Source organism: Macaca nemestrina, chromosome 20 (genome assembly GCF_043159975.1).
Source record: "Macaca nemestrina isolate mMacNem1 chromosome 20, mMacNem.hap1, whole genome shotgun sequence".
Classification (NCBI taxonomy): domain Eukaryota; kingdom Metazoa; phylum Chordata; class Mammalia; order Primates; family Cercopithecidae; genus Macaca; species Macaca nemestrina.
The window spans coordinates 41,653,728-41,888,155 of NC_092144.1; the positions used below are offsets into that span (position 1 = coordinate 41,653,728).

At 42.2% G+C, this 234,428-nt stretch overlaps 2 protein-coding genes across 7 annotated transcripts; both read left to right on the forward strand.

Moving 5' to 3' along the window:
* The first annotated feature begins 89,617 nt into the window (after positions 1-89,617).
* LOC105495601 (zinc finger protein 507) lies at positions 89,618-127,547 on the forward strand. 2 transcript variants are annotated; one of them, XM_011765346.2, is made up of 7 exons: positions 89,642-89,779; positions 91,235-91,328; positions 96,809-98,937; positions 100,601-100,718; positions 104,506-104,620; positions 125,264-125,398; positions 125,514-127,547. In XM_011765346.2, exons 3-7 carry the CDS (start codon positions 96,811-96,813, stop codon positions 125,878-125,880), a joined length of 2,862 nt encoding a protein of 953 aa, XP_011763648.2. In that variant the 5' UTR covers positions 89,642-89,779; positions 91,235-91,328; positions 96,809-96,810; the 3' UTR covers positions 125,881-127,547. The 2 variants fall into 2 exon arrangements, with proteins under 2 accessions (XP_011763649.2, XP_011763648.2); XM_011765347.2 differs by lacking the exon at positions 91,235-91,328 and having other exon boundaries at positions 89,618-89,779.
* Positions 127,548-146,907: 19,360 nt separating this feature from the next.
* Positions 146,908-229,708, forward strand: LOC105495600 (dpy-19 like C-mannosyltransferase 3). Of its 5 annotated transcripts, none has more exons than XM_011765339.2 (19): positions 146,908-147,057; positions 149,375-149,514; positions 152,366-152,499; positions 174,509-174,599; positions 178,134-178,255; positions 178,861-179,006; positions 181,056-181,179; positions 181,722-181,856; positions 196,273-196,404; positions 198,088-198,189; positions 201,235-201,308; positions 201,486-201,644; positions 206,578-206,700; positions 207,081-207,192; positions 207,942-207,998; positions 212,260-212,342; positions 221,346-221,478; positions 224,144-224,302; positions 225,902-229,708. In XM_011765339.2, the coding sequence occupies exons 2-19, from the start codon at positions 149,412-149,414 to the stop codon at positions 226,061-226,063; spliced, it is 2,151 nt and encodes a 716-aa protein (XP_011763641.2). In that variant the 5' UTR covers positions 146,908-147,057; positions 149,375-149,411; the 3' UTR covers positions 226,064-229,708. The 5 variants fall into 5 exon arrangements, with proteins under 5 accessions (XP_011763641.2, XP_011763644.2, XP_011763640.2 ...); XM_011765338.3 differs by lacking the exon at positions 146,908-147,057 and adding an exon at positions 147,244-147,424; XM_011765340.3 differs by lacking the exon at positions 146,908-147,057 and adding an exon at positions 147,244-147,401.
* Positions 229,709-234,428: the final 4,720 nt, after the last annotated feature.

Below are 234,428 nucleotides of genomic sequence, written 5' to 3' on the forward strand. Positions count from 1 at the left end.
CACCTAAAAAACAGAATCCTGTGCGCTCAATCCTCCAGCCCCACACCACTACGTCTCATTCCTCCCAACTTTCCATCCTTCCCAGCGATGAGGTAAAAGCAAAGGGGAAATTGAGGGTGAGTTTTGTGACCATTGGGAGGACCCATACCTGGCTGAAAGTCTTAAGCAGGCAGCGTATTGGAAGGTTGCGTCCACCATAGCCTGTATAACTGAGCTCGCTCTTCCGGAGCGGCGACTTTGTGTCCACCTGTGAATGCTCCACCTAAACCAAACTATTTGTTAAAAACCGGAGCACTTGACTCTAAACCTCACCTATTAGAGGTTTTCCTGATTAGTAAATCTGGACGCGCATCGAATCCCCCAAGGGGCTATGAGACACGTAATTCTACTATCTCCTTTGCAGATAACAGGGGTCCTAAATCGTCCTACCCCACTACCTTCCCTGGCACATCTGGGGGACTCGGCAGGCCAAGGGTGTTGTGAAGGTCACAGCACAGCCAGATATGACACCCCACACATACCCCAAACACACACCCCAGGATGACTGCACCGCCCCCCACCCCCACCCTAGGCAGCTGGGCTGGCTCCTCTCAGCTGCCTTAGCAGTTGGCACTGTGCTGGGCAAGAGGAGATGGCTCAGAACGGGTTGGCTGCAGGAGTGGATGTTGAGCCCAAGATGGCAGCAAAGAGGGAAAGAAAAGATCCACATTCCTAACACCATTTTCCAGCTCAATGTTCGCCAGGTGCCCACTCGTAGCAGGTGCTATCTTATGCCTGGGGGATCCAGAGATAAATAAGATACTACCTCTGCTCTCAGGATGCTCACAGGCTGGCGCGGGGGCTCACGCCTGGAATCCCAGTACCTAGGAAGGCACAGGTGGGAGGATTCCTTGAGGCCAGGAGTTCAAGACCAGCCTGGGCAATATGGTGAGACCCCCCCCCATCTCTACAAAAAATAAAATTGTTTAAATTAGTCAGGCATGATGGGCTATGCTTACAGTCCCAGCTACTGGGGATGCTGGGGTGGTGGAACTACTGCTTAAGCCCAGGAGGCTGAGGCTGCAGTGAGCTGTGATTGCACCACGGCACTCTAGCCTGAACAACAGAGCCAGACCCTGTCTCTGAGAAAATAAAATTAAATAAGAAGATGCTCTCAGTCCACCTAGGGGAGGAGGAAGGAGAGGCCTGGAAATAAATAACCAATGGTCATGTCTTGCTTCCTGTCTCCCCAGGAACCAAGCCTAGGTAAGGCTGAATAGGCACCTGCAAATGCCCATGGAAGGACCACTGAGATGGCAGAATGGCAGGGACCCGCCCAAGGAGAAGTACCAGGTGTCCAAAGGAGCCTGGAGTGGTGGGAAATTCGTTCTGAACAAGGAGGCGTCGTCCCACGGCCTTTGGCCCATCCCCTCCCACCTAGCCAACCAAAGGCAATTCGCAAACTCGACCGAGAAGCAAAGCCTCCTTTGCCATTAGGTATTTCAGACACGTTCCACACATCGCGACGGGCAAGGGGCCACCGCCACCCAGAGCTGCTGTTTTGCATTTCATCTGAAGCTGTGTCTACTTTTAAAAACATATATAACAGTGAAGTGGAATCTCTAAGCGCTTTCCAGGCTGCTCCGCTCGGAGCTGCGTGCCAAACATCCTAACCATTTGGAGAGGCCGAGTCCTAGAGATGGGGAGGAAACAGAACAGCCCCTCCTCCGGGAAGGTGAGCAGAGAGGACATTAGCATTCTTCTCCTTCCTGCCTCTCAGATCGGATCATCTATGCTGTTAAAATAAAGGTGGATTTGCAGCATCCCAGAGTCAACAATTTGCCAAATTTCACGTCACAGACCAGCGAGGGAGATGAGTCTAATACACCCACAGATCCTGGTTACTCTCAGATGGGGGCAGGCAGTTGGTGAAGAGTTATCTGTTTAATCACCAAAAATCCAATGGGTCTCCCGGGCATTGCTGAGAGAGACCCTCTCCTAGAGCTCCCAGGCCCCTCAGAGCCTCCTACACATTTGTCACTCTGCTCTGTGTCGGAAATTCTTCTCTTTGTTCCCTTAGCTCACTTTAACTCAAGTGTGGCGTTTTTAATTCTGTCTGTGGCATGATTTTCAAATTAAGCAGTTGGTGTGCTGACAGCTGGTGTTACAACTGGCCTATTCCCTACCTCCCCCCACCCCACCCACAAAGAGCCAATGTGGTGGGTGCACAGCCTCGAAGGAACTCACGCACGTTCCAAACACCCTTCTCCTGTACGGGGGTGGTGGAGAGTTGTGGGGAGTGCTTCCGAAACGGGTGAGGGTGCTGAGAAGCTAAGACGGGAACAGCCTCTCACAGCCCTGGGGACATCCTGGGGTGGGACAGGACGCATCCGAAAACTACTACACTCCACTTTCCAACACACCTCTCTGGGACACAGTTCAGGTCTAAAACACCCTCTGCACCGTCAGGACACCTCCACACCCGTCATGGGTCAGGTCACAGGCCGTGGCTAAGCGCCAGCACCCCTGCAGTTCGTGTGTGTCCCGTGGGCATTACACATGAGAATTCCAAGCACAGTCTGATTTGAAAGTCCCATTTTTCTTATTCTTTTCTCTAGTTCTCTGTCTCATCACAGCCCTGAGACTGCTATTCACCTGACAATCCTAGATGGGTGAAGGCATTCAATTTCCTGAGGAGTAGGCGTTTCCAGAATTTTGCACAGTCCGGAGTACTCAGACATGGTCCCTAAACATGGAAACAAATTTGTGAAGGCAACCCCAAAAAGACCTGGCTTTATGACATATGGAAGTAATTATGCACACTTCCAAGCCACATCCATGCCAATCAGCCAGCCACAGCCTGTCACCTCTCCCACGCCCCCACCTCCCAGCCCATGCCCATTATTGCATACCCTTGTATGCAAAGCTTGCTAGCTTTAGAGAGTAACAAACAGAAGTGGTCTGATCCCTGATGCGCATGCCAGCTACACCTCGGGCCTCTGGCAGTTCTTGACATTGTCTAACTTACCATAGCAGATCGTGCCTTCGTGGCTTTTTTCTTTTCCTGGAGGCATTTTTATCACCTTCATAATTTAACCCATTTCTGAAACTAAGCAAATGTTGCATATCCTAGCTGTAAAGTGGAAGTTTTGAAAATAATTTTTTTTAAGTGAGGAGTATCCTAGATCTCAGAATCTGTAAATAAGTCAACAACTGTCCAGGCACAGTGCTTCATGCCTGTAATCCCAGCACTTTGGAAGGCCGAGGTGGGAGAAACGCTTAAGCCCAGGAGTTGGAGGCTGCAGTGAGCTACAATTGTTCCACAGCACTTCAGCCTGGGCAACGTAACAAGACCCCATCTCTACAAAAAATTTAAAAATTAGCCAGGTGTGGTGGCACACACCTGTAATCCTGGCTACTTGGGAAGCTGAGGCAGGAGGATCACCTGAGCCCAGGAGTTCAAGGCTGCAGAGCTATGATAGCACCACTGCACTCCAGTCTGGGCTACAGAGTGAGACCTTGCCTCTCAAAAAAAAATTAATAAGTCAACAATTAATCTAAGTGTCTAATGTCTTATTCATATCAATACAGAGCTGAGATTTCTACGTAACAAAGAATTTTACATTCTCCTTTGCAAAGTTGAATAAAGTGTTCATAAGACCCTTCATCCAATGAAACTTTTCTTTGGCGCCTAAGGTTCCCAGAAAAATGCCCAAAGTCCCACCAAAGCCTACAGAACCTGCCTGCTTGCTGTGTGCCTCCCCACAGCCATGATAGCCCAGGCCTCCCCTTCCCTGGCCTTTCCACTCCTTAAGCATGCCCGCCCCTCCCTTCTCCACTGGTAGCCTTGTGCCCACCACTCTTTCTCTATTTGACCAACTCTGCCTCATTCTTTTCATTCTACATAAACAATGATCCTTCAGGAAAGCAGACCTTTTCAGACTCTACTACAGCCTCTAAAAAACCCCACTTTTTTCCTTGAGAGCATGTTCCATTCCTGCAAATATGTAATTACTTGGGAAATTATAATTTTACTATTGTCTAACTTCATACGGGCAAGAACTATGCATTTTTCTCACCATAGTATCACTCACCCCAAACAAATCTGTAGTCCTTAGCAGGTCCTCAGAAAATGTATTTTTTAATGGAGCATGAGTCTTCATTATTGAGTCATGCTCACAGTTAGGCTTTTAGAAGGAAAGGGGATGAAATTGACAGGTTAGACCGCATCAAAATTAAAAACTTTTGTTCTGCAAAAACTCTATGAAGAGGACTAAAAGATAAGCTCCAGATTAGGAGAAAATTGTTGCAAACCATTTATCTGACAAAGGACTAGTATCTAGAATACATAAAGAACCCTCAAAACTCAACAGTGAAAAGGAAAGAAGCTAATTTAAAAATAAGCCAAAAAACATGAACAGATACTTCACTGACAAGGCTATACAGATGGCAGATAATCACACTGCTACAGGAAAGGGGTCTGAATCCAGACCCCAAGAGATGGTTCTTGGATCTCATGCAAGAAAGAATTCAGGGTGAGTCTATAGAGTAAAGTGAAAGTAAATTTATTAAGAAAATAAAGGAAGAAGAGAATGGCTACTCCATAGACAGAGCAGCCCTGAGGGTTGCTGGTTGCCCATTTTAATGGTTATTTCTTGAAGATATGCTATACAAGGGGTGGATTATTCATGCCTCCATTTTTAGACTATATAGGGTAACTTCCTGATGTTGCCATGGCATTTGTTAACTGTCATGGTGCTAATGGGAGTGTAGAAGTGAGGACAACCAGAGGTCACTCTCATCACATCTTGGTTTTGGTCTTTTTGGCCGTCTTCTTTATTGCAACCTGTTTTATCAGCAAGGTCTTTATGACCCGCATCTTGTGCCAACCTCCTATCTCACCCTGCGACTCAGAATGCATTAACCATCTGGGAATGCAACCCAGTAGTTTTCAGTCTTGTTTTTCCCAGCTCCTATTCAAGATGGAGTTGCTCTGGTTCAAACACCTCTGACAACACGAAAAGCAAAGTACATTTGGCAGCAGGTTTTGAAAAGTCTATTATCTTTATATTCAGACATTCTACTTCTGAAGATTTCTCCAAAGGAAATAGAAATGTGCAAAATGATTTCAAGATCCAGAATGTCAAGAGTATGGTAGACCGGATAAAGAAAATGTGGCACATACACACTGTGGAATACTATGCAGTCATAAAAAAGAATGAGATCATGTCCTTTGCAGGAACATGGATGGAGCTGGAGGCCATTATAGTGAGCAAACTAAGGCAGGAACAAAAAAACAAATACCACATGTCCTCGCTTACAAGCGGGAATTAAATGATGAGAACACATGTACACATAGAAGAAAACAACAGACACTGGGGCCTATCAGAAGGTGGAGGGTGTGAGGAGGGAGAGATTTAGAAAAAATAACTAGTGAGTACTAAGCTTAACACCTGGGTGACAAAATAATCTGTACAACAAGCCTCCATGACACAAGTTTACCTATATAACAAGCTGCACATGTTCCCCTGAATTTAAAATAAAAGTTAAATTTAAAAAAAAAAAAAGAATGTCAATTGTAGCATTATTTACTTACAATATTTAACCCTCTAAATCTCCAACTATAAGGCATTAGTTGTGCAACTTGTGTTTCATCCAAAAGAACCTAAAGGGTAGGTGCAGTGGCTCACACCTGTAATCCCAGCACTTTGGGAGACTGAGGCAGGTGGCGGCTCACCTGAGGTCAGGAATTCAAGACCAGCCTGGCCAACATGGTGAAACCCCAACTCTACAAAAAATACAAAAATTAGCCGAGTGTGGTGGTGCATGCCTGTAAACCCAGCTACCTAGGAGGCTGAGGCAGGAGAATCACTTGAACCCACCCGGGAGGTGGAGGTTGCAGTGAGCCAAGATCGCGCCACTGCCCTCCAGCCTGGGCGACAGAATCATCTCCAAAAAACAAATGAACAAACAAAAAGTACCCTGAATTTAAACTCCTCTAAGGCAGGGATTTTTGTGTGGGCATCAGCATATCCAAAATGCCTTCATGAAATGAGCTTCATTAAATATTATCAGACTGGCCAGGCAGTGGTTCACGCCTGTAATCCTGGCACTTTGGGAGGCCAAGATAGGCAGATCACTTGAGCCCAGGAGTTTGAGACCAGGGGCAACATAGCAAGACCCGTCTCTACTGAAAACACACACACACACACACACACACACACACACACACACAAGAAAATTAGCCAGGTGTGGGGATGTGCACCTATAGTCCCAGCTACCCAGGAGGCTGAGGTGGGAGGATCGCTTGAGCCCAGGAGGTTGAAACTGCAATGAGCCATGATTGCACCACTGCACTGCAGCCTGGGCAACAGAGTGAGACCCCATCTAAAAAAAAAAAAAAAATCAATGTATCAGATCAATTCAACCTGAATGATGAAACACCCAGCACCACGGAAAATCATGACATGAGAAAATGTTCACAACACAGTAAGTGAAAGAAAAAAGAAACAGATTGTAAGACTCTACGTACATCATAACCACAGTTTTGTTTAAAGGAAAAGAAATATATGTATCTTTGCATATTAAAAGATTAAAGCAAAGTAAACCAAAACATTAACAAAGGCTATTTCTGGTGCATGAGATCCTAGGAATTTTTCTTTTCTTTCTTTCCCTTCTTTCATTTCGTGTGTGCGCGTGTGTGTTTGTGTGTGTGTGTGTTCTATATAGAGTATTTCAAATTTTCTAAAAATAATATTTATTCCTTTTTCAAACAGAAAATAAGACAGTAAAGTGAGGTCAGGCACACTGGTTCATGCCTGTAATCCCAGCACTTTCGGAGGCTGAGTTGGGCAGATCACTTGAGGTGAGAAGTCTGAGGACAACCTGGTCAATGTGGTGAAACTTCGTTTCTAATAAAAATACAAAATTAGCTGGGCGTGGTGGCACGCTCCTGTAATCCCACCTGCTCAGGAGGCTGTGTCAGGAGATTTGCTTAAACCTGGGAGGTGGAGGTTGCAGTGAGCCAAGATCATGCCACTGCACTCCAGCCTGGGTGACGGAATGAGACTCCACCTCAAAAAAAAAAAAAAGATAAAAAAGAAGACAGTACTTTGGAATCCATGTGGAGTTATGGTGATTTCTGAAGCAATAATGGAATTGGCAAGGATCTGCAGGGAACACCCTGCCCATTGGTCAACAGCACACCTCCCAGCAATTCAGCGGTTTCTCAGACTACGGTCAAAATGGCACCTTCCGGATCTTATGCATAAACCGGCACCACCTGTCCTCTTGTTTACTGAGTATTTTTCCTCAAATTGAGGATTTTTATTTAAAGACATTTCTTTAAAGGGAATCTTGATCATGACCATAAAGGGAAATCAGTATCACTTGTCATAAATAAAATGAAACTGTACAATAGATTTCATTTCTTTAAGTGGCCTTATTTAGCTCTAGCTGAATACTGTTGCCTGCAGAAGGTTCTGAGTCGGAGGCCTGCTGGCTCTTTTGTAACAAAGGAAGGTTAGCAAATGTAAGAGAGGTAGGCGTTAAAGACATACTTGCAGCAAATAAGCCTTTCTTCTGATGTTGTCCGAAGGCTTGAAAGTGGATTGAAGGGGGAATGACGCGCTGAAGCGGCATCGTTGTCTGGGGTAATATCGGAGGTTCATTGTCCCATGGCCACAGAAAACTAGGACTCAGATACACCCGAGTGGGGTTAAGAGAGGAAGTTTAATAGGCAAAAGAGAGCGAAGAGCTCTCTGCACAGAGAGAGGTCCGGGAGAAAGTGGGTTGCTGCTTCAGCGGTGAAATGTAAGAGGTTTTATAGGTGAGCTAGAGGAGGCGGTGTCTGATTTACATAGGGCATGAAGGATTGGTCGGACCAGGCGTGTTATTTGCATAAGGTATGAAGAAGTTGATCACCCCACCCTAATCTTTTATTATGCAGATAGATTCTCTACCTGGCTGGTGCCATGTTGCCTGCTTCTTTTTTTTTTTTTTTTTTTTTTTTTTTTTTTTTGATGAAGTCTTGCTCTGTGCCCCCAGGCTGGAGTAGAGTGGTGAGATCTCAGTTCACCACAACCTCCATCTCCCAGGTTCAAGCAATTCTCCTGCATCAGCCTCCCAGGTAGCTGGGATTACAGGTGTACGCCATCATGCCCAGCTAATTTTTATATATTTTTAGTAGAGACAGGGTTTCACCATGTTGACCAGGCTGGTCTCAAACTTCTGACCTCAAGTGATCTGCCTGCCTGGACCTCCCAAAATGCTGGGATTACAGGCGTGAGCCACCGCGCCCAGCCAACTCTGGTTCTTTACTGTACATGTGGTGACACAGAAAAGGGAAGATGGAGCCTCCATGTTGAACATACTCGGCTTCCAGGTAGCCCTTTTCTATTGGCGCAGTTACCAGCGTTTACCCCTGAAAGCTCCTAGCTTGCTTACTTATGTTTGCAGCTTGATTTTTCAGGGTGCTCTTTGTTGATTTGGGGGCTACTTTTTGTTGAAACGGAACCCTTGCCGAGGACTCCTTTACCCTCGCTATCTGCGTAACCAATTTCTTTCCAGTTCCTGTATCAATTTGATCCATGTCACTTATTGCAATGTCCCTGTAGTACGCGCAAGCACTTCTCAGGCTACCAGTGGTAGGCATCCCACATTCCAGGGCTCACTGGGCCTCACCACTGAGCCTAAATGAAGCCCTGGGGTGCACCAGCCTCTGCCACACTGGGGCTTCACTGTACCCTCTGCACTGTCCCATACCTATAGCCCTACTGTCAGAGGCTTGTGAACCACAGCAACTCCATCTTGAATAGGGGCTGGGTAAAATGAGGCTAAGACCTACTGGGCTGCATTCCCAGATGGTTAAGGCATTTTTTTTTTTCTTTTTTGAGACAGTGTCTCGCTCTGTCGCACAGGCTGGAGTGCAGTGGCGCGATCACTGCAAGTTCCCCCTGGTTAAGGCATTTTAAGTCACAGGATGAGATAGGAGGTCGGCACAAGATATAGGTCATAAAGACTTTGCTGATAAAACAGCTTGCAGTAAAGAAGCCAGCCAAAACCCACCAAAATCAAGATGGCAATAAGAGTGACCTCTGGTCATCCTCACTGCTACACTCCCACCAGCCCCATGACAGTTTACAAACGCCATGGCAACATCAGGAAGTTACCTGATATGGTCTAAAAAGAGGAGACATGAATAATCCTCCCCTTGTTTAGCAGATCATTGAGAAATAACCATAAAAATGAGCAACCAGCAACCCTCAGGGCTGCTCTGCCTATGGAGTAGCCATTCTTTTATTCCTTTACTTTCCTAATAAACTTGCTTTCACTTTGTAGACTCACCCTGAATTCTTTCTTGTGCGAAATCCAAGAACCCTTTCTTGGATTCTGGATCAGGACCCTTTTCCTGTAACATTACCACCCTCAGGCTCCAGGTGTGGGACAGTGCAGAGGGGGACAGTGAGAAGCCCAGAGACTGAAGGGGGGCGCTGCCTCCGCAGGTCACTCTTAGACCTGAAAGAGTATCTTCTCCCACCCTAGGGAAGGAACACAGGTGAGGGAAGCAGCCAGCTCTGCTCTCTCTAGCCTGGCAAAGGTGTGAGACGTGAGTTTCTGGGATGCTGGGCAGGAGGAACTGGGGTGAATGATTTGCAGTCATGTTTGCCAGTTGCAGAACCAGGAAAAATGATCCTTTCCTTCCTCGAGCACTATCAACTGAACTGCAGCAGCTCCATTAGCGCTGGAAGCATCCATATGAAATTATGGGGCTTATGATGGCTTTGTCTGGGAAACTGTTCATTTCTGATCGGAAGTTCTATTACACATGAATTTAATTCTAAACAGTGTTACCAACAGCCCCAAATGATTTACATTTTAAGCAATCTTCTTTCATTATCTCATACCTTGTCGGGGAGCAAAAGATGGATTTTTATGGGCTTCTATGATGAGAAATGATTAATGCCCCTAAATGGGTGCCTGTCTCTACTCCAGCCGTTCTGACAAGGGGTCCCATTCCTCAGTTCTGCTTCAGTGGGCATATTTGAGAGCTGAGATCAAAGAAAGGGCATGGAGAAAGAACATTACAAACTTTTCTTAAGTTGGATCTAAATAGGGTAAACATTTCCAGTTAGGGCATTGAACACCATTTGGTACCTAACATCGTCTTTCATCCAGTAGGAGAAAGTAAAGAGAGAGAGAGAGAAGGAGAAAGTTTGTCCACTAATAAAGCCAAAGCCTGTAGCAAAAGCTTGAAAATGTATGAGAAGGCTCAGGCGCAGTGGCTCACACCTATAATCCCAGCACTTTGCAAGGCCTAGGCAGGCGGATCACCTGAGGTCAGGAGTTTGAGACCAGCCTGGCCAACACGGTGAAACCCCATCTGTACTAAAAATACAAAAAAGTAGCCAGGTATGGTGGCGGGTGCCTGTAGTCCCAGCTACTTGGGAGGCTGAGGCAGGAAAGTCACTTGAACTTGGGAGACGGAGGTTGCAGTGAGCCAAGATCGTACCACTGCACTCCAGCCTGGGTGACAGAGCAAGACTCCATCTCAAAAAAAAAAAAAAAAAAAATGTATGAGACACAATTTGAGTGTAATCTTTCAGGGTCAGGGAGAGAGAGGGCACTGCCCTCCAGAAAGACGCAAATCTGGAATGTTGCCTCCCATACTGATGCCGTAACAAGGCACCTCAAAGGTAGGAGCAGATGAGGCACTCCAGCTTTCCCACCTGCTTTACCTCTGCCTTTGGGATCATTCTTTCCAGGGGGCATCAGGACAACCAGCTCAGAAACACCATGAGGGTAAGGTTGTTGGATGAACTGCTACAAGGACACTTTTCTGGAAATCTCCGTTCACGCACCAGAATCAGATGGGACATGCCTCGAGAGACAGATTCTCTTCTTCAGTTCCCTGCAGTGAATTCCTTCCCCTACTCCCATCAAAGGAAGGGGGGTCTGTTTGAGGATGATGGCCTGAGTGAGCCTTTGCCATTGAATGGTTGACTGAGAGGCTGAGTCACTGGGAAGAAAACGTGGAGTGAGTTGTGTCTGAGACCTCCCCACAGAGAGGGGTCACTTTAGACTCCATCCAAATCATAGCCCAAGTTCCCAGCCCAAAAGCTAAGAAAGTAAACAAGACGCAAGAAATTCAGGTGCTCTGATTTTCAAATTGTAGAAAATATGCAAACACAGCCTCAGGAAAAAAATCACCTTTGCAACATCAGAAACCCTGCCTTCCTCTAGGACTCTGTGGTTTGGGCGGCCTCAGAGGCACTGCCCAAAAAGAACCAACCGCAAGTCGAGGAACCAGAAAATAAATTGAGCTGCAGAATGTGAACGGCCTCCATTCGGCGAAGGGGGGGTCATGTCCTTGAAGCAGGGCCCACGGTTACCCTGAGCCCCCTAGAACACTCCTCCCTCCCTCTACAGTTCATGGTATCTTTAGAATCAAGGCTACAAACTGCATGAATAGCGAGTAATTCAATTAACTCTATAGTCTGTGATGAAAAAAAGGGCCATTTTGCTAGCTCTAGTGGAGCACTAGTTTAACCCTGGTGCTCAGGAAATTCCCAGGCCAGACAGCATATTAAACCAGCTCTTCAACTTAAGAACAATTACTGTCATTTATCAGCCTGAATAGCAATAATGCACAAATCGACACCTTTCAGGAGGCAAAAAGCTAGCGAGGTGTAATGATATGCAAAGCCACAGCACTCTACATTTTGAACTGTCTCCATCCCATCAATACATCTCCTACTACCTACAATTTATCAATACAAATGTGGTGCCCAATGAAGGCAAGACCAAGAAGATAAATATGAAGAGGGTGAGGGGAAAAAAGGCTCAGGAATGTTTGAATTTTAAAATGATGAAGTACAGATCACATTCTTAAAGCATTTTACATGCAATGACCCGATCACATCAAGTTCTTTCCTGAAAGAAGAAACAGAATAAAGGGATTTTTCTACCCCAAGGTTGCAGGCAGATGCAGCTCTTCTCTTCCATTGCCCAGATCATGTCTTTAGGTGGAAGTTTGTGATTCTTTAGGTCTCTGATAAAAGTAAATAAAGATATTGTTAATCATAGTGATGAATTTTCATAGAGCCTTTTTCCTAATTACTTTCACATCTATCCTTTTTTATTTTAATTTAATTTAAATTTTTTTGTATTTGATACGGAGTCACTCTGTCGCCCAGACTAGAGTGCAGTGATGCAATCTTGGCTCACTGCAACCTCTGCCTCCCGGGTTTAAGCTATTCTCCTACCTCAGCCTCCTGGGTAGCTGGGACTACAGGCACGTACCACCACACATGGCTAATTTTTCTACTTTTTAGTAGGGACAAGGTTTCGCCATGTTGGCCAGGCTGGTCTCGAACTCCTGACTACAAGTGATCCGCCTGCTTCAGCCTCCCAAAGTGCTAGGATTATAGGCAGGTTGTTTTAATTTTATAATATCTTCAAGAGGTAAGATAAATGTTATGATACCCATTTTGAAAGCAGGGGGAACTGAGGCATGCTGTGATTGAGATACTCTCTACATGAGTCAGACACTGGCAGAGCAAGGGCTAGAAACTGAGTCCGGACTAAGACACAGCACATCCAAGACAAAGCAAAGACTTCCCAAAAGTGCTCAAGAGGATGCAGGAACTTCAGTACAGGTGGCGCAGGTGGGAGTAGGAGCCGCAAGGTGGGGCAGAGCAGAGATAAACAATTCCACATTTCAGGCTGGGTGTGGTGGGTCACGCATGTCATCCCAAGTCTTCGGGAGGCCAAGGAGGGCAGATCACTTGAGGTCAGGAGTTCAAGACCAGCCTGGCCAACATGGCAAAACACCGTCTGTAGTAAAAATACAAAAATTAGCCGGGTGTAGTGGTATAGCACCTATAGTCCCAGCTACTCAGGAGGCTAAGGCAGGAGAGTTGCTTGAACCTGGGAGGTAGAGGTTGCAGTGAGCTGAGATCATGCCACTGAACTCCAGCCTGGGCCACAGAACGAGACTCCATCTCAAAAAAAAATTTTTTTAATAAAAAAAAAATTCACATTTCAAAAACAGATGAATAGAATTTCAAGTCTACAGCGCACACAGACTGAGCCCCTACTGTGCGCCAGGCGCTGAAGGAGGCAAAGACAACACCAGCCCAGACCCAGGCCCTGCTTGTGGTCCTCCCCTCCCACATACTCAGCCCTCCCCAACACACACTGACATTTTGCTTAGCAGCATCATTTAGCTGGATAGAATACATTTACTTTCTGTGGAAGGAAGCCAAGGAGGGTGGTAACCAAGACAGGAAACATTCCTACAAAGGCAACAGGGACAGGGGGTCCCACGGGAGCTCTTCACGCAAGTCAGGCAAACAAGGACCTCCCAGCTGGTGCCTCAAGGAACCCCGGCAATTGTTTACCACGGCAGACATTTTTATCCTTCACCTTCCAACCATTTCACAGACCCATCCAGGTCCTCCCAGCCATTTCATCACAGACATTCATCATCTCAGTCCAGGAATGTTGTTTCTGTTTTTGTTTTCTTTTGTTTGAGATGGAGTCTTGCTCCGTCACACAGGCTGGAGTGCAGTGGTGCGATCTCAGCTCACTGCAGCCTCCGCCTTCTGGGTTCAAGCGATTCTCCTGCCTCAGGATTCTCTTGCCTCAGCCTCCTGAGTAGCCAAGATTACAAGCATGCTCCACCACACCTGGCTAATTTTGTATTTTTAGTAGAGACCGGGTTTCACCACGTTGGCCAGGCTGGTCTTGCACTCCTGGGCTCAGGTGATCCACCCACCTCGGCCTCCCAAAGTTCTGGGATTACAGGGGTGAGCCACTGCGCCCCGCCCTCAGCCTAGGAATTTTGAAACGGCCGCCAACTCTAGCATGCAAACTCATGCCCTCTCTCTAAGCAATATTTTCAACCTATTTGAAAAGGAAAATAGTAATTGGTGATAAAATGCAAAGGATTTGTTTGCTTCTACATTTCTTTGGAAGATTAGCTGTTTTTTTCTTTTCAAAAAAATTCCACTTATCTTTATTTCTTAAGGTAATGCCTACCTAATTTTTCTTTTTCTCTCTCTTTTTTTTTTTTTTTTTTAGAGACAAGCTTTAGCACAGTGGCATGATCATAGCTCACTGTAGCCTCAAACTCCAGGGCTCAAGCAAACCTCTTGCCTCAGCCTTCTCAGTAGCTGGAACTATGTGTACATGCCACCATGCCTAGCTAATCTTTTTTACAGACATAAGGCCTCACTATGTTGCCCAGGCTGGCCTCAAACTCCTAGGCTCAAGCAATCCTCCCGCCTTGACCTCCCAAATTGTTGGGAATACAGGCATGAGCCACTGCACCTGGCCCCTACCTAATTTTAAATCATATACGACACATACACACACACACACACACACACACACACACAAAAATGAAATGATCATATCTTCTAACAGCACTGAGATAATCATTTGATGAATGACATCTCATGTCTTAATTTTTCCATGGATAAAGGAAAGCCCTAAACAAATTCTTATTTTCTGACATCAAATAAGAATGTGGGTGCATTTCCCTCCCTTTATAAGAAATTACACCTTGCTCTTACTATTAAATTAGAATACCCTCTCTTCTTTTCTAAAATTTGGCTGCTGTACAATAAATACACAAATCAAAAAGACATAGGATCCAGACGCCAATTGGCAGACGGCACTATGAAATAAGCACCGGGACACAGGCATGCGGAAGTGTTACAACCTGTTCCAATCTGCTCCCTGTTCCCCCTTAAAACAAAAGAAGAGAGTCCAAACCCTCCTACATACACACATACACATACACATGCACACACACACACACACACACAGAGCAAACTTTAGGAGGTTTAAATATGGCCTAAGCTGCTAAGAAGAGTCACCCAACTGCTTTGGACCTGGGTTTCTCACTCTTGCTGCTGAGTTGCAATATTTGTCCCATCTTGCCAAGTGAAGATGGTGTGAACCTGTCATGAAACTGCTGAGAAGTTTGGAAAAGCCTGGGGTTTTGCCAGTATTATTATCATCCTCATCATCATTGCCATGAGGCCAGAGAAATTTTCCAAGTCCTTGAGCTTGGGGTCTTTCTCAACAGCCATGGGAGGGTAGCCATTAGAATTACCTCCATCATTCATGTGATGAAATCCATTCAGAGATACAGGGGAGGCAGAGAATAGGTGGGTGTAGCAATTAGGATGCTTTTGGTTGCAAGCAACAGAAAGTCCAACCTGAAAAGGGTTGAGGCAAAAGAGAAGATATGGGCTCATGTACGTGAAAGGGCCAAAGAGTAAACTGGCTTTGGGCAGGAATCAGTTTGAAACCTACCATTACCAACCTCTCCTACTCTGCTTCCCGGGGTAACCCTCTTCCCCAACATAACACTTGGGCCAGCAGAAAATGAGTTCAAACCAAAGCTCAGAACTGACCCTGATTGGCCCAGACTGCATTGACTTGGGTCGTGTGTTCATGCCTAAGCCAATCACTGCAGCCAGAGGGATGAAATGCATTGATTGGCTTAAACTAGATCATATACCCCTCTCTGCAGCCTAAGGGCAAGATCTTCACCAAAGCACGTGGGCAAAGAGAAGTGATGTGTGAGCCTCAGGTGGCAAAACCGGGAGGACTGGGTGTTAGGAGGTCAAATGCAACAAATGCCCACTTCAAGACGCCATCTTTGATCGGACCAAAAATCTCCAATTCTGTTGACCAAGATATCGTACTCAGAGTTCACTCACAGTTTGAGTAGAGAATATAGCCGCTTACTTGTGTTGAATGTCCTATACCTTCTACATCTAGGCTGAATATGGCCTCTGCATCACTGAAATCTGATGGATTCACAAAAAGGACTCCTGAAGATGAGTTTTGCACTCACCAGTGTCCAGGATTTTAATAGCTGCCGTTCTTAACCTCTAAAGCTCAGGACAGAAGATTAAACAGTCCCTGGTCAAGAACTAAAGAAATGAGGTGAACTGCAGGACTAGTCACTTGCTTTTTGTATATTTTTTTAAGTTTAATTAAGATTACAGGTCAGATTAAGTAATTGCTTTCTATAGGAGATAAACACAGAGACAGTTGCACCAAGATTGTTTAAAGAAACCACTTAGTTTCAACTTCAAGATGTTCTTTTTCTCATCCATTAAACTGTATTTGTTGAAATATACCTGTGGGCAAGTGCGTAAGTTGTAAGTATACACCTCAATTCTTATCCCAACATAAACACATTCAAGTAACTGCTATTGAGGTCAAGAAATGGAACATTACTGGTGCCCCAGAAACTCCTTTGGGACCCCCTTCCTAAACAGCATTCTCCCCTTTCCACCCAAAGATAACTACTGTCCTGACTTCTCACAACGTAGATGAATTTTGCCTATTTTTGGAACTTTATATAAATGGAGTTACACAGCGTGTACTCTTATGCCTGGATTCCTTCTTTCAAAAGAGAGTCACCCAAGTTGCTACATACAGTACAGCTCATTCATTTTTCTTACTGTTTAATAATTCATTACGTGGATATTCTGAAATCTGCGTATGCAATCTATTTCGGATTATCATTTGGGCTATTGTTGTGAACGTTCTTACGCGTATGCAGACATTTCTGTTTCTCTTTCTATGCAGGAGGGGAACTGACGCAGGTTCACCTTTGGTAAATAAAGGCAAATAGTCTTCTAACGTGTATACACCAATTTATGCCCCTAGCAGCAGTAAGACCTTCCTGAACACCGTTGCCCACTAGTTACTACTGCCTTGATCAGTTCATCTCTGTTCCTAAATATGACCCCACTAAAAGTGGCTATGTGTGGAGCTCGGGAAGCAGCCAGAGCTCAGTTTAAATCCTGGCTTCGCCACTTACTAGCTGTAAGTGTTTCTTTGGAGAATTTCACTTAGCCTCAGATTCCTGTTCTGTGAAGGGCCTGTAATCATCATGTTCTTGCAAGAATCAAACTGGATTTTATAAACCAAAGTGCTTTGCAAACTGTTAAACTGCATACCCATGTTAGGAATTAGAAGGAAACTGTGGGTCCCTGAGGCCAATATTACAGTCACCAAGTGTTAAGATAGAATTCTCCCCACAGCATTAGAAAGGTAGACCATAGCAAGTTAGAAGACCTGGGTTACTATATGACCTTTGAGGAGTCACTCAATCTCTTTGATCCTCAGTTTTTTTATCTGTGAAATTAGGGCAACAAGGCTTCCCTGAGAGGATTGTGAAGATAAAAAGAGATAATATATCAGAAAAGAATGAGAAGGAGAGCAAAGTTGAGAGGAAAAGAGAATCTAAGTGTTGATTCGAGTACCTACAAGTGCTCAAATAATGATGGTCATTATTAGTAAAAGTCTAGAAAATATGGGAGAAAACCTGGTTCCCTGAATCCTTTTCATCGATACTGTCATTTTCAATGATGAAGGTGGGTTACGTGAAAAATTAGCAATTGATAAAATTTGGCTTTTCTGTCTCAAGATCCCTTTGTTTTGTTTTGTTTTGTTTTGTTTTGTTTTGTTTTCTGCCTGTTTCACCCATTTAAAGACTCAGCATACCCAGGCTGTCTTAAGATCCATCTCCTTTAGAAAAGCTTGCTATCAGGCCTGGTGTGGTGGCACATGCCTGTAGTCTCAGCACTTTGGGAAGCCAAAACATGCAGCTTGCTTGAGCTCAGGAATTCGAGACCAGCCTGGGCAACATGGTGAAACCCTCACTCTACAAATACTACAAAAAAAAAAAAAAAAACAGCCAGGCATAGTAGTGCATGTCTGTAGTCCCAGCTACTCAGGAGGCAGAGGTGAGAGGATCATTTCAGCCCAGGAAATCAAGGCTTCAGTGAGCCGTGATCGGCCCTCAAGCCTGGGCAACAGAGTAAGATCCTGTCTCAAAAAAAAAGAGAGGGAAAAAAGCTTGTTATCAGGAAAATGTAAAATGTCAGCATTCAGTAAGACAATCCCAGAATATCAGAGCTAGAAGGTACCTGAGGGCATACAACCCATCCAGTTCATTGTACAGATAGTGAAGCTGGAGCCAGAAGTCTAAAGTAGCACCACTGGTTAGCAGCAGAGCCAGAGCTAGGGCCCAGCTCTTCTGACAACCAGCCCAGGGCTCATTCTTTAGTAGCTTAATACCAATGTTAATCTGTATCTCCAGTGTAAATAAAAGACTTGGTTCTTTCTTAAAGACCTTTCAAGCATTAGAGAAAGAGTTCAATCACATGTAATCAACCCCTAAATTAAACAGGCCCTGCTAAAATTTAACACACAGACATAGACAAAAACCATCCGTGTTTATATTTTAAATAACATCTTTCTTTTAAAAAATTGGAGAACTCCTTCTAGCCATGACAGAATAACTGATATGAGACTTGCCTTCCTGCCAAAAATAACTATAAAACTAGACAAATATATGAGGCAACTGTTTTCAGACATTGAACAACAGACAGTGCAGGACTGTAATTTTGAGAGAAGGCATACACATGAGGTGAGTCCCATTGTTGATCTAGTTTTCTGGCTGGAGGCACCTTTCTGTCAAGGCACAAAGATGGGAAGTCCAAATGGAGCAATAGTTGCACTGAGCTGAGGAGGTGGAGATTGGAGTCCTACCTTGTTGAAGTGGCTGGATTTTATGAAGCAGAATAACAGAGAATAGTGATCTTCACAAAGAACATGGGGCCTTGGCTGCAGGCACAGAAGTGCATGCAGAGTGAGAGTCCAGTTAGCCTAGCAGATGTCTCCTACTATGGCGCTGTGAATGGTATGGTGATACCAGAGGTCATGCACTGCTAAAAAAGCACTGAAATTTTGGCTAAGCCAAGGTACAGAAAGTTCACTGAATGCTCCAAGCCTCCAGCTGAGACCTCGAAAAGGCCATGCCTTTGGGTTAAGGACCATGGCCCTAAGTGAAGGCAATACCATAAGACTCAGCTCAAAATTAAAATAGATCTGAACAACAAATTAAACCAACTCTAACATAACAGAAGGGATCTACCAATAATGTTACTGACAGAACAAACATTAAAACTCTTTAAAGAAAAATATGACATAATTTGGGATCTCCACAGTGCATTTTTTACAATGTCCACTATGCAGTCAGAAATTACTAGACATGAAAAGGAGCATCAAAATATGATCCATAATTTTTTTTTTTTTTTTTTTGAGACAGAGTCTCCCTCTGTCACCCAGGATGGAGTGCAGTGACGCGATCTCCACTCACTGCAAGCTCCGCCTCCTGGGTTCATGCCATTCTCCTGCCTCAGCCTCCCGAGTAGCTGGGACTACAGGCGCCTGCCACCATGCCCAGCTAATTTTTTTTTTGTATTTTTTTAGTAGAGATGGGGTTTCACCATGTTAGCCAGGATGGTCTTGATCCCCTGACTCTTGATCCACCCGCTTCGGCCTCCCAAAGTGCTGGGATTACAGGCGTGAGTCACCATGCCTGGCCTATGATCCATAATTTTTTAAAAGCATTCAATAGAAAATGATACCCTCATGTTGAAATTAGTAGGAAAAGTCTTTCAAACAGCTACATAAATATGCGTTCAGGTACTTAAAAGATAACCATAATGAGTGAAGAACAGAGATATAAAAAATTTTTTTAAAGAACCAAATGGAAATTCTGAAGCTGAACAGCACAATGCCTAAAATGAAAGCTCTGCATAAACTTAATATAAAATTAAAGACTACAAATGAAAGTTAATGAACTTAAAGACAAATCAAACCAAAGAACACAGAGAAAAATATGGGGGTTGGGGAATAAACAGAGGCTCAGAGACTTGTGGGGAAAATACAAGCAGTCAAATAGATATTTAATTGAAGTCCCAGAAGGAAAAGAAAGAAAGAAGATAGAAAAATGTGTGAAGGACTAACAACTACCTTTACATAAATTTTGTGGAAAGTATAAGTTTATAGAGCCAAGAAGGTCAATAAACCCCAAATGACACAAACACCAAGAGGACTACACCTAGATCACATCAGTGTCAAACTGCTGAAAATCAAAGATAAAGGAATGTCTGGGCATGTGATTACACCTGTAATCCCAGCACTTTGGGAAGCTGAGGCAGGTGGATCGCTTGAACCCAGAAGTTTGAGACCAACCTGAGCAACATGTGAAATCTCATCTCTACAAATGTATATATAAATTAACTAGGTGTGGTGACACGTGCCTGTAGTCCCAGCTACTTTGGAGGCTGAGGTGGGAGGATCACTTGAGCCTAGGAGGTTGAGGCTGCAGTGAGCCATGATTGTGGTACTGCACTCCAGCCTGGGCATTGGAGTGAGACCCTATCTCAAAAATAAAAAGAAAGAAACAATCTTAAAAGCAGTCAATTAATAAAGGCTCATAGCTTACAGAAGAACAGTGATATTAATGAGAGCTGACTTACCAGACTGGAATTTAGATCTATAAGAAGGAATGAACAACTGTAGAATGGTAAATATGTAGGTAAATAGAAAAGAATACTTTCCCTCTCTTAATTTTTTAGTAAAACAACTGTCTAATCAAAACTAGTAACACAGTGTCATAGGGTTTATTAAATATTACTAAAAATACGACATCTTTAGTCATAAATGCACAAAGAATGATTCAGTAAATGAACCAAAGCACAAAGGATGGTTCAGTAAATGAATTTTTCTGTTGTAAGGGTCTTGTACTTTACGTGAGGTGGTACAATATTCACTCAAAATAGACCATGATGAGTTAAGAATACACATCGTAATTCCTAGAGCAACCACCTAAAAAAAAAGTTACAAAGAGGTAGAGCTCTTTGCAATAAAATACATAAAAAGATGGATTAAAATGAAACGAGAGTACAATAATGCAAAAGTATTCAGAAAAGGAAGAACAGATAAATGCAAATCAGATGGAATAACTAGAAAATAAATTGCGATATGGTAGACTCGTAGATTATCAATCACTAAATTAAATACAATGGACTAAACTCTCCAGTCAAAAAGCACAGATTGCCAGATGGGATTCGGAAAGCTATATCCAACTATATGCTGTCTACAAGAGACATTTTAAATGAAAATAAATAGGTTAAATGTAAAAGGATGAAAAAAAGACAATAAGCAAACAAAAAAGCTAGTTTGACTATATTAACATCAGACAGACTTCAGAACACAGAATATAAACACAGATAAAGAAGGACATTGTATAGCAATAGTGATTTCATAGTGAAAAATAGATAATTTATCGGGAAAACATAACAACTCAAAATATGTTACAAACTTATGTAACAATAACATGTAGTTATATATTATTATATATAGATATATAACAATATATATTGTTATATATGTTGATATATATCAACATATATATCAATGTGATATATATAACACATATATATATCATCATATATAACAATAAATAACAAAGCTTCAAAATACATGAAACAAAACCAAAGAAAACTAAGGGGAAAATAATCCACAATTATTACTGGAGATTTTAACACCTGTCTCTTGGTAATCACTAGAACAATTAGATAATAATAATAAATACATAAAATGTTTGAAGAACATTATCAATGAATGTGACCTAATTGACATTTTTAGAACACCGTACCCAACAAATTGCAAAGTGCATGTTGTTTTTAAGTGCACCTCGAAGGTTTACCAAGAAAAATCATATTTTGGGTCAAATTGAAGTCTCAGTAAACTTCAAAATGTTGAAATTTTAAAGAGTAAAATTTCACCACAATCAAAAAGCTGCAAATATGTATAAATTCACAACATGCTTCAAAATAATGCATGGGTTAAAGAAGTTACAAAAGAAAACTTGCAAAATATTTAAACTAAATGATAATGTGTCCTTACACAGCATATGAAAGTTTGCGGGATGCTGCTAGAGCAGTAATTAGAGAGAATTTATAGCTTTTAATGGGTTATGTTAGAAAAGAAGAAAGTTTTAAAATCAACAATTAATGTTTCCATCTTAAGAAGCTGGAAAAAAGCAAATTAAGTTTAACCCAATGTAAGTATAAGGAAGACAATAGTAATGAATATCAATGAAGTTAAAAGATAGACAAATAATTGAGAAAATTAGCAAAACCACAAGTGTCTTTGAAAAAAAGTAACAAGGTGAATCCCAAGAAAAACTAAGAAAAAAAGACAGTAAACACATATTTTCAGTATCAGAAATGAAAAGGAGGACGTCACTACAGATTCTACACATACTAAAAGGATAACAAGGCAAGATTATGAACAACTTAATTCCAGTATATTTGACAGTGTATATGAAATGAACAGATTTATTGAAGATTTTGATTCATCAAAAGGGATATTAGAAGAAATAGAACATCTGGAAAAGTCTTAATTCCATTAAAGAAGTTGAATTTGTAATCAAAAACAAACTTGAGGACTAATGGTTCCACTGGTGAATTCTATCGGATATTTAAGAAGAGAATAATCCCAACCTTACATAAACTCTCTCAGAAAATAGAAGATGAGAGAACATTCCTTCACAAGTTTTATAAGGATAGGAGAATACTGATTCCAAACCTTGCAAAGAAATTACAAGAAAGGAAAATTACCAGCCAATATTCCTTATGAACACAGCCACAAAAATTGTCACGAAATATTAGCAAATAAAATTCTGTAATATAAAAAGAGCATAATACATCACGACCAATTAGAGCTTTTCACGGAATTTCAGGTTTTTTTCAACAGTCATATATAAATCAGTGTAATGCACAGTATTAACAGAAAAAGGGAAAGAAAAAATAATCTGACTAAATACAAAAAAAACTATCGAGATTCAACATCCATTTGTAGAAGAAAAACATTTTAACTAGAAAAGCAAAGGAACTTCATCAATCTGATAAAGGACTTCTGATAAATCTACAACCAACATTATGCTTAAGGGTAAAATACTAAATATGTTCCCCTAAAGATTGGAAACAAGGCAAGGAAGTTCTCTCCTACCATGTCTATTCACATTGTCCTGGAGACACTAGCCAGTGCATTAAGAAAGAAAAAAAGCCAAGACCAAGAAAGAAGAAGTAAAATTGTATTCATTTACAGATAGTATAGTGGTTTATACAGAAGACCCTAAGAAATCTACAGAAAAATTGCTAGAACATCAGTAAATTTAGCAAGGTTGCAAGGTAACTCAGTATACAAAAGTAAATAGTATTTCTATGTATTGGTGGCAGCAAACAATTGGAGATGAAGTTTAATTAATTTAAGTTATATTTTACATTTTTGCATTAAAAATATAAAATATTTAAAAATACATTAACAAAGTAAGTGCGAGATCTTTGAAAACATTAACGAGAGAAATTAAAGAAGTAAAAGTAAATGGAAAGGTGTACCATGTTTATGAATTGGAAGACTCAATATTGATTGACTTCTAATACTGGAGGACTCAATACAAAAAGCTCAATAATAATATATATAGCTTCAATGCAATCCCAATCAAAATCCACAGATTAAATTCGTTACTGAAATGAAAAGAATCTGTAATAGCCAATGTTGAAATAAATGAAAAAGAAGGACAATGTTGGGAGACTCATACTATCTAATTACTAAGCTACAGTAATGAAGACAATAAAGTATTAGCATTAAAATAGATGAATAAATCAATGGAACAGAATAGATCCATAGGTACTGATTTTCATCAATGACACCAAGGTCATTCAATAAGGAAAATAAAACTTTTCAACAAATAGTGCTGAAGAACTGAATACATATATGGGGTAAAGTGAACCTCAACCCCTACTTCACACTATACACAAAAAAAAATCAACTTGAAACAGATTATAAGTGTAAACATAAAAGCTAATACTGCCAGGTGCTGTGGCTCACACCTGTAATTCCAGCACTTTGGGAGGCTGGAGCAGAAGAATCACTTGAGCCCAAAAGTTCAAGACCAGCCACAGCAAGACCCTATCTCTACAAAAAAAAATTAAAATATTAGCTGAGCATAGTGGTGTATACCTGTAGTCTCAGCACATTGGGAGGCTGAGGTGGGTGGATCACTTAAGCCCAAGAGTTCAAGACTGCAGTGAGCTATGATTGCACCACTGCGCTCCAGCCCGAGCAACAGTGTAAGAGATCCTGTCTCAAAAAGTATAGTTCTGTAAATACTAGATTTATAAATATTAAAAATAAATATGATAGTAATACTATAATATAGTAATGCTAAATATTATAATAATTATAGTATTATATTTGTAATTATAGTATTATATTTATACTTATTATATTTATATAGTATTATAACAATATTATAATACTAAATATTATAGTAATACTATAATATTTATAATATTACTAGATTTATAATATTATAATATAGTATTATATTATAATACTAAATATTATAGTAATACTATAATATTTATAATATTACTAGATTTATTATATATATTTATATATAATAATATATATTTATAATATATATTTATAATATAGTAATATTACTATAATATTTATAATATATTACTATAATAAATATTATAGTAATATATTATATATAATATATAATTATATATATAATATAATATATATAAATATTATATATAAATATATATAATATTATTATATAGTAATATATATATTATATAGTAATATATAATTATATAGTAATATATATAATATATATTATATATATTATTACTATATAATATTATATTATATAATATATAATAATATATTATTACTATATAATATTAGTACTATATAATATATATTATATAGTAATATATATTATATAGTAATATATAATATAAATATATTATATATATATAATATATTATATATAATATATAATATATTTATATTATATATATATAATATATATATTATATATATTATATAATATATATAATATATATATTATATATAATATTATATATAATGTTATATATATAATATATATAATAATATATAAATATTATAAATATTATAATATTTATAATATTATAGTAATACTATATTAATACTATAATAATATAACCGGAGAATAATTTCATGACCTCTGATAGACAAACATCTCTTAGAGAAAATACAAAAGGCACTCACTTTAAAAGAAAAAAATGATTAACAAATTGAACCTCATGAAAGTTAAGAATTTTTACTCATCAAAAATTGCTGTTAAGAAAATGGAAAGACTCCGGGCGCAGTGGTTCACGCCTGTAATCCCAGCATTTTGGGAGGCCAAGGTGGGCAGATACCAAGGTCAAGAGATGGAGACCTTCCTGGCCAACTTGGTGAAACCCTATCTCTACTAAAAATACCAAAATTAGCCAGGCGTGGTGGCAGACGTCTATAATCCCAGCTACTCAGGAGCCTAAGGCAGGAGAATCGCTGGAACCTGGAGGTGGAGGTTGCAGTGAGCTGAGATCGCACCACTGCACTCCAACCTGGAGACAGAGCAAGACCCCATCTCAAAAAAAAAACGAAAATGGAAAGACAAGCCACAGACTGGGAAAAATATTCACAATTTGTGTATCTGACAAAGTACTTATATCCAAAATACATAAAGAACTTAAATAAATCAAAAATAAAAGACTTGAGCAGACTTTTCCAGAAAAGATATTTAAATGGCCAAAAAGCACATGAAAGGTGCTCAACATCATTAATCCTCTAAGAAACACAAATTAAAATTACAATGAGATACTACTTCACAGCCACTAGGATGGCTAAAATTAAAAAGACTAAGAATACCAAATGTTGGCCAGCATGTGAAACAACTGGAACTCTCATACATTGCTAATGGGGATTAAAATGGAACAACCAATTAGGAAAACTAGCAGTTTCTTGGAAATTTAAACATACACTTACTATATGACCCAGCAATTCCACTTTCAGATATTCTCCCAAGAGAAGTGAAAATGTATGTTCACACAAAACTTGCCCACAAATGTTCATAGCAGCTTTTGTCGTAATAACCATACAGCTGGATACAACCCCAAATGTTCATCAACAGAAGAATGGATAAACAAACTGTGGTGTATTCATACAATGGAATACTACTCAGTCGATATGTATAATAACATGGATGAATCTCAGAAACCATACGCTGAATGAAACTTATTTGAAGTTCAAGACAGATAAAAGTAATCTATCATGATAGAAATCAGATCCACTATGGGTGGTGGGAATTCGCTGGAATGGGGCACAGGGGAACTTTCTGGAGTGAGGGAAACGTTCCATATATTTTTTCATATATTCAAGGGATACATATGCAGGTCTATTACCAGGGTGTATTGTGTAATGCTGGGCCTCTATGGAACCCATCACAAAAATTAACTCAAGTTGGATTAAAAACTTAAATGTAAGACCTCAAACTATAAAAATCCTAGAAGAAAATCTAGAAAAAAGCTTTTCTGGACATTGGCCTAAGTAAAGAATTTATGACTAAGACCTGAAAAGCAAATGCAACAGAATCAAAAATTGACAGTTGGTTCTTCATTAAAGAGCTTCTGCATAGCAAAAGAAATAATCAACAGATTAAACAGACAACCTACAGAATGGGAGAAAATATTTGGAATCTATGCATCCAACAAGGGGCAAATATCTAGATCTATAAGGAAGTTAAACAACTCAGCAAGAAAAAACAAATAACCCCATATCTTGATTGTGGTGTTGGTTCCAGTTGTATGGTTTTGTCACCACTTGTAGAATTGTACAATTAAGGTATGTGTATTTCACTGTATACAGATTTTAACTTCAATTTAAAAATGTAAAAACACATTCCACTTGCACTGAATATTGCTAATGCAGGACTCCAGCCCCTTACTAAGTCTCAACGGTGTTTTCTGAAGTTCCCAGAGTGGACTTTGTGTGCTCATGAATAAGTCCGTCAGGCTTCCGTGCAGCCCCTGCTGTCATTGTGGCTTCTGCAGGCTCCTGGGGCTTCCCAAGCATCCCTGACTTTCCTGGCCTGGCTGCTGCCTCCCTTCCACTGCAGTCTCCCCTGTCTGTTCGATCTGGCTCCTCACACCAAAAAAAGCTATGGTTATTTATCTGTGCTGACGAGCCCCTAGCAGGTCACTCATAACTCTTCAGTAGAAGACTCCCAAGCAGTGTCACTGTGAGAGTTCTGCCACCATTGTCATCATGTTTCTTTGTTGTTGGCCCCAGTGTTTGATAGGTTTTGTTGTTATTAATGTTGTTTTTGTGGAAAACTGCTCTTTCAGCTTTTTCTTAGACCCATCTTTCCTCCCAAGACTTGTGGCAGCTGGACCAGGATCAGAGATGAGCAGGAGACAACCTACTGTCCTTAGGATCACATCTCACTCCAGGGCTCACAGCTTTTCAAGGTCTTCCTTTGCAATGATATCCCTGCCCCGCCCCACCTCCTGAGAAGACAGACCATCCTGGACCCTGTCCTTCTCCCATATTTCGATGTGGATACCCAGGGACAGCTGATGTGCTCTTTTTCTTAATTTTTTTTTATTTCAGTAGCTTTAAGGGTGCAAGTGTTTTTTTGTTACGTGGGTGAATTTGATAGTGATGAAGTCGGGGATAGTGGTGAAGTCTGCACCCATCGTCTGAATTGTGTATTTTGTACCCAATAGGTAGTTTTTCATCCTCAAACCCCCTCCCACCCTCTCCCCTTTTGAGTCTCCAGTGTTCACCATAGCACTCTGTCTGCCCTTGTGTACCCATAGCTTAGCTCCCACTGACAAATGAGAATGTGCGGTATTTGGTGGTCCACTCCTGAGTTACTTCCCTTAGGATAATGGCCTCCAGTTCCATTCAAGTTGCTGCAGAAGGCTTTGTTTCATTCTTTTTTATGACTGAGTAGTATAACATGGTGTATATATACCACATTTTCTTTATCCTGTCATTGGTTGATGGACGCTTTGGTTGATTCCATATCTTTGCAATTGTCAATTGTGCTGCAATAAACATGCACGTGAAGGTATCTTTTTGATATAATGACTTCTTTTCCTTTGAGTAGATACCAGTGACACTAATTTACATTCCCACCAGGAGTGTCTAAGTCCTCCCTTTTCACCACATCTGCCTGTTGCTGTTGCCTGTCCCACTAGACCTCTATGAGCTCCTCTGATCTCGCCTAAGAAAATCTTATACTCCTTCCTATTATTCCCCAGTTTTTAGTAAAGTTTGTTAAACACAAGTTTATGCTAGCAGGGCTTTGGAGAAATGAGAGGAAGCCTGTCCACTTTGCCCCATGTGTAAACTCCAGGCTTCTCCCCATTTCTCAAAGCCCTCCAAGCATGAACTGAGTGTTTCACAAACTTTACTAAAGACTGGGGATAATAGGAAGGAACACACAGCAGAAGAGGAAAAATTTAATATTGGACACCTGATCTCTTGATTCCATCAGCCACGATCTTTTCCCCAGGGATCCCTGATTCCCTGGCAGATTACACGCTGCAGGGGTCCTCTGTAATCCTCTTTCTCCCCTCTTCCCAAGTTTTGTCAGGGGGATTCAAAAGCAATCAAAACAAACAAACAGAAGATCTCAGTTAATATTGCAGCTATCTCAGTGACAGGCCCAGTCTGAAGTCTGTGCATCTTGGTTACCCACCATGCTTCGACCCCCAGTGCTTCAGGCCCACTCACTGCTCTCTACCTCAAAGTTGCAGACACAAGCTGCTGGGAGTTCTGAATGGGCACATAGAGTCTCTTCCTACTTCTCCAACCCCTCAGCTTCAGGCATCACTGGGTTGAACAAACCTTGGTCCTCTCGACTCCTTCCCACTACCTCTCTGCGCCGGGTTGCACTAGGCTCCCAAGTCAGGCAGCCAGGGCTGCAGCCCCTATCCCTTTCAATGAGTCTTCTCCAGGGAGGGTTCTCATTTTGGGGTATCAAGAGTGTCCACAGCATGGAAGCGGTGAACAGGTAACACTTCTACACTGCTGGTGGGAATGTAAACTAGTACAACCACTACTGAAAACAGTGTGGAGATTCCTTAAAGAACTAAAAGTAGAACTACCACTTGATCCAGCAATCTCACTATTGGGTATCTACCCAGGGAAAAAGAAGTCATTATATGAAAAAGATACTTGCACATGCATGTTTATGGTGGCACAATTCACAGTTGCAAAAATGTGGAACCAACCCAAATGCCCATCAGTGAACAAGTGGACAAAGAAACTGTGAGATACAGATATAGATATAGATAGATATAATGGAATACTACATAGCCATAAAAATGAATGAATTATGGCATTCACAGCAACCTGGAGGAGATTGGAGACTATTACTCTAAGTGAAGTAACTCAGGAATGGAAAGCCAAACATCATATGTTCTCACTCATAAGTGGGAGGGAGTTAAGCTATGAGGACACAAAGGTGTAAGAATGACGCAGTGGACTTTGGGGACTCAGGGGGAAAGGATGGGAAGGGGGTGATGGATAAAAGGCTACAAACTGAGACCAGTGTATACTGCTCAACCGATGGGTGCATCAAAATCTCACAAATCTCCACTAAAGAACTTATTCATGTAACCAAACACCACCTGTTCCCCTATAAACAATAGAAATTGTTTTTAAAAAAATTTTTCAAGAGTACCCACAGGACATACACATCTTATGCTTAGCCTTGAACATCCAATGTCCCTATTTCAATAACTACCCTGTTGATGTTTGCATTGCCATGGCTGTGTCCATTTTACCTCACAATCAATTTTAGATGATTGCAGAACCAAAGCAAATGATTTGCAGTAGGGTTGGGGTTTAAAGGTCTGGTTTGGGTACTGGAGCTATGCTCTATTGTTGGGTTTTCACTGACTAGGTGGGTGACCTCGGGCAAGCTACAGCAGATTACCTTGAAGTGACTTGGGCAAGTTACCCCACTATGCCTCATTTTCCCCATCTGTAAAATGAGGGTAATAACAGGATCATGGGGTGGAGGTGAGGATTGAATGAGTTATTATGTGGGAAGGGTGTATAATAGAACAGCATCTGCAAGAGAGTAAGTGCTACTTAAACATTTGTTAAATAAATTATGAACATTATATAAATTGTCTTCATGGACTTCAAAAGGAGGACATGACACACCGTGGGAAAATGAGTTGAAGAAACCAAACTTGTATACATTCCTTTAAATACGCCACTTGTGTTAATATTTTTAATTCAGCTAAGGGGTAAATTATATAGATGTGCACACAAGGTTGCTTTTAGCTTAGTCAACAAGAGCAGAAGCTTCAAGATGGCAACATAAAACAACATCCAAGACAACGTTGAAAGAAAGGTGAATGATAAAATTGGGGTCAAGCCATCGTCAATTGAGGGCACTCTCTTGGCTCCACTTCCCCTCACTGTAAGAAATACAGTTGGAGGGATAAATACAAGGACATAGGCCCTGAAGATGCCTGAGTGGAGAGGAACCTTCCTCGGTGTCCTCTTATGAGGCAGAGGGGACCAGACTGTCCATCACAGCATCATAATGCTTAAGCGGCATGAAGTCGTAAAGCCCAAAGTGAAGCAGGGATGCTCCACAGCCAGCGGAATCTCTCTCTCCCTCTCTCTCTCTCCCTCTCTCTCTCTGTCTCTCTCTCTTCCCTCTCTCTCTCTCTCTCTCTTCCCTTCCCCCTGTCCCTCCTCAACCCAACGGGGGAAGCAGGAGACCCTGAGCAGCCAGCCCTCCAGCTCAGTCACTGGCCAGAGGGACCTCCTGAGGATGGGCACTCTGCCCTGCCCAGCAAGGCTAGAAAGTCCGGGAGAAAGTAACATCATTCATTCATTCAGCCACTCATTCAGTAATTATGTACTGAGTGCCTATCACGTGTCAGACCCTGCCCCAGGCATTGCAAACATCAGAGACTCAAACCAAAATGCAGTACGGGCCAGCTGCGGTGGCTCACGCCTATAATCTCAACACTTTGGGAGACTAAGGTGGGAGGATCGCTTGAACTCAGGAGTTCGAGACCAGCCTGGGCAATATAGTGAGGGCTCATCTCTACAAAATACCGAAAAATTAGCCAGGTGTGGTGGTGCACACCTGTGGTCCAAGCAACTCAGGAGTCTGAGGCAGGAGGATCCCTTAAGCCCAGGAGGTCAAGGCTACAGTAAGCTAGGTTCACACCACTGCCCTCCAGCCTGGGTGACAGAGTGAGACCCTGTCTCAAAAAAACAAAATTGTAGTATAACTGCACAGTGGAATATTATCCAGCCTGAAAAGGAAGGAAATTCTGAAACATGCTATGATGTGAATAAACTTCAAGGACATTATACTAAGTGAAATAAGCCAGGCACAAAAAGACAAATATTCCGTGATTCCACTTATATGAGGTCCCTACAGTAGTCAGATATATAGACAGAAATTGGAACAGTGGTTACCAGGAGCTGAAGGCAGGGTGAACGAAAAGTTATTGTTTAATGCGGTCCCCACCCCAACCTTTGTGGCACCAGGGACCAGTTTCATGAAATTTTTCCACTGATGGGGTAGAGTGTGTGTGGGCGGGACGTTTCAGGATGAAATTCTTCCCCCTCAAATCATCAGGCATTAAATTCTCATAAGGAGCACACAACCTAGATCCCTCGCATGCGCAGTTCACAACAGGGTTCACACTCCTCTGAGAATCTAATGCCGCTGCTGATTTGACAGAAGGGACAGCGCAGGTGATAATGCTCGCTCACCTGTCTCTCACCTCCTGCTATGTGGCCCGGTTCCTAATAGGCCACGGACTGGTACCAATCTGCCACCCAGGGGTCGGGGACCCCTGGTTTAATGGTACAGAGTTTCAGTTTTGCAAGATGAGAAGAGTTTTGGAGATGATGGTGGTAACAGTTGCACATTGCATAACAATGTGAATATACCTAAGACCACTGCACTATACACTTAAATATTGTCAGGATGATAAATTTAGCGTTATGTGTATTTGACAACCATTTAAAGCAACAACAACAATAATAATGATGAAAGAAGGTGGAGCTTGAGTAAGCACTTGAAGGAGGTGGTGAGATTACACCACCAAGTAGATCCCTGGGGTAAGAGCAGACCAGGCAGAGGGAAACAAAAGAGAAGAAGCCACTGGAGCGGGACCATGTGTTTGATGTGGTGAAGCCACCGCATCCCCCCAGACTTCATGCCACGCTGGTGACATTTTATGCCGCCACTGTCTTTGACCTTAGTTTCTCTTGGGCAGGTTTCAATTTATTTTCTACTTGTTGAAGCACCTGCTAGTCAGGTTTTTGGGATAAGCATCTTGTAAAGTGCATCTAAGTAGCACGTGTTTCTGCACCTGACATGATAGACCAGGAGCCCCACGAGGCCAGTCCCTCATCCTCGTTTTCCCTCTGAGCCCTGAGAGTGCCGTGCTGGCCCCAGATTGAGACACCTACAGCTGCTCGCCAATGAGCAACGTGCTTGAGAGAAGAGCACAGGGAGATAGGAGAAGAGCACTTCGTGTTCCACAGAGGAAGACGGTCCTTGAGATATAAGCCCCAGAGGCTCAATGGATTATGTTGATTTCACCAGCTTTGGTGATAAATAAGCTTCGTCATTCCCCAGTCTGCTAATAATTAGGTCTCAGACAAATCAGTGATCAAACTTTAAAAGATAGTCTGTGAACCACTACATCTCACAGAAGAACAATTGCACAAAAGTTTACTGTAGCCATATGAAGGGAATTTTTATGAACCTTTTAAATCTGCTGATATACTTGGGAAGCAAGCGCATCGGTGGTGCATTTAAAAGTGTATTGGAAGTAAACATTTTACGGCATGTTTGGGAGGAAGGGAAAAGTTAGCCAAGATTCATATTTTTCTAGGGCAAATGAGGTCATGCACTGGTTTGTGGCTGATGTTCCCTCCCATGGGATCCTGTAAAGATTCGTGAAGGCCCCAAACACTGCTGTTTTGCTACTCCTGGAGATTTGTGGGGTTTGGGTTAAATGCAATAGTAAGCATTCTCCCTCAAGACCGCCCAGGAGGCAACAGCCAGAAGATGGCGCTGTAGCTACGGAAACGAAGACAACAGTGTCCATGCATGCCCTCCCACAGCCTGAGGACTTGGGACCCAGGAACTGAAGCAGATGCGTCCAGAACAAGGCTGGACCTTAATGCCCCACTGGGGTCTAAGCAGCGGTCCCCAACCTTGGTTGGGCATAGTGGCTCTCACATGCAATCCCAGCACTTTGGAAGGCTGAGGTGGGAGGATCGCTTGAGCCCAGGAGTTCAAGACCAGCCTGGGAAAGACCAGGGTCTAAGCAGAAGGCAAAAAGAGACTCCTTCTTCCTTCTCCTGATCCACAGCCCTGCCTGGAGCTTTCAGCAGAAGCGTAATAGGATACCAGATTTGCTCTGTGTTTCTGTGTGGTCTCAGCAGGAAGGCAGTCTTTGTTCAAGTGGACATTTGCCATTTAGGCTGCTAAAATTGCTTCTTCCTCTCAAATCCTCATTTTCTTTAAGAGACTTGTGTCCCCTGGCCCGGGCTTGACCCGTCAGGATCCTTAACCCAGGCCCTGGAGGGAGCCCTCTCATTGCAGTCCTGGTGTCTGGACTTGCGTCTACCACACCACATGATGTCTCAAGCCACCCTGCTTCCTCTGTTTTTCCCAAGCTTTGTTCTCTTGCCTCTCTTGAGTTGTCTGGGAACCTTCTAGTAAATTCCTAATGTGCTGATACTTGCTGGAATTTGTTGCAGTTGCCTGTCAGCAGAGAATCATGATGGGTAAAGATGGGTATAGCCCCAGGGTCTGCTACTAAGACAAACATCAGAAGTACTTGCACCACACATCTCCAGGCAAACACTCACTTTGCCTCCAGAGGTCTGTGATGGTTAATACTGTCAACGTGATTGGATTGAAGGATGCAAAGTATTGTTCATGCAAAGTAAATACCACCTGTCTGTGAGGGTGTTGCCAAAGGAAATTAACATTTGAGTCAGTGGACTGGGAGAGGCAGACCAGCCTCAATCTGGGTGAGCACCATCTAATCAGCTGCCAGTGCGGCTAGAATAAAACAGGCAGAGAAACGTAGAAGGACTAGACTGGCTGAGTCTTGCAGCCTCCATCTTTCTCCTGTGCTGGATGCTTCCTTCCCTTAAACATCGGACTCCAAGTTCTTTAGCTTTTGGACTCTTGGACTCACGCCAGTGGTTTGCCAGGGGCTCTCGGGTGAAGGCTGCACTGTCGGCTTCCCTACTTTGAGGTTTGGGACTCACACTGGCTTCCTTGCTCCTCAGCTTGCAGACGGCCTATTGTGGGACTTCGCCTTGTGATCAAGTGAGTCAATTCTCCTAATAAACTCCCCTTTATATATTCATCTATCCTGTTAGTCCCGTCCCTTGAGAGAACCCTGACTAATACAAGGTCCTACCGAAAAATGGCCAGTGTGCTTCTCTGGGGGTGCAAATAAAGCCACGAGGAACTATGATTTCATTATTTCAAAAGCCAGAAATAAATCCTTGGGATTCCAAGGCTTCACAGAGACAGAGGATGGACCCTATGCTCTCTCCAGGACCCTTTCTCAAGCAGGATTCTCAGGTTAGAAGTGTCAGGAGCCATCAAAACCAAGAGGCTACCATGCAGAATCCTGGATTTAATTTTATTTTAATTGGGGTAAAACATACATGACATACAACTTACCATTTTAACCATTCTTAAGTCTACAATTCTGTGGCATGAAATATTCATGTTGTGTGCAACCATGACCACCATGCATCTCCAGGGTTCCTTTCATCTTCCCCAGTTGAAACTCTGCACCCACTAAATGCTAGTTCCTCATTCCTCTTCCCCATCTCCAGCCCTGGGCAACCACTATTCTACTTTCTGTCTCTATGTATTTGACTACTCCAGATACCTCATATAAGTATTAGTATTAGTCTTTTTGTGACTGGATTATTTCACTTAGCAGAATATCCTCAGGGTTCACTGATGTTGTAGCATGGGTCAAAATTTCCTTCTTTGACTGGGCATGGTGGCTCATGCATGCAATCCCAGCACTTTGGGAGGCCGAGGAGGGAGGATTGCTTGAGCCCAGAAGTTTGAGACCAGCCTGGGCAAGATAGGGAGACCCCATCTCTACAAAAAGTCAAAAAAGTAGGTGGGTGTGGTGGCACATGCCTGTGGTCTCAGCTACTCAAGAGGCTGAGGCAGAAGGATCACTTGAGCCTGGGCGGTCAAGGCTGCAGTGAGCTGTGATTGTGCCGCTGCACTCCAGCCTGAGTCACAGAATGAGACCCTGTCCCCCCCCCAAAAAAAAATCCTTTCTATTCCAAGCTGAATAATAATCCATTGTGCAGATATAGCACATTTTGCTTCCTCATTCATCTGTCAATGGACCCTTGAGTCGCTTCCACCTTTTGGCTATTATGAAGAATGCTGCTGTGAACACGGGTGTACAAATATCTGCTTCAGGCCCTGTTTTCAGTTATTTTGGCTGAATTTACTCTCAAAGGCAGCTGAATGTGAGTTGCACAGCCTTGCCATTTTACAGGCAATCTACTTGAATAATGTCTATCTGAGCACTTCTCATGTGCAGGGCACTATGACAGGCTCAAGGGACAACAAGATGAATCTACAAGGGCATGGGTCCTTCCCCAGGTCCCACCAGGAAGAGAAGAGTTTCCGGCACAGAAATGTCAGGAATGATGCTTACCCAACTCCCACAGGGTCCCAGACAGGACTGCCAGTAGCTCCTCCAGGAGCTCTGAGAACAGAGGGACTGGCATGAGCTGGCAGGGCACTGGGGATGGGCCATGAAGGGTGCCAGGACATGGAGCAGCAGGGACCACCCTTCTTGTGGTAAGAGCCTTGTTGTCCCATTACAGAAGCTCCAAGATAGGGCTTTCAAAGCCTCCTTACCTGGAATGCCCAAGGAGGCTCCTGCCCTGCACCCTCATGGGCAAGGACTTTACATGAGGTCTCGAAAGTTGGCAGCAAACCTCCCACTGGATGTGATCTTGGGTAAGTTACCTATCTCAGGTTAAGTTGACTGAGCCTCTATCACTTCATCTGAAAGCTCATAGCGTGGTTGTGAGAACTAAATGAAATCATGTATGTTGATATTTAGCTCAGTGGCTGGCCTTAGGAATTCCCTGACACAGCATTGACTGTTTCTCTCTAACCTACTAGCTCCATGTGAGCAAGAATTCTGTTTTGCTCATCACTGTATCCCTGGGAACTAACATGGTACCCAACACTTAGGAGGTACATAGTAACTGTTACCAAATTTCCTAATCTTCACATTTTAAGCCACCAAAAAAAGGCCGGCCTAGGTGAATTTATAAAACAAACTGTGTTATCTCTCAGCAAAAAAAATCACCCTGCTATGCATGCCTCTCTAGCACTGGGGCTAGATGCCTGCAAACTGCATTTTCCATATTCTTTTGCTAGCTGGCTGACTTTGGGCTAGGTTTCACTAATACAAAGCCCTGGGGATAAAAATGAAAGGCATGAGAAAAGGTAAAACTATTTTCCAGAGGCTTCTGTGGCAGAAGTAGCAGTAGCAGCAGTGGAGGAGGGTCAGCAGGGAAGGGGACAGTGGCCAAGGCAGGAACAGTTGTGATGGCAGCAGCGGGTCAGAAAATGCAGGCTCGGGTTCCTGCTCAGGCAGCTCGTCCTTAACATCTGTGGTCTCAGGGGCATCCAGCTATGTAGTTGTAGCTTCCATAGCTGTTACTCATTGGGTAAATTCACTGCACCCTTTTTTCCTCCTTTCACTTTTCTGACACCTTTGTAACCAATTCCTTAGATTAAATGCCCTGTTTTGAAAGACTTGGGGGTGTTTGACTGATGGGACTTGAACTGATACAGTTAACTCATTCTTGGAGCAAGTGTCTAGGGGAGTCAGGGCAACCCTTCTCACACGGCCATTCTAGAGAGGGTCCCACCTTTTCAACTCTGCACAGCGGAGGCTATTATGAAGAAGCCTCATAACAGGGTCTTCCAGGGCCCACCTGAGACACAGGCCACTTCACACGGTTGTGCTGGTTGTTCATTGCACAGAAGTGCCCTGCTAAGGGTACATGTGCAGCTGAGACCTGCTCTCCAAGCCTGTGCCCAGACTGTGGCAGTCACCTTGTGGGTGGGGGAGGCCTTTCTCTAAGATATACATAGGCAGATGATAACCCCGCTGAGACGGGTGGGGCCAGCTAGCTCAAAGCCCCTAGCACCCTCCCAAACACCCGCAGGGTTGTTTTCTGGGCACACTTGGACATTTCAGAGAAAAAGCACTTTGGTCAGGATTGATGAACAATTCCACTTAGGCAGAGGCCAGGCCAGACCTAAGTGAATTCCAGACCCAGCAGAGCTTCTGGTGCGGCCTGAAACCTGGCTCTCCGTTGCTCAAAACATCTCCAGGCCTCCCTCCTATCGTGTACGAGCTTCCACCAGGAAACTGACCTATTTCTGCCCTCACAGAGCTCCTCGGCAGTTGGACCAGCAGCGGTCAGAAATCTTTCTCTATGTCTCTTCTTACTAAATGAAGAACCCAGGAGACGGTACCAAGCCCTCCCCAGATCACTAGAGCTCCCCAGGCTGGGCCTCGGTGGCACCCACTGTTTTCCAGGCATCTGTGTCCACACCACATTTTTGAAGGGTTTCAGGTGCCTCTGACAAAATGCAATCAAATGAAACAAGCCACCCATCTCTGGGCTCCCTAACCCTTGCAGAACTCAACATTTCTTTTCCTGTTGATGGGGAGAAGCAACACCACCCACTGAGTTCACTGAAACCGAGGCTTCCATATTCCCGCAGGAGAGTGCTCGAATGCTTAAAACCCTCGCCATATGTGTCGATTTAAATGGAAACCAAACGGGGAAGGATTCTGACGACAGTCTGTCACTGACTGGAGCGCTACTTCCTCTAGTTAATTTATGTCTTCCGTAATCACATTGAGGCTTTTTAAAAGGCTCTACCTGTGACGGCATTTTTTTTTTTTTTTTTTTCCCATACGTTCACATTCAAAGGTCCCCGGCCCATGCGCTAATAGTCATTTGAAGACACCTCATGCTCCTATCACTTTATCTTCCCAGCTCTTTACCTGTATTAATTAATTAGTGCTATAAATACAACCAGCACATGACTGCTCTGGAGCTAATCAGTCACTGACACGGCTCAGGACCTGGAGGAAAATTAGGAAAATTGAATCTTTCCAAAGTTGGGCCTCTGCAAGGTAACTTAGTCAATCGTGTCCTGAGGGTCAGTGAGGACCAACTGATTTAGGCTCCACCTGGGCAGAAAAGCAATTTCCTGAACAGAAGCCAGCAACCCTAGTTAAAGTGATTCTGACCTGTTATAAGTAAAGCATGAATTCTGTTCTCCTGCTGGTTGGGTGTACGGCCACTTACTGAGGGCCTGGTGCTGCACAGCCCTCATCCTGGGCCGTATAACGAATGTCAGAAGACAGTGTCAGGCCTTTCCCACTACATCGTTATGGTGGAGTTCAACAGAGCCAGCATGCATTCCAGGGTTTGAAACATCAATCCCAAAACCGAGCAAGGGAAATCAGGGGACTTGGGGTTGACGTCACATATTAGAGATTCTCTGAGTCATTCAGAAAAAAAATAGTGAACATCTACAATGTGTTGCAGGCCCGAGACACTAAGATACTCGATGTCTATTCTTTCTTTTATTTATTTATTTAAGACAGGGTCTCACTCTATAGCCCAGGCTGGAGGGCAGTGATGCAATCGTGGCTCACTGCAGCCTCGACCTCCGGGGCTCAGGCGATCCTCCGACCTCAGCCTCCTGGGTAGCTGGGACTACAGGTGCACGCCACCATGCCTAGCTAATTTTAGTTGTTTTGTTTTTTTTTTTAATCCACAAAAAATATCCACTTCCCGTAAGCTGTGAGGATGCCTTTGCATCCTTATAGCTTAGCTCCCACTTATGAGTGAAAATATACGATGTTTGGTTTTCCATTCCTGAGTTACTTCACTTAGAACAAAAGGATATTCCAAACTGCCCAATTTATCCGATCATTGGCCTGCCTAGAAAGGAGGCTGGAAGAAGAGAATTCTTGATTCAACCATAGGCCTCAAGGACTCTTCTTAGTGCTGATCCAGCACTGTTAATGTTTAGCTTGCACCTTCACTCTGAGTTTCTGGGTCCAAATTCTGGGTTGGCCCTGGCGAGTTCTCTTCCACACTGAGCCTTGGCCTGGCCTACAGACCTCTTGTCCCGGGGCTGGCCTCCTTCTGGGTCACAGGCAAATAGGGCTAAATGGGAGTAAGATCCAGTGAGACTGAATTCTTGAGTCTGATCTAGGAACCTCACTTCTTTTTTTTTTTTTTTGAGACAGAGTCTTGCTCTGTTGCCCAGGCTGGAGTGCAGGGGCCGGATCTCAGCTCACTGCAAGCTCTGCCTCCCGGGTTTACCCCATTCTCCTGCCTCAGCCTCCCGAGTAGCTGGGACTACAGGCGCCCGCCACCACGCCCAGCTAGTTTTTTGTATTTTTTAGTAGAGACAGGGTTTCACCGTGTTGGCCAGGATGGTCTCGATCTCCTGACCTCGTGATCTGCCCGTCTCGGCCTCCCAAAGTGCTGGGATTACAGGCTTGAGCCACCGCACCCGGCCTAGGAATCTCATTTCTCTAGCTCAGTTTTCGTAACTTCTTGTTAACTGCAAAATAAAGAACTCATCTCACGCAGAGTTTTCACATGCAATGGGAGCTGCAGGCTGGTGTTTATATCTGTGAGTAGAATTGCTTTGGTCACCTCTAATTTGCATTTGTTTTTTGCCCACCTTGCAGATTAAATCCAACAATACTATTACACACAAGGCTCTGGACTAGACATGGGGGATTAAGGATATAAAATTCTTAGACACCAATTTGACAAAGAAGGAAGGCTGTCTGGGCTCTGGCTAGGAACTTGGGCCTTGTGTGGGATGTGTAGATGAACAACAGTGGCAAAAGCCAGACACTGTGACTCACATCTGTAGTCCCAGCTATTCAAGAGGTTGAGGCAGGAGAATCACTTGAGCCCAATAGTTTGAGTCCAGCCTGGGCAATACAGCAAGACCCCACTTCTAAGAAATAAAAATAACCAGACAGGGTGTGGTGGCTCATGCCTGTAATCCCAGCACTTTGGGGGACTGAGGCAGGTGGATCACCTGAGGTCAGGGGTTCAAGACCAGCCTGGCCAACATGGTGAAACCCTATCTCTACTAAAAATACAAAAATTTAGCTGGGCATGGTGGCGGACACCTGTAATCCCAGCAACTCCGGAGGCTAAGGCAGGAGAATCGCTTGAACCCGGGAGGCAGAGGTTGCAGTGAGCCAAGGTTACACCATTGCATTTCTGCCTGCGCAACAAGAGCAAAACTCCATCTCAAAAAATAAATAAATAAATAAATAACAATCAACAGCAGTGTTAAGTTTAGTTTACAAGAAGCCTTGAAAGTACAGGGTGGGAGAGCTGGATTCTGCCTGCTTAGGGTGGAGAGTGGAGGAGGTGGGCAGGAGGTCAAGAGAAATTTTGGAAGAGGTCCATTTCCAACAGGCAGGGTTAAGCAGTGCCAGGGGAGGGAACACTGTAGGACACAGGAACCATGTGGGCAAGGACAGGAATGGGCAGGGCATGCTGAGGAGTGATGAGTGGGAGCCCACTTTCAACACCCATCCCGAAAAGGCTCTTGGACTTCCACACTTTGGAGATTTCATTTCCTCCTTCAGTGTCCCAATCCCTCATTCCTCACCCAGTCAAATATCTTACAACAGCAGTGAAAACAGGGACAAGTTTCCCTGGGAGCCAGCCTGCAGGGAAATGATCTCTTTATGTCTCCTGTGCCTTCCTGTCCCGTCTGCACTCTCACGGTCCAGCTCTGTTCTGAGGCAGTCCCTCTGAGTGGGAATAGGTGTGTTTTATTCTTGCATCCTTGGTGCGACAAGCCACCCTCCGATAGTTTGCTTCTGCTCCTCATGAAAGAGTCTGAAATATCCAAAGACAAGTGTTCCACCCATCCACATAGAAGGAAAAGTCCCACAACTGGACAAAGACATTCTGAGCAGCTACAGGTTGAAGACTGTGAAATTGACAAAGGAAGGTGCATTTTCTTAAAGTTTATCACTCCACTGTAACAATGTATTCTTAGGCGAGAGGGGGCTCTGGACACCTGGTGGAGCTTGTGAGACACGCCCATTGAGGCTGTTCAGGAAAATTTCACTTCTTGGAAAAGACACCATTCTGTTGGTGCACAGCCAAGGCTGTCTCTGCTTTCTGGAAGGGGACTCTTCTCTTTCAGGGATCTTTAGGAATCCCAGCAGCTGCCCTGTGCTGTGCACGAACCTCAACATCCACCAACACACAGAAATCCTGCTACCTCCTGGCCACTTTTCTGCTCCACATCCCCCCAAAAAATTTTATTGAAGTAGGATTGGCAAATAAAAATTGTGTATATTTAAGGTATATCACACAATGATTCATATATATATATATAGTGAAAATATTTCCACAATCAAGCTAATTAACAAATCCATGACTTCCCATTGTTATCCTTTTGTGTGGGAGGTTGGGGGGAGTGATGAGAACATTTAAGATCTACTCTCTTAGCAAATTTCAAGTGTGTGATACATTATTATTAACTAGTCACCATGGTGACCATGGATTAGTCTATGGTTAGTCACCATGCTGTACTATGGTGACTCTGGATAGTCAGCATGCTGTACATTAGATCCAGGCCTTATCCATCCTGTATAACTAAAATTTCATATCTTTTGACCAGTATCTCCCCCTTGCTCCCACCCCCCTAGCCCCTGGTAAGCACCATTCTACTCTCTGTTTCTATGTGTTTAGCTTGGTTAGATTCCACTAAGTGAGGTCATGTGGTATTTGACTTTCTCTGCCTAGCTTATTCACTTAGTATAATGTCCTCCACATTCATCCATGTTGTGGTAAATGGCAGGATCTCTTTTTTTAAGGCTGAATAATATTCCATTGTATGTAGGTATGTTTGTGTGTATGTGTGTTGTATGTGTATGTATATACATACACATGTGTATATACATGTCTATTCAGGTCCTTTGCCCATTTTAAAATCAGGTTATTTGTTTTTTTGCTATTGAGTTATTGAGCCCTTTATACATTTTGGATATTAACCCTTTATCGGATATATGGCTTGTAAATATTTTCTCCCAATATATATGCTACCTTTTCATTTTGTTGTTTCGTTGCTGTGCAGAAGCTTTTTAGTTTGATATAGTCCCGTTTATTTAATTTTCTTTTGTAGCCTGAGTTTCTGGTGTCATATCCAAAAAAATCATTGCCAAGACCCATGTGAAGAAGCTTTTCCCCCACATTTTCTTTCAAGAGTTTTATGATTTCAGGCCCGGTGCGGTAGCTTACGCCTGTAATCCTAGCACTTTGGGAGGCTGAGGCCAGAAGGTCAGAAGATTGAGACCATCCTGGTTAACATGGTCAAACCCCGTCTCTACTAAAAATACAAAAAATTCGCCAGGCGTGGTGGCATGCATCTATAGTCTCAGCTACTCAGGAGGCTGAGACAGAAGAATCGCTTGAACCCAGGAGGAGGAGGTTGCAGTGAGTTGAGATCATGCCACTGCACTCCAGCCTGGGCAACAGAGCGAGACTCCGTCTAAAAAAAAAAAAAAAAGAATTTTATGATTTCAGGTCTTATGTTTAAGTCCTTAATCCATTTTGAGTTGATTTTTGTGTATGGCATAAGAATAAGAATTCATTATCATTCTTTTGCATGTGAATATTCAGTTTCCCCAGCAACACTTAATGAAGAGATTGTCCTTTCTCATTGTGTATTCGTGTTGTTTTTGTCAAAGATTAGTTGATCATATATGTGTGGGTGAATTTCTGGGCTCTCTATTCTGTTCTATTGATTTACGTTTCTGTTTTTATGCCAGTACCATACAGTTTTGATTACTATAGCTTTGTAATATAATTTGAAATCAGAAAACTTGATGCCTGCAACTATGTTCTTCTTTCTTAAAGCTGCTTTAGCTATTTGGGATCTTTTGTGGTTCCTACAAATTTAAGATTGTTTTTTATAGTTCTACGAAAAATGCCATTGGAATTTTGATAGGGATTGCACTGAAATTTTAGGTCACTTTGGATAGTATGGACATTTTAATAATATTAATTCTTCCAATACATAAAACACAGGATATCTTTCCATTTATTTGTGTCTTCTTTAATATCTTTCATCAACATTTTATACTTTTCATTGTACAGATCTTTCACCTCCTTGGATACATTTAGTCCTAAGTATTTTATTCTTTTCAATGCTGTCATAAAAGGAATTGTTTTCTTAATTTCTTTTTCTAGTAGTTTGTTTTTAGTGTATAGAAACAATTGATTTTTGTATGTTGATTTTGTATTCTGCAACTTCACTTAATTCATTTATTCTAACAGTTTTTTGGGGATGTCTTTAGGGTTTTCTATATATAAAATCATGTCATCTGCAGAGGAAATTTAACTTCTTCCTTTCTGATTTGAATGCCTTTTATTTCTATTTCTTGCCCAAGTGCTCTAGCTAGAATTTCCAGTACTTTGTTGAATAGAAGTGGACAGAGTGGACATCCTTGTATCATTCCTGATGTTAGAGGAAATGATTCAGCTTTTCACTGTTGAGTTTAATGTTAGCTGTGGGTCATATATGGCCTTTATTATGTTGAGGTATGTTCCTTCTATACCTAATTTGTTGAGAGTTTTTATCATGAAATTATGTTGAATTTTGTCAAATGCTTTTTTGCTTTTATTGAGATGATCATATGGCTTTTATCTTTAATTATGTTAATATCATGTATCACATTCATTGGTTTGTGTACACTGAACTATCCTTGCATCCTGGGGAGAAATTCCATTTGATCATGGTATATGAGTTTTCATCTGCTATTGAATTCAGTTTGCTAGTATTTTGTTGAGGATTTTGGCATTTATTTTCATCAGAGATATTGGAAAGTAATTTTTTCTTATAATCTCCTTGTCTGGCTCCTCTATTAGGTAATGCTGGGCTTTTGAAATGAGTTTGGAAGTATTCCCTCTTCTTCAATTTTTGGTAGAGTTTGAGAATTGCTATTAATTCTTTTTTTAAAGTTTGGTAGAATTCACCAGTAAAGCTTTTCTTTGCTGGGAGATTTTTCATTACAGATTCAATTTCCTTGTTTTTCATTGATCTGTTCATATTTTCTATTACTTTACAACTCAGTCTCAATATGTTCTATTGTTTCTCTAATCACTATTTCATTTATTTCTGCTCTGATCTTTGTTATTTCCTTTCTTCTGCTTACTTATGTTGGGCTTAGTTTGTTCTTTTTCTAGTCCCTTTAGATGTAAAGTTAAGTTATTCATTTCAGATCTTCTCTTCTTCTTAGTGTAAGTATTTATCTATATAAATGTCCCTCTTAAACTGCTTTTGCTACATCCCAAAAGTTTGAGTATATTTCATTTCCATTTTGTTTATCTCAATTAAAAAACAACAAAAAATTCTTCTTTAACCCATTGGTTGTCACTGTGATCTGAATATTTGCATCCTCCTTGAAACCCTAACCTGCAAGGTAATGGTATTGGGGGGGTGGGGGGGGGCCTTTGAAATGTTATTAGATCATGAGGACAGAGCCCTCATGATTAGGATTAGTGTCCTTATAAAAGAGATGTCACCAAGCTAGCTAGCCCCTTCCTCCATGTGAAGTTACAGTGAAAAGACATTAGTCTATGGAGAAAGCAACCCCTCACCAGACATTGAAACTTTCATTGCCTTAGTCTTGGACTTCTCAACCTCCAGAACTGTAAGAAATATATATTTATTGTTGATAAGCTACCTAGTTTATGCTACTTTGCTAGAAAAGCCTGAGCAAACTAAGACAGTTGTTCAGAAGCATTGTTCAATTTCCACATACTTGTTAATTTTTCCAATTTTCCTCTTGTTGTTAATTTCTAGTTTTATACCATTGTGGTCAGAAGAGATACTTAATATGATTTGAATATTCTTAACATTTGTTTCTAGTTTTATACCATTGTGATCAGAAGAGATACTTAATATGATTTCAATATTCTTAACATTTGTTAAGACTTGTTTTGTGACCTAACATATGATCTATCATAGAGAATGTTCCATGTGTGCTTAACAAAAATGTGTATTTGGTTGCTGTTGGATACAGTGTCCTGTATATGTTTGTTAGGTTTATTTGGTCTAAGGTGCAGTTTAAGTCCAATGTTCCTTATTTATTTTTATATCTGGATGATCTATCTGTTTTTTAAAATGGGGTATTGAAGTTCCCCTTCTATTATTGTATTGCTGTCTATTTCTCCCTTTGGATCTGTTAATATTTGCTTTATATATTTAGGTGTTCCAATGCTTAGTGCATATATATTGTCATATCCTCTTGATAAATTGATCCCTTTATCATTATATAATGACCTTATTTGTCTCTTGTGACAGTTTTTTACCTAAAGTCTACTTTTTCTGATTTAAGTATAGCCACTCCTGCTCTCTTTTGGTTACCATTTGCCTAGAATATCTTTTTTCATCCCTTCACTTTCCATGTGTGTCTCTTGTAAGCTGCATACAATTAAATCTTTTTTTTTTTTTTTTTTTTTTTTGAGACAGAGTCTTACTCTGTTGCCCAGGCTGGAGTGCAGTGGCGTGATCTCAGCTCACGGCAACCTCTGCCAACCAGGTTCAAGTGATTCTCCTGCCTCCGCCTCCCGAGTAGCTGGGATTACAGGCACCTGCCACAGCACCGAGTTAATTTTTGTAGTTTTAGTAGAGATGGGGTTTCACCATCTTAGCCAGGCTGGTCTTGAACTCCTGACCCTGTGATCCACCCACCTCGGCCTCCCAAAGTGCTGGGATTACAGGTGTGAGCCACTGCACCTAGCCAAATTAAATCTTTTTTTAAAAAATCCAGTCAGTCACTGTATGTCTTTGGATTGGAGAAATTAACTCATTTACATTTAAAGCAATTATTGATAGGTAATAACTTACTATTGCCATTTTGTTAATTGTTTTCTAACTATTCTGTAATTTTGTTTCTTTCTTCCTCTCTTAACATCTTCTTTTGTGATTTGATGGTTTTCTATAATGGCATGCTTTGATTTCTTTCTTTTTATCTTTTATGTATCTACTAAGGCTTTCCTTTGTGGTTACCATGGGACTTGCATGAAACATCTTATAATACTATCAGTCTATTTTAAGCTGATGACAACTTAACTTTGATCACATACAAGAACTCTACACTTTTACTTCTCTCCTCATATTTTATGCTTTTGATGTCACAATTTACTTATTTTTATATTGTGGGTCCATTAACAAATCATTGTAGCTATAGTTATTTTTCATAATTTTGATTTATACACCACCATTACACTATACAAGTATTCTGAATTTGAGTACAGATAGTCCCTGACTTACAATAATTCAACTAATGATGCTTCAGCTTTACAATGGTGCAAAAGCAATACGCACTTAGAAAAAAAAGTAAAACAAAACAAAAAACTTAAGTATAGTATTTAATCAATTACATGAGATATTCAACTCTATTATAAATATAAATAGGCTTTGTGTTAGATTATGTTGCCCAATAGGCTAACATAAGTATTCTGGGTATGTTTAAGCTATGATATTCAGTAAGTTGAGTGTATTAAATGCATTTTCAACTTATAATGTTTTCAACTTATGATGGTTTTATCAGGACATAACCCCATCATAAGTCAAAGCATTTATATATACTTACCTTTACAATTAAGTTTTATACTTTTATGCGTTTCATTTTACTAATGAGTGTCTTTTCATTTCAGCTTGAAGAATTTCTTCAGTATTTTTTTTTCTTTTTTTTAGATGGAGTCTCGCTCTGTCACCAGGCTGGAGTACAGTTGCATGATCTCGGCTCACTGCAGCCTCCACCTCGCAGGTTCAAGTGATTCTCCTGCCTCAGCCTCCCAAGTAGCTGGGACTACAGGTGCATGCCACCACGCCTGGCTAATTTTTGTATTTTTAGGAGAGATGGGGTTTCACCATGTTGGCCAGGATGGTCTTGATCTTTTGATCTCATGACCCGCCCGCCTCGGCCTCCCAAAGTGCTGGGATTATAGATGTAAGCCACTGTACCTGGCCTTCTTCAGTATTTCTTACAAGACAGGTCTAGCGGTCATGAACTCCTTCGGCTTTTGTGTGTCTGGAAAAGTTTTTATCTCTCCCTCATTTCTGAAGGATAGCTCTCCCAGATAAAGTGTCCTTAGTTGATAGTTTTTTTCTTTTAGCACATAGAATACGGTATATTTGATTATATCCTACTCTCTCCTGGTCTGCAAAGTTTTTGCTGAGAAATTTACTGATAACCTCGTGGGGGTTCCCTTGTATTTTCTCTTTTCATCTATTTTCTCTTGCCTCTTTCAAAATTCTCTTTGTCTTTGATTTTTGACAATTTGATTACAGTGTTCCCCACTGCAGTCCTATTTAGATTGAATCTGTTTGGGGATCTTTGATCACCATGTATGTGGCTGTCCATATCTCTCCCACTATTTGAAAAGTTTTTAGCCATTATTTCTTTAAATAAGCTTTTGTCCCTTTCTCTCTCTCTATTTTCCTTGTAAGATTTCCAGTGTGGAAATTTTACTTCTCTTGGGGATGTCTCATTAATTCTGTAAGTTTTCTTCATTCCTTTTTATTCTTTTTTCTCCTCTGACTGGATAATTTCAAATGATCTGCCTTCAAATTCACATATTCTTTCTTCTGCTTGATCAAGCCTGCTGTTGAAGCTCTCTATTGCATTTTTTCATTCCATTCATTGTTTTCTTCAGGCCCATAATTTCTGTTTGGTACTTTTGTGATTTCTTTCTCTTTGTTGAATTTGTTCTGTTCATGTATTATTCTTCTGATTTCATTGAGTTGTCTATCTGTATTCTCTTATAGCTAGGTGAGCTTTCTTAAAACAATTATTTTGAATTATTTGTCAGGCAATGTTTATAGATCTTCATTTCTTTGGGGTCAGTTACTGGAAAATTACTGTGTTCCTTTGGTTGCGGTGTATTTCCCTGGTTGTTTGTTTGTTTGTTTTTTATGTTCCTTTAAGTCTTGCATTGATGTCTTTCCACTTGAAGCAGCAGTCACCCCTCTGACTTGCTTTGGGAGAGAAATGCCTACACCAGTAAACCTGGCTAGAAATTCCAAGCCCTCTCAGACATTTTTCACGAAAGCATCCATTCCACCCTTCTCATTTCCTGTTAGGATGGAATTCTTACGATTGTATACCTTCTCTCAATTTTACAAAGCCATGCTGGGTGTTGAGAACCTCATTTCCCATATGACAGTGTTTTGAAATGCTCAAATTTGTGTGCCTTCTCCCAATTCCCCAGAGTCAAGCTGGCTGACTATACATGCTTGTTAGCCATCTGCAAAGGCTAACACTCACTTTCCGGGGTTATACACAGGGAGCCAGCCATGGGTGGAGAGATAGGTGAGGTGTTTGGAGCATTGAGGTGTCCATGGGTCAACTGGAGGAGTCTGCAGGTGAAGCATCCCTAACAGCTTGTGGGTAGGCTTCCTGACGGATTCTGCAAAGCAGTTAGTAGGATTGCGGCCCTTTGTTGAGTCCCATGCCCTAGTTACTGTGTCTCCACCTCTTTTTCCTACTCCCAGCTTCTCCCAGCTACTCAGCATACTTATCTCCTCAGTATGACAGGCGAGGAAAAGGCGAGCCTCTTGGACAGCATTCCACACAGCTGTGGAACCTGGGCACTCATTCATTGCTTTCATTTTTTCCAGTGGGAGGAATTGCAGGCTGAGGGAGTCTCTTCTGTCATTGAGCTGTGACCCCATGGTGGAGGGAAGATGCTGGTAAAGTAAAAGTGTTCTTACCCTCTTGAATGCATCTATTCTCAGATTTTATGATTCAGCTGTGTGCTGGAACTTCTCCCACTGGACTCTCAGATTCCCACAGAGGTACTCTTATCTTGGGGTGACTGTCAAAATTGGTGTACTATAGGTAAATTATGATATAAAAATTCCTATTCCACCGTCTTGCTGACATCATTGTCTTCCATTTGTTTTCTGTTCTAAAGTTTCCTGTGCTCTCTAGGGCTGCTTCTCAAGGCCACCTGCCCACATCATTGGTGCCTTCTCTCAACTGCCCATGGTTTCTGTGAGATCGCCCATGAAACTGTGTTGTAGTCCAGCTCTTATGCTCTCAGAACAAGAAACCTAGAAGAATAATAAAAATACCAGATTTAAGCCCAGAATCCACTTCAGCAGCATTCAGATCTTCCAAATGAAGAAAGCTAATTATCTGCACCCACTCTTCCTTAAAACAGCAACATTCAAAAAGAAGTGAGCAGCTCCTCTCCAAAGATGTGTAAGCAGAGGCACAGGAACTATCTGTTCTCAGCCAAAGATATTCTAGCCTTTTGCTACTACCAATGTGGTCCATGGACCAGCCGCATTAGCATCACCTGGGATGCATCAGAAATGCAGAATCTTGTTAGAAATGCTGCTCCACTCCAGATCTACTGAATCAGAGCCTGCACTTTATCGAGATTCCTGGATGATGCATGTGCACAGTAAGGTTTGAAGCTGCACATTAGAATCACCTTGGCAACTTTAGTTTTTAAATATCAACACCCAGGCCCCACCCACAACCAAGTAAATCAGACTCTCTGTGAGTGGGGCCCAGGCATCTGTATTTTAAATATTCCCAATAGGATTCTAGTGTGGCCTGAGTGAGAATTTCCCGTGACGATTCCTACACTTCATACCTAGCTAGACTTGAGAAATTTTCCTTCTCTTCCGTGTTACTTTTTCATAGGTAATATGTGCACATAACTTTTTTAAAGTCAAAGAATAGAGGCCAGGCATGGTGGCTCACGCCTGTAATCCCAGCACTTTGGGAGGCCGAGTCAGGCAAATCACTTGAGGCCAACAGTTAGCCTGGCCAAAATGGTGAAACCCTGTGTCTACTGAAAATACAAAAAAAAAAAAAATTGTCTAGGTATGGTGGCACATGCGTATAGTACCAGCTACTTGGAAGGCTGAAATGGGAGGATCACTTGAACCCAGGAAGCAGAGGTTGCAGTGAGCCAAGATCTCACCACTGCACTCCAGCCTGGGTGACAGAGCAAGACTGTCTCAAAATAAATAAACAAGCAAAAACAGTGAGCCAAGGTCTCACCACTGCACTCCAGCCTGGGTGACAGAGCAAGTCTCTGTCTCAAAATAAATCAACAAATAATAAATAAAAGTCAAAGAATATAAACTAGTGTACAGTGAAAAGAAAGTCTATCTCCATCTCTAAACTTCAGTGCCCCAACTTCCTCTCCAAAAGCGACCACTGTTACCAGTTTGTGTGTGTGTGTGTGTGTGTGTGTGTCCTTCCAGAGATTTTCTGCTTTTCTTTTTTTTTTTTTCAGTCTCACTCCGTGGCCCAGGCTGGAGTGCAGTGGCGTGATCTCGGCTCACTGCAACCTCCACCTCCCAGGTTCAAGCTATTCTTCTGCCTCAGCCTCCCAAGTAGCTGGGACTACAGGCACATGCCACCATGCCCAGCTAATTTTTTCTTTTTTTGTATTTTTAGTAGAGATGAGGTTTCACCATATTAGCCAGGCTGGTCTCAAACTCCTGATCTTGTCATCTTCCCGCTTCGGTCTCCCAAAGTGCTGGGATTACAGGCGTGAGCCACCGTGCCTGGCCCTCCCAGGGCTTTTTTTCTATGCGTGATCAAACACATCCAAGTACAGACACCCTTCTTGGTTATATACATAGTAGTATTATACTACACATGCTGTTCTGTATCTTGCTATTTTCACTTAACACTATATCTTAGACATTGTCCCATAGCGGTAATCATGTCTCAATTCTTTTTGACAGCTATATACTCTTCTGTCGTATCAATGTAACATCATTTATTAATCAATCTCCAGTTGATGTACATTCAGGATATTTCCAACTTTTTTGTTACTACAAACAATCTACAATGAATAATACACAAAATAGCACACACTTCAGTCACTCTTTCCCTCTTTTCCTACTTTTTTTCAAAGCACTCAGCACCACCTCAGGGTAACCACATCATTTATCATACAGACTGGGACACCTTTTTTTTTTTCTTTTTTTTTTTTTTTTTGAGATGGAGTCTTGCTCTGTCTCCCAGGCTGGAGTGCAGTGGCGTGACCTCGGCTCACCACATCTTCCACCTCCCAGGTTCAAGCAATTCTCCTGCCTCAGCCTCCCTACACCTGTACCTGGGACTATAGGTGTCCACCACCACGCCTGGCTAATTTTTGTATTTTTGGTAGAGACAGGGTTTCACTGTGTTGGCCAGGCTTGTCTTGAACTCCTGACCTCAAGTGATCTGACCACCTCAGCCTCCCAGAGTGCTGGGATTACAGGCGTGAGCCACCATGCCTGGCCCAAACTGAGACACTTCTGAGAGCAGAAGGGGACCCTAACAGTTCTGCTAGAACATGCCTAAGACTCTGCCAGGCAACTGGGATACATGGTCATCCTATATGATCTATTGTGCATGGCCTATTTATTTCTTTATCGTCTGCTTCTCCTACTCGAATGCAAGCTCCTGGAGGGTAAAAACTAGTCTGTCTTCCTCATGACTGTTTCTCCAGAGCCCTGAACAGTGCCTGGAATGCAGCAGTACCTCATGAAATGTTTGATGAATGACTAAACGAATTAAAATTAAATATCTCTGAATAGCATCATTAACACATTTGTAAGAATATCATCAAGATAAATTCCTAAAAGTTGCATGATTGCATCAAAAGGTATGTGCTTTTTTTTTTTTTTTTTTTTTTTTTGAGATGAGATCTCACTATGTTGCCTTGGCTGGACTGGATCCAAACTCCTCGGCTTAAGCTATCCTCCTGCTTCAGTCTCCCAAGTGGCTGGTAGTATGTGCATCTTATAATTTAGGAGATATGACTGTATTGTACTCCATGGAGGATGTACTAATTAGCACTCCCACCAACAACGAGAGTGGGACATCTCCCTCCCTCCGCATGCGCTGCATGTGTGCATGTGTGTGCAAATGTGCACATGCTCACACATCCATACTCAGTGTGCTCCACACACAGACACACAGAGACCTGCTGCCACAGTGCTGCCAGGACAAGCACTGTATCTTCTGACTTCCAAGGGAAACAGGTTCTGGAGCTGGGAGAGGAGAAGGAGGCCCCTCACGCTTTCAATCAAGGGTGTTTGTTCATCCTCTTTTCTCCCCCATACCCCTCCCAGACAGGATCAACATTTGCAAATCATCTTCCGGGCCTCTGACTATGAGATGCAGCGTGGCAGCACCTAGTGCAGGCCTAGCTCAATAAATGTTTAATTAATTAATCAATCAAGCCAAATCAAAGATTAGGTTGATTATCCAGATATTTTTATCTATGTGGAAGTAGGCAACTGGTTAATTGCTTTTTCTCTTTTTTAAAATGTTACACTGAAATGATAATAATATATTGGGGAATTCTGCAGATATGGCCTCAAAGGTCAAAAGCCTGATAAGTATGAAATATTCCCAGGGTGTCCTCAGGGGCAGACTGCTGCAAAAGCAATCGTCATTATCCTAGGAGTCAATGCCTTGATGTTGCCATGATGCTGAGGTAGAAAATACTCTGGTTTATGATGGAATAACTAAAATCCACAAATATGGTCTGTTACAGGAAAGGGGTTCCAATCCAGACCTCAAGAGAGCGTTCTCGGATCTCGCACGAGAAAAAATTCAGGGAGAGTCCACAGTGCAAAGCAAAAGCAAGTTTATTTAAAAAGTAAAGGAATAAAAGAATGGCTACTCCATAGACAGCAGCCCCAAGCACTGCTGGTTGCCCATTTTTATGGTTATTTCTTGATGATATGCTAAACAAGGGTGGCTTATTCATGCCTCCCCTTTTTAGACCATATAGGGGAACTTCCTGACGTTGCCATGGTATTTGTAAACTGTCATGGCGCTGGTGGGAGTGTAGCAGTGAGGACGCAGAGGTCACTCTCGGGGCCATCTTGGTTTTGGTGGGTTTTAACCAGCTTCTTGACTGCAGCCTGTTTTGTCAGCAAGGCCTCTATGATCTGTATCTTGTGCCGACCTCCTGTCTTATCCTGTGACTTAGAATGCCTTAACCATCTGGGAATACAGCCCAGTAGGTTTCAGCCTCATTTTACCCAGCCCCTACTCAAGATGGGGTTGCTCTGGTTCACACGCCTCTGACGATTTTCCCCACTGTGGCTGTCCATACATATGCTGATCATGAGGACAAAGGAATGGGTTATTGCCTAAGATTCTTAACCACGCGTCTCCCTGTGGGATTCCAGCAGAATCTGGGCATGCCACAGCTCTGTGAGAAAATATTAGGTTGAGGCCGGGTACAGTGGGTCCTGTAATCCCAGCACTTTGGGAGGCAAAGACAGGTGGATCACTTGAGGCCAGGAGTTCGAGACCAGCCTGGCCAACATGGCGAAATCCCATCTCTATTAAAAATACAAAATTAGCCAGGCATGATGGCACGCATCTGTAGTCCCAGCTACTCAGGAGGCTGAAGCAGGAGAATCGCTTGAACCCAGGAGGCGGAGGTTGCAGTGAGCTGAAATTGCACCACTGCACTCCAGTCTGGGCAACAGAGTAAGACTCCATCTCACCAAAAGAAAAGAAAAAGAAAAAAAAAGAGAAAATATTACGTTGGGTAAAATGTAGCAAAGTGAAAGCCTGGTCATCAAATAACCTCAGTGAGGAGAGACACAATGTGGCCCCCGGGCTTCATAAATTTCCCATGGATAGTGGTGATTTCTACGAAACCCCATCCAAGAGCCCTGTGGGGATCCCATGTTCGGTTCCCTAAGTTCCTCATGTCATCACTTAAGAGTCATAAATTATCTGCCTTACTTTCATTTACAGATCAGAAGGTGCTTTGATTTTTGTGACATTGCGTTTAGTTGCAGGTATTAGACTAGGGCTTTTTGGATATTAATCTGGTTGAAATTGTTCTCTTGGTGGATTTGGGATGGAATAAAGTGACAGCATCCTGAGGGCCTTCTCTGCGAAATCCACAACCAGGCACCCTGGGCGGATACCTCCGGAACCTGCCATCCCCTGTTACTGGCAGCAGCTCAGTCTAAAGTGGCCCGGGACCTCCGGAAGGTGCAGTCTGCAGAGCGGGAAGCCCTAGCAGGTTCAATACAACTAGAAATTTTGGGGTAACTTCCAGAAGCTGGGAAAAATAATTCACAAGTTCCCCTTACTTTCTAAAGATTTGCCTTTGATTTTTAAAACGCTCTTTTGGGTTGAGTTGGAGCACTCACTCACACATTCGTCTGGGAGGCGGTGATCTGGCAGCAGCCCATGCCTCAGAGGCTGCCAGGAGGACTCCAGCGGCTCGTCGAGGCCTCCGATTCTTTGCAGCCTGAGCTTGAGCGCAGAGATGCGTGATCCCGACCATAAGCGCTGCCTTCACAGGCTGTCGGGGAGTGTGAACCGGGGACAGCAGAGCTGGCTGGCAGCCTCACAGTAGCCACTTCCTCCTCCACCCGCACGATGCAAACACTCAGAAAGATCAATAGCTGTTGCTTCAGAATTTCCCTCTGCTCAACGTTGTCAACACATGTTCAGCCACACTCAGTGTGTGTATAAGTCCACAAATACCCGAGCCAACAAACACATTGATCACACGTCGATCTTCACGGTCGACTCAACACCTTTCAATGGCGCAACACATCCCGGCGGAGGGCAAACTTGGGCCCGGCTAAGGATGGATGCCCGCAGGCTCCCAAGGGGTCCAAGTCTAATCAAGATTCACTAAAGCTTTGGGGATGCTAATCTGGGGATCTTGCAATCATGCAAGGGACATTTGTGCCATCTTCGGGCCCGGATCGTGTGTGAGGGAACATGCCTCCAGGGTCTGGATAACAAATCATGTATCAGAAAGCACAGAAGTAGGCCAGGCGCGGTGGCTCACACCTGTAATCCCAGCAATTTGGGAGGCCGAGGCGAGCGGATCACTTGAGGTCAGGAGTTCAAGACCAGCCTGGGCAGCATGGTGAAACCCCATCTCTACTAAAAATACAAAAATTAGCCAGTCGTGGTGGCATGTGCCTGTAATCCCAGCTACCCAGGGGGCTGAGGCAGGAGAATCACTTGAACCCGGGAGGTGGAGGTTGCAGTGAGCCGAGATCATACCACTGCACTCTAGCCTTGGCAACAGAGTGAGACTCTGTCTCCAAAAAAAAAAAAAAAAAAGAAAGAAAGAAAGAAAAGAAAAGAAGTAGTATCCAGAGAGGCAGCACCTGGAGGCATGGGCTCTAGAACAGTCACCCGCCTTCTGGAGAACTCTCGTTTTCAGCCACGACGCATCTTCCATCAAGTGCCACAGGATGACCTCTTAACAGGTGACAACTCTGGAACAACTCGGTTCCAAATTACCTGTGTCTGTCTGTTTTAAAACGAAGAGGCAACACCGTCTTTCCCGGGGACTCTAACCAACAGCCTCAAGAGCACTATGGAAGGAACCCAACTTTGGCAATACGTAGGCTTGGGGTCCAGCTCTGGCTGTGCCGTAAATAGCTGGGTGGCCCTGACCAGGTTTCAGAACCTTTTGGAGCTTTGATTTCTTCATCTCTAAAATGGGGATGATAGCATTCTCTCTCTCGAGTTTGTTGTGGGAATTAAAGAAGACGCGTATAAAACGTTTAGGACTCAACACGAGGGCGGCACGTAGAGGCAGGAAGAGGCCAACAGTCAACCCACTGAGCAGGGAAACTCGGCCTTCCTGTGGTCTTTCCTCCTGCAGGGCAACCTTCCCCAGGACCCTGTGGAAAGCAGAGGTCAGACCAATGTGCTCCTGTAAAGTATCATAGCCTTGGGATTGACCTTGAACGTGAGAGTGTGTCATGGACATGCAGTGAGACTGGGGATAAGGTAGTACACGGGCAGCATGCAGAGGAGGCTTGGGTTGGGAGGAATCAGAAGAAAACCTTGTACTAAGTGGACCCATCCCACACGCACAACTCAAAGACAGAGGAACTGATGGGTGACCTCCTCGAGGATGCTATTGTAGTGCCTACAAATCTCACTGAGGTGTCCTCAACAGTAGACATTCCCACCCCTGATCTTCACGCCCACATTGTGAGCCTTCCACAACAGACCCCACATACACACCCAGGCACCAGGAGGGTGAAGACCGGCCCCGTTATCCACCTCCCCTTATTCCTGCAGTGTCTTCCTTTTTTTTGTTTTTTTTTTTTTTTGAGACAGAGTCTTGCTCTGTCATCCAGGCTGGAGTGCAGTGGCGCAATCTCGGCTCACTGCAACCTCCACCTTCTGGGTTCAAGCGATTCTCCTGCCTCAGCCTCCCAAGTAGCTAAGACTACAGATGTGCAACACCACACCCGACTAATTTTTGTATTTTTAGTAGCGATGGGGTTTCACCATGTTGGCCAAGCTGGTCTCGAACTCCTGACCTCAGGTGATCCACCTGCCTCAGCCTCCCAAAGTGCTGGGATTGCAAGTATCTTCTGAGACTGCTGTCAAACCAGTGGGGACTCCTGGATACCTCATAGGACCCCAGGGAGGAGCTCCAGCCCTGCACGGGGATGAACTGAGTGGACTTTGGCACCTGTAGGTGGGGTACGCACGCCCCATCACACAGGCACTTGAGAACATCGCCTATCATTATCACTGTTCAGGTCCAGGAGGTCAGACTTGGACACACGATGGGGAAGCTGCCAGGCAAGTTCCCAGGGCAGAAAAGCAGACACTGAAAGAGGCTTCTGAGAAACCAATTTGGGAATCTACGTGATACGATAGAGATGAGACAAGAGGGAGAAATGTCATTTCAGACTTCTTCCTGGAGAAAAATACAAGCATTTAGAGGAAAGACTTTGATAAGCTGCCTGCGGTTTGGGGGTGACACCGCAGAAGCCTGTTGAAGTAATAAAGACGGCATTTTAAAAATAATAATAAAAACTGGCCAGGCACAGTGGCTCAGGCCTGTGATGCCAGCACTTTGGGAGGGCTGGATCACCTGAGATCAGGAGTTCAAGGCCAGCCTGGCCAACATGGTGAAACCCCATCTCTCCCAAAAATACAAAAATTAGCTGAGTGTAGTGGCATGTGCCTGTAATCCCAGCTACTTGGGAGACAGGCACAAGAATCGCTTGAACCCAGGAGGCAGAGGTTGCAGTGAGCCGAGATCACGCCACTGCATTCCAGCCTGGGTGACAGCGTGAGACTCTGTCTCAAAAAAATAAATATAAATAAATACATAATAAAAATAGAGATGGCAATCAATCAATCTGCCTCCTAAAGAGAATCCTGTTATCTGGGGCGGAGTGGCGGGGAGGAGTGGAGCTTTGTTTTATTGGGTTTGGGATTATGAGTTTGAGGATAGGACTAAGGGAAGAGCTTAACAGTTGGACATAGAGAGGAGAAAGGCTTTGCACCCTGGCACGATGAAGAGCCAGGTGATTGGACACTGTCTAGAGGACAGTTGGGAATGACCAAGAGTGGCCATTGGTAGCCAAGAATTTTCACTGAGGATGTTACAAAGTCTTTGAGTTGTGACCCTAAACACAAAACTTTTTCCCTACTCACAACACTTCTGGCACAAAATGTATGCATTTTTCACATCAAGTCATTTTCCAGTTCTCTGAAGACACCAACTGGGTATCTAGTGATTCATTTCAATTCTGCCCTTAGGTACCCAGAGAGAGCATCAGACCCCATAAGACTGCCTCCCACGTCACACCCCAATTGCAAGTAGGGGGTTGCCCACACTTCTTTCTGTCTGACTTGGCTACAAATCAGGAGTTCCCACAGCCCCCTCTTCAATAATTCAATAATTTGCTACAACAATAATAATAATAATTAGAAAATAAAGGTTCAATGCGTTGCTATAACAGCTCACAGAACTCAGGGAAACGCTTTACTTACCGTTACCAGTTAATTATAAAGCATATAAATAAACAGTCAGATGACTAAGTATGTGGGGAGAGGTCTGGAAGGGGCAGGAGGTCCGTAGGAGCTTCTGTCCCCATGGAACTAGCTGGGGTGTGCCACCCTCCCGGCACATGGAGGTGTTCACCAACCCAGAGGCTTGTCAGCTCCCATTGTTCGAGAGCTTTTAGAGCTTAACCTCCAGACCGCTTCCCAGAGGTCAGTGTGTGGGAATGAAAGTTCCAATCCTCAAATTATTTGGTCTTTCTGGTGACCAGAAAAGCTGATCTTTCTGGCAACCCAAGCTAAGGCTGTCTAGGGATCCCAGACTAAGCCACGTCATTAGCATAAATTCATGGGACCAAAGAGGCTGATTATGATTGACAAAAGACTCTCCTATCACTCAGGAAATTTCAAGAGTTTTAAGATCTCTGTGCCAAGAACTGGGAACAAAGACCAACTATATTTCTTATACTATAGCCTTCTCTGCCGACCAGGGATCATTCATGCTTTTGTGGGTAAGGACTTTTGGAGCGTGTGGGAACAATGTCTAGGTTGACATGTGAGCAAAACACACACCACATGCCTAGACACAGGAACCAGGGGATGAGGGCAGAGCTGCTATTTACACTGTAGCAGGAGTCAGAGGCTTGAGTACAGACCCAGCTCTGCAGCTAATGATTCTCATAAGCAGCCAAGATCAGGCCACTGCACTCCAGCCTGGGCAACAGAGTGAGACTCTGTCTCAAGTAAATAAATAAATAATAAAAATAAAGATGGCCTTCAATCTTCAATCAAAAAAATCAATCAGCCTTCTAAGGAGAATCCTGTTAACTGGGGCGGAGCGGGTGTTTTGTTTCATTGGGTTTGGGTTCGTGAGTTTGAGGATAGGACTGCGGGAAGAGCTGAACAGTTGGGCAGAGAGAGGAGAAAGGTTTTGCACTCTGGCACGATGAAGAGACAGGTGATTGGATACTGTCTAGAGGACAGCTGGGAATGACCAAGAGGCTCTGGAAAAGCCCCTTCCCCTCTCTGGGTTTTATTTATTTAGTCACCCCTAAAATGGGCTCATGCGCTTCCCACCGTAACATTGTAGGATTCTGACTTTTAGTTCAGCACTCTCCACAACGCAAAGTGGGGTGATAGCGTTTATTGACAGAGCATTTGTGCATTTATATGGAATGTACTTGCTGCATCCCCATATAATGAATTTTCTCACAAATTACACATGCTAAGAACTGCTCAGATTAAACTGTGAGATCACATCAGATGCGCTATTGATTTTCATTATTTTAGTTTTGTCCATCCCTGAGTTTTCTGCAATTTATCTGCCGATTTCAGCAGAACAATCTCTGCCTCTTCTTTCTAGTAATCAGTTCATAAAACTTCAGAACTTGGGAGTTTGAGGAACTAGGCTAGTTTGGATACAATGCCTGTCCTTCTACAGGGATGATGACTGTGGACCTCCTGGAGTCAGTAGGGATTCCTCTGGCTACAGCATTGGATGTCTTTCAATGGCAATGTGAACCAACAGCCATGCCTGCATACACACTCTTCTTATGAAATAAGGAAGGCTGGATGCTGTGGCTCATGCCCATAGTGCCAGCACTTTGGGAGGCCGAGGAGGGAGGATGGCTTGAGCCCAGAAGTCTGAGACCAGCCCAGGCAACATGGTGAAACCCCACCTCTACAAAAAAAAAAAACATAAAAATTCACCGGGTATGGTGGCATGCACCTATAGTCCCAGCTACCTGGGAGGCTGAGGTGGGAGGATCGCTTTAGCCTGGCAGGTTGAGGCTGCAGTGAGTCAAGATCACGCCATTGTACTCCAGCCTGGTCAACAGAGCAAGACCATGACTCAAAAAATAGTAATAAAACAAAAGAAAGAAAGCAACTTCTGTTATGAAAAAATATCCTGCTAATGCACAAATGCTTTATCCCCCTATTATTATAGCTGCCCACTGGGGAACACTGGCAGCCCTTCTCCACGGACACTCTCTGGGGTGCCTACTTTCCCACCCATTTTGCCCTTTTGACCCTGTTTCCTTGCAGTGACTGGGCTGCACAGTTTCTAGGCAACCCTAGTTCCCCCAAAAGGGCAAGCAAGGTAATTTTCCAGCAAAGGAGGCCCCTCCTGACTTTGCAAGGGCCATGTAGGGAGCTGAGATCCCTCGGGTGTCCCTTTCAGAATCTCTCCTCTGATTCATTGTCATCCTGGAACAGATTAGCTCTGCATACAAACACCAAGTTATTAAAATTGGACACTGCTCTGCCTCTGATATTGGGAAACAGTTACAGATAGCTTTGTATAGAATGACTTCTATGACAGAGCTACAAGATGTACAACTCCAAGGCTATTAAAAACAAAGGAAGATGAAAAGCAAAACCAGAAGGGCTGCTCACCCAAAAACTTTCAGGGGAACAGCAAATAAGTCAAGGGATTATTCATGAGAAAAAGACCACAGATAAACACTCAATGGCTTAAAATATGAGCCTTGGGGACTTGCAATGAGCTCATTCATCATTCACTTACTTGTATAAAGGGCCGAGCGCTGTCCTAAGTGCTGGATCCCCCACAACTGAGAACAACCAACAAGATCCTAACTCCTCTGATATTTAAACACCTGTAGGGACCCAGGCGCCATGGCTCACGCCTATGAACCCAGCACTATCTTGAGTCCGGGAGTTCAAGACCAACCTGGGCAATGTGGAGAGACCCTGTCTCTATCAAAAGTACAAAAAAAAAATTGCCGGACGTAATGGCATGCACCTGTAGTCCCAGCTACTCGAGAGGCTGGGGTGGGAGGATCCTTTGAGCCTGGGAGGCAGAGATTGTCGTGAGCCGAGATCAAGCCACTGCACTCCAGCCTGAGTGACAAAATGAGACCCTGTCTCAAAAACAAAAAAACAAAAAAAATCAGTAAGGGGAGACAAACAATTAAGTTGTAAACATATCATAAACAAGATGACTTCAGGTTGGACACGGTGGTCACACCTGTAATCCCTACACTTTGGGAGGCCAAGGAGGGAAGATCGCTTGAGGCCCGTAGTTCGAGACCAACCTGGGCAACAAAGTAAGACCCTGTCTCTACAAAAAATCATTTTCTAAAAATTAGTTTTTATAAAAGATAACTTCAGAAAGTTGTAAATTCTGTGATGAGAACGCAACAGAATAGAGTGATTGAGAGATACTGGCAGGGTCACAGAGGCCACTCCTATACCCTGGGTGGTCAGGAAAAACCTCTTAGGATGTGACATTTAAGTGGGGTGCAGAGAAGCACAAAAAACTCTGGGAAACTCCCAGAGGGTTTTGGCTTGAGCAACTCCAGTGAAAATGAATGATCAGTGTGTCAGGATGAATGATCAACCCTTTCCATCATTCTTTGGAGGGACACAAGTTATTCTTTTGTTTTTGTTTTGTCGGGAGTTTAGGAGCCAACTCATTAGAAATAAAAGCGGTGGCAACATTCCACTCTGCAACCTGAGAAACACTTGAGCTCTTCTTTGCATATGATGATTTTTAATCTATTTCTTCAGAAAAACAAATGCCAAGCAGGGGTTAGAAACAAATGCTGGCATAAGTGTAAACATCCATTTTATGAAGACTCAAAGGCAGGCCCTTTCTCTGCCAGAAATCTGTTTCTCATCTGCAAAGGGCAGGAGAGGCCTTAACCCAACTGTTTGGTTGAGGATCCAGACTTCAGACTTAACCCAGTGGGTCTTGGAGCCAACTTAAGAGAGAATGGAGTGTCTTTGTTGAAAACTCTAGTGTGTTTTGTGGAGGGGAGTGGGCAAAAGCTAGCTGAATGTGCAAGGGAGGGATGAGATTTTAGAAGAGGCAAAATATCAAGGAAGAGAAACTGCAAACAGATTCATGAGACTCGATTGGCTGCGTAGCCGCAAATATCATTTCTGTGATTCCTGTAAAGGAATCACACGACAACTTCCAAGTGCATCTGCTTGCTGTGTGGATGGCCTCTAATGAGACACAGTTTCTAGCCAATTGGGTTTCACACCACTCAGTGCCAGCTTGGCGATTTGTTTTGCATTAAACACTGCAGCCTGTTAACCTGGTGAGTAACTGTTCTGGGTGGGCAGCCAGAATCCCTCACTGCACTGCCCTTTTTTCTTAAAAAAAAAAAAAAGAAAAAGAAAAAGATAGTGGTGATGATGGTGGGGGTGGCAATGATGGTGGGGGTGGTGATGATGGTGGGGGTGATGATGATGATGATGATGAAGAAAATGCCATCAATCAAGTTACCATCTTGAAAACTTGAATTCATTGAGCTAAAATGACCCAGATAATGGGCCTTTTAAAAATATTTTCTGGGCTGGGCTCATGCCTGTAATTCCAGCACTTTGGGTGGCAGAGGCAGGTGGATCACTTGAGGTCAGGAGTTTGAGATCAGCCTGGCCAACATAGTGAAACGCTGTCTTCACTAAAAATAGAAAAAATTAGACGGGCGTGGTGGCGGGTGCCTGTAGTCCCAGCTACTCAGGAGGCTGAGGCAGGAGAATTGCTTGAACCCTAGAGGCAAAGTCTGCAGTGATCCAAAATTGTGCCACTGCACTCCAGCCTCGGCAACAGAGCAAGGCTCCATCTCAAAAAAATAAATAAATAAAATTCTGAGGGAAGCGCTCAATCCATTTTTCAGCCTTTCTGTGCCCTCTGCTCTTGCTGGGAGAACTAGGCCTCTCCATTTCTTTCATTTCAGTCTCAAGATAATTTAGAGTTCTGGAGTGCGCAAGACACTTGGGAATTCGACCTGGAGGTGACTGAGCCGGGGCCTGGGGGCAGTGGAGGGGAGCAGTTTAGGAACAAAGACATCAGACTTCATAAATCTCAACCTTAAATGTAAAAGTCCTCCTGTGTAGGATTTTTCTTCTTTAGAGGACAAAAATGAACCATCCCCAGCAGAAGCAGTCTGTCCATGGTCTCTTTCTCGTTGGTCCATATAAACTTAAAACCTTGGACTGGGCCAAGAGTCTGGATCCCAAAGCACACTCACCGAGGCTTCATTAGAGCCTCTCATTTATCCTGAAAATACTGTGGTCACCTTCCCCGCATTCCTCCTACCTCTTTCCACAGCAGAAGGGAGAGCGGTGTGTCAGCTGTGATACCATGAGCCACCAACGTGTGTCACTGCTTCTTCCACAATGGGACGCTTGCTGGGTAAAACAGCTCATTCTCAAGCCTCCTTCCCTCGAGGTCAGAGCAGGGCAATGGGTGGGGATCAGTCGCTGCAGAAGAAGAATCTTGATTTTCTGGATTTCAGCTGCAACTGCTGCTTCAACAAGTACTGCGTGGAGCCCATCAGAACCATTAGGCTGCTGAAATGAGTTGAAAGCGATGCCCCATCCACGTGTGAAACTTACAGGGTGATAATAAAAGGTTTCCGCGGCAACGACAACAAATGTTTCATTCGTTTGTTGTTTGTTTTTTTAGGCACTTCCACCAAGGAATACAATGAATGTTTTTTTACCTACATTAAAAAAAAAAAAAACAGTCTTCTTAGCTTGCAGAAGTCAGGAAAGAGTGTATGCACCTGCACATGTGTTTGTAGGTGTTTGCATAGTGTACATGAGTGTGAGGTGTGTGTGTGTCACTTTCAAAGTACCAGAAGCCAAACAGTCTGTTGATTTTCTGACAAGCTACAGGGTCCTTTTCAACTACCAAAAATAGAAAGATGACCATAAGCAGACGAATACTGTCAGGAAGCCCACACCAGGCGGCCCTGAGCCTTTGATTCAGCTGACACTGGCAATTGTTCACAGTGAGTTTCTGCTCCCATCATGGTCAAGACAAGCCTCCAAGCACTGTAGCCCCTTAGGCCAAGCCCAGAAGTTGCAGGGCTCATTGGTTTGACACCAATATGTGCTGATTAAGAAGCTGCACCCTGGAGAGCCACGAATCGTTTTAAGCATTTTGTGATCTAACATCTTTTTTTTTTTTTTTTTTTGAGACAGGGTCTCACTCTGTCGCCCAGGCTGGAGTGCAGTGATGTGATCATGACTCATTGCAGCCTCGATTCCCCTGGGTTCAAGCATTCCTCCTACCTCATCCCAGCTACAGGCATGCACCACCATGCCCAGTTAGGTTTTTGGTTTGGGGTGGCGTTTTTGGTTTTTCGTTTTGTTTTTGTAGAGCCAGGGTCTTGCTATGTTGCCCAGGCTGGTCTTAAACTCCTGGGCTCAAGCAATCCTCCCCCCTCGGCCTCTCAAAGTGCAGGGATTATAGGCATCGGCCACCACACCTCGCCTGTGATCTAACATCTTAAGATTTCAGGCAAATATGATTATGATTACTTTCCAAAAGAGAATATTTCCCCAGGCCGGGCGCGGTGGCTCAAGCCTGTAATCCCAGCACTTTGGGAGGCCGAGACGGGCGGATCACGAGGTCAGGAGATCGAGACCATCCTGGCTAACACAGTGAAACCCCATCTCTACTAAAAAATACACAAAAAAAACTAGCCAGGCGCGGTGGCGGGCGCCTGTAGTCCCAGCTACTTGGGAGGCTGAGGCAGGAGAATGGTGTGAACCCGGGAGGCGGAGCTTGCAGTGAGCTGAGATCCGGCCACTGCACTCCAGCCTGGGTGACAGAGTGAGACTCCGTCTCAAAAAAAAAAAGAATATTTCCCCAATGCCTCCCTCAAAGAACCCAGGGTTAGCAAGCCATTCGAGACTTGTTTGGTGAAGTGTTTGTGAGATGGTTCCATAACATATAAAAGAAACTTCATCAAGGCAATATGAGGCTTTGTAAAAATTAACACACAAATAACGGGGGCTTTAGAATTCAATGCAGAGGACTGGGCTGTGGCCAGACTCCGAACTGCAGGAGGGTGACACACATCAGGACACAAAGAAGCAACCAGCAGACAGGTCACATCTGAAATACATAAACCCAGGCTACTGGTAGTGCAATTCAAAGAGTTTGTCTTGCTAGACCATTTTCCATAAATATTTTCCAGCATATTCAATCAGCCCCCTCAAATTGACACTGTCACCAAAATCAAATCAATAGTTCTTGGGAGGGAGGAATAAGTATCTTATCTAATAATCAACTTATTTGAGATCTGCAATGCTGGCTCTCATTACCGAAAGACATTTCTCAATTATTTACATTTAACTATACATTACTTTGATTTTTGTCTCAGCTGCATTCAGATAAAATATGAGCTTCTAATTTAATTTTCATCTGGATTTCCTGTGACATATCTATTTATGCCAATTTCCCAGGAGGAAATGGACATCAGTAATAAAGATAGTTATAGAAAACACTTACAAAGCACTTTTAGCACGCCAGACTCTGAGCTCAAGCCACCATGAGGAGTGTCCACTTCAATCTTCAGGCAAGTCTATGAGGCGGCCACGGATTGATATCCCCATTTTATGGATGATGAACTGGAGCTGAGATTAAGTGTCTTATCCCCGAGATTGAACCCCTGCAGTCTGACTCTAGAGCCCTGCTCCTGGCAGGACGTGGTGACTCACACCTGAAATCCCAGCGCATTAGGAGGCCAAGGCAGAAGGATCGCTTAAGCCCAGGAGTTCAAGACCAGCCTGGGCAACAACACACAACCCTGTCTCTACAAAAAAGTAAAAAGTTATCTGGGCATGGTGGTGCGTGCCTGTAATCCCAGCTACTTGAGGGGCCAAGGATGGAGGATGACTTGAGCCTGGGAGTTAAAGACTGCACTAAGCTTTTATTTATTATTTATTTAGTTAGTTAGTTTTATTTTTTTGAGACAGAGTCTCACTCTGTTGCCCAGGCTGGAGTGCAGTGGCACGATCTCAGCTCACTGCAACCTCTGCTTCCCAGATTCAAGCGATCCTCGTGCCTCAGCCTCCCAAGTAGCTGGGATTACAGGCATGTACCACCATGCCTGGCTAATTTTTGTATTTTCAGTAGAGATGGAGATTCGCCATGTTGGCCAGGCTGGTCTCGAACTCCTGGCCTCAAGTGATCCACCCACCTCGGCCTCCCAAAGTGTTGGGATTACAGGCATGAGTCACCGCACCCAGCCCTGCAGTGAGCTTTGATCATACCAGTGGGCAACAGAGTGAGACCCTGTCACAAAAATAAATAAAATAAAATAAAAATAGAACCCTGCTTCTAACCACTGCACAGCCCCACTTCTCAGTAGCATGAGTAATTCCAAGCAGAGATTTCCGTAAGATTTTCTGCTCTAGGTCAGCAGATAATAAGAGGACCATGATGTTAACACCAGAATGGACCTAAGAGATGACCCCATCCGTGAGGAAAGTCAAAGTCACTTCCGTCTGCTGTTCTGCTCTGCCGTTTGATTTCCTTCTAAGATGTTTGCCCTCCTCTAGGAGTTTTGTACAAGACTTGGCGCCTCTGTCTATTGCATTCTTTAGACAAAGGGTATTTTCTGAGTAGGACTAGAAGCTAAAGAGAGGAGCATATGGATGCAGTGGGGCATGTGGATGAAGCCCGCCTGCACCAAAACCCCAGCTCATCCCCTATTAACAATGTCTCCCTACAGAAGGATAAAGTCACCGTACCTCAGCGTCTTCATCTGTATAATGGGGATGATCATAATTCTGCTGCAACGTGGGGTTAGGAAGAGGAGGACAAGAAACCACACATGTTGGCCGGGCGCTGTGGCTCATGCCAGCAATCCCAGCACTGTGGAAGGCTGAGACGGGCTGAGGTCAGGAATTCGAAACCAGCATGGCCAATATGGCAAAACACTCTCTCTACTAAAAATACAAAAAAAAAAAAAATTAGCTGGGAGTGGTGGTGCACGTCTATAGTCCCAGCTACTTGGGAGGCTGAGGCAGGAGAATCGCTTGAACCCACGAGGTGGAGGTCGCAGTGAGCCAAGATCATGCCACTGTACTCTAGCCTAGGCAACAGAATGAGACTCGGGAAGGGAAGGGAAGGGAAGGGAAGGGGAGAGGAGGGGAGGGGAGGGGAGGGGAGGGGAGGGGAGGGGAGGGGAGGGGAGGGGAGGGGCCACACATGTAAAGAGCTCACCATGCTGCTGGCACAGAGTAACTGCTCAGTTCTCAGTTATGAGTCGCAATCTCCCCCAGGGACTCTCCCTGCAGCACACCCTGCACGGCACCTGCTCTGGGACTTCGTTATACACCCTCTTTCTCCACTGTGCTGTGACTCGCTCACTGCCCTGGGTCGTACCTCATTCATCTCAGGAGCCCCAGCCCCAACACAGTTCCCAGCCCATAGCTAGCACTCATGAATGTCTGCTGATTGAGTGAGTGACTGCATAAATGCACTCACTGCAACCCCAGCTCACTGCGCAGACGACTGCAAGGTCAGAGGGGCCAAGCCTCTAACTGGGGCCATGGAACTGGATGGTGGCACAGTCAAAGGGCAACTCAAGCTGCTTGACTTCCAGTCCAGTGTCTGCACACCACAGCAGAGCACCTCACCTTTGCTTCTTGCTCAGTCACCCAGGCTGGAGTGCAGTGGCACGATCCTAGCTTACTGCAGCCTCAACCTCCTAGGTTCAAGTGATCCTCTCATCTCAGCCTCCCAAGTAGCTGGGACCACAGGAAGGTTAATTTTATTTTTTTATAGAGATACAATCACCCTATGTTGCCCAGGCTGGTCTCACACTCCTGGGCTCAAAGAGATCATCCTGCCTCCACCTCTCAAAGCACTGGGTTTACAGGTATGAGCCACTGCTCCTGGCCTGCAATTTTCTTTAAAATTTTTTTTTTTTTTTTTTTTTTTGAGACAGAGTCTTACTCTGTCACCCAGGACGGAGTGCAGTGGCATGATCTCGGCTCACTGCAGCCTCTGCCTCCTGGGTTCAAGTGGTTCTCCTGCCTCAGCCTCCGGAGTAGCTGGGATTATAGGTGCCCGCCACCATGCCTGGTTAATTTTTATATTTTTAGTAGAGATGGGGTTTCACCATGTTGGCCAGGCTGATCTCGAACTCCTGACCCCGGGTGATCCACCCAAAGCTCCTCAGCCTCCCAAAGTGCTGAGATTACAGGCGTGAACCACCACACCCAGCCTAAAATGATTTTATCATAGACCAAGATCCAAGGGATATCCAGAGCATCATTAATATCAAACTAGGGATACATTCACAATCTATTTTTCCTACTTTCCATAATTTACATGTCAGCAATCCATCACAAAATGAAAAAAAAAAGTTACAAAAATACGGACCTAAACATTTTTAGCGTCTTGCATTTTAACTAATTACACAGTAATACTATGATAATCTAATAGCAATTGACAAGATAAAAATGCACAGTAATGATGTATTGTACCTGATATAAGCAATATTACATCACCTAATATCCTGCCTTTTACGTGCCTATTTCATTCCTTGGAAGCTCCCTGGTAATGAATATGCTATTAAGCAGGGCTTTTTTAATTTGCATGTTTCCCTTATAGTGATTCATCAATAAATTTTTCTGATTTCCTTCATAAATAAGTTTCATTATTCCTCATTATTTAAAAAAACAACCACATTCTCCTGTCCTGAAAGGATGTCGTATATTAGATGACCTTCCTATATAAAATCACAAATGAGAGAAGACCAGACGACCTGCAAGAAAATAAGTAATCAGACAATCAGGCACTAAATACAGCTGGGCAGACAGTAGGCATTATAGTATAGTCTGCAAAAAAGGCCAGGCACAGAGGCTCACACCTGTAATCCCAGCACTCTAGGAGGCTGAGGTGGGCGAATCACTTGAGGTCAGGAGTTCAAGACCAACTTCCCCAACATGGTGAAACCCTGTCTCTACTAAAAATATAAAAATTAGCCGGGCATGGTGGCGGGCGCCTGTAGTCCCAGCTACTTGGAAGGCTGAGGCAGGAGAATTGTTTCAGCTGGAGAGGTGGAGGTTGCAGTTAGCCAAGATCACACCTCTGCACTCCAGCCTGGGCAACAGAGTGAGACACCATCTAAAAAAAAAAAAAAAAGAAAAGTCTGCAAAAGAAAATTTTTACAAAGCAAAAATCAAAAGAGAATTTAGTTTTACTACAGCATGAGTTAAATCTCAGCTTTTGCACCATTTATCCACGATTTCTTCATTTTGTTGTTTTAAGCATGCTTTTAAGACATACTGAATAACTAGTAAAAATTGTATACAATTTCAAATGACATTTCAGATAAGTTTTATTGACTTAATGCTCTGATAATAAAATTATAACAATCAGTATTATTCTGATTGATTGCCATTTTTACTTTCACTTCGTAAAGGACTTGGTGCATCCCAGAATTGAATGTAATGTTGCTGCCATCTCAAGGTCAGTCACTGAAAATGAGGTGGCTCACTCCAATCTAGTGCACTAAAACACATAAGTAACTGAGGGCTTTATGGATGAAAATACCATTTTGCGGTCACGTCACGGTAAATCTAAACTTTTATTTGCAATGAAACAATGGGTTTTATACACAATTTTCAATGCAAACATACTCCAGTAATGCTACTATGGCAGTGTGAGTGCTGGATCTGTGAGAGAAAAGGCTTTTACGTCGCAGTCCAGGGGAAGAAATGTCAGTGCATGAAATTGAAGAACCATCTGTGCCACTGGCATATTGACACAGCGTCATCCAGATACAGTGGTTTCTTTAGAAAGAGACCTCGTCCTTGAGTTTATTTTGCGTTCGTAAAGCACGCTTGGCTATTTTCCCTCCCGCTTCAATCTTTCCCAGTTGGTGACCTCCATGACCCTGACACTCTTCCGTCTGGATTTATCAAAACTACCCTTAACATGAACAAACAGTTCACGGAAAAGGAAATGCCAACAAGCCGATTCAAGGAGATACATGTTTTGCCTAACAGATTGTCAAAGATCAACTCTCGATCACACTGGTTTGGCAAGGTAGTGCTGTAAATTAGAAAAGAGGAATATGTGGTGATAGTTTCCAAATTTTAAAATGCATATACCTTCTGACCAGCGATCTCATCTCTAAAAATGTATCTGTCAGATCTATACATACGTGTGCACACGGAGATGTATGTACGAGGAAATGTATCACAGCAAAAGACTGGAAACAAACTAAATGTCCATCAACGGAAGACATGTAAATTATGGTAAATCCATAAAATGGAATACTGTACAGCCTTTGAAATCAACAAGGCAACTCTATATGTACCAATATGGCACAATTTCCGAGATCATACGGTTAAGTTAAAAAAAAAAAAGCAATGTGCAAAACGTTGTGTATAGTGTGCTTAGAGTGTATGTATTTGCATAGAATCTCTGTGGAAAAACACAATCAACCACTAACAATGGTTCCTTTGTACGAAGAACTCGGGGACTGGTAACAGGGTGGGAGACACTTCAAATTCACTATACACTCATTTTTGTCTTGAATGTATACCGTATATATATGTATTAACTACTTGAAATGTATACATAAAAATAAAACACTTCAAAAACTGCTTTGGATTGTAATTCAAATAAAAAGTCAATATTTACGAAGAAAAGACCGGCCAGGCTCAGTGGCTCACGTTTGTAATCCCAGTCTGTTGGGAGGCTGAGGCAGGAGGATCACTTGAGCCCAAGAGTTCAAGATCAGCCTGGACAACAAAGTGAGATCCATCTCTACAAAAATATAAAAATTAGCTGAGCCGGTGGTGCGCACCAGTAGTCCTAGCTACTCAGGAGGCTGAGGCAGGAGAACTGCTTCAGCCAAGGAGGTCGAGGCTGCAGTGAGCTATGATCACACCACTGCACTCCAACCTGGGCAACAGAGCAAGATCCTGTCTCAAAACAAAAAAAAAGAAAGAAAGAAAAAATGAAATAAAGAAGGAAGGGAGGGAGGGAGGGAGCAGGGAGGGAGGGAAGGAAGGAGGGAGTCGGGGGAGGGAAAGAAGCCACAGAGGAGAGGACAGAAGTAGAAGGATAAAGAAGGGCGGGTGAGGGCTGCCACTGGGGGCCAGGGATTTGCTTCCCTCCACCATCCTTCCCACATCCCCCCCTTGACAGTTTCTCTGTTCTAATCCAGCCTGAATTCACATTTCTTTTTCTTTCTTTCTTTTCTTTTTCTTTTTTTTTTTTTTTTTTTTGAGACAGAGTCTCACTCTGTCACCCAGGCTGGAGTGCTGTGGCACAATTTCGGCTCACTGCAACCTCTGCCTCCCAGGTTCAAGCAATTCTCTTGTCTCAGCCTCCTGAGTAGGTGGGATTACAGGCATGTGCCACCATGCCCAGCTAATTTTTGTATTTTTAGTAGAGATTGGGTTTCTCCATGTTGACCAGGCTGAGGCTAGTCTCAAACTCCTGACCTCAGGTGATCCACCCGCCTCAGCCTCCCAGAGTGCTGGGATTACAAGCATGAACCACCACACCCAGCCTGAATTTGCATTTCTTCCCTAATCTCGCCCCTTCTGCCATTCTCCTCTCACTTCCCATTTACTCTCCTCTGCATTTCCATTCACTCTCCTAGTGGTCAATTCTCATTTCAGTTTCCCTGGTTTCTCACGTTCTGCCTGTCTCTGAGGATTCTCCCCAGCCCCCTCCGTGAGGAGGACCAGAGCCAGCCCTTCTGTGCTGGTGCCAGTATACGACCGGGCTTGCCAGGTACACACTGCGTGCACCCGGGACGCCCGAACAGTGTGAACAAGCTGCATTGCGGTTAACAGCCCCATCTGTCATCTGCCCTCTTCTGGGCCTCAAAGTGCTCAGCAGAGAGTTGTCTGTTTATCTTCTTCTCTAAGTTCAGATACCACAGTGATGAACAATATATCTGCCCCTTGGACAGCACTGGTCAACATGTAGAAGAAAGGCATCCGGGATGGGGTCTAGAAATCTGGAGATATTTCACGCATTTGGGGTGGGGATTCCACCCACAGTCTTTCAGACAGGGACCCAGGAAAACCCAGTACTAGCTGAATGTGCTGAATACGTCAGCAGAGGTGGTAAGAGAATGCCACACACAGAGGAGAAAACGGAGCCGAAGGAAGGAGGCGAGGACCTCCAACTGTTCCGCATCATGCGTTTACTGCACTTAACTTGCCTTTCCCTTTTTCCTCCTTTATTAAAGCAAATCACCCGCTATGTTTATAACTCCTTTCAACAGTACATCATTAACAGTGAAGCGAAAATTCTGTTTAACATTGCTCAATAATTCAAATTCCATCAACCATCCATCAAAATACTTTTATAAGCCACTGATATGAGGCATTTCAAAAAGGTGCACATTTCATCTATCCAAACCCACATAAAAACCGGTTGGTTTTCTTTTGATATTAATTTGAAATGCTAGAGTTCAAAAGATTAGGATTCCTGCACCAACTCAGTGAGTTTTCCAACTTGATCCACCTTGAAAACAGACACATTGTTTTTATTCTATTTGACGGTTATTGAAAAAGCTACAAGCAAACCAATACACACTTTATTTCCTCTTAAAGAGATGCCTTGGTAGATGTCTGGCCTATGGAAATCCTTCTCCATTTTTCTCACAGAGATCCTCCAAGAGAAGGTGAACATGCTAAGCCCTGCCACACCATGTTACAGCGGTCCTCCAGAACGGAAAATGGTGCAGAAACTGGGTCCTTGGCAGGATGGTTGAGTCCAGGCCTCTGCTCCGTGGGCCCCCAGCTGCACCACCTCTCTGCTTTTCCCATCCCTGAGATCCTTCCAGCTCTAAAATTCTACAACATTAACTCTGAGATAAACAATAGAAGAAGAGCAGGACAGCAAAAATGGAGAGCAATGAAAAATACGGCCAGGCACGGTGGCTCACACCTGCAATGCCAGAACTTTGAGAGATGGAGGCAGGAGGATCGCTTGAGCCCAGGAGTTCAAGACCAGCCTGGTCAACATAATGAGCTCCTGTCTCTACAAGAATATTTTTTTAAATAGGCAGGCATGGTGGTACCTGCCAACAGTCCCAGCCACCTGGGAGACTGAGGCAGGAGGATCACTTGGGCCCAGGAGTTTGAGACCAGCCTGGGCAACATAGTGAGATCCATATTTCTACCAAAAAAAAAAAAAAATTAAAAATTAGCCAGGCGTGGTGGCACATGCCTGTAATCCCAGCTACTCGTGATGCTGAGGTGGGAGGATCACTTGAGCCCAGCAATTGGAAGCTACAGTGAGCTATGTCATGTCACTGCGTTCCAGCCTGGAGGACAAAGCAAGACCCCAACTCTGAAAAAAGAAAATAAGAGTATAGAATGCATGCAGGGCTTAAAACCTAGAAGACAGGTTGATAAGTGCTGCAAACCACCATAGCACATGTATACCTATGTAACAAACCTGCATGTTCTGCACATGTATCCCAGAACTTAAAGTAAAATAAATAAATAAATAAATAAATAAATAAATAAATAAATAAATAAATGGAACTGTGTTATAATAAAAGAGACTTGAGGGACTGGAAAACTCTGGAAAAAAAAAGAAAGAAAGAAAGAAAGAAAATTTAATCAAGCCTGAGTCCCAGTCAGAGACAGGAAATGGGCTTCCATTGTCTTCCCAATTTTAGGGGTTTTACACAGATATGAATTAAGAGAGACTATTTTTCTTTTGCCTCCAGGTCCCTTTTTCCACCTTCTGTGTGATCATCTGCAATCATCTCAATCATATATAACAGACACTTTTTAAAGTACCCCCACCTCAGGAGGTGTCAAACTGGGCTCTGAGATGGCACTCTAGAAATCCAAGATCTCCTTAAGACGCAAGGCATGTCATGAAATGAGGGCGCAATGGCAGATGTGACTTCTGAGTAACGGCTGGGCCTTCAGGAAACTGACCCCTGAACCAAACAAGCAAGCATGGTGGCTGAAGAATTAAGGCCCGTGAAAGAACCAAAGGGTGGGATTAAGAGACAGATGGACTCCTGGCTGGGTGCAGTGGCTCATGCCTATAATCCCAAAACTTTAGGAGGCTGCAGTGGGAAGATCCCTTGGGCTCAGGAGTTCAAGACCAGCCTGGACAACATAGTGAGAGAACCCCATCCCTACAAAAAAAATAAAAATAAAAATTATCTGAGCACAGTGGACCATTCCTATAGTACTAGCTACTCTGGAGGCTGAGGCAAGAGAATCACTTGAGCCCAGGAATTCAAGACTGCAGTGAGCCATAATTGCCCCACTGAACTCCAGCCTAAACAACAGAGCAAGACCCTGTTCCAAACTGGGTTTTGAGATGGCACTCTAGAACTCCAAGAAATTTTTTTTGTTTGTTTGTTTTTGTTTTTGAGAGAGAGATAGATGGACTCCTAAAGACAGTACTTGGGAGTGGAGAAGGAATTATCTAGAAGGGAACAAATTAAGAGAATGAATGCATTGTAGGGCACCGACCTCATCAACCAAGGAATCTGAGATGAGGCCTGCCGTGAACAACACTGGTAACCACCAATCTGATGTGGGGTCTCCCCGTTGACTCTATCCCAGCATTGTACAGAAGTGGATTGGACAGAATTACTGCAACCACCGGTGTTACAGGGTTTCGCAGACTTTTATTTTGCATTTAAGAGATTTACAGGAAATCTCCAGGCAGTTAAGCTGAGGGGCTGAGCGTGCCTCTCAGCTGGCTGGAAGCCAGTCATTTGGAGGGTCATTCTAATTCCTGGGATATGCAGTCATACAGTCAGGAAGCAGCCCTGACCCCACTAAGGTCAGTGTCGTGGCCAACTACCCTGAGCTCAATTTAGAGACATAACTATGGCAACGACTGTGCCCAATCGGTTATTAGAGGAGATTTATTGACGGATATGCTTGAATAGCAGAGCCATTAATTGCAATTACCAGACAAGACACTTTGTTCATCTCAGGGAACTGAATGCCAAAATGCCCTAACAACTTTAAAATCCCATTTGCTCTTGGGCGCTCCGCTGGTGTCACTGCACCTGCCCAGCTTTCCAATCCTGAGATGGGGAGGATAAGGGGCTGAGCCTGACATGGCACCAGCTGGAGAAACCCACAATGTTGGGTCCTGAGGCACCAGGCAGAGGAACCTTCCATAGACCCTGCAAGGCCCTTCACAGAGGTGAGGGAAGTATGAGCTGTCCCGCTCCACCCAACGCCCCTTCTCCTGGCCTGTTCTCACACTGCTATAAAGACATACCTGAGACTGGGTCATTTACAAAGAAAAGAAGTTTAATTGGCTCATGGTTTTGCAGGCTGTACAGGCTTCTGCTTCTGGGGAGGCCTCAGGAAACTTACAATCATGGTGGAAGATGAAGGGGAAGCAGCCACGGGAGCAGAAGGAAGAGAGCAGACTGGGTGCGGTGGCTCACGACTATAATCCCAGCACTCTGAGAGGCCAAGGCGGGCAGATCACTTGAGGTCAGGAGTTCAAGACCAGTCTGGCCAAAATGGCGAAACCCCGTCTGTACTAAAAGTACAAAAACTAGCTGAGCATGGTGGCGGGCGCCTGTAATCCCAGCTACTCAGGAGACTGAGGCAGAGGAATTGCTTGAACCCAAGAGGAGGAGGTCACAGTGAGCCGAGACTGCGCCATTGCACTCCAGCCTGGGCGACGGCGAGACTCCATCCCCTCCCAAAAAAAAAAAAAAAAAAGAAGGAAGAAAGCAAAGGGGAAAGTGCCACATACCTTTTTTTTTTTTTTTTTTTTTTTTTTTTTTTTTTTTTTTTTGAGATGGAGTCTTGCTCTGTCGCCCAGGCTGGAATGCAATGGCGCGATCTCGGCTCTCTGCAAGCTCCGCCTCCCGGGTTCAAGCAATTCTCCTGCCTCAGCCTCCCAAGTAGCTGGGATTACAGGCAGGCACCACCATGCCTGGGTGAATTTTATATTTTCAGTAAAGATAGGGTTTCACCATGTTGGCCAGGCTGGTCTCAAACTCCTGACCTCAGGTAATCCACCCACCTCGGCCTCCCAAAATGCTAGGGTTACAGGCACGAGCCACCACACCCAGCCCAAAGTGCCACACACTTCTAAACAACAGACAGTGCTGGGGGATGGTGCTAAACCATTAGGTACCACCCCCAGGATCCAATCACCTCCCACCAGGCCCCACCTCCAGCACCTGGGAATACAATGGAGCATGAGATGTGGGTGGGGACACAAAGCCAAACCATATCAGATCTCACCAACAGAGCACTGAAATATCTTCTGCCTTTCCTCTGCCAATCCACACCTGTCATTTCCTTTGAGATTTCCCCGAGTGGCCCTGCTGTGTTTGGTGGTGTTCCGCCCTGGCTCTAATCACTTCGTGGTCCCCTGAGCCTGGAAGAGTCCAGTCCCTGGATACCAGCCTTCTGGTCTTCCTCAGTGCTGCCTCCTCTGAACACCCCATTTCTCTAAAACAGAACCTCCACCTCCCTCATGTACCTTCCATCCCCTCACTCTGTTCTAGTTTCTTCCAGCACTGAAATTACACTTTGCATTGGTCTGCCTCTTTGCCTGTTTATTTTCGTCTCTTTCACTAGATTCTAAGGTCCAGGAGAGCAGAAATTTGGTCTATTCCTTCCACCACTGTATCTTTGGCGCCAAGTACAGTAGCCGGCACACGGCTGATACTCAAGAAACATTTATTTTTTGTTTGTCTGTTTTTCTCTGTTGTGTTCTTGTTTTTGAGACAGTGTCTCGTTCTGTCGTCAAGGCTAGAATGCAGTGACATGATCATAACTCACTGCAGTCTCGAACTCCTGGCCTCATGCAATCCTCCCACCTCTGCCTCCAAAAGTGCTGGGATTACAGGCATGAGCCACTTCTCCCCATTCATATTTGTTGCATGAATGAATGGACTCGGCACATTCTGAAGTTGTGCTTACAGGGACCTTCTCTATCCAACTAGATCATGGCTTCTGTGAAAGCATCCCTTCTTCCTCAGCACTGTGCACATCTTAGATGCTTTAAAACTTAAGTAAGTGGGGCCAGGCGCGGTGGTTCATGCCTGTAATCCCAGCACTTTGGGAGGCCAAGGCAGGCGGATCACCTGAAGTCGGAAGTTCGAGACCAGCCTGGCCAACGTGGTGAAAACCTGTCTCTACTAAAAACACAAAAAAACAAAAACAAACAAACAAACAAAAAACTAGCCGGGTGTGGTGGCGGGCCCCTGTAATCCCAGCTACTCATAAAATTCACAAGACAACACTAGGAGGTAGGAAATAGAATTCTCTGCTCGTGACAGGTGAGGACTTGGGGTTACACAGTTAGCAAGTGACAGTGATGGAAATAGGTCCAAGCACTCCAGACAGAATCTCTGTCCTTAACCCCCGTGCTAGGCTTTCTCTTTCTCCCAACTTTGAAAACTAGGATAAATTCAAAAATAATTAGAAAAACATCTCAAGAGAGGACTTTGGGTGCTAACCCTCTGCTCTACAACCTTGAGTTTATTTTTTATTTTTTCTTTCCAAGTAGATTGCAAGTGACAAATCCCTGCTCCAAATTAAGATGTCACATGATAATCTCTCCCTTACAGGTAAAACTTCAAGACTATGCTTAACCTGCGGTTAGTGAGGCACATGAAGTTCTTTCCAAGAAAGAGTTGAATGCAGCTCTTCCCTGAGCTGTAAGAACGCAACCCCAGGTTAAATTGGCAGAGCGAAGGCGGGAGCAGGCAGTGACAGCTTGGACTCTCTGCCAAGGGTGTAGAGTACAAGAATTTCCAGCTAACAAAGATGAACTTCTCCACTGATGCAAAACTGGCCCCCTCAGGTGTCCCTGTGATTTACAACATTTCAGTGTCAACATGCAGGGGGGCCTTTGATAAACGAGACCCCTTAAGTAACTGGAATTTTCTATACTCAACACTGATGCCCGCTAATGTTAATTAAGTATTCATTGAAATAAAAATTTCTGGCCTGGTGTGGTGGCTCATGCCTGTAATCCCAGCACTTTGGGAGGCTGAGGCAGGCGGATCACTTGAGCCCAGGAATTCAAGATCAGTCTGGGCAACATGACAAAACTCTGCCTCTACTAAAAATACAAAAAAATTAACCAGGCATGGGGATGCACACCTGTGATCCCAGCAAGGGAGGCTGAGATGGGAGGATTGCTTGAGCCTGGGAGGTGGAGGTTGCAGTGAGGCAAGATCACACCACTGCACTCCAGCCTGGGCAACAGAGTGAGACCCTATCTCAAAAAAAGAAAAAAGAAAACAAAAAGAAAAGAAAAAGAAAATCAAGATTTCCTCAGTGGATCCAACAACCCACATAAATATAACCCTTGATAACCCAACCAGTCTACCATGGATGTCTACCATCCAGTTCTCTATTTTACACAGTTAAATGGAGCAATGTGATATTGGGTAGACAGATCTGAAGCACTACAAGAATCTACTAGCACCATGCCAGATGCTGATGCAACATTGTGGATGACCCCACAGAATCCCCAGTCTATAGAAGGGGATGGCCATTCATCCCCAAACTACACAGATAAACTGCAACTATAGCAAGGGGCACACGGTGTTAAGAGCGGGTAAAGAGATTTAAATCCGGTCACAGAGGTCAATGAAGGCATCCCTGAGAAAATAGCTCTTTCATTAAGACCTGAAGGAAGAGTAAGAGAATGAATGGGGAGTGGGGAGAGACAGTGAGGACACGGAACTTGGTCTGGCTGGAAAACCGAAGTGTAGATTGGTGAAGATGGGCAGGTGTGATGGCGCGGAGGCTGGGGCAGTGCCTAGGGACATCAGGCTGGACCTCGAAGATGAGATGAAGGTCTGGATCTTTATGAGTAGCCACTGGGAACCTTTAGGCTCCTTCAGAAAGGCACAGATTCGAGGACTATGTAGAAGTTGAAACTGACAACCTGCTATGCATCCGTTCGGCACACTCTGCTTGCTGAGGCAGGAGACTAGACAGACACACTAAAGAGAGAAAAAGAAAGGTCAACAGCAAAGGCTGAATGAAAAGGACTTCCTGGCCCATCTTAAGGTAAACAGAAAATTAAACACTGAGGGCACACATCTCCAGAGTGGTACAGTCAGGCCAAGTTTTGCTACTCTCAGTTAACTGCAAATGTACACTTCTACAAATGGCCCAGAAACAAATCTCGGAGCTTCATAACAATGAGAATCAACCCATCTTCAACCACGGAGATGGGTTCTATTTTGCACTGCTCTCACTAAAACAAAACAAAACTCTAGGCAGACGTGAGGTCTGTAATCCCAGCACTTTGGGAGGCCAAGGCGGGCAGATCACCTGAGATCAGGAGTTCGAGGCCAGCCTGGCAAACATGGTGAAACTCCATCTCTACTAAAAATACAAAAAAAAAAAAAAATAGCCAGGCGTTGGTGGCACATTCCTGTAATCCAAGATACTCAGGAGGCTGAGGCAGGAGAATTGATTGAAACCGGGAGGCGGAGGTTGCAGTGAGCCGAGATCGGGCCACTGCTCTCCAGTCTGAGTGACAGAGTGAGACTCGGTCTCAAAAAACAAAACAAAACAAAAAATTCAAAAATCTATAACATAGCTATTCTTGTGATGACACCAACATTATTATGCATCCATAGAGCAGGGTACTGGTCTTAATCTGCACAAAAATCATGGAATGTTCATGCTGGAAGGAAACTTAAACATTATCTGAATATTCGTGAACTTTTCCAGTATTCTCACATATGTTTTCATATATAGCTTATTTTCTGTTAACATGTATGTTTGGTATCCTCTAATTAAACTATGTGTTTTTCATGTGGGCTATACCATGTGTACTGCCTTTCAGGTTACCCTCATTCCCATCTAAGCACCAGTGGAACACACATACCCCCACCCACCCACTCCCTTCCCCCCACCCCCACCCCCCTACACGACTGTACTCAGAGGAGCTTAATCAACACTGTTAGTTGACTGACTTACTGACAACAGACCAAAGGCTGCCTCTGCGACCGATGGACAAAGACATAAAGTCAAGAGATTTATTTAGTCTCCATTTAAAAGAATCTGATTCGGCTGAGCTCAGTGGCTCACGCCTATAATCCTAACAATTTGGGAGGCCAAGGAAGGCAGATCACCTGGGGTTAGGAGTTCAAGACTGGCCAACATGGTAAAAGCCTGTCTCCACTAAAAATATAAAAATCAGCCGGGCATGGTGGTATGCACCTGTAATTCCAGCTACTCGGGAGGCTGAGGCAGGAGAATCGCTTGAACCCAGGAGGCAGAGGTTGCAGGGAGCTGAGACCATGCCACTGCACTCCAGCCTGGGCAATAGAGCAAGATTCTGTCTCAAAAAAATAAAAATGAAAATGAAAGAATCTGATAAAAATATAAGGGAGCCAGGCACGGTGGCTCATACCTGTAATCCCAGCACTCTGGGAGACCGAGTCAGAAGGTTTGCTTGAAATCAGCAGTTTGAGACCAGGGTGGGCAACATAGCAAGACTCTCATCTCTACCAAAAAAAAAAAAAAAAAAAAAATTAATTAGCCAGGTGCCGTAGCGTGCACCTGTAGTCCTGGCTACTCTGGAGGCTAAGGTGGGAGGGTCACTTGAGTACAGGAGTTGGAGGCTCAGCTAAGAGTCAGTAGCTAGGATCATGCCATTGAATTCCAGCCTGGGCCACAGAGAGAGACCCTGTGTCAAAAACAAACAAACAAACAAACAAAAAAACAACCACAGGGGAGAGATGAAATGAACCACCAAAGACTTGCTCCACCGGCTCTTCAAAGGATGGGAAAAACCAAAAGGGGCTAGAACCTGAGGCCCCAGCCCCTCTCCGTGCAGGAAAGTTGGTTCTGTCACTCATGGAAAGAGCGGACCTGGATTAAACAGGAAAGCTGAGAGGGATGCCACATCCCTGGTTAAAAGGTCAGGGGGAAAATGAGTATATCAAGCAAACTGAGAGGTGTTGCAATTTCAGAAGGAAAGTAATTTTCTTAGATGACAGCAGAAGCCACTTTCAGCTTTTTCTTTTCTTTGATCCATCAGTGTTGCCCTGGCCACCAACCAAGTTCACACAGTCCAAGCAGACATTCTGGATTGCATCAACATGTTAGCACTCTTCATTTTCAAAATGTAGACCATATATAGCTAAGATTAAACCTGTAGCAACCAACCCCTAGATGTCATTGTTGCTGCTGAAATATCAACTCTTGAGTCTTGGAATTTTTACATCTGAAGAGATAGCAGTGTTCATCTGAATAAGCCCCTTAAATAATGCAAATTCAATTCACTTTCGGTTTTTCAAAGCCAAGTCCAAAGTCTTCTGGACTTCTTAACCAAAATGCAACTAAATCTTAGGGTGTTAGCACACATTCAGTTGCCAACAAAATCCGCATTCAGGAAAAATAGGCTGAAAAACCCACGTAGTCGTATGTGACATTCCTAACGTGCTCACATCAAATTCCACGACATAAGCTGATTATGGAGTCGCTGGGCGATTCTGCCCTTCTTCTTTTCGTGTGTTGTCTGACTTCTGTGCCTGCCTCTGTCATCGGTGTCTGGAGCTCAGAGCCGTCTGTGCCTTGCGAACAGCAGCTTCCAATCAAGGGCGTGTGGAAGAGCAGAAGCGCCCACCCTGTTTCCAACAAGCCATCGAATGCGACATATTCTTTGTTCATAGTGTCCTTCAACTCCAACTTTTCCTTCCATTTCATATCATTCCAGTCCCAGTCTTTGCAATAACAATACTTTATTGCTTATTGATTGCTTTCTATGAGTCAGACATACATTCGGTTCTTTAAACTTTTCAGCAGCCCTGTAAGGTAGGTATGAAGTAACTGAGGCACAGAGAAGTACAGTATCTTGCCCAGGACACACAGCTAATGAGTGCTAACAGGTTTTGAAGCACAGGGTAAGTGAAAACCAGTCCACAGACTGGATTCTTAGGACCTTTCTGTGGCCAACTCCCTTGTCTCTAACCGGGTGCCATGTTTATTCTCTTTCCAAGCCTCCGGCCCTCAATCTCACGCCCTGTCTTCCCAAAAGATGATTTTGAGTGGCTCCTCCAATAAACTTTATGCTTGGGAGTATGTCTGCTAAATGAAATCACTTTTTTCTTTGATCACTCAGTGTTTACTGAATGTAGCTAAATTTTAGGCCCTGTTCTAGGCCGGGAGGGCAGGAGAGATATTGATGAACAAAACTGACAAGCTCTCCTGGGATCCTGAAGCTCATCTCCCACCAGGGTAGACAGATGTTGAGACAGTGATTACACACAGAATTAATGACAAGAGAGTGAAGTCCACAAAGATGCAGTATATCACACAAGCAGAGCCCCTAACATGGGCCCTCCATCGGAAGGCCCTCAACAGAGGCCTGCTGCCTGTCTCCGTCTGGCTCAGTCTCAGCCCCAATCTGCCTTTCTGGTCAGAGCTCTTCCTGCTCCCCATACTGAGTCCTTCAACCCCAGCAGAGGGGTCTCCACGATCCAAATAGATGCCCTGTGTCCATGTGCACCTCCCTGCTCCATTCAGGTTGGTCCACTTTCTTCCACATGCCAAGGTGACCCATTCTTGAACTTAGCTAGCTCAGGTTTTGCCTTCCCATTACCTGGTCCTAGAGATGTCCCTGCAGGTGGCCTAGAGATATGAGCTGAAGGAGGAGACCTGATGCAAGAGGGATGGATGGCATGGCAGCCTGACCACCTACTCATGAAGCTTCATGCACCTCATAGCTCCACTCATGCCTAATTCGGGATGCACCACTTATACCTGGTGATAGATTTCTACTGGGCCCTCCTGCCTTATGGCCTTGTGGAGCTGATGAAGAGGCCAGAAGGGGCATGCAATTTGCTATTTGCAGTGTGAATAATACGGTTTGGCTCTGTGTCCCCACCCAAATCTCATCTCAAATTGTAATCCCCACGTGTTGGGGAAGGTCCTGGTGGGGGGTGATTGAATCACGTGGGCGGACTTCCCCCTTGCTGTTCTCACGATAGTGAGTGAGTTCTCACGAGATCTGGTTGTTTGAAAGTGTGTGGCATGGAAGGGCGCGGTGGCTCAAGCCTGTAATCCCAGCACTCTGGGAGGCCGAGGCAGGTGGATCACGAGGTCAGGAGATCGAGACTATCCTGGCTAACATGGTGAAACCCCGTCTCTACTAAAAATACAAAAAATTAGCCGGGCGTGGTGGCGGGCGGGCGCCTGTAGTCCCAGCGACTCAGAAGGCTGAGGTGGGAGAATGGCATGAACCCGGGAGGCGGAGCTTGTAGTGAGCCGAGATTGTGCCACTGCACTCCAGCCTGGGCAACACAGCGAGACTCCGTCTCAAAAAAAAAAAAAAAAAAAAGAAAGAAAGTGTGTGGCACTTTCCTCCTCACTCTGTCTCTCTCCTGCTCCAACCATGGTAAAATGTGCTTGCTTCCCCTTGCCTTATGCCATGATTGTAAGTCTCCAGAAGCCTTTCAGTCATGCTTCCTGTTAAGCCTGCAGAACTGTGAGTCAATTAAACCTCTTTTCTTCATAAGTTACCCAGTCTCAGATAGCTCTTTAGAGCAGTGTGAGAATGGACTAATATAGTGAACTTTCTCTGGGTACGACATGCATTTTTTCCTCTTCTTTCTCACTCATGTCTCTCTCTCAGTAAAAGAAACATCCCAGGCTGGGCACAGTGGCTCACGCTTGTAATCCCAGCACTTTGGGAGGCCAAGATGGGTGGATCACTTGAGGTCAGGCATTCAAGACCAGCCTGGGCAACGTGGTAAAACCCTGTCTCTACTAAAAATACAAAAATTAGCCAGGCATGGTGCCACACGCCTGTATTCCCAGCTACTCGGGAGGCTGAGGCAAGAGAATCGTTGGAACCCAGGAGGCAGAGGTTGAAATAAGCTGAGATCACGCCACTGCACTCCAGCCTGGGTGACAGAGCGAGAGTCAGTGTCAAAAAAACAAATATAAATAAATAAATAAATATTTAAAATAAAATGAAGCAACATCCCAGAAGGTCAAATACTATGTTCCCTCTGCTTGGTCTTCCCCAGTATGAAGAGCTCAAGCTGGGAACCTTAGAGGACAGACTCCTTGCAATCTACAGTTATCCATTTACTGATGTCTTAAAGAAGCAAGAAGTAGAACTCCCAGCCAGTCAGTGATGATGCCAGCAGCTCCTCCTAGTCTATCACCTCAAGAGGAGCTGTCAAAATAACAAATGACATATTTTTAAGTTGCAGGATTACCCCTTAGCTGGGCTCTCTTGGTTCGATTAGCAGTTACTCTTTCTTTTAGTGTCTTTCTTCATCTTCTCCTCCTTCTTCTTTTCATTTTCTTCCTCTGCTCCACTCATCAATAAAGGCCACTGTTTTCAGGAAACTGCTTCTCTAGGAAGAATTGAACAGTATCCTATTACAATCACATTGTCTTGTTCAGAAGCAGGTGGTATTACCTGTCAACAGGGGTTTGGGGCAGAGCAAATAGCTCCCACCCAGCTCGGTGGAGCCACTCCCTGGCTACTGGGGAGAGAAAAATGGCCAAAGGAGAGAGCTCTTTGGAGGCCTCAAAATCTCATTTTCATTCCCCTTGCAGAGAAGAGACTGACTTTATTGACAAAGACGACTGAAAATTGCTTGAGCGTTCCAATAACCAGTCTGCGTTGAGGCAGAAAGACAGTCTGGCGGAGGCAAGCTCCCTGCTCCACCACTAGCTCCGCCGAGCCACGCTTTCCTGCAGCACCAGTCTGTGGCATATGCAGACTAGACTGAAACGAGCCTCCTGTCGGCCTCAAAAGCAGCCCCCCTCCACCTCCACTCCCAGCCTGCTGGTGCGTTTCCTGGATCCCAATCACAAATCAACACGAATGCAGGGAATCTCTGCCAGACACCAAACTCTTAGGCTGATTCAGGAGCTTGGGGTCAGGCCTCAGTTGGCTTGGACCAGGCACAGGTCCCACTTTCCACTGGAGTGCCCTGTGGCTTGGCTGCACATTGCAGGTGGGCCGCTAGATGTCACCATTATTGATTCTTGTCCTTATACCCAGGTCCTGAGTCTAAGACAGGGTCTCAGGGCTAGGGGAACTCTGGAGAGAATTCTGTCCCAGTGTTGACTGCAGGACTGCTATATTTGCTATGTCTGAGTTCCTCGGTGGGCCTTTTCTAAATAAGTTAGCATCTCAGCCCCAAAACAGCAGAGCTGCAAATTAAGCAAAGTCCAGTGTTAGCCAGAGCCAACTTTCACAATCACGTCCCCTGCCCTTTCTCCTGCTCTTCGTCGTCATGGTTGATCATTATGTATCCTTCTGGTTTACTTGGGCCCTCAATAAGAAATCAATTAATATGTATGCCTCATAGCACCAGGGATTTTAGATGTCGATGTGCTGTTGAAAAAACGTAGGTCTGTGGCTTTTAGCAGAGAATGAATGACAGATGGATAATTTATGATGGTCCTTGAGACCTGAACTATAATTATGAAGTATTTCTAGGTGTATATTCAGGATGCAAAGTGTAAGGAATCCAGAGCTAATGTTAATTTATTACTGACAGCTGTATATATAATAATATATCACATCTTTTCATCTTACATTCCTTCTGACTTACATCAAGCAATCTTTTCATTCATTAATAAAATCAAGTCTTGCCATTATTCTTAATGATAGAGTTCCATCTTGAACCCAGAGGACTCCTATCATTAAACTCTGTGCTTCTATATACCAGTCACCTGGAGCTCAAAAAAAGGATAAATTGAACTTCTTGTTTTACAAGCAAGGTGAAAACATCGGAAAGACGGAGCCCACTTGCTCACAGTCCCACAAGAGCTAAGTAGCAAAGTCAGGGACAATTTTTGGGTTTATTTTTCTCAGCTCACACTACCACATCCTTTTTTCCCTTTTAGCTCTTTTGCCTCCTCTCACCCTTGTACCATCTCTCCTTTTTTGAGGCAGTGTATTTTTTAAAGGTCATGATAAAAATTACAGCTTAAAGAAATACGGGCCACACATCTCGTCCAATTTTCTGTGCTGTGCCAAAGACTTACATGATTAATTCCTTCAAAAGAAATCTAATCTTATCACACCAAAGACAAGGTGTCCTTCATAAGTATTGTGGCTGGAAACAAGTAGGTCTTCCTCCAGTTTCAACTGGTTCAATGTCTCATTCAGTTTACAACCAGTCATCACCTTGGCAACTTACTCGAGGCACTGTCTTCAGTGTTCCCAAAATGTAAGCAGTGCTCCAGTTCAACTTGTAAAGCACTATGTGTCATCAAATTCCATGGTGACTTTAGGAGATACGGAGACCTATGATACTTGTAGGAGAAGCGAAACCTTTAGCCTCATCAACTAATTAACGGCCTCAAAGTAAAATAATGAGGTGTGTGGAGATAGGGATTCAGTTACCGGGTCATCTCTCATCTGGAGACACAATCAGATTCCACTGAATAGGCGCTAGATAACTGAGTAAGCGAGTTTCCTATCTATAATACTAAATCTTACTAGGATTGTTTAATTAAATCATGATAAATAACACTCTGTGGCAGGTGAGAGGTGCTGAGAAGAGTTTAGGTGAGATGTCCACAAGTTCAGTGGAACTACATCTGAATGCCTTTGCATTCTTCTGACTTAAAAATGGTGACTGTAATTTTCCAGCGAATTCTTTTCTAGGAAAAACAAATACTGAGGTTCTGTGTCCCAGGCTTTTTGAAGTTGACTTGGTTTTCCTATCAGATTCTGCACTGTATACTTTCTCAGTCTTCAGGAATTAAGGCCCTAATTCTTTCATTATCATTCCTTTCTGCCTATAATGACTTCTTCTTAATGGCTCTGGCTGTTGCAGGTACATCAGAGTAGGGAGTGGGTATCAGTGGCTGTGTCATGCTACAGTAACAAACAGAGTTCTCAAAGAACTAACATTAGAATTACCATTCCACCCAACAATCCCACTACTGGGTGCATACCCAAAGGAAGATAAATCATTTTACCGAAAAGACGCCTGCACTCCTATATTTACTGAAGCACTATTCACAATTGCAAAGACACGGAATCAACCGAAATGCCCATCAATGGTAGACTGGATAAAGAAAAAGCAGTACATATTAACAGCAAGGAATACTATGCAGCCATAAAAAAGAACAAAATCATGTCCCTTGCAGCAACATGGATGCAGCTGGAGGCCATTATCCTAAGCAAATTAATAGAGAAACAGAAAGCCCAATACTGCATGTTCTCACTTATAAGTGGGAGCTAAACATGGGGTATACATGGACATAAAGAAGAGAAAAATGAACACTGGGGACCCCAAAATGGGAGAGGCATGGACGGGGGAAAGCTTTGAAAAACTACCTGTAGGGTACCATGTTCACTATTCGGGTGAGGGAATCAATGGAAGCCCATATCTCAGTATCACGTAATATACCATGTAACAAATCTGCACATGGACCTCCCAAATCTAAAATTGAAGAAAAGGAAAAAAAAAAAAAAAAAAAAAAGGCCAGGTGTGGTGGCTCACGCCTGTAATCCCAGCACTTTGGGAGGCCAAGGTGGGTAGATCATCTGAGGTTGGGAGTTTGAGATCAGCCTGGCTGACATGGTGAAACCTCGTCTACTAAAAATACAAAATTATCTGGGAGTGGTGGCATGCACCTATAATCCCAGCTACTCAGGAGGCTGAGGCAGGAGAATCGCTTGAACCCAGCACGGGGAGGTTGCAGTGAGATGGAATCGCACCACTGCACTCCAGCCTGGGCCACAGAGTGAGACTCCGTCTCAAAAAACAACAACAAAAAATCAGCTCCAAAATCATCAGAGACTTGCTCACCCTACATATCCACCACCATGGGTCAGCTGGGGACTTAGTTCATCGTTGTCCCTCTAAGATGCTGGCTGACGGGGTGGCCGCCACCTGAAACATTGCCAGTCATCAAGCCAAAGGGAAATGTATTCTGGAGGGAACTGCACTGGCAATTAAATGCTCCAGCATGAAGGGAATGCCCTCACTCCCACACACCATCCATTCACCAACACCAGTACTGGCCACACCCCCAAGACACAGGGCCAAGAAGTTCTATCTAACCTTATGCCAGAAGAGGGACAATGGGAACTAGCTGGTGAATACCAGTAATGACCACCACAGGAACTTCAGACAAAGATACACTTTAGTTCGCTTGTTTTAGAAGTTCTTTATTTCCCTAGATTATATTATACTGTGTTTCTGCACTCTCCCTTGATCAAATAATTCTGTCATTTCGTCTGCCTACTTTCAGATTCATGGACATTACACTTAAGACATGAGTAATGAAAAGGCTCTCTTCAGATAATGATAAGCTAAGATGGTTTGTGCCAATAGCCCTAGGGAAGGAATTGTTCATATTACTTGTTTGTTCTCCCTTTCAACACTGCATATTTCTGGTTTTCCTTGACTGTTTTTTCCTTCCACCCTTCTATGCTAGTCTCCTGCTCAATCTCTTACCTTTTATTGAAAAAAAATTACTCAACATTTTATTTTTATTTCTTCATAGCTCTTTGGTCTAATTGGCAAAGGATTCTGTGGAACGGCAGAATTCTAACTTTGCGGACGGGCGCGGTGGCTCACGCCCATAACCCCAGTACTTTGGGAGGCTGAAGCGGGTGGATCCTGAGGTCAAGAGATTGAGACCATCCTGGCCAATATGGCGAAACCCCATCTCTACTAAAAATACAAAAAAAATGGCCGGGGGCGGTGGCTCACGCCTGTAATCCCAACACTTTGGGAGGCCGAGGCGGGCGGATCACGAGGTCAGGAGATCGAGACCATCCTGGCTAACATGGGGAAACCCCATCTCTACTAAAAATACAAAAAGTTAGCTGGGCGTGGTGGCGGGCGCCTGTAGTCCCAGCTACTCCGGAGGCTGAGGCAGGAGAATGGCGGGAACCCGGGAGGCGGAGCTTGTGATGAGCCGAGATCACACCACTGCACTCCAGCCTGGGTGACAGAGTGAGACTCCATCTCAAAAAAAAAAAAAGAAAGAAAGAAAAAAATTAGATGAGCCTGGTGGGGCACGCCCTGTAGTGCCAGCTACTGGGGAGGCTGAGGCAGGACAATCACTTGAACCTGGGAGGCGGAGGCTGCAGTGAGCCGAGATTGCGCCACTGCACTCCAGCCTGGGGAGAGAGTGAGACTCTGTTTCAAAAAAATAAAAATAAAAATTCTAACTTTGCTGGTTTCCTAACCCCCAAATTCAGATGAATTTGTATTCCGAAATACAGTAACAGGAATTATCAGCCTTTCTGATTCTAAATTTTGTTGGCTCTTCCTCCCAGGACCGTGGACAGCCCAGCCAGCTGTAAAGGCTTCTAAAAGATCTGGAATAGATCCCCAAGAGGTATCTCACCAAACGAGTCCATTCCATTACAATGGCCAGAATCTTCAGTTTTACTTCCTTGCTCATGTCCACCGCTCACCCGGAGTCCAGAACCAAGCACCACGCTGAGTAGTTCCTAATACGGCAAAACTATCCAGCATTTTTGGTGAAATTGGCTGGAAAGCTTCACTCAGTCCGTTTTTCACTGTTAGCAGGGGAACCACCCTAGTATCTTTCATAAAACAGATCCGAATGACAAACACCATCATGCCCTCGGAGGGCTGAGGTTGTGTTACTGGGTCTGGTCCTACCAACCCTGAAAATTCTGAATCTCTCAAGCAAAGAGATTTCCCCCCCAGCCCTTGTCCTTAACAGGCACCCCTTAAAGCCAGGCTGCGAATCTGGCTAGGACCTCTATATTTTAGCCAAGAACACCTCAAAATGTACAGTCCTACCAAAAGAACTAATACAAATCTAGAAGCACAAGTCTAAAGAAAAAAAAAAAAACAATGCTCATTGTTGAAAACCAATTGCGGGGTGAGTGGGGTGATAAGGCTAGCCCAGAGCGGATTTAGGCGACATGGGGAGATGCCAAAGTGAATACAAGGTGACTTCTAAACCTAGACGTCTGGAAGGGGCCGTAAGAGCCAGACAACTGGGCCCGAACCCCGCCTGAGAGCCGGGATTTGCAAGGGCCTAAGCCGGCTAGGAAGCCTCCCTCTCGCAGGTCCAGCCTCAGCGGCCCGGGATGCCCGGGGGCGGGGCCTGAGCCTCGCCCCGCCCCCGCTGCCCGCCATTCGGGTCACCTGACCCACTGGCGGCTCACGTGATCCATCCCCAGCGCCGCCATTTTGGAGCTCCGGATGAGGAGGGGGAAAGCGGGGGAAAAGAGGGAAAAGAGCCGGGAGAGAGGTGGGCAAGGACGAGGGCGAGGGCACGGCCGGGTCCTGGCTGGCCAAACGAGGCTCGCGGAAGCAGCAGCCGCCGCCTGACCGCAGGTACCGCGCCCCGGGGCCGCCCCTCCGCCCGCTGTTAGCGCCGCCGCCGGCCATGTGCATCCTCCCCTCAGGCCTCTGCCGGCGCTCGCTTCCTCCTCAGCCGGCCGAGCCCCTCCCGGTGCTAGCCACAAGCCCCAAGTTCCGTGTCCCGGTTCTGTCTTCTGTGCAGCAAGGCCTGCGGAGACTCCGGGCTTGCCCTGCAGCTGGGGGTGGGGGGAACCCGCTGCTCCCCGCATACTGTCACCAGCCCTGCCCGCCTGCAGGCCCGCCCGCAGGCGTTGCTTCCTTCTGCGGACGTGAGATCGTTTAGGCCAGCCGGGATGGACCCAGCAGCGATGTTCTCACAGCATCTTTTGATTAATTTTCTAAGCCCCCGCATTCCCCACCCATCACCTCAGTCCTTTAGCCAGTGCGTGGTGTAGAAAAAGCTAGTACGGAAACGCAGTCCTGGTCTTCTGCATTTATTACCGTCCTCTGGAGATAGAATGATATCTCCAGAGATCACGGAGACCATCAGGGAAAGTTCCCACCTCTTAAGACCTGGGGCATCGGAATGAATGGTTTGTGTAGAAGGCCGGGATGATTAATAAGGTGGAGGCCACTTTCCCAACCCCAAGGCGGTCTTTTTAAGTTTCTGCAGTGGGCTGTAATTTGCTATCAGTCTGCATCGCTCTTCTCAGGCAATTACTGGATTTATCACCTCTTCGAGTTTGCACTTCCTCCAGTACTCTGCTCTCACTCAGAGTATGGGTTGCGTTATTGATTAAAAGAAAGCCTGGCCCTTCATTCCTTTACCTCACTAACTCGTTGAAAATTAACTTCAGGGGAGCCCTAAAGATGTTTTTTCTGCCCTGGCAGTGAGCTATTTTACTTAACTGTAATCGATAAGGTAGTTGCATTGTAGGTGAAACGAATAAGCATTTTTTTATCTTTTAGATTTATTCTAGCCAGTATAAGAAACAGTGGCAAAGAAATGTAGGACCAGAGTAGGAAACTGCATTAGAAGATATATAGGTCACACCACTGTGTCATATCTTTTTACGCTGTTTTTCTGCCTATTGTGCTTGCAAAATTTGCAGAATCACTCGTTAGATTGTGTTTTTAGTTTAGATTAAAATAGCAATGTGCAATTTATTGTTCCATTGTCATTAGAAAATGGTGTCAGTAAAAGCAATCGTGTAGAGTCCAGTACGTAAATTCTGAGGTAAAACAAAATACACAATTATTGGGAGAAGTTTCTAGAGCTATTTTTTCCTAACTTTTGCAAAACCCTCAAGTCGGCTTGTTAGATAAATTATTTAAATTTGCATTACGTAATGGGGTTGCATGAACATTCCTCTGAATTTCTTTTTACATGGAATATTGAGACATTTTTCACTGCCAAAAAAATCGTTACTTTGTTTCACCAAGAAAGAGAAATGTTTTGATACTATATACTTTCGTTCTTGGCCACAGCTGGATTTTGAAGATTGATCCAAGGGACTGTGTTAATATCAGGAATTGATTTGAAAGACACTGGCTCTGCCACTTAACAGCCATGTAACCTTGGGTAAGTCACTTAAACCACACTGAGTGTTTCCTTATTTATAAGATTGTATAACCCACCTAGCCTGTCCCAAAGAGTTATGAGGATCAGATACCACTAACATGTTTGATAGAGCCTAGCTGTAAGGAGCTGTTACTCTTTTCAGTATTGATATTTTGTACATGTTTAGTCTCATTGAGAATTAAGAGGAAAATTGGTGTATTAGAGAAAGCATGGCTTTAGAATGAGATCGGCCTGGATTCCTGTTCTTAAACCAGTTACCACTTTGTGTCTGTGAGTCTCAGATTCCTCATCTGCAAAAAAAAAAAACACAAAATTTGAATATTACACAAAATCTACAGAGGCATTACTCCCTAGACTTGCACCTCATGGGCGAGGATTTCCTCAGTCATTTTTGTAGTCTCCAGCACTCTGGTTGGCACATTATAGGTGCTCAATAAATGATAGTAAATCTGAATATTGGTTAATGTTAGTTAGACCTTATGTCTTCATTGCAGCTGCCAAATTAGAATATTCTCTCAGGCTATGTGCCAACTAAGAAACTCGAGACTATGAAACTCCGTATACTTGTGATATTTATACTCATTTTTTTCTTAGTGGTAATTAATAATTACCTTGGACTCAGAAGATTTTAAATCAGATAAAGTATAGCCAATATAGTGAGTTAAATCTATAAATAATGTGTAAGCAGTTTCCAGGTAACTTTATAGACAGTTTATAATTCAGGGACCTGAAAGTTCATCTAGCTTCACCCTCTTGTTTTACATCTGAGCAATCTCAAACTCACAGAGACAGTGACTTGCCTAAGGTCACACAGCTAATTGAGGGCACTTTAGGGGAGGGACCCTTGAGCTTATGTCCCCTGCCTTCTTTTGGCTGGAGCAAAATAAATGTGTCATATTTTAGAATTACAATAATCTGGAAGAATGGGGAATTTATTGGCCATTACTTCTATAGCACAATTTTTTTTTTTTTTTTCATTTTGGAAAAAAATTCTTGTTCTGAAAGAGAAGGTTCTTTTGTATTGTATTGTACTGTTCTTCATATATACACAGAAAATTATAGCCTTTTCTCCAGGCCCAGATAGATTGTTCACCTTGATTTTACTCATGATAACCATACTACTGTAACTATAAGGAACTAATTAGATACACAAATCACCAAATAGCAAATTATAAGGAAATGAAGACAACTGAAATAATTTGGCTCCTAACTTTTTGTGAGAAAGATATTAATGAGAAGCGTTTGCCTGTGGAATACTGTTGTCAAGGAAAGATTTGAGAGAGTTGGTGGAAAGGGTTATAGAACTTTTCTGGTTTGGGATAAAACTTTTGTTTATTACTTATTTATTTGTAACAATTTAATATATTTAATGTTGTTATGTCTAAACATTCCAAACAAGAAATCTCCTGTTTTGCTAATGCCTGTCGTCGTCTTTCCTCCTAGTGAACTTTCATATTCAGCCGTATCGATCTTTTCACTTACCCCCAGATAGCATGCTTATTCTCACTTCTAAAAATACAGTCACGTCATGGCTGCTTTTCTGGTCACTGCTACCCTTGTGTCAACTTGTATCAGCAGTATTCCAAGGAAGCAAATGGCATGTTGAAATGAGGATAATTCAAGGAAGGTATATTTACAAAGATATTAGTAATAAAGGTGTTGGACTTCAATAAGCAAACCACAGCATAATGCAGTTATCTGGAGCTAGCAGCATTAGGAGAGGGAGAGGTATCAGAATCCGAAGAAGGGTCTTGGAGAGCAGCCTACCTGGAAAGAAATAGCCTTCTATTGAGGAACATGGCCAATCCAAGGTGACTTAGAGATAGAGAACCAGGACAATGAATATTCTGATCTCACTCTGCTACCTCCCTCTGATCTGTCATGGTTCTTCATTGGCTGACCTCAACCAGAAAGCAGAGGGCAGGGGAGCCTAGTGATGTAATCCCTCTGACACAGAGCAGAATGGAAAGGAGGATACAGTGAGCCTGGAGGGCAAATGGATGATGTCTGGCATGCTACCCATCCTTTGGGAACCAGTGGACATTTTAACCTCTCCACGAAGCTTTTGCTTACCTTGCTAGCCCAAAGGAGCTCTTCAGTCTCTTTCGGGATTTAGTCATTGACTGTTGCCTTTTATTTTACCTTGTGTACTATTGCATTGTTTAAACGCCGTTACTTTTTAACTTCCAAATGTTTGCCTTATCCATTCAACTCAGTTTTAAACTACAAGTATTAAGAATATAAAATTTTTCCTGATACTTTGCCTTGCGCCTTGCATGTAACAATTTGCTTGTTACATGCACACACATATTTGTATTTCTGCATTAGTGGTCTAAGTAAAATTTCTGGGATTCTAAGGAATCAAGAAATTTGAAAAGTTGGCCATAAGGTAACTTGCCCTCTGTGTATACTTTATTATGAGCTGTTTAGCCTTTTTATTATGAAAAATGTTAAACATTTATATAAGTAGAAAGAACAGTGAATTCCTAGGTACTCATCATTCAACTTTAATTACAGAATTAGTCATTCTTACTTTATTCTCATCCTCTCCACCCTACCACTGCACTATCACCAAGGTAATTATTTTACATGGATCTCTTGGAGGCCAAGGAAAGTATGCAGATTGTCATAGTTTATGTTGTCATCACTATTGAGCCACTGACATTGTGTGTGTACTCCTTATCTCATCTCTTTTGTTCAGATTTACTTCACTTGACACGCAATCTCATATATATGTGTATGTGTGTCACACACGCACATACATATCATACATATATGTATTTCTGCATTAGTGGTCTAAGTAAAATTTTTGTGAAAATTGGAAGAGTTGGACTTAGAGTAGCTTCCCCTCTGTGTATACTTTATTATGAGCTGTTTAACCTTTTTTTTTTTTTTTAAACAGAGACTCGTTTTTATGAGATTAACCTGTGCATTGGTTTTGCATGTGGACCCAAACTGGTTTTTCAGGTGTTTCCTGACGTATTTTATGTTGTCATATCTGTTTTATAGCTGCCATTACTGTACTTATCCCCAAATGTATGCAGCCTTTAAAATGAGATACTTACATAAATGTTCAGGGAAAATTGGAGCATCTGCTGCAAATTTCCATTAGCTCTTAATGCCTGAGCAGACACAACTTTAAAAATCTGAATGTTTTGTCAGATTCTTTTGTATTAGTCTTTTTCTTGAGTTCAGATGAACTCCTCCTTTTCTTCATTTCACTTTCTTTTTAAGGTACACACTGAAATATCCACAGGGAGCAATTTGCACTGGTCTGTGTCACTTCTCTTATATCATTAAGTAGAAGAGAGATAACATGAGTCACCTTCGTAACCCTATGGGTGTGCAAAGTCTCTTGAACAAACATTCACTTGTTAACCTCCAGATGATCAGTCAGCCTACGTGGGTGTTACATTTCATGGGGAAGGAGACCTTAGATCTACAGTAGAGAGCCGTATCATGTTCAGAAAATTGAATGTTTGGGGATTCCTATTATTAAACTTATTATTTAACCAATTTGCATTTAACCATTGAACTGACAGAAATAAGGCCTTAAGTTAATCACCTTAAAGGGAAATCAGTAGTCACATGAAGAGCCCCAGCTCCCCTTGGCCTAAAAATGTGGAATTGTAAGACAATAAAGCAACTTAGGAAGTCACAAAAGGGTTTTTCTAAGGAAACAAATTGTTCCCCCATTGGTCTCCTCTTTAATGACTTGCAGCTGAGCGAAGAGATCTAAAAAGACTTTTGTTCCTTTTACCTGAGAAAGATGAAACAGAACTAGTATTTTGAGAGATTGTTTAAGGGAGAGTGGCTGAAGGACCACAGGCCTTTGGGAGCCAGGGTAGCTGTCATTGTTGGAATGGCCATGGAATGCATTTTCTGCTGTGAGGGCAGCAAGAGACAGCTAGTAGCAAAGAGAAAAAAGCTGATGCCATAGGGCAGAGTATTGTTAGGAAGAAGGGAAGAAGTAGTACTGAAGAAGCCAAGAGTAAAGTGTTTGCATTTTTGCCTGATGTGGACATAGATCTAGAAAGCTGGCTTGCCAGAAGGAGTAGAAAATGAAGAAAAGCCATAGCTGCTGCCCAGAGTTGTGGGCGACCTGGCACTGAAGCTGGTCAGCACTGTGTGTGTGGGGGGGGGCGGTGGGGAGGAAGGGCGGAGCCTGGCAGGACATTAGGTATCATCTTGGCAGGGCCTGAAGGGCCCTTATATGTTGATTCAGCCATGCGGGGAAGAACAGCCATGATTCACCACCTAAAATAAGAATTCAGAGCCTGGGACTGAAGTTTAAGAATAGTGTGGTCTCTGGTCTATAGCTAGTGCCACTAAAAATTTTTGTTGGCATTTATTGAATGTTGTGAGTAAGATTCCAGAATGCACCTAAAATGTGGAAAAACAAAACTTGTTGCTGGAAAAAAGCCTAAACTTAAAAATGTGATCCAAGTCAACAAATTAATCTCACTTTAAGCCAAAGGAAATGTTTGAGATGAAAGTACTGCCAGGAAATATAAAGAGTATTCTAGACTTAGGCAGGAAGATTTATGGGTATTTTATGTTTAGTGACTTCCTCAGCCATAATGCATTATTAGAACGAACAAATAACCCCTTCTAAGGAAACTCTGTTCATATCTGGACCTGAAACACAACTGGGATATCAATTTTTTCCTTCTCTGATGTCCCTTACCCTTTCAGGAAAAAAAAAAAACAAGAGAAAACAAAAAAAAACCCCATATATGTGGATATGAGTAACAGTTGGCCACTAATATGACCTCTAGAAAAAAACCACAGGATAGTTTGTGGTTTATCTTCAGGAAGATGAAGGAAGTAAAAGTAGGAACTAGATCACTGCTTTTATTTAATTTCATTTATATAGTACTTTCCCAAATTCACTATGCCCTGTACAAACTACATGACTGTAGTTTCACAATTCCAAAGATTTAGGGAGAAAATAAACAAATCTGTGATTTTAGTAATAAAACTGCAGCTGTATTTAGTATAAGAAATAGTCTCTCAAGAATTGTATCAGTCATTGACTTTACAGAGTGATATTTCACAGTAACTGGAGGAGTTTCACATGCCTTGAGAATGGCTATGCTCCTTTAATCAAGGAATAGGAGTCTTTTTTTTTTCTTTCTTTCTTTCTTGGCATTGTGCAAAAGGGAGCGAGTCCTTTTAGTCCTGCTGGATGCTGAAGGCAAAGAAAGTGAAGAAAAATGGAGAAAAATATCATCATTTCCAAAGAAATAAGTGATAGAGGGGAGTATCTTTATCATTAGTCTTGATAGAAGATTGCATTCTAAAGAGAAATTCTAACCAATTTAAATCTATACTGGGGATCGCCAGGTGTGTGGACGTGGAGCTTCCAGCGTGGAAAATACTTAGGTTAGATTTGACACTAAAATTCGCTTATATTTCCTAAATACATGCCTGTAATTATCCTGTAACCTGGAATTTTTGTTTTACATTATCCTTTTTAGATATGGAAGAAAGTAGCAGTGTTGCCATGTTGGTGCCAGATATTGGGGAACAGGAAGCTGTATTGACTGCTGAAAGTATCATCAGTCCTTCATTGGAAATTGATGAACAAAGAAAAACTAAACCAGATCCATTAATCCACGTTATCCAGAAGTTAAGCAAGATAGTGGAAAATGAGAAGTCACAAAAATGTCTTTTAATTGGGAAGAAACGCCCACGTTCAAGTGCTGCAACGCACTCTCTTGAAACACAAGAACTTTGTGAGATTCCGGCTAAAGTAACCCAGTCACCTGCTGCTGATACTAGAAGAGCTGAGATGTCACAAACAAATTTTAACCCTGACACTCTTGCCCAGAATGAGGGGAAGGCTATGTCTTATCAGTGTAGCCTTTGTAAGTTTTTGTCATCATCTTTTTCCGTGTTAAAAGATCATATTAAGCAGCATGGTCAGCAGAATGAAGTGATATTAATGTGCTCAGAGTGCCATATTACATCTAGAAGCCAGGAGGAACTTGAAGCTCATGTGGTGAATGACCATGACAATGATGCCAATAGCCACACCCCATCCAAAGCCCAACAGTGCATAAGCCCCTCCAACTCTTTATGTCGGAAAACCACAGAAAGAAATGAAACCATTCCAGACATCCCAGTAAGTGTGGACAATCTACAGACTCATACTGTCCAAACTGCATCTGTGGCAGAAATGGGTAAGAGGAAATGGTATGCATACGAACAGTACGGCATGTATCGATGCTTGTTTTGTAGTTATACTTGTGGCCAGCAGAGAATGTTGAAAACACATGCTTGGAAACATGCTGGGGAGGTTGATTGCTCTTATCCAATCTTTGAAAATGAAAATGAGCCCCTAGGCCTGCTGGATTCTTCAGCAGCCACTGCGCCTGGTGGGGTCGATGCAGTGGTCATTGCTATTGGAGACAGTGAACTGAGTATCCACAATGGGCCATCAGTGCAAGTGCAGATTTGCAGCTCAGAGCAATTATCATCTTCATCTCCTTTAGAACAGAGTGCAGAAAGAGGAATACACCTAAGTCAATCAGTTACCCTGGACCCCAATGAGGAAGAAATGCTGGAAGTGATTTCTGATGCAGAGGAGAATCTGATTGCTGATAGCCTACTTACATCAGCACAGAAAATCATCAGCAGCAGCCCCAATAAAAAAGGGCATGTTAACGTGATAGTAGAGCGATTGCCAAGTGCTGAAGAAACCCTTTCACAGAAGCGCTTCCTCATGAACACTGAAATGGAGGAAGGGAAGGACCTGAGCCCGACAGAAGCCCAGATTAGGTGCGAAGGAACGGATGATGTTTATCGTGCTGATAAATGTACTGTTGATATTGGGGGATTGATCATAGGCTGGAGCAGTTCAGAGGAGAAAGATGAGTTAATAAATAAAGGACTGGCCACTGATGAGAATGCTCCACCAGGCCGGAGAAGGACAAATTCTGAGTCTCTTCGATTACACTCATTAGCTGCAGAAGCCCTTGTCACAATGCCTATAAGAGCTGCAGAGTTGACAAGAGCCAACCTGGGGCACTATGGAGATATAAACCTTTTAGATCCAGATACTAGTCAAAGGCAAGTAGATAGTACATTGGCAGCATACTCAAAAATTATGTCGCCACTTAAAAACTCTTCAGATGGATTAACTAGTCTTAACCAAAGCAACTCCACCTTGGTAGCACTCCCAGAGGGTAGGCAGGAATTGTCAGATGGGCAAGTTAAGACAGGCATCAGCATGTCCTTACTCACTGTCATTGAAAAATTGAGAGAGAGGACAGATCAAAACGCTTCAGACGACGACATTTTGAAAGAGTTGCAGGACAACGCCCAGTGCCAACCCAACAGCGATACAAATTTGTCCGGAAACAACGTGGTGGAATACATCCCGAATGCTGAACGACCCTACCGTTGCCGCCTGTGTCATTACACAAGTGGCAACAAGGGCTACATCAAGCAGCACTTACGAGTCCATCGACAGAGACAGCCTTATCAGTGTCCTATCTGTGAGCACATAGCAGACAACAGCAAAGATTTGGAGAGCCACATGATCCACCACTGTAAGACAAGAATATACCAGTGCAAGCAGTGTGAAGAATCCTTCCATTATAAGGTAAGCATTGGTTCAGGAAGTCTTTCAGAGGACCTTAGCATCTTAGAGTGAGAAGGGAACTTTGTAGATCTAGTCCAACCACCTCATTTTATAGATAAGGAAACTGGGTCCCAGAAAAGTTGGATAATTTGCCCAAGGGGATCCCAACTTATCAGTATTAAAGTTGGGACTGAAATCTAGGTCTTCAGAATTTCTGCTGTAGAATCCTTTGCCCTGCCTGCTGCCTCCTTAACAGCCTCTGTGTTTTGAGTGTGTATAGTTTATTTAAAGTGTTGATTTTCTGTTGCAAGAGAATTATAGGGAGTGTGTAGTGGATTGACATCATACATACGTTTGACTTAAATTTAACCGTACATCATCACGACAAAAAAATACGTATTTTTCATCTTATATGGCCCCAAAATAACAGGCATTCAGTTCAGCTTCTGCACAACCAACAGTGATGTGTGTCATTGCAGAAGGAAAAATGGGCTATAGTGGACCTATTGAAAGGCACTGTCATGGAAATAGAATCGTGTGTCATGTTTTATGGGCAGGGTAAAGAACTTTCAAAGTTATTTTGACTGTCTGATTTTTATCAAGTGCTGACCTTATCAAAACCAACATCCTGTATGAAGTGCTATTTTGTAAAGGAAACTCTTGAATCATTGGTTTAGAACTTTTCTTCTTCAGTGGGCCAGGTGACTCCTTGAAAATGTATTACAAGTGTTATCCTAAGGGCTAATTAGAAGGTAGACTTTTTCCCTCAGATTACCGAGAGCTGGGGTCTAGCTGTAATAAAAAGGTAACAGGAGGGAGGCCGAGGCGGGCGGAGCACAAGGTCAGGAGATCGAGACCATCCTTGCTAACACTGTGAAACCCCGTCTCTGCTAAAAATACAAAACCTTAGCCAGGCATGGTGGTGGGCACCTGTAGTCCCAGCTCCTCGGGAGGCTGAGGCAAGAGAGTGGCGTGAGCCCGGGAGATGGAGCTTGCAGTGAGCTGAGATCGTGCCACTGCACTCCAGCCTGGGCAGCAGAGCGAAACTCCGTCTCTAAACAACCAGACAAACAAACAAAAAGGTAACAGGAATAAAAAAGCCCTTGAGTCTGAGGTTCACTGCTTCTCAGATTACACTCATGAAATTCCAAGGAGGACATCCACATAGGCTGCAAAGACAAGTTCCACAAGTCTCCAGGAGTTTCTTTTGCTGCTGAGCTCTTCATTCGTGGGAATGGAAGTAGAGGAGACAGGATGTCCTTGGAGGAGCACTTCCAGTTAGGTCTCTTACACATTAAGATATTTAAATGAAAAATTAGGAGTCTGGCGATTACAGATTGGATTTATTTTTGTGAAGTTGCATTATTCTGAACACTGCTGGTTCCTCTGGGCCTACCAGTGTTTCAGTAAATACGGACACGCCCTGCGTAATCACTTAAGAAAGCGGTGACTTCCTTTCAGAGAATATGAAGAGGAACTGTCCATTGCATGATGTTATGATTTGCTAATGTACCTCTTTCTATAAATTGTCAAATGTGTCAAATGATCTTTTAGCAGACTTGATTTTAAAATACGGTAATTCGTTGTACTAGGCCATGAAAGCAATGAACTCGTTCTTCTACAGCCTCCTAAGAGTTGGACATGTATATTTATTGAAAATTACATATTTCTTTCCACTTTTTAGAGTCAGTTGAGGAATCATGAGAGAGAACAGCACAGTCTTCCAGATACCTTGTCAATAGCAACTTCTAATGAGCCAAGAATTTCCAGTGATACAGCTGATGGAAAATGTGTCCAGGAAGGTATCTATGTATTTTGTTATATAGGCTGCAGTGACTCGCACATGATGTAAAAGTGCCCTTAGTTGTCATGACTGGTTATTTTCAGGGCAAAAGCCTATATTCTTCTCCATTTTTGTACCATGGATGTGAGTGAATCTGATCTCTGTTTCTGACGAAATGCCAAGTACTGAATGAAGCAGATGATTACTAGGTCCTAGGTGAGAAGCCCTAGATAGTAAGGATTCATCTTCAGCTTTGTAGGTAGATATTGCAGTTGAAACTTAAGCGCCCCTTAGAAGGTGATGTACCAGAAAGCCAGAAAAGCTACAACATGGAAAACAGGCCTCCCTTCCCTCTCTCGGCACCAGTTGACCTACTGAGAACAGAGCTTTTGCAGATGGTAGGCCCCCACCCCAAACTTTAACTGGGGCTTCCCGCTGTGATCTTATTCTTACCCAAGTATGACTGCCAGATTTCATCTGCATTATTTAAAAAAAAAAAATACTCACACATAGACACACAAGATCTTTTTATGTACTAGTTAGGTAGCAGTCTACCGAGTTTCTGGTAATAGGAATATTAGAATCGAAAGATTTAATTAGAGCTCCATGAAAAGGCGGATGCCACATCCAGAGAATTAAGTATAAAGTGTACTAAGCTGTGCCGCTTTGGTTCAGCTCACTTAAATTGATATACTTTAAATGTCTCCAGTGTGGCGCATAATGTTTATGGGAGATAAAACATATTGGGGTGACTTTCCTTTTTAGATTTACTAAGAATTAAAGTTAGAAACGACTACAGAGTGAAATGTTTTACCATAATGTTTCATTAAATTATACCCCAGAAAGCATAACTGATTCTAGAATGTTTCTGAAAGAACTGATTTTGACACCACTGTAGCACCAAAATTCTCATGTCAAACAGATGTCATCCCTGTAAAACTCTCCAAAACAAAAGGAGTTTATGGCGTAGCATCTGTTTCTGCAGTAGATGACTGAGCTAAAACAGTTTTGTTTCCTTTTTACAAAATAGCCCTCAATGCCTCCTTTTATTTTAATTCATTATGTTTCCATATCTCCTTTAAAGGAGACATCAAAACGTTTGATATGATTGGACTATAAATCCCTAATGAAGGGATGAAGTAAATACTACTCAGTAGCACCACCTGCAGTTAATATCAGTGTTGGAAGATGTCTTTTTTAGCACCGTCCTAAAAAGCAAACATTTTAAACTGTCCAAATGAGTTAACAGGTTAAAATTCACAATTTTAATAAAAAGATTAAAGCGTCAGCTCAAGATTAAAATAACCACTTCAGACTTTACAGTATTGATGTATGTTTACTATATTTTATGTTGCAGCATCTTTTCTTTGTGGCTCATGCCTTTTTTTAAGGGTTACATGTATGGATTTTTAAATTGCCTGCCATGCCTCTTTTCCTCCACCTGGCTCCATTTGCTTTTTTCTCTCAGTACTGTAGCAGTTCAGATGACTGCATATTTATACCTGGATGGGTACTTTATTAGCTCACTATTAGATATTTTGAAATCTGGTTGTCAGGTCAAAGAAAAAATTTTTAGCTCACAAATAAGGTAATAATAATTCATGCTTTGTTAAAACTTCTTTAACCATTTAGTAAACTTGTTAAACAAGAAGAGAGATGTGTGCCTCTGTGATCCCCAGTCTCTGCCATTCTGACAGCACAGATACCTTAGGGCATGTTTCAGCTTAACATTTGCTTGGCCAAAAGGTGTGCCTGCCTCTCTTGAGCTAGATACTGTGCTAGGTGCTGGGAGTGCAGTGAAAGGCATCACTGCCCTTCAGGAACCCAACTCAGTGAAGAAGACAGAACGAGGCTGATGGTATGTCAGCAGATACCACAGGAGCTCAAATAGAGCCGCAAGCAAAGCCCTTTCGTATGGTGTTACTCCATGAAACCTAATTAAATTGGTTTTTATTGGAAACCTATAATTTGCCAAGCCCTGGGGATTCAGTCTAAACAAAACAAGCAGATCCCTTATCCTCAGAGAATAGACATTTAGTGACAGGGCAGAGATTTTACCGAGACATGCAGGTACAGTACAGACTTTGCTAAAGGAAAAATGTAGGACTTACTAAACTATGCTGTGAGGTTCTAGCATTTCCAATTTGTAGATGAGAAAACTGAGACTTCAAGAGGCAAAATAATTTACCCATGATCATACTAGTAGAAAGTGGCAGAGCGAGGACTAAGCCCAAGTTTTTGAACTTTAAATCCAATATTCTTTCCATTGGAAACAGTTGCTTGAAGTATCACAGGCTCTCATTCTGTGCTATATTAAGTTTTTCCATCTGTCAGTTTTATTAGTTGTCATTGATCTGTAATATTTCTCACACAAAACCATTATCCAATATTTCACACTTCATTTTTTAGGGTTTTTTAAAAACTGTATTTGGAACAGTGCCATTTATAATCAAGTCCAAGTTTTTAACCTACCAATTAAGAGCAATACTTAGATTATAATTATGATTAGTGTGTATATTAATGTTATAGATTTATACCAGGAAATTAGGACATTTTGTTCTGCCTGGCAGTAGTTATTAGCAAAAGAAAATTTCAATTTCAGAAGCTGTAAATTTAACTTAAGGATTTTCTTTGTTGAAATTTCAGTGTGGGTTTCCCTTTGTATAATACCACGGATTTTACTTTTATGCAGTGTATACAGGTGTTCTACCTAAGCTTTCTTCCTGCCAAGAGATACACAGTTCTTCCTGCTCTGCCTTTTTCATGAGCTTCCATGCTTGTTTTGTTTCTGAATATAAAGCAGAGTGTGAATAGCCTGTGGACTGTATGCTGACAGACAAGTACATGAAGCGTTGAATATCTTCAGGAAATCGTTTTATATGATCAAGTCACTCAACTCGTGTTGACATAAGCTTACCCCAACTTGAATTACTCAGCCCTGTTGTTGCAGAGTGAGTTTAGTAACATGGCTTCTTTTCATTGGATCCATGTTTCCTGCGTTTCGGAGAGCTGCATATTCATGTCAGTCATAACCTTTGTCCCTGTAACCTGTCAGTTAACTAGAAAGAATTATACATTGCATAGCACTTAAAAATTTGCGGCTGCTTTTCCTTTCTTGTTGCATTGATAGCTAACGTTTAGTGGTAAACAAAGAAAATGCACTGGGTGAAAAGGCCTTAGGCTTTTTTTTGCAGGGTGAGAGTGGGGGAGAGATCTGTTGCTCTGTTGCCCAGGCTGGTCTCCAACTCCTGGCCTCAAGCGATCCTCCCACCTTGGCCTTCCAGAGTGCTAGGATTATGGGCATGAGCCACCACACCCAGCCAGCCAGGCTTTTTATATTGAGTTGGTTATATATGCTTCATAGCTACACTTTATAATATTGGAGTATAGTATTAAATTACAGCTTGTTGGCAAGTCAGTGTTTCTTTAAGACAGTATATCCAGTATTGGTTAGAGTAACACCTATTTGGTGATACAGATCAACAGGGTGTCTCTGATTAATTTAGCTCCTACACAGTCAGCCGGAAGCAAGTTCATTATGATTTAGAATATTGTACACGGTTATGCAGAAATCATCCCAACCTATCTGTGTTTATAGGTCAGATGATGTTCAATTTATATCTGCTGATAGTGTATATGCAGGAAAACCTATAAAACCACTTCAGACTTGTTAAAACAGCAAGAAAGCCGTAATTGAAATACTAATACAACTATGTGGTATAAATTTTCATTTACAATGGAATGTAAATGCTGTCATTTGAATCTTGTCAAAGCCTGCTACTAAAACTCTGAAATACCTTGTCTAGGGAATAAGTCTTCAGTCCAGAAACAGTATAGATGTGATGTGTGTGATTATACGAGTACAACATATGTTGGTGTCAGAAACCACAGGCGAATCCATAACTCTGATAAGCCGTACAGGTAAGTGTTATGATTCTAGAATTTTAATGCTTGTATTAAAATATTTTATAGTAAAAAAATAAAATGAAATCATTAAAAATGTATAGCACTTATTGAAACACAGGTTAAGAAGTAAGAAATTTCCACTAATTGGTTTTATATTTTGTTGTTTATATATTTACTTATTTTTTAAGTCAGGGTCTTGCTGTATTGCCCAGGCTGGAGTGCAGTGGTGTGATCATAGCTCATTGCAGTCTCGAACTCCTAGCCTCAAGGGATCCTCCCACATCAGCCTCCCAAAGTGCTGGAATTGCAGGCGTGAGCCACTGCACCTGGCCGGTTTTATAAGTATTGTTTGGTTTGTTAAGATGTGAACTTTAAGCTTGAATCTTAGGACAGTAGGCATTTTGTCTAGTTGATATATAGGAAATTGTCTTTATCTGTCAATTTTATGTTTTCATTTCATATGGGTATAAATTTCATAGCAATTTTCAGTGCCTTAGAGTTCATTTCAGTAATTTGGCAGTAAGGTACTCAGTATTCCAGCAAAAGATCCTTAAAACTTAAAGGCAATAAAATATCCTATTAAAGAGTCCATTTTTCAAAATTAAGCTAGTATGTATAGAATAAGTCATTTAATGTTGTTACTTGATTTTTCCCAAAAGCCAATTCAAATATGTATTTCAGAAAATATAGGCATTCTCAGTGATAGTGCTAGGCCATGGGCATGAACTCTTTCACCCCCTTATCAGAACTTTGCAGGTTTTAACTCTCTCCCCAGAATTTATAGATATACAAGTGAGTGTGGGAAAGTTATTCTATTAATCTCAATGAAAACCCGATAGACTGTGCCATAAAAGGTCATTGTTTAATCCCATAGTGTGGTGATCTGTGTATGGTTTCGAATATTTAATACGTGCTTAGTTTGCAAACCAGCAGATTTACTTATAATCACTCTTGAGACAGTACATCTGTTTGCAGAGTCTTAAAACTGTGGAAGATGTTTGACCTTGCCTCAGTCTTCATCAGTGTCTTTCTTTCTTTCCTTCTTTCCTTCTTTTCTTTCTTTTCTTTCTTTCTTTCTCTTTCTCTCTTTTCTTTTTTCTTTTCTTTTCTTTTCTTTCTTTTCTTTCTTTCTTTCTTCCTTTCGACAGAGTCTTACTCTGTCATCGCCCGGGCCGGATTGCAGTGGCGTGATCTCGCCTCCTGACAACCTCCGCCTCCTGGGTTCAAGTGATTCTCATGCCTCAGCCTCCCAAGTAGCTGGGACCACAGGCATGCTAATTAGCTAATTAGAAACGGGGTTTCACCAGGTCTTAAACTCCTGGCCTCAAGTGTCTGCCCACCTCAGCCTCCTAAAGTGCTGGGATTACATGGTTACACCATGTCCAATCAGTCTATTTAATTGGTGGGACTGAGTATGTATACATTCGTGATTTATACTGGGAAATGATTAGGAGAATGTGATGGAAACAGGGAACACTAGTTTACCTGATAGGAGGAGAAAGCTTTGCCTTTATATTTTTGGTATCCTTGAATTTAGACGTACTATGCCAGATTCATGTGATTTAAGTAAGAAGAAAATAACATTTCTCTGGGTCCAGAATTAGATTGTTCTTTCATTCATGGAGAAATATTTATTGAGCAAATATTATGCTTCAGGGGCCATGCTAGATTCTTGGACTACAGTCATAACAAAACAGACATCATCTTTGCTGTCATGGAACTTGTAGACAAACAGTATGCAAGTAGACCCACAAATACTTAGGATAAATGTATGCAATAGGTGAGTGATTCCAGTTCTGTTGAAGGTTTTACATCTACTTTATTAGGTCAGTCTTGCAGCTTAAAGATTCATGTTGATAGCTGTCAGTGCCTCAGGGATGTTTTCTTATGTTCTCAAAATATTCACAGACTCATAGGATTCGTTGCAGTTGTCCTAGGGTCTTCCTACTAACGGGCAACATCCTGTGAGAATCCTCTTTGTGTAACATCAGAGAAGTCTCAGTCTGTTATTTTCCAAATTTATTCACACTGCACTTTGTCACTGGGTTTGGTGTGTTTATGCCTTAGAAACAATTTTGTCATACCTCCCTCTTTGTACTTATTATCAGTTTTTCCTCGTAAGTCTTATTTTGTAATGTCATGGCTCTCCTTTTAACCTTCTTTAAATACTCGCTATCCTTTGTCTTTATGGGATTTCTGGTCACAGAGCATTATGGATTAACATGTTCTATTCCAGGATGTTTCTAGGACTTTGTCCTTACTGTCCTATACTCTGTACCTTAAGCTGAGCTGGTAAGTGTAGGCTTTATAATGCCTGACTTAATTCAAGGATCACAGGAGTTTCTCTGGCTCATTGTGCGTCTGCTTCATTCAGTTTCGTTGCCTGGTGCACTTATGGTCAGAGTTTGGGCTTGGTTTCTCAGAGTTCATGCCATACTCTATGCATTTCTGATTCCCTACATTTCGTTAGGAAACATGCTCACAAGCAGCAGTAACGAGTTCTTATAGAGCTGCAAGGTCTTGTTGCACAACTTCTAAATTTTGCAGAAGGGCACAAAAGGTTTATTGTTTATTTTAGTGTGCCTGTTACATAATAGGTTTTCTGTAGTGGTGAAACCTGTTCCTTTCTCATGCTTTTGTTTTTTATGCTGTCATTCCAGTCCTTCAATGACCCCATCTTTGTGGTCTGGGCAGTATGGCTTCATGGATCCCTAGTTCTAGGGGCAGATAGTCCTGAGATTGAATCTGAGCGCTCTCACTTGTGGGATTTGTTTCACCTCTCTGTGCTTGGTTTTGTCGGTAATAGAATGAGGATATTAAGGTTGTGAGGATGAAATGAAATACCATATAAGGTACCAGCACATAATAAGCAGCCAGTAAGTGGTAGCCGGTAGTTACTGGGCCCAGCTTTTATCTTCTCAATAATTCATTATCTAAACAAAGAAAAGTACTAAAAGGCTGATGACCTCTAAACACTAGGGAAACGAAGAATGAATTCTGTGCCAGGGTAGGCAGGCAGAGCTCATTTTACCGGAGAGATGCTGGGCCCAGGCAGAGTGCTGTCCCTGCTGAGGTCCCCGTTCTATGTCTGGCTGCTTTGGAGTCACTCTAGTGTCTTGGGAGCATCCCAGGCCTGGACCACACACTTCCTGTGCCCGACTGGTGGCCTTGGGAATGTTATGCTACACTAAGCCTCTTTTCCCATACAAAACCGGGGAGAATACTTCCCTGCTCATAAAGCTTTGTGAAGATTAAGTGAAATTATATTTATGAAGTACCCAGCGTGTTACTTGGTTCATTGAAGGGGCTTGTTCCCATTTTCTGCTCATGAAGTTGTCAGATTATCTCAGAAGCCCTGTTCTTACCCAGAAAAAAGAGAGCTGTTTTCCATTCCTGTGGAAGGCAGGTAAAGATTAAAATGACATCATTCCATCCCAGTCCCTACTAATGCAGCTATTAATAACTTTGTTTTTATTCTGTGTAAACCATACACCAATTATAGTTATACCTGACATTTCTTTTTTTTCTTTTTTAAATTTTATTTTTCCATAAGTTATTGGGGTCCAGGTGGTATTTGGTTACATGAGTAAGTTCTCTAATGGTGATTTATGAGAACCTGGTGCACCCATCACCCGAGCAGTATACACAGCACCATATTTGTTGTCTTTTATCTTTTGCCCTCCTCCCTCTCTTTCCCCCCAAGTCCCCAAAGTCCATTTTATCATTGTTATGCCTTTGCATCCTCATAGCTTAGCTCCCACATATCAGTGAGAACATATAATGTTTGGTTTTTCATTCCTAAGTTACTTCACTTGGAATAATAGTCTCTAATCTCATCCAGGTCACTGCAAACGCTGTTAATTCATTCCTTTTTATAGCTGACTAGTATTCCATCGTATATATGCATATATCACAGAGTTCTTTATCCACTTGTTGATTGATGGGCATTTGGGTTGGTTCCACAATTTTGCTATCGTGAATTATGCTGCTATAAACTTGCGTGTGCAAGTATCTTTTTCAAATAATGACTTCTTTTCCTCTGGGTAGATCCCCAGTAGTGGGATTGCTGGATCAAATGGTAGTTCTACTTTAGTTCTTTAAGGAACCTCTGCACTGTTCCATAGTGGCTGTACTAGTTTACATTCCCACCAGCAGTGTAGACGTGTTCCCTTATTGCCACATCCACACCAACGTCTACTGTCGATTGATTCTTTGATTATGGCCATTCTTCCAGGAGTAAGGTGGTATCACACTGTGGTTTTGATTTACATTTCCCTGATCATTAGTGATGTTGCATTTGATTTGCATTTCCCTGATCATTAGTGATTTTTTCATATGTTTGTTGGCCATTTGCATATCTTCTTTTGAGAATTGTCTATGTCCTTAGCCCACTTTTTGATGGGATTGATTGTTTTTTTTCCTACTGATTTGAGTTTGTTATAGATTCTGGATATTAGTCCTTTGTGAGATGTATAGATTGTGAAGATTTTCTCCCACTCAGTGGGTTGTCTGTTTACTCTCTTGACTGTTCCTTATGCAGAAGCTCTTTAGTTTAATTAGATACAGCTATTTATCTCTGTTTTTATTGCAATTGCTTTTGTGGTTTTGGTCATGAAATCCTTGCCTAAGCCAGTGTCTAGAAGGGTTTTTCCAATGTTATCTTCTAGAATTTTTATAGTTTCAGGTCTTAGGTTTAAGTCCTTAATCCATTTTGATTTGATTTTTGTATAAGGTGAGAGATTATACCTGACATTTACAACATTGACCCCAAAGTTTTACCGAAAAGTTCCAGTCAAAATTTTTCATAATAGATGGTCATCGATTTAGTTTAATATTGCACTGCTGGACCTGCTCTGATTTACATCTCCCAGTACCACTTTTGTAGAGAACAAGATGGGAGAACAAAATGTTGTCCTGAGAGTATCAGTTTCTTTTTAACCATATGGCATGGAACCCATTTTCCCTCAGAAACACAGCTGTACTGTGCTTAGGTTCTGAAACTACACTGTGGCAGGGGGACAGTGTGATGTCAAGGGAAGTACAGGGGCTTTGGGCTCAAGTACTCCACACACTGCCCAGGACATAGTACGTACACAGTAAATGTTGACTGATAGTTGTCCATATCCCTCAGTTTTTCCTATCTATAAAATGGGTCTGATTCTTTAAGTTTTTTGTATAAGTTTAATTTATTCTTGAAAATAAATGTGTAGTGGTATTATTATACCTTTTCTTCCTTAAGTAGAATAACTGCCCAAATAATATGATTTTTTTTAATACCCAGTCCAAAAATACCCGTTTTTCCCTAATTTTTTCAAAATGTACTTTTAGAGGTAGCTTTTTCATATCGAGAACCAAACAAGGTCCAGCCACTCTATTAAGAGAGTCTCTTAAGTCTCTGTCTCCCTCCTTCCCTCTAAATTTTTTAAATAGATTTTATACTTGATGTTCCTATGCCTCCTGAAAACTGCATAAATCATAATGGTACAGCTGATGAATAATGACAAATTAAACTCATGCTCGTAACACAAACCATTATCAGCTCTTCAGCAGCACCCCTTCGTGGGCCTTCCAGTCTTTAACTACCCCTCCCCTCTTTCTGGTAACCACTATCTTGACTTGTAACATTATCAATTAGTTTTTTCTGTTTCTGAACTTAATAAAAATGGAATCATACAGGACATGTTCTACTTTATATTTAGATTTTTTCACTCAACGTGTGTGTGTATAGTTCCACTTAGCACAAATGCATTTCATTGCTGTATAGTATTCCAGTGTTAAGACCACCACAGTTTATTCATTGTGCTGTGGATAGACATTTGGGTTATTGCAAGGTTTTCCTCCCTGACATGATCTGATACCAGTTTGAACATTGTTTTACATGTTTTGGGGCGTATATATGAAATGAGTCCATTTCCATTGGGTTTATACCTAGGGGTGGAATTTCTTGGTAATTGGACATGTATATGTATTCAGCTCTGGTAGACAGTGTCAATAGTTTTCCAAAATGGTTGTACCTATTCACATCCTCAGCAGCACTTTGTGTTGTCAGTCTTTAATCTCTATTGTTTTGGTAGATGTATAGCAGTGTATTATTGTGCTTTCGTTTGCATTTCCCTGATAATTTCTGAGTTTGAGCATCTTTTCATTTATGGGCTATTGCCCACTTCTTTTTTGCTTTGTCTGTTGTATTTAGCATTGTTATGAGGGAATACGTATTCTCAGGCTGGGTAGTTTATAAAGAAGAGGTTTATTTGGCTCGTGGTTCTGCAGGCTGTCCTCTGCTTCTGGTGAGGGCCTCAGGAGGCTTCCAGTCATGACAGAGGTGAAGCAGGAGCAGATATGTCACATTGTGAGACATGGAGTAAGAGAGAGGGAAGGAGGTACCAGGCTCTTCTTAACAGTCAGATCTTGCAGTAACAAAGAGAACTCATTATTCATGAATGGCTACACCAAGCCACATTCCTAAGGGATCCGTCCCCATGACCCAGTCGCCTCTCCCCAGGCTTTACCTCCAACATTGGGGATCAAATTTCGACATGAGATTTGGAAGGACAAATATCCAAACTATCATCTGCTGTTTTCTTACTGATTTGCAGGAGCTCTTTATGTATTCTGAGTACAAGGCCTTTGTGGGACATATTGCAGATGTCATCTAAACTGTGGCTTGCCTTTCTACTTTCTTAATGATGTCTTTTGATGAATAGACATTTCCAGTTTAATATAGTCAAATGTATTAATCTTTGTGTTTAGGACTTTTTTGTCTTTATATTCTGAAACTGGTTTTGATTTTTTGAAATAGTCTGTTGAGTAAGGTAGATGATGATACAGAAATAAAAATGTGTGCTGATTTTCAGGGATGGTGCATCAACTATGTGTGCTTAGGTATTACTGAGCCTGGTTTACTATAATATGGCACTAAAGCTAAAAAAAATCTAAACAGAAAACGTTTCAGAAAGGCTTTCAGCAGTGGGAATGACAGTTTGGAATGGAAATAATAAGGTTGCCTCTCAGTGCAGTCAGTTATTGTATGGGATTTGTATAAATATAATTATATTAGAAATGATAATAACAGCTGATATTTTTGAGAAGATTGTTTTTGGGCCAGGCCTGGTGTGCTAAGCATTCAATACATGTCAGTTCAGTCCTCACAGCAGCCCAGTACTTAGGAATATTACTACCCCAATTTTATAGACATGGAAACAGAGGCTGGGCTAGCTTAAACAACTTTCCCCATGTCTCCGAGCTGGGGCTTGAACTCTTGCTTCTAATAACTGTGTCATCCTGTCTGTCTGTGCTACACCAGGGAGATCTCTTTATGAAGTGTGCTGCTGCTGCATGCCAGCAGCCCACACCAAATCAGGGTGTGAAACAGAAGCAATTTCATTATGCTCAGGGATTCTGTGGGTCGGTCAGGAATTTGGAAAGGACACAGTAGAGACGGCTTGTCTTTGTCCCGTACCGTCTGGGGTCTCATCAGAGAAAGCTTGAAGGCTGGAAGTGACCCAGACAGCTGGGGGTTACAGTCCTCTGAAGGCTATGTCCTTAGCACCACAGGCTGGTGCTGTGCTAGGCATTGGTTGGGCCTCAGCTGGAAAACACACATGATTTCTCCTTGTGGACTTTGCAGGTCTGCTAGTCCCCAAAATGAGCTTCTTAGATAGGTAGGCAAAAGCTGTGTTGCCTTTTATGACCTAACCTTGGAAGTCACAGCCCATCACTTCCACCAGAGTTACAGGCTTCAGTCTTTTTTCATCTGTAGGCATCGTGATTCTTTAGTCAATGTGTTGGCTTGGGGAAAAACTTAAGTCTTTAAAAAGCTTCAGTTTGTTTAAGGAAAACAGTGAAGGAGATAGTTTCATCAGGAGGAAAAAAATGTATATTTTGTTTTGAAGAGATGAACTGAAAGACTTTGTTTTTCTCAGTGGCATAAAGATCTCTCAGGTTCATCACAAAATTTGAAGTGGCTGCTTTGTGGGGGCCTTAGTTATTTCTTTAAAAGCGTAGAAAATGCATTGAAGTTCATAAGATAAGCCCTATTGCAGAATTTCTGTTGAAATCATTGTGTATGTGTTCAAGCCAGACTCAAGTCACCCCAAATCTTGTAGGACATCCAGCTACTTTCTTCCATCTAAGCCCTCAAGGCATTTGACCTGGAAAGTAACCACGTAAGGTCCCAGGCCAGGGAAGTGGGGGTTTTTAAACCAGCATCCTTATCTCCTTGGGGTTCTGAGACCAAAGTAACTGACTGACTAACAGTGGGAGAAAGTCTGTAGAAAAATTCAGTCTCAGGCTTTTTAGCCAAGTTGTAAGAAGCCTTGAGTTTCTACACTGGCTTTCTTTGGGTTGCCGAAGTAGCTTCTTTGCATTGGGAAGAAATCATTTTTTATACAGATACATATCGGGTTTTATTGGGTAACATAGAAATTGTGCTTCTTTGGACATTCCAAAGCCTGCATTCAGCAATGGCCATATTTACAGGCCACTCTAGGAGTCCAGCAATCACACTGTTAGGGTGTTCACTTCTTTCCTCATGTCATGTGTATGGCTTTGCCTTGGTAGAGGAGTCCCAAATGGCTCTGTCATCAGGAGCATCCAGCAGCTCCACCAAGGAAGCAAAGCAGAATGATCAGTGTGCTCTTTTGTCAGTGTGGTTTCGTTTTGGTTTAAGACTTTTTTTGCCCAATGGATGGGGCGGGATAGGAAGGAGCAGTTTACCCTATGTGGAAATATGGTTGGTGCTGGTCTGTTGGTGAGGTGGTTAGAAATGATTTGTTAGACATAACCTCTGTTTCAAAACATATTTTCTTTTTTTTAATGTTTTTGTTTTGTTTTTTAATAAATCTTATTGTATATATTGGAGGTTAACAATATGATGTATAGAATATAGATAGTAAAATGCTTACTATAGTGAAGCAAATTAGCGTATCTATCATCTTACATACTTTTTTGTGGCAAGAGCAGCTAAAATCTACTTATTTAACAAAAATTCCTAATACAGTACATTTTGATTATAGTCCTTATGCTGTGTATTAGATCTCTAGACAAGTTCATCCTATATACATGCTGCTTTGTATGCCAGAATCTTCTCTCCCTCCCCACCCCCAGCCCCTTGTAACCACTCCTTCCTTCTCTCTGTGTGTGTGTATTGGACTTTTAAGTAACATTGAGCAATACTTGTCTTTCTGTGTCTGGCTTATTAGCATGAGGCCTCCAGGCCCATCCATCTTGTGGCAAAAGGCAGGATCTCCCTTTTTAAGGTGGAATGATTGTGTGTGTGTGTGTGTGTGTGTGTGTGTGTCGCGCGCATGCCACGTTTTCTTTATCCATTTGTCCATCAGTGGACACTTAGGTCGTTTCCATACCTTGGTTTTTGTGAGGAATGCTGCACTGAGCATGGAAATGCAGATACCTGGTAAGGTGGCGATTTCATCTCCTACACAGAAGAGGGATTTCTGGGTCATGTGGTAGTTCTATTTTTAATTTCTTTAGGAACCTCCATACTGGTTTTCATGGCTGTACCAATCTACATTATCACCAACAGTGTAGTAGGATTTCCTTTTCCCTACACCCTTGCCAACATTTGTTCTCTCTTTTGTCTTTGATAATAGTCATCCTAACAGGTTATCATTTCATAGTGATTTTAATTTGTGTTTCTCTGATGATTCGTGATGTTGAGTACATTTTCATATCACTGTTGCAGTTTTTATGTCTTTGGAGAAATATCTTTTCGGGTCCTTTGCTCATTTTTTAATCAAGTTATAAGTGTTGATTATAGATTTTGGATATTAACCCCTTATCAGATATGTGGTTTGCAAATTTTTTTTGCAGTCCTTAGGTTGCTCTTTCCTTTTGTTGATTGTTTTCTTTGCTGTACAGAAGTTTTTTGGTTTGATGTTGTCCCTTTTATTTGTACTTTTGTAGCCTGAGCTTTTGGTGTCATATCCAAAAAATCATTGCCACTGCAGCGAGATTTTTCCCTGTACTCTCTTCTAGGAGTTTGACAGTTTCTGATATTCCATTCAGCTATTTTATCCATTTTGAGTTGATTTTTGTGGATGATGTAAGATATGGATCCACTTTAATTCTTTTGCATGTGGATATCCAGTATTCCCAGCACCATTTATTGAAGAGACTATTCTTCTTCATTATGTCCTCTTGGTGCCCTTGTCAAATATTCATTGACTGTGTATGTTTAGATTGATTTCTGGGCCATTTATTCTGTTCCATGGATCTGCATTTCTGTTTTTATGTCCTTACCATACTGTCAAAACATATTTTCTGTCATTTCTCCTTTTTCTGGGTACTACATTTATATAGATCAGAGCCTTAAAAATGGCTGTGCCCGGCCAGGCGCAGTGGCTCATGCCTGTAATCCCAGCACTATGAGAGGCCGAGGCAGGTGGATCACCTGAGGCCAATAGTTCGAGACCAGCCTGACCAACATGGAGAAATCCTGTCTCTACTGAAAATACAAAATTAGTCAGGTGTAGTGGCACGTGCCTGTAATCCCAGCTACTCAGGAGGCTGAGGCAGGAGAATCACCTGAATCTGGGAGGGGGAGCTTACGGTGAGCCAAGATTGATTGCGCCATTGCACTCCAGCCTGGGCAACAAGAGTGAAACTCCATGTCAACAAAACAAACAAACAAAAAAAAAAACGCTGTGCCCCACAGCCCAGGAACGTTCTTATCTCTGGAAAGGAAGGGGAGGCAATTGAGGTGAGGCACACAGGGAGTCTCAAAGGTATATTGGTAATGTTCTGTGTCTCAACTAGGAGTGTTCATTGTTTATCATTATTATTATTATTTTTATTATTATTATTATTTTTGTTTTTGTTTTGAGATGGAGTCTCGCTCTGTCGCCCAGGCTGGAGTGCAGTGACGTGATCTTGGCTCACTGCAAGCTCTGCCTCCCAGGTTCATGCCATTCTCCTGCCTCAGCCTCCCAAGTAGCTGGGATTACAGGTGTCCACTACCGTGCCTGGCTAATTTTTTATATTTTTAGTAGAGACAGGGTTTCACCGTGTTAGCCAGGATGGTCTCAATCTCCTGACCTTGTAATCTGCCCGCCTCGGCCTCCCGAAGTGCTGGATTACAGGCATGAGGCACCGCGCCCGGCCCATTCTTTATTATTATTAAGGAGTCTTGGGGGGAAATGAACTCTGCCCTAAAGAATAATCTCCAATGCATTTATATTGATGTACAAGATAATTTGTTATAGCATTGCTTATAATGTCAGAAATATCAGAAACCTCTAGCTCTATGCTACTTAGTAGAGTGGTTAAATTAGGATATTTTCGTAGGATGGAACGTTATACCCCATTGAAAATGCATAATTTTTAACTTGAGAAAATACTCATGGAACATTGTCAAAAGTAGGATTAAAAATCGATAGTATGATTCTACTTTTGCTTCAGATCTACATATGTACATTTAAAAAGACCAGAAAGCTATGCAAGTAATTTTTTAGAATTTGTCTTTATACTTGCCTATATTCCATTTTTATACAAGGAATATAGATTATATAATCAGAAAAGGGTTTAAATAAAGAGATAGCATTTGCTGACCAGTTGAGTGGACAGGAATTGGCTCAGTAATTTAAAACAACAATCCATAAGCAAAGGGCTCTGATAGCATGGCAAATCAGATAACCCACAATGCTCCAAATGAAGAAAAGGCGTTTTTTTCAGCTGTCAGTTCTGCAGGCCGAAAAGTTTGAGGGCCTGGCCCTGGCTTCTAGTGAAGGTTTTTGTGCTACGACACAACATGGCGGAGAAAGTCACAAAAGGGGGGACACATGCGAAGAACCAAAGAACTGAGGGGTGTCTTGGCTTCATAACACCCCACTCTCAAGAGAACTAATTCATTCCGAGAGCCAGTCCGGTCTTGGAAGAGCAGGAACTCACCTACCACTGAGAGAACACCACCAACATCCCATTTATAAGGGATCCACCCCCAAACACAGAAACCTCCCATGAGGCCCTTCCTCCCAGTACAGCCATATTGGGGATCAAATTTCAACGTTAGTTTTGGTGTTGACAGACAGACCATATCTAAACTGTGGTGCTGTGTCTTAGTCCATTCAGGCTGCTATAACAAAATGCCTTAGACTGGGTAATTTATGAACAACAGAAATGTGTTGCTTACGGTTCTGGAGGCTGGGAAGTCCAAGCTCAAGGTGTCAGAAGCTTTGATGTCTGATGAGGGCCTGCTCCCTACTTCATAAATAACACCTTTTTGCAGCATCCTGATACTGGAAGGGGCAATAAAGCTCCCCTGAGCCTCTTTTATAAGGGCACTAATCCCATTCACAAGGCCTCTGCCCTCATGACCTAGTCACCTTCCAAAGGCCCCACCTCTTAATACTATCCCTTTGGGGATTAAGTTTCCACATAGGAATTTCAGCGGGGGGCACGAACACATACATTCAGATCATACCACTCACATTCACAAGGCCTCTGCCCTCATGATCTAGTTACCTTCCAAAGGCCCCACCTTAATACTATCCCTTTGGAGGTTAAAGTTTCCACACAGGAATTTCAGGCAGGCGGGGGCGGGGGTGGGAGGCGGGGGACACGTAAATTCAAATCATACGACACTTAGAAACTTTGAGAAATAAAATGTTTTGTCTCTTTGTAAGAGACTTATCGAGTGGTTTGAATAGTGCTTGCCTTCTCATTGTGTCCTTTACAGTCTAGAATGAGCATCTTTCCTATGCTTTGGCAAGTGGTCAGTTGTCCTTTCTAAGAAATTGTCTCCAAGAGTTCATTTAATGCAGACTTTTTTGCTGCCATAACTTCCTTCAGGAACTACATACCTCGTTGTTAAATTCACTTTCAGTAAGATCCTCTGGCTGCATATCCCAAGTTTTCTTCAGTGTCAGCAGTGTCAGCATTCCTGTGGCCAATTATTTATTTGTTCTAGAATTCATTTACATTTATGTCTAATTTTGCTTCCAGCATTATCACTTTGTGGGTTTTTGCTGCACTTCAATTTTGTTGGCCAGTTCCTGTCTATCCATTTTCATAACATGTCCTGCAGGTTTAACGTTGGGAGATAAGGATGCAGCATAACTACATGCTTTGCTGTTGGGGAGTGAACTGCATAGCACAGTGACCAGTCACCAGCTTTGAAAGGCTTGCTTGGTCACTGGGCATGATACATCTCTGTTTACATAGTAGACAGAAGAGCTGCCAGTGAAGTTTGTTCTCTGCAGTTACTCACAGTTCATATTCCCATAGTAGTTAATAACTGAAATTTGAACCATGCTGTTGGGGGACTGATAATGTTTAACTAAGCCATAGTAACTGAAATTCATGCAGCTCGGAACCGTGCAACGCAAGGACCACACACACACACACACACACTCTCTCTCTCACTCATTGTTAGGCTTGTTCTTGTATATTTTATTTTTTCCATTGCTATTATAAATTGTTTTTTCCTTCTTCTAGCATTTTGCTAGCATTTTAATATTGTTTCTGTATAAGAAAGTTGTTGATCTGTATAGAATGTTAGATTTGTGGCTTTACTTAGTTAACAGTTTTTAATTTTCTATTGGATTGTTAAGGTATATCATTACATTATCTGCAAATCATTTTCTCATACTTCCTTTTCTGTTTATAGCTTTTCTTTCTTTCTTTTTTTTTTTTATTTTTTATTTTTTCTTGAGACAGAGTCTTGTCTGTCACCCAGGCTGGAGTGCGTTGGTGCAGTGGTATGATCTTGGCTCACTGCAACCTCCATCTCCTGGGTTCAAGAGATTCTCATGCCTCAGTCTCCCAAGTAGCTGGGATTCCAGGCACCCGCGACCATGCGTGGCTCATTTTTGTATTTTTGGTAGAGATGGGGTTTTACCATGTTGGCCAGGCTGGTCTCAAACTCACGACCTCAGGTGATCCGCCCACCTCATCCTCCCACAGTGCTAGGATTACAGGTGTGAGCCACCACACTCGGCGTATACCTCTTCTTTCTTTCCCTCGTCTGATTGTCCTAGCTGGTACCTCCACAACACTGCATAACAGTGGGGATAGTAAATGTCCTTGTTCTGTTCTTGAATTTAATAGAAATGCTTCTGGTGGTTCCTAATTAAGCTTGACACTAGTTTTGTAGTTGAGAAAGTTATATTTTGATGATACTGAAGAATTACCCATCTACCTTATTTTGTAGAGAAGTTTTATTAAGAATGTGTATTGGGTTAGGTGTTGTTGGTTTAAGTGCCTCCTGAGTATGGCAGTAGGAAATACACAGCTATACCCATGGAGTATATTTGTAAAAAAAAAAAAAAAGAAAGAAAAAGAAAATTAAATATGACCTTGAATCTAATGAAATGAAATCTGTAGATCATTGGTTCCCAACTAAGGGTGCTTTTGCCCCCTCAGAGGACATTTGCCAGTGTCTGGAGACATTACTGTGTTTGTCACAATTGACGGAGAAAGCGCTAATGGCATTTAGTGAGTAGAGGCCAGCGATGCTGCTGGACAACCTGCAGTGCCCCAGACAGCTGTCACAGTGAAGAATTACCTAGCCCCAAATGTCAGGAATGCAGAAGCTGAGAAACTTTTTTCTAGATCTCACTTCCAGTTCACAAGAAACATGAAGGACACAGGGACATGATAAACGACATCACCAGAAAGTCCTCAGTGTAGTCCATGTGGTGAGAGATTCTGCAAGACAGATGGCCTGATACCTTCAACAGATACATGCATGAGGGGTGACGGGAAAGAAAGAAGAGATATTATAGATTAAAAGAGACTTAAGAGACTTACCAACCAAATATGAAATGTAGATCTCATTTGGATCCTAATTTGAATAAGACATGTCTGCAAAAATCAAGCAACTTTTTAAGTTAGGAGACTACATGAAACAAGATTAGCAAAATGCCAACAATCAGTTATTGAAACTGGATGGTACGGATTCGTCACATTTTTATTTATAATTTTGCCTTTGTTTAACGATTTCCATAATCAGAAATTTAAAAATGAATATTGATTTTTTTAGATTTAGTCTCAGCAACACCAGCGAAAATATGCCTTTTCTCTTCCAGTCCTTTCAAATGGTGACTCATAATAATGAAGCTCCTAATACTGAACTGTCTGTATTCCTAGAATAAGTCTCCCCTAGAAGAATGAGCACATGCTGGTGCACAAATTAAAGTTTATAGACTGTGTTCCTAGAAGCTTTAAGTGCCTAAAATTTTTATGCAAAGATGATTGTCAATTGTCAGAATTATATATTCTGCATAAAATAGAGAATTAAATGGAATTCCACCAATTCCATCCAATGTGAAATGCTAGGCAGCTTATCGTGGTCAATAAATACTTTATTGTAGAAAGTTTAAATTGTAACAGTAGCCTTCCATAATTCAAATTTTATAAAAATATATATATTTTTAAATACTGGAAAATAAACATCAAAATAATAATAATGGTTATATCTAGTGAAAAGGCTATGATTGATTTTTATTTTATTTTTTTTCCTGTATATTTCTAATTTTCTAGAGTGAATTTTTGAAATCAGGAAAAAAGTTATTTACAAAATTAAAGCAGTTCACCTATCACCCAAATCTTGGTTTCTGATACCTTTTTCCAATAGAAAGAACTAGAGAAATTATCAGTCTAGTCTAGGACTGGTGGGGAATATGCAAGGTGATCTTGGAGCGTCTCATAGGACCAGCAAGTAAGGAAGTGCTTAAGAAACAAAACTCGGGGTGTGGCAGAAGGACATGGGAGCCAACCACAGAGGCCCAGGGGGCAAGGCTGGAGGAGTTTGAGCAACAAAATAAATAGTGCAATACAGAATTATACCCCAAAGTATAAAATACCCATGTGTCCATACTGATGTACATAAATGGTTGAATAAATAGGTGGGTGAGAATAGACACATCCCGTGCAGAAGAATTCCACATAATTGACGTAGATACCCCTCCCTCGAGGAGGCGGGTGATCATCCCAGCTCTTAAGTGTGGGCTGCACACAGTGACCCCATTCCCAGTGGTATGCTATGGAAACAGGGTTGAGAAAGAGGAGCTTGTCCCTGGAAAAACCTGAGCTCAGCCAGGGGAGGAATGTCAGGGGCAAGTTCTCCTGCGAGTGGGATGTCGGGAGGACGGCCCTTTTCCTTTGTGGCCTTTCTCCCAAGAACTAATCAGCTTAGTCTAACCGTGAAAAAAACAGCAGACAGCCCCAACTTGAGGGACATTTACAAAATATCTGACCCATGTTCCTCAGATCTGTCAAGGGCATTAAAAACAAGGCAAGTTAGCCAGACTTGGCGGCTCAACGCCTGTAATCCCAGCACTTTGGGAGGCCGAGGCAGGCGGATCGTCTGAGGTCAGGAGTTAGAAACCAGCCTGGCTAACATGACGAAACCCTGTCTCTACTAAAAACGCAAAAATTAGCCAGGCGTGGTGGCGCACGCCTGTAATCCCAGCTACTCCGGAGGCTGAGGCAGGAGAATCGCTTGAACCTGGGAGGCGGAGGTTGCAGTTTGCCGAGACCACACCACCGCACTGCAGCCTGGGCACCAGAGTGAAAATGCGTCTCAAAAGAGACAAGGCAAGTAGGAGAAACAATTGCAGTCTAGAAGATCCTAAGGAGACCTGAGGACTAAAAGCCATGTTGTGTCCTGGATGGGGTCGTGGAACAGAAACAGGATGTTAAGTACAAACCAGGGAAATCCGAATAAAGTGTGGACTTCAGTTAATAATGATGTAAGGAACATTGGCTCCTGATTTGTGACAGATGTACCCCAGGAATGTAACATGTTAACAGTAAGGGAAATAACTTTTCTATGTATCTGTATCTATATCTGTAACTATTCTAAAATGAGAAGCTTTTTTTTCTTTCTTTTTTTTTAAGGAAAACAGTAAACAGTTCTCTCTTATTTTTAAAAGGTTGGAATAACATTAGAGATGTTCTATAGGATACATTTGCGATTTCTGGTGTTTACTTTCTGACCCAGTTTTCGCAAAAGTATGAAATTCTTGTTGCATAAGTCTGACTTGTCATTGGGGGATCACTCCGGATAAAGAATTTTCAGGTGAGGCCTCAGGACCACAGTCTGAATGTAAGTTAGGAGGCAGGTGTCTGAAGAGCCAGCATTTCGTGTCTGTTTCCCCTTAGCATAACATAAAAATTAACGTATGAGAGCCCGACATGGAAAGGCACCTTGGTAGAGGCACTAGGTGGAAGGGAGTGGGCATCTCTTGGCTGGCATCGAGCTGGGTGCCCAGCCACCATGGCGCAGGGCAGTTGCCCTTCTCAAGCAACTGATCCAGAGACATTTGAGCAGGGGACTGTAACCACACTATAGTACACACCACCACCGTGTGACAGTCACAGATACAGACACTGAGTTTAATGGTTTGGGGGTGGAAAAGTTGCCAGCTGCCCACCCTCTGATAAAGATGTTAGTGAAAATATTATAGATTTATTGAGGTTTGTCAAAAAATGGCTGCATCTCAGATATCAATGGGCAAAGTAAAATGAATTAAGATTAGTTTTTTTTTTTTTTTTGTAGATAACCAAGAATAAAATGTAGTGATTTTATTTTATTATACCAGCTGTAATAAAGTTTTAAGAATGCAGGCTGTAAAAGCTTAAAAGAGGAACAATTTTTTAAATATTTAAATAATGAAACGTCAAACATTTTACCACATTTTGAAGAAATAAAACATTGTAGATATAGCTAAAGCTTCAATGTCTTACTTCTTCAACCCTTCCTCCTGAGAGGTATCCCATTGTCTTGATAGTGATGTGTATCATTTCAGGTATTCGTGAATAACTTTTCTATGTACATAACATATATGTATGTGTATATACATATATATGGATGTATTAAGCAATACATTCTGTTGGTTTTGGTGTTTCAACTATTTAAGTTAAAAGCCTAACAGGTCTTTTTATTTTTCTTTTCACTGATCATTATTGACATTGGTTCCTGGTGCTAAGTGTAGATCTCTATGGGGATTTTTTGGTTGTTTTTTTTTTCAACCCCACTTCATAACATTCCACTATATGAAAATAAACCAATTTGTTTTCATATCCTTGTGGAAGAACAGGGGCTGTGGGTTGTATCCTTTTTTGCTGTTCATGGCTAGGATGATTCTTGTATGTGTTTCCTTGTGAACACCAGAATTGTGGGGCTACAGGTGTGTGCCACTTCAGCCTTAATAGATATTGCCAAATTGTTCTTCAGAGTGCCATACATAAAATTTGTACATTTCCATTTTTCCACATCTCTGAAAAATCTTACCAGATTTATCAGATTCCACATCTTATCAGACTTACTTATCTTTGCCAATCTGAGGGGTGTGATACATTTCCCTGATTGTTAGTGATGAGATTGAACATCTTTTCATATAGTTGAGTTTATTAGAAGTTCTATCAAGAATTGCCTATTTGGGCCGGATATGGTAGCTCATGCCTGTAATCCTAGCACTTAAGGAGTATGAGGCGGGAGGATCACTTGAGCCCAGGAGGCCAAGACTGCAGTGAGCCATGATCGCACCACTGCACTCAAGCCTGGGCAACAGAGCAAGACCCTGTCTCAAAAAAAAAAAAAAAAAAAAAGAACTGCCTGTGTATTGCCTGTAAGTGGGCTGGTATTTCTTGAGATCAGAGGCCTTTGGCCTTGGGCCTGATTCCTCAGAGTGTATAAAAAAAGAATACTGCTGCATGCTATCACAAAGTTAAATTGGAGGTGGGTCAGAATAAGAGTTTAGTCTTTGCCCGTATTTAATTGTTTTATTTACTCCTATGCCGTTTGATTTTCTTTGTGCCTCGTTATTGCTGACTGTGTCTCTTATTGGTGTAGGAAAGAGTTCAGGTAAGTTACCTGATTTTGTTAGGTTTGTAATTAAGTATTTAACAAAAATGTCTTTGGAAAAGTGCATTTGCAGTTTCCTAAAAAGATGACAGTTTTACAGTACGACCCAGTAATTATGCTCCTAGGTATTTGCCCAAATGATGACAACTTTTATCCTTATAAAAACTTGCGCTTTCCTTATAAAAACCTGCGCTTGCTGGGAAGCTAACGCAGGAGGATTGCTTGAGCCCAGGAGTTTGAGACTACAGTGAGCTCTGGTCATGCCACTAGACTCCAACCTGGGCAACAGAGTAAGACCCAGTCTCAAAAGCAAAACAAAACAACTTTGCACATGAATGTTCATATCAGCAATTATTCGTATTTGCAAAAAACTGGAAGCAACCAAGATATTGTTCAGCAGGTGAGTGAACAAACTATGGTACATCCACACAATGTAATATTACTCAGCAATAAGAATGATCAACCCCTGACAGACATGGAAAAACCGTACATGCATATTGCTATGATTCCAATTATGTGATGTTCTGGGAAAGGCAAAACTATGGAGTCAATAAAAAAATCAGTGGTTGCCAGGGATTCAGGGGCAGGAAGGAAGGATGAAAAGGTGGAGTACAGGGCATTTTTAGGGCAGTGAAACTATTCATATGACACTGGAATGGTGGATTCATGGCATTATACCTTTGTCAAAACACAGAATTGGCTGGGCATGATGGCTCACACCTGTAATCTCAGCACTTTGGGAGGTTGGGCAGATCACTTGAGTCCAGGAGTTCGAGACCAGCCTGGACGACATAGTGAAACCCCATCTCTATCAAAAATATAAAAATTAGTCAGGCATGGAAGTGCACGCCTGTAATCCCAGCTGCTCAGGAGTTTGAGGCACGAGAATCACTTGAATCCAGGAGGCAGAGGTTGCAGTGAGCCAAGATTGCAACAGAGCAAGACTGCACTCCAGCCTGGGCAACAGAGCAAGACTCTGTCTCAAAAAACAAAAACAAAACAACCCACAGAATTGTACAACACAAATAGCGGACCCTAATGTAAACTATGGACTTTTGTTAATAAAAAATGTATCAATATAGATTCATCATTTATAACCAATATAGCACACTGATATTAATAATGGGAGGAATTTGGAGCAGGGGAGGAGGAGGCATGTGAGAACTCAGTTCTATCTGACCAGTTTTTCTTGTAAACCTAAAGACATCTAAAAAATAAAGTATATTAATTTTTCTAAAAATCCTTCATTGTTAAATTCAGATTTTACCAAGTGTACCCAACTATGTGGAACAATTGTTTTTTAATAGAAACTTTTTAAGATTATTTGTTTTATTTATGAAATCTAAATTGTTGAAGCTTTTTCAAGATGACTGCTTCCATTTTTTGTGGGTCTGTAAAGAGTGCAGAGTTCATGTTGAAAATCATTTCATTCCTTTTTGCTTTCTCAAGTAGTAGAGTGGTATAAAGTATTAATTGTGTAAGTTTTTCTTTGTGTGTGTGATTAATTTAGAGCAAATATTTTGCATATTACTACATCAAAAATCTTTCCAAATATTGTAATAGCTAAAGTAATCTGGAATGTTTGTCTTGATTGTTACTCATTCTTTATCATATAAAACACCTTCTTTCATTGATTCCAGGACATCTATTCTAGGACCTCTCTGAAATCAGTGTACCTCTTAGAATGATTCTAAGTAACATCTTAGATTCAGTGAAATACGATATGTCTAATAAGGGTCCGGAAGAAGGGCTATAATGATTGTTACAGAATCATGATAATTTTTCACTGGTGTTATGGGACCGTTCTTATTTTCCTTTGCCTGCCTGTCTTCCAGATGCTCTCTGTGTGGGTATGTGTGTAGCCATCCTCCTTCTTTGAAGTCTCATATGTGGAAACATGCAAGTGACCAAAATTACAACTACGAACAAGTAAACAAGGCTATTAACGACGCAATTTCACAAAGTGGCAGGTATTTCATCCTACCCCCTCCCTTTATTGCTATATGTAAATTAAAGCCAGGATTAAATCTACTAGTTCTACATGATAGCCTCCTCACGGTGTGGTGTGTTTGTTTTGTTTTTAAGAGTTCTGGGGAAATCCCCTGGAAAGACTCCATTAAAGAGCAGTGAAGAGAGTTCTGATCCCATCACTGGAAGTTCGGAAAATGCAGTGTCATCTGCAGAACTGATTTCCCAGACTCCCACTGAAGTTCTGGGTCCCAGCGAGAATGAAAAACTGAGCCCTACAAGTAATACCTCATATAGTTTAGAAAAAATCTCCAGTCTGGCCCCTCCTGGTATGGAGTACTGCGTTTTACTCTTCTGCTGTTGTATTTGTGGTTTTGAATCAACCAGCAAAGAAAACCTCTTGGATCATATGAAAGAGCACGAGGGTGAAATTGTAAACATCATCCTGAATAAGGACCACAACACAGCTCTAAACACAAATTAGGTGGAATAATGACTCAAACACGAAAGCAGTAGAAGAGGATTCCTTCACCACAGTTTCACATTTGCGCTGTCAAACAACTTCCTAGCCACAGAAGAAATCATTGATGTGATTTTCGAGAAAATGACAGATGTGACTTTGGAACCAAACTTGTAATAAAAGGAATTCCAAATGGACAAGCAGTAATGATATTTAAATATTTTGAGTGAGGGGGAGTGGGTCGAAGAGGAAGCAGAGGTGTAATCCTGTATTAACCCTCTGTCACCCCTTCTTAGTGTTGAGTGTATTTATTAAAGCTTATTAGAGTGTAGAAATGCAAGCAAAAGAGTTAAGAAAGGGCTTTTCAGGAACCATTCTAAAAGTCATGAAAAGGTCACAGTCTGAAGCAGAGCTTAGTTTTCTTCTCACTTCTCAGATGCAGACTGTGAGGCCTCCAGTGAGAAATGGGGGGCCCTTCTGGGAGGGGTGTTTTCAGTGTCACCAACAGAGTCAACAGGGAAACATAATTAGAGGGCTTTGAAATGATCTACTGAAATCCCTAAATTGATAGAAATGCATCATAATCTAGGACATGTTTTAAGGAATAACCTTAAAAAAGAAAAGACCTCTCAATTCAAAACTAGATTGTAAATAGGCATTCAAGAAGTGTTGTCTTAAATTCACAATGAATTTCTTGTGAGCCGAGGGCGAAACAGGTGAATTCCCACCAGACTCAAACCAGATCTCAGTTCATAGTAATGCTAAATCGTCTTGCGTGTCCTCAGAGGTTCTTTTCAGTGTCTATTAGAATTTGGCATACTTTCTCCATAGTGCATAGACCTTCTAATACTCTCTGCTAAATGAGACCACACTTGTTATCTGAAAGTGTAAAAGAAACCATGTATGAAAATTTACATTTGATCATCCTGCACTGGAAATAGTTGGAACTATTTCCAGAAATCCCTTAGGGGATGAGGGGTGAAATTTAGAAGCTGCTGAAAATGAGTACTGCTGTGTTGAGCTTTTCCTTCCTGGGATATATTAATTTAGTTATATTTAGCAGAAGAGGAATATAACCAGATGTGACTAAAATTAATAGCAAAAATTCAGGTTGTTTGTAAAAATTTTAATAACAAATAGCATTTGGCAAGTCTATAGGATTCCTCCTACCTGGGAAATTCTATTTTGTTAAGAGTGCGACAGGACATATGGAAAACCAATGCAAAGTGCTTAAGCATTAAAACTCACCATCAAATAGATGTAGTCTTATTAATTACACATTTTGTGATTTAATTATTTCAAGGAGTGAAGAAAACAGGGTGTCTTTGTTTTTGTAGTTCTGATTACTCATTTAGGCATTGTTTTGTTAAAGTACATTCTGCCTACAAGTGAAAAGGTCGGTGCGCTCTTCCGTGCACCATCCTCATGGTGCTATTTCCGAATATCTGAATATTGATTTCTAACACCTGAGATGAGGCTGTGACCGATCAACTTGGAACACTGTGAAGGTTTTCGAATGGGATACGCTGTAGGCACATTTTAGGAAGAATTCTGTTCCCAAAGTCCAGGTATGATTGGATTAATATTTTTAAAATTATTACTAGGAATTATTTAAGTGGGGCCAGGCATCTTGCAACATTTTCTGATTTGTTGGTTTTTTTTTTTTTTTTTTCTTTCTAATCTCATTTTGGTGATTTTTTTTTTTTTTTTTTTTTTTTTTTTTTGAGACAGAGTCTCGCTTAGTCGCCCAGGCTGGAGTGCAGTGGCGCGATCTCGGCTCACTGCAAGCTCCGCCTCCCGGGTTCACGCCATTCTCCGGCCTCAGCCTCCCGAGTAGCTGGGACTACAGGCGCCCGCCGCCTCGCCCGGCTAATTTTTTGCATTTTTAGTAGAGACGGGGTTTCACCGTGTTAGCCAGGATGGTCTCAATCTCCTGACCTCGTGATCCGCCCGCCTCGGCCTCCCAAAGTGCCGGGATTACAGGCGTGAGCCACCGCGCCCGGCACATTTTGGTGATATTTAAGCAAACATAAATGATTGTAACTTTGCAGCCTTTTTATTTAGGTAGCTTTAATTTATTTATGAAAGTTAATCCATTTCTGATACATGGTTTTTAAAAATATGAAATGGATTTATATATACTGTATTCCTCAAATCCACTGAATGTGGACTTATATGCATTTTCTCCTTTTTTCAGAATGGAAACATTTTAATTTCAAATTCAAATAAAACATTTAAAATGGCTTCATTATTATTACCCATACTGTTGCCACTCATATTGTAAGTCAGTTTTTTCATTGCTGGTACAATGACTCAGTATTTCTTTATAAAAATATGTTGTTCTGAAAATCAACAACCTTAGAAGAATTTTGTTTTATAATATTTCCTTGGCTTTAGTTTTATGTCATTTTTAGAAAATAATAATAAGCATCCCCAAAATTTCAAAGATGTGAACTTTTAAATTACCTTTCTTTATTTCTTTAAACTAATTCCATTGATTGTTACTTAAATTTTCCACTTGGAATCATGGATTTAAAATTTCCCCACCTCATGGGGAAAAAACTAACCCAGAAGTTCAAAGCCTCTAAAGTTTCGTTTGATTCTGGCCTTAGAATTGTCCTTAAAAGCTTTCTCCTGGCCCATAGGAGGAAGCATATATCAAGGAGGTTCTTTACCTTCCCATTATCATTTTGTGGCAAGCCTTAAGGTAACAAATGTGTCTACCAAGAACAATTGAGTTTTCTAAAAGTGATAATGAAGATTATGCAATTATAATTGTAGCAGAGATAGCTATTAAAATAATCAGTAGCCTGGGCACAGCAGCTCACACCTGTAATCCCAATACTTTAGAAGGCCAAGGCTGGAGGACTGCTTGAGTCCAGAAGTTTAAGACCAGCCTGGGCAACAAGGGGAGACCCCATCTCTACAAGAAATTAAAAATTAGCCAGGCATAGTTAGTTGGCATGTGCCTGTACCCCAGCTACTCAGGAGGCTAAGGTGGGAGGATCACTTGAGCCTGGGAGATAGAGGCTTCCAGTGAGCCATGATGGCACCATTGCACTCCAACTGGGGTAACAGATGAGGTCCTGTTACCCACCACCGCCCCCCACCCCGCGAAAAAAAAAATTCAGTAGCAATTCCTTCATAGGAATAACATTTTATTTATTGGTATTAGACTTATTAGACAGAGCTCACAGTATTTGCTTTCTCCTCTGAACACTTAAAAAATTCTAAGATGTGATAGTGAAAATAGCTTTGAAAAGAAACTGCATATGGCAAAGGTGGGGAGGGGGGAAGATGATGCATTCTGATCATTATAAAGAATACTTTTCAGGGCTCTATCATTTTCTCCCTTTCTCTAATCATCCAGAATACGGCAGGTGTCCCAGTGTTCAACAGTATCATGCTAATATTCCATTTGATCGGTAGTCCAAGTTCTTTGGCCAGATAGTGCAATGTTGTGACGCCAACCGAAGCCTTTGTTCTGGATCTTTCTTCTATTGAAGGTGGCTGCTGGTGGCTTCATAATTATTTTCTGTTTTTTTCTCACAAAGTAAATGGTGGGCATCCATGTTTACATTGCACCTTCCTGTGCTGTAATTGGCTTGACAAAGACAAGCAGGCTTCTCTGTTGAGACTTATTGTGTTTTTAGTTTTCATAGACACTTATTTAATCTTTTCAAATTGTACAGCAAGGTGCTCTAAGTAATATTCGATAAAATATATTTAATAGAAATTTGCGTTTGATATTCATGAACATGAATACATGTATTTTTTTAAGAAATAAGTATTGTGTAACACTATGGCATTGCTTCTATAGCCAAAGTATAAAAATTTCTGGAATACTGACATGTAAAGACTACAGTTAATTCTGACACTGTATCTTATTAAAATAGGATGATTTGCATTTTGTAAAATTATCCTGCACATCGAGCTGCATGCCTTAAAGCTGAAACTCTAGGACTGTGTTCATGGGAGAACAGTTCATCTGTTCAGAACAGTGAGGCAAGGTCTGTAGTGCTTCTTTAACTACCTTTGGAAATACTGTACAATGTTAGAATAATTTATTTTGCTTTACAGGAGTTTGTCATGTATTGACTTTAATATTGTATTTTGGTAATAAATTTTTTGTTAAAAAAACTTGCCTCCAAGTTTTATTAACCACGGGTTGTGTCCATTCTTTTCCTGGAAATGATGACTTTATTGCTTAGAAAGTTGTATTTAAATAATTAAAAGCTTCCCAAAGGTTAAACGAAGGTTTATGATGACTCTTGATAACTTGTTAATCTGTTGCTAACTAGCATTAGACTGTTACACGATAAATTGAATAAGCATTTACTTTTTAAAATCATTTTAAAAATTCAGTCTAATTTTGAAGCTTTTTTCCTTGCTACCCAGTTCAGTTTCTCTTCCAAATGTGACACGCTTATATGCTTTCAATTCTGATATAGTCAAAGTGCTAATGACTAGTTCTGCTATTGACAATTAGCATTCCTTAGCGAAGGCCAAAAACTACAGTGATATGTTCACACCTTGATCATTTTGTAATGTATACGGATAGCTGTTGACATCATATTTGTTGCATTGACAAATGAAGCTAATATCATCTGACTGTATTGTGGGTCTGGTTATCCATTTGTGCCCTAGAATCCTGAGCCACCTCAGTTGAAAGTGACCAAAACCAAATATTTCATCCTATGCTTCCCAGGGACAACGTAATCATATCCCCTTTGAAGAACCCAATCTGAAACTGTGTCACTAACCTCCAAATTAGAGAATCCTAGCATGGAAGCTCTAGAACATATGGTCCAGTGTGGCAGCCACTATAATATGATCTAAGTGTAAAATACACAGCAGTTGCAAAGACTTAGTACAAAAAGAAAGGAAATGTATTAACAGTATTTTATATTGATTACATGTTGAAATGATATTTTGGTTTAAATAAAATATTAAAATTAGTTTTACCCTTTTTTTAATGTAGCTACTAGACAATTTTAAATTACATGTGTGGCTTACATTGTATTTCTTTTGGACAGTGCTGGTACAGAAGAGAGATTAGCAAACCAGGGCCCTCTCTTCAAAGCCAGCATGCCTCCTGTTTTGGCAAATAAAGTTTTATTGGCACACAGCAATGCTTGTGTGTGTACATATCATATACGGCTATTTTCAAGATACAACAGCAGCACTGAGTAGTTGTGACAGAGACTATATGGCCCACAAAGCCTAATTCACCACCTATTTGATAGAAAAAGCCTTCTGACTAGACCTCTGAACTAGAACAATGGTATAATTTGTGCTCTAGAGCTACCAGAAAGAAAATGGCTTTTTACAAAGAAAGCTTTTTATAGTAGTGCTTTATAACTAAATTAGTTTGTTTCTTCCTTTGTAATTTTTATAGTCTACCTATCTCAGGTCTTAACTATATTTGATGACTTGAACCTGTTTCATCTCTGATATTTAAAGCCAGTTTGTTTGAAATAACAATGCATAATTAAATAATAAATCAAAATGCAGCTATAAAAAGTCTCACTTGCCTCCTGACAACTTTATGGTGTTGATGTCAGCCCCCACGGCTTCACCCTGCCAGTGGTGTAGGACTGCAGCACACCGCCTGCACATGTAACCATGGTGCAACGTAACCCCGGTGACTAATCCACTTGGCTGGGGTGACAAGTGAATTGAATAATCCAGGATATAAAGAAAAGAGTCTTAAATGCACCTCTTCATAATGAATAGCATGTGTGACTCCAAAGCCAGCTTCAAAGGTAGGGAGGAGGTGGTAGTTGGCTTTGGTCTAGAGCTGTTGATTAAACTGGCAGAGCTAAGAAAAAGTCCGTACTCTTCTACATAAATTTCTTCCAAGTCAATCAGTGAATATGTAAAATGAGAACATTTTTGGCCCTGTAAATTCATAGAGAAGTTACTAATTGGTGCCATACGATAGACTGACTTAGGTAGTGTGTTTTGATGTGTATCTTAGAATCCAAATCAGCAGAGCATAAGATGCCGAAACCATTTCCAGAGACCTATGTGTACAGCACAGTCCAGTTTGCATGCTGTGCTAGGGGACTACAGACCTCATTTTTCTAGTGGTACATTAATAAGTATACTGTATCTAGTTTTATTTGAACTAAGTGTTTACGAGAATATGACAGCTTTGGTTTCTTTAATCTCCTGATTTTTTTTTTTTTCCCAATAATGGGTAATCAGTTGAAATTGTTTGCCTTACCAAAGTAGATTATGTAGGTAAGAAGGTTTTCTTTTGAATTAAAAAGTTTAATGTCAGGCATCTAATATAAATTCTTACTGCCATATAACAAAATTGTGTCACATGTGGGTGGCTTTTTGCTCCCTAAGTCAACCAGATATAAGACAGGTACTTCTACAGTGCGGTGTTTGTTTTAAAAGGATTCTACATATTAGGTAAATGTAGAAAAAACATGTAAAAACATCTTTTAAAAAATTGTCACTAGATGCAGTGGCTCACACCTGTAATCCCAGCACTTTGGGAGGCTGAGGCGGGCAGATGACTTGAGGTCAAGAGTTCAAGACCAGCCTGGCCAACGTGGTGAAACCATCTCTCTACTAAAAATACAAAAATTAGCCGGTTGTAGTGGCACACGCCTATAGTCCCAGCTACTTGGGAGGCTGAGCCTGGAGGACTGCTTGAACCCGGGAGGCGGTGGTTGCAGTGAGCCAAGATCATGCTACTGCACTCCAGCCTGGGCAACAAAGCGAAACTGTCTCAAAAAAAAAGAAAAAAAGAAAATATTTGCACAAATCAGAAAATCATGGATCCTTAGCCATGAGCTCAGACCCAACTGTTTCACCTTTCTGATTTATCAGCTTTGTACTTTGGTAAAAGGAAAAACAAAAAGAATATTTATAATTACCCATGTTATTACCATGGATTGATCAGTAATAATCAAGTATAGTTTTAAAATGAAAGTGTGTTATCTGAAATATATACACAATGGAAAGCTGGACCTGAACAGACCCTCAACAAAATAAAACATTCATTTTTCAGGATTTTTATTAGCACCTACTATTGATATTTAAAGGCTTATTGTCACAACTGTGCACATCTCCAATTTTTTGTCCTACTTGTCATCTCATGCGTATTTCAGAAATAATGTGGCTGTGTTTTACTGAAATAGGCACGTCAATCCACATCTTGTTCTTTTTGTTTATATCTGCAGTGCCATTTAAATTCAGTATTTCCCACCACAAACGGTGTTAGAAAATTCTATTTCGGGCTGATGAGAAAAAGTACAGCAGGATATGGTTCAAAGCTTAAGCTGTATTTCTGCTCTTCCAGAGCTAGCATTCCACAAAAAATAGTTATGCTGAAATAAACAGTGGTAGGAAACCAGTGGTTTCAAGGCTATCTGCACTTTCTAAAACCCTTCTCCATGTGAAGCCTGAGAACACAGTTGGTGCAGCTGTGCCTCCCTGGAATGGTGATACTAGAGTCCACCAGTTCCACCGCAGAGGTGAAAAACTCTAACATGAGGCTCTTCGGCATTTGGGCCCCCCTGGAGCAACCCTGTGCTCAGCCTGCAAACGCAGACAAAAGCTCCAGTGTACTGTCTGACAGTTTTTTTAAGTTCTAGGGTACATGTGCAGGATGTGCAGGCTTGTTACATAGGTAAACATGTGCCATGGTGGTTTGCTGCACCTGTCAACCCATCACCTAGGTATTAAGCCCTGCATGCATTAGCTATTTATCCTCATGCTTTCCCTCCCCCCATCCCACCCCCAACAGGCCCCAGTGTGTGTTGTTCCCCTCCCTGTGTCTATGTGTTCTCACTGATCAGCCCCCACTTATAAGTGAGAACATGTGGTGTTTGGTTTTCTGTTCCCGCGCTAGTTTGCTGAAGATTATGGCTTCCAGTTTCATCCATGTCCCTGCAAAGGACATAATCTCATTCTTCTTTATGTCTGTATAGTATTCCATGGTGTATACGTACCACATTTTCTTTATTCAGTCTATCATTGATGGGCATTTGGGTTGATTTCATGTCTTTGCTATTGTGAATCGTTCTGCAATGAACATATGCGTGCATGTATCTTTGTAATAGAATGATTTACATTCCATTGGGTATATACCCAGTAATGGGACTGCTGCATCAAACGGTATTTCTGGTTCCAGATCTTTGAGGCGTGGTAGCATGCACCTCTAATCCCAGCTACTCGGAAGGCTGAGGCAGGAGAATCATTTGAACCCGGGAGGCGGAGGTTGCAGTGAGCCAAGATCGTGCCATTGTACTCCAGCCTGGGCAACAAGAGCAAAACTCCATCTCAAAAAATAAAAAATTTAAAAGTATACCTGCAAACCAGTCCAAATGCTAGCCTCTTCACGTCAGGTGCCATCCTGCAGGCCCAGGGCATAGCTTACTAGTTCTATCAAGTGGCCTTGTGATCAGGCAGGAAAACAGCAAAAGTGGCAAAAATAAAACCAAATCAGCACTTGTCTTTAACCATAATCCACTGATGAAACTTACTCTTGAAAGATAAAGTGGAACAAGGCACAGTGCAGTGGCTCATGTCTGTAATCCCAGCATTCTGGGAGGCCAAGGCGGGTGGATCATTTGAGGTCAGGAGTTTGAGACCAGTCTGGCTGACGTGGTGAAACCCCATCCCTACTAAAAATACAAAAATTAGCCAGGCATGTTGGTGGGCACCTGTAATCCCAGCTACTTGGGAGGCTGAGGCAGGAGAATTGTTTAAACTCAGGAGGCAGAGGTTGCAGTCAGCCGAGGTTGTACCACTGCACTCCAGCCTGGGCGACAGAGTGAGTGTGATTCTGTCTCAACAAAAAAAAAAAAAAGTGGAACAAGAGCTTCACAGCCATATTCCTAACTAGGTTATTCCTTACAAAACTAACAAGAATAAGTATGGACATGAGATACAAAGGGCATGATCGCTAATTAAAATCCTAAAATAGTAACACCTATCTACTGTAAACAGGCAAGCCAGCTGCACCTATACATTGTATTAAATACCTTAAGAGTTTTTGAAATTCAAGACATCAGTGGCTCACTGTAATCCCAGCATTTTGGGAGGCAAAGGCAGGAGGATTGCTTGAGGCCTGGAGTTTGATACCAGCCTGGGCAACATGATGAAACCCCATCTCTACAAAAATAAAAATAAAAAAATTAGCCTGGTGTAGTCCCAGTTACTCGGGAGGCTGAGGTGGGAGGAATCACTTGAGCCTGTAGCAAACTGTGATTGCACCACTGCACAACACCCTGGGTGATAGAGCAAGATGAAAGAAAAGAAAGAGAGAGAGGGCCGGGCGCGGTGGCTCAAGCCTGTAATCCCAGCACTTTGGGAGGCCGAGACGGGCGGATCACGAGGTCAGGAGTTCGAGACCATCCTGGCTAACACGGTGAAACCCCGTCTCTACTAAAAAATACAAAAAACTAGCCGGGCGAGGTGGCGGGCGCCTGTAGTCCCGGCTACTCGGGAGGCTGAGGCAGGAGAATGGCGTAAAAACCCGGGAGGCAGAGCTTGCAGTGAGCTGAGATCCGGCCACTGCACTCCAGCCTGGGCGACACAGCGAGACTCCGTCTCAAAAAAAAAAAAAAGAAAAGAAAGAGAGAGGAAAGGAAAGGAGGAAGAGAAAGGACGGAAGGGAGGGAGGGAAGGGGAAGGGAAAGAGAAAGGAAAGAAAAAGAAAAGGAAAAGAAAGGAAGGAAGGAAACGAAAGAAAAAAGGAGAGAAGGAAAGGGAGGGAAGGAGGAAGAAAGAAAAAGCAAGAAAGAGAAGGAAGGAGGGGAGGGAGAAGGAAGGAGGGGAGGAAGGAGGAAGGGGAAGGGGAGGGAGGGTAGGAGGATAGGAGGGAGGGTGGGAGGAAAGGAAGGAAGGAGAGAGAGAAAGGGAGGGAGGGAGGGAGGGACTAATGGTGTGCCTGAAACAATACACATCGACCTTAACCTTCAAAAGAATGTACTTTTCACATGGGTAACGGCAAGTACTGCCAGTTGTTCCTCAACATCCATTCTTCCATGATCACAGAATTTTTAGCTGGGCACAAAGCTGCCCAGGTAGGCTGTATTTCCCAGGCTTCCTTGTAACTACATGAAGTCATGTGACCAAGTTATGGTTCATGGGATATGATTAGTGATATATGAAAGTTCTGAAGAGATCACACCAGGCACAGTGTCTCATGCCTGTAATCCCAGTACTTTGCGAGGCCAAGGAGGGAGAATCACTTGAGGCCAGGAGTTCCAGACCGGCCTGGGCAACATGGTGAAACCCCATCTCTACAAAAAAATACAAAAATCAGCCGGGTGTGGTGACACACGCCTGTAGTCCTGTTACAGTAGGCAAACAGCTAGACACGAGCAGGAGGGGAAGCCCCTAGAAAAGGAAGGTCTGGGAAACCTCATGCCCAGGGACCACCCAAAATTTGCAAATTATTAACATCTCTAATGCTGGAGGGGGTGTGCAATGAGTCCAATGTGAGCAAGGAGGTGGGGAAATACCTATGCAGAAAGAAACACCCCTTAAGACTCCTAGTAAATCACCCACTCTTCAGTAAACCTCTCAGAATGTTGCTAGCTGCGTGCTGTTGAGGGAAAGATGGCAAAGGAGAAATTCCTAAGATACCAGGTGCAATAAATACAGACCTGACCTCTATACAACCCTCCTGGGGTGGCGGCAATGAGCAATGCAGCCATTTGGTAGAGTCTGCACCCAACACCGGCCACACATGCCCACCAAATAGTAGTAAGAGAGGGTCCCATGAGCCTGGGAGGGAACGAGGCAGTGATAAAGGCAAGGACTTAAGGCAGAAGCAGGAAAACTGGACAAAGAAAAAGGGCAGGGACTTAAGACAGAGGCAGGAACTTCCAGAAAAAAATCGGACATCATTAAAACCCACCACAGAACCCTTGGAGCGGCTGCTGGCTCGTTCTGTCTCCGCAGCTGGCTCTGCCTCATCTTTCAAAGTATTCTGTCTCTCTAAATAAACTCTCTGCTCTCTGTTTTCCTTCAATCAATTCTCTCTTTTTTGGCTAAACTGTCTCTTGGCCGAATTCCTTCTCCCAAGGAAGACTAAGAACTGAGGACTCTGCCTTCCAGGTAACACCCCCAACTACTCAGGAGGCTGAGGTGGGAGGATTGCTTAAGCCCAGAAGGTCGAGGCTGCAATGAGCTATAATTGCACCACTGCACTCCAGCCTTGGCAACAGAGTGAGATATGATCTCTAAAAATAAAAATTAAAACTATTTTTTTTAAAAAGAGATGAAACGAATCTAGGATCACAGAGTTCAAAGCTGGCTGAGAAAATATACCAGTTGTCCTTGAAACATCCACTGTATTTGATGGCTGTCTTTTCTCTAAACATATTGTAATGCAAACATAAAATTGTTTTGTTTCATAAAACGATAGAACACATCAGCTGAATTCACCACCAAAAGAAATGAAAGAAACTTCTGGGTGTGCCCTTAAAATGAAGGGAAGTTCCACCTCCCCCTCTTTCTCTGTGCTGCCGCCTGTTATGTAAATGTTATGATCGCTAACTATGAGAACAAGCACAGGACAGAACTAAAACTCAACAACAAAACCCAATTCAAAAACGGGCAAAGGGCTTGAATAGACATTTCTCTAAAGAAGATCTACAAATGGCCAAAGAGTACATGGAAAGATGCTCAACATCACTCATCATTAAGGAAATGGAAGTCAAAACTGCAATGAGATACTACCTTATGTCTATCAGGATGACTATCAAAAAATAAAAAAGCAGAAGATAATAAAGTGTTGGTAAAGATGTGGAGACACTGGTACCCTTGTGCACCATTGGTGGGAATGTAAAATGGTACAGTCACTGTGGAAACAGTATGGTGGTCTAATGCGCACAGAGTTTCAGTCTTGTAAGATGAAGAGTTTTGGAGGTATATGGTGATGATGGTCGCACAACATTATGAATGTAATACCACGGAACTGTACATATAGAAATAGTTAAAATCAGCCAGGCACAGCAGCAATCCCAGCACTTTGGGAGGCCAAGGCGGGCAGATCACTTGAGGTCAGGAGTTTGAGACCAGCCTGAACATGGTGAAACCCTGTCTCTACCTAAAATACAAAAATTAGCCAGCTGTGGTAGCAGGTGCCTGTAATCCCAGATACTTGGGAGGCTGAGGCACAAGAATGGCTTGAACCCAGCAGGTGGAGGCTTCAGTGAGCTGAGATCACAGCCTGGGCGACAGAGCAAGATAAGAAGGTAAATTTTATGTATTTTGCCACAAAAGAAAAATTTTTTTAAAAACCACAAGTGTGACATTTTTGTTGAAAGGACCCTGGGTCCCTGACATTGTGGAACCAGACTGCTTACATGACAGAAATAAACATTTCAGCCACTGTCTTTGGGTCAATACTGATCCCTCAGCTCTTATTTCCAGTCTGTCCCACCATTTACATATCGAGAAATACATTAAAGGGAAAAGTAAACCACCAGGATTCTGCAAGGATCCAACCACCAAAACCTAGTCTATATCGGTGTTTCTACCTTTATTTCATTACCATCCTCCTAAGCCCTTCAAGGCATTTTTCCCAATTAATTTCCCCACCCATGACACAGAAGTACTGTACTGTTTCTCTTTCTAGGTACTGTAAGTGTATCTGTGCTTTTTCTTTTTTTGTTGCGGGGGGGACGGAGTCTCACTCTGTCACCCAGGCGGGAGTACAGTGGCGTGATCTCAGGTTACCGCAACCTCCCCCTCCAGGTTTAAGAGACTCTCTTGCCTCAGCCTCCTGAGTAGCTGAGTCTACAGGCACGTGCCACCACACCTTGATAACTTTTGCATTTTTAGTAGAGACGGGGTTTTGCCACGCTGGCCAGGGTGGTCTCTAACTCCTGACCACAGGTGATCTGCCCACCTCGGCTTCCCAAAGTGCTGGATTACAGGCATGAGCCACCGCGCTAAGTCTGTATATCTGTGCTTTATACATTAAAATAGTAATTTTTTCCAACAACCAGGGACCTGTTTTTCCCCACTAGGGGGTTATATTGCCATAGGGAATTCATCCTTGTATTTAAATGAACTGGTTGAATGAAGACAGTTACAGGGAGAGTTATTTATTTCAAACCTCATTTCCTGGTATCTTGACTGAACATCCAAAAAGGTCAAGAGATTGTGAGGAGAAACCTGTAAGAGGAGGCTGGATTTGTTACCTCCATCACGTGGAGAATCACTAAAGTACAACAAAATCGACTCGATACAGCTAGACTCCATGTAGCTGTTGGGATAGTTTCCGTCTCAGAGCTTTCGGACCTGGACAGTTGCAATCAAACCTGTGGACTTTATGCATAAGGAGTCCTTTGGGTTATCTCATCTCTGTCCACCAGTTGACTCAGGAAGGTTTGTGGGGAGCACTTGATAAGTGTTAGTGAAAATCCAGCCATAATTTAAGGCATGATAAAATCTCTGAATTCGAGAGCGTTAGAAACACATCCTTTTCTGGCTGAAAGTCCTGCGTACAACAAGAAGAAAAAAAAAAAAGTCCCAAGCCTAACAATACGCCTTGGCATCTATTAGTGGGAAAATTCTGCTGCTGAGATTTGTGGACACGTGTGTACATGCCTGTTTTGCAGGAAATGACATTACAGCAGTCCAAGGAAACAAACCAGAAGGACCAGCCAAGGACACTGTTTCTCGGACTAACATCTAGGGAATCAGCACATTTGGCAAAAGCTTATGTAATAAAACATCATCATCTGCTTTAATTGAATACCTTACCTATTCGTGTCCTCATTCAAAAATATACAAGTTATTCTAACCATGGAAATGAAAAAAAGTGTAGGTGGTAACCATGGAAATGAGAAAAGTACAGACAAGTAGAGGTAAGCAGAGAAGCAGGTGTTAAAGAAGAAAATGAGGCCAGACACAGTGACTCACCCCTGTGATATCAGCGCTGTGGGATGCCAGGGCAGGAGGATTGCTTGAGGCCAGGAGTTTGAGACCAACCTGGGCAACATACTGGAACCCCACCTCTATTAAAAATTGACCAGGTGCAGTGGCTCACACCTGTAATCCCAACACTTTGGTAGGCCAAGGTGGGTGGATCACCTGTGGTCAGGAGTTCGAGACCAACCTGGCCAACAGGGTGAAACCCTGTCTCTACTAAAAATACAAAAAAGTTAGTGAGGTGTGGTGGTGCATGCCTGTAATCCCAGCTACTTGGGAGGCCGAGGCAGGAGAATCACTTGAACTCAGGAGAGAGGTTGCAGTGAGCCGAGATCGCACCATTGCACTTGGTCTGATGACAAGAGTGCAATGGGTGACAAGAGCGAAACTCTGTCTCAAAAATAATAGCAATAAAAGAAAATGAAACAAAAATTCCATATGTAAATACTTCGCTAACTTTACATTTTATAGAAATCCTTGGATTTGTGCACCTATGCTAATCTGTCTAAAAATGTCACTATTTTAAAGCACTACAAATTTAGTTAATATAAAGTTGAACAAAGGAAGAGCGAAAACACAAACAACATTTCATAATGCTTTTCTGAATGTTCCCGGACCAAATCGAGGGTCAGGCTGCTTATTCTCACAGCCCAATAACGAGATGCAGATGAACTGGGAAAGGAGGGAGTTTATTTCTGTAACCGGGTACAGGGAGAAGGCCTAGAAATTATCCCCAGACCAACTCAAAATCATAGTGTTTCAGAGCTTATAGACCTTCTCAGCTATATGTCTGTGTGTAAGTGTGCATTCACCTAAACACATAAGTGATCGACTTTTTCAAATCTATAACTAAGATCTAAGTCCTGAAGACCTTCCTCTGGAGCCTCAGTAAATTTATTTAATCTAAATGGGTCCAGGTGCTGGGGTGATTACCCTTATCTTGTTTCCTGCTAAATCATGGTTTGGGGAGTTCCTTCGGACCCCAATAAAACTAGTATAATCCTAAACGGGTCCTGTTGAGAATTCCTCGTTATCTTGTCACGCTTCAAGACCCAGGAAAGGCCAGGGCGAAACTCCTGATGGGCATTTGCTACATTCTAGCCTTTGTACAGGGTACTGGCTCTATCGGTTTTTACTATTTAACTTCACCACTCAGTCAGTAATGAAATGGTTGTTACGGAGGCCTGCGTTAGTGAGACCTGGCCTGCCACATGAAGACTCCAAGAGAAGAAGCCATCTATTGACAAACACTTTAAAGGAGGGAAAGAGGAATCCAGTGTGATGTCAGTCACTGTGGGACTCTGGAATGATGCAGGCATAGAGGAAGCTCATCCCTGGCACTCGGCCTGGGTTCCCTAAGACCTACACAGGCCGAGCCAATCTCAGAGGACTGCCATAGACACGCCCCACCTCTGTGGTCTCAGACATGAGTCATACAGTGTGTGTAAAACAATTCAATGGGATGTATCTAGAAAACACTAGGATTTCCACGTGTAATCACTTTGTTTAAAAATATGTTTATATGGGCTGGGTGTGGTGCCTCATGTCTGTAATCCCAACACTTCGGTAGCCCAAGGCTGGAAGATCACTTGAGCTCAAAAGTTCAAGACCAGCCTGGGCAACATGGTGAGACCTTGCCTCATTTTTTAAAAAAATACGTTTATACATATACAGAAAGAGAATACAAAATTTTTTTCTGATAAAAGTTTGGAGGCTGGGTGCGATGGCTCATACCTGTAATCCCAGCACTTTGGGGAGACCAAGGCAGGCACATCACTTGAAGCTAGGAGCTCAAGACCAGCTTGGCCAACATGGTGAAGCCCCGTCTCTACTTGAAGTACAAAAATGAGTCAGGTGTGGTGGCACACGCCTGTAATCCCAGCTACTCAGGAGGCTGAGGCACGAGAATTGCTTGAACCCAGGAGGTAAAGGCTGTAAAGAGCCGAGATCGCACCACTGCACTCCAGTCTGGGAAACAGAGTGAAACCCCGTCTCAAAAAACAAAAAAGAAGAAGAAGAAGTTTGGAGACCACTGCTTTGATTTTCACCAAGACACTTGAAAAGTCAACTAAATTGGATGAAAGCACTGTTGGAAAAAAAAATATACGCAGTGTACCAAACTGTCCCATACATGTTTCTGTAAGGGAATACTCAGCATTGTAAATATCTCATTTCTCCCAAACATTTCTAAACATTTTATATAATTCTAGTAAAAATTTCCATGGATTCTGTTTTGGAACTTGCTAAATGATTATAAAGTTTATCTGAGCAAATAAATATGCAGAAATTGCCAAAATACATATTGAGACGGAGTTCCGCTGTTGCCCAGGCTGGAGTGCAATGGAGTGATCTCGGCTCACCGCAACCTCTGCCTCCCGGGTTCAAGTGATTCTCCTGCCTCAGCCTCCCTAGAGTAGCTGGGATTACAGGCTTGTGCCACTACGCCCGGCTAATTTTGTATTTTTAGCAGAGACGAGGTTTCTCCATGTTGATCAGGCTGGTCTCGAACTCCTGACCTCAGGTGATCCGCCCGCCTTGGCCTCCCAAAGTGCTGGGGTTACAGGCGTGAGCCACTGCGCCCGGCAACTATCTAATTTTAAAAAAATTGTCAAGTCTCTCTCACACCATATTAAAAAGATATAATATTTTTAAATACTAGCAGAAAGAATTAAAAAAACATTTACGATCTTGAGACGGGGAAGGTTTTTCTAAGCATGATGGAAAAACCCAGAAGGCATAAAAGAAAGTTGACAATATAAAAATGGAAAATCCCTGCACAGCAAAAGACATCATACCAGATACACAATAATGAGAAAATATCAGATACACAATAATGAGAAAATATCTGCAGAATATATGACAACAGATTAATAAATACCCATAATCAGCCAGGTGCAGTGGCTCACGCCTATAATCCCAGCACTTTGGGAGGCCAAAGTGGGCAGACTGCTTGAGCTCAGGGGTTCAAGACCAGCCTGGGCAACATGGCAAGACCCCACCTCTACAAAATTTTTTTTTTTAATTAGCCAGGTGTGGTGGCACACGCCTGTGGTCCCAGCTACTCAGGAGGTTGAGATGGGAGGATTTCGTGAGCCCAGGAGGTTGAAGCTGCAGTGAGCTGAGATGGTGCCACTGCACTCCAGTCTGGGCAACAGAGCAAGACCCTATCTCAAAAACAAAAGCAAAAATAAAAAAAAACCCGATAATCTATAAATAATCCCTTCATAGCAAGATTAAATAAATGGTGAAAGAACACAAAAAGACAAATTACACAAATTAAATGCAAATAGCCAATAAACTCCTGATATATTGTCTTCACCTCACTAATAAAGAATACACACTAGATAATCATGTATTATTTGTCACCTAAGATTGGCAAAGGTTTAAAATGCTAATTGTTGGCAAGGGCATGGAGAAATAAGTGCCATAATACCCACTGGTGGAAAAGAAAAACAACAGAATCTTTAACCTTTTTGGAATGTAGCTTGCCAATGTTTATCACAATTTAGAATATGAGTTATAGGGCTGGGCGTGATGGCTCAGGCCTGTAATCCCAGTACTTTGGGAGGCTGAGGCTGGTGGATCACTTGAGGTCAGGAGTTTGAGACCAGCCTAGCCAACATGGTAAAATCCCATCTCTACTAAAAAGACAAAAATTAGCCAGGTGTGGTGGCGGGCTCCTCTAATCCCAGCTTCTTGGGAGGCTGAGGCAGGAGAATCACTTGAAGCTGGGAGATGGAGGTTGCAGTGAGCCGAGATCGCGCCACTGCATGCCAGCCTGGGTGACAAAGCTAGACTCCACCTCAAAAAATTAAATAAAATGAACATTGTATTTCAGACAGGAAAAAGCCAGTAATACAGAAGAACTCACACCCTCGGGATCCCAAGAAAAGATCCATGGGAAGGATGTAATGAACGGTGTTAATGACTTCTGGTGCAGTGCTTCTCAAAGTGTGATGTACATATAAATGAACTGGGGGTCATCTTAAAATGCAGATTTTGGCTACACAGGTCTTGGGTAGGACCTGAGACCCGGCATTTCTCAGAAGACCCCAGGTGATGCCCATGCTGCATAACCCACAGACCGCATGTTGAGTAACAAGGTTCTGCTGTGGTTCCCTAACTTTTCTGAGAACAGAATTATCTGGAAAACTTCTGTATTGGTCCATACAGCTATACATACTGCTCTGAAGAATACTGCTATAAAGAATGCCCAAGACTGGGTAATTTAAAGGAAAGTTGTTTAACTGACTCACAGTTCAGCGTGGCTGAGGAGGCCTCAGGAAACTTACAATCATGGCAGAAGGCAAAGGGGGAAGCAAGGCACTTTCTTCATAAGGAGGCAGGAAGAAGTGCTGAGCGAAGAGGCAAGAGCCCCTTATAAAACCATCACATCTCGTGAGAACTCACTATCACGAGAACAGCATGGGGGAAGCTGCCTCCATAATTCAATTACCACCACCTGGTCTCTCCCTTGAACGGTGGGGATTATGGGAATTACAATTCAAGATGAGATTTGGGTGGGGACATAAAGCCTAACCATATGAACTTCTTAAAGATTAGTGGTCCCCTAGCCCTACAGATTCTAAATTCAGTAGGCGTGGGGTAGGACCTGACAACGTGCATTTTTTTTTTTATTATACTTTAAGTTCTAGGGTACATGTGCACAACGTGCAGGTTAGGTACATATGTATACATGTGCCATGTTGGTGTGCTGCACCCATTAACTCGTCATTTACATTAGGTATATCTCCTAATGCTATCCCTCTCCCCTCCCCCCACCCCACAATAGGCCCTGGTGTGTGACGTTCCCCTTCCTGTGTCCAAGTGTTCTCATTGTTCAATTCCCACCATGAGTGAGAAAATGCAGTGTTTGGTTTTCTGTTCTTGCGATAGTTTGCTAAGAATGATGGTTTCCGATAACGTGCATTTAACCTCCCAAGTGATGGTGACAGTGACGCTGCAGATCCCCAGACCACACTTTTGAGATGCACAGCACAAGTATTGCTGGCCCTGGCAGAGACAACCAGGGAGACCATTTAGGCTTCTAAACCTACTGCACACCAGAAGTCTTCCTCTACACCACCACTGCAGTCACAGTCCATTACTGGAGCCCATGCCTTTTACATTTCCTCTCTGGCTCCTGGCTCATATGGCCAGAAGTGTGAGCGAGGACCTACACTCATTACCCATCACCTCCATCGTTACTTTATCAGAACCAAAGACTAATTCTTAATTGGCTTATTCTCCCCAAGACTTACTCTCAGCAGTAGGTCCTACTTAGGAAAAGTCTCAAAGCTTTATCTTGCTTAGGAATGTCCTTTCATAGTATTAAAACAAGCAGCTGCTGCTGAATTCTACTTTCTTTTTAAGCGATGATGTTTCACAATGGTCACATTTCCCCCAGAGTGAAGAGAAAAAAAAAAAAAACCTATACAGTAAGAGGGAAATCCTATTTAAGGGGGACTCAATTCACCTATGTATTGATGAAGCAGACAAATGTACATAAAGTCATCTTAACATGAAAGATAATAAACATACAGTCCTTGCCCTCAAGCCAGGCGACAGAAAAGCTACCAACCACCAGGTTGAAACAAGACAAATGTCATCTGAAAAAACAGCTGCATTTGTTTCTATCGAAGTCTTCCAGCAGATACCTTAATATCTTCGCACAGAATGTGTGCTCTTTACTAACAACCGACACACAAAGGAGGACGATCTCCAGCAGAGGTGACTAGGAAAGGCTTCCTGGATGGAGTAATTTAGTGTTGGAGTCAGACCAATGAGCGCCTTTTCAAGGGTGGAGGTCCCAGATGGCCATTCCTTTAGCAAAAATCAATTAACATGTAAAGTATATGCTGACAAATAAAACGTTTGATGGGCCCAGTGCAGTGGCTCAAGCCTGTAATCCCAACATTTTGAGAGGCTGAGGCAGGCCTGCCTCAACTCAGGAGTTTTAGACCAGACTGGGCAACACAATGAGACCCCATCTCTACAAAAATTAAAATGAATCTCAGCTACTCAGGAGGCTGAGAAAGCAGGGTCACTTGGGTGCACGGGACTAAGGTTGCAGTGAGCTATGATCACACCACTGCACTCCAGCCTGGACGACAAAGCAAGACCCTCGTCTCTACGAAAAATTTAAAAATTAGCCGGGCATAGCAGTGCCAGCCTCTGGTCCCAGCTACTCGGGAGGCTGAGGCGGGAGGACTGCTTGAGCCCAGGAGGTCGAGGTTGCAGTGAGCCGTGATAGCACCATTGCACTCCAGCCTGGGCGACAGAGAGCCTCATCTCTAAAAAATAATTTCAAAAAAGGTTCCATTTAGTGTTTTTCGTGGTGTGACTAAGAAAGGTATCTAGAAATATAGCACAGTCACTACCTGCTCTCAAAAAGCGGCTGCCAATCTAGTTTGGAGACAGAAAAATATACCCAAGTGAGAACACAGAGGAGTCTATTTTGTGAAAAGGGGCGTCTTTGGAGACGAAAATCCCTCTCTGCGGGACGCTGACGGGCAGTCGTTAAAGGACTTCAGCGGCAATCGGGCACTGGGGCTTTGCCAAGGCTTGGAGGCGGCGCGCCAGGCCGGGCAACGCGGGAAGCGGGGCAGGCCCGAGTGGCCCTACTGCTGGCGTCCCTACCGATCCCTGCGCATCCGCCACACAGCAGGGGACGGCAGGAAGGAGGAAGGAGGGGAAGTCCCGTAAATCAGGCCCTCAGGGGCTCCCAGGCCCGCACCATTCTCAAACCCCGGGGGCCACCGCAGAGCCGCTGCTCCGGGCCGTGTGGCTCGAGGCGACCCTTCCTCGGAGTCGCCGGGCCCTCCTCTCCCGAGCCGAATCTCTAGCTCTGGCCTGAGGTGACCGGCGCCGGCGAGAGCAAACACAGGATTCGCACCCCGCTCCCCACGACAGCGGCTCCGCGGCGCCGCTCAGAGTCCCCGGAACAGACCGGACTCAAGGCAGGCCAGGCAAGCGGAAGTGTGCCGCTTCCTTCCGGCCAGCGCCGCACGAGACGGGGCGGGGATCCGCGGAAGGAGGCGGAGACTCCTGTTGACGAACAGCTCCTGGGGCCTATGGGCGCGGCCGCAGCCGCCAGGCCTCTCCGGCGCGCCCCCTCCCCGGGGCTGTCGACGCCCCCCAGCCCCTCATTTCCACAAAGCTCCGCGGCGGCTCTGCCCTCCTTGTCCCCGCGGCGCGCTGCGGCCCGTGGCGCTGCCCCGCTCCCGCCTAGCCCAGTCGGCCTCCTTCCCCTCCCGGAGCCGCGCGTGAGGACCGCTGAGACCGCAGGTCTGTGGCGGCGCGCGGGGACGCGCGGGGGAGGGTCCCCCGAGAGGGCGGGCGGCCGCCGGCGGAACACACGGCTACAGCTTCGAGCCCCTCAGGCCGCCCCGCCCCGCCGCGTGGCGCATTCGGGGGGCGCGGCCGCGGCGTCGGGGCGTCGGGAGGGGCGGAGCGCGGAAGTGTCAGCCGGGACGCGGGCCGGGCTGGACTCGGGAGGGACCAAGTTTGCGGAGCGGCTTCTGCGCGACGGCAGTGCGGCGAGGCAGGGCCTGGGCTGCGACCCCCAGGGCCGCTCGCCCGAACTTCCCGGCTGCCCCTGTCCTGGGAGACCTACCTGATGGGGACGCCAGGTGTGCAGGGGCGTGGCGCGTAGGTAAGCGGACCCGGTGCCTGCCTCACCCAGGGGATGCTCACTAGAGCGCTAGGCTTTTTAATTTTTTTTTTTTAGAGACGGGGGTCTCGCTCTCTGGCCCAGGCTGGAGTGCAGTGGCGCGATCACGGCTCACTGCAACATCGAATTCCTGGGCTCAAGCGATTCTCCCACCTCAGCCTCTGGAATAGCTGGGACCACAAGCATGCACCACCGCACCCGCCTAATTATTTTATTTTATTTTATTTTATTTTATTTTTATTTTTATTTTATTTATTGTATAGATAGGGTCTCGCCCTGTTGCCCAGGCTGGTCTCAAACTCTTGGTCAGAAGTGATCCTCCTGCCTCAACCTCCCAAAGCGCTGGAATTAACATGAGCCGCCTTGCTCGGCCAGCACTAGTCGTCCTTATTAATAAAGAATCGAGTCTGGTCCCTTTTCAGTCGCTTACAATGGCATTCCTTTTGATCTGATGGAGGAACTTTTTGTTTCATAGTTCATGGGACTATTGCAGTGCCTGACACATAATTGGTACTTAAATATGTGTTGGTTTTCTGCCTTACCATATTAGAATATATGAATTGTTTTAAAAAGTCCTTTCCCACTTAGGGAGGACTCTAGGATGAGGTCACATGGGGGATAAGCCCATCTGTGGCTGTAGGACTTTGTTAAACACGCTCTCTGTTCCAGGTTCTCCATTTCCAGTGCTTGAAAGCGCAGTACTTAAATCTGGCTTCCTGCTTTTTTATTTTTTATTTTTGGTATGAATGAATACATGAATTGTATAATGTTAGTTGGTTTGTTCTGTAGAGCAAGTTCCCCTTAGGAATTAATAAACTGTGGAAACAATCATGTCAGGCTACTAGTCACATTTGAGAAATAATTAGTAAGAGGCTGTTCATTATTCAGAGAAGTGAAGCAAGATGTTCTGGAGGACTAGAACCCGCTTACTCACTGCCACCACTCCCCCGCCTCCCACTTACTGCTGCCAAACCAGGCTCCTGCTCCCCGCAGTTACTCCCACCGACGCTCCCTGGGATAGCAGCTGCCCTGATTGGCACACCCCCGCAGTCATCACCACTGAGGCATATTCCTGAAGCTGCCAGTGTGAATTGTTTTATAGAACACTGGTGTTAAAATTCAGGTACCTGAGACAAAACAATATTTTAGTTCTTCAAAATCCGGTTGTCAACACATTTACTATGGAGTATCTCCCACGTGGCCACTTCTGTGGGAGGTACTGAAGACCTACTACCGCCTATGGAAGTAGAAAATAATACACAACTGTGTAATTACGTGACGCATTGCATGGTAACTGCTATGGCTCAGGGAGGGAGAAGATCAGCCAGAACTGGAATGTCCCAAGATGTTCTGGAAGAACAGCGTCTTGTGTGTGTTGCTCACCTGGTTTCGTGACTCCTGGCAGGGCCTGCTGTAGAGCACATGCTTCATGAATAAATATGATTGAGTCAAATAAATATTTATGTTTTGAGTGTAGCGTTGAAGGCCAGCAACGATTTAGATGGCAAGATCAAGGGCAGGCTGGGCAGAATGGCTCATGCATGTAATCCTAGCACTTTGGGAGGCCAAGGCGGGGAGGATCGCATGAGGCCAGGAGTTCACTACCAGCCTGGGCAAGATAGGAAGACCCCATCTTTACAAAAAATAATTAGCCTGGTGTGGTAGCACATTCCTGTAGCCCAGATACTCGGGAGGCTGAGATGGGAGGATCACCTGAGCCTGGGGAAGTAGAGGCTCCAGTGAGCCATGATGATGCCACTGCACTCCAGCCTTGGTGACAGTGAGACCCTGTCTTAGGGGGAAGAAAAAAAAAGATGGGAGGGCATGCGAATCGAGGGAAAATGGCATTAGTAAAGGCATTTCAGCATGGATGAGCACGGGGTGTGTTGGGGAGAAGGTACTGACGTTGATGGCCTGTTTATTTCTGTGTAGGAGTGATTGGGAGAACAATGCATGAAAGTCTGACATCATGATGTCCATTCGGCAAAGAAGAGAAATAAGAGCCACAGAAGTTTCTGAAGACTTTCCAGCCCAAGAAGAAAATGTGAAGTTGGAAAATAAATTGCCATCTGGTAGGTGATTTAAACTAAAGCAGCGATTTGGATTGCTTTTATTTCTGCATATTAAAATGTCACTCTCCAATAGGATAAAAATTTGTTGGGACCTGACAATTAAAACTTGTTCTAGTACCCTGATGTTCTAATTGCAATTTGATTGGATTGATTTTACAGTTATGATTTGACAAAAGATGAAAGAACGTTGATTAGAAGCATTTGTCAGCTGTCTGTTCATTAACTTATGGTTCTTCCAATCTCATCCATTGACTCTAGAGTAATGGTCCCCCATCCACACCCCAGAGTTTAGTCTATCTCTAATTTTTGTGGTCGTGTATACTGTTCAGGCAGCCTTACCTTGGGTGAGTTTCTCATTTCATTAAAATAGTGAACGGTGGATCAACATTTTTTAAAATTCCTTATAATTTAGTCAAATACGTGAAGTTTTCTTTTGCTTTTTTTTTTTTTTTCTTTTATTGATGGGAAAAGTAATCAGAACTTGGTCAGTTGTTTGTATAATGGTAAAGCTTGCTAAGTGATGCATCAAATAGCATTAACTTCTGTCTTCCTGAGTAGGTTTTATAACTAAAGCATGGTCAGGATTTTAAAAGTTAACATGAAAATCTTCATACCCATTAACCATTTTGGATATCTGACAGAATTTACATTATTTACAGCCATGTTAATTCTTACCAGCCAGGCTAGTAAAGCCATCTGTAATGGGAGGTCATGCCACCTGGCTCAGCCATTAGCAAGTAATCAATGCATTTTGGATAATAGTACTTTCTGAACACCTTAAACACTACAAAGAAAGAAAAATACACTCCCATCCTGAAACTAACACCAATGACACTGTCTTGCTGTCTAAATGTCTTATTCTGCGTATGTATACCCATAAGCATTCATATACAGTTTTGCAAAATTGGGATCTACGTGCTATTTTGTAGCTTGCTGTTTTTCTCTTACTATGTTATGAACATGTCATAAGCCAGTTAACGTATTTTTGAAATATCGAAGTAAAGTATTTTTATAGCTGCCACTGTAGAAGTGAAAGGTTTTCTTACCATTTGCTAATACAGACAGAACCGTGATCAGTTTCCTTGTGGCCATATGTTTGTTTAAAACTTTATTTCCTTGGGGCATGTCTTAGTCCATTTCTGTTGCCATAAAAGAATACTTGAGGCTGGGTGATTTATAAAGAAAAGAGGTTTATTTGCCTCAGCGTTCTGCAGACGGTACGGGAAGCATGGCACCAGCATTGGCCTCTAGTGAGACCTCAGGAAGCTTCCAATCATGGTGGAATGCCTAGGGGAGCCAGTGTGTAGAGATCACATGACCAGAGTAGAAGTAATTTCCGAGGAATACAGGGTGTCAGGCTCTTTTTTAACCAACCAGCTCCCCTAGGACTAACAGAATGAGAACTCGAGAACTCAGTACTGCTAGAATCTCACCAAGCCGTTTATGAGGGATCTGGTTCCATCACCACACCACCTCCCATTAGGTCCCACCTCCAACATTGGGAATCATATTTCATCATGAGATTTGGAGGGCCAAATAGTCAAACCATAGCAGGGTACTTGCCTAGATTTGGAATTACTGGCCAAATGGGATGCTCATTTTGGTGGCTTTTACTCACTGCTGCCATGTTACATTCCAGAGAGGCACCAATTTATTCTTCTAGCAGCAATGTTTGAAGATGTCTATTTTTTATACCCTTACCAAAACAGAGTATTCGCATTTTGAAAGCTGTCAAATTGGCCAAGATTTTTAGAAGTATAACTCACACTTTTGATTTGCATTTCTTTAACATTAATGAATTTGAACATCTTCAGTCTATTATTATTGGCCACTTTTTTCTATTGTACATTGCCTGTTCATGTCCTTTATCTTTTTCCTACTGCAGTATTCATCTTGACAGGACAATAAATTGTCCTGAAATAAAATAAATTGTCCTGAAAGTATTCATCTTATATTAAGGGTATTTAAGCTTTCTTATATGTGCTATCCGTATTTTTCCTAGTTTATATGTCCTTTAACTGGAGTTACGTTGGATTATTTATTCTGTAAGTTTTTTCCCGCCAGAGCATTCTTGCAAAACCTGTGGGTTTTAAAAAAAAGTTTTAGGTAATCGGCCAGGTGCAGTGGCTCATGCCTATAATCCCAGCACTTTGGGAGCCCGAGGCGGGTGGATCACTTGAGGTCAGGAGTTCAAGACCAGCCTGGCCAACATGGTGAAACCCTGTATCTACTAAAAATACAAAAATTAGCCAGGCATAGTGGTGTGTGCCTGTTGTCCCAGCTACTCAGGAGACTGAGGTGGGAGAATTGCTTGAACCTAGGAGGCAGAGGTTGTAGTGAACCGAGATTGCTCCACTGCATTCCATCTTTGGCAACAGAGCAAGATCCTGTCTCAAAAAAAAAAAAAATTTTTTTTTAGGTAATTAAGTTTTTAAAATAGCTTTTAAAGAATAAACCACCGGTTGTACCTAGATCATCTAAAAGATCGATTGAGTCCTAGGCATGTAACACATTTAGTCATCCGTTTAACAGACTTCATAGTTAAATTATGGTTGTTAAAGTGTGCCAGACAGAGGTCCTCAGTATTAAAGATGAATAAGATAATATATTTGTCTTCAAGAAGCTCACATTGTAGTTGGCAGAACGGACACATGAACAGTTGGATATGGGGCAAAAGTTGTAATAGAATAAAACAGGTCTGTGGAATCAGAAAGGACCCTCTGTTGGAGACAGGAAAAGCTTTCCCAGTGACAGGCAGCTAGACTTAGCTTACTTGGTAATCTGAAGTAGAACTATTACATTCTAATTTTTTTGCTAACTTAGTAATTTATCTGTTCCATTTTTCCAAAAGGTTGTACCAGTAGAAGATTATGGAAGATTTTGTCATTGACAACTGGTGGAACCATTGCCCTTTGCATTGGACTTCTTACGTCTGTCTACCTTGCCACGTTACATGAAAATGATTTATGGTTTTCTAATATTAAGGTATGGAGTTTCTTTGACCGTTGTATGATTCACTCAGTGGGGTCTCCAGTAGTAAGCCATGTGGATGAATGACCAAGGCAACACAGTTTTACCATAAAGAATCCAATCTCTAGAAAGGTTGAACTATAGAGTGAAAAGATTTTTGTGTTTATTATTTTAAAATAACATATCAGAATCTTTTTAAAAATATTTATTTATTTATTTATTTTTGAGGTGGAGTCTCACTCTGTCACCCAGGCTGGAGTGCAGTGACACAATCTTGGCTCACTGCAACCTCTGCCTCCCAGGTTCAGGTGATTCTTTTGGCTTAGCCTCCCGAGTAGCTGGGACTATAGGTGCGTGTCACCACATCCAGCTAATTTTTGTATTTTTACTAGAGACGGGGTTTCACCATGTTGGCCAGGCTGGTCTCGAACTCCTGACCTTGTGATCCGCCTGCCTCTGCTTCCCAGCGTGCTGGGATTACAGGCATGAGCCACCACGCCCAGCCAGAATCTTTATTTTTAATTTTTTGAGATAGGTTATTGCTTTGTCACCCAGGCTAGGATGCAGTGGTGCAAACATGGCTCACTGCAGCCTCAGCCTCCTGGGCTCAAGCGAGTATCCTGCCATTGCTTCCTGTGTCGCTGGGACCACAGGCATGCACCACCTCGCCAAGCTAATTTTTTGATTTTTTTGTAGACAGGGTCTCACTTTGTTGCCCATGCTGGTCTCAAACTCCTGGGCTCAAGTGATCCTACTGCCTCGGTATTCCAAAATATGAGAATGAGCCACAGCACCCAGCCCAGGATTTTTCTAATCAAATGAGTATTTTCTTTTTCATTAAATTATTCTATTTATTTAGCAGTTACTCTAAATTAGTATTATTCAAGTTATAGATTGTGAAATTAGTGCAGTAGGTCATGAGTAACATTTTTCTTAATGAAATCAAAAAGAAGAGAATACTATCACATCTAGTAGAGTTGAGGATTGTTTTGTGAAACTTTTAATTATATATATATGTGTGCACAAACTGGGTCACAGTATACAAGGTACTTCTCTTTTTTTTCTTATTGTCTACAACAGGAAAAAAACCAACCAACCAGCCAACAAACAAAAAACCGAAAAAGAAATAAAAAAGCCACTGCTTTAAATCATGAGCTCCACAGAGGGTCCTCAGCATGTTCATGCCTATCTAATACTCTGTGCAAGTGGTTTTGCAGGGCATAGGGTGATGTGGAACCTATGATATTTCCAGGGAAAGGAGCAGTAATTTTAATCCGATTTGCAAGAGGGTCAGCCGGGCATCACGCCTGTAATATCAGCACTTTGGGAGGTCGAGGTGGGTGGATCACTTGAAGTCAGGAGTTCAAGACCAGCCTGGCCAACATGGTGAAACCCCATCTCTACTAAAAACACAAAAATGAGCCAGGCACGATGACATACACCTGTAATCTCAGCTGCTCAGGAGGCTGAGGCACAAGAATCACTTGAACTCGGGAGGAAGAGGTTGTGGTGAGCCGAGATCACACCACTGCACTCCAGCCTGGGTAACAGAGTGAGACTCCGTCTCAAAAAAAAAGTTGGGAGGGTGGTCTGTGACTCTTTAAACACGTTTCCTTGTTTTCTTTTTTTTTTTTTTTTTTTGAGACGGAGTCTCGCTCTGTCGCCCGGGCTGGAGTGCAGTGGCCGGATCTCAGCCCACTGCAAGCTCCGCCTCCGGGTTTATGCCATTCTCCTGCCTCAGCCTCCTGAGTAGCTGGGACTACAGGCGCCCGCCAACTCACCCGGCTAGTTTTTTGTATTTTTTAGTAGAGACGGGGTTTCACTGTATTAGCCAGGATGGTCTCGATCTCCTGACTTCGTGATCCACCCGTCTCGGCCTCCCAAAGTGCTGGGATTACAGGCGTGAGCCACCGCGCCCAGCCACGTTTCCTTGTTTTCTTTCTCTCTCTCTTTTTCAGCATTTCTAGAACTCCTCTTGGCATTGTTTTCAGAACTCGTATATAACTTACATGTGGAAATTTACATCCAAATATACCTTATTTTTAAATCTAATATGCCATGCTCTTAAACTGTGGTGTCTGATGATTAGTTGCTTGTAAAGGTAAACAAACACCGTCAAAGCCAAAGATGTATATCTGTAAGAAAGTTCAAAAGAAGTGACTGATGTAGGATCTAAAGACATTTTCCAAAGAAAGTTTTCCAAAACATTTTGAGCTTTGGTTCTCTTACTGGAATGAGCCTCCAAAGGAGATTGCTTTGATGAGAAATCTAGTTCATAAGAATAACTTCTAGTGTGTTTATTTTTAAACCTGCTGTGTTACTTTATGGGAACAGTATATATATCTTTATATAAATTATCATAGTACCAAAGAAGAATAATTCTTATCCTTCAGTGACAGTAGGTAGTTCTTCTTGTCAGAAGAATTTTACCCGTTTATCTATCTTTTTTTGGGAGGAGCTGGGGCGGACAGGGTCTTTCTTTGTCACCCAGGCTGGAGTGCAGTGGCGCAATCACAGCTCGCTGCAGCCCCAGCCTCCTGGGCTGAAGCATTACTCTCACCTCAGCCTCCCAAGTAACTGGTGCATGTCACTATTCCCAGCTAATTATTTAATTTTTTGTAGAGATGGGCCTACTGTGTTGCCCAGGCTGTTCTCAAACTCCTGGACTCAAGCAATCCTCCTGCGTTGGCCTCCCAATGTGTTGGGATTGCAGGTGTGAGCCACTATGCCCTGCCTATCTCTTTAAAATGGAATGCTGGCAGGGCGTGGTGGATCACTTGAGGTCAGGAGTTTGAGACCAGCCTGGCCAACATGGTGAAACACTGTCTCTACTAAAAATACAAAAGAAATTAGCCAGGCATGGTGGCACATGCCTGTATTTCCAGCTACCCAGGAGGCTGAGGCAGGAGAATTGCTTGAACCCAGGAGGCAGAGGTTGCAGTGAACTGAGATCGTGCCACTGCACTCCAGCCTGTGTGACAGAGCAAGACTTCATCTCAAAAAAAAAGTGCTTATAAAGCGATTACCTCGAATTAAACCATGTAGTGCTTATATATTAACATAAGTATTTTGAAAAAAGACTGAAATATCCCCGTGTGAGCAGATAGCTCAAATTAAATGCTAAAAACAGTGTAGCAAGGAGACATGTTGAAAGAGATCATATAACTTAATTATAAACTATTAAGTGTAGCTCTTTAATGTAAAACTTGTAACTAGCCTTGCTGGTTTCCTTAAATAAATATACCCCATCATCGAGAAATTTGAACACCCTTGGTTTTTCTCTCTTTACTTTCACTGGGTTAAGGAAGTTCTAGTTTCACCTAGTATTTACTGAGCTCCTGTTCCGTGGGTAACATTGAGTTAAACACTCTGGAGAACATGGAAGGAATAACACAGATTTCTGAATTTGCCAGCAGATTTTCCAGTATAGTAAATGAATTGAGTAAGTATATATTAAGCACCTACAGTATGCCAGCAGGCACTGTGCTTAGTGGTAGCAGTATCACTGAATAAGACAAGGCCGTGCCCCCAAGGAACTTACACTCTTGAGAAGGAAACAGGTGAGTATCCAGACAATTACAGGACATCCACACTCAGTGCTAGGATGGGGTGAGATGGAGAGCACTGTGGGAGCACATAGGAGGGAGAGCCTAACCTCATTTTGGAAGATCAGGGAAGCTTTTCTAGAGGAAATGATGGTTAAATAGACCTGAAGGAGGAGTAAGAGTTAACCAGGCAAGCTGGGGAGGAAAGATGAGTGTCCTAGAAGAGGGACAAGTGCAGGAAATTGAAGAGGCAAGAGAGCCTGGTATGTGAAGCATTGCCAGTAGTTTAGCCTGGCTAGAGAGTAGAAGGGGAAAAGGGATGTACTGGGAATGGTAAACAGAGGCCAGATAATAAAGGGTCTGTCTTCTCTGTCTCGAAGATAGAACTCTCTCTGAATGTATTATAGTAGTGAGCCATATTTTTAGTGAGGCAGCAATGTCATCGTATTGGTGTTTCAGAAAGTTGCCTCAGGCTATGATGTGGAAAATGGATTTGGGGAGAGCAAAACTAAAGTCAGGAAACTGCTAAGATAATCCAATTCAGTGGATTCAGTAATATTTATCGCATTCACATATTCAGTAAGTGAATATCTTCTGTGTGCCAGACACTTTTCTAGGCTTTGGGAATAAAACATTGAATACGACATAGAACTCGATTAGGATGAAAAGGGGAAAAATCAGAAAGAAAATGAAAATGAATCCTGTGGTGAAAGTCACACAGGATGATGAGATAGTCACTAGAAGGCTACTTGGAATAGGAAAGTAAAGCAGACCACTTTGAGGACATGTAAACCAAAACCTACATGATATTATAGAAGGAACCAGCCAAGCTAAGATCTGCGAGAACGTTCTAGGCAGAGGAAACAGCAAGCCAAAAGTCTGTAGGGTAGGAATGAACTTGGCAAATCCAGGATCAGAGAGAAGGTGCATGTGGCCAGAATTTTATGAGCAATGAGGAGAAGGTACAAGAGAGGAGAAGAACAGATCACATAGGGCTTTGAGGCTGCAGAAGAGTTGCAGAGACGTGAACCGAAGTCAGAGCTTTTTAGGAAGTGGACTTGGAGGGATGTCTTGATTCATTGTGTAGAAGTTCGTTGAGAGGGAACAGTTGAGAGGCAACCTCGGTCCAAGCTGCCTGGTGTGCTTAGCAGCGGGGTGGATGGATGGACATGCCATTTACTGTGACAGTGAGCACCAGGAGGAGCAGAGCTGGAGGGTTTGAGTTCTGATACCAGCTACCCACCATTAGGCCAAACTTCACAGGATGAGAGTACAGCTCTCTACAAAAATGCCTTCGTTTCACACACCAGTGCAAGTTTGGGCCCCCCCACCCCCAGACAACCCTCACTTCTGACCAGCTGGCTACAAATTCTGAGGTTCCCACCACCCGCTCAGGTTCAACAGTTCACTAGAACAACTCACAGAATTCAGGAAAGTGCTGTATTATGACTACAGATTTGTTATAGCAAAAGATTACAAATCAGAACCAGCCAAAGGGAGTGACACATGCAGCCAAGTCTTCGAGGGTCCCTTTGGAAGCTTTCATTATCTTTTCCCCGTGGAGTCAGGCCCATTACCCTCCTGGCACATCAGTGTGTTACACTATGTGGAGCCAACCAAAGAAGCTCCCCTGAGTTCCGGTGTCTAGTTTTTATTGAGGTTTCATTATGTGGGCACGATTGATTGAATTATTGCCCACAAGGCTGGACACAATCTCCAGCCCTTTTCTTCTCCTTAGAGGTTGGGCTGCTAGCACATGGCTCAAAGCCCTGACTCTCAGGCCACATGGTTGAGTGTTCTGGCATGGCCAACCCCAATCCTGAGTCATCTCCTTAACACAAATTAGGAGCTCACCCTGTCACCTGCTAGCACAGGCTCTCAGATGAGGTCTGAAGAACCTACCATGAATAACAAAGACACTCATCACTTAAAGTTCCAAGGATTTAGAGCGTATCTTCCAGGAACTGGGGACAAACAGCAGCCAGATTCTTTATTCCTGGAGCGTAGAGTTTTGATATGGTTTGGCTGTGTCCCCACCCAAATCTCATCTTTAATTGTGGTTCCCATAATTCCCACATGTCGTGGGAGGGACCCAGTGGGAGGTAATTGAATTATGGGGGCAGGCCTTTCCTGTGCTGCTCTCGTGATAGTGAATAAGTCTCACGAGATCTGTTGGTTTTATTTATTTAATTTTTTTTTTGAGACAGAGTCTCGCTCTGTCGTCCAGACTGGAGTGCGGTGGCACAATCTCGGATCACTGCAACCTCCACCTCCTGGGTTTAAGCGATTGATTCTCCTGCCTCAGCCTCCTGAGTAGCTGAGATTACAGGTGCGTGCTACCACGCCTGGCTAATTTTTGTATTTTTAGTAGAGATGGGTTTCACTATGTTGGTCAGGCTAATCTTGAACTCCTGACCTCGTGATCTGCCCACTTTGGCCTCCCAAAGGGCTGGAATTACAGGTGTGAGCCACCACGCCTGGCCAGATCTGCCTGCCACCGTGTAAGACTTGACTTTGCTCCTCATTCACATTCTTCCATGATTGTGAGACCTCTCCAGCCACGTGGAACTGTGACTCCAGTAAACCTCTTTCCTTTGTAAATTACCCAGTCTCAGTTATGTCTATTAGCAGAGTGAGGAATGGACTAATACAAGGTTACCTCCCCGTAACCAGGGACAGAGGCCAGCCAATTTTTTTCTTGCACAGGAGGCAAGGCAGGGAACAACGAGCTGAGGTTTGACTATGTTGTGAGGCACTTTTAAAGCAGTCCACACAGAAATATGGAGTAAAGGGAGCTAGACTTACGGGGCTGAAGGCAGGAGTTCCGTCTGTGTTGGAAATGGGCATTTTCATATTACCATCTTGTAGATGTGTGGGTGAGATTGTTTCGGGAGTGTGTAAAATGAGAAAGGAAAGAGAACCTGGGCCAGTTTCTGTCTGTGCCTCAGATACCATCTGGGAAGCTATAAAACAGGCACTTTTCCCCACCCACCACGCTTGTCCTCTGAAACTTACAATTGAGCTCAGAGTCTTATTCAATTTTTTTCCTTTGTGTTGAAGCAGTAGTCCATGGCACACATTTTGGTTTGTTTCCTATATCACAAGAAGAATCCTCCAATGTTAGAACCATTTCTCAAACCTGTTAATACCTCTGCGTAGGCATTTGGTTTAGTGTTTTGTTTAGATTCTCTAGATCAGCATTGTCCAATAGGACTATAGTGAAGGAAATGTTCAGTCTATGCACTGTCTAGTACAGTGGGCACATGTGGCTGCTGAACACTTGAAATGGGGTAGTACAACTCAGGAACTCAATTTTTTTTAATTAATCTGATTTAAATATGTACATATTTTCTGTCAATAAACAATTAGAAATTATAAATATCACTGAACAAAGACCTTATTGACCAAAGAAAAACTCATTTTTAGAGTGTATATTCCTTTATAAATCTCCTCTAATTTATACCATTTCTATATTGGGGAATTATTTGAGAAGAGTAAATCTGTTTTCCTTTCGTGTTCCTACCTCATCAAAATTAGGTAGTGTTTAATGAAAATACTTTGATGTTATTTTTTAACATTTTGAAGTAGTTGTAATTATTCAGAGAGTAAAAGTGTTGCTTATATAATAGACAAGTCATACATTGAATTTATGCATTCAAAATTATTTTTAAATGCTTGTTGTATTGTTTGTATGTAAAAAGTGGAAACCCTGAAATAGCAACTGGAAAGTTAAAGGAAAAGATACTAGTTTTACATGGTCTTAGAAAATACATATCTAGTATCCTTTCTCAGCATATTTTTGAAATTTTAAGTTATTTTTCTGTTGTCTTAATGCTGGGAAATTGAAAGTATTCAAGATTTTTTAAAATACCGTTTATTGAATGTCTGTTACATGCTTGGAACTATTTGGGGGCATTTTAATACATACTGTATTTATTTGTACCTATTTTTTGAGACAGGTTCTCACTCTATCACTCAGGCAGTGGCACAATCAAGGTCACTGCAACCTTGAACTCCTGGGCTCAAGCAATCCACCCACCTCAGCCTCCCAAGTGGCACCGGCTAATTTTTTCATTTTTTGTAGAGACAGAGTCTCACTTTGTTGCCCAGGCTGTTCTTGAACTCTTCACCTCAAGCAAGCCTCCCACCTGGGCCTCCCAAAGTGCTGGGATTATAGGTGTGAGCCACAATGCCCGACCTACATATTTGTGTAATCTGCCTATCTTTAGAGCCCAAACACTAACTCTAAATTGTCCTTTCAGTGCAACCAGCTTTTTTACTGCCCTTTATTGTAAACAGAAACAAAAAGAAAACCACCCCCTGCCTTTTTTTTTTTTTTTTTTTTTTTGAGACAGAGTCTTGCTCTGTCACCCAGGCTGGAGTGCAGTGGCACGATTTTGGCTCACTGCATCCTCCGCCTCCTGGGTTCAAGCGGTTCTCCTGCCTCAGCCTCCCAAGTAGCTGGGATTACAGGCAGGCGCCACCGTGCCCGGCTAATTTTTGTATTTTTAGTGGAGACGGGGTTTCACCATGTTGGCCAGGATGGTCTCGATCTCTTGACCTCGTGATCCGCCCACCTCAAATTCCCAAAGTGCTGGGATTACAGGCATGAGCCACCACGCGCAGCTAGTGAAAGCCCATTTTCTTACTTGGTGTTCTGCCCTTATGGTGCCTGGCACGTCATCAGTGCTAAGTAGCTTTCAGTATTCTGCAGTAGAGTCCACTGCTGGGGCTGAGGGTATGGGGTAGGCAGAGGAAAAGGGGAGGCACTGGCTGCTGTGAAGGATCTGGATGGGAACTAGAACCAAAGGATATGACTTCCAGAGCTTGCCTTCGAGGATACGATATGGTTAGTCCTGGCAGTTACAGGAGCCAGTGGATGCATTTTAAGTGATTTTTGTTTAGTAGTTTTGTTTTTTATTGTGGTGGTTGTTGAGATGGAGTCTCACTCTGTCGCCCAGGCTGGAGTACAGTAGTGTAGTCTTGACTCACTGCAACCTTCGCCTCCCGAATTCAAGTGATTCTCCTGCCTCAGCCTCCTGAGTAGAGTAGCTGGGATTACAGGTGCGCACCACCACGCCCAGCTAATTTTTGTATTTTTTAGTAGAGACGAAGTTTTGCCATGTTGGTCAGGCTGGTCTCGAACTCCTGACCTCAGGTGTTCCGCCCATCTTGGCCTCTCAGAGTGCTGGGATTACAAGCGTGAGCCACCACGCCCTGCCATGTATTTGATAGATCTGTGTAGCCTTCCTTTTTATTTTCTGAGTGTGTGTTTTTTTTAAATTATTGAAACTATGTTGTAACAATAATGACAAAATTTTAAATGAAAAAATTACTTAATATTCATTACCCTTAACAAAAAGCAGTTTTCATTTTTCCCTTCTATTCTTCCTCCTAAGTGCCTAAATATTTTACTTATTTATGACCCGAGTATAGCTAGTTTTTATAATCTACCTTATCTGCTGTTACATCCTATGCTTTTTCCATGTATACATTTTCACAAAACTTTTGTAATTACGTAAGTAGTTATGGTTTTATAATTTAATATTTTTGAAGTTTTTATACTCTTGATTATTCCACTATTTTCATGCTCCCAACTTTGGATAGTTAGATTGTTTATAATACTACAGTTAAATTCCTAACATGGCTTACTTATTCTCACTTTAAAGTGGCAATGTAGTGGTTATCAGTTCCTTCTTTCTTGGAATTCCGTCAGAGCAATTAAGGAATGTGAAAAATAGATAATCAAGTTCCAACTTTGATCAAGGGGGCTGCTAAATCCAGTGGTACTCAGAAAGATGCTGAGAGAAGAGTCTGCGGCCAGGCATGGTGGCTCATGCCTGTAATCCCAGCACTTTGGGAGGCCAAGGCGGGCACATCACTTGAGCCCAGGAGTTCAAGACCAGCCTGGCCAACATGGCAAAACCCTGTCTCTGCTAAAAATACAAAAATTAGCCAGGCGTGGTGGTGCACTCCTGTAATCCCAGCTGAAGCAGGAGAATCGCTTGAACCTGGGCGGGAAAGGTTGCAGTGAACCAAGATTGCGCCATGCACTGCAGCCTGGGTGACAAAGCGAGACTTCATCTCAAAAAAAAAAAAGAAAGAGGAGTCTGCAAGCTGCAGGGGTCAGATAAAGTGAGTAAAGCATCGTCCTCCAAAGTTAGTGGCATCTCCTTAGGGGTAAAACCAACAGTGCCTTGAGTAGGAACATGGGATGAGTGTGCAGGCTATAGTGGCAGCAGCTCTCTTGGATCCACTCTGCTATGAAGAACAGCACGCTACACAGGCCGGCCAGAAGGAGTGATCACAGAGACAAGCCATATTTGTAAGAGATGGGATTTAAGAGGACAGTAATGAAGGGAGGCAACCTGCATTTTGAAGATCCCCAAAGCTATCAAGTTCTGTTGACTAAAATGAGGAAAAGACTAAATAACTCACCCTTGTAAAACACCCTATATAATGAAAAATCTTGCTGACCTGAGCTTTGTGCCCAGCCTCGCCCCCACATGAACTTCCTGCAAGTAGCTTGTGTGGTAAGAACTTGCCACATTCAAAGGCCGGGCGCGGTGGCTCAAGCCTGTAATCCCAGCACTTTGGGAGGCCGAGACGGGCGGATCACGAGGTCGGGAGATCGAGACCATCCTGGCTAACACCGTGAAACCCCGTCTCTACTAAAAAATACAAAAAATTAGCCGGGCGAGGTGGCAGGCGCCTGTAGTCCCAGCTACTCGGGAGGCTGAGGCAGGAGAATGGCGTATACCCGGGAGGCGGAGCTTGCAGTGAGCTGAGATCCGGACACTGCACTCCAGCCTGGGCGACAGAGCGAGACTCCGTCTCAAAAAAAAAAAAAAAAAAAAAAAGAACTTGCCACATTCAGACATAACTGATAAGGAAGGAACTGGGACAAGATTGTCCAGTGATACTGCAACAAAAAAGGGAAGAGAACAACAAGTAGACATCATTGATGAAGAACAGTCCTCAGAAGAATTTTACGGTGGAGATGTGGAGGTTGTAACCACACATGTCACATTAAAAGGTAATCATTTGCCACTGTGGAAGATGCATACAAAGGAGAAGCGTAAGAAGCTGTGTACCTTCTTCAAGGGGGAACAGGAAGAGAACAAAAGGAAGTGAAACATGAACTGGCAGACTTTAGACAAGAAATAGAATTACAAGGTAGAATCATTGTAGAAATTATGACCATCTCGGATGCACCATGCAGGAGACTAGAATCTGCAGAATGTACAGAAAGAGCAATGTTGGACAGGACTGAGAGAGGTCAACAAAATGAAAGGAAGATTGAATAAAGTGACAGTATGAGAAAGCAAGTGACAATTGAGGACAAAGAGCAGCAAGCATGCATCATTTGTGTCCCAAAAAAAGAGAACCAGAACAATAAATCAGGAAAACAAAACAAAACAAAAAGCACGTGTTTAAAGATGTAATTCAAGGAAACTTTCCAAAAATAAAAGGAAATTTGAATCTAGTAATTGAAGGGGCAGAGCAGGTTCCGGGATAAATTGGCCTAGAAAAATCATTAGCAGGATAGAGTTCTCTGAAGTTGCTGGACTTAAATATATAAAGAAACCTTTGGACATTCTAGACAAAAAGATCAAGTTACCAATAAGGAGAAACAAAGGTCAACCTGGCATTCAGGTTCTCCACAGTAACGTCTAATGGTCAGAGACCATGAATGATGCCTAGAAAGTAGGGCCGGGTGTGGTGGCTCACGCCTGTAATCCCAGCACTTTGGGTGGCTGAGGTGGGCGGATCACAAGGTCAGGAGATCGAGACCATCCCATCCTGGCTCACACAGTGACACCCCGTCTCTACTAAAAATACAAAAAACTAGCCGGGTGTGGTGGCGGGCGCCTGTAGTCCCAGCTACTCGGGAGGCTGAGGCAGGAGAATGGCGTAAACCCGGGAGGCGGAGCTTGGAGTGAGCCCAGATCACGCCACTGCACTCCAGCCTGGGCAACAGAGCAAGACTCCGTCTCAGAAAAAAAACAACAACAACAACAACAAAAAAAGAAAATGCTCAAGTAAGAGAAAGTGATTTACACGTTTTAACCCAGTCATTCCATTGCATATAAAGACAGCATACAGGCCGGGCGCGGTGGCTCAAGCCTGTAATCCCAGCACTTTGGGAGGCCGAGACGGGCGGATCACGAGGTCAGGAGATTGAGACCATCCTGGCTAACACGGTGAAACCCCATCTCTACTAAAAAATACAAAAAACTAGCCGGGCGAAGTGGCGGGCGCCTGTGGTCCCAGCTACTCGGGAGGCTGAGGCAGGAGAATGGCGTAAACCTGGGAGGCGGAGCTTGCAGTGAGCTGAGATCCGGCCACTGCACTCCAGCCTGGGCGACAGAGCCAGACTCAGTCTCAAAAAAAAAAAAAAAAAAGACAGCATACAACCTTTTTTTCCCCCTAGAAATAATATATTTTTAAGAATACCTGAAAAAATTGGAAGAGGAAAAACTTGATCCATCCATGAGATACATGGAAAAACAATGACAGAAGGATGCTCAGTGGGGCTCAAATTTGTTTAACTATAGGACTAAAACTAAAAATTAGTGATAGAACAAAATGTATATGATACAGATATTGTCATATTAGGTGCAAGAGTAATGCAGGTCTTGTCATTCATTTTTTATTTATTTATTTATTTATCTATTTATTTATTTATGAGACAGAGCTTGCTCTGTCACCCAGGCTGGAATGAACTGGAATGATCTTGGCTCACTGCAACCTCCGCCTTCTGGGTTCAAGCAATTGTGCCTCAGCCTCTCCAGTAGTTGGGATTACAAGCCTGCACCACCATGCCTAGCTAATTTTTTTTTTTTTTTTTTTTTTTTTTTTTTGGTATTTTTAGTAGAGACGGGATTTTGCCATGTTGCCCAGGCTGGTCTCGAACTCCTGAGCTCAGGCAGTCCACCCACCTCTGCCTCCCAAAGTTAGGATTACAGGCGTGTGCCACCATGCCCGGCCGCCATTACTTTTAAATGGCAAAAACCACAATCACTTTTGCACCAACCTAGTACATAAGAATGCCAACATAAGTAATAATGTTATAATACATAATAGTATAATAATATAGCAATGTAATATGTATAACACAAGATAAAAGAGGAAGGAGAAGAGAGGGTAAAAGATGGTGGAGGCTGACTGGGCACAGTGGCTCATACCTGTCATCCCAGCACTTTGGGAGGCCAAGGATCACTTGAGTTCAGTAGTTCAAGACAAGCCTGGGCAATATGGTGAAACCCCATCTCTAAAAAAATAAAAAAATTTGCCGGGCATGGTGGCACGTGCCCATAGTTCCATCTACTTGGGAGACTGAGGTAGGAGGATTACTTGAGCTTAGGAGGCAGAGGTTGTCATTAGCTAAGATTGTGCCATTGTCCTCCAGCCTGTTTGACAGAATGAGACCCTGTCTCAAAAAGAAAAGGATGGGGGAGGCCAGCCGGCACAGTGGCTCACAGCTGTCATCTCAGCACTCTGGAGGGCAGAAGGTGGGAAGATTGCTTGAGCCCAGAAGTTCAAGACCAGCCTGGGCAACATAGTGAGATCCCATCTCTACAAAAATTTTTTTTAAATTAGCTGGGGGTGGTGGTGTGCACCTGCAGTCCCAGTTACTTGGGAAGCTGAGACAGGAGGGTCATCTGAGCTGGGGAGGTCAAGGCTGCAGTGAGCTATGATCACACCACTGCACTCCGGCCTGGGTGACAGAGTGAGACCCTGTCTCTAAAAACAAAAAAAAAGAAAAGAAAAAAATTTTTTAAAAAATGGGTGGGAGTATCCTGATTTCTTTCTCTTTTATATCTGGAAGTCAAAATTTTGATTTAAAACTGGTAAGAAACACCAGCCTGGGCAACATGGCAAAAACCTGTCTGTACTAAAAATACAAAAAAAAAATTAGTCAGGCTTGGTGGCACACAACTTACCCCCAGCTACTTGAGAGGGTGCGATGGGATGATCACCTGAGCACAGGAGGCCAAGTCTTAAGTGAGCCAAGATCATACCATTGCACTCCAGCCTGGGCAACAGAGCAAGACCCTGTCTCGAAAACAAAAAAAGATGGCAGTACTCTTCAAGTTGATCTACAGATTCAACATGATCCCTCTGAGAATCCCAGGTAGACTTTTCACAGAAATTGACAAGCTAGTCCGAAAATGTATACGGAAACTCATGGGACTCAGAATAGCTAAAACAGTTTTGAAAAAGAAAAACGAAGTTGTAAGACTCAAACTTTCTGATTTCAAAACTTACTACACAGCCACAGTAATCAGACTCTTGTGCTGGCATAAGGTAGATGTATAGATCAGTGGAATAAAATTAGAAATACAGACATAAATCCTTAGATGATCAAGTGATTTTCAGCAGGGCACCAGGAAGGACGGTTAAGTAGAGAAAGAATAGTCTTCAATAAATGGTCTATAAACAAATGGATATTCACATGCAAAAGAATGAAGTTAGACCACTGCCTCACACCACACACAAAAATTAACTCAAAATGGATCATAGGCCTGAATGTCTAAAACTGTAAAACATTTAGAAGAAAACATACAAATGAATCTTTATAACCGTGGAGTAGGCCAAAACTTCATAGAGACAACACTAAAAACACATGATTAAAAATAAATAAATAAATTTGTCTTCATCAAAATTAGACATTTTCATACTCCAAAGTACACCATCAGGCCAGGCGCAGTGGCTCATGCCTGTAATCTCAGCACTTTGGAGGCCAAGGTGGGCAGATCACTTGAGGTCAGGAGTTCAAGACCAGCTGGGCCAAAATGGTAAAACCCTGTATCTACTAAAAGTACAAAAATTAGCCAGGTGTGATGGCACACATCTGTAGTCCCAGCTACTAGGGAGGCTGAGGCAGGAGGATCACTTGAACCTGGGAGGTAGAGGTTGCAGTGAGCTGAGATGGCGCCACTGTGCTCCATCCTGGGTGAAAGAGCAAGACTCCGACTCAAAAAAAAATTAAAAATTAAAACTTGAAAGTCAAAATTATTCCTTGATCCGTGGGCTGTAGAATGGATTTTGTGTTAGCAGGTGTGAAAATAATACAAATCACCAGATGCATTATCAATGAGCAGTAGTATTTTGAAAAGAATTTTTTTTTCTTCCTGAGTAGTAGGTCTCAACAGTGGGCCTAAAATATTCAGTAAATCATGCTATCAAAACATCTACTGTCATCCAGGTTTTGTTGTCCATCTCTAGAACACAAGCAGAGTAGATTTCACATCATTCTTAATAAGGGCCCTAGGATTTTCAGAATGGTAAATGAACATTGGCTTCAACTTAAAGCCGCCAGCTGCATTAGCCCCTAACAAGAGAGTCGGCGTGTGCTCTGAAGCTTTGAAGCCGGGCATTGACTTCTCCTCTTGAGCTGTAAGAGTCCGAGACGACATCTTTCAATAGAAGGCTGTTTCGTCTACATTGAATATCTGTTGTTTAATGTAGGCGCCTTCATCAGCCATCTTAACTGGATCTTCTGGATGACTTGCTACAGCTTTTCCATCAGCACTTTCAGCTTCACCTTGCACTTGTATGTTAGGGAGATGGCTGCTTCCCCTCAACCTCATGCACCAACCTCTGCTAGCTTCCAGCTTTTCTTCTGTAGCTTCCTCACCTCTCTAGCCTTCACAGAATTGAAGGGAGTTAGGGCCTTGCTCTGGATTAGGCGTTGGCTTAAGAGAATGTTTTAGATGGGTTGATTTTCTATCAGAGCATTAGACTTTTCATCCTTATCATTGGTGCGTTCACTGGAGTAGCACTTTTAATTTCCTTCCATAACTTTTCCTTTGTGTTAACAGCTTGGCTGTTTGGCACAGGAGGCCTAGCTTTTGGTCTCTCAACTTTCGACATGCTTTCCTCACTAACTTACCACCTCTAGCTTTCCATTTAAAGTGAGAGATGTGCCACACTTCCTTTCAACGCTTAGAGGCTATTGTAAAGTTAGTAATTTTGATATGATTGTGTCTCAGGGAGCAGAGAGGCCTGGGGAGAGGAAATGAGACAGAAGAATGACAGAGGTATCAGAACACACATTCAGTTCACCATCTTACATGGGTGTGGTTTATTGTGCCCCAAAACAATTACAGTAGTACTGATGACATCAAAGATCACTGATCCTAGATCCCATGACAAGTATAATAATAAAGAAAAATGTGAAATATTGGAAGAATTACTAAAATGTGACGGAGACAAAAAATGAGCAATAGCTGTTGGGGAAATGGCCTTGATAGTTGTTTGATGCATAGTTGCCACTAAGTTTCAGTTTGTAAAAACACGTTATCTGCAAAGGGCAGGAAAGCGAGACACAGTGAGATGAGGCGTGCCTGAAGTCATTTCCCTTTATTTACAATGTGTTCTTTCTTTGGTGTTTTTTTTTTGTTGTTGTTGTTGTTTGTTTGTTTGTTTTTGAGACAGGATCTCGCTCTGTCTCCCAGTCTGGAGTGCGGTGGTGCGATCTTGGCTCACTGTAGCCTCGACCTCCTGAGCTCAGGTGATTCTCCCACTGCAACCCCACGAGTAGCTGGAACTACAGGTGCATGCCATCGTGCCCAGCTAATTTTTTATATTTTTGGTACAGATTGGGTTTTGCCATGTTCCCTAGGCTGGTCTTAAAGTCCTAGGCTCAAGTAATCCACCTGCCTCAGCCTCCCAAAGTGCTGGGGTTATAGGCGTGAGCCACCACACACAGCCGCATTCTTCTTTCTTGTTGGAACATACACATCTTTTGGTCAAGTACTAAATTCCTGCACCTTTTTGTTTCCCCAGCAAATAAATGTGCAGTGATAAGGAAGGCAGTTCTCCTTTGGCTGTGAGCACCAAGGTCACTCTTCTTTTTAGTCTTTTTTCCGTTTGCTGACATTTTCCACCTATTTACTTGATATCGCCGAATTTGCATGATTTCCCATTGAATACTCCTGCAAAGCAAGGAGACTTTAGAATAGATAGGGTTAATCCACACAATACTAGCACAGTAGTGCTAAGACTGCTGATTGCCTGAGTGTGGGCCCAGTGGAAGAACTGTCGCTTCAGCAGCAGACTGCCCTCCTCACAAGCCCTGCTTGGCACTTCTCACATGCCACGGCTTTAATCAACTCTAGGGCAAGAATCATTCCCCTCTAACAGATGGACATGAATTTAACCAGACAATAAACCATGTATGTGCCATAAATATGTTTGCTGAGGGCATGATTCCCAGTACAGAACTTTAAGAACAGCTGTCTTATGGGCTACTATTTCTTGGTGAGATGATTTGTTAACCTCATTCTGAAACAGATTACATTTATAAAGTTAATTTTTCGGTGGCTTCCCCACTACTAACAGTCTAATTATTTTGGGGGACAATTTTTGTAAACAAAACTTTTTTTTTTTTTTTTTCCTGAGACAAGAGTCTCACTCCATCACCCAGGCTGCAGTGCAGTGCCGGGATCTCAGCTGACTGCACCTTCCACCTCCCAGGTTCAAGCAATTCTCATGCCTCAGCCTTCCAAGTAGCTGGAATTACAGACATGCGCCACAATGCCCGGATAATTTTTGTATTTTTAGTAAAGGCAGGGTTTTGCCATGTTGGCCAGGCTCATCTCAAACTCCTGACCTCAAGTGATCTGCCCACCTTGACTTCCCCAAGTGATGGGATTGCAGGTGTGAGCCACTGCGCCCGGCCTGTAAACAGAACTTTTTTACATGAGTTGTTTTTGTTTTTTTTAAAGCAGGGTGAGGAAGACTTTATTCAGGACCATCGTGATAGCTGTAGGGACCGCTGCAACAAGGTCTTGCAGTGGTGGAGAGAGATTGTACTCAACTCCTAGTATAGCATGGGTGAGTAGGAATGGGCAGCCAAGGAGCGGGGTGGGGTCAGTGGCTGGGAAATGAGTAAGAGGAACCACTGGGGTGCGGGAGATTCTGGCTCAACCAGGCTTAGAGGATTCTTGCTAAAGGCAGGCCAGGGTGACCAGACATTATGTGGGGGATCTATTTACGTGAGATTTTTTAAAAGCTAATTTGATGTTTCCTTTCCACATTGGGTGTCGTTTGTCTCAAAGGACTCTTTAGCCTTTGGGCATTGCCAGCAACTTATCTGAGTGCCTGTGGGGAATGTGATGAGTCATTGTGAGCAGTCATTTTATTTTCCTTTTGTACTTCTGTTAAGTTACTATATACACTGTTACTTCAGTGGTTTTAAGTACCATTGTGGTACTTAAACCATGTGGTTTTTTGTTTGTTTGTTTTGTTTTGTTTTTGAGACAGAGTCTCACTCTGTCTCCCAGGCTGGAGTGCTGTGGCGTGATCTCGGCTCACTGCAACCTCTGCCCTCCGAGTTCAAGTGATTCTCTTGCCTCAGCCTCCCGAGTAGCTGGGATTGCAGGTGCCTGCCACCACGCCCAGCTGATTTTTTGTATTTTTAGTAGAGACGGGGTTTCACCATCTTGGCCAGGCTGGTCTTGAACTCCTGACCTCATGATCCACCTGCCTTGGCCTCCCAAAGTACTGGGATTACAGGCATGAGCCACCGTGCCCGGCCAGCTGTACAGTTCTTTATAAATACAAATCTTTTGTCTTTCTACTACTTTCTGTCATTATCTTTGAAGATGTTTTCGTTCTGTCAACATTGCATTCCCCATGGAACCTGTGCAAATTGAAATATGAAGTATTTGTTCGTTTTGCATTCTTTAGAGGATAACTACTATTGGTGTATATTTTCACGGGTGTGATCTACCAAGCGAAGTATAAATTGCCATAAAACTGGAAAAGTGTTTGAATGAGTGAAGCAGATGTTCTGTTAGCATGAAGCAGATGTAAAACTTGCAAGTGTCTGTCTAATAAAGTATAGCATTTGGTTCTATACAGCTGGTGCCAGATTACCAATTAATCATGTTTGAATGCATTTTTACTAATTAGGTCCCCCTCTGTTCTTTATGCATTCTGGCTATATTAAAGGGAGGGATGGGACACAAAAGCTTTCTACCTTTAGTACGTTGAGCAACGTTTTTTCTTATTCCCTGGTCTTTTATTCTTAGAACCATGTAATTCACTCTTTCATTCTTTATTGGCTCTCCAGTTTGATTTGGGATGTAGGTGTGACATGAGGATTTTCATACTCCTCGAGTGCCTTTGAACACTTTAAGGAAGCTAAAGAAAATAATGTAATTAATGTTGTTTTTCTTATTTGCATGGACAAAAGCTAGTATTTGCTCAGTTAACATCAATTCATAGCCTCTGTGGTTATTTGACTGAGTACATTCTAGAAACGAGTGATACCGGGTTGGGTTTATGTTCTTAAAAGCAATAGAGCACTTTTTCTCAAAGATAAAAAATGAGTGGGTTAACATAACTACCCAGAAGAATTGCCTTTACTGCTATGAAAGATACAACACAAATCACTCGCAATGAAAGTTAGAAAAGTTGTATCATTATGTATTAGCCTTTTTATAAAGCAAGTGTGTTATTGAAATTAAATTTTAGGCCCAGGCACTGTGGCTCCTGCCTGTAATCCCAGCACTTTGGGAGGCCATGGCAGGATGATCACTTAAGCTCAGGAGTTCAAGACCAGCTTGGGCAACATGGCGAAACTGTACCTCTACAAAAAATACAAAAATTAGGCAGACATAGTGGCATGTGCCTGTAGTCCCAGCTACTTGGAAGCTAAGGCGAGAGGATCACTTGAGCCTGGCAGGCGAAGGCTACGATGAGCCGTGATCAGGCCACTGTACTCCAGCCTGGGTGACAGAGTGAGACCCTGTCTCCAAAAAATAAATAAATTTCAGAACCTGATGGGCCTTTTTTTAAATGTTTGATTTCCTCAAGCATTTAAAACAAAATTTGTTTTCTGTGAAAGGAAGTTCAATATGTAAGGTTTGCTACCATACCTCTCATTTTTCTAAAAGGAGTTAGCAAACAATGATAAAAAGATTTAGAGGGTAGCAGAAATATATTAAATAAATAATTTCTAAGTCTGAAGATAATAGCATGAATGATTCTTATTTATTTATTTATTTATTGAGGCAGGGTCTTGCTCTATCATCCAGGCTGGAGTGGCTTGATCATGGCTACTGCAGCCTTAGCCTCCCAGTAGGCTGAGTCTCAATCAATCCTCCTTCCTTAACCTCCCCAGTACCTGGGAATTCAGGTACATGCCACTATGCCTGGCTAATTTTTTTTTTTTTTTTTTGGTAGAGACAGGGTTTTGCCATGTTTCCCAGGCTGGTCTTGAATTCCTGAGCTCAGGCAGTCCACCCACTTTGGCTTCCCAAAGTGCAAGGCTGTAGGCGTGAGCCACCGCACCCAGCCTGAGTAGTTCTTTTAATGAAATGTTTATTACCATATGAAAATTAGTTGGAGTTAGGGGAAAGCAAAATGAGCTAAAAGAAATTCATCAGCTGGAAAATGAGATGTTCAGTATTTATCACTTTCCCCCACTGGGTTTGTGGAATGTGGATCTGCTATAATATGGAAAAACATGGCCGGGTGCGGTGCCTTACACCTGTAATCCCAGCACTTTGGGAGGCCGAGGCGGACGGATCACCTGAGGTCAGGAGTTCAAGACCAGCCTGACCAATATGGAGAAACCCCTTCTCTACTAAAAATACCAAATTAGCCGGGAGTGGTGGCACATGCCTATAATCGCAGTTACTAGGGAGGCTGAGGCAGGAGAATCGCTTGAACCTGGAAGTTGCAGGTTGCGGTGAGCCAAGATCACACCATTGCACTCCAGCCTGGGCAATAAGGGTGAAACTCCATCTCAAAAAAAAAAAGACAGATCGAATTATGTTTTAGACAATGTGTTACAGATTCTAGGACATGGTTTGTTTTGTTTTGTTTCATTTTTAACACTGGTGTAAAAGAATCTCTAATGACATAGATAATAACTTTTTATTTATTTATGCTTTTACAGGTACAGGTTAAGTATCCCTCATCTGAAATGCTTGGGACCGGAAGTGTCTTGGATTTCAGATTTTGGGTTATTTGCATGTACCTAATGACAAATCTTGGGGATAGGATTCAGGTGTAAACATGAAATTCGTTTATGTTTATGTTTATGTTTCATGTTTATGTTTCATGTATACCTTATGCACATAGCCCGAAGGTGATTTTATACAATGTAGTTCGTAAGTTTGTGCATGAAACAAAGTTTGTAGATGCTGAACCATCAGAAAACAAAGGTGTCACTATCTCAACCATCCTAGTGGGCAATCTATGATTATTTGGCATCACCATTGTTCCTGACTCTGAATTTACATGCTACCTTTATAAGTAATCATTTTCTTATACTTATTCACACATAAGTACTTAACAATAAAAAATATGACATATCATCAGTACAGTGAAAAAAATAACACTTTCAGGGTAACTTGTGGCATCATTTTGGCTCTCAAAAAGTATCTGATTTTAAAGTATTTCATTTAGATTTCAGCTTTTCAGGTTAGGGCAGCTTAACCTATAGATAAAGTGTATCATCCAACAGTATTAATTGCGTTATTCCAGAAAGTCTTCAGTGTCATTATTGTCTATTGCTTCTATGTTTTATAGTAATAATTTAAATTTAATGAAAGTATCTTGTAACTAAATTGGCTAATAGCTATTACTTTAGGTTTTCAGTTCTTCTAGGGTTGAATACTTATCTAAAAGCAGTTTAAATATTTCATATATCCATTTACCTGCATGAACCTCTTCCCACCAGGGTTACACTTGTCAGAGTAAAATTCATGTGTCTGCCTTATTTGACTACGAATGCCTTTTAATCTTAGAATAAAAAGAAAATGATGGATCTTATGTAATACTGGTAGCTTTTAGGTAGGTGTCTAATGCAATTATATTTCTTTTCATGTGGGAGATTTTTGTTTCTGCCATCCCTGTTTTGTGTGTCACTGATATTGCATAGGAATGATGATGTATTCTTTAAAAATTTTTTGGCCGGGCGCGGTGGCTCAAGCCTGTAATCCCAGCACTTTGGGAGGCCGAGACGGGCGGATCACGAGGTCAGGAGATCGAGACCATCCTGGCTAATATGGTGAAACCCCGTCTCTACTAAAAATACAAAAAACTAGCTGGACGAGGTGGTGGGCGCCTGTAGTCCCAGCTACTCGGGAGGCTGAGGCAGGAGAATGGCGTAAACCCGGGAGGCGGAGCTTGCAGTGAGCTGAGATCCGGCCACTGCACTCCAGCCTGGGCGACAAAGCGAGACTCCATCTCAAAAAAAAAAAAAAAAAAAAAAAAAAAAAATTTTTAAGATTAAACATTCACTAAAGTAGAGAATAGTAGGACAGACTCCCATGTATCCCGCACTCAACTTTACCAATGATCAGCCTTCCATTCTTGTTTGCCAAAATTTTTTGAGATATATTTTCAGAGTTTTTTCTCTTTCAAGTTGCAGTTATATATCCTTTCTACAGGAATAATATGTATTTAAACCAAAACTAGGTCATGTAAACCCATAGGATCTAACTCTGTTTCAGGAAGTGGAGCGAGAAATCTCATTCAGAACGGAGTGTGGCTTGTATTACTCCTACTACAAGCAGATGCTGCAGGCTCCAACCCTCGTGCAAGGTAATTACAACTGATAGTTTCGTTTGGGGTCTTCTGCATTTTTTTCAATATTTTAGTCAGAAGTACTGTGTAGTAAAAACTACTTAAATGCTCTCTAGAACATGTGTAGCTTTTCCTTGTTAATGTCTAATCATTCCATGAAAATGTCTTTTTTGCTCTGGAAGAAGTTATGTAATACTTTATATAACCCTCCTCTCTTTGCCTTCCAGCTCCGTTCCATCCCAAAAGTAATACCTTTACAATTTCATGGTTTTGTTGCTGAATTTTCTCATGATCATTTTGGAAGAGGTCTTTGCAGGTGAAAGGAGTATTGTCTGAGAACAGGAGGCATTTTGGTAACACAAATAAAAATTACAGTTGTCTCTCTTGTCCCCAGTGCCCCCATTCATTCCTTTATTTCACAGTCGCCATTTTCCTGCATTTTTACTTACCCTGAGTGGGTCAGACCCCACACTCTGCCTTTACTCTATCTAATGAAAGCCCCAACATGCATCTCTTCTACCTAATATATACTTGACAGGCTTAGCATGAGTGCCTGTGACAGAAAAACTGCTCTTTTATAGGCTTTATTTGGAGTCGGCTTTGACATTTTTGGTGGCAGTTATTCATAAATTAGTTGCAGTGGTATGATCATAGCTCACTGCAGTCTCAATCTCCCAAGCTCAAGCAGTCCTCCTGCCTCAGCCTCCCAAGTAGCTGGGACTACGGGTGTGCACTACCACATTCGTTTTTTGTTTTGTTTTGTTTCTCTGTGGAGACGAAGTCTCACTATGTTGCCCAGGCTGGTCTCAAACTCCTGAGCTCAAGTGATCCTCCTGCCTCAGCCTCCCAGAGTGCTGGAATTATAGGCATGAGCCACTGCACCCAGCCCATAAGTGATGTTTTGTACTTGTAGTTTTATCACCTAGGAGACATGACATTTTGGTTATCTTTGGTTTTGTGCCATAAAAATCAATGAGTTGGTCCCTGTGTTGATAGCCAGATTCATCCATAATAAGGGTAATTACTCACCAGCCCTTCACTGGTTTTAGCAGCCATTGATGATTATCGTCTGTAGTTCTTATTTCAGTAGGGATGCAAATTAGTGACCTTCTAATTCTGTCATTCCTCCTGTATTTATTAGTTGGAACTCTGTTATATAGAGAACCTTCTCATTGTTTGGCTACCTTGCGGTACAGTTTATACAAGAAAGGCAGGCTTAGTATTCATTTTTTCCCCATACAATCAAACCTCGTTATTCACAGATCGCATAGTTGCAAAATCATTTACTTCCTAAAATGTACTTATAACCTAAAATCAGTATTAATAGTGCTTTCACAGTCATTCATGGACATGTCCAGAGCAACATAGTCTCTGGCATACGTGTTTCCCACAGAGACTGAATGAGGTGACACTCTGCCTCCTTGTCTCAGCTCTCACACTGCAGTGTCCTTTTCAGAAAATCTCTTTTATGCCATGGCCTTTGCATTGTTTTGCTCTTTGTTGCAGTTTAAAATGATCCCCCAAGGCCAGGTGGGGTGGCTCACGCCTGTAATCCCAGCACTTTGGGAGGCCGAGGCGGACGGATCACCTGAGGTCGGGAGTTTGAGACCAGCCTGACCAACCTGGAGAAACGCTGTCTCTACTAAAGATACAAAAAAATTAGCCGGGCATAGTGGCGCATGCCTATAATTCCAGCTACTCGGGAGGCTGAGGCAGGAGAATCGCTTAAACAGAGGTTGTGGTGAGCCGAGATCATGCGACTGCACTCCAGCCTGAGTGTCAGAGCGAGACTCCGTATCAAAATTTTAAAAATAAAAAAATTAATGAATTAAAACACAACAGACAGGGTGGCTTAAATGGCAGAATTTTTTTTCTCACAGTTGAGGAGGCTGGAAGTCTGAGGTTAGGGAGCCACATGGTCAGATTCTAGGGAGGCCTGTCTTCCTGGCTTGCAGACAGCCACCTTCTTGCTCTGTCCTTACATGGCAGAAAGAGAAGAGCAAGTTCTCTGGTGTCACTTCTTTTAAGGCCACTAATCCCATCATGAGGGCCCATAACTCTACAACTCCTGTGTTAGACTTCAGGCTTGCCATAATGTAATACCACAGACTCTGTGGCTTAAACAACAGAAATTTTTCTCTCCCTTCTGGAGGCTAGAAGTCCAAGATCCTCATGCTGTTAGGATTGGTTTCTATTGAGGCCTCTCTTCCTGGCTTTGTAGATGCCCTTTTCTTGCTGTGTCCTCACATAGCCTTTCCTCTGTGCAAATGCAGAGAGAGCACAAGGGCAAGCTCTTGTCTGTTCCTCTTATAAGAACACCAGTCCTATCAGATTAAGACCCCAACTGTGTGACCTCACTTACCCTTTATTGCCTCCTGTAGGCCCTGTCTCCAAGAACAGTCATATTGGGGGTTAGGGCTTCAGCATACAGATTTGAGGGGGACACATTTCAGTCCACAGCACCTCCCATTGAGGGACATCTGGGTTGTTTTGGATCAATTTTTTGCTGGTACAAATTGTGCTGCATGAGTGACCTTGTGCCGATGTCATTTTGTCTTTTTGCCAGCCTGTGTGTGGGATTGATTCCTAGACACAGGCTTTCTGGGTCAAAGGGTAAATTCCTATGTGATTTTGCTAGGTACTGCAAAATTCCTCTCCATAGAGATGACACCATTTTGTATTCCCAACTATAGTATATAGGAGTCTACTGTTTTTATAATCTCACAGTGTATTGTAAAACTTTTTTTGCCAAGGCAGTAGGTGAGAAATAGCATCCCTCAGGGTAGTTTTAATTTGCAGTCTTTTAATAGGAGCAAGGTTGAGCATCTTCTCCTATGGGGAAGGACTGTGTGCATGTTTTCTTCTGTGAACTGTCCATTCATGCCTTGGATTAATTAGCCTGGTTACAGTGACAAAGGACCTCTATGGCTTGGATCTCTATAACAGCAGGTCGAGTTCTCCTTCTCATGACAATGCGTGCTGTGAGGGAGCTGCAGCTCTACTCTGCCCCGAACATCCATGCATTCAAGCCCTATTTGGAACATGCCAGTGTCATGGCAGAGGGCAAGAGCAAGAGCTGGTAGAAACATGCCTTGTCTCCTAAAGCCTCTGCTCAGCTGTGACTTACATCCACTCACATGCCGCTGGTTAGAGCACATGACCAAAGCTGTTCTGGGGAGTGGAGAAGGAAGGCCATGTATATTCTCCCAAAGGAGATACTGCAGGTCGCATGGCAGGAGAGCAGGGTGGAGAAATGTTGAAATCCTCTTGCCCACATTTCTAGAGAAGGACCTTGTGGTGGTGGTGGTGGTGGTATTTGCATTCCAGTTACAAAAGTTTTAATTTGCCTATGTTTGTGTAAATGTTTAAATGATGTCCATCGAATGTGTGGTAAGCTCTTTGAGGGCAGGAGTATGGTTTTTTTGCTTACTATTATATCCCCAATGCCTACCACACTCTACAACATACTAAACAATCTGTGGATAGTTTTGAATGAATGAATAATTATGAGTGTAATTATTTTCTTCCTAACTTTTCACATACCAATCTTAGGTTTTCATGGCCTAATATATGATAATAAAACTGAATCTATGAAGACAATTAATCTCCTTCAGCGAATGAATATTTACCAAGAGGTTTTTCTCAGTATTTTATATAGAGTTCTACCCATACAGGTATGTTATGTTTTGTGACATTGAATTGTTAATATCAGATGAAAGTCAAAGCCTGCCATTTTGAGCTGAAAGTTGTCACATCTGTCCTTCTGATCTTCAACTGGTTTAGTAGAAAATCAGCAATACCATATTTTTTCCATGTATATTGTGAACTTTATATTTTGTAAGATATTGCTTTTTGTTTACATAAGATAAAAGGTTTTTGTACATAGATGCTTCCTGGCTTATATATGTATGCAGCCTAGAAGCTAATAAATACTTTCATCTGGAAATGTGTAATCAGTCCTGATGGATCTTTGAGATAAAAAAATTTGTAAAGTCAGCAAATCACAATGACCACTTCTCATGTGAATGAGGTATCCTCGGACTGAGTTAGATATAAAACTTTCTGGAGTAAAGAGTGAAGCCAGACTTCTCACGGACTTCCTTCCCCTGTCTCTTCGTGGTGGGAAGAAAGGCTGCCCAAATGGGTGAAAGTGTGTAGGCTTGCTGCTTGGAATTAGGGGCAAGCTCCTGCATATTCTGTTCCTACTGTCATGTTTGAAATGGCACTGAGGAGGGTTAGGGCTCACCTGACAAACTTGTTTTATTGTTCCCTTTTACAGAAATATTTAGAGCCGGTTTATTTTTATATTTACACCTTATTTGGGCTCCAGGCGATCTATGTCACAGCTCTCTATATAACCAGCTGGCTACTCAGTGGTACGTGGCTGTCAGGACTGTTGGCGGCTTTCTGGTATGTCACAAATAGGTGAGTTGGAGTCAGTATGCTTCTTTTCTTTCCAAAATGTAAGTAAAAATGAAGTGACTTCATTTCCAGCTCAGAGAAATTTCTTCTGCCACATTTGATTGGTTGGGAGCATTTTCTCTTTGGTTTTACCTGGTGGTTTACTCAATTTTTCTTGTTTAGTTAGGGAGAAAGTGCTGCTTACGTATAATTCCAGCTGAGGAACAGAGAGCATTGAATTGCAAATCAAGAAAATCATTCATAATAATCCCAAACCTATTATCTGTTTGCTGTGTGATCAAGATTTCTCCAGCCACATATCTCATCTCTTAAAGGGTTTTTTTTAATTGACAAATAGTAATTGTACATATTCATGGGCTACATAGTGATATTTCAATACATATAGAGTGTATAGTGATCAGATCAAGGTAATTAGCATATCAGTCATTAAAAAGTTTTTGGGTTCTTTTTGCTCTTTTTTAAAGCCAATGAAGATTTTTAAAAATTTTATTTATTTAGGGATTGTTTTTGTTTTTTGTAGAGACAGGATCTCCCTGTGTTGCCCAGGCTGGTCTTGAACTCCTGGCTTCAAGCAGTCCTCCCACTTTGACCTCCCAAAGTATTGGGATTACAGGCATGAGCCACTGTACCTTGCCTAAGAAGTTTTAATTGTATCTTCACTGTCAACCTTAATAGGGTTGTGTATGGCTCTCAATTAGTAGAGCTTAAAGATGTACAAATGCAAGGGCATTTTTGCCTTATTTAATATCTACTATTATAAGCAGTAGAGCCTTATGAAATCACATTTTAAAAAAACATATTCAAGATCATTGAATTATTGCCTGACCTACAGTGGCAATACCAGTATTCAAAAGGAGTCTTAAAACTTGAGCATGAGTTCTAATACAGGTTTTATTTTGTAAGTCTAAGCAAATTACTCGTTATTACAATCCTGTTGGGGTTTACTATATGCCAAACACTTTACAATATGCGTTATATATCTTCTTCTAAGCACCCTATAGAGTAGATACCAATTTTTTTTTTTTTTTTTTTTTTTTTTTGAGACAGAGTCTCGCTTAGTCGCCCAGGCTGGAGTGCAATGGCGCGATCTCGGCTCACTGCAAGCTCCGCCTCCCGGGTTCACGCCATTCTCCTGCCTCAGCCTCCCGAGTAGCTGGGACTACAGGCGCCCGCCGCCTTGCCCGGCTAATTTTTTGCATTTTTAGTAGAGACGGGGTTTCACCGTGTTAGCCAGGATGGTCTCGATCTCCTGACCTCGTGATCCGCCCGACTCGGCCTCCCAAAGTGCTGGGATTACAGGCGTGAGCCACCGCGCCCGGCCAGATACCATTATTATCCTCATTTTAGAATCGATAAAATCGAGGCTTAAAAGGTTACATTTTGTATATAGATATAGATATCTGTATATCTATATTTCTTTTATATGAGATATATGTATACATTGATACATTGTTTCATTTATATATCTCTTTTATATAGAGATATATGTAGATATAGATACCTTGTTTGATATATAGACACACACGTATGTATGTGTTATATATGTGTATCATTTATTGAATGCCTAGTATGTGTGGGGATGGTATACAAAGATGAAAAATCTTACCCATACTTGCCCTCTCGGGGTTCACATTCTAGAGAGGCAGGAAGTTTTTTAAAAATACTGTCAATGACATATTTAAGACTCAAGTATAAAAAACACCAAAGAAATACAGAGAGGGAAAATGTTTATTGCCTCTTGATACTAATGAAGTTAGGGAGAAATAAAAGTAAGGGTTTGGCATGATACATTTGCGAGTAGGTCTGACCTGGGTTTGAATCCCAGGTGCTAAGGGCATACCCATGGACAGAGCACTTAAATGTCTCTATGCCAATTTTATGTTACAGGGATGATGATGATGATGATGATAAGGACAGTTATTGAGAACCAGTGGCCAGAATCAGATCTTAAGTATACTTGTCCTTAATATAATATATCTTTCACTGAGGAAGTCTTCGAAGAAATTATTGTAAAAGCTATCACTTTGGCCATTTGTGTTTTCTTTTGTGCAGAATAGATACCACAAGAGTTGAGTTTACCATCCCACTGAGGGAGAACTGGGCGCTGCCATTCTTTGCAATTCAGATAGCAGCAATTACATATTTCCTGAGACCAAACTTACAGCCTCTTTCTGAAGTAAGTGTTTATAAAATTTCATATATTTTTAATCCCCCAATTTTATATATGAAGCTTCAAAAAATGTGATGTGCTTAGTATCCCAATGCATGTGAATAGTTCTTATTCCATGACCAATTTTTAAACTTGAGTTAAATTAAGTTTTCTTTTCCTGAGCTTTTTCCTACTTTGCAAAGAAAATGTTTTCATTTTTGATGTTAAAAATGTACTCTACATAATCTACCCTTAAATAGTTGCAGCAAACCCACACACAATTTCTGCAAAACTGTCAGAATTTTTAAGCCCTTGCTCTTGAGATGTGATTTGGTGCATTATCGCCTCCATAATAGTGTGGAATACACACACCGTATGTGAATATTTATATGCAAAGTGTCACTTTATGATAGTTAGAGCTTAAATAACAAATGCAAGGGTTTTCAGAGCAACAGTTTATGGTTTTTCTGTTTGGTTTATAGAGATACTGGCTGCTCTTGAGAAAACTTGTCTGCAAGGTTTTTTATTACTAGAGACATGTAAATTATACAAAGGTTTTCTTTTTACAGAGGCTGACACTTCTTGCCATTTTCATATCAACTTTTCTCTTTAGTCTGACATGGCAATTTAATCAATTTATGATGCTGATGCAAGCATTAGTGCTGTTCACACTGGACTCCCTGGACATGCTGCCAGCAGTGAAGGTGAGCTTTGCTTTCTTTTCTCACTTGAGATTTTCGCCATTTAGTGTTTTTATATCATAGAATGAGATGAAAATATGCAAGTACTTATGGGTAAAATGGAAGCTGTTTCTTAGATCTGCTGTAAATTTGCTGTGGCCAGTTGAAGCTGAGTAATTTATGAAGCCTAGTTTGACCATCTTAACTTTTATTCTGCTTATTTTAAGTTGAAAAATGGAATGGATTTATTTTGGAGCATAAGTGCCTAGGTCAATTGTTAGTTACAGAGGTGACTTAAATTTTAAAATGTAAGACAGCTCTTTTAAGATTTCTTACTGTGTACTGCCACTTTTAAAAAAGAGCTCAATAGGTATATAACAGTTTTTTTGTAGTACTTCATAAAATTTTCATAGTCACGTTTAACTAATACGGGATGTGAATCCCTGTTGACTGGCTGAAAGTCACATGTGAAATAAAGAAACCCATCTCTGTCTCCTAGTGTCTGCTGCTGTCATTTAATCACATTTTTTCATGTGCAAAAATATGATTTTATGTATTGTGTACAGTTTTAAAATGGCTTATAGTTACTATTCTAAAGTAGTAATAACTTAAATATTTCCCAAGTATAATAAAATACTTTCTCCAGATCTAAGGCAGCAGTGTAGCCCAAGGATTTGCTCTCATTTATTCCATATCAAAGGAGATGCAGCCAGCTTCCATAACGGATTGAGTCTGAATTAAGAAACATGAAAGCCAACCAGCAAATACACATTGCCTGTCTGCTGAGACACTGTAATAGGATGGGCACTACAGGAAATGCTAATATGTGTAATTTATTGTCGTAGCCACAGTTTGCCTTTTAGCTTGGGAAACAAAGGTTACACATCAAGAACAGGCAGACAAATGATAGCTGCTAATTAGCAATACTGATATATCTAAAAGAAGAAAAGTTATTTTTAGGCAGAGAAGTGTTTACAGAAGTGAGAAGCTAGAACTGGACCACCGAGATCACAAACGAGAGTAAAATTTGGGTGGGATGTCGGGTGGGGGCAGAATAGGAAGGTAGAATACAGCAAGAGCAAGTAGATAGGACAAAGTTTATATATGTATATAAAATGTTCAGTGTTTCTGCAGGTGTGCCAGTGGCCACTCCTACACTGCTGGTAACCTATACACTCCTATAATCCTTCTTTAGTGTAGTTCACAGCAGGTATCAAAAGCCTAAAAATGTATTTGCCTTCTCACCAACATTTCTACCCCTATAAATTTATCCTAAGTAAATAATCTACCATGTTCATTTTAGCTGTATTGTAATAAGAAAAAGCTGGGCAGAAAAGATAAAAAGAAATAAAAAACTGGAAATGACTTGAGCCAATAGCAGTAGGGTATACTTAAATAAATGATGGCATATCTATGCAATCAAGTGTTACATAACCATTAGTTTCCCCCCGTATTTTTTTGAAAAAGCAAAACATAGAGAAAATGAGTAAAGGTTCTGGAAAAACACACAGTAAAGTATTAACAGTCAGCTACATGATTGATGTTCTGCATATTCTTTTTGTTCTTTAGATCTTTGATTTTTTCTGATAATGAACATGTATCTCTTTTTTTTTTTTCTTTGAGATGTGAGTCTCACTCTGTCTCCCATGCTGGAGTGCAGCGGCGCGTTCTTGGCTCACTCCAACCTCCACCTCCCGAGTTTAAGCAGTTCTCCTGCCTCAGCCTCCCAAGTAGCTGGGAATGCAGGTACATGCCACCACACCTGGCTAATATTTGTATTTTTAGTAGAGACAGGGTTTTGCCATGTTGCCCAGGCTGGTCTTGAACTCCTGACCTCAAGTGATCCACTTGCCTCAGCCTCTCAAAGTGCTGGGATTACAGACGTGAGCCACTGTGCCCATCTGAATATGTATCTCTTTTAAAATTAGAAAACAAAGGTACTGTTTTGGCTCACACAACATTTTAAAATAATATAGCTAATTTATATTTAGTTCTAAACTTTGTTCAACTTTTGCATTTGAAGCTATGTTGGTATCAGAAGTAGTTTTAAGTATCAGACTTTAAGGAGGAACATTATTACAATGAAAGGATCCTGAGTTATAAAACTAAATTGCTGCTATCAGCTCTGAAAGTAACTGGCTCTTTTAGCTTAGGCAAGTGATTTAACTTAGTTTCTTCATGAATTAGAATCACTTCTCTCTAACCATGTCAAATGGGAAAGAGTTGGAATAATTGGTATAGAAAAGGTAATACAAATTCAGAGCTCAAGACGGTGACAAGAAGCAGTACCTTCTTCAGTCCATGTTGTCATCTTTTCATGAATGATGAAACTCTTACCAGCAAAAACTCAAGTTTCCAGTCAGAAATGTGAACAGAGTAAAACAGAACAGCGAGCATATTATAAAGTGTATACTTTAGCTTAATTAAAGGCTAAAATATGGAGGTTAATAAAGTTTTCTTAATTTATGTGGAAACAAGACACATTCATGATAAATGCTTAAGAGATCATGTTAAGTACCCTATATGGTTCCAGACAAGAGCGGGTAGAGACATTTCTCCCTGTTCCTCCCCAAAGTACATTTAAAAACCTTAGACAGTATATGTATATAACAAACCTAAGAGGAATTTCAGAGGTAGTGAGAAGAAATCAGACTGCCTAGAGACCTTGAGACCAGAGGGAAAATTTGACAGCGAGTTTCTTGGGTTTTCTTTTTGCCCCATATATCCTTGACTGGGTGCTGAAGAAGTCAGAAACCTGGGAATACCAGTGGACTCAAACAAACAAAAAGCCTCCTCCCTCTAGCAAAAGGACCAGCAGAGAGGAAGCCTAAGAAGACAGAAAACGTTCAAACATTAACTGCCTTATTCTAGCCAAATGCTACAGAAAAAACCACAGCCCCACTCCCACCTCCATCAGCAAAGTTCAGTGGGAAGCCTAGACTCCTACCCTTACCCAGCTGTCACTAGGCATGCCTCGCTTCCTGCCAGACCTGTGTCAGAGAAGTCTAGTGGGGAACCAGAACTTTCACCATCTCCCAGAGACGTCTGTGAAGGCCGCTTGGGAAACCTGGACTTCAACTCTCGCTCAGTGGTAATGAGACATCCTGTCCCCTCTCTGTCAGGATGGTGTCAGAGGAGGCCAACAGGGAGGTGGAGACTCTAACCACCACCCAGATGGAATAAGCCTTTCTCTATCTACTGCCCTACCCCATGCTGTCGGTGGACCATGTAAGGAGCAGTGGTGACACACTTCTATCTCTCCCAGCCAGGATGTGTCAGCAGGGACCTGTAGAGAGCCTGAACTTTCACCTTCACCCAGCAATAAGGAAGCACACCTTCTGCTGACCCCCCAGATGTCAATGGAGGGCAAGTGGGCATCTTGGACTTCCATTTCCGTCTGGAAGTAACGAGGCAGCACCCTTCTTTCCCCGTTAGTGTAGCGTTGGCATAGTTCGAATGTTTTTGTGGTCCCCCACCAAATTTATATGTTGAAACCCAAACGCCCAAGGTAATGGTATTAGGAGGTAGGGCCTTTTAGGAGGTGTTTAGTGCCATTATAAAACAGGCACAAGGGAGCTGTTTCACCATGTGAAGAGGACACAGCAAAAAAGTGCCATGAGTGAACCAGGAAACAAGCCCTCACCAGCCAGTGAATCTGCCAGTTCCTTGATCTTGGACTTCCCAGCCTCCAGAACTATGAGAAGTAACTCTTTTGTTGTTTATAAGCTACCTAGATTACAGTATTTTGTTACATAGCAGCCTAAATGGACCAAGACACATGGTGTCACAGGAGGCCTGCTAACATGGCAGATTTAAATAAGATCCAGGGTCCCATAATATAATAGGATACAGTTAAAAATCACTTCTTAGGCCAGGCACAGTGGCTTATGCCTATAATCCCAGCACTTTGGGAGGCCGAGGCAGGCAGATATTTGAGGTCAGTTTGAGATCAGCTCGGGCAACATGGTGAAACCCTGTCTCTACTAAAAATGCAAAAATTAACTGGCTGTGGTGGCATGTGCCTGTAACGCAGCTGTTCAGGAGGTTGAGGCAGGAGAATAGCTTGAGCCCAGGAGGCGGAGGTTGTAGTGAGTTGGGATGGGGCAACTGCATTCCAGCCTGGACAACGGAGCAAGACTCTGTCTCAAAAAAAAATCACTTATTGGCCGGGCACGGTGGCTCAAGCCTGTAATCCCAGCACTTTGGGAGGCCGAGGCGGGCGGATCACGAGGTCAGGAGATCGAGACCATCCTGGCTAACACGGTGAAACCCCGTCTCTACTAAAAAATACAAAAAAAAAAAACTAGCCGGGCGAGGTGGCGGGCGCCTGTAGTCCCAGCTACTCGGGAGGCTGAGGCAGGAGAACGGCGTAAACCCGGGAGGCGGAGCTTGCAGTGAGCTGAGATCCGGCCACTGCACTCCAGCCTGGGCGACAGAGCGAGACTCCGTCTCAAAAAAATAAATAAATAAATAAATAAATAAATAAATAAATAATCACTTATTATATTAAGAATCAGGAAAATATCTCTTGAGTGAGAAGAGACAGTCAATAGATGCTAACACTGAGATACACAGAAATTGGATTATCTTACAAGGAATTTAAGGCAGCCATCATAAAAAAAAAAGCTTCATTGAGCAGTTACAAACACACTTGAAGCAAATGAAAATACAAGCTCTAAGCAAACAAGGAGAAGACACAAAGAATAAGCAAGTGGAAATTTTAGAACAGAAAAATTCCAATAATCAAAGCTTAAAACTCAGTGAATGGACTCAACAGCAAAATGAAGTGGTCAGAGGAAAGAATCAGTGAACTTGAAGATAGAACAATTTAGAAATTACCTAATCTGAACAAGAAAAAATAGAATGAAACAAAAATGAACAGAGCCTCAAGGACCTGTGAGACTATAATGAAAAGTCTAACATTCAGGTAATCAGAATCCCAGAAGACGACAAGAAAAGAGTGTACTGAAGCTGAAAAAAGTATGCAAATAAATACTTTTGGAAAAAATGTTGAAATTTCCTCAAATTTGGCAAAAGCTATAAACCTTCAGAATCGACAAGCTGAGCTAGTATCAAACAGGAAAAATCCAAATAGAGCCACACTAAGACACGTTATAATCAAACTTCTGGAGAGTAAACATAAATTTTAAAAAGTTTGAAGTAGTCAGAAAAATACTGTACCTATAGGGGAAAACCAATTAGAATGACAGTGAATTCCTCATCAAAAACCATGGAGGGGCTGGGCCCAGTGACTCATGCCTATAATCCCAGCACTTTGGGAGGCTGAGGCGGGTGGATTGCTTGAGCCCAGGAGTTTGAGACCAGCCTGGGCAACATGATGAAACCCCATCTCTATAAATAATAATATGATTAGCCAGGCATGGTAGCACGTGCCTGAGGTCTCAGATACTTGGGAGGCTGAAGTGGGAGAAATTGAGGCTGTAGTGAACTGTAATTGCACCACTGCATTCTAACTTGGGCAACAGAGCAAAACCCAGTCTCAAAAATAAAAGCAAAAAAAATAAAAATAAAAACCATGGAGGCCAAAAGGAAATGGCATAGTGTTTTCAGATGGAGAAAAAAAGAACTGTCAAGGCTGGGTACAGTGGCTCATGCCTGTAATCCTACTACTTTGAGAGGCCGAGGTGGGTGGATCACAGTGTCAGGAGATCAGGACCATCCTGGCTAACACGGTGAAACCCTGTCTCTACTAAAAATACAAAAAATTAGTTGGGCGTGGTGGCAGGCACTTGTAATCCCAGCTACTCGGAAGGCTGAGGCACGAGAATGGCATGAACCCAGGAGGTAGAGCTTGCAGTGAGTCTAGATCATGCCACTGCACTCCAGCCTGGTCGACAGAGCGAGACTCTGTCTCAAAAAAAAAAAAAAAAAAAAAAAAAACCTGTCAGCCTATACTCCTATACCTAGTTAAAATGCCCTTCAGGAATGAAAGAGAAATCAAAACATTCTCAATTAAGGAAACTAATATTGCCAGCAGTCCTACCTTAAGAGAATGGCTAAAGGAAGTTGTTGAAACAGAAAGGAAATAAGGAATTTAAGAGCATCAGAAAGGAAGAAAAGGCAATGAAAAAAGTAAAAATGTGAATAAATATAACAGACTTTTCTTATTCTCTTGAGTTTCTAAATTATGAGGCTCGGCGTGGTAGCTTATGCCTGTAATCCCAGCACTTTGGGAGGACGAGGTGGGCAGATCACCCAAGGTCAGGAGTTCGAGACCAGCCTGGCCAACATGGCAAAACCCCATCTCTACTAAAAATACTAAAATTAGTCGGGCGTGGTGATGGGTGCCTGTAATCCCAGCTACTCAGGAGGCTGAGGCTGGAGAATTGCTTGAACCCAGGAAGCGGAGGTTACAGTGAGCCAAGATTGCGCCATTGCACTCCAGCCTGGGAGACGAGGGAAACTTCGTCTCAAAAGAATATATATATTATATTTGATGCCTGAAGCAAAAATTATAGCACTGTCTTATGCGGTTCTCTGTATGTAAAAGAAATACTTAAAACAATATAAGATGGGAAGGGTAATGAGACTTTAATGGAGGTTAGGGTTCTGTGCCTCACTCAAACAGTGAAAATGTCCATACCACTAGTCTGTAATAAGTTATTAATGCATAATGTAATAGCCAGAATAACCACTTTAAAAAACTATACGAGGCGGTACATGAAAAAACAGTATAGATAAATAAAAATGAAATTCTAAAAATGTTCAGATAACCCATAGGAAGGCAGGAAGAAGAAAGCAGGAATTAGAAACAAGCAAACAAAAAAGAATAAAAGAGCAGATTTAATACCTAAAATAGCAATAATTACATTAAAGGTAAATGATCTAAATATACTAATTAAAGAGATGGCAGGGTGGATTTAAAAAGCATGACCCAACTGTTGTCTAAAACACACTTCAAATACAACAGTATAGATAAGTTGAAAGTAGAAGGGTGGGCCGGGCGCGGTGGCTCAAGCCTGTAATCCCAGCACTTTGGGAGGCCGAGACGGGCGGATCACGAGGTCAGGAGATCGAGACCATCCTGGCTAACACAATGAAACCCCGTCTCCACTAAAAATACAAAAAAATTAGCCGGGCGTGGTGGCGGCGCCTGTAGTCCCAGCTACTTGGGAGGCTGAGGCAGGAGAATGGCGGGAACCCGGGAGGCGGAGCTTGCAGTGAGCCGAGATCGCGCCACTGCACTCCAGCCTGGGCGACAGAGCGAGACTCCGCCTCAAAAAAAAAAAAAAAAAAAGAAAAAAAAAAGAAAGTAGAAGGGTGGAGAAAGATATAACATGCAAGTATTAATCAAAAGAAAGGAGTAGCTATGTTAATATCAGAGAAAGTAGATATCAGAGCAAAGAAAATTACTAGGGACAGAACAGAACATTATATAATGATAAAAGGTTTAGTGTACCAAGAAGGCATAGCAATCCTAAGTGTACCTGCACCAAACAACAGTACTGCGACATGGGTGAAGCAAAAACTGACCGAACTGAAAGGAGAAATAAACAAATTCACAATTGTAGTTTGAGACTTCAACACCTCTCTCTGGACAATTGAAAGAACACCAGACAGAAAATCGTCAGAGATATAGAACCCAACAACACCTTCAACCAACAGAATCTAATAATCATTTACAGAAACTCCACCCAACAACAGCAGAATACTCATTCTTTTCAAGCAGTCACAGAATACTTACCAACATAGACTATCTCCTGAGCCATAAAACAACAAACATAAATGAATTAAGATTATAGAGAATATAATCTCTGACTACAATGGATTCAAATTTGAAATCAGTACAGAAAGATAACAGGAAATGTTTCAATACTTGGGAGTTAAACTCACTATTACATGTATAGTAGTAATAGCCAGAATAACCACTTTAAAAAAATATAAAGATATACACTAAAAAAGAGTCAAAGAGGAACCCTTGGAGAGCATTGAACTCAATGAAAATGAAAGTGAAGCATATTTAAATTTGTGGGACACATCCAAAGCAGTATTAAGAGGAAAATGTGTAGCACTAAAATACTTACATTAGAAAAGACAGAAAGTCTGAAATCAGTCATCCAAGCTTTCACCTTAAAAAAGGGAACGAAATAAATTCAAGCCAGGAGAAGAAAATAGTAAAGAGCAGAAATCAATGCTATTGAAAACGTATGAATAATAGAATTAATTAAAAAGAGCTAGCTTGGTCGGGCACGGTGGCTCACACCTATAATCCCAGCACTTTGGGAGGCTGAGGCGGGTGGATCACCTGAGGTCAGGAGTTCAAGACCAGCCTGGCCAACATGGTGAAACCCCATCTCTACTAAAAATACAAAAATTAGCTCAGCGTGGTGGTGGGTACCTGTAATCCCAGCTACTTGGGAGGCTGAGCGGGAGGATCACTTGAATCCAGTAGGCGAAGGCTGCAGTGAGCCGAGGCCGTGAAATTGCACTCCATCCTGGATGGATGGATGGATGGATTGGATGGATGGATGGATGGACGGACGGATGGATGGATGGACGGACGGACGGACGGAGCTGGCTCTTTGAAAGATTAGTAAAATTGTGAACCTCCTCCATAATTGCCTTGGAACATTAAAACTTTTCAATCTTAACAGACTTCCAAAGTTCTGAGTCTCAGGAAGAGTGGGAGGTGGGTGGGTGTTGAGTGCTTAATGGATACAATTCACATTACTTGAGTGATAGATACAGGAAAAGCCCAGACTTCATCAGTATATGTTATATACATGTAACAAAACTGTACTTGTACCCCTTAAATGTACACAAATGTATAAAGCAAAGTTTTGAGCCTCTGTGGTACTATTTATGTGGTAGCCAGTATAGCATAGTGGTTAAGCACACAGGGTCTGCAACCAGGCTGCCTAAGTTTGAATGAGTCATACGTGGGTCATATGGAAAAATTTTGGTATTTTATAGATGTTAACTGTGGTTATTATGAATGGTGATAAGGAGCCTGAACACGATCCATTGAAGACAACTGCAGTTATTATACACAGAAAGGATATACAGTTGTCCCTTGAACAACACAGGAGCTACGGGTGCCAGTGTCTCCCCCCAGCAGTTGAAAATCTGCACACAATTTTTGACTCCCCAAAAACTCAACCACGGCCGGGCGCGGTGGCTCAAGCCTGTAATCCCAGCACTTTGGGAGGCCGAGACGGGCGGATCACGAGGTCAGGAGATCGAGACCATCCTGGCTAACACGGTGAAACCCCGTCTCTACTAAAAAATACAAAAAACTAGCCGGGCGCGGTGGCGGGCACCTGTAGTCCCAGCTACTCGGGAGGCTGAGGCAGGAGAATGGCGTGAACCCGGGAGGCGGAGCTTGCAGTGAGCTGAGATCCGGCCACTGCACTCCAGCCTGGGCGGCAGAGCGAGACTCCGTCTCAAAAAAAAAAAAAAAAAAAAACTCAACCACTAGTAGCCTACTGTTGACCAGAAGCCTTATCAATAACATAGTTGATTAACACGTATTTTGTATGTGATGCATTATGTACTATGTTCTTAAAGTAAGCTAGAGAAAGGGAAATGTTAAATCCAAAGGAAGAGTAAATGTACTTACTGTTTATTAAGTGGAAGTGGATCATCACAAAGGTCTTCATCCTCATCGTCTTCACATTGAGTAGGCCGAGGAGGAGGAGGTACAGGAGGGGTTGGTCTTGCTGTCTCAGGAGTAGCAGAGGAAGAATAAAATCTTATGTATAATTGGACTTGTGTTGTTCAGGGGTCAACTATATTCTTGCTGCCTTGTTTCTATACTGTACTGTACTAATAGAACCAGGAAAGAATATCCAGTATGCCACTGATAATCCAGGACTTCCTAATACACAGTACTGCTCAATTTTACATTTTTGGCTGTTCATCAGCAATGTTTCATTTGAATGTATATAAAACTATACAATCTTGTTGTTACACAAACTGCCCCTTTTTCTGGAAATAGGCTCACTTGATATAAAAAGAACTGTAAACATCAAAAAACACCCACAAATAAAGGCAAACAGAAAGATGTTTTTGGAAAAAAAGCATTTGTAAATGAGTTAGTATCCTTAAAGAGTTCCTACACATCCATGAGAAAACCATTTATAAACCGATGAGAAAAGGGAACAAAGGACACAAACACTGCCTAGAAAGAAGAGCATCAAAAAGAGTCAAATGCATAGGTACAGATTTAACCCAAAGTGATAACTTGTGCTTTACAAAACACCACAAAGCATTGCTGAAAGTTTTAAACACCTAGATTGGAAAGATAATGCATGTTCTTGGGTTGGAAGACTTAACTGTTGTTAAGATGGCAGTGCTCCCCAAATTGATCTACAAATTCAACACATTCCCTCTCAGAATCCCAGGAGGAGTTTTTGCAGAAATTGACAAGCTGATCCTGAAATTCATATGGAAACTCAGGGGACCCAGAATAGCTAAAACAATCTTCAAAAAGAAGAGTCAAGTTGGAAGACTCACACTTTCCAATTACAAAACTTACTAGAAAGCTATAGTAATCAGGACAGTGTGATACTGGCAGAAGGGTTGACGTAAACCCAAGGAATAGAATTGAGAGAGATAAACCCTCACTAGAAATGGTCAGTTGATTTTCAACAAGGGTTTGAAGATAATTAAATGGAGAATTAATGGTCTTTTCAACAAATGATGCAGGAATAACATATCGACATGCAAAAGCATGAAGTTGAGCCCCTTCCTCTCACTGTACACACTAACTCAAAGCGAATCACAGACCTAAGTGTAAGAGCTAAAACCAAAACTTTTAGAAGAAAACATAGTAATAACTCTCCATGACTTGGAGTAGCACAGACTTTCTTAGATACAACACCAAAAGCACAAGTGACTTTTACAAAAGCAGATTAGTTGGACTTCATCAAAATTAAAACTGTTGTACTCAAAAGTGTAGTATTAAGAAAGTGAAAAGACAGCCCATAGAACGAGAGAGAATATTTGTAATCATATATCTGATCAGGAATTCCAGAATGTATGAAGAACTCTTACAACTCTTTCAGTGATAAAATAGCAGAGGATTTGGGTAGATATTTCTCTAAGTAAGATACATAAATGTCCAATAAACACATGAAAGGATGCTCAACATCATTAGCTATCAGGGAAATGCAAATCAAAACCACAAGCAGATACCAATTTACACCCACTTGGATGGCTAAAATTAAAAAACAGAGATAAATGTCACGGATATGGAGAAATTAGAACTCTCATACGTTGATGATGATGGGATTATAAAATGATGTAGTCACTTTGAAAACCAGCATTTCCTCAGCGTTTCCTGATTTTAAATATAGAGCTACCATATGATTTAGCAGTCCCACTCCTAGATACATACCAAGAGAAATGAAAACATAACCATGCAAAAATATTTGTATATGAATGTTCATAGCAGTGTGATTCATAGCTACAAAGTGGAAACCACCCGAATGCCCATATCCCTTCCATAAACAATGTAGTCTGGCCGTGCAATAAATAGTGTTCAGCAATAAAAAAGAATGTTGATACATGGTGCAACATGGATGAAACTTGAGAACACCGTGCTAAGTAAGAGAAGATAGCCAAAAAAGATTGCACTTTATTCCATTTCTGTGAAATGTCCAGAATTTACAAATCTGTAGAGAACAGTGCATCAGTGGTTGCCGGGGCTGGGGGTAGGGGATGATGGCGAGTGATGGCTAGTGGATATGGGTTTCTTTTGGAGTGATGAGAATGTCATAAAATTAGACTGAGGTGATAGTTGCACAATTCTGTGAATATACCAAAAATCATGAAGTGTACACTTTAAATGGGTGAATTTGATGGTGTATGAATTATATCAACTAATAAAACTGCTAAGAAGGAAAAACTCTTCCTTCTCTAACCAGTAATTGTACTCAGGAATCTATCCCTAAGGAAATGTTTTTATTCATCCATTCCTCCAATGTTTATTAAGTGCCACTCTTCTGGTGGGTATTCTTTAAGGTGCTGGGGATACAGCAGTGAACAAAATACATAACTAATCAGAATTCGATTAGAAATTCTGAGAATCAGATCTGAAAAAAAATTTTAAAAGGATGTTCACAATGTTAATAAAAAGCCAGAAACACCTAAATGGTCCAGTGGCAAACAAATTATGGCATATGGTGGAATGTTACATAACCATTTAAAATTTAAGTTTTCACAGAATAGTCACTGATGTGAGAAAAGGATATGGTAGGATGTGAAGGATGTAAAATCCTGTACATGAAATACTATATACTGCTATGAAATCAATATTATTTCTTTAGGTAATGGTGCTGGGTTTTGACTCAAGAGCCTACCTATCGATTGCTATTTCTTGTTTGTGTTTTTCTGAAGTGTCTAACTCTCCTAGAGTAAGATACATTATCTTCATGATCCTAAAGATCATCCGCATCCATTTCCCTGGGTTCCCACTGACACTAAGCAAAGCGCTGAACTGCTGCAAGCCTCACTTTTCAATGCTTCTATCAATAGGTTTGTTTCCCTTGAGGTTAAGAGAACAAAACCATGGAGAAAATCAGATTTGCTGCTGAATAAAACTGGTATTTTTCACATGTCAGTATGAGTATGGCATTGTCTGATTTGAAAGAGAAGAAGAAAACTAACAGAATAAGTGTCCACTCTTTGTTAGGAACTGCCTTTTTTTCCTTTGTGGCATGTTTCGTGTATTCAAGTTAGTTGTGTTTTGCTGCTTTTAGTATCAACCTGTCAACAATTTTCATTACATCGAGAGTTAATCCTTAGCGCTCATTATGTGCCAGGCATTTCCTCCCCACCCGCCCATCCCCCTCTTTTTTTTAGAGACCAGGTCTTCCTCTGTTACCCCGGCTGGAGTGCAGTGGAGCAATCATAGCTTACTGCAGCCTCAACCTCCTGGACTCAAGTGATCCTCCTGCCTCAGCTTCGTGACCAGCTGGGACTACAGGCTTTTGCACTACCATACCTGGTTAGTTTTTTTTATTTTTGTAGAGACACAGTCTCGCTGTGTTTCCCAGGCTGGTCTTGAACTCCCGGGCTCAAGCGATCCTCCTGTCTCAGCTTCCCAAGATGTTGGGATTACAGGCATTAGCCACCGTGCTTGGCCACCAGGCATTTTCATACATTACCACATCTGGTTCTTGTCAGACCCTACATCAACTCTGTGAGGAAGGTGTCATCGTCTCTGGTTCACGGATGAACCATTTAGGTCACATAGCTGGTGTGCAGCAGAATCGGAACTGCAGTGCCGTGCTGTTGGTGCCGGAGCTGATGTCATTGCCCACTGTACTGTGCTGCCTGCTGTGAAGCTGTGAGGTCAAAGAAAACAAGGTCATGCAGCAGGAGGGGTTTGCAGTCTGATCAGGGTATCTGGGCACACACTCACACAGACAAAGCAAGGAATGAAACAGTCCTAAAGTATAGAGTATGGAAAGCTAGGAAATAACAGAGCACACAGTAAAGTACTTATTGTTGACCATAAACAGAAACTGAAATAGTTGAAAAGAAAACTGAAGATTACAAATGGCCTTTGCCAATTCCCAGAAATAAATACATTTTTGTTGTTGTTTATATCCTCTACTTCATATCATCCCTCTTTACTTCCCTTTTAATTAATGTTAGAAGATTTGTTATTAAAAGGTAAATAAACAGTTGGTATGTATATGATTTAGTTTCCTTTTTTAGATTGTGTTTCTTTTTTTTTTTTTTTTTCTTGTGATGGAGTCTCGCTCTGTTGCCCAGGCTGGAGTGTAGTGGCGCATTCTCGGGCTCATTGCAACCTCTGTCTCATGGGTTCAAGTGATTCTTCTATCTCGGCCTCCCAAGTAGCTGGGATCACAGGCACGAGCCACCACACCCGGTTTTTTTTTTTGAGACGGAGTCTCGCTCGGTCCCCCAGTGTGGAGTGCAGTGGCGTGATCTCAGCTCACTGCAAGCTCTGCCTCCCGGGTTCATGCCATTCTCCTGCCTCAGCTTCCCGAGTAGCTGGGACTACAGGCACCTGCCGCCACGCCTGACTGATTTTTTGTATTTTTTAGTAGAGACGGGGTTTCACTTCTTAGTCAGGATAGTCTCGATATCCTGACCTTGTGATCTGCCCGCCTTGGCCTCCCCAAAGTGCTGGGATTACAAGCATGAGCCACCGCACTAGGCCTTTTTTTTTTTTTTTTTGGATTTTTAATAGAGATGGGGTTTCACCATGTTGGCCAGACTGGTCTTGAACTCCTGGCCTCCAGTGATCCCACCCACCTCGGCTTCCCAGAGTGCTGGGATTACAGGTGTGAGCCACCACGCCCAGCCTAGATTGTGTTTCTTAAAGCTATGTGTGTTTTCTGCATTATTTGTAAGCTGAGGTTGTATCCAACTCATGACCAACATGTCGGCATGTGGTGATCTCTTGGTAAAATATTTGTACTCATCTAATCTTTGGTTCTTGCAGGCGACGTGGCTGTATGGAATACAGATAACAAGTTTACTCCTGGTCTGCATTCTTCAGTTTTTTAATTCCATGATTCTTGGATCACTGCTCATCAGTTTTAACCTTTCAGTATTCGTTGCAAGAAAACTTCAGGTAGGACTTTTTTTTTTTGTCGTTTATTGAAGTAACCTTTTTTTAATTGCGTGGCTTATTGAACCTTATTTTCATACAGCATACAAAGGGAAATTTACGACCTGACTTCGCACTAAAAAGCGCAAGTGGCATTGTGTGCTTTTTCATATGCGTGTGGTAGCATTTCTGTTTCAAGCTTTCTGAGGTCATCTTTTTGTTTTGACAGTTATTTCTTAGAGAAATGGAACCTTACCTTCAATGTGGGGATCGGCTAAAGGTGCTTGGTTGAATGCCACTGATTTAAAGTTAAAGTAAAAAGAGAAAAGTTTTTAATTTTCATGAGTGTGAACTCAGGAGCGAGAAGAGTCTCCTGCTTATGTTGGGAGCGTGTTCATCACAGTCTTTCACGTTGGTGGATATCCTGTTGTCATTTGATGTAGTAAAGCTACTCTTTTCCCCATCCTTCCATACCATACTAGTTACTTTTAGGTGAACCACAATTAACTTTGTTTTGAGAATTTTGAAAATCCAAATAAATAGCTTTAGAAACAGTGAAACATTCCCTAGGGTATTTTCAAATCATGTTTGAAAACAATGACTTGCTCTTTTAGCTTTATTTATATAATTAAATTTCTTGTATTTACATAAGACATGAGTCATTTGTTTTTGCTTAAAATTATAACATCCTGTTTCACATATACTAGAAACATTTCTGTGTCAAGAAGCCATTGTTTTCCACTTTGAGAAAAAGAAATCATTTTTCTTATTAGTCTTTTGAGTGAGAATTGTTATGGACAAAGGCTTTTAGTTGACTATCAAAAACAGCAGTTCACAGTCATCCTTTTAACCTTAATTATAAATAAATATTACTTGTATGTGAACTGTTAAGATATTATTATATTTAACAATGTATAAAATTATCTGATGATTATAAGAAAACTATTACATATCAAAAGGCACAATGTACTTCTTTTTACACCTATAGGTCTTTTATGTAACTGAGTTGTAACTATGTCTGTGATGTGGGAATTAATGGATAAAAGATGTAACAGGGCCGGGCAAGGTGGCTCATGCCTGTAATCCCAGCACTTTGGGAGGCCGAAGAGGGCAGATCACGAGGTCAGGAGATCAAGACCATCCTGGCTAACATGGTGAAACCCCATCTCTACTAAAAATACAAAACATTAGCTGGACGTTGTGGCGGGCGCCTGTAGTCCCAGCTACTCGGGAGGCTGAGGCAGGAGAATGGCGTGAACCCGGGAAGGGGAGCTTGCAGTGAGCTGAGATCGCTCTGCTGCCCTCCAGCCTGGGCAACAGAGTGAGACCCCGTCTCAAAAGAAAAAGAGAAAAAAAAAAAAAAATGTAACAGTTTGTTCGGTCAGCATATCCTGAATACCTTCCAAATGGCAGACCCCAATCGTCCAGTTGCTAAGGTCTTAAAAAATAATTAGGAAAAAAAAAAAAGACTAGGACACATTTCCTCATCTTACGAAACTCATTATTAAGTGACTCATTTACTACTAGAAAATCATAGATATTAAGACAGTGTAATCCCATGAAAATGAGTAGGTTGTATTTTCCACGTGTATTTTCCCTTTATGTTATATGAGCCAGTGTTTTTAAATCCTTAAGTAAGCTTATCTTCAGTGTTTATGAAGTTATTTTAAAACTTAAGAATTAAAACATAACTCTTTTAATTTCTAGAAAAATCTGAAAACTGGAAGCTTCCTTAATAGGCTTGGGAAACTTTTGTTACATTTATTTATGGTTTTATGTTTGACACTTTTTCTCAACAACATAATTAAGGTAAGTTAATAAAATGATATATTTAATGTATTTTTAATTAACTTATGGCATTGGGATAATTTTTGAAACTTTCTTTTTCATTTTTAATAAACTAATTTTTTTAGAGACTGGGCCTTGCCATTTCCCAGGCTGTCCTTGAACCCTTGGTCTCAAATGGCCCTCCCAGGTTGCTAGGACTACAGGTGCCACCACACCTGGCTTCTTTGAAACTTTCAATTTTAAATAAATTCTTGCTTTATAAAGTGTATTACCGTGACTGGAGAGTTACCGGTTTTACTTCAAACAGGCTCAATTTTAACTTCGTCTTAGTAACAACGATTATTTTATTGATTTTAGTCATTCATTTCTATGTACTCTTATGTTCCACCTTGAACTTACTCACCTTTTGTTATGAAACTTTTAAAAGCTTAAAAAGCATTAAACAAATATTTCCCTAAATTTAAATTTTTTTATTTTTAGTACCATAATATACACATAGCTTTCTGTACTGTGGTACTTAAAGAAAAAAGACATGATTTTTATTGAGTTCAGTTAATAAGTAAACTGGCCTTACTATCTACTTTCTGCTAGAAAGAAGAGTTAAGCTCATTTTTCCCAACATTTAACTGACTTATATGTAACATGCCTAACGGAACAACTCATTTAGTAACGTAGGCATCCATTGGTTTTATGTCCAGTAGGTGCTTTGCTAAGATTTTTACATCGCCCCAGGGGCTCTGCTTAGTTTAACATACTTTTTAAATGTTTTTATTGGCTTTTTAATTTTTTTTCAGGGTAGGCTTTATTAAAGGTATAGTTCTTGGACCTTGATGTCCCATTTGTTTTTATGCTAGAGCAAAACTACATTGATTTCTTCAGATAATTTTGCCTGTCCTAGAAGGTTGGTCTCAGGATAGGAGGCATCTGCAAAACAAGCTCCTTTTCCACAAGAGAACTGTGGTCCTTGTTCACATCTGTTGACTATCAAAGAAAAACAGAGTCTTCACTCAGCCAGTCACTACGTCACTGTGTTCTTTTTTTTGTTTTGTTTTGTTTTTTTGGACAGGATCTCTCACCCAGACTGGAATGCACTGGTGTGGTCACGGCTCACTGCACCCTCGATCTCCTGGGCTTAGGTGTCCTCCCACCTCAGCCTCCTGAGTAGCTGGGACTATAGATGCATATCACCACGCTAATTTTTGTATTTTTTGTAGAGACAAGGTTTTGTTGTGTTGTCCAGGCTGGTCTTAAACTCCTAGGCTCAAGCAGTCCACCTGCCTTGGCCTCCCAAAGGATTATAGGCGTGAGCCACCATGCTCGGCTGTCAGTATGTTCTTAAACTCCATACAGTCCAGTACTTGTCAATAATTTATTTTTAAATTTCTACTTTTGTTTCTGTTTTTGTTTTTTTGAGACGGGATCTCACTGTGCCACCCAGACTGGAGTACAGTGGCACGATCTTGGTTCATGGCAGTCTTGACCTCCTGGGCTCAAGCAGTCATTCCACTTCAGCCTGAGTAGCGGGGACTACAGGTGTGTGCCACCACACCTGGCTAATTTTCACAATTTTTGTACAGATGGGATCTTGCCATGTTTCCCAGGCCGGTCTCAAACACCTGGGCTCAAGGTATCCCCCAACTTCAGCCTCCCACAGTGCTAGGATTACAGACACGAGCCGCTGCACTCAGCCAAAAGCTTTTTTTTGAGTTGATGAATACCCCATTTATCCTGGTGGGATTATTACACACTATATGCTTGTAAAAAAATATTCATATACTCCATAAATGCATACATCTACTATGTGCCCACAAAAATTAAAAAGCTTATTCAAAGCCAGGTATGGTGGCTTATGCCTGTAATTCCAACATTTTAGGAGGCTAAGGTGGGAGGATCGCCTAAGGCTAGCTAGGAGTTCAAAACCATCCTGGGAAACATAGCAAAACCTAAACTCTACTAAAAAATTTTTTTTCAAAAAAAGCTTATTTGAGTGGAACTGCTAGCATTTCTGGGAAAGTGGCCAAAAGATACACAATTCTTCCATTGACCCACTATACATATTCAGTGACCTGTTCTTGGATTAAATCAGTAAAGAGCTGCATCCCTGGACCACCATTTTTTGAATCCCCAAAGAATAACATCTGTTGAATTGCACTTGATGTCTTGTCAGTGACCTACAACAAGAGGAAGTAGAGAAACTTTTCCTTGAAAGTCCTTGCTGTTTTTGCTGTACCCATGGGAAAAATTTATTTTGAGTCTCAGTTCTAGGACTGTTACGATCTCTTCTGAGCAACTGTTTTGTTTTACTCTTATAAACCTGTGAGTAACATAAATATATTGACCTACCTCTTTGCATTTGCTGCTGGAATGCAAAAGACCAGATTTGTGGCTCATCTCTAATGAATATATTGTGTGTACTGAACTCAGTTGTGGCTTCATGTTTTTTCCCTATCTTCATTTTTCTTCGAATAGAATTTCTTCACCATTTGTGTTATTATATATGGATTTTTAAGCCACAAATTTAAAATAGAATTATATGAGTTAAAATTGTAATCACTAATGATGAACACTCATATTTGTCTGTCCACCCCTTGAGGGTTACAACTGTCTTGAATTGTCTTTGAGTGAATAAGTCTTGGATCGATTATATCTGCAGACCAAAAGCCCCAAAGTCAGACAGGCCTTGTGGGTGGTGTATCTATTTGAGGTTTCAGATCATCGTCTTGTCAGTTTTCTGGTCTGAAAACTTACGCTCACTATGCCTCAGCCTTCTCCCTCTCCCTGAAACCAAAAAATCTCATCTTTTACCTATTTTGCATATTTAACTTATGTATAAGATGTTTTTTGAATAAAGGATTATGCTAAAATGGGGAGTGGGGATTGGAAGGAGTTTGGAAGTCCCTGCTTTGGAATTCCTCAGTTCTGAGAACTACTGTAAGCATTTACTGATTTTATACACCCACACGCTCCTATGAAATTGGACACTGAATATATAAATTCAATGGGAAATTATCAGGAAACTATGCCTAAAGGACTAATAGCAATTTTTGTTTTCTCTTTCCTCGATAGAAAATTCTTAACCTGAAGTCAGATGAACACATATTTAAATTTCTGAAGGCAAAATTTGGGCTTGGAGCAACAAGGTATAACTGAATTGAAAATCTATGTTTGCTATTTTCTGTTGAATCAGCAGGGACTTTAAAACTTAAGTTGTCATTATGCCTTCACCTATTAATTACAGACTCCCTTTGAGGAAAGATGTAATGTCATTTCTTTGTCTTGTATTGAATTTAATACTTTGCTTTCCATTTGTTCCCTAGGGATTTTGATGCAAATCTCTATCTGTGTGAAGAAGCTTTTGGCCTCCTGCCTTTTAATACATTTGGAAGGCTTTCAGACACTCTGCTTTTTTATGCTTACATATTTGTTCTGTCCATCACAGTGACTGTAGCATTCGTTGTTGCCTTTCATAATCTCAGGTATGGTATATTTCAGAAATCTAATGCTCTCCTATTAATGAACTTGTTCCATGTTGCAGAAAAATTGCACAGTTGAAAGTCAGAATATCAGACACGGAACAGAGTAATAGTATTCATCTTAAAGGGGGAACATACCTCTTTTACAGTGGACTACACTCCCAGTAGTTAAGAGACAACAGAGTAACGATCAGATTGCATACGGTCTGGGCCTAAGTCTTGGCCTGCACACTTGGGGACAAAGTGATCCTTGAGTCAGTTACATAACCTTTCGATATGTCCATTTCCTTATCTTTAGAATGGGAAGACTAAGAGTACTTAACTCTACAGGGTATTTGAGAAATAAGTAAGTCAGAACAACATAAAGCACTTAAAATAGTGTCTGGTGCCTAGACTTTGGCAGGTACAAGCCATCATGAACTGGTTTCATTATCACTGTTGACTCATAAGACTCTGTTGTGTTGCCATCATTAGCATCTGTGTTTTTCTCCCTTCCACCTGTAGCTGCTTTTTTGTATTCCTCTTGAAATGTAAGAGTTGATTAATTATTGCTCATTTGTTTTCTTGCATCTTGCTTCAGGGCTGATAATATTGGAGTGGACCATAATTATTAGTATCTACTGAAAGTTTTGAGTAATAACTGCTAGTTTTAAAAAACTTAGCATGTCTACTAATCTACTGAAAGAAAAAAATCAAGAGTATAAAGGCTTTTTAAAAACTTGTAAGAATATCTACCCATCAAGCTGCTGGGGGATTTGCATTGACTGTTCGTGTTAAAGAAAATTAAGTGTAAGAAGTTGAAGCTACTGTCATTTGTGAAAACTTAATGAAGCTCAGGAGGAAGCCCTTTTTCTGTAGTTACCTTGCCAATTAAGATGCTGGTGAACTGTGATTCACAGCCACGAAAGAACTGTCATTAAAATGAGTCCAGAGCAGTTGAGAGGTTTTATGATTATTAAGAATGAAGCAACATTGAACCATGAAAATATTTCATTGACCATAAACTATTTTACTATCTTTCAGAAGTGTTCTTTTTTATACCTAACCCAAGATAAAATTGAGCCCTGTGAAAATAGATGGAAGTTATTCTGGACAGTGTGATTTAATATTATTCCAGACATACCAAGTGTCGACAGGACTCTAGACTGCATACAAAGCAGGAAGTTCAGTGGGCCTGCAGTATCTTGGTGAAAATATCTGCCATGCCCTGTGTGAATCTGTGAGCCATCTCTGGAGGCTGATTTGGTATATGATCATAGATAAAATATTTTAGAGCATCTTCATCTACCAGATAGGGGTATTAGGATTTTATTAGAGGAAAAGCACTACATTAAAGTAATTAAAGAATCATAGTACAGTCACGTGTCACTTAACAAGGGGGATATGTTCTGAGAAATGCATATTAGGTGATTTTATCATTGTGTGAATATCATAGAGTGTACTTACACAAACATAGATAGTATGGCCTACTGCACACCTAGGCTATATGTTATAACCTACTGCATCTAGGCTACGAACCTGGACAGCAAGTTACTATGTTAAATACTGTAGGCAGTTGTAACACAATGGTAAGTATTTGTGTAACTAAATATATCTAAACATAGAACAGGTACAGTAAAAATACAAAGGCCAGGTATGGTGGCTCACGCCTATAATCCCAGTGCTTTGGGAGACTGAGAAGGATTGCTTAAGGCCAGGAGTTCTAGACCAGCCTGGGCAACATAGCAAGACCCCATCTCTACAAAAAAGAAAAGAAAAATTAGCCAGACATGATGTGTGCAAACTGTAGTGCCAACAAGTCGGGAGGCTGAGGTGGGAGGATCACTTGAGCCCAGGCATTTAAGGTTTCAGTGAACTATAATTGCACCATTGCACTCTAGCCTGGATAATAGAGGGAGACCCTATCTCTATTAAAAAAATACTGTATAAAAGATTAAAAATTATATACCTATATAAGGCATCTTTCATAAATGGAGCTTGCAGGACTGGAAGTTTCTTTGTGTGAGCCTGTGAGTGAATGTGAAGGCCTGGGACGTTACCATACACTATTGTAGACTTTGTAAACACTGTGCACTTAGGCTATAGTAAATCTATTTAAGAAACAAAGTGACTATGCTATGACATTATGATGGCTATGATGTCACTAGGCAATAGGAATTTTTCAGCTCCATTATCATTTTACGAGTCCACTGTGGTACGTGTCATCTGTTGCTGGCCGAAATGTTGTTATGTGGCACGTGACTACGTCCAAATGTGAATTAACTTTTAAATAAGGGCCTTTTGTCAGTGCCAAGTTTTTAAAGTATTGCTACCTTTTTAGTACTAGGAAGGATGATACTATGACTTGCTTTGTTTTGTTTGTGTTTGAGATGCTCTCACTCTTGCCTGGGCTGGAGTGCAGTGGTGCAATCTCATCTCACTGCAACCTCTGCCTTCTGGGTTCAGGCAATTCTCCTGCCTCAGCCTCCTAAGTAGCTGGGATTATAGGCACGCACAACCACCTCTAGCTAATTTTTGCATTTTTAATAGAAATGGGGTTTCACCATGTTAGCCAGGCTGGTGTTGAACTCCTGACCTCAAGTGATCTGCCTGCCTCGGCCTCCCAAAGTGTTGGGGTGACAGGCATGAGCCACTGCACCCTGCCAGATACTGTAACTTTTATGCAGCACATCTGCATTAGTGTGAGAGGTACATCTGCATTAGTGTGAGAGGTATATCTGCATTAGTGTGAGAGGTACATCTGCATGAGTGTGAGAGGTACATCTGCATGAGTGTGAGAGGCACATCTGCATGAGTGTGAGAGGCACATCTGCATTAGTGTGAGAGGCACATCTGCATTAGTGTGAGGCACATCTGCATTAGTGTGAGAGGCACATCTGCATTAGTGGGAGAGGCACATCTGCATTAGTGGGAGAGGCACATCTGAAAGGGGCACAGCGTTCTGTGTTCATGGAATTAATCAGAGGTTTCCAGTTTGGCTGGGTTATTGGGGAGGTGCTGAGGACTTCTCTTAGGTATCTAGAGAGGATAAGAGCACATACTCTCCTTGTCTGTTTTATTTTTATTTACTTTTCACACCTTGCCCTGTTTATGGATATTCTCCTTGTTTAGAGCATCCTTTTTGTACCAATAGAGAAACCAGTGTTTGGGTTGTAATATTTCCTTTAAGATTCCAGTGATGAATTACCAAATGGTGAGAACAGCCTTAGAATATCGTTTTAATTTTCCTGTGTATCTGTGGTAGGAAAAAAAGGATTTCTGGGAAATAAAAAAGGTCAGGTCTTTAGTTACATAGAGAAGCATCACAGGTGCCCATTTCTATTGGGTATGTATGAAGGGATCAGTAGACCTTCATGAAAGTTTCATCTTTAACTAGTAGCCTTTACTGTTGTTTTCTTTTTCCCTCGACAACAAATTGTGCAACATCTAAACACTGATCAGTCTTAACATCACTGAAGTGGAGACAGCCAGGCAATGTGTGCTTCCCAGTGTAATGCGATGTGGAGTAGAGCTGTCCCGCTTTCTGTGGGAATATGTTTCAAGTCCCTCAGTGGATGCCTGAAACTTTGGATGGTTTCAGACCCTCTGTGTACTATGTTTTTTTCCCATACATACATCCCTGTGATAAAGTTTCATTTATAAATTAACCATGGTAAGGGATTAACAATAATCATAAAATACAACAATCAATAGCAACATGCCAGCATCACTTCTCTTGCACTTTGGGGTGTTAATTAAGTAAAATAAGGGCTGCTTGAACACAAACAATACAGGGACATTTAAATGTATCTTACTTTATTAGTAGTTTAGTAGCTGAATGTATCTGCTTGTCTGTCTCAGGTGAGTGGGTAGAGTATACAGCGTGGAAACACAGGAGCAAGGGATGATGATCTGTGTCTCAGGTGGGACAGACAAAGGTGGAGAGATTTCATCATGCAACATAGAATAACGTGTAATTCAGCACTGAATAGTTTATTTCTTGAATTTTCCATTTAATATTTTCGGACAGCAGTTTCCTCAGTAACAAACCACTGAAAGTGAATCCACAGATGAGAGGGGACTACCGTGCATCATAACCCCGTGAAGTGTTCTTGCCAAAACACTGAACTTGTGTCTAATAAACCTCTAGATCTAATTACGAGTTTACAAAAAGCATGAAGTGTATAACCACCCCTGTGAGGCACACCTGGGAGACGGGAACAGCGTCAGGACGTGTGTTCCGTGTTCTTCCCCAAACAAATGGCCTGCTTTTTAAAAAAAGGAGATACTTTTATAGATCAAAAGATATTTAAAGAGATGTGTTAGTGAAATGCAACGTGCAGTTCTTAGTTCCTGATTCAGAGAAACCTGAAAAAAGCAGTTGATGCAAACAGGGAAAATAGAACATGAACTGGGTATTAGATGATGATAAGGAATTAATGTTACTTTTATTGGGTGTAATAATTTTAATGTAGCTGTGTTTGATAAAAGTCATCTTTTGGATATCAGGAGGTATTGGTAGGTTAAAAATGTGATTTTTGAGGGTTCATAAAAAACTGAATTCCAAGTTAATGGATGTGTTTTTTGCTTTTATTTGTAAAAATTTGAAAAATACTCATAACTGGTAAAACATCTTTTAAAGATCTCTTTCAGTTTCAGAGATTCCAAAAAAATTTGGTTTTTTTTTTGCATTCTCTTTTTTAAAGAATTGAAGCACTTTAAATTTTTACTTCAAAGATGCTGTGAAATTTCAGTTTTTCTCATTATTAATGCATTTATATTGTTATACTTTTAGCCTCATAAATTCAAAATTGATCATTGCAAATTCATTTCATCTTATGGAAATAATCAAATCTGAATATATAGAGGCATACATTTCTTGTGTCTTCTTCTTTTAAAAAGATCTAACTAAAATTATGTTTCCAGCTCAAATTTTGTATGTTGCTGTTTTACTCAGTGATTCTACAAGTCAACAATCCGTGGGTAAAATGGAAAAAGGCACAGTTAACCTGAAACCAGAAACTGCCTACAACTTAATACATACCATTCTGTTTGGATTCTTGGCATTGAGTACAATGAGGTATTTTTCTTACCTGTTTGTTTACTTTTTAATTTGACCACTCTTGATGTTACTTAGCAATATAATGTGGAAAGTGACAGTCATCTTCATTAATAATCATGGTTCCCATAAAATCATCCTTATATACTATCTTCTCTCAGTATAAAATATTCATCATCAGTTTTTACAATTAATTACAAACATGCCTCTACGTTTTACTCAAAACATAGTCCTCAAAAGGCAGTGGAGTTAAACAATGAACCCTTCGGCAAATGGCATCTGCATAGTTTTAAGTAAGATTTTGCCGTCATAGACTGTAAAGCTGCCTTTGTAGGTATCTCAGAATCCAGGTTTATATACAACTAGTACTTCCTGACTTGCGCCTGTGTCTATTCTTGCAGAATGAAGTACCTCTGGACGTCACACATGTGCGTGTTCGCATCATTCGGCCTATGTAGCCCCGAAATATGGGAGTTACTTCTGAAGTCAGTCCATCTTTATAACCCAAAGAGGGTCAGTGTCATCCCTTTTTCCATCTCCTTTTGTGACTTGTAGTATTTCTTTCATACCACTTTTTTTTGTTTGTTTTTCAGTAGCAGTGAGATAAAATGGATACTGAAATTGAAGCTAAAAATACATAATTGATATATTAAGATTTTATAGGGAATTATTTTAAAATAATTTTATTTTTAAAAATTACTTCTTTTTTCTCAGACTGTAAGTTAGATATATTCATTATACAGAATTTGGAAATACAAAAAAAGCACAAAAGGGGAATTAAAATTACCAATACACCCCTTGTCCGGAATTATAACTGTTATTATTATAATGTATTTTCATAAAGATAATTATTAATACATGTATGACCATTTCTCAATAGCCTATAAATGCAGTTTTCAATTGTTCTACTCCATAAATTCACTAGGTGGCAATATGGTAGAAGCTGCAGATATCTTACAAATGATTAGAATCCTCATATCGACTCAGTTATTCTGCATATTGGAGACTTGTGCTCCATTAAATTATATTTCTGGTATTTTTTTAAGTCATATATTTACAAAGCAAAACTGTAAGTCAAAAGTGTTTTAAAAGCTGGGCACAGTGGCTCACTCCTATAATCCTAGCTGCTCAGGAGGCTGAAACAGGAAGATCACTTGAGCCCAAGAATTCCAGGCCAGGCTAGGCAACATAGCACAATCCTGTCTCTCAAAAAAGAAAAAGTTCAAAATACTTGTAATCTAAATAATGTCTTTCTTACATAGATATGTATAATGCGATATTCAGTACCGATATTAATACTGCTGTATCTATGCTATAAGGTAAGACTGATTTTCCTCATTCTTGTCATTCATTTATTTAGCAAAATAATTGCTTTGATTCAGTGTATTTTTTGTATTATTTGGCAAATAGAGTGGTTTGTGGAGGTTATAAATACCTCCTTAGCTTCTTACTGCAGGTGACATTGATTGGAAAACGGATCTTTTTCCCAAATAGTTTTAACAAGTAAAAACATGATAGCAAAAACTACTATAGCATTTAATAATTCTAATTAATTTTGGTTTAGACTATTAATATTCAGCTGATGCAAATTCTGAAAATAAGGTGTTTTCAGGCTATTTTGAAATGAAAGTAGAAAAATTATTTTCCCGTTACCTGATTTATATAGACTAAGAGATTTTTAAATGTATCTTACTTTAAGCTCCATATTTTGTTAGATGCTTATCTTCATAAGAGAATTAGACACATAAATAAATAGTGTCTAAGGCTAGGCTTTTTTAAATCTGTTCTTCAGTATCAATAGGAAGTATTTGAATTTTTCATATTCTCATTTGACTAGTTTCTGAAACAGCATGAACTGCCCTTTAATTCAGATATTATCAGAGACAATGATCATTGGTCAGGTTGACTGTGGCTTTTTGTCACATCTTTGACACTGACAGTGTTGAATCATTCCCAGGGCAGATAGCACAGACTGTTTTACCCAATTGAGCTTCTGACCTCTCTTTTTAAAAAACTTAACATAGTAAGTTTAGATTTTTTTTCCTTTAAGTTTTACTTTGAGTTAGAATGACGGATTTCAGACTCTACCGTGTAGAGCTGTTCTCTGATTCGGGAGGGTGGCTAAAAGCAGGGCTGATGGGGCCTCCCACAGAGAGGATCAGCTAGAGCAGCGCAGCTTTGGGGTTTATTTGCTTATATTTTCATGTAGGATTTTGTGAACCAAAGGTTTCAGGCTAAAGAAAATATTGCTAAATACTATATTGTAAATATTTCAAAGAAATGTGTTCTGTCATGAGCCTATCAAAACATTTACCATTAGCAAAACTCTGTGCTAACTCCTGGATATTAAAAAAAACACAAATAGATTTATGCCTCCCCGCCTCTGGGAATTTTATTGCTCTAATGTAAATAACTGAAACTCATTAAAAACATCTTGACACCAACAATTAAGGATTAAACAGTATATGTTACTGAGGAGTCCAGTCAGTTTACCTTTCTTTACACAATGATGCTGAGGATTAAAGCACACTCCTCACAGAAAAGATAAAGCCCATGAATGTTTTTCTCACCACTGAAGCTGTACCAGACAATAATCATCTTTCACACTGCCCGTGTGCATGTAGGTTCAGTTCTTTTATGTCTCAGCTATCTATTGAAATTTTACGGATTTTTTTTTTTTTTTTTTTTTTTTTTTTTTTTTGCTGTTTGAGGACTGAAGTTGTTTGTTTGTAATAAAATTGAAGAAGGACATTGTATAAGAAGTAAACTGTCGTAGGGAGTGCTGACTCTTGAAGCATGGTCCTCAGATAAACAGCATCAGCATCTCTTGGGATCCTGTAAACATGCATGTGTTTGGGTCCCACTCCAGACCTACCGAGTCAGAAGCGTGGGAGTCCAGTACAGAAATAGGCACTTAACCAGCCCCCCAAGTTTAAGAACCCCCTGCTGTAGCGTTTACAGGGTTTCTTAGCAGTGGCACGTTGACACTTGGGCCAGAGAATTCTTTGCCGCCTGGGGCGGGGGCGGTCCTGTGTGCTGTAGGCTGCTCTGCGGCACCTTCACCCTCTGCCCGCTCATTGAAGCACCTCTCCCCTGGCTGCAACAACCAGAAATGTCACCAGACGTTGCCAAACACCCTGGGACTAGGGCTGGGGGCACAATCTCTCCTCTCACTCCTCTTGAAAACTACTGCTGTAGAAGAACCAGGACGGCTAAAGAAGCCATCATCTCCAGGAAATCCTTCCAGGTTTTCCCTGAATGAGGGAGTTAGTATCCTAAGGAATCCTCCAAAAGACTGTTGGCCTAGCCTCTTGATACAGGACTTCAGGAGAAATCCTAATGCATTCCACTTTCACTGTGTAAAATAGTTCAGATATTTCATCTCCACAAAACATATATAAAATCACAGAGAAAATAATGATGTTATGGGTATGAGGGGTTACCCTGAAACTGAATCTGTTTTCCAACTATTCCAACTCTTACAGACTTACCTGTAAGTAACGTGAATTCATGTTTCAAAGCCTGATTTCAGTTTTACATTGCAATTGTAATTAGGGTTTCAAAATTTCTTGTTTATACTACCAATTTTACTGTATCTCTCTTTAGGATAAGCCTATTAAAAGGAAAAAAGCATGTACTAGCCTCCACTCTGAAGTCAAGACTTTAGTAAAATTAGTACATTGGTCTTGATTAACTTACTTGGATTGCTGAAATCCCTACTATTGATTGGTAAAAACAGCAGTTAGTTAATTCAGCACTTTCATATGGTTAAAGGAGTTTGCCACAAAATTCTCACTAGCTTTTAACATTTTCAGAATTAGTAACTTTCAAACTAGAAAAATACCTAATATTCATTGAGTTCACAGATTTCAAATATGTTTATGCTGTAAGAATTAGAGCATTTCATTAAAAAGTTGATATTCTATTGGTTATCAAATAAGGAAAAATAGATCATTGAAATATTACAAAGGTATCATTTAATCAGTAATTTTTACTACATCTCTTCCAAAAACTAGAACCAGAAGTCCTGACACCTGATATCCCATCACTAGCAATTTTCCTGATTCACCCACCCAGGAGACAAGATTTGAATGAGCAGTAAAAATGGCCAAAGATGAGATGACCAAAAAAAAAGTGATAGGTCTCAAACACAGCCAGAGATCAATCAGGTGCTGCTTTAATTCTACTAGTGGTTCTTAAATAAAAGTATTCTATTTTCTATGTCAGTGGAGCATACATACGTTGTCACTGGTGGTCTGTGCTAATATGTGAAATGAATTCTGCCTTTAACCTTAGGATGTATATAGATATGATCAAGTCTTTTTAGTCAACTGTCATTTGATAAAAACAATTAAGATTTAGTTAATTGTTGAATTAAATGGACTTAAGGTATTAGATAAGTGGGTTATTCAGAGAGTAGTTTTTATATTTTATTTACAAAATCTTAAGTTGACCAGGAGGCACCAAGTGGTATAAATAGAACCAGATGTAGCAGATTGTCCTGGAGAGCCCTACATTTAAAGATTCTTCTCTCTCATTGTACCAGCAATTATATTAATATATGTCAAACCATTTGACCAGATTTCTAGTACAAAAATACAATCATGCTATTATGAAATGAAAAGGGGGCTGGATTTGGAGCCAGGGTCCAGGTTGTAGCTCTGCCACTTGTGACTTGGTCAAGTCAGATACCTCTCTGAGCCGCAGTTTCCACACTTCTAAATGAAAAATAAATCCCAGTGGGTGATGCTGCCTGTTGCATCATCCATGTCATGGGTTATTGTGAGGATATAACAATGCCATATTCTAAAACTTTTTTTTTTTTTTTTTTTTTTTTGAGACGGAGTCTTGCTCTGTCACCCAGGCTGGAGTGCAGTGGCCGGATCTCAGCTCACTGCAAGCTCCACCTCCCGGGTTTACGCCGTTCTCCTGCCTCAGCCTCCCGAGTAGCTGGGACTACAGGCGCCCGCCACCTCGCCCGGCTAGTTTTTTTGTATTTTTTAGTAGAGACGGGGTTTCACCGTGTTAGCCGGGATCGTCTCTCGATCTCCTGGCCTCGTGATCCGCCCGTCTCGGCCTCCCAAAGTGCTGGGATTACAGGCTTGAGCCACCGCGCCCGGCCTATTCTAAAACATTTTTGCAGCCATAAAACGGCTCTGTCTTCTACAGGATACATTCTACTTTTGGGGGTAAATTGCGTGGTATTAGTTAATTACATATTCCTAACGGACTCTGAGCTTTCTCATGGTTGGCATTTTTGTCATGTCAAGATAATGTTTTGTCAGGTATTAACATCACATACAATAGCATTTTTATTGGAGCAAGCTAAAAGGCTCATTTTTTAAAGTTGGCGATACCTCTCATCCTGATTAGCTTCAGATGAAGATAATTTCAGACACTTCCCAGACGCCAGTTCCCTTGCATTAGGAGGGTTGCTGCAGAGGTGAAATAGTTGTATATTCCAGTTGCCATGTTTGTTTAGTTCACACATTATATACAGTTTATCTTTTTTTCATTTAATCTTAGTGATAGTTGTGGGTATAGGGGTGGATTTTGTTTTTGTTTTGTTTTTAATTTCAGTTCTGGCCAGGAATGATGGATGAACTCTCCGAGTTGAGAGAATTCTATGATCCAGATACAGTGGAGCTGATGAACTGGATTAAGTAAGAGGATTTTTTTTAACTTTTAAAATTGTAAGTGCCTTTTAAGAGTCACTATAGACCACATTTGGTTTTGGGGGGTTTTTGTTTGTTTCTGAATCTAATTATGAAGAAACATTCGTCCTTACTAAATTTTTCTTTAAAACTCCATAATTGAAAATAACGTCTTTCTATTCAAGAAATATTCTCTCCAACTGTATCTCATGAAGAAAGGGAAAATACCCATTTGGAGAGGAAAACAATTTCCATAAAGACATTTCAAACCACTGACAGAAATGGCAATAAAAGTTTACTTATAGTATCTGTTGAAACTTAAAACTTTATGTCTCTGCCCATTTTATCTCTATTATTTTCATTTTAATACCATTCTGATTTTCTACTAATGGTGACACTTCAAAGTATTCTTTCTGGCCAGTCACAATGGCTCACGCCTGAAATCCCAGCACTTTGGGGGGCTGAGGTGGGCTTATCACCCGAGGTCAGTAGTTCAAGACTAGCCTGGCCAACATGATGAAACCCCTTCTGTCTCTACCAAAAATACAAAAATTAGCCAGGCAGGCGCCTATAGTCCTAGCTACTCAGGAGGCTGAGGCAGGAAAATCACTTGAACTCGGGAGGGGGAGGTTGCAGTGAGCCGAGATTGCGCTACCACACTTCATCCTGGGCAACAGAGCGAGACACTCTGTCAAAAAAAAAAAAGAAAGGAAAGGAAATATTCTTCCCTCGTTAATTATTTTTAAATTATACTGTAAACTCCAGTTAAGTAGAGGCTCATGCCAGCTCAGTGCAGATTTTATGTTAACTCATCATATTGCCAAAGCTTAGGACCAGAGAAAGTTTTAGATACAAAACCTGGCACCTTCCGTCTTGAATATAATGCTTTAGTGTCCTGTTGGCTCTTATTTCTTCTGGCACTTTGTTGTTTTGCCTCAGCATTCAGCATCTGAATGAAATTTGTGTATTTCAAAGCTTTATTAACAAAACCTGCCTCTCACCAGCAAAAATAAACTTTTCTACCTGGAGCACCATTCCTATGCCCTGGTTCCCTACTTTTAACCAGAAAGCCGTATTCACACGTAAGTAGAGGCTGCGCATCACATGTGGTGCCTTCTGAAAACATTGGCTGGATTGGCTGCATCACTTGGGATGTTAGTGGCCATTTCAGCACCTGCCCATGGCTAACATCAGCCCTGAGTGTCTGCAGAGATGGTCAGTGCTTGATAGCTGAGGCCTTCTAGGGCAACGCGTGGATCTCATAGAGATTTATGTCTAAAACACAACCGTGGCTTTGGTCCTAATATCGGGCTGGGTGTGACTAGATTCAGTCAATATAATTTTTCACATATTTCTAGTGCTGAGAGCAGTAAGCCATGCTTTGTCTTTATTTATTTAATTTTAAATCATGCCAGACAATTACAGAGTAAATAATTCCTTCAGTATTTATTATGTACAGGAAAAGAGAGTTATTCACGTAAAGGAAAGCTAATTTTGCATTAACTATAGTCGGCTGGAAATTTATGGCGTACATCTGAAGTTGAGGCTGATATTTTCTATTTTCAGGACTCTACTGTTGAAATTAATGCTGGAGGACCCCTGCTTTCTGGTAGCATCCTGAAGGTGTTGGGTCTTCCAGATCTCCTTAGATGAGCACCATAAACACCCCAGTCTTTCAGAAATTAATTATAAAGTCATTAAAAATGTATTCTAGCAGAGCCCCGGGTTATCTTTGGCAGTCTTAGACTAGATATATTTATTTGTAGTGCCTTTATTTTTATATTTTTCCCCACAGAAAATTAAAGTAACATTTCTGGCTGTGAAAAATTGTGGATGAGAGATGATTCCAGGTGTAAAGAAGAGAATACAAGTGTCCTATTTCCCTTGTTTGGGAGGTGATGTTCACTCTTCAGACCCTCCTTTTGTTAACAGCTCCTCTCCCTATAGTGCCTTTGTACTAGACATACTCTTTTAGCTTTTTTTTTTTTTCTCAGCAACTGAAGGATTTGCATTGTTCCAAAAAATTTGTTCTATTGTGATCTAGTCTCGGCTTTTTCCCCTAAAATTCTTCAAATCTAAATATTATTTTTGTAAAACCAGCTGCTTGGCATGTTTGCAAAGTAAGCGTAAGTGGTGATGAATGTATGCCAAAATAGGGTCTATGTAGACATCAGATATGTTTGTTTAAATCAACACTCAAATCCACACTGGCCTGTAAGGCGTGGATTCCAAACGCAAGTGACCGCCTTAATATTCTTTTAACCTGCCCTGATTTCTTCTGTTTTTGAGACATAAAATATGACCTTCAAGTTTCACCTCACTGCTTTGATTAGTCACACGGTATCCATGTTATTAGCAAGTATGAATTGTGCTGGAGAAAAGGCTGCGGCCTAAGGACTCTTTCAAATGCATGGGCTGCGTCTGAAAGAGTCCTAAGATGCCTGGCAGAGAACCAGCACTGTCCCTGAGGGCTGCCTCTGTCCTCCCCTGCCTGTCTTCCTGTCTGCCCTGTTCCCAGACAGTCAAAGCAGACACACTCAAATGTCTGTCTTCTGCCCATGCAGTCATCACGGCATCTGTCTGACAGGGGCACAGCCTCCATTATGAGAGGGATGGCTGCCCTTGGGATGAATCACAACTGGAGAAATAGTGGCCTGCAGAAACCCTGGGGACACCTCAAGTGACCCTCCATTTTGGCACACAGCACCCCTTATGTGAAGTGTTGAAAAGAAGCTTATCCGTCCTCTTCATCACTCACATACCTGGAAGTGTCCCGCCGCGTGTCCTTGCTGCTGGGGAAAGCCACACCCCACACGAGGTGTCACTATTGTGCTCCTGGACACAGGGCTTCAGCTCGGAGATTCAGGCTTTCCAAGTATTCTCGGAGGGCTTCTCTGCTTTGAGGGTAAATTGAAAGATGTGGTTGCCTCAGTGGGAGTTGGTTCTTTCTTTTTCAGAGGCTGAAGAGATATCCTCAAGGGAAAACAAAGGGCATTACTCTAGGGGAACACTTAAAATGAGAAGGTTCATACCCAAGGAATTGGATTCCTGTGAAGAGTCTTAAAGCCTTAACTAATTTATAAAGTTATTCCACATCTGAAGTTGTGCACTTGTTAATAGAGTTCAGCAGATGTTCATTGAGCACCAGCTGTGTATGGGCACCGCGTGAAGTGTGTGGATGCAGGTGGCACTCCACTGCAGCTGCCTCTCACTGGAGTAACTGCTGGGCTTCGCCTCAGCACAGTTGCCCTCATTCTTCTCTCCCGGATTCTTACTCTACTCCATTTTAAGATCTTCAGTGGCTTAGCAAGTTCAGTGGGAAAGGTTTTTTTTAGATTTCTAATTTTAATAATAGAAAATGTTTTATGCTTTCCTATCTTTAGCTCCTAAAAGGAGTAGAGATTGAAGTTTCAGAATGAAACCAAGAGTGTTTAGGGATTAAGTTGCTCTTTATTACAAGGATGTTGTGACATTTGACATGTTGTTAAAGTCAGGGCCCCAGACTGCAGTAGCCCCAGCGGCCTTCCCTAAGAGCTGGGAGGCATGTCCAGCCTTCCACACCCCAGCTTTTGTGCATTCACCTGTCTGCTGCTCTCCACACTACACCGATGCATTGCATGCCTTGTTTTCAAGCAGATTTAAATGCATATATTCATATTTACCCTTCTCTCCTGATAAGGTTTCCTGGATACAAAATTAAAAACTTGGAATTTTTTTTTTTTCCTTCTGGTATCTCTTTCAGCAAAAGTCAGGCGGTAGTTTTAAAGGTTTTCTGTGTGATTGGAAAGCACGTTTACCTCAGCAAGGCCGAATGCAACCACAATCTGTGGTTTCCACCTTGTTTTTTTGTGTCCTTGAATGTTTCATTTTTCGTTCCTGAAAATTTTCTTCTGACATTTTGCAAATAAGATAGACAGATCTATAGATGTGCATATTTTGAGGGATGACATTTTAGCTACTTCGCTTTAGGAGATTTTCACTGGAAATAGTCTCTTTCCAGTAATGAAACCTGCGTGTGCAGTATTTTCTCGATGGGTCTGAAAAAATGGACCAACTTTCTTTCACATTTAAGCAAAGCAGAAAGTGAGTGTATATTTTAAATATGATGTAGGCTAAGTTCAGACCTTAAATGCCTATAAGCCTCTTTTCTATTTAATGAATCATTTTATAGTATTTGCGTAATTCTATAAATTTTTGAAGTGTAGATAAAGCAAATGTTCACACATTATATTATAATGCTCAGTTTCCCCATTAGTTCAACAGCAATTAACTTGTTGAAGCTTAGAGCTTCAAAAATAAATGAGATTATTTGTTCAAAATGCCATCAGGTCTTCCTGGAATGACATTTAAATTATATAATGTAAATCCATTTGACCTGTGAGTCCTTGTCATTATTTAGTGACATTTCTTACAGAACAAATTGTGTGCAGGTTGGGCAGCCTGCTATGGAGCTTGGCAGAGAGCTATAAAAACAAATTATCCTTTCATTTTATACATCATTTGTTCAAACATTTGTAAAAATTGCTTTGTTTTTCTATAATAGAGAAATGTCATTCAATGGTTAAAAGCACATTAGCTATTTTAGATACAGACCACAGACTGTATCAGGCAAGAGTGTGTGTGAAGGAAGAGCACCCAGCATTATGTCCATCACTGCGCGTGCTTTCAGCTAAGGACAACGAATCCCTTCTCCCTTTGCCTGCTAAATTTACCACAAAATAGAAAGGACAGTGAATATAAGTATCTTTTTAAGTTTAGAAATGTGTGATTGTTTCTCATTTTGTTCCACTTTGCTTGTAGCTTTTCCTTTGGCATTTGCCTTACGGGTAGAGTGAAGTATTGGAAGTAGCAGTGCTATTTCCCAGGTTTACCACGGAGCTGGCATATCAGACAAGGCCACATGGCACAGAGGAAAGAAGCATCATCCCTACTGTCCTCAGAAGTCAGTCATTTTCAAATAAGTGTTATTTTTTGTTTTATTTTATTCTATTTTATTTTTTAGGCTGAATCTCTGTCACCCAGGCTGTAGTGCAATGGCGTGATCTCGGCTCACTGCAACCTTCACCTTGCAGGTTCAAGCGATTCTCCTGCCTCAGCCTCCCATGCAGCTGGGACTACAGGCAGGCGCCACCACACTTGGCTTATTTGTGTATTTTGGGTAGAGATGGGGTTTCAGCATGTTGGCTAGGCTGGTCTCGAACTCCTGACCTCAAGCAGTCTACCCATCTCAGCCTCCCAAAGTGTTAGGATTACAGGCGTGAGCTGCTACACCCAGCCAGAAGTATTATTTTTAATTCATCTTATAGGCATGAGGATATGTGTATTTTACTGCTTTAAAATAAAGCCACTTCCTCAGTGAAAGAGTATGTTAACAATCCAGAGGATTGTGGCACTAACACATTAAACAGAGATACTTCTTTTAAACTTTCTGACTTTTGCTAATAAGGCCAGACATTAAGAAAGTCACAACTTAATGAGCTTTATTCCACTTTTTATCTCATTTCCCCTGAGCAGCCATGTGTCACTCGCTCTGCTGGTGATGGCCCTGCTGTTGCCTTGGGGCTGCACCTGCCAGGGGCCGGGGGTGGGAGCCACTCAAGAGCTCTTAGAGCCTGCCCAGGAGAGAGCATCTTCAGTGACTGCTGTTTCATTTCCAGCTTAGCTGAAGGCCTGCAGTAAGCATTAGTAAATATGTGATAGACTAGGCTCACTACAGCACTGGGTTATTTTGAAGTGTCTCTCTGTAATGGGACCTGTTAAGTAAGCTTTTTTCTTTTTATGAGATGGAGTTTCGCTCTGTTGCTCAGGCTGGAGTGCAGTGGCATGATCTTGGTTCACTGCAACTTCTGCCTCCCAGGTTCAAGTGATTCTCCCTCCTCAGGCTCCTGAGTAGCTGGCATTACAGGCGCCCACCACCACGCCTGGCTAAGTTTTGTATTTTTAGTAGAGACAGATTTCACCATATTGGCCAGGCTGGTCTCAGACTACTGACCTCAAGTGATCTCCCCATCTTGGCCTCTGAAAGTGCTGGGATTACAGATATGAGCCACCACACCTGGCCTAAGTAAGCTTCTTGAAGGCAGTTTGTCATACCGTGTTTGCCAGCCCAGCACATAGTAGACCCTCGGCAATATTGTTTGAATAAAGAACGAACTTTATAACTCCCTAGAGGGCAGTTTAGGACTTTGGGCATTTAAGCCTTTGTGAACTCTAATTCATCCAAGGGCTATGATTATAGTCCAGGAGGCAGGCTGAAACCTTGTTTGTTAGCTGTGGCTGGATAACAAGGCCTGTCATCTTTGCTGTAATTATAAAATGCATGCTACACATAGCTTTGTGCATCTTCTTGGTGCTGAAGCTACACAGAGATTCCTATTATACATTCAAAACGGTGATGGTGAGACAGTCTTGTGATTGGAATGGATGTTGTAAGCTCAGCTGCCGGGTTTGTCTTTTGTGTAGAAGGCCAGCTTGGCACTGTTCAGGCAGTAAGACTACAAACCAGGATCACTCACCCCTGATAGCTCTCGCCTCCACCTCCTGCTCTGCCAGGCGTGGAAACCAGACTCATGTTCTTTCTGCATCTTAAATCTGTCTAGTTCAGAGGACCAAAGACAGCCACTTTTTGGCACGGATGTGTCAAGTTATCGTATCATTGATTGCTGTGGAATGGCTCGTGCCAGTTGAGAGTATTCAAAGGAAAGAAGCCTGGCTTGGAAAAATGGTGGCACTTTTAAAAATTAGTATTTGTTCGTACTTGTTTCCTTTAGCATTACACTCTAGGTGAGGGTAGCACAGTACACAAGGCCCAGAGTGTTTAGTAAGTGTCAGTTGAATTAAACTGAATTTCAGTAAAACCTTTCACTAAGGAATTCTGTGCACCTTCATTGCATTTTCATTGAAACCCTCTTATTCCTCTGACCACGTGGGACAAAATGTGAGACAGTCCCTGTAATTTGTTGGTACGGAGGACAGAGCTAACATCTATTTGTTCTTGTGTTCCTGGGTCTGTCAGAATGACAAGCTCTCAAGTGCAGCCAAGCTCACATGAAACTTTTTTCCTGCTGGAATCCGCATTCTAGACTCTGGCATGGGAGAGGGGATGCATATTATGTGTCATTATGTATGCTCATTGTCATTCCAGCCACTTTTTTTCCTCACTTAAGAACGCTTATTGGAATGCGAGTGAATGAGAGTGTCATTGTTAGAAAGAAAATCTTGAATTTTTCAAAAGTAAACTATTTGTAAATGTCACAACTTGAATTGTAGGATGTCTTGCTTGTAGACATCCAAGGCCTCTGTTGGATGGCGTTCACGCTGGAGTCTTAGCACTGAGTTGGAATAAATAAAACATCCTGGTGGGATGTATGAATGTGATGAGGCTTCTCTTAGAAACCGCAGCACCAGAGCTAGTTGCGTGCCCTGCTCCAAAACCATGGAGAACAGCCTGCCGTGGCTTTTTCTGCAAAGGATGTTGAATTTTAATGATTTTAAATAAACTCCTCACAACCGTCTTCCTCATTTTAGTTCAGTCCAGCAGGCACAGACTCCTCTCAACACAAGAAGGATAAACGCATCCCGCAGTGTCCTCAGTGGGCCTCTGTGGGAAATTCTGCACTCAGGAGAATCCCTGGAAGAGAGCTCTTAGGGCCTCCTGAGAAATTAACTCCTTGACCGCTTGCAAGCGACCCTCAGATTTCAGGAAAAAAAAAAAAAAAGGAAAGGAATTAAATCAGCTACTATGATTCCTTTTTTCCAGGGAGGAAAAAGGAAAAATGCTTTCCCGGTATTCTGGGAGTCTTTTCTTGGTCCTTAGTCCCTGCCCTTCACACCCATGGGAGGCGGAGAATCGTAGTGTGGTGGGAGCTAGAAAGCGAGTTTGTGCCGTAATACTAGGGTGCCCTGTGTTCCTTAAACTGCATATAGTTTCTCATAATCAGGACTAAAGAAAAGTTATGTGTAAAATATTTGCGTTTTCACATCGGAAGTATTGTGTATCCCCCATACTGAGTAAGAAGATATTGGCTATTTCAGAATCTTGTTTCCATGGGTTTTTTTGGTTTGTTCGTTTGTTTGTTTTGAGATGGAGTCTCGCTCTGTCGCCCAGGCTGGAGTGCAGTGGCTGGATCTCAGCTCACTGCAAGCTCCACCTCCCGAGTTTATGCCATTCTCCTGCCTCAGCCTCTCAAGTAGCTGGGACTACAGGCGCCTGCCACCACGCCCGGCTAGTTTTTTTTTTTTTTTTTTTAGTAGAAACGGGTTTCACCGGGTTAGCCAGGATGGTCTCGATCTCCTGACCTCGTGATCCACCCGTCTCGACCTCCCAAAGTGCTGGGATTACAGGCTTGAGCCACCGCGCCCGGCCCCATGTTTTTTGTTATTGCTGCTAATTCTGTTTTTATTTTTGGTAGTATCTGTGATTTTTTTCCTTATTGCTTTTTTAAGCAAAAACCCTTGGAATCGACATTATCACCTGCAGTTTCTGGCTTGATTTGTTATATGTTGCTTTAGGTAGCCCTTTTGTTAGGTTCGATACACAAGCAGTGGCAGTCTTTTAGGTTATTTTTGTTAGACTCTGCCCCTCTGGAACAACAGCAAGAGAGGATTGTGGGTCTTGGCCTAGAAGTCTGAGCTCAAAAGCTACACTGCCTGCCTTCTAAGACAATTCCTTATGAAAGTAAACCTAGCAAAACAGTAAGAGGCTTCCCCACTGCTATTCTGGTGAACAGTCAAAAACAGATACAAAACGTTGTTGTAAAAAATATGGGACTGGTGCAAAAGTAATTGAGGTTTCTACCATTGAAAGTAATGGCAAAAACCACAATTACTTTTGCACTCACTGGTTTGAGTGGAAGTCAAAACCCAAGCAAACTCCCGTTTTTGTTTTTGTTTTTCCCTGATTCGTAACTCTTTGTAACATAGCTGGATTCTTTTGAAAGAGTTTGATATTGTCTTTGTTGTCTTTAAGGACCTCTTAACAATGGGGTTAATTCAGACTCTAAAATCTTTCAGCTCTAACACTCCAAGAAAGGCTGTGTTTGCGGGAAGCATGCAGTTGCTGGCTGGAGTCAAGCTGTGCACGGGAAGGACCCTAACCAACCACCCGCACTATGAAGACAGCAGCCTGAGAGAGCGGACCAGAGCGGTGAGGGTTCCCTGTGCCTCCCCTCGCTTCTTGTGGCCAGCCATAGGCTGCATGTCCCTATGTGTGGTAAAGATGGGGCTGAATGCTGCACCCTCCAGCATTAGGTTAGGAGGGTGTGTTAGTCTGTTTTCACGCTACTGATAAAGGCATACCCAACACTGGGCAATTTACAGAAGAAAGAGAGTTTTAATGGACTTACAGTTCCACATGGCTGGGGAGGCCTCACAATCACGGCAGGAGGCAAGGAAGAGCAAGTCATGTCATACATGGATGGCAGCAGGCAAAGAGAGAGCTTGTGTAGGGAAACTCCCCCTTATAAAACCATCAGATCTCGTGAGATTTATTCACTACCACGAGAACAGCACGGGAAAGGCTTGCCCCCATGATTCAGTTACCTCCCACCGGGTCCCTCCCACAACATGTGGGAATTCAAGATGTGATTTGGGTGGGGACACAGCCAAACCATATCAGAGGGGAAATCAGAGCATAAGTGCACAGGGCTCACATCTCCCGGTTCGGGACCTCTGCCTGCCCACATCCACTAAGGACGTGCTGTTAGGCCACAGGTCCTCCCCAGGGAAGAACCGAGAAGACACACGCCTTGAGATGTGCAGAAAAGAGCATTTGGGAGCAAAGCTTTTGGATTAGGGAGGGGAAGGAAAAGGAGTTGAGGCATACTGGTCACATTTCTTACGGACCATTCTGAAGTCTGGGGTTTTTGTTTTTTAATAGATAATAATAGTCTCATAGTTCAAAATTCAGAACATACAAAAGGAAATATAGTGAAAAGTGCCTCTCCCATTATTGCAGTTCTTAGTTCCCCTCCTAGGAGGCAGATAATGTTAGCAGTTTCTTGTGTCTCCTTCCACAGGTATTTCATGCATATACAAATATGGTGGGGGAGGGTGGTGCTCCTTTCTCCATTTTAACAAAAGAAGTGGCATTCTACATTCTGCTTCTTCGGCACTTAATGTGTTTTGGAAATCATTCTATATTCAGTATATTAACAGCTTCCTTGTTATTTTTAAAGCTGCTTAATATTTTATATGGCTATGGCATATTTTATTTAGCCATTTCTGCTGTTTCCCTGTCTTTTGTGATTATATGAACAATGCTGCAGATAAATTTGTCTGCACATCACTCTTTCCAGACACAGTGTCTGTCTGTACAGCAGATTCTTGGATGTGGAAGTGGTGGGTCAGGGTTGTTGGCATCTGTAATGTAGATCGAAAGATTTATCAAGTCCTCTCTATACAGGTCATATTTGTTGACATTCAAGTCAGCAGTGCAGGAGGTGCCTGTGTCCCTTCATCCCCACCAATCAGGTTTCAAACTCATAAATGTTTCCTAATGTCACTTTTTCATGTTGGCATTTGGAAAGTTGTTGAAAAAGTCTTGTTTTGAGGTGCTATTTGACTAGCCTGAAAGCAGATGATTTTTACTAAATCTCCTGTTTTGTGTAAGAATCATTTGAATTTAGACTCCTGCTAAAATAGGAATTTTTTGATGGGCTCAAGTGTTCCGGATAGTTCCAAATTAACTAGGAGGATGCAGGAAAGGGGCTCCCTGGTTTTCCAGACACCAAGTTCATCCGGGGTGGCCTCTACTGCTTGAACTGGAGACTGCAGAAAAGACAGGTCAAGTGTCAAGGGCGTCCTTCTGGGCATCTCCTTTCCTGTCTCGGTACTAGGGTTAGGCCCCACACGCTGAAATCCTGAAGGCCCTACGGCTCTTCATCATGACCCTGGAATCCTTGGAATGCCTTCAGTCCAAGACCTTGTGCTGGATTGTAGGACAACACAGTTGTTGCAGTAATAGCATCCTACCTCCCTACCATTTCACCCATCCGTGTGGACACATCAAGTTAGACCCTTAAGCCCAAATCAGAAATCTAGCATCGAAATCAGGGTGCAAAAAAGGAGGCAGTGCCTCTCTTCATGAACCCCCACATTCAGCACCTCACAAAGTCTGTTTCCATTCCAGCCCCAGAATCTAGGACGCTCAGTTTGCATCCATCCACTAAGGGTGTGTGGCACTGGTATGAACGTGAAGGGGGCCTCCTGTGGCATTGCCCATGGTGTGCTGCAAGTGGCTCTCACCCCCAGGTTGGACGAGAGGGAGAGGAGCAGGGGGGTCTCTCAGTTAGCCGAGATGCGGTGTAGCAAGTAAAGCAGCCTGTGCTGCCCCAGCCTAGGAGCAGGGACCTTACAGGGGTCCTTCTCCCCACCTACCCATATCAGAAGCTGGGGCTCTGCCTTACTGGGACGTGTGTCCCCCAGACTGTCCCATCGCTCTTAATGGGCCATTTTAGTCCAGGGGTCCCCTTTTTAAAAGTAGAGACTATATCTTATTTACTCAGCCCTGTCATTTACCTTGGAACAGCGCCTACTAATGAATATAGTCCTAACTTGAAGTAATACATTCTGAATCCAGATATGTTCTTCCTGGCTCACTCTCTTCCCAAGGCCGAGCACTCACAGTGGTTTGGGAACTTCCATGCACACGCTCCAGGCCTGCAGATGAGCGCGTGCAGCATGGCCTCGGCTGGAGAGAGCACCTTGGGTGTTAGGTCTTAGACTCAGCCCTGTGAAAGGCTACATCACGTAGTGAACTCCCTGGCAATTGAGTAGCATTTGCCACATTGCATTTTTATCTCTTTTTGAAGGTTTATCAGATATATGCCAAGAGGGCACCAGAGGAAGTGCATGCCCTCCTAAGGTCCTTTGGCACCGACTACGTAATCCTGGAAGACAGCATCTGCTACGAGCGGAGGCACCACCGGGGCTGCCGACTCCGGGACCTGCTGGACATTGCCAACGGCCACGTGAGCCTACTGCCTCTCCCTGTGTGGGGTTCCCCTGCCCCTCCTGCTCTCTCCCACTGAGTGTCCTGTGTCCACTGGTGCATTTCCACAGTCCGGCTTTCAGAGGCTAAGTTGCACTCCAGGGCAGGACTCTGATTTGAATCATAAGAATGTGCATCTTTTTATCTTTTATGTCCAGGTGAATTACGCTACAAATCAAGTATTCACTTTTTCTCTTGCTTCCTGCAGAACGCCTCTCTTGGCACTTTAGTGACTGCCACTGGGGCTGGGCAAGGAAGAGGTGAGAGGGGAGCCCTGGGTCCCCCGTGTCACACCAAACAGAGCAGCTCTGCCTTCAGCTCATTTGTATGATAGGGCTCTGCATAAAATGTATCTGTTAAGGATTTTGCTGCTATAAACAAAACCTCAGCCTTTAAACCCACTGCTCCAACGCTTCGTATTGGCTAGCCATTGCATGGCAGGGGTGGTGGGGCCCTCCTGCCCTCCGGTCTAGGTGGTGGATTCCCCCTGCCCCTCCTGCTGTCTCCCACTGAGTGTCCTGTGTCCTCTGGTGCGTTTCCACAGGCCGGCTTTCAGAGGCTAAGTTGCACTCCAGGGCAGAAAAGCAGTCAGCCGCTTATCCCCTCTCCCTTCTGAGGAAAGTGTTCTTGGAGCTATGCCAGGTCTCAGTAGAGCAAACATTTTTACCCTTTAGAGGTGTGAGGTGTGCTGTAATTAATGGTATGAAAGCCAATAGATATTTGTAAACAAGTTGTACAAAGTGACAAACCTAGCCTAAATTTGAAAAAAAAAAAAAAATTCTTAACTGTACAAAATTTGAAATTCAGATTTTTGCCTGAGGAGAATCATAGTTCATAATTGTCTTGAGTTCAGAGGTGGTGCAGACCAAAGACATCCATTTAAGTTTTGATTTGAGTGTGACTTTTTCAGGTTGTTTATTTATTTTTGGAGACAGGGTCTCACTCTGTCACTCAGACTGGAGTGCAGTGGCACGATCTTGGCTTACTGCAGCCTCAACCTTCCAGGCTCAAGGGATCCTCCTACTTCAGCCTCCCAAGTAGCTGGAACCACAGGCATACATCACCATACGCAGCTAATTTTGTTTATCTTTTGTAAAGATGGGATGGGGTCTGGCTGTGTTGCCCAGATGGGTCTCAGACTCCTGATCCAAGCGATCCTCCTGCCTCAGCCTCCCAAAGTGCTGGGATTTCAGGCATGAGCCACCGCACCTGGCCGAAGTGTGACTTTTTCTGATGAATTAGAGAGCTTTCTCTGATCACAGTAGTTCTCTGTATTTCATTTCTGTGAGAGAGACAGTATAGTATGTTCCTAAGAGCAAGCAGACCTGAGTTCTAGTTCTGGCTTTCCCATTAATGGGATCATCGTGTGGCGCTGCACTCTCCTTCTCAGCCGTGGTCTGCACTTCTGAAGGGGGAAAAGGATGGGCCAGATGATCTCCAAGTGCCCATGGACATTGAAATAATATAATTTAATTTCACTCACATACCATTCTTAAACCCAATACCCATTCCTGCTCCTACTATCTTTCGTAAGTAGGATTTTCCCCCAAAATTGTATTTGGGTTTGTTTTGGTTTTAGATGATGGATGGCCCAGGAGAGAATGATCCTGATTTGAAACCTGCAGACCACCCTCGCTTCTGTGAAGAGATCAAAAGAAACCTGCCTCCCTACGTGGCCCACTTCACCAGAGTGTTCCAGAACAAAACCTTCCACGTTTACAAGCTGTCCAGAAACAAGTAGCACAGATTTCTGCCCAGTGTCTATTTTTGATACAGTGAAACTGCATCATGATGAAACTCGGTAGACATTTCCTATGTAAGTAGGTAGCCCAAACCTTCAAGCTGTGATATGAGTAAGTTCTACAGTTGTTTACACAAACATTGCCATCTTTGAAAGCATCTTCTACAAGCAGAAGTCTTTTTTGTTGTGTGTCTATCTTATTAATGTTCTTTAGCCTAAATGTTGACAACTTTCTAAGAGTGACCTAAAATTATGTTGTTGGAGAGAATGATGTGTGTTCCATGGATACCTGGATAGGCACATACCATGTTGGAAGATGAGCACCTGCTCAGGATTTGAAATACTTTTAATTTTCAGGTGGCTTAAAACAGCTATGATTGAATCAACTAGAAATGATGATCGGCTTATTTAATATGATTTCACTGGTGAAGACTAATTGGTAGCTTTCTAAAAAGCTCTTTAGTGTCCTGTTTTATCTTAAAATGTTATAATATTTTCCAATTGTCATGCTTTTAACATTAACAAAAACATGTTAGGGCTTTGTATCAAACATTTTGTTATACTCTGTCTGAAATGTAACGTGGAGTACTTCAGCACTATGTGTCATGTATTTGTGTGTGTGTGTGCGTGTGCACGCATGTGTTTGAATGCTGGGCACAGAAAAGTGTTACAAGTTCCATATTGTAAATCCTTAAAGGGGCAGAAATGTATGTAGCCAAGTAGAATTTATTACATTTTAGTGTTATTATTTTAAAACTTACTGATACTCTAACCTCTCCTGCAAGTAATAGTTTTGCTTTATTTCTTACTCATTTCAATTTATTGGGTTTGCAAAATTTTGTAAACTTTTTGTGTTTTTAGCCTTTGTATTTTTTACAGCCTAGAATCTTGCAAAGTCTGAATATTTTTTAAATGTTCTATCTTAACTAGTTCACTAATACAGTATTTTTAGCAGACAGCATTTTCAGACAGCATTTTCATACCAAGTTTGACTTGTGGTCTCCAATCTTACTGAGAGGGCCCTGGTAGTGTAATTCTTTTCCTTACTAAAAGGTAACCAAGTGCCTCTAAGTCATGCTTATTTGTAAACAACAAAGAAGAATATATGTACTTGCTCAAAATTTTTTTGATAATTGCTTATATAATTAATTTCTAATGAAGAGGATATGTAAAAGTTGCTAGTAAGAACATATTATGCATTTAATTAAATCAAGATGGCTAATGGAATTAACTTTCTCCCCTGTTCTTGCCAGGTGGAAATGATTTAAGCATTTCTGCTTGCAGTTGTGTTGAAGTAAATTACCATAGACATCAAGATGGCTACATCACATTTTCAAATGATTTTATATTCAATTACTACTTATTAAGCAGCATTCAAAAAGTCTTTTACACTGTCATGTTGGACACAAGCAGACTCAGCTTTTATCAAAACTTGTTTAAATAAAAAATTGACAGTAGCTGGGTTATTAAATTATGCAACTGAAACTCCTGAATTATACCTTTTTTGTATCCCTTAATACGATTGGAGACCACTGCAGTTTAGGATAATACAGTAATAAAACGTTTTAATCAGTACTGAAACTTAATAATTAAGCCAATAATGATGCATGCCTGTTGTAGCTGATAGCATGGGTCAGTACATCCTTCAGCGAGTGCCTTACTCTAATTGAAACCAAGCACACGTAAGGTACAATATGTTAGACTCTATGGTTTTGTTTTCAAAATCCTCTGTTACGGCTATATTTAAATTTGTTTTAAGTATTCCTGTATGTATTCATCTAAGCATTTGGGCATTTGGAGTCTTAATATACAAGAAACATGCACTTAAATTTGTATGCTTATCACCGCAATGATGGCAAACAGTGATTTTTTTTCTTTTTCATAGTTTAGGTGTCATTGTTGCCAGCACCTTTAGTGCTCAGTCTTCAGTGAAAAATATAAAGTGCCAAAAAATCTTGCAAGACAGAATCCATACTTAACACTCTTTCCAAGACACTGTGACCATGTACAGTAGAAGTTTTTATTTCCTGATGACCAAATCTATCAACGAATCATGTTATTAATAAATATTTTTAGCACTCGTCAGTATTCTCCAATGTGACCTTCTCACTGGAGTACACAGAAGGAAAGCAAAGAAGAGCATCTGACTTCTGGCTCTGGCTTACAGCCTCTCCACCAGGCCGAACGAAGCAAGAGACCCACGGCGGCAGCTCCCTGCCACTCAGACCTGGGTGGTGATAGCCTCAAAGAATGGCTCTGTTTTCTGTTGATAGAAAACCCACTTGATTTTGCTTCTGAGTTAGCAATCAGAAGACCCTCTAAGTACAATAGAAGTGCTCTTAACGGACTCTGCCTATGTGACTCCCAGGCCCCGGAGTCTCCATCTCTCTCGTAAGCCACCTGCCCCAGCACAGCTGGAGGCTGCTCTCTAGTGTTCTCAGTGCTCCGGCTCCCTCCCTTGAGTTGTGCGCCCGTCCCAAACTACTACATGCAAGCTCTGCTTCCTCTTGTAAGTACACAACTCAGTTAAGTATTTACGTACACGTAGAAAATACGGGTGTGAAAAGAAAGAGCTTTCTGCAAAAATTAAGTTGAATGCTTTGGTAAGAAGTGATAAAGGCTAGTTGCCAATAAAAGTCGCTTTTAAATTAGGTGTGGCTGGGAAAATTATAAGATATTGGGGAAAATATACAAATCAAGAAAATTTCTGAGATTAGATGCTTCATAGATTTATTTAAGTACTCATCCCACCTTTTAAAACTCTAAACTGAGAAGAAGGGACCCAAATCATGTTATCGGTGTGATTTATGTGAGAAGTAGAACTATAGTCATTGGACCCTTAGGCAAAGGAAAAACTCATGTCTTTATATCAGAAGATCAGCAAACGAATGTACAGTTACACAGTTGAGGTTATGATTCCCTACTTTAACCTACTTACTTTATTAAATGACCAACTACTGATACTGATCACAGTAGTTATTAGAGATTCTAATTCAGTTGGAAGGTTCTAATCACTTTATTACAGGCATTTGAAAAATAGGGATTCATTTCAAGTATATTAGCCAGGAGCATAGTTAGATGTTACCCAGGCCGTTTGTCATCGTGTTAATGGTGATTTTCCTGACCCTTGTGAGATCAGCGTGACAGGAGTGTGTGTGTTTGTGTTGGTGTGGGTGTGTGTTTTTGGTTGGATGCTGCCAGGTGGCAAAGGCATATATAAATACGTCATCCGATCTGCATCTTTATTCCACGATTAAAAGTAAAAATATCTATTCTGATTCTATATTAATTTTGTCTAAGATGTAAAAATTTTAGTTCCTCTTTGGCCAAAACCTACCTAAATTAATGTACAGATATTTGGTTTTTAAAATTTAACTCAAATCTCAAAATCAATGAAGTGTTATCAGATCCTGTATCTTGGTTAATATGCTCCCAAATACTTTAAACATGGCAGCCTTTTGGCCTAAGAGAGTGTTTGTCTGTTCGTAGAAAAAAGCTTTTGAGATGAGAGAATGTCTTACTTTCTTGTGGCAATTGGTTTTCTGTTTTTAACACCCTTTGGGTAAAATCTTACAAAGAGCTTTTATAATTTGTTTTACTGAATTGTATGGAGATTGTATACTAAGTAAAGCTCTTTTAAATTGCCTGAGTGTCTTGCATTTCTTTGAAGGTCAAAGCCCAAGGAACCTGCTTGTTGAAGTGCATTAAATATTTGCTAAATAGAGTAAATCACTAAAGATGGGTGTGTCAGGATCTTAATTGTAACTGTTATTGTTGAGGGTGTTTATTTTTTCACATGGATTTTGGTTTGACATCTGCTTATTTGTTTCACTTGAATTCCAAGGTTATAGTTTAGATTTATAAAGAGAAGACTACTATCAGCAGAATTTATCCTTGAAGGGCTAAATGCTATTTATTTTGACCTCAAGAACAGTTTCTACTTAATTAAATTTTGAGTCATTAGTAGTTCAGGAAGATGGGTGGTAGTGCACCTGCTTGGTTAGAGTATATAGATAACAAATGTGTTGGACTGTTACGTTCAAAGCGGAAGTTGAAATTTCAAGCAAAAATGGTCAGAAAGACAAAATGGAAAAAAACCGGCAGTGAGATCTCAAATATTCTGTACTGACAGGTGGTGCCTAGCAAAATAAGAATAATAGTATAGATAAGCAAGAGATGTGGGATATGAATGAACTGAACATGGAATGGGCTGACATGGACACCAGGCACTTGACAGATGAAATGCTTTTTTTTTTTCTGCCCCTCCTTTCAGATAAGGTGTCTGAAACTCATTTCATAAACCTTTTCATTATTATTTAGAAGTTTGCTTTGTAAGATTGTTTTTCAACATGCACATAATAGACCTATAGTATAATGTGAAGTCAATTTCATGGGTTACAACCAACATTTAAAAGGAATGGAGGGAGGGAGGGAAGGAGGAGGACAGCCCAATGTTAAATGTAAGTGCTGTTTTGTGGAAGATCTGTTCCAGTTATACATGTAGGTATTCATGTTTGGGGGGTACAGTATAAAATATATTTCTTCTGAGTTACAGTCAGGCTGAAAGCCAGGCCTTTATTAGCTGGGGGATTCTGGGAGGATGGCAGCTTGAACTTGTCTGTGCCCTTGCCCTCTGTGCTAGCAGAACGGTCTGAATGAACATTGGTGATATTAAAGAACTAGCATAATGATACAGAATGGCTGGGCTCCCAGCTAAACCCCACCCTTAAGCCTGGAACCCTGACCCTAAGTGAAAACAGCTGACCCTGTTTTTCTGCCCAAATGTTGCCTTTTGCGGCTGCCACACCCCTATCCTGTGCCCGTAAAAATACTTCAAGTGGCAGAGCAACTCAAGCAGCTGAACAATAGGGATACAAGCCGCCAACTGGCGGGAATACAAGCAGCTGAGCAGCAGAGACTATGAATAGACCCAGCTAACTTCAGACATGGCTTCAGGGAAAGATCACCTTCCCACACCATCCCCTTTCCAACTCCCATCCCACTGAGAGCCATTTCCATCACCCAATAAAATCATCCACATATTAATACCCTTCAGTCCATTCGTGTGACCTGATTCTTCCTGGATGCCGGACAAGAACCCAGGTGCCAGGAGGGCGGGGGCTTGGATGCTGCTGTGGGGCCCATACACAGCCTGCCTTCTGCCAGAGAGGAGCAACTGGCCAGTTCCAGCCTTCCTTCCCTCCAGTTCCTGCACTCACTTGCTCGCATACTCCCTCTCGCGAGGAGTGGCCAGCAGCAGGCTGAGTGAAACAGCCACTCCAGTTCTCACTCACGAAGAGGTTCCCTTGGTCAAGGGAACAGTCCCATCTCAATAATTCTTATATGTGATATGGACATTTTCTTAAGTTTCTTTAAAGTCATATTTTAAAATATGTACTGAAATATTTACAGGCAAGTGTATGTCTAGGATTTGTGTCAGAATTTTGTGGGGCATCTAGATGAAACAAATTAACAATGAAAACATATGGTTGGCCGGGCGCGGTGGCTCAAGCCTGTAATCCCAGCACTTTGGGAGGCCGAGACGGGCGGATCACGAGTTCAGGAGATCGAGACCATCCTGGCTAACACGGTGAAACCCCATCTCTACTAAAATACAAAAAAAAAAAAAAAAAAAATTAGCCGGGCAAGGTGGCGGGCTCCTGTACTCCCAGCTACTCGGGAGGCTGAGGCAGGAGAGTGGCGTGAACCCGGGAGGCAGGGCTTGCAGTGAGCTGAGATCCGGCCATTGCACTCCAGCCTGGGCAACAGAGCTAACTCCGTCTCAAAAAAAAAAAAAAAAGAAAAAAGAAAACATATGGTTTAAGCTAGTTTGGAATTTTTTTATAATGAAAAGAGAGAAATTAAACCCAACGAAACAGACCAGGAAAGTAGGAAGATAAAATGTATGAGATAGCTGAAATCAATCAATGCAACAAATAGTAAAAAGGATAAATAAATTCAAAATTCAGTTCTTTTAAAATGAAGCAGATAAACACTGGGCCAACCTGATTAAGACAAAACAACAAAAATATAAAACAGTAGAAATGTAAAAAATGTAATTCCAGAGTCAGGAATAATAATTATATGAGGATAACACATACAATTCTGTAACAAAAATAAATAACCTATAGGAAATGGGTGACTTTCTAACAAAATAGAAAATGTCAATGTGGCCTGAAAAAAGTTAAAAACTTGAATAGACAAGACCCATGAAAGTTCTGGCATGGGGTTCAAAGGTCACAAAGGACATTTGGACAAGAAGGGTACACAGCCAGATTCTTTCTCACTTTTAAAGAGGGGATGACTCCCAAGTTCACTTAGTCTCAGCCATAGAATAGGGAGAGCCCCAAGTTTTAGGAAAGCTAGTCCAACTGTCACACCAAAATAACACAGAGAATGTATCCGTTTTCTATTACTACATAACAAATTACCACAAATTTTGCAGCTTGAAACAACACACGTATTATCTCAAGGTTTTGTAGATCAGGAGCCAAAGCACAGGTTAGCTGGGTCCTCTCCTGTCTCACAAGGCTGCAATCAAGGTATCAGCCAGGCTGCTTTCTCATCTGGAGTTAGGAGACCTCTTCCAAGTTCACGCAAGCTGGTGGCAAAATTAAACTCCTTATGCCTGGGACTGAGGCCATTAACTCGTAGAGGCCACCCCTCTCTAGGCGATTCACAGCATGACTGTTAGCCTCTTCAAGGCCATCAGAAATCATCTCTCCTGTTCCTCTTTCAAGAGTTTTTTGGCCGGGCACGGTGGCTCACGCCTGTAATCCCAGCACTTTGGGAGGCCAAGGCAGGTGGATCATGAGGTCAGGAGATTGAGACCATCCTGGCTAACACAGTGAAACCCCGTGTATACTAAAAATACAAAAAATTAGCTGGGGGTGGTGATAGGCGCCTGTAGTCCCAGCTACTCAGGAGGCTGACTCAGGAGAATGGTGTGAACTCGGGAGGTGGAGCTTGCAGTGAGCCAAGATTGCGCCACTGCACTCCAGCCTGGGCATTGCAGTGAGCTGAGATCGCGCCACTGCACTCCAGCTTGGGCGACAGAGCAAGACTGTCTCAAAAATAAAAAGGGGGGGTTTCACCTGGTTTAAGTCAGACCCACTCGATATAATCTCCATTTTTGTTAGTTCAAAATCAGCTTATTTGTGACCTGAATTACATCTGCAGAATCCTTTTGCTTTTGCCATATAGCCTTGCCTAATTACATAAGTAGGAGTGGCGTTTATATTCATAGGCTCATCCACACTCAAGGGGAGGGGCTCTGCAGGGCATGTTCCTCAGGCAGTGGGAATCTTGGGGGCCATCTTAGAATTCTTCCTACCACAGTTTAAAAGGACAGGATCTGGGCCAGGCATGGTGGCTCACACCTGTAATCCCAGTGCTTTGGGAGGCCAGGGCAGAATGATCACTTGAGGTCAGGAGTTCAAGATTAGCCTGGGCAACATAACAAGACCCCATCTCTACAAAATACATGTTTTGTAAATTAGCCATGAGTGATGGCACACACCTGTAGTCCCAGTTACTCAGGAGTCTGAGGTGGGAGGATCCCTTGAGCCTAGGCATTTGAGGCAGTGGTGAGCTATGATTGCATCACTGCACTCCAGCTTGGCAACAGAGCAAAACCCTGTCTCTTAAAAAAAAATTTAAAAGAATAGGGCCTGGTGATAATGGTTAACATACGGCTTTTGTAAACTTTGACAGAAAGGAGGCACACAAGGTGAATCCCAGGGTCACCTAGGCTTTCTCCCTTAGAGGCTTTTCCAAACTGTGGCACAGGAAAATGGAGCCCAAGCAGAGTATGGCAGGCTTCCTGGAGGAAGCAGATTTGAGTTGATAGCTGCTAAGGTGGCTGGGATTTGGCAGGGGGTTGGAGGGGCAGAGCACCAGAGAGGAGGGAATTACAATAATGAAAACCTAAGAAATTCCCATTGGGTCCTCGGTCAGTTCCTAGCCTGCAGAGGCTTAGCAGGGAACATTCTGGTCAGTGGCAGAACTGAACAGAAATTTCAGAGGTTACACAATCCTGAGGAGACTTTGGAATTTGGGTGCAGCTGGGACTGAGAGACCATGGTGAATCTCCCAGGCATTCAGCTGAGACTCTAGAGAGGCTATACCTTATTCTGGGAGTAGAGGCTGTTATCCAAATTACCTGCCAGAAACAAATGTAAATCTGCTATGAAGGATGATAACCTTATTCATGGCTTCAAATTATCTTTATACTTTTTATATACACAGTGTAGCACTCAATAAAAAATAATCAGGAATAATTTTTAAAAACTGAGACCAGGTGTGGTGGCTCACACCTGCCATCCCAGCATTTTGGGGGGGGTCAAGAAGGGAGGATGACTTGAGC

Coding starts and splice junctions, on each gene's coding strand:
- LOC105495600 (XM_011765339.2), top strand. CDS start 149,412: ATGATGTCCATTCGGCAAAGAAGAGAAATAAGAGCCACAGAAGTTTCT. Junction 149,515..152,365: donor GGAAAATAAATTGCCATCTG/GTAGGTGATTTA, acceptor TTTTTCCAAAAG/GTTGTACCAGTAGAAGATTA. Junction 181,857..196,272: donor ACATGCTGCCAGCAGTGAAG/GTGAGCTTTGCT, acceptor TGGTTCTTGCAG/GCGACGTGGCTGTATGGAAT.
- LOC105495601 (XM_011765347.2), top strand. CDS start 96,811: ATGGAAGAAAGTAGCAGTGTTGCCATGTTGGTGCCAGATATTGGGGAA. Junction 98,938..100,600: donor AAGAATCCTTCCATTATAAG/GTAAGCATTGGT, acceptor TCCACTTTTTAG/AGTCAGTTGAGGAATCATGA. Junction 125,399..125,513: donor GCAATTTCACAAAGTGGCAG/GTATTTCATCCT, acceptor TTTGTTTTTAAG/AGTTCTGGGGAAATCCCCTG.